Raw genomic sequence first — 271,448 nt, 5'->3', positions numbered from 1 at the left:
CACTTTTTGAAATGTTTTGAGATCACCCTCTTATTTTTACCTGATTTGCTTCAAACTTCATCAGTGTAATGTCAATACACAGCAGATGTAGACCTATGACAGGATTTTTGATATTTGAAATATTGTTGCCATGGCAACAGGTCAAACTGTAATAATATTCTTGAGTGTTTTTGAGGCTCTTAACATGCTTCAAATTGCATGAAACTCGACACACACATCAATATTGTCAACCAGTAGACATGGACAAAGCCATAGAAATGGGCGTGGTGGAGGGGCTCAGTAGCGCCACCTTTTGACAAAAGTGGGGGGGTTAGTTTTTCCTACAGTCACCAAACTCGGTACACATATTGTTCTCATCAAGCCGGACAATTTTCTAATTTACATTCATTAGCTCCGACCAACAGGAAGTCAGCTATTTTGGTTTGAATGTTAATTTTTTGAAAAAACAGGCTATGAATTTTATACTACTGCTCCTACAGGGTTTATCCAATTTACACCAAACTTTTTTTAACTTGTTGCTAACACATTGAAGTTGTTTAATTGCAAACGGATTTTGGATATCTCAAACGGTTTGGCCGTGGCGAGGCAACGAATTTATGGCAAGAAAAGGGAAACAAAGTGTTATAACTTCTGCATACATTAATTGATTTTGATGAAACTTCGGCTTAGTCTTCGTTGTACAAGGCTGATCACATGGATGTGACTATTGTGATTCAAAGTCATAGCGCCACCAACTGGAAGCAGAAAATGTGTCACTTTCAGCATACATTGAGATCACCCTCTTATTTTTACCTGATTTGCTTCAAAATTCATCAGAATAATGTTAAAACTTGGCACATGTAATACTTTGAAAATGGGCAGGGAGGAGGGGCTCTATAGTGGCACCTTGTAGTGCAGTAAATGTGGAGTGAATTTGACATAGTCCTTTGATGTTTAACCGTTTTAAATGCCTATTGCCCGCTGTGCACAGTTGCCCTGAAGCCACCGGTGTGGCGGTGCCACCGGGCTTGGGCCCGCCATCGCTGCTCGCAGCTATATTTGTAATTTATACTTATAACGGTCACCATAAATGTAAGGATTTGGTCTAAATGGGCACCAAATAATATTGTGAGTTTTGGTCACCTACATTAATCTGAACACAAATGAAGATATTTTTGATGAAATCCAAGGGTATCTGAACTACACATAGGCAGCAACTTCATTGCACCTTTTGAGAGCAAGAAAGGTAGTAAAAACATTGTTAAAATAGTCCATGTGACTACAGTGGTTCAACCTTATTATTATGAAGCGACTAAAATACTTTTTGTGCGCAAAAAACAAAACAAAAATAATGACTTTATTCAACAATTTAAACTGTTTCATACGTAGTTGACGTAGTGAACTCAGTGCAGACTTCCTTGTTTACATCCAAATGCCATTTCTTTGTTGGCTGGCTCCTGCGTCAGCATCACATGCATATGTCATGGTGCTCACGTGTTCAGCTTCGGCCAATAATGAGTCGCCGTTCGGACACCTTTGGCAACATTTGTAAATTAACAGATGAATTTTTGTAAGATGTTGCACTACAAATAGCTGTCACTGAGAATACTTATTTCTCTGAATAAGTTTGATTATTGTGTGTAGTTTACATCAGTTTTAAGGTTTCCAAAAATAGTTATGAATGGATTAGATGGATTATTGTGGCCTCCTTTATTTCAGACACTGTTCTTGCATCCAAAAGATCTTGAAGATTTTTTATGGTGGATGGCTTAAACCTTAGAGGTTAGTTCTACCGCCTGTGAACCAATGACAACACCATCCTTATCTGATGGTGTTGGACATTTGTTTGTGCTAGTCCACCAAGATCCAATCGAAATGTAGCAAATCTTTTTCAACTGTTGCAGTATAAGAGGGGCCCTGCCATAAATTTGGGCCTTTAATAATAATAAATGTTTCTTGAGCATCAATTCAGCATTTCACAATATTACTGTATTTTTAATGAATTTTTATTTTGGTGAGATTTCTTTCAAAAGCATTGAAAAAAATCATACCAATCCCAAACATTTGAACATGGTATATTTTATTTTGTTGAGAGTTGTATTATAACTCATACCTTAAAGCAGCTGATCCTTCACATTCAGCATACTTTCGGAAACTTTCCACTTTGAAGTTACCCAAATGTAATAAATAATTGATTTTCTCTATTGTTTCATTGCTGTTATATTAATAGGCTTGCAATTTAGATTAATAATTAATTTTTTTCAACCTAACTGTGGGAATGTTCATTTATCATTATTAAGTTATTAATCAGTGAGCTTTTTTTTTTTCTTGTCAATATTATTGATATAATATTCTTTTTTTAGATTACACAATTTCATGTTCATGTAATGTAAAAGCCTTTCTGTGGATGAAATTACTAAATTCCATGTGCTTCCTTTTTGTATTACCCCAATTTTAGTAAAGTAAGTCAGCAAAATGTTGATTTTATGTTAAATTTATAAGCTCCAGAAAAGCATACATTCTGCATGCGCTCTCCACTGCTTAACAAAAATTCACCCCACATAAAGTGATGTTTCAGAGCTTGACACTCCTGGTCTAACACATTGTACATTTAGACCAACAATTTAAAAATATCACATTGCAAAATGGATTACATGATGTGGACGCCCCATTACAATTGCCAAACCGGCATTTTTATATGTATGTGCGTGTGGTTATAGAATTAACTCTCAGAAATCTGTATTCTGTATTTTTTTTTTTTTTCAGAGAGGGCGAGACACTAAAACATTATCTTTTCTCCGTAAAGAACATTCAGTGCCACTCAATCCCTGCGCTCCTGAGCCCAGGTCTGCTGATACCCGAACACTCCTCTTATTGTCACATGGGCAAGCAGAGTGGTGCATGCTGGGAAGAAAGGTGCAGTGGAGGGGTTAAGAGGCACTTTGAGCCACACGGCTGCCTGCGTGAAGAGCTCTGAGCTACAATAGAAATACTCACAGCAGGTGCATCCTCCAAACCAGAGGAGAACATGGAAGAAAGAAAAGGAGAGGGTAGACGGAGCTTTTAAAACGACATGCCACACGATTTGTCATTCCTCCTTCTTTTCTGGCTGGCTTTGATGAAACGCCGGAGGATTTTTAGTTAATTAAACAGGATTAGGTGTAACCTAGGGATCAGGCTGTTCAATTATCCTCTGTTTTTTTTCCGCCTCCACTCGTTTCCTTTGTAGGAAAAGATGTGTTGGCTTTTAAGTAGAACTAATGGTTCTGCTGCATTTCATCTTAAAGCCCAGAAGTGCTGCTCTGGACAGCAGGAAGCACACGACATGCACAGGAAGAACAATGTCCCATGCGGTAATCAGCTTAACCCTGCCCACACACTCTGTAACAATGCTCATTAACTTCAATTAACTAACTCACATTCAGGGGAGTAACTAATTAAAAGCTTCAGTACTGTTAACTTAACTACATTTTTCAGTAGCGTGACAGCAGCAATAGTGTAGCTTTTTCAGCACTTTTTCAACAACTAGTAGTGATTATTTGAAGCAAGAAATATACATTCTACAAGCAAAGAATTACTTTCTTTTGCAATATTTATGAATATTTCAACAGTTTTAGTCCATACAGTGAAAGTAAATGGGGTCCAAGTAGACATTGCTTCGCTTCAGCATGCCTTTATTAACCCCCTGGAGCCATGTGGATATCTTTTATGATGGATGGATAAACTTTTTTGGGCTTTAAAATCTCGTCCTCTGTTTACTGCCATTATAAAGTTTGGAAGAGCCAGTACATTATTTAAAGGTGCCATCGAATGTTTTTTTTACAAGATGTAATATAAGTCTAAGGTGTCCCCTGAATGTGTCTGTGAAGTTGCAGCTCAAAATACCCCATAGATTTTTTTTTAATTAATTTTTTTAACTGCCTATTTTGAGGCATAATTAGAAATGCACCGATTCAGGCTGCGGACCCTTTAATTGCTCGCACTCTCCGCCCCCTCCCAAGCTCTCGACTCTATCATTGCATAAACAAAGTTCACACAGCTAATATAACCCTCAAAATGGATCTTTACAAAGTGTTCGTCATGGAACATGTCTAATTGCGTAAGTACAGTATTTATTTGGATGTTTACATTGATTCTGAATGAGTTTGAGGCTGTGCTCCGTGGCTAACGGCTAATGCTACACTGTTTGAGAGATTTATAAAGAATGAAGTTGTGTTTATGAATTATACAGACTGCAAGTGTTTAAAAATGAAAATAGCGATGGCTCTTGTCTCCGTGAATACAGTAATAAACAATGGTAACTTTAACCACATTTAACAGTACATTAGCAACATGCTAACGAAACATTTAGAAAGACAATTTACAAATATTATCATGTTATCATGGATCATGTCAGTTATTATTGCTCCATCTGCCATTTTTCGCTATTTTTCTTGCTTGCTTACCTAGTCTGATGATTCAGCTGTGCACAGATCCAGACGTTAATACTGGCTGTCTTTGTCTAATGCCTTGAACATGGGCTGGCATATGCAAATATTGGGGGCGTACATATTAATGATCCCGACTGTTACGTAACAGTCGGTGTTATGTTGAGATTCGCCTGATCTTCGGAGGTCTTTTAAACAAATGAGATTTACATAAGAAGGAGGAAACAATGGAGTTTGAGACTCACTGTATGTCATTTCCACGTACTGAACTCTTGTTATTCAACTATGCCGAAGTAAATTCAATTTTCAATTCGATGGCACCTTTAATATAACTCTAATTGTATTCGTCTGAAAGAATAAAGTCATATACACGATGGCTTGAGGGTGAGTAAATCATGGGGTAATTTTCATTTTTTGGTGAACTATCCCTTTAAGAGAATGAATAAAAGATCAAACTAAAATGCCGAAAGTGAAAATTGATTTTGCCTGCTGAATTTAAAGAGAAATTATTAACACTTGACTGAAATCTTCCTAATGCATACAAGATCAGTATTCATATCGATTATGTGGTTCTTGTAGTGTTTTAGACATTGACACCTGAAGGAAAGGCTTCAGAATAGGACAAATGAAAGTGGAATGAGTGGAATGAGAGCAAAGAGAAAATAAGCAGAAAACATGCATGGGGTCAAGAAGCTCTTGTTGTGCAGCTGTGACGACAGTCGTCCGTGCCATTCCTTCCCATCAGGTTGCTGTTCATCCTATAAATAGCTTCTAACCCTTCTCTCCCTCTAAGCACTCTGTGGAGGGAATAACACATGGCCCTCCTTCACATCACTTCAGACACCTGTATATAGACAGCACAGTGTCTGTCTGTCTGTCCTTCTTTCGATCTGTCTGTCTGTTGTTTTATCTATCTCACTTCTACTTCCATCCATTCCTTCTTCTGTCAATCCATCCATCCATCCACCCACCTTCCTGTCTGTCAGTCCAGGAGTGCTTATTTTATGCCATTGCTCCTTTGTAATTATGCACTCTCAGTCCCTCTATAGGATGGAGTGGGCGAGAACAGTGCAGGGTGGAAGTGACTTCTAATATCATGCATTAGCAAAAGCATCCTCCTTTAATGGAATAGAGCAGACGTCGCTCTTGCATACAGCGCTCCAAAATGTTTTTATACTCTGTAATTCAGTTGTAAACCAGGCAGTGACATTCAAAGTTAAATATAGCTAGCATGGCTTCTAAAATTTCATTTTAGGTTGGAGAAATGAAAACCTGGATGGTAAAAATGACTTTGGAAATGTTGACTTTGGATTCCACAGAAATTATTATTCTTTTCTAAATTGTTCTATATTTAATTGGCTATATAATTATTTCACCAGTTTTTATGGAAAATTAATTAGGGGGAAAAAAAACCCTAAAACGATCCATTACATTTGTGACACCATTTTTCCAATTAGATTACAGGACCAAAACTCACTGTTGTATAAGCTGTATTATACTGTATAGTGAAATCTGACTCCCAATTTTGTATCACTTATTCTTGATAGACAATGAAATAACACTTACCTTTTTACCTCTCCTCTTCTGTGTTGTAAGCCACCGTGGATTAAGCTGAAAGAATGGATGTTATAAAATGATTATCAGTCTCCTGATGTCCTCAACATAAATTGCTGTTAAGTCTCTGTCTGCAGGGGCCTATTGTACAAGCCTTGTTTATTGGTCTCTCATAGTCCAGTCATTACTTAATGACTTCCTCATAGGCTTTATGCCTAATGAATGAGCCTGCCGAAAGAAGAGGAACGAGAAAACTCATTGACTGCTTGCGTGGCCCGTCATGTCACTTTTAGGTGCAGTTTGGCTGATATGATGTTAATCAATGCTGTTGTGTTTGTGGTTTTATCATTTGTAATTAGGAAATAGGAAATCTGCCTTTGCAGTGAATTTCCTGTTATTTTTCTCGGGCAAGTGAAATTGTGGGTTCGGAAATATTGACCCGTCCTTCATCTTTAGAAAGTGGCTTGCATTAGCGAAGACAAAGAAATGGCCCGTAAATGGTTATTGATTAATTTTGTTGTGGAGGCCAGTGGCTGCTCTTCTGCAGTTATAATATCGCTTGCGTCTTAGTAGAGCGGTGTTTTCATTAGAGTGCTTTTTCACTACAGTGCAACCAGTCATTAATGTGCAGTGTGACCAGTCATGCTGCTGAACCACCGTGAAATCTCATTGGTCCACATTCAGCTTAACTCTATATTAAACATCAAATATTTTGATTCAGTGTGGTCAGACAAATTGTTTTCTGCTACAAACTACATCATATATATGTACAGGTGCTGGTCATATAATTAGAATATCGTGAAAAAGTTCATTTTTTTTTTATTGTAAATTATTTTAAAAAATGAAACTTTCATATATTCTAGATTCCCTACATGTAAAGTAAAACATTTCAAAAGTTTTTTTTTTTGTTTTTTTTTTTAAATTTTGATGATTAGAGCGTACAGCTCATGAAAGTCCAAAATCCAGTATCTCAAAATATTAGAATATTTCCTAAGATCAATCAAAAAGTGGATTTTCAAAACAGAAAAGTTCAAGTTCTTTAAAGTATGTTCATTTGTGCACTCAATACTTGGTCGGCAGCACATATTACAGCAAATGACTTGCTCCTAGCACAAATTACAGCATCAGTGAAGTGTGGCATGGAAGTGATCAGCCTGTGGCACTGCTGAGGCACTATTGAGCCTTCAGATCATCTGTATATTGTTGGATCGACTGTTTCTCATCTTTCTCTTGAAAATATCCCATAGATTCAGGAGTCAGGCATGTTGGGTGGCCAATAAAACACAGTAATATCATGGTCAGCAAACCACTTGGAAGTGGTTTTTGCACTGTGGGCAGGTGCTAAAGTCCTGCTGGAAAAGGAAATCAGCATCTCCATAAAGCTTGTCAGTAGATGGAAGCATAAAGTGCTCCAAAATCTCCTGGAAGATGTCTGCATTGACTTTGCACTTGATAAAACACAATGGACCAACACCAGCAGATGTCATGGCCCTGGAAATCATTACTGACTTCAGAAACTTCCCACTAGACTTCAAGCAGCTTGAATTCTGTGCCTCTCCAGTCTTCCTTCAGACTCTGGGACCATGATTTCAACATGAAATGCAAAATTTACTTTAATCTGAAAAGAGGACTTTCGACCACTGTTCACTGTCCAGTTCTTTTTCTCCTTAGCCCAGGTAAGATGCTTCTGACATTGTTTCTGTTTCAGAAGTGGCTTGGTAGTCCTTTTCCTGAAGATGTCTGAGTGTGGTGACTCTTGATGCGCTGACTCCGGCTTCATTTGACTCATTGTGAAGCTCTCCCAAGTGTCTGAATCGGATTTACTTGACAGTATTCTCAAGCTTGCGGTCATCCCTGTTGCTTGTGCACCTTTGCCTACCCAATTTCTTCCTTCTAGTCAACTTTGCATTTAATATGCTTTGATACATCACTCTGTAAACAGCCACCACATTCAGTAATGACCTTCTGTGACTTACTCTCTTTGTGGAGGGTGTCAGTGATTGTCTCCTGGACCATTGGCAAGTCAGCAGTCTTCCCCATTAGTGTGGTTTCAAAGAACAAGAGATACCTGGAATTTATACAGTAGGGGGATGGTCATTTAATGAAACTCAAATGTAAATATTCTAATATATATATATATATATATATATATATATATATATATATATATATATATTTTTTTTTTACCTTTATTTATATAGCGCTTTTTACAATGTAGATTGTGTCAAAGCAGCTTTACATTGATAACTGGTACATTTTGAGATGAACACGTGGGTTTGCTTAATTATCTATACCTCTTTTTTTAAGTAATGTTAAAATGTAACACGTTGTGTTATACTGTATGTTTTGCCCCCACAATAAAAGCTATACAGAGCTTTGATCATAAAACTAAACACTTAAATATCATCTTACTTAGACATATTATTGGGAAAAATATAGAGTGACAACTGATATATCTATGCAGTCAGCTATCAAAATTTCTTACTTTTTGGCCATATAAATATTAGCAACTGCACTAAATTGCACTTATATTTTTGCTCATTTTGGGCCTCTGAATAAAATTGAGGTGTTTTTTTTCCCTCCTTGAGTATGACCTCCATATTCTTACTACAGTAAGAATACAATAAACTGCTCCATTGAAAATATCTATATTTTTCTGACTATTATTTAATATATCCGGCATTTACGAGGTTAATCTTTTTTCCTCATGGAGACTGTTGGTTGGTCTCCCCTGCAATGTATATTCACCTTCAAAAACATCCCTCCCTCATTTGGTCCCCACAGCATTGACACACTCACACTGTCTTGAAACGCTGCATTGTTAAAGGAAACGATACTTAGAGAACAAAACTATTTATAAGGCCCAGACTGTCCTTACATTTGAATTAAACTTGGGAAATTGTACTTTTTCTGTCGAATGATTTTGGGAAAATGAATATGCTTTCAGATCCCCCCTCACTGCTCAAAAGACAGAACCTGTCGTTCTCCGGATGGTAAGCCAGCCTTCACACTGGGTTACTGTGATTGAAAATCCTTCAGAACTCAGCTGTCTCCTCTCCATCCAAGAGGCTTTGGGATTGCTGTGTGCAAAAAAAAAATCACTTTCATGATATGCATTTCCCTCTGACTATATTTTTTAGTTGTGTGACAGTATCAGTAGCTCAGCTGTTTTATAATGTGAAGTTCCCAGAAAAATTAAGCTACTTTTTCCAATAGGCACTAACATGGAAAAAAAACCCACACTGTTTTTAATGTCACATTATGTTGCCCACACAGCTTTACAGCACAGCAGATGGATGGGTTACACTTTATTTTAAGCTGGCCTTGTTACAGTGTAATTATACATTTAAGTACTGAGTAACATTGATTAACAACATGTACTTACTATAGTGTTAGGCTTTGGGAATAGGGTTTGGTTTAGGGTTAGTATTACACATAATTTACTGTTAGTACTAGTAAGTACATGTAACATGTTTAACAAAGATACAGATGCAACAATCAAACACTCTGAACCCAAGCAGAATTATATTTCTCTGTTAAATGCTGATGTTTATAACTGTTTTCCACTCTGTGTTGTTTAAATGTAACAAATTAGAATGAACCGTTTTGGTGAACGGAATCAAAAGGTCACTGTGGCCATCTTTGTGTGGCTCAGAGCCAGCTATTTCCTATGTGCAGCTCCTACAGTACTTGAATAAGAATTTATGTCCAAAATCTATTGAAAAATTGTATCATAAATTTAGCTTAATTTGGTTTTAAAGGTGTCCTAGAACTTTTTTTTAAAAGATGTAATATAAGTCTAAGGTGTCCCCTGAATGTGTCTGTGAAGTTTCAGCTCAAAATTCCCCATAGATTTTTTTTAATTCATTTTTTTAACTGCCTATTTTGGGGCATAATTAGAAATGAGCCGATTCAGGGTGTGTGGCCCTTTAAATCTCGTGCTCCACGCCCCAAGAGCTCGCGCTTGCCTTAAACAACATAAAAAAAGTTCAAACAGCTAATATAACCCTCAAAATGGATCTTTACAAAGTGTTCGTCATGCAGCATGTCTAATCGCGTAAGTAAAGTGTTTATTTTGATGTTTACATTTGATTCTCTATGAGTTTGAGGCTGTGCTCCGTGGCTAACGGCTAATGCTACACTGTTTGAGAGATTTATAAAGAATGAAGTTGTGTTTATGAATTATACAGACTGCAAATGTTTAAAAATGAAAATAGTGACGGCTCTTGTCTCCGTGAATACATTAAGAAACGATGGTAACTTTAACCACATTTAACAGTACATTAGCAACATGCTAACGAAACATTTAGAAAGACAATTTACAAATATCACTAAAAATATCATGTTATCATGGATCATGTCAGTTATTATTGCTCCATCTGCCATTGTTTGCTATTGTCCTTGCTTGCTTACCTAGTCTGATGATTCAGCTGTGCACATCCAGACGTTCTGCCCTTGTCTAATGCCTTTCATCCAGACGTTAATACTGGCTGCCCTTGTGTAATGCCTCAATCATGGGCTGGCATATGCAAATATTGGGGGCGTACATATTAATGATCCTGACTGTTACATAACAGTCTGTGTTATGTTGAGATTCGCCTGTTCTTCAGAGGTCTTTTAAACAAATTAGATTTATATAAGAAAGAGGAAACAATGGTGTTTGAGACTCACTGTATGTCTTTTCCATGTACTGAACTCTTGTTATTTAACTATGCCAAGGTAAATTCAATTTTTGAATCTAGGGCACCTTTAATTACTCTTAAAAAAAACATGCTTTTTTTCAGCTGGTCCAGCTGGTGTATATTCTGGAATAAAAGTTAATTGGCTCTTTTAACTTTTAATTAAAGGGTTCGTTCACCCAAAAATTAAAATAATGTCATTTATTACTCACCCTCATGCTGTTCCACACCTATAAGACCTTCGTTATTAAGATATTTTTGTTGAAATCCAATGGCTCCGTGAAGCCTGCATAGGGAGCAATGACATTTCCTCTCTCAAGATCCATTAATGTACTAAAAACATATTTAAATCAGTTCATGTGAGTACAGTGGTTCAATATTAATATTATAAAGCGACAAGAATATTTTTAGTGCGCCAAAAAAACAAAATAACGACTTATATAGTGATGGCCAATTTCAAAACACTCCTTCATGAAGCTTCGGAGCGTTATGAATCAGCATTTCGGAGCGCCATGGTCACGTGATTTCAGCAGTCTGGCAGTTTGACACGTGATCCGAATCATGATTCGATACGCTGATTCATAACGCTCCAAAGCTTCATGAAGCAGTGTTTTGAAATCGGCCATCGCTAAATAAATCATTGTTTTTTTTTGGCGCACCAAAAATATTCTTGTCACTTTATAATATTAATATTGAACCACTGTACTCACATGAACTGATTTAAATATGTTTTTAGTACATTTATGGATCTTGAGAGGAAATGTCATTGCTCCCTATGCAGGCCTCACGGAGCCATCGGATTTCAACAAAAATATCTTAATTTGTGTTCCGAAGATGAACGAAGGTCTTACGGGTGTGGAACGGCATGAGGGTGAGTAATAAATGACATTATTTTCATTTTTGGGTGAACTAACCCTTTAAGGTCAAACTTACTTTCTTGCAGCTGCTATATTGATCATTGAATTTTCTCCCTTTCATTTTTCTACAAGTGGTCCGTGTCTTTGTCATAGTGTTTCCAGATAGCCTAATGCAGGCTCTCGTTAATTTAACATCTATTGACCAAATACAAACCCAGTATAGCCTTCTGTACAGTGTTTACCAGATTTTTGAGTACTAGTCACAACCCTGAGGGTGAGGGTTAAGATAAGGTAAGCAGAGAGTTGAGGAGTAAGCGGAGAGTGGAAATTATCCAGTAAACCCCGCTGTATCTTTGTTTGCCGAGAGCTTAAGCTCTTGGCAGTGAAATCGGTGAGGTTGATTGGATGAGGTTGATGTTTGTGTGTGTGTGTGATGATGGCTGAACTGATAAGCGGGACTCTTATCACCCAGACAGACCCGATGAGACGTGCAACACCACAGGATTGAACGTAAAATTAAAGCACCACTGGGATAGAGAGCATGTAATTGAAGAACAAAATCAACAAGCTTGTCCATCTCTTTCCCTTTTCTCTCTTTGTTTTTCTCTTTCTAACTCTCATTTTCTTTTTTATCTTTGCGAGGAGCTTGATGTGAAGGAAATTGATCGGTGGTTGGTCAAAGTCGAGCCCACAGCTGTTTTGGAAATATTTTTGTTTCGGTTTGTGTTGCTGGGTGAGATTGCGGCATTAGCTAGATGATGTGGACGTCTCATCTCACCTCGTCTTTCCTATTAACTTGGAAAAAGTGTGTGTTCCACTGGATTCTGGTTCCATTGAAAACAACAAATAAGCAACTGTTACTGTACTCTCACATACTGCTGTAGTTTACAACATTAAGCCATGCATACAGTATATTACTACAAGATTATTCAGCTTAAATACATATCACTTGATTGTATTTATAGTAAAACTATGGTAACACTTTTCAATAAGGTCTCATTTGTTAACATTAGTTAACATATTAACATGAGCTAATAAGTTGTTACAGTATTTATTAATCTTTCTTAATTTTATTAATAAAAATCCAGCTGTTCATTGTAGTTCACAGTGCATTAACTAATGCTGACAAATACATATGATTTTAATATATTAGTAAATGTTGAAATTAACATTAAGTAAGGTTAATAAATGCTGTAGAAGTATTGTTCATTCTTAATTCATGTTAACTAAAGTAGTTAACTAATGAAACCTTATTGTAAAGTGTTACCAAAACTGTAACTATATTCTATTTTCATATATATAATGATGGTGGTAATGGGAATTTTCAATGCTTTAGCTTTAGCTTTATTTTGTGATGCTCAACAATCTTTTGCTGCACATCAGAACTATATTCTTTGGTTTTACTCAATGTGATGGATGATTAAGGGAATTTGGCCTTTGTTTCCTCATATTTATACTCTTGTGAAACAGGAAGCTATTGCTGAATAATTTTATGATCCTAGTCACCCTGGTGTACTAAAAATTGTAAATATGGGAATATACTTCAGAGATAATTTACTCGTAAGGATTTCTAGGGGGTATCAATAATAGTGACCAATGTGTATTTATTTCATAATGTGGTCTCTTTTTGCTTCAATGAAAGGTTAGATTTTTGTGAAATTTTTGAATGAAAGATCAAAAGGATAAAAAAACAAGTTTATTTATCACGGCCTTCTTTAATCATATTTACCAAGGGTGCTAATAATTCTGACCATGACTGTACCTAAACTTAATTCAACATATACTCATATAATCTCTGACAGTCTTAAAGGTGCCCTAGATTCAAAATTTGAATTTACCTTGGCATAGTTGAATAACAAGAGTTCAGTACATGGAAAAGACATACATTGAGTTTCAAACTCCATTGCTTTCTCTTTCTTATGTAAATCTCATTTGTTTAAAAGACTTCCGGAAAACACGCGGATCTCAACAACACACCGACTGTTACGCCCCAATATTTGCATATGCCAGCCCATGTTCCCAACATTATGAAAGGCATTACACAAGGGCAGCCAGTAACGTCTGGATCTGCACAGGTGAATCAACAGACTAGGTAAGCAAGAACAACAGCGAAAATGGCAGATGGAGCAATAATAACTGACATGATCCATGATTACATGATATTTTTAGTGATATTTGTAAACTGTCTTTCTAAATGTTTCATTAGCATGATGTTAATGTACTGTTAAATGAGGTTAAAGTTACCATCGTTTCTTACTGAATTCACGGAGACAAGAGCCGTCGCTATTTTCATTTTTAAACACTTGCAGTCTGTATAATTCATAAACACAACTTCATTGTTTATAAATCTCTCCAACAGTGTAGCATTAGCCGTTAGCCACGGAGCACAGCCTCAAACTCATAGAGAATCAAATATAAACATCAAAATAAATACTTTACTCACATAATTCGAAGCATGCATACAGCATGCATGACGAACATCTTGTAAAGATCCATTTGAGGGTTATATTAGCTGTGTGAACTTTGTAAATGTGCTGTAATATAATCGAGAGCTCGTGTGGCAGGGAGCACGCGAATTAAAGGGGCGGCGCGCTGAAAAAATCAGTGCATAGTTAATGATGCCCCAAAATAGGCAGTTAAAAAAATTAATTTAAAAAAATCTATGGGGTATTTTGAGCTGAAACTTCACAGACACATTCAGGGGACACCTTAGACTTATATTACATCTTGTGAAAAAGCATTCTTGGGCACCTTTAATATCTTATACAGATTTGCTTCTCAAGAAAGCTTATCATGTTTTTTACTAGAAAAGATAAAACTACAGATTAAGAAAGTGATTTTCACCGGTATGTATTTAAATTGCCTCTGACATAGTTGAATTAGTCCAGTTTTGCATAAGGATTGTTGCATCCTGTCTGCACCTGTACAGTAGGTGGACATATGTATCGAAGTGTGTCTGAACGGTGGGCTGATATCTAGCAGATTATCTCTTGTATAATTAAATTTGGTTGCCGGTTACCGTGTGTGATTTGATTCCTTGCGCTAACGCGGCCGCGCATGACTCAAGCACGGCTGCTCCTTCCTCTCTAGAGCCGGTGGGTGGACCATAATTGGACCCGGTTGAAAAGGCCACAAGTGACACTGACAAGCCACTAATGAAGTGATCCGGACAGTCAGCCCATCTTTATGTGCTCAACCTAACTGGCTGAACCCACAGAAAAGGAAATAACACTCCAGGAGACAGAAATCAGGGCTAGAAACACAATTACAGCCTGATTTCTCACATAAACACATCTCACAAAGCACAATGTGTTCAAAAAAATAAAATAAGGGTTTCTGGGAAGTCGACGCCAATGGATTCCACACATGCACCTCCTGGAGTCAGCCGTAGTCTTTTCTAGGAAGTCGTTGGAAAAAGCTACTTTCATACAGTAGGGCTTCTTTTTAAGGCTATGATTGTCCACCATTACACTAATAGACCCATATAGATATTCAAGGAAACAACAGTTAGCATGGCTTCTCCCCCAGGGTCAGACAATGCATAATGATGTGTTCATCCTTCTTTCTTGGCATCTAAAAAATAAACAAATAAATAAAGGTATGATTTAACTAAGGAGGTCAGTAATTTCTGTTACATACCTACGAAACAATGTAACAAATTTGCATAATGCCATCCTGCGGTCTTCACTGGCTTCACGTGACCCACCCTCAAACACTGTAGTTGTAGCTGAGGCCTGGAAGAGTTTGTCGAGAATACGCTGTTTTCAGTGCTTGGCAACCACTTTTCATGCACTTCAAAAGGATGTGGACGCACACTGGAATCGATACAGAAAAACTGATGCCATTGTACGTATCACTGTGTATCAAGTGCTGAGAAAACCTCCAGAGCTGAAATTCAGATATGGTAACAGGTGTTTCATTTCGTTTTGTTGACCAATCACAAAAGATTGGGCCATATGACCAATCAGAGCAGAGCAGGCTCTTGGTAAGGATGCGTTTAGAGCAACTAAATCTTCGAACAAACTGTTTTCAGACTCTTTGAGAAATGAGGTGATGTGCAATGTGTATTATGGGAGAATTGGGAAGTGTTTTTTGAACTTGGATGCATGCAAAACTATTGTAGAAGAGTCCAAAACAAAATTAGGAACCTTTAAACTAGCATAATCGGGGCACTTTAATTGTTTTAATTTATGTTATTTTGAATTAAATTAGTTTTCTTTGCAAAATATGTGTGTGTATAATATATAAAATATCTGAAACTGTATTAAGTCAGATTAAACAACTTATTCTGAATGGCTGTCAATGGAGGAAGATGCTTTTTGCTGCCAGATGGTGTAGTTTTGGCATTAACCAGCAGGGGCTAACTAGACCATGCTAAACCCATCTGAGAATTTAATCATAATGTGGTGGAGTATGCTGAAATCTCACCATGGAGACCAAACAACAGAATATGTCTGTCTTTTTGCCTCTCAGAACGTGTTGTATGTAATTCACTCAGGAATCACAGTTAGAGTTAGATGAATACTTTGCTGCTTCTTTTGCAGAAGTTCAAGCATCAGTTATATAGTCCACACAGATAGTGCCTTCTCATTTATTCTATGTGTATACTTACATCTGAGACCTTGTGGCTAGTTAATCTGACATTTTATTATTATTAGTAGTAGTAGTAGTAGTAGTAGTAATACAAAGCATACGTTTTTTTTAAAAGCAAAACTGTAAATGAACTTAACAGGCAGTGAGTCGCTTGAACATTTGAATGGGTGTTTTGTGCCACAGCATTTGGAAAAAAAAAACATTTTTTATCTATAATGATCATGCGATATTTAAAAAATTCTCCTTGATGTTTGATAAAACCAACTAATATTAAGCATGCAAATGTTACTTTGCTGGTACTCCTGCATAGCTACTGTTTGCATCATTGTATTTGGGTCATGTTACTTTATGTGTGTGTGTTTTGTTGGTAAGCATCCCTTCTAGCGGAGACCCAGGTGGTGGAGTTAATTTTACGCGCAGGTGACCACTGAACGTACCAGAGAAAGCAGCCTGTGGCAGTATAGATCCAGAGGCAACACTTCATCTCTGTCGTGATACACACACATAAAAACAAACTCTAAATTCATACACCTCCCTCAGAGGATGCTGAAAATCAGATCACGATTCAATGCGTTAAAGAACAGAATCACAATTCTAGAAATGTAAGAAAAGAGAAAAAAAAGAGAAGTTGACACGGACAAAACCTATGTAGCATTGTATGTATTTTTTTATTCTTTCTTTTGTATTTTATTATAAATGTTATATATATATATATATATATATATATATATATATATATATATATATATATATATATACATACACACACACACACACACACACACACACACACAAGTAATAATAGTTTTTAATACTTTTTAAACCTTTTGTATTTTCTAAACCACAAGCTGCTTCAAACTGAGTTAATAATAGTAATAATCACTTCTTGTTCTTGTTCTTCTTGTCCTTCTTCTTCTTCTTCTTATCCTTCTTCCTCTTCTTCTTCTGGTCACTGTTGTAAACAGTCACTCCAAAATCGAATGCTTCCCTACTAAATGGTGAAAAACAAATGCGAAAAACAGTACGGCAACAGAGTAGTATGTTCGGATTCTCCTCTGAGAAGTTTAGGCCCTTGAGAAGCGGTGTTTGGCTGCTCAAGGCAGAGATAATAAACACTCAGTCTGATTTGTGCTATTGCTGAGATTTAAGTGTTATCAAAATCACTGCTTTTCCGCTCTCTTCTCCTCCGCTCCTCATCTTATTAGGAGAAAGAGTGATTAACTACACTTTTTCCGTAATAAAGAAAGAGTTTCATGCCTCAGTGTTCTCTCTCCAGTCTCGGTAGAGGAGATGGATGGTTTTGAGCTCAGGGTCAACAGCTCTTCCCAGCTAGCCGTTCACACAAACTTGCGGTATGGTCCTTGGGTCACTCTCTATCTTACCAGCACAAGCAGAGCACAAATAATTAACTGAGGTAACCTGTGCAGCGAGGGCTGGGGAACAGAGAGGTGAACTGAACTGTGCAAAGCTGTCAAGCTGTTATAGACCGAAAAGTGGTATCTTTTATTTTGAGCTATATTTTTGTGAGACATATTGCATTGTGATAAATGATAGTGATTAAACATTGCCCCCGCTAAATTTTACACCAATGATTGAGATACAAAACAAAACATCAAGATATTTCTTATTTTAAGTTACCATCTCAATGTTTTTTTGTTTTTTCATTGAAAAACCATGCAGAGTTCCCACGGTTTTAGAAAACTTGGATATATGAGTAATCATATATGATTAATCATGTATGCAATCCTTTTTTTGTATAATTTAAACATTTTGTTTTTATTTTATTTTTTTTCGATGAATATACTTTTTCAAATTTCTAAAGTATTTAATCGGGTGGAAATTGTGAGTAAAAAATATATTTTTAAAAAAGGGGTCCTTGATTATGATTTCACTAACTTTAGTTAATGTATAACGTTGCTGTTTGAGCATAAACAACATCTGCAAAGTTACAACGCTGGACGCTGCAATCTAAAAGTTGTAACTTCTTCCTGAGTCTCTCCATCAGTGTCCAAATCCGGTTTGAACAATGTAAGGCTGAACAGCGTTACTGACAATTAGGGCTGCACGATTAATCGCATGCTATTCTCACGCGCATTTCGTCAGTAAAGCCGGTTCCCTGATTACCGCTAAATCGCCATCACCTGCTTTCAAATGAAGCGGCATTTAATAGACAGAGCCGTAGGTCACTGAAAAGCCACGCAATATCGCGTTCATATCGCAGATGAATCGCCTGCGATAATGAACGCGATATTGCGTGGCTTGTCCGTGAACTACGGCTCCGTCTATTAAAAGGCACTCCGTTTAAAAACAGATGATGGCGATTTAGCGGTAATCAGGGAACCGGCTTTACTGACGAAATGCGCGTGAGAATAGCATGCGATTAATCGTGCAGCCCTACTGACAATCATCATTTTGGCTGCGTGAGATTCTCCAGCTATGTTGTTGTTGAGCAGCCAAAGCGCGAGCTGTTAAAGCAGGAAAGGGGGCTGGGCGCAGCAGCTCTTTTGCAAGCTATGATATACCCCCTTTCCACCAGCACGAACCAGGTGCTAGTTCAGAGCTAGTGCTAGTGCCAGTTCGGAGTTGGTTCAACTGACGAGCCTTCTAAGAACCGGTTTGCCTTTCCACGGGCTAGAGAGCCAGCACAGAGCCAGGTCTTACGTCACTGTATACGTCTCATATTTCACAGCAAAGCTAGCGCCGCAGCGCCAAACACAAACATACTAAGCTTGTTCAAGATGCATCGGCTTCTCGCATAGCGATCGGCGCATGACATCAAAGCTCCACGAGAACGATCCAAAAGCACCAGGAGTCATATGCTCTGCAAACGCTCCCGTGGACCCGCGGCACCCGCCGAATCGGTCCGCACTGCTCCGATGCATCTCGAACAACCCTTCTATCAACAATCACGGATGTTTCACTACTGTTGATGCTCATTGCTTTGCGAACCTACAATGGCATCCAAACACGGCTCGCCGTAATTTGTATATAGACGGAGATTACAATCGAGCTGCTATTAGCTCGATTAGCTGCTATTTCAAAAATGGCGGTCACAGGTGTCTTGTTGGTCACGGTAACCCCGCCCCCAGCCCCTGACGCAAGCGTTTCTTACTTCTAGCCCAGCAATGTTTTGGTGCTACTTACGAACCACTTTTCCTGGTTCGGAGCTGGTGCTTTGTGTGTTGAAAGACAAAGAACTGATTTGAAACTAGGCTCTGGCGCCGAACCAGCACTCAAACTGCCTTGGTGGAAAAGGGGTAATAGATGATCTGTGGTGTATTTTGAGCTGAAACTTAAAGACACATTCTGGGGACATCAGAGACTTATATTACATCTTGTAAAAGGGACATTATAGGTCCCCTTTAAAATGAGGAAAATTATAGACTTCACCATTAAATGAAAATTTGGTTATTTTTCTATTCTGACACCATTCACCTCAGAAGCAAATACAAACCGGGAGGTCTGGGAGCAAATGGAGAACAGGTCATAGACGTGGATATTTTTTCTATTTCTTTCTTTCTCAATTTCTTCATCTTTCCCTTACTTCCAGGCAGAGAGAAAATCAGATATCACTCCATAACCACATGTATAATACAGCACTGGCGAGCGCTGCCGGTGGCACCTTTTGCCAACACAGTAATAAGATCTCAGTGAAGAAATCTTATTTGCGTTTGCCCAACAGGACTACATCCCCCCTGTTGTAATTACTGTCTTTTCTTGTTATGCATTTTTGATCTGAAACTGAGCCAGCGGGAAGGAAGATTGTGTATCTCGCACAAAACAAATGTTCATATGAATGCATGGTGTTTTAAGTGCTTTTATAATGTTGTATAAAGGTTATACGTATATGTTTCATTGTTATAAGTCTGTATACTCTCTAAAAGCGTTTGCTCTGACATATAGGAACAAGTAGCCATGCTACGGTCCGTTGGGTAGAGCAGATCACCTTTAGCGTGACAGCACTAGTGGTGGCTGGGTGAAGTTGATTACAGGAGATGGGGCAACAGTAACATACAAAATAGAATGTCACCTGAACCCAGAATGAATCTCTCTAGGGATGTTACATTCGACTGTACTGGTTCTTCAGCATATAAACTAGTTCTCCAGTCTCATTCAAATCTCATTTCTTAAGACATTACGATCATCAGGCTAGCTAAGTATTAATATCTTTTGCAGTTTTGCTTCTTCAGTAAATTGATCTTGTCTTAAGGATATTTAGATGGTTTTCAATGGAAAACGAGATAAAAATACTGATTAAGAAATGTGCTTTGACAGGCTTCATACAGCATTTGCATGCATTTGAGAGTCTGATTTGAGCTGTTTTTGCAATTTGAGGAGAGCATTAGTATGTTTATCTGGTCTCCTGTCAGCTTTGATTTAGCTGAAACAATTCTCCCTGACATAGATGTCTTCAACAAGCCCCGAGAGATGATACTGTTGTTTGTCGGTACTATATTTGTATGTCCCACCATGCTTTGTCTGTTTTTGTTGTTTGCAAAACCTCTTAAACTATTCTCTCATGTTTCAGTCAAAGAGTGAAAAATCTCCCTTAATCTGCCCCCTGATTCAAGCACAAAATCTGCCCTTAAGTCAAGCACTTTCTTTCTCTCCTCCTCTCTTTCCCTTTCCATCCCTCGTCATCCCATGTGGTGGCGACTCCTGCTATATAACTCATAAATAAGAATGAGAGATGAGACAAGAAGTTGGAAAGCAGGGAAGGCTGATAAATGGGAAGAAGGGTAGAGAGAGCGAGAAATGTTTGCTGTAGCAGCTTGTCGTAGTCCGATCGATCCTTTCAGCATAAGGTGCCACAGCTGATGGACAGAACTGGTGAAAGATGTCAGTGCTGTCCAGAGCTGTCAAACTATATCAGACCCACTGCCTAAAACACATGTCCTTCTCCAGCTGACATTTCTGACAAAATCTGCCATTTTACTGTTTCATTTTGAGCATAATTCAACAACCTTCAGGGTCGAACTGTTATTCAAATTGCACTTTGTTGTGGTTGATCTCAGAGTCTCTCATTTAAGGGACTAAATGAGAAATTGTTTTGCTATTGCTTTGGCAGATGAGATTTTGCTTATGCAGTACTGCCTAAGGGGAACACATGAGTCATGGCAGTCACAGGTGGATGGTCAGTATGGAGGCAAAAATAGAGAGAATCAGGTGCATTTTGTGACTCTGTATCTTACTTTTATATTTCCCATTGGAAATAAGACCTCTTTAGTATCAAGATTTTTTCCTAGACAGTATCTTTTTTATGGTAGTGCTTACTTGTAATAGCATGCACTAACAAAACAACAAAAACAAAAAACGGTGCTATCCCCACTTCTAAATTACAATTGTGAAACGTTCGTCTACCCAGGATTAAAATCTGGGTTTAGAATGATAATAACCTTGGGTTAAACAGCAGTGTGAAAAGCCTAGAGTATGAAACTTTGCTTAAAGGTGCCATCGAACATTTTTTTACAAGATGTAATATAAGTCTAAGGTGTCCCCTGAATGTGTCTGTGAAGTTGCAGCTCAAAATACCCCATAGATTTTTTTTAATTAATTTTTGTAACTGCCTATTTTGAGGCATAATTAGAAATGCGCCGATTCATGCTGCGGCCCCTTTAAATCGCGTGCTCTCCGCCCCCTCCCGAGCTCTCGACTCTATCATTGCATAAGCAAAGTTCACACAGTTAATATAACCCTCAAAATGGATCTTTACAAAGTGTTCGTCATGCAGCATGTCTAATCGCGTAAGTACAGTGTTTATTTTGATGTTTACATTGATTCTGAATGAGTTTGAGGCTGTGCTCCGTGGCTAAAGGCTAATGCTACACTGTTGGAGAGATTTATAAAGAATGAAGTTGTGTTTATGCATTATACAGACTGCAAGTGTTTAAAAATGAAAATAGCGACGGCTCTTGTCTCCGTGAATACAGTAATAACCGATGGTAACTTTAACCACATTTAACAGTACATTAGCAACATGCTAACGAAACATTTAGAAAGACAATTTCCAAATATCACTAAAAATATCATGTTATCATGGATCATGTTAGTTATTATCGCTCCATCTGCCATTTTTCGCTATTGTTCTTGCTTGCTTACCTAGTCTGATGATTCAGCTGTGCACAGATCCAGACGTTAATACTGGCTGCCCTTTTGTAATGCCTCGATCATGGGCTGGCATATGCAAATATTGGGGGCGTACACCCCGACTGTTACGTAACAGTCGGTGTTATGTAGAGATTCGCCTGTTCTTCAGAGGTCTTTTAAACAAATGAGATTTACATAAGAAGGAGGAAACAATGGAGTTTGAGACTCATTGTATGTCATTTCCATGTACTGAACTCTTGTTATTCAACTATGCCGAGGTAAATTCAATTTTCAATTCGATGGCACCTTTAACCCAGGGTTAAAATTTGCCTTAACTCTGAGATAACTAGTGTGAAAAACATTTGAAAAGGAGATTAAATGGAGAGCTAATGGAAACTTTTAATAGTAAGACTTAAGTTTTTTTGTCCTTAGAAACATCCTAGTAATCTCACATGTGTCAAATCTGCAATCAAAAGTTATAGATTTCAATATGAACTCAAACTTTTCTCATTGAATTCTTTTGAAACGAAATTATCGCAGCTGTGCTATTCATATTAGTTTTATAGCTGTAAATTTATAACATTTAAATCTACCTTTTATCTTGTAAGGAATTTTAGGAGAAAACTCTGACAAGTTACTTGAAATTAATCTTTAATTAAAGTTTGGAGTCAGTAAGATTTATTTATTTATTTTCAAAGAAATTAATGCTTATTTATTCAGCTGAAGTGACAGTAAAATCAATGTTACAAAAGATTTCTTTCTTTCTTTTTAAATACTGAAGAAAATGATCAAGTTTTGTACAAAATTATTAAGCAGCACAACTGTTTTCAATGTTGATTAGCATATTAGAATGATTTTCAGAAGGATCATATGTGGATTAATGGTTGCTGAAAATTTTGCTTTGCCATAACAAAAATACATTACATTTTAAAACGTATTCAAATTGAAAACAGTTATTTTAAAATGTAATATTTCACAATATTACTACTTTTTTATTGTATTTTTGACCAAATAATTGCAGCCTTGGTGAACATTAGAAATCTTACCTATCCAAATGGTAGTGCAAATTGTTCAAAGATCATAACTCAGTACTGTATGAAAGCTGTATATCTGTTGGTTCACAAATGAACACCTACACATACTAGTTGCTTGAAAAAAAAAAAAAACACACCTACACAAAATGCGCTATATGATGTGAGTACAAGAACTGACTCAGATCCATCTAATTGTACTACATTGATTCTTAAATATTTTAGATTCATTGTCCTCCTGGTTTTCATCCAGAATCGCTCAATCACATGCAAATGTCTCCTGCGCCCCTTCCAAACACGTCTGCATAATCTCATAAACACATTCTGAGCACACTGCACTGCTAACCAGACCCAATTACCCTTTGTGATCATCTAATTGGCCCCTTTTTGTTATGCTAATACAAAGCAACAATTGCAGATTGTCTGTTTGTGTATGCGTTTTCTGTTTGCTTCAGTATCCGTGCCAGCTGGTCAGTGCACACTGAGCGTCACATGCTCAGACATTCTACATTTATGACTTGATTTCTCATTCTGCTCTCGGATGCTTTATCGGTCCCATTGGAAATGACAGTAAATAAACAGAATGCCTGGCAGCTCAGTGTGTGTGCACTCTGGGTTTCATGTGAATTGGTTGGGCCATCAGGCTCAGATCTGAAATTACTTGGAGCAATTAGCTTTAAGTGTTCATGGCTTTTAAAGTCAACATGAAATCAAAATGGAACATTCTTATTTTTTATGCAGTATCGCAGTATTTATTATAAATGATTTATCGGAAGAAATAGCAAACCGCAACGATCCAATGAACCAATCAATTCCTGATAGACAAAATCAAGTCCCGGCCTACATTGGTTCTTGTTTCACTTCACTTGTATATATGTCATAATTGGGAAGAAAAGACAAGTTCTGTTTCATGCCGACCTTAAAGTCAACATGAATGTTTAATTCAAGTTCCTTGTTGTACTGTGTTGCTCCACCTTCTGAAATGTCACCTTATGGAAGTAAAATGGGTTGTAAATGTCTAAGTCTTCTAGATGAGCTAAATCCAACATTTTCCTTCTTTCTCAGCAGCATGAAACTTTCTTTCTAATTATGTCCTTCTGCTCTTGCTTGGGGCTATTAATGCATTTTTCCACAATATTGGCATTATTGGCTTTCCTAAGGTGACATTGTACCATATCATGTGATAAGCTGCTTGCCTGCTGCCTTTCTCCATCCCTCCATCTCTCTCTCTCTCATCCAACTGTATTCCGTTACTCCACTCATTTGTTGACACACTCCATCAGACAGTGTCACAGTCAGCACTTTAGAACAGCGATGGTGCATTAAGAATCTCACTGCCAGGCGCTCTTTTATTTGTTAGTATTCACAGCAGGGACAAAGCTGTTTTTTATCTTCTCCTGTTGTCTCTTAAAGGAGTAGTTCACCCAAAAAGGAAAATCATTTACTCACCCTTATGTGGTTTCATACCCGTATCACTTCATTTCTTCTGTGGAACATAAAAGGAAGCATTTTAAAGAATGTACTAGTTGTTGTTTTTTATCCATGCAATTACAATTTAAGGGTTAGTTCACCCAAAATTGACATTTCTGTCATTAAAGGTGCTGTAGAACGTCTTTTTAAAAGATGTAATATAAGTCTAAGGTGTCCCCTGAATGTGTCTATGAAGTTTCAGCTCAAAATACCCCATAGATTTTTTTTAATTAATTTTTTTAACTGCCTATTTTGGGGCATCATTAAATATGAGCCGATTTAGGCTGCGGCCCCTTTAAATGCTCACGCTCCCCGCCCACGGAGCTCGCGCTTGCCTTTAACAGCATAAACAAAGTTCACACAGCTAATATAACCCTCAAAATTGATCTTTACAAAGTGTTCATCATGCAGCATGTCTAATCGCATAAGTATGGTATTTATTTGGATGTTTACATTTGATTCTGAATGAGTTTGGTGCTGCTCCATGGCTAAAGCTAACATTACACACTGTTGGAGAGATTTATAAAGAATGAAGTTGTGTTTATGCATTATACAGATTGCAAGTGTTTAAAAAATCAAAATAACGACAGTCTTGTCTCTGTGAATACAGTAAGAAACGATGGTAACTTTAACCACATTTAACAGTACATTAGCAACATGCTAACGAAACATTTAGAAAGACAATTTACAAATATCACTAAAAATATCATGATATCATGGATCATGTCAGTTATTATCGCTCCGTCTGCCATTTTTCGCTGTTGTCCTTGCTTGCTTACCTAGTCTGATGATTCAGCTGTGCACAGATCCAGACATTAATACTGGCTGCCCTTGTGTAATGCTTGAACATGGGCTGGCATATGCAAATATTGGGGGCGTACACCCCGACTGTTACGTAACAGTTGGTGTTATGTTGAGATTCGCCTGTTCTTCAGAGGTCTTTTAAACAAATGAGATTTATATAAGGAGGAGGAAACAATGGAGTTTGAGACTCACTGTATGTCTTTTCCATGTACTGAACTCTTGTTATTCAACTATGCCAAGATAAATTAAATTTTTAATTCTAGGGCACCTTTAATTTCTCATGTCGTTCCAAACCCGTGAGACCTTCGTTCTTCTTCAGAACACAAATGAAGAAATTTGTGATGATATCCGAGATGTTTTTTATCCTCCATAGAAAGCAATGAAATTACCACATTCAAGGTCCAGAAAAGTAGTAAAGACAAATAGTCAATGTGACTACACTGAAAAACCTGGAAGCGCTCCATTGTAAATAGCGTAAGAGAATGACAGAAGAGAGACGAATTTGTTGAATAAAGTTGCTATTTTTGTGCACAAAAAGTATTCTCGTCGCTTCATAACATTAAGGTTGAACCCCTGTAGTCACGTTGGCTATTTTAACAATGTTTTTACTACTTTTCTGGACCTTGAATGTGGTAATTACGTGGATAACCGAGTCCGCACTGAAGCGAGCTCCGAAGCAGATTTCTATCTGACAGTCAAAGCGGTATTACGTCGAGAAAGTGTGGACTCGTGAGGACTTAGGTTTCCATTTGGGACGGGGCCGTTGAGTTCATGTCATTTTCAAAGCTTTAAACTGTTAGTCTGAATTTATTATGAATTCATGGAAAAGAGCATCCAGTACAGTTCTTTAAAATTTCCCTTTTTGTGTTACACATAAGAAAAGCTTGGTCATACAGATTTGAAACAACATGAGGTTGAGAATACAGAATTTTCATTTTTGGGTGAGCTACTGTATCCCTTCAAGGAATTTGTTTTCTGCCTTTCATCTTTGCGCTTTCTCTTATTTTTTTATTTTCTGTTCATTCCAATGTGTCTGCATTTTATTTGTCTTTGCTCTGCATTCCTCTATCCCAAAAAACAACTTGTCGCTCATTTAAACAACCCAGGCAAATCCCGGCCCAGGAAAGAAAGGAAACTAGATGCTTACGGACCAGATTAACTCCTAAATGAATCCAAACTTTGGGCTTTGAAACATTTTTGGGGATTAACGAAGCACCATTGGTGTTTATTTTCAACGGAGCGAGTGACTCACGAATAAGCAGTTTTATTTTGTTACACTTCAAATCTGGACCACAGTGTTTTGCAACTCAAATAACTCAATAAACATTCAGCAGAACTAGGTCAGAGATACACAACAGAGTACGCCTGCGGACACAAACCATTTCTGAAGTGCATTGCGAGGGAGTCTGAACTGCATGGGAAGTAGATACTGTGAAGCCACCCTGAGAACAGGAAGTTCTCTGAGTTCAGCCCAATTGTAAGTTCTGGGGTTGCATTGGGATGTGCGCATTTAATGGCAGCTTAGTGTATCTTTGTGTGTGTGTGTGTGTTGTAGGAGAGAATGGTGTCATTTCACACTCAGCTGAATTTGTGGCGTCCCGCAGTGCCAGTTGCTGTAGACTTGATCTGTGGAGTGATAGTGAGCATAGCAGACCATCAGAGACCAATGAGGCAAACACCACTGGGACTTTCATCTCCACACCATGTTTCTCTGTGTTGTATGTCTCTGTGAAGAGATCTGCCCATGTGTTTTAGAAGTGTAAGGCTGCTAGCTTAGCTATGTTATTTTAAAAAAGAGCTACTGAAAATACTACTGAAGTATTTGGTTATTTCTAACCAGTAGTGGGTGTATAGCATTGGAAAGTCTGATTCATTTTAGTTCATTCAAATGATTCACCAGTTCATTCATGCCTACATCTTATTTTACAAAATATTAAGTTAAATTCTCCTGTTCATCACTGTTCTAGATTCATTTTGAGTTATTAGTTACATTTATTGTATATTATTCAATGAATCTGAACCTATTTGAATCTAATAAAAGTCCTATTGGTGAACTGAATCAAAAGATTCAATTAACTGGGATGAATCAAAATCTGCTTACGTTTGCAAGTTAAAAATCTTAAAGATCCTTATTGTTTGTTTTGTGCTGGATAAATACTGCTCTTATTCGTATTTCATCAGATATTATTTATTTATTTTATTATTTTTAAAGATACTTCCTCCTTAAATAGCTTCCATGTATTTATTTGTACGCTTCCATGTATTTATTTGCTTACCAAGCTTGTAGCTTGGTAAGCGTCAGTTTCCAGGTAGCTTCTTCAACACTATGTTTGCTGTGTGCGGCTTGAGTATTGATGGAACTCTTTATCATATGGAGTGGAAATGTTAGCATTTTCACATGAATATCTTGACATTCCCATAACTGCCTTTGCCTTTTATCGCTTAGCAGACATGCTGGACTGATTGCACTTATTCTTCTCTCTGTCACTGTCTCTCTCTCTCTCACAGGTGCTGAAGGGCAGCAAAAAGCTCTCTATGTCGGTGCGTTCTGTGGGCCGTATCCCAGGTGGCTATATCACAAATCATGTCTACACCTGGGTGGATCCACAGGGGCGCAGTGTGTCCCCACCACCTGACCTGCTGGCTGAGCATCGTAGCGCCACTCTGCGCAGATCTAACAGTCAGGGCCGCAGCCACATGCAACTTCTGCAGGACGGCGATGAGAAGAAGGTGAAGGCTCACATTTATAGCATTCCTTAATCGAGTTAAAGCAATCAGTTTAATGTGTTCACATGATGCTTATATAGTGAGGATATGACTAAATTCCGATTAAGATAATGTACGCTACTCTTTAAAAGTTTGGGGCAAAGACTATAGATATAGAAAGACGGTTCACTCCTATTACTTGTGAATTGGAGAAATTGCAACGTGCAATATGTCCCGCCTTCTAAGTAAAAGAGCCAATTTCTGATTGGTAAAGTCATTGCTTCACTGCAGTTGCCGTTAGAATCTCCGGTTCCCATAGAAACCTGAGACTCGCGCTTAGGACTGCACATGCGCATTGCTCATCTAGCCTGAAAAATAAGCTTTTTTAACGATATTTTGTGCATAAATAAACAACATTTATGGGACAGCTCATGTCAGATTTTGTGGCTGCCGAGTGAACAGACTTTCCTTGAAAGGGGCCTTGTTTGGGGTCTTTATGATATTTTCATGTTTTTGAAAGAAGTGCTCACCAAGGCTGCATTATTTGATTAAAAATACAGTAAAACAGTACTATTGTAAAAAAAAAAAAAAAAAAAAAAAAAAAAAAAAAAAATACAATTTAAAATAACTTAATTTTAAGAATTTATTCCTTTTATGTGACTGCTTTACTCCAGACTTCAGTGTCACATAATCCTTCAGAAATCATTCTAATATGCTTATTTGCTGCTCAAGAAACATTTTTTTTTTTTATTATTATCAATTTTGAAAACAGTTGTGATGTTTAAAGGGTTAGTTCTAGGGATGTAACGATGCATCTGGAACCGGTTGAAAATCGATTAAAATATGTGACGATTCAAGTCGGTTGAGATGCTAAATGAATCGCGATACATTTGGGGGCGGGGGGTTATATGAATGTATAGCTGAGGAGAACTGACTGTGTTCAGAAAAGTTTAGATGGTATTTTCTTTTCATCTTACTTCCATACAATGGCTTTTAAAATAGTTTTAGCGCACAGCGCTGTTTGTTTAGAGCGGTAACCATGGAAGCGCTGTATTGCCGCTGTTCCATAAGCGCCACCTGCTGTCAGACAGTGAATTTGCGTTCTCATGCAGCCCTTCTGCTCTTATGAAGTTTTATGTAGCATAATTTCACAAAGCTAAAGTCTGAACATTCTGTTTTTGCTTCAGATGTTAAAAATTATACAATCTAATTTAAATTAAAAACTGCTCAAACAGCATCTTTGTTGGGATTGTGATTAAAATGCAGTGGTTGCCTCTAATTTTAAATGGCTACAGATAGTTCAACCTGTAATAGAGCAAATAAACGTCTTGTTCATGTACTCATATGAAGAGATTTCTTTTATTTGTATTATTTATTTATTTATTTGATTTAGGATTTGTTTTAAAATTTCAATTTAGTTGTTATAAAGATATTTCAATTTCACAAAGAAATATACAGCATTTTGTCTGAGAAATAATAAAAAGAGACTTTCTCATTTAAATCTCATTTTGTTAAAAAAAATCGTGAGAAAATCGAATCGTGAAACCAGTATCGTGAATCGTATCGAATCGTGAGTTGAGTGAATCGTTACATCCCTAGTTAGTTCATCCAAAAATGTTATTAATTACTGTTACTGTTATCTGTTATTAATTACTCACCCTCATGTTGTTCCAAACCCGTAAGAATTTCGTTCATCTTCGGAACACAAATGAAGATCTTTTTAATGAAATCTGAGAGCTTTCTGTTCCTCCATAGAAAGCAACACTTTAAAAAAATTATAAAGAGATCATAAAATTAATCCATATAAATTGAGTGGTTTAGTCCAAATTTTGTGAAGAGACTCACTTCATATGATGGACAGTTTTAATTTAGGCTTTTATAGACATATAAACATTGATCAGCAAACTTAAAGGTGCAATATGTAAGATTTTTGTAGTAAAATATCCAAAAAGCACTAGGCCAGTGTTATATATTTTGTTCACTTGAGTACTTACAATATCCCAAATGTTTCCAACTATTTGTAAATCGTGAGAAAATTGCAATTTTAACCAAGGCTCCGGGACGTGTGAGGAGTCGCCTGTCAATTGCGTCATACTCGCGTTAACCCTCAGTCTGCCTCGGTTTCCGGTTTTATTTTGTAGAAACCATGGAAACACCAAAGACGCTTTAATATATTACATGTTTTAATAGACAAGGGAACAACTGTTTTGATATATTTATAGACAGAAAACTAATTGTTGTTATATAGCTCAACACGTTTAGTTATTTACTGTTTACTTAGTTATTTATTGTTTAAATCTAATTTTTTTTTTTTTTTTGTGAGTACCATGCTTTACCATGCCTCAGAGAAAAACACAATTTTGTCAAGTAGCTAACAGCATAATCAGATGCAGCTTCATTTTTAGTAACAGTAATACAGAATTTTCTCCATACAATACGTTTTAAAATAAATTGCATGCCATTTATCAACACAAGCCATCCAGCGTTTAATATGATATTCTAAAATTGATCTATCTTACTGCAGTGTGTCTCAAACAAGTGTCTCACAGCAGCTGCCGAGCGAACGTTCAGAGTAACGTTATAACGTCATTTTCAACACATTCAAATGTATCTAATATGATAAACAGAGCTGCGTTACCTCATACTCATGACCAGAAAAGCGGAAGTGGCGCCGGCGACTGTGGCATAATAAAAGTTCAGCTGCTCGTGAGGCGTGTGTTGTGCAATCGCTCCAGCAGTCTCGTTCAGCTCCCACAACACTCGGTCCTGCTCTGCTTCATACTACAGTAACGTTAATAATCGTATCCATGAACATGGTTTCTTCCCGAGTCCTATCCCTATTCTTTTGCACCATCTGTTGTGGTGGAGACCACATGTCCCAAGATTCCGCTCTCAAACTTGCTGTCATCAAGCTACGCCTTTGTTTTGAATAGGCCTCTAGCGGACAGAAATCCTACATACTGCACCTTTAAACAAAAGCTCAAACGAACTTGCCTGAGGCATGCGAACAAACCTCTTCCGGAAGCTCAAACGTTCTGCGTAACACACAAGAATGATCCTCATTGGTTCTCACGCATCAAGCAAACATGCTTGAGCTTCTGTTTACCACAACTGATGTGTGCGTTGATGAATGTTTATATGTGAATAAAAGCCAAATTCAATCTGTTCATCATATAAAACAATCTAAAATGTCTCTTCAGAAAATTTGGAAATTGAAAATTTTCAATTCATATGGATTAGTTTTATGATCTTTTTATGAACTTTTTGAAGCGTCAAAGTGATAGTCATGTACTTTAGCTGTCAATGGAGGGACAGAAAGCTCACAGATTTTATCAAAAAGGTGTTAATTTGTGTTCCAAAGATGAACAAAAATGGTTTGGAATGACATAAGGGTGAGTAATTAATGACTGAATTTTCATTTTTGGGTGAACTAAGCCTTTAATATTTTTGTGGAAACCATGACAAATGTATTTTTTCATGATTCTTTGATGAATAGAAAGTTCTTAATTTAAAGGTGCCCTAGAATTAAAAATTGAATTTATCATGGCATAGTTAAATAACAAGAGTTCAGTACATGGAAATGACATACAGTGAGTCTCAAACACCGTTGTTTCCTCCTTCTTATAAAAATCTCAACATAACACCGACTGTTACATAACAGTCGGGATCATTAATATGTACGCCCCCAATATTTGCATATGCCAGCCCATGTTCAAGCATTAGACAAGGGCAGGACGTCTGGATGTGCACAGCTGAATCATCAGACTAGGTAAGCAAGCAAGAACAATAGCGAAAAATGGCAGATGGAGCAATAATAACTGACATGATCCATGTTATCATGATATTTTTAGTGATAAATTGTTTGTGAATTGTCTTTCTAAATGTTTCGTTAGCATGTTGCTAATGTACTGTTAAATGTGGTTAAAGTTATCATCGTTTCTTACTGTATTCACGGAGACAAGAGAGCCGTCGCTATTTTCATTATTAAACACTTGCAGTCTGTATAATGCATAAACACAACTTCATTCTTTATAAATCTCTCCAACAGTGTGTAATGTTAGCTTTAGCCACGGAGCACCATCAAACTTATTCAGAATCAAATGTAAACATCCAAATAAACACTATACTCACATGATCCGACGCATGCATGCAGCATGCATGACAAACATTTTGTAAAGATCTATTTTGAGGGTTATATTAGCTGTGTAAACTTAGTTTATGCTGTTTAAGGCAAGCGCGAGCTCCGTGGGCAGGGAGCGTGAGCATTTAAAGGGGCCACAGCATGAATCGGTGCATATTTAATGATGCTCCAAAATAGGCAGTTAAAAAAAAATTAATAAAAGAAAATCTATGAGGTATTTTGAGCTGAAACTTCACAGACACATTCAGGGGACACCTTAGACACTGTCACTGTAAATTCCAAACTTTTGAACAGTATTTTGTCCCTGAAGATTAAAAAAAAGGTGTTGGCGATACTTACATAGTTGTTGAAATACAGTATGGATGGAGAACATCTGATCATTTGCATGTGCAAGAGCCTTCAAAAACTCAGTGTTAAAGCTGCATTGTTTACAGCTCACCAGCTTCAATAAATGGTTGTCGTTTTAAGTGCTCTGCTCCTGTATAGGTTGAGTGCAGAAATGAGTTTTCACTGGTGCGTAAGAGAGGAGCGAATGAAGAATTTGCCTTGTCTTTCATGAAACGCTGTTTATGCTATTATTTCTGTAAACCAAAGCTCTTTATCCTATTTGTGCCAGCTGATGATAACCATAGCACCATTGGACCGCTGCCCTTTTCTATAAGTCATCTTTTATCCACTGTCACACACGCACTCTGGGCTAAACTGATCTGTGATCAACTCCACTAGCTAATGGGCAGTGGCGCTTTATAAACTAGCCCTGATTTGGTTCACCTGGGATGTTTTTGGTATTTCTGATAAGCATTTTGTGGTACTTTGATTTGATTGAGTTTAAAAAAAAAAAAAAACAGTAGCAACGATGTGTGTGTGAATTTGTGTGTGTGTTCGATTTGCATTTTACAGAAGTCTTTCTGGTAAACATACACAATGTGTACTCGGCTGATAAACCCTTGACGCAGATGCATTTCCATTTAGAACAATACTGTCTATTAGGAGCAAATCCAAACTGGTGGATTAGTGTTTTGGGCTAGGTGTCTTTTTTTCAGACAATATTGAATATGTATGAAACATTAAGAGGCAACAAATACAAGAGTCTGTTCCACAGTTACTCAGTTTCCATCAGACCTGAACCAAACTAAGACATCTGCAGTTGTACGCAGGTGCCCTGTTATGAATTTTAAACTATGAATTAAATAAATCAGTGAAGGGTGAGGAAAAAAATTGTTTTGTTTGCATGTCATTATTTGCCTAAGGAACTGTGAAGTGTGAGCACACACTGTTAGTCAGACAAATTAAGCAATCAATCACTGTATATTGTCAAATTTGGCTCGTTTTAAATGCGAGAACCTACTTCTGCCCGCTCCTCAAATTTACCCCAGCACTATTCCTCACCCTTATATTTTCTTGTACTCTCACCTGTGTGCCAGAATTTGTTAAATGTGATTATAGGGAGAGTTTTATGAGCTGTTCATCCAGGTGTAAATCTGCCAAGGCTATTGGAGAGCATGCTCTCTTTCTTGAGCCCTGCGGCCATTGAAAGCGAGAGCGGTAGCGTGGCACGCCGGCTTCATCAGTACTGCACAGCGCAGCAGAAATCTCCATCGGTCCGCCCTGATTTACTACCCTGCTTGCTCGTGGTCTCACATCGCGGTGAAGCAATTTGCAGGGTAATTCTGACAAATTCTCGGTACTGAAACAAAAGTTGCGTCAAAAGCTCTGTTGGAAGCCGAAATCTATTTAGCCTGTAGCAGCCTTCTAAAGAAGATTAAAAATAAATATAAGGAGCCATTCATGGGAGAGACATTTATAAATGTCTGGCATTATGAACAATGACACACACAAAACGCAGTATGGCCCTACGCCACCTTAACCTTTCAGGCATGGCTAGTATTAACCTTTAAGCAGCATGCTAGTGGGCGACAGATGCTTTTGGTGGGTGCTGGTGTTTGGAAAAGACAAGACGCATTGATCTCCCAGAGCGCACAGGCGCTCCGGTGACCCCGTTTGATTGGCTCTGCGGGGATTCTATGATGCATTCTAATCACAGACCTATTGTTGCCTTTGTGAAGAGGTCGTGGGAGTCATATTAGTCCCTCTGCTGGTTCAGCAGATCTGCCATTCGCTAAGGCGCACGGGTTGTTAGAGTCGGGAATTATAGTTGTACGTTACGGTAATGGGTGCTCTAGGTTTGAGAGGTGAATTGTAACAACACATTGTGGTTGGGAAATATTTTAATTTCCTTGTCACACCGTAATGTCAATGCCACATTTCAGAGATTTGTTTGCGTGTGTGAAGCAGCCTGTGTAATGTATTATGGCACACTTCAAAATGTCTGATTGTGATTGTATTAGATAACATGTCAAATCATGTGTTTTAAAGAAATAGAGCACAAACGTTTCAAGCTGAAGGAGACAAGGCAAGTGAAGCTGATCTAAATGCAGCAGTTACTTTATTAAATAAAACAAAAGAGCGATATCCACAAATGAGGGTAAACAAAACAGTGTGCATGCAAACAATGAGTGAATGAAACTGAGAGAATTAAATACAAAACTAATCAAAGATCAAAACAAGGAACAGGTGTGTGAAATTAATTAAACAATGAGTAACCATGACAACCAATGATAAACGTCAAAGACTATAGAATAACACAAGACATGTCACTTGTATTGTTTTGAATGGGACAAAGTGTAACGCACAATATGGCGGAATAAGTCCCGCCTTCTAAATAAGAGCCAATCGTCGACTGGTAAAGTCATCGCATCACTTCAGCGGCTGTTAGAATCACCGGTTTCTATAGAAACAGTCAGACGCGCGCCTCCGAAGAGACGTGCATTTAGGTCTGCGCATGCGCATTAGCTTGATCCAGCCTGAAAAATAGTTTTTTTTGTCATGATTCGAGCGTTTAGAAACTAAATTTATGAGCCGGTTGTTGTTAGATTTCATTGGTGATTTCAAATACGAAATTTAATCGTAAGGTTGGCGAACAGTTTTGGAGAATTTGATGTTTCCCCATTCAAAGAGATTGCATGATGCCCAGGATGCCCGAGAGGCGTTTCAAAGATGGCCGCCGAGTGAAATGACTTGTCTTAAAGGGACTTTGTAAACATGCTAGAAACCTGTGCTGTGTTTGAAATCGCCCCCATACCCTCATTCACTATTCCCTACATTAGTCGACTAATATAGTCCACTTGAAGGAGTGAATAAAAACGAATGAGTGAATGGGTGAAAGGGCTGTCGCTTTTACATACTTTGTGCTTGCTGTTTAATAATCATTTATTAAACATAGCAAACTGGCAGCTTCAGTAGTCATGAAAAAAATGTATCTTGAGCTATGTCATGGAAACTAGCCTGTATAAACCTTAATTAATTTAATAATCAAGAAAAAATAAATTTATACTGCTGTAGCCACATTGGGAAGTGGATGGATGGATGATTCAGCTGCGGGTGCCATCCTCCGGTCAGACTCGGGAATTCATTCGTCATGTGGCGCGACTCTCACAGTGCAATATGGGTATTCTCTAGCCGTTGAATGTACATCAGTTGTACACTTGTTATTGCGGTGCATTGTGGGATTGAATGAGTGCACTCGGTAATGTCCACTATGGTTTTGGACGCCACTGCAAATGGCTGTCCCCTCAAATAGTGCCCTATTTAAGTGTATAGGGGGCGATTTCAGACACAGCCCTTGATAAAAGATAAACACAGGAAATAATGAAGACAAATTAAAAGTCCTTGAAAATGAAACTGAAAACACCACAGAACATGACACAAACACATTTTTTATATAATAAAACAATAAGATACACTACTGTGATACACTAATGTTTAATAAAAAAAAATTATTACAATTTAAAATAAGTGTTTTCTAATTTATTTATTTTTTTAATTCCTGTGATGGAAAATCATTCTAATATGTTAAATTTGGTGCTCAAGAAACATTTTGTATCATTATCAAATTTGAAAAAAGTTGTACTGTTTAATATTTTTGTGGGAACTGTGATACATTTTTTTTTTTATAGAAATATTCTGAAACATTATATGTATTTAGTTACACTTTTGATCAATTTATTGCATCCTTGATGAATAAAAGTATTCATTTCTTACTTTCAAAAAAAAAAATCTTAACTGACTTAAAAATTTTGAACGGTAGTGACAAAAGCAGAACAAATTATGTTAAATGAATTTTAAGTGTGAAATTCATTCATTTGATTTAGCCATCAATCAGACAATGCCTTCCTCTTCAAAGGTAAATTTGGTGCTGGACGACGGCCGTTCTCTGGGTCTCATGATCCGTGGAGGGGCTGAATACTCTCTGGGTATCTACATTACGGGTGTGGACAGAGGGTCTGCAGCGGAGTGTGGAGGACTGAAGGTACAATTTATGCCTATTTTACCCACATCCTTTCATTTTATCATTTTTTTTTAGTGCTTTTCCCTTAATTTGTTTTACCGTGACCTCTAACTGTCTCACTGTTGAGAGTATTTCACACTCCCTTAGTCCATCTTTCTCTCTCATTTCATGCATTAATTGTTCCACAACTCTTTGACATGTTAATTTTGATTTTACCTTTCTAAATATGCAAGTATTTCTTTTTTGCTTTTAGTCTTTTGTATTAAATTTTACCTACATTGTGAGCAGCAGCCAATGGGGCCCTATGAGGAAAGCAGCTTAGTAAACAGACTTCATAATGTATGAAAAGTCCCCACCAAGATGTACCGTTCTTTCTTTGCCCACTATCCAGCAGGCACCCCATAAACCCCAACAGTTTGTTGATTGATAGATGTAATGAACTAGCTCAAATTAGGAGTGAAATATATATATAATTAAATCATAACGCGTTATGATCAATTATAATATAAATCAACCAAAAAGGGAATTATGTATGTATGTATGTGTGTGTGTGTATATATATATATATATATATATATATATATATATATATATATATATATATATATATATATATATATATATATATATATACATATATATAAAATATACAAACCCAATTCCAAAAAAGTTGGGACACTGTACAAATTTTGAATAAAAACAGAATGCAATGATGTGGAAGTTTCAAATTTCAATATTTTATTCAGAATATAACATAGATGACATATAAACTAAGAAATGGTATCATTTTAAGGGAAAAATAAGTTGATTTTAAATTTCATGGCATCAACACATCTCAAAAAAGTTGGGACAAGGCCATGTTTACCACTGTGTGGCATCCCCTCTTCTTTTTATAACAGTCTGCAAACGTCTGGGGACTGAGGAGACAAGTTGCTCAAGTTTAGGAATAGGAATGTTGTCCCATTCTTGTCTAATACAGGCTTCTAGTTGCTCAACTGTCTTAGGTCTTCTTTGTCGCATCTTCCTCTTTATGATGCGCCAAATGTTTTCTATGGGTGAAAGATCTGGACTGCAGGCTGGCTGTTTCAGTACCCGGATCCTTCTTCTACGCAGCCATGATGTTGTAATTGATGCAGTATGTGGTCTGGCATTGTCATGTTGAAAAATGCAAGGTCTTCCCTGAAAGAGACAACGTCTGGATGGGAGCATATGTTATTCTAGAACTTGGATATACCTTTCAGCATTGATGGTGCCTTTCCAGATGTGTAAGCTGCCCATGCCACACGCACTCATGCAACCCCATACCATCAGAGATACAGGCTTCTGAACTGAGTGCTGATAACAACTTGGGTATAGTGCTGATAATAACTTCCTTGTCCTCTTTAGTCCGGATGACATGGCGTCCCAGTTTTCCAAAAAGAACTTCAAATTTTGATTCGTCTGACCACAGAACAGTTTTCCACTTTGCCACAGTCCATTTTAAATGAGCCTTGGCCCTTTTTTTTTTTTTTTTTTTGACACAATTTGAGGTGAATATCATAATTATGTGGCGTCAGAGAAAGTTTTAAGCTCTTTTCAAAGCTGGCAGTTTGCTTTGTGCAATCATGATGGAATTGAGAGGAGAATGCAGTTTAAAGGGAGGTTGATCCAGATACGCTCTGTGGAGAGAGTGTTGGATGTTTTATCTTCAGGCCATATGTCTGTTCAGAAGAGAGATGTGAGAAGGATTTCTGGACAGAAGTTTGGCAGGAAGCTGTGTTTTTATAATACCCCAGTGCTGATGTGGGGGCTCACAAACATGAAAGCAGCTGCATTTATCATGGCACAAATATGATAAACACATACACTACTGTTCAAATGTTTAGGGTCAGTAAGATTTGAAAGAAATTAATACTTTTATTCAGCAGAGCCATTATTTTTGGTCAAAAGGGACAGTAAAGACTTGTTATAAATGATTTATATTTCTTTTGAACTTTCTATTCATCTAAGAATACTGAAAAATGTATTACTGTTCCATAGAAATATTAATCAGCACAACTGTTTTCAACATTGATAAAAATAAGAAATGTTTCTTGAACACCAAATCAGCATATTAGAATGATTTATGAAGGATCATGTGACACTGAAGACTAGAGTAATGGCTGAAATTACATTTTAAAATATATTAAAATAGAAATTTTAATATAATTTTTATCAAATAAATGCAGCCTTGGTGAGCATAAGAGACTTCTATCAAAACTTTAAAAAATCTCACTAACCCCAGACTTTTGAACACTAATGTACTTTAAAGGGATAGTTTTCTGTTATCATTTATTCACCCTAAACCTATAGACTGTTATTTCTTACGGAAGCCCTGAACCGCATGGTGGAATAAGTCATTATTTCAACATATCTCATTATTTCGACACATTAAGTCATTATTTCAACAGATCTTATTTCGACATTAAGTTGTTATTTCCACATATCTCATTATTTTGACATAACTCGTTATTTCGACATATCTCATTATTTTGACAAAATAATTGACAAAATAACTTTGTCAAAATAACTTTATATATCAAGTTTAATAAAAGACGCGCAAAATCCAACGTCTTCAGTTACTTATGTCAAAATAACGAGATATTATGTTGAAATAACGAGTTATGATGTTGAAATAACGACTTAATGTCTCGAAATAACGAGATATTATGTTGAAATAACGAGTTATGTCAAAATAATGAGATGTCGAAATAATGAGTTGTCGAAATAATGAGATGTCGAAATAATGAGATATGTTGAAATAACAACTTAATATCTCGAAATAACGAGTTATGTCGAAATAACGAGTTATGTATGTCGAAATAACGAGATATTATGTTTAAATAACGACTTATGTCGAAATAATGACTTAATATCTTGAAATGACGACTTATGTCGAAATAACAAGTTAAGTTTTCTTTTTTTCTTTTTTCCCCCACCATGTGGTTCGGGGCTTCCGTAATTTCTTTGAAACACAAAAGGAGTAATTTTGAAGAATCTTTACACAAAATTACAAGTATTTTGTGAGCAAAATGGAGTATTTTTTATAGGTTTTTTTTTTTTGGTGTATTTTTGTCCTTTTTGTAGCTTTACTGCTGTGGTCGCTATATGAACTTTCGCTGTAAAATTGGCAGGTAAGCCCTCTTGAGTATGAGCCACCACTTCAGAGTGAAAAAAAAATAGCTTTCATCCAAATAGTCCTGCACTCAGAGTGATTGTGTTATTATAGTGTTAGCAGCAGATGAACCCCTGACCTGACACCCCAATATAGACATACACAAGCAGAAAAACACAAATGCACAGATCAATGGAACCATGTGGATGAACCATCCATTTCCCAACAGGTCCCATGAGATGGATGTAAGGCCAGGGGGTCTGTAGAGAGGTTGCTTTCAATATGTGCAGCCCCATATATACCATTCTGTCAGGAAAGTGGTATAAATTGGTATTGGCAACAAATCCTTTTTTGCTCAAAGCAGGAGGAGCAGGAAGTGATCCATCTTGGAATTACTGGACTTCATAAATATTAATGCTGTGTTCCATTCAATTGAGAGGACCAGAATTTTTCGACTTTGATCAAATTTCCAGTTTGGAGTTTCAAATCAGAAATCACAAATTGACTTTGCCAGTATGTGTCGTTTGATGACATGTTGCATAGCAGAGACAGATTTTGATGTTAAAATACTTTGTTATTGCAGTGTTGGGCAAGGTACTTCTGATTTAACTACAGCCAAGCTCAAATTCTTTTGAAATGTCTGAGGCTGATTTGGGGCTTGGAGAAGTTTTGACATGCCCTGACATTTGTGCTTTTTTCAGTTGTTCATAAACATATAATAATAATAAATATAATATGTGAGGAACATGTATGTACATGTTTGTATTTTTGAAGGAATAATGTTTATGCGTGGTTATTGAAAAAACAAAAAACTTAAGTCACTGAAATAAGGCCAAAAAAAGTATATTAAATCTGTGTTCACAAGACTTTTGGGTATTGGAAGTTGTAGACTAGAGTTTTTGCTTCAGAATTATGTAAAAATTAATGAGGCCTTTCAGTCAGGTAGGCTGTGAAAAAAACCCTCTGTAATAATGTCTCAGCTCATCATAAACAGCAATACTGTGAAATATTATTACAATTTAAAATAATGGTATTCTATTATATTCTTTAAAATAAAATGTATTTCTGTGATGCAAAGTGTCTGAACAATTATGTTACCTCTATGGCATTTCATATAGGCTTTTAGCTTAAAAGCATGCACATTTGGAGAAATATTGATGGATTCTTATATATTTATGTCAATTTTCTATACTGAGAAGTAATATTTATTGTCATCACTATGAGCGCTGGATACTGTGTTTTACACGAATGGATACAATTCATACTTGCAGCCGGAGGGCGCTCTCTGTACACCTTTAGTCCACAAATTATTCTAAAGAAGAAGAGGACATTTCAGGAATGGTGTTTTTAATTCATACTTGCAGCCGGAGGGCACTCTCCTTTAGGCCACAAATTCATATAAAGAAGAAAAGGACATTTCAGGAATGGTGTTTTCAATTCATACTTGCAGCCGGAGGGCACTCTCTGTACACCTTTAGGCCACAAATTCATATAAAGAAGAAAAGGAACTAGGAACTAACGGCATGTCTTCTGGAGATCGCTAACCATTGCTTTAACATCCAAATAAACACTTTTCAAGACAATAAATACACGATTGAGACGATGAATGCATGTATTGTCTCTGAATTTGCGTCTGAATAGCGTTGGCTCCGTGGGCGTGGCCGCATTAGCGGATGATGAGCTGAATCACAGACTTCTGACATGGCTCTCTTTTCATACAGATTACATAAACACAGAATGTTTGTTTTCAATTTGACTTGCACGATTTAAAACCTGACATTTCAACGTTTCTTAGACGTAAGTGTCATTTTTTTTGTCATTAGTATTCACTAAGTTACAGTTCATTTTCTGAGAACTATCAGATTGGACTTCGTTCAGAGGGAGAGGAGAGATCACGCATCATGTTAGTTTTCTTTATTTTACAAAAAGCACAACATTGTGTTTTTACTCTGAGTGTACACAAATAAAAGAAGACATTCTATAGTTTCAATTGATATATTACTTATGTCTCTATGACAAGAAATGACGGAGTATTTTAAGTCTGTTTTGCTGCAATGTGAAAAAAATCCTGCAAAACGCGCCGGCGCGTTTTCAGACCTCAGGGAGTTAAAGGATTAGTTCACTTAATTTACTCAACCCCATGTCATACAAGATGTTTATGTCTTTCTTTCTTAATTCGAAAAGAAATTAAGGTTTTTGAGGAAAACATTCCAGGATTTTTCTCCACATAGTGGACTTCACTGGGGTTCAACAGGGTTGAAAGTCCAAATTGCAGTTTCAGTGCAGCTTCAAAGGGCTCTACATGATCCCAGCTGAGAAGTAAGGGTCTTATCCAGTCTAAAAAAATATATAAATTTACATTCTTTTTAACCACAAATGCTCGTCTTACACTAGCTCTGCGATTTTAAATGACCAATCATTTCGCTAGATAAGACACTTGTTCCTCGTCTGGGATCATGTAGAGCTCTTTGAAGCTGCATTAAAATTTAGACCTTCAAACCACTGGTCCCCATTGAAGTCCACTATATGGAGAAAAATCTAGGAATGTTTTCCTCAAACACCTTAATTTCTTTTCAACTGAAGAAAGAAAGTCATAAACATATTGAATAACATGGGGGTGAGTAAATTATCAGGAAATTTTAATTCTGAAGTTAATAGGGTCCTATGTTGTTTTTTCACTGCCACAAAGGAATGTGCTTATCATACATTCAGGGCAGTCGTGATGGATGAATTTAGTCTTATCTCTGAAATGATTATGACCGCAGTAGCACTTTCATCCAGAGGCAACACCAGCACTTGTTTGCACACAACATCTGTTGTCTTATATCACTCCTTGAGTTTATCTTTATCTCCAACCCTGGGGTTTAGGAAGTTGAACCAGAGATGTAAAATGTTAGAGGTCTTAGAGGCAGATGCAGCTCATGGAGTTTTAATTGGATGGAATAATGGGCTTGTGCACTGAGCGGTCTCTGGTCCTCAGTGTTACAGAGCACAAAACCCCCTCTGACCTCAGAAGAGCTGGAGTTAATCAGTGCACTCACTGAAGCCTCAGATTCTATTTCTGTTTTTGTCTTCCTCCTATTTTGGATGTGCTTTTCTGTGGTGTTATTATTTTATGTGAATGTATATGTTGTACTGTCTGTGCTTTATTGTCGTCTCACTTTGGGCTGCTCTACTATAACTGTATTAAATGGATAATGAGCAATGCAATTAAGACTCTTTTTGGCTGCAGAATGATAAGACACTTTAATGGGAGCAGTGTTGCAGTTTGTAACGGTCAAATTACTAAAACCCATAAAAAGTATAAAGGCTTTTTAGGACTTCATTTATTTAACAGAGTTTTTAGTGAAGAACCACTGCTCCATTACCTGATATTGTCAATCTGAGGCCTGAGATTTTAAACACAGTTTATTTTTTTCCATCATTCCCTTGCATAAACTGCATAATCTTTTAAACTGTCAAGTAAATTCAATGAAACAACTACATTTTATTTTATTTTATTTTATTTTATTTTATTTTATTTTATTTTATTTTATGTATTTTATTTTATTTTATTTTAGCATTCCCTTGCATAAACTGCATAATTTTTTAAACTGTCAAGTAAATTCAATGAAACGACTACCTTTATTTTATTTTATTTTATTTTATTTTATTTTATTTTATTTTATTTTATTTTATTTTATTTTATTTTATTTTATTTTATCATTCCCTTGCATAAACTGCATAATTTTTTAAACTGTCAAGTATATTCAATGAAACAACTACATTTTTATTTTATTTTATTTTATTTTATTTTATTTTATTTTATTTTATTTTATTTTATTTTATTTTATTTTATTTTATTTTTTCCATCATTCCCTTGCATAAACTGCATAATCTTTTAAACTAAGTAAATTCAATGAAACAACTACATTTTATTTTATTTTATTATTTAATTCAAGCATTCCCTTGCATAAACTGCATAATTTTTTAAACTGTCAAGTAAATTCAATGAAACAACTACATTTATTTTATTTTATTTTATTTTATTTTATTTTATTTTATTTTATTTTATTTTATTTTATTTTATTTTATTTATCATTCCCTTGCATAAACTGCATAATTTTTTAAACTGTCAAGTATATTCAATGAAACAACTACATTTTTATTTTATTTTATTTTATTTTATTTTATTTTATTTTATTTTATTTTATTTTATTTTATTTTTTCCATCATTCCCTTGCATAAACTGCATAATCTTTTAAACTAAGTAAATTCAATGAAACAACTACATTTTATTTTATTTTATTATTTAATTCAAGCATTCCCTTGCATAAACTGCATAATTTTTTAAACTGTCAAGTAAATTCAATGAAACAACTACATTTATTTTATTTTATTTTATTTTATTTTATTTTATTTTATTTTATTTTATTTTATTTTATTTTATTTTATTTTATTCTAGCATTCCCTTGCATAAACTGCATAATTTTTCAAACTGTCAAGTGAATTAAATGAAACAATTACATTTTTATTTTATTTTATTTTATTTTAGTTTAGTTTAGTCCAACATTCCCTTGCATAAACTGCATAATTTTTTAAACTGTCAAGTAAATTCAATGAAACAACTACATTTTTATTTTATTTTATTTTATTTTATTTTATTTTATTTTATTTTATTTTATTTTATTTTATTTTATTTTATTTTATTTTTTCAGATAAATTCTTTAGCAAGATCCAAACATTTTTATGGTAAATTCTGAAAAGTCTGAAGCTGATCTTTAAGTTAAAATCATATAACACTGCCCTGCCACTTTCCTTGAAAATAATCACAGGACCTCAGAGTATTTTATAGTACTTTCTTGTACTTGCAAATGACACAGGGAATTGTTTGAATATATATGATCTGCAGTTAGATGTCCCTTCACCTTTGCCCGACGTGCTTTTCACCTTAATTATATTTTATAGCTCATACTTTTTAAAGCTGTCAAGATTCTTATCATTTATATTGAGCGCCGGTTCCTTCTCCATTCAGCTATCCACCCTGCGTCACATAAAGCCAATTCACTTTGGTCCTTGAGGAGTTTTAGAAGAAAGTCATTTGCTGTGGAAACTTTCGCCCAGGGGAGTCATATACTTTTACTGTAATATTTGGGGACTTTTTCGGTTGCAAGTTTTCAACTCTTGAAGCACATATCCACAGACTGATACACATAGGCCTTTCAGAAAAGTAAGCTGTTCATCATAAGAAAAGTCCCTCTGGACTAATAAAAGCTTTTTAGACTGTGAACGTGACTACTTTTGCACATTTGTAATCCATTTAGAAATGGTCGCGCTTCTATGTGATTGACAAATATGGTACTTTTACAGAAGAAGCGTCTGTGCTGTGGGCATATCTGTCTGTATTGCTGCTCCTGCCTTTGTGAGTGAGCATTACTCAAATTTTAAGTACTCTTGGTGTAGCCGTAAGTCTAAAACGCTCATTAAGTACAATGATGAATGAATGAACGGATGGGGTAAGCACCACTATGTCCGTATTCAGAGCATGACAGGTCATCAGAGAATGGCAGAAAGAAAGATGGAGAGTGAGAAGGACCGAGACAGTGATTAAAACAGATATAAAAGAATGATGACATGACAGATTGAAAGACGAAAGAGATGAAATGTCCATATTAAAAAATATTATTATACACTGTAAAACCAAACAGTGAAATTAATTCAATTAAATGAGTTTGTTTCACTCAAATAATAATGAAAGTTCATTGTACTTAATAGGAAAAAGTTGCATGAACTCAAAATTTCATTGTAGTAAGCTGAACTTAATATGATTGAGTTGAGCTGCAGCAGATTTCTAATTCCCAGCATGCTTTGCGTCAGACCATATAAATAACTGTTGAAATGAAGTGTTATTTTGTGTGTTTTTGCACAAGATTAACATATGGAGATATAAGTTAATGTTTAATGTTGTGTTATGTTGGGATTCAGGGGAGTTCTGTTATGTTAGTTTTGTAGGGTTACCACTGTGGTGAAGAGTAGAGCCTGTGGTTAGGTTGAGGATGAGCTGCAAAACATTTAAGACCACATATGTTGTTTGATTACATTTATGCAAGTATGTAATGATGTGTCTCTCTGGTAGTTATAATAGCATGTGTTATTTGCTATGTAACATTTAACCAAGATCTGAATGTGATGTTTATGTAAATTAACTGTATGTAATTAACATTATGATGAGTTAGGAAAGGGATGCTGGTGACGGGATTGTTAGTGAGAGACACCCGTGCACCACACTGGCCTTGATCCGCTTCCATGGCTCTCAGCCCCGCCCCACTTGTCACAAAAATTTTAAGTTCTACCAACTTTAAAAAAATGAGTTCCTCAAATGTTTTGAGTATTCTGAACTTATTGGGTTTTACAGTGTAGCCTTTTGTGAAATAATTAATAAACTAAACTAAACTTAAAACAGTGATTGAAAAAGTTAAATAACATAAAGAACAAAAATACAGAATAGTTGTCTATATAAAAAAAACCTAAAGTATAATACATATGTACTGTATGTATAGGGAATATAGTGTGTTTCACAGGTGGATTTGATGATTGTGGCTGAAAATTTCAAAAGATCTTCATTTATCTGCCATTAAAATGTATTCTGATGGAGATGTTCTGCAGATATTTTTGGCAAGCTTTATTTTTTTATTTATGTATTTTTTGTTTGTTTGTTTTTTGTTTTTCAAGAGAATTAATTTTGTTGGATGGCCAGTTCACACTGCAAAGAAAAACACCAACAAACGTTTGGTTTCACCCGACTGAACAATCAATCAGTGTTTGTCGGGTTTTTGAATGTCTGAGCAGTGTGATATGATTTTCCAACAAATGCCAACAAACTCTGATGTACTCTAATGTAAACATCCTTTATTGATATGAAAGTACCCCAAACCTCATGAAAATCACACATCACATACAAATCATATACTATCGTGTTTGTTAGCTTCATGTTTCACGTGTAGAAACATTTCTCTGGTTAGAGAAAACACAAACAGACATCGCATGATGTCACCAGATCGCATAAATCAGTGGATAATGAATAGAAATGATAAATATTAAACTAGCTTGTGTAAATATATTAATATTTCTCCAAGTATGCACACTTTTGGACTAAAAGCCCTACACAAATAACACAAATAAACCACAGCAAATGATTATTTTGCACTTCTGTCACTGCAACCAAATTTTATCATAAACAGTGGACAAATATCGAATCTGGAGTATTTAATCTTTCTAATGAAACAGTTTGTCCAGATCAACTGCAGTTCTCTGCATAAATTCAATTATGCGCCCTCGTCTTTCCCGTCGCAGCAACCACGGCTTCACCCTCGACCTCTTTCGTTTTGTATGCCCTCTTTTCAGGCAAAAAAATGACACGTAAAGACATTTGTCAGTGTCTGTTAAAGGTGCCATAGAATGGAAAAATGAATTTACCTTGGCATAGTTGAATAACAAGAGTTCAGTATATGGAAATGACATACAGTGAGTCTCAAACACCATTGTTTCCTCCTTGTTGTGTAAATCTCATTTGTTTAAAAGATCTCTGAAGAACAGGCGAATCTCAACATAACACCGACTGTTACGTAACAGTCGGGATCATTAATATGTACGCCCCCAATATTTGCATATGGCAGCTCATGTTCAAGGCATTACACAAGGGCAGCCAGTATTAACGTCTGGATCTGTGCACAGCTGAATCATCAGACTAGGTAAGCAAGCAAGAACAATAGCGAAAAATGGCAGATGGAGCAATAATAACTGACATGATCCATGATAACATGATATTTTTAGTGATATTTGTAATCTGTCTTTCTAAATGTTTCGTTAGCATGTTGCTAATGTAATGTTACATGTGGTTAAAGTTACCATCGTTTATTACTGTATTCACAGAGACAAGAGCCGTTGTTATTTTTATTTTTAAACACTTGCAGTCTGTATAATTCATAAACACAACTTCATTCTTTATAAATCTCTCCAACAGTGTGTAATGTTAGCTTTAGCCACGGAGCACCATCAAACTCATTCAAAATCAAATGTAAACATCCAAATAAGTACTGTACTCACATGATCTGATGTATGCATGCAGCATGCATAACGAACATCTTGTAAAGATCCATTTGAGGGTTATATTAGCTGTGTGAACTTTGTTTATGCTGTTTAAGGCAAGCGCGAGCTCCGGGGGCGGAGAGCGCGAGGAATTAAAGGGGCCGCAGCCTGAATCGGTGCATTTCTAATTATGCCCCAAAATAGGCAGTTAAAAAAATGTATTAAAAAAAATCTATGTGGTATTTTGAGCTGAAACTTCACAGACACATTCAGGGGACACCTTAGACTTATATTACATCTTGTAAAAAAACATTCGATGGCACCTTTAAAGGGCAGTGTGAACATGACAGTTATTTTTCATAAAGTTCTGAATCCAGCGGCCAACTTGATTGTCTGTGTGGTGTGAATTGGCCTTTAAAAACATTACATTTTTTAAAAGTACACAGTATTTTATGACAGTTACTTTTTTAATACTATGGACAGTTTGCACATGACGTCACCGTCGGCCGTCAGGACTGCGGTCACGCCCACTGAGTGGCAAAAAGACTGAGTGGCAGCATTGGTTTTCAGCATGAATGCCACGAAAAACACACAAAACACATCTAAAATGGGAAAGAGCTTTGCGATTGACTGTATGTACAAATAGATTTGACGAGAAATCTGAGGTATATTTTTACAGACTGCCAAAAGCTAAAGAAAAAAGAAGCAAATAAATCGCTGTATTTCACAGAAAGGCAAAGAAACGTGGATCTTCAGTTATCATTTTGTGTAAAAATGTTGGATTTTGGGGTAAAATCATACGCTATATATTGTGTTGGCAACTCATCAATTAAATATTTACCATCTTATATTCTGCATAATTGGGTGTTTTTAAATAAACTATTCAAGTTTTATGGCTGGACGATATGACGATATATATATATAAAACACTGATTTAAGTGATCACTCGGATTTAGACCTACCTATATTGTATTTATATAAAATGTTCACGGGCAGATTTGCTTTATGTATTTCCCTGGCGTCAAAATCAGGCATATAAATGTCACGATTCCTGGCTGCATGTCAATATCCATGGATTAGGTTTCTTTGACAAGTTGTAAGGAGCACTATCGAGTCCAACCTTTAGTGTAATCGTTTGTTTTACTCACGTTTTTGCAGTTTCCCCTTTTAAATCCAGTCATGCAGCAGCTCTTTTGTCACTCAGCCCAGCTGAGGGAGCGTGTTCCTGCGGGAAAGTGACGTCAATGCATACCCTTTATAGAGTATTTAAAAACGGGTTTTACAGTTCAATTTTTACCTGTCTGCTGCATTTAAAGTTGATTAGTTCATATTATCCCACAGAAGCTAGTGAAGGGCTTGGGACTTTTTTATTCTGTTGTAATTTTTCTGCATTTCCAGAATGTGATCAAGTCACTTGAGATTCATACCTTGTGTAAATGGCTCAAAAATGTTTCTGTGCTCATGAAGCACAAGAAGCAAAACAACTGACATTGAGATGAATGAGAATGCCAACGAACAGCTTTCCCTGCGTCTAACTAAAGCAATGTAAAGTACTTATGAAAATAGTATTAAGATAACAAATTTGAAAATTCTCAACAGCAACCTTGCAGGTGACAAATTGAATATATGTGTAAAGATAGATGCTTATATTCTTGTATTTGGTGTACAGCAGTAACCTCTAAACTACTTTGCTAAATGAAGAACGAGTGATACGCTATGTTCTGACATTTGACATAACAGTAGAGCAGATTCACAGACCTGGGTTTCTAACAAAGCGTGATTGCTGTTTGCATTAGCCGCTGTTCCTGATCGCTGTCAGGATATTGGAGTAATTTGGGGAAAACAAGCAGCCAAGCCGATTTCTCATCCTTTTTCTATTCCATCATCTCCATCACTATAGAGAAGCAGGAAGGAGAGAAATGTCAGGGATGCCGTGGTCAGGGCAGGCGTTTTTCCAAATGCCAAGCATTTTCCTCATTCACTCTGAAGGGTGTTGGCACTGACAGCGATGAAATCTCTGGAGGCCTTTGAGTCTTTGCTGTTGGTTTCTTGTTGTCTGCTCAACTTTCTAGTCGACCGCATGCATTCCCATTGGTAGTCACAGCATCACCCGCTGCTCATTTGCATGAAGTTATTTCTCATGTTGCTTTAAATCGACATCTCTCATTGAAAATGAATAACTGCAGGTTGCTTTGAAGCTACAAATTCCTTCAGGACAAGAAGCAAAATGCATGAAAGATAAAAAAAGAGATGGAGGAATAGATGGAGGAAAGATGGATACTTTTTATGTTTCCTAAAACAGAAGTCAAGTTTCAATATATGCAATATGGACTACTTTTATGATGCTTTTAAGGTGGTTTTTTTTTGTCCTTTTTGGAGGTTTATAGCCATTTATAGCAGTGTTTTTTTGTAAAATAGCAGCGTGCACATTCTTGAGAATTTCTCATTTTGTGTTTCACAGAAGAAAGAAAGCCATACAGGTTTGGAACAACTTTAATCTTTTTTTTTTTCAGAGTCCTCACTCACATCCTCAGCGGTTTGATGTGTTTCCTGTAATAACCGTATCTGGTATCTCATGGTGTTTGAACACTCTGGAGTGATACACTGAAAAGAAATGCCGGGAGATAAACCTGAGCTAATGATCGGATTTTCACTAGAGAAAGCAAGAGCTTGTATCTGCTGCATTGATTTCAAATAGCTCTCATGTGTTCTTTGGGAAAACAAAGCTGCACAACACCATAATTTATTAATATCACGATTACTGCAAAGCCTCTTTAATTACCTTCAAGCGTCTTTGGGTTGGCAAAGGGGCAGTACGGGTATTGATCTATAAAGAGACCTGGAATGAAACTGAGATAAGAAGATAGTGATGAAAACAGAAAGAGGGTGAGATAAAGAGAAACTGAGCCGGTTTGCTGTTGTGATGAGTTAATCCCACAGTAAGAGCTTCACATAGAGACATATTTTACTCAGAGTCAGACTGACAAAAGAAGAAACTATGAGTGAGATAAATGAGTGACAAGCAGAGGGAGCATGGGAAAAAGATAAAGAGAAGATCAACGAGTGGGAGGATGAATGGATGAGATGAGGATATTGTCTTGGGAGACTGTCAGAACGATGCAGAAGAAATGTGTGGCACATTTGTAGCACAGGACTGAACTAAAGCTACAGCATGTCTCTGTTTTTGGTGACAATTCAGTTTCTCATCCAATACTGAGAAATGAAGCGATTGATGTATTAAATTTACAGTAAAAGCAGGACTACATGCCTTGCCATCTAAATTGAATCTTTTGATTTCAGTGGCATGTGGTGGACTGAAATAAGGAGGCAAAATCCTCTCTCTCACTCTCTCTTTATCCAGTGTTTTTTTTTAAATCCAGTGTCTAGATTAAAGTCATTTGGAATGCCATATATTCTATGTATTTAAAGGGGCGGTTGATTATGATTTCACTTTTTTAACTTTAGTTAGTGTGTAATGTTGCTGTTTTTTACATAAACAACATTTGCAAAGTTATGATGCTCAAAGTTCAATGCAAAGGGAGATATTTTCTTTTAAAGAATTCGCTGTTTAAGGACTACAGCAAACGGCTGGTAGGAACTATGACGAGCTGGGTCAATTCAATGCTGGATTTGCACATAAGATTAACATGATGGCACATGCTAGTCAATGAGTTGAATCAACTCCACAGCAACTACATAAATTTATCCACTAACCATTCAGAAACATCCATTATATAAGTTGGATGTTGGATGAAGTCTCTCCATCAGTGTCCAACTCCGGTTTGAACAATGTAAGGCTGAACACCGTTAGTGACAATCATCATTTTGGCTGCATGAGATTCTCCAGCTTTGTTTGATGTGTATCCGAAGCGCAAGCTGTTAAAGCTCCACCCTCTTCAGGAAAGGGGGCTGGGAGCAGCAACTAATTTGCATTTAAAGGGACACACACAAAAACGGCGTGTTTTTGCTCACATCCAAATATGGGCAAATTTGAGAAGCTATAATAAATGATCTGTGTATTTTGAGCTGAAACTTCACAGATACATTCTGGGGACACCAGAGACTTGTATTACATATCCGCTTGTTAAGTCATGACGTAAAGAGCGCCGTTTCTGGGTCCAAGCCTCAACTCGTTTCACTTGCAAATGCCATCGACGGCCGTTTATGAGCGCTATTTATTCATATTAAACATCAAACATTTTAAAAAGTTAAACATTTTAAATACTTACAGTCTACACAACAGTCTCCATGCTCACAGCGTCACAGATATTAATATTTTAATGATTTATAAAAGATGAATCACTGTCTGGCCATCTGGAATTTTGGTATGGAGATAAAGGTTATAATTATAATGTTTTTGTAGTATTACACCACACTGTGTGTGTATATTAGCACCGTTTGTTGTTTTTCTTGTGGTATGAGATAGAGCGTTTGGACCCGGAATCGCTGCAGCGTAACATCAGACTTAACAACCGAATTGTAAAAGGGAAATTATCGGTCCCCTTTAAATTTAAAATGTAATTTGAGAGAAAAAAGTATAGTTAACACATTAAGATATTGAATTTTTTTTTACGTTATCACTGTTTAATTCTACTTGTCATTCTACTTTCTAAAGGATGGTTGGAAATTTTATTTTCTGGTATTTTATTATTGTTTTATCCTTTTTTTAGTCAAATATTTACATTTTCACTAACAGTCATTATTTAAATTTTCAAAACAACATATTGCCTTTAAAATATCATGTTTTTTTACATTAAAATATATAAATGGCTTTATGTTTTTGGAAGGGGGCCCTTTCAAGGTAATCATCATATCTGGGGGTCCTTGGAAAAAGAGTATTATTATTTTAGTATTATTTATATACTTTTACAATATTTATTAATATTTTGAATGAGCTTTTATTTTGTACATTTTCAATTTAGTTTAAGTAGTACATTTTTTATGTGATATAATGAAGTTTAAAGTTCAGGGAAGGAGGAGACGGGAACTGGCGAAAGTTTGTGAATCTACGAACGTAAATCTTTAATCACAAAATAAACAAACAACAAAACGAAAGTAAAGCGGCAGCCCCTTACGGACGACTGCCGCATATAAACATAATAAAACAATGTAAAGTCTAGGCCTGGTCCTCTCTTGTCTTGCATTGTCTTCACTCCTCCTTTTATCCTTCTGGAGCTCCTCCACGGAACTCATTAACACTCATTAACACTCCGTTCCCACGGCTCTCAGCCCCGCCCTGCTTGGCACATGTGCTTTTGTCATTATTATTATTGTTATTTCGATTTTAGTTCTCCAACTTATACTTATTTATAACAGCTCTCATTCAACTTAACCCAAATAACTGAAAAACCCCTAGTCTAGGATTTTTATAGTCTTTATTTTTGTATTTGTAAATTTAGGCTATATAGCAATGGAGAAGGCATATTTTGTGCAGTTTCTTCATTATATGTGGTCTTAACTTAACTTTTGTATTCCCTTTTTAAGGTGGGCATGAATATTTAAAATGTGTTCGTCTATGGGTGTGTTCTTTGCAGTCAGTCACCATAATTGACTTTCTGTTTACCTCATCAAAACCTTCTCTATTGTTCCACAAATTTGACCTGACCACACCACTCTACCATATTCAACCTCTGGATGTCCAGACTGCCTCGTCTCCTGCCTCATCACGACCCCCCTTTACTTCCTGCCCTGCTCTGCCACCACCGGCCCACCCACCTTCTCCTGTCTCTGCCCCCTCTTCTCCACAGGTGGGAGATCAGATCCTGGAGGTGAACGGACGGAGTTTCCTCGGCATCCCGCACGATGAGGCCGTGCAAGTGCTGAAGTCTTCACACCATCTGATGATGACTGTGAAAGATGTCGGGCGACTGCCTCATGCCCGCACCGTAGTGGGCGAGACCAAGTGGATCGCAAGCTCGCAGATCACAGATAGTTCTGCCAGCAGCAGTGTCACGGGGTGAGTGTGAGGGGGGGATGGGAATGTGAGGAAATAAGGAATGAGAGAGATAAGGGAGTCATGTGAATAGATGGGAAAGCAGTATTGGCTTATTAGTATCCAATTCAGATCATCGAAGGTCAGCAGCAAAGATATTGGTTAATAAAGTGAAATTAAATACATAAAGTATATATTTTTTGTTATTTAACATATTTAATTATATCTGGTTTGTGTAATATTCTGAGTTTGCATTTCATTTTGATGAAAAACTGAATTTGTTTTTGTGCAAGTTAGATGAGTAAATACATGCTCACATCTAGTCTAGAACTACCATCATGGTTCACACAACGTTACAACTCCTCTGGACTTACTCCCGATTTCTCTGAACATGATGACAGGAGAGGTGTCAGGCAATAAATGGGAAAACTATGTAACTTGCATTGCTTATAAGAAAAAGTAACTCCGATATTTTGTTGTAAATTTAAAAGTATTGTTACTTCACTAGTTACTTGAAAAAGTAATCTGATTACATAATTCGAGTTACTTGTACTCCAACATTGGTGATATTTCTGTCAGCTCTATCTGTTTGAATGAGAGCTGTCAGTTCATTTTTTTGTGCAATAATTTCACAACTCACTATATAAGATATGTAAGGTATGATTTCTTTTATTTTTAAGTCACCTTAGTCATTTCAATAAATAAATAAGTTAGATATACTGAATCTTGCCAAAAGGCTGAAAAATATTGAGATATGAATTTGGGCTTTGCTAAATCTAGTATGTCAGACTCCACTGCTGGCTAGTGTTAATGGAGCAGTGAAAATAAAATTATAAAAATTTAAATATCCAAGGTCTCTAACTAGATTCACAAGCTCTTGGCATGTCATTTACAGACAGATTTGATGGTCTCCAACATCCTCCAGTGAAGAAATGTGAAGCCACCAAAAGTACAGTAGCACTACCGTAACTGAAAAGCCTAAGGAAATCATATTTGTAATACAGGCTTATGAGTAAGCTTTGGCCTATTATACACTTCTAGAAGTGTTTGCATGTCCCTGTCTTGTAAATTCAGCAATATGCAAACTAAAACTGACAAATGGTATGCTGATTTGTTCATTTGTTCTTAAATATAGTACAAATCACATCTTGTGTGGTGTGACTTAACATTCTTGTTTAATAAATTAAAAATGTACTGTACAGTTCAGCCAAAGTAATTTAATTAGGACTGAGGTGAAGCTTCCAGGCTTAGTTAAATTTATAGTTTTAAGAGATTATACAATAGCTGAGTTTTAATTATTTTGTTCTGAATATCAGCATCTTTCCACTGTAAATTGTAAGGAGTCTGTTCATGGGATTACTCCTTCCAGACACTGATGGTTTTTCATGGCCTGTTTGGAGAGTATGAATCTCTGTGTGTGCGTGTGTGCGTGTGCAGGACACTAACAGGATCATAAAGCAGCTCAGGTGTGTCTTTCTTGTGCCAGCTCTCTGGACCTTCTCTTTAATGGAGGTTAGCTGATGAAGTGAGCCGGGTGCTCTGCTCTCATGCCAGGAGAAAAATGCAAGGTGGCATTTTATAAAAAGGCTTATTATCAAGCTTCTGATGGTCAGGGGTATGAACTCAAGCCAAAGCCAAGGACAGAACTGGCACAGGGAAGTGTTTGCACCTATCATTGTTTCAGACCAAATTGACTCTTTGATGAATTGCTATTCTTGATATGACTGCAAAAAGGCTGCAGAGTGAATATGAAACTACAGTAGCACAGCTATGTTGGAAATCGGTTGTCTGGCACAATGGTCAATTATACTGTTTAGTGGTCATTATACAGTACAAACACATTTGACCTGATAATATAGCAATTGACCATTCAGCAATAAAAAAAAAAATTAAAAAAAAACTTCAACAAACTTCAATCTCTCTTAAATCTGAGAAAAGCATCTAAATCTAAAACCAGGACCTAGATCAGTTTCATACATGGCAGGTGTGTCAGAGTCTCTGTATGATTCTGCATCTATTTGTGGATTCTTGAGGTTGTAGATCATGTATATGGTATTGATTTCTCCATATTTACTTCTCTCTCACAGCCTCTCTCTGGACCAGGGAGCATCAGCATCAGTAAAGGTGAGTACTGTGTTTCTATATTTGGACAGGATGTTCTTCCCTGTTTGGTTTCAGCAGTGTTAAAAGAGCGAGCGAGATTGTGAAGGTGAATTTTGAAGCACTCTTGGCAAATCCTGATGGGCTTCAGACTATTTAGATAGCTGTACCCTGTTTATTGTCCTGCTCACAAGAATCCATAAGGGTCAAACTATGCAGTACATTTTCATATCCCCATCATATTTGTCTTAATTAGGCCAGTCAAATGATTCTAAATTTTAAACAAATTAATTGCATCATTTTACAAATAATAAATTGCATTAAATATGATCTAATATTAAATATTAGCTATTAAATATTAGCTAATATTTAAATATGTTAATACATTATCCCCCGTTTTTTTTCTAAAGCATGTTTATAAAAGCTACTTAAATGTCCAAATTGAACTAAGGCCTACTTCTGGCTTAAAGATGTAATATGTAAGAATTTTGCAGTAAAATATTCAAAAACCACTAGGCCAGTGTTATATATTTTGTTCACTTGAGTACTTACAATATCCCAAATGTTTCCAACTATTTGTAAATCGTGAGAAAATTGTAATTTTAACCAAGGCTCCGAGACGTGTGAGGAGTCGCCTGTCAATTGCGTCATACCCGCATTACCCTCGGTTTCCGGTTTTATTTTGTAGAAACCATATTACGTGTTTTAATAGACAAGGGAACAACTGTTTTGATATATTTATAGACAGAAAACTAATCATTGTTATATTGCTCAACACGTTTAGTCTCGTTTCTTGATTATTTTTTTTTTTTTTTGCGAGTACCATGCTCAAACTTTCCTTCATCAAGCTACGCCTTTTTGAATAGGCCTCTAGCGACCTCTAGCGGACAGAAAATTTTACATATTGCACCTTTAATCTAAGCCCTGTCTGTGAAACCAGGCCTAAATGACCTGTAATAAATCATATTTCATATTAAAAGCATGGAATCCGTTTTTCATTTTGCATACTTCCTGACAAAAAGTAAGAAATTATTGTCAGTTTAAGATATTTAAAACAAAACAGAGGTCAAAAAGACTTTGAACTTTCTAATGATGTATAGTTTGTCAAGATTAAATAAAGATCACTTTACTAAAATATAAATCTTAGTAGTTTAATATAAAAAAGACTTCAGTCACTGGTGCTCCACTGCATGTTAAAGGTGCCATAGAACGTCTTTTTAAAAGATGTAATATAAGTCTGAGGTGTCCCCTGAATGTGTCTGTGAAGTTTCAGCTCAAAATAGCCCATAGATTCTTTTTTTATAATTTTTTTTAACTGCCTATTTTGGGGCATCATTAAATATGAGCCGATTTAGGCTGCGGCCCCTTTAAATGCTCATGCTCCCTGCCCCCCGGAGCTCGCGCTTGCTTTAAACAGTGCATAAACAAAGTTCACACAGCTAATATAACCCTCAAAATGGATCTTTACAAAGTGTTCGTCATGCAGCATGTCTAATCGCGTAAGTATGGTATTTATTTGGATGTTTACATTTGATTCTGAATGAGTTTCATAGTGCTCCGTGGCTAAAGCTAACATTACACACTGTTGGAGAGATTTATAAAGAATGAAGTTGTGTTTTTGAATTATACAGACTGCAAGTGTTTAAAAAATGAAAATAACGACAGTCTTGTCTCCGTGAATACAGTAAGAAACTATGGTAACTTTAACCACATTTAACAGTACATTAGCAACATGCTAACGAAACATTTAGAAAGACAATTTACAAATATCACTAAAAATATCATGATATCATGGATCATGTCAGTTATTATTGCTCCATCTGCCATTTTTCGCTATTGTCCTTGCTTGCTTACCTAGTCTGATGATTCAGCTGTGCACAGATCCAGACGTTCTGCCCTTGTCTAATGCCTTGAACATGAGCTGGCATATGCAAATATTGGGGGCGTACATATTAATGATCCCGACTGTTACATAACAGTCAGTGTTATGTTGAGATTCGCCTGTTCTTCAGAGGTCTTTTAAACAAATGAGATTTATATAAGAAGGAGGAAACAATGGTGTTTGAGACTCACTGTATGTCATTTCCATGTACTGAACTCTTGTTATTTAACTATGCCAAGATAAATTCAATTTTTAATTCTAGGGCACCTTTAAAATATTTTAATATAAAATATTAAAGTAAAATATTTTAACTATATTACATTAAATAAAATTATAATTATTTGTAGAGCCATTAAATAAAGGAAATTCAAATACATTACTTTATTAATTATAGACATTCAAAAAGTGGTTTCAGAAGCACTTAGTAAGTGCCTGAGCTTGACCAGAACATATGATATATGAAAGTATGGTGTACTCTTTGAACACTTCCCTACGTTACATGAAAGAAATATTCATTTTGAAAAAGTTACAGAGTTCAAAAAGTACTGCATAACAAGAATTTAACATAATCAAATGCCTCCAGGATCATTTCTGCAGGTCTATTTATGTTCAAAGAGCCTCCCTTTTGTCCTCCATACTGAGAATATATATTGTTGTTATGCAAATGAGTCAGCCAGCGATTAAGCTGCATAATAGATCAGACTCATGTTTTTGCATTGCTTTGATAACCTAAAGAACCGGTCCTTGTGTGCTTATTTTCTATCTTAGCCTGACTAATCAAAAAAAAAAAAAAATTCTGCATCACAGATCCTATCATATTTGGACAGAGTCGCTATCATTATTGACGAACCACAAGGTTGATATGGGAACAGGGTGATTAAGGGCTCTAACTCTTGCTAGGCAATCATGTACCTGTTCCTGTACATCTCTTTCCGTACTGCAGCCCCAAAGAAAGAAGATGGGGGATGTGAGTAACTAATGAGGAGAACAGGAGAACTGAAAGACACAGGAAGGGCAAGAGATGGAAGAAAATAGGATGAAAGAGGAAGGTGCTATCGCTGTAAATTTTCATCTTGGTCTGGGTAAAGAGGGTGTCAGGTAGATGTTGCCAGAAGGCTTCGATCCCTTGGGTATATGGTATCCACGCTTATCTGTATTCAGACTGGTTTCCGTAAAAGTCTCAAGCACTTAACCCTGTGTGTGTGTGAGTGGCGTAGAGCTATATTATAATATTTATGAAAGAACAGGAAATAATAGAATGGTCTTTTCTGTTATGCAGTAGCTTTTGAACTGTGACTTGAAAATGAATATGCTTTTTGTGTAATATAAGAAAGTAGTTCCAGAAAAGCATATACCATGTGTTCTGAACAAGTTCAGGTACTTAAACTTTATTATTAATTAAAACTTGATTAAATGAAGCACTAAAGTTAGCCATTGAAAGTGACAGATTGAGAATATGTTCATTTAACCATCTTTTAAAATTGTTATATTATCATATTGATTTCTATATTGTGCTGTTGTTTTTAAACCAAAAATAAAGCCACTTCCTGCAGGATGATGTTATGAATTGGCTTTTTAAAGGCATTTATAAAAAATAAATAAATAAAGTGATTTTCAAAATATTAACAGAATGTAAAGTGATATTGTGGACATTTATAAATTGTTTATCAATTAAAAGAATTTTTTGCTTTGTTTTGTTTGAAATCTTCATTTGGAGAAATATAAAGAAACCCATTTTAATAAATGTAATATATTTTAATAAATTGGCAAAAATATTAGTGAATTTATTTAAAATTATCACATAGTTTTGATCAATTGAAACAAACTAATATGATTTCTATCGTTAAAAAATGTGAGTATAATATTTTATCAAGTATGTTAAAGGGATATTTCACTCAAAAATGGTAACCAAAAACAGTTTGGTGAGCTCCTTAACTTTTTGGGTGAACTGTCCCTTTAAGCTTTATGTTAGAGACATGAAAATGGTCTGCATAACAGGAATTACTAATAAGGAAATATGGACAGAAGAGAGTGCAAGAATAGAAGACCTAAAAGACAGAATGCGGTGAGAGTGTGAAGAGGGATAAAAGCAGCAAGGTGACCCACCCAATGAACAGGGATTTACAAGGTCTTCCTCTGTAAGCCGTCGTTTATGCACAAAACAACGGATTCCAATAAAGCCCGAGCAGTGCATGAGCACTAACTTATTACGATGGGGCTGATTATTGCATACAGTGGGAATGACAGGCTAAAGGACACAGTTAGATGAAGTGTCTGGGTTCATGTCTGTGGGCTATGAGCTTTTGCAGTAAACTACTCACTTTGTATTCCAAAGACTTGCAGCTCTGCGATGCTTCGGAGGACATTGATAAGTTACATACATCAGTTTTTGCAAGAAAAGCGCAGTCAGCCATAAATCACTCCTGATCTGTAGACATAAGTGTGTAATTGTATGTAGACACACATAAGTTATGCATTTTCAATGAAATGACACTAAAATTACAGTTAATATTATAATTAATTGAGTTTGTCTTAATTGCTGCAGTAAAAAAGCACAAGTTGCACTGCTTAATAAGAATATTTATATATATATTAATTATATCTTTGTGGTTATATAGCAAATAGTTTTTCAGTCTTTCAGTTCCCTAAGAAGATTTTCCTGTGTTTGCCCACAGAACGATCCAAGCGTATAAATTGATAATCACATAAATGCTTCATTATGTTTTCATCAGTGTACATTTAAAGCTCCCTCTAAACACTTAATAATTGGGAAAGTTATTGCACGAAGCTCAATGGGTTGGGTTGATTAATTGTAGGTCAGATAGGAGCAAGTTAAACAAATAGGGGGCAAACATAGAAAATTACAATGTTTTGGTTCGTTATTTTTCAGAAACTGTTGTAAAAACTGTAAAAACTCATTTCTGAGTTAGATATTTAAGAGTGAGTTCACATCTGTTTGTATTTTACGCTTTCTGCCTAGTTTAACACTCACAATGCTCACAAAATAGAAACTAGTCAACCTGAGATCCATCTCAGTCATATGAGAAAACTTGGCAAATTATTTTGCAATACTACAATTATTCTGCCTCAGAAGTTTTCTTTAGTTGTGTGATGTTTTTTGCTTATTTAAAGGCCAGAATTCCTCACTGTGTGACCTTGTCGAATCTTTGCTGAGTAAGGCACTTATATCCACTGCCTGATGTGAAATCTCTATATATCCCAAGTGAGGCTTACGTTGTTTGACGCCAGCCCCGTCTTTGCCAACTCATTGCAGCTTAAACCCATTTCAGTGGCCCTCATTTTGAAGCTAATTGAATTCTCCAAATTGACATTGGCCTTTTAAGACGAGAACTACGGTGGCCCTCAGGGGGCTCAGCACAACGGCATTAGCAAAGTAAACAAAGCACAATAAAGCACAAAAAAGATTAAGCATTTCTGAAACTATTTCAGGATATTGGTGGCTGGCGGGTCGACACCTGAGTAATTCTCTCACTTCTGTAATATTACCCTTAAAGAAGAAAGGTGACATATATAATTTATGTGCATAACTGCCAACTGCCGCATAAACTAAAACAAAACAACAACATAAAGTTCCAGACCTGGCCCTCTCTCGTCCTTCACTTTTGTCAATCCTCCTTTTATCCTTCCGGAACTCCTCCAGTGTGGTGCGCAGGTGACGCTCATTAGCACTCTTGCCACCGACCTCGCTCTGTTCTGTAAGGGGAATTTTACAGTTAAAGACCAGATATGGTGAATAAAGACCCGGAGTCAAAGTTTAAAAATTTCCCCCTCAGAAAGTCCCTGCTCACGAGGTAGTGCTTTTTCAAATTCAGGTACTTTTGAGGGAGGGACTTGGGTGCTGAACATTCTGATTGGTTGAGTTCACGCAGCATTTTTCAACCACCATTTTTAAAAGTTGTTGCATGCATGCAGTAAGAGTTGTTTGCTATTCAAATCAACAGTGGAGTTTAAAAAATATGACAGGTGGGCCGACGAAGAGGTTCAGGCTTTATTAAGCTTATATGCGGAGGACGAAATCCAGCGGGAACTGGAAAGTCACGCACAGTCCGACTCCTACGTCACCGGACTTAATTTTCACAATCTTAATCTTCTACTTTAGACCGAGATGGAAACACAGACAGCAACTGGGACAAATTGTTCCAGGTAATTTTGGTGGAAAAGCAGCTAATGACTATAAATAGCTGTAAAGCTGTAATGGCTGTAAAGTGCATTTTTTCCCCTCCATCCAAATTGTTGTCTTCAACACTGACACCATTTTGAGATCCGACTTCCGCGCTCACAGGTTGTTTGAGATTTGTTTGAAAACTTCTATCAACACCTGCACTCACAGGTTGTTTTTATGTTTGGTTTGGTCTGTATATAAGAAAGATTGCTTATCTCAGAGAGCTTATCTCCGGTTGTGCCTTTAGGACATCTATTGACTGCTCCGCTCTGCCACTGTTCTAAAAAGAGGTATAAAAATCTATCATCTCTTCGGGAGAGACGTGCTCTTCGAAGCGCAGGACTTAATGTAGCTCAAGAGGGAGGAAATGAAGCTCCTATTTCGACATGGGCCGTAGTCAGGCTGGGACGGTAATAGAAGTGAGATCTTGTGCCTTGTTGAAAAGCTTAGTCATTCTGCCCATATTGTCGAATAGCATATTAAAACTCTGATAATGAGACAGATAGAGCTGTAACCGACAGCAGCTCCCGAACCCAAACATTTGTCATTTTAATTAACGTCTAACCAAGGTGACACTAATCTTGATCATCTAATTATTTAATTTATTGCTCAATGGCCTTATGTTTTAGTAGTTAGAGGTAATGTGACAGCAGGATTGAGATTAATTTGCTTTTGCTTCATTTTGATGGAGCACAATGACTTTAAAACACAATGCTAAAGTTTTAGTAATCTGCAATAAGCCATATTCGGACGGGACTAGTTTTCATGAAGGATGCTAGAGATATTCATGACTCACATGCAGGCATACTTTGTTATTTTAATCCTGAACCAACCAACCAACCAACCAACCAACCAACCAACCAATCAATCAATCAATCAATCAATCAATCAATCAATCAATCAATCAATCAATCAATCAATCAATCAATCAGTCCTGTTCCTATCTATCTATCTATCTATCTATCTATCTATCTATCTATCTATCTATCTATCTATCTATCTATCTATCTATCTATCTATCTATCTATCTATCTATCTATCTATCTATCTATCTATCTATCTATTTTTTGGTTGTATTGGTTAACATACATTATAGAAACAATTACTTCCAGGCCCAACCCTTTACTTGACAAAATTCTCTGCACTTCCCTGACCTTCGCTTTGCTCAGTCACTGCAAGGACAAGCCTCCTTTCAGTCCAGAAGCATATCCCCTATTTGACATTTTATTTTCTATTTTTTTTTACATTTATACTCTATTTGATTTAAGAGAAAATGCCTTTCCGCTCTTTTTAGAGCTGGGTTATCTCAAGTTCCTTTTAGATAAAGCTCAATCTGGGGCTAAATTATCTCATTCAGGCCCTATTCAAATTCACTGGGGTGTGATGTGTGGGGACACGGCTGGAGTTTCTGCTCTCTTTGTCACTCAATGCTGCAAAGTTCTGACAGAAAAAACACTTGTCCTGATTGTGCTGTCTTAAAGTTATGATATTGATCAGCAATTATGTGTTCCTGTGATTAAAGAGGCTGTCAGTCGAGTGATGTCATAATGGGTATTCATGGAGGTTGTAACTCCAGAGATGCCGCATGATCGATCCCGTCTTGGTCGCTATCATTCTTAAAGAGTTATAAAGATACTTTTTTTCTTGCTAGTTTTATTGATCATCTTTTGTTGGAGCCATTCTGTAGGCGTTTTGCTTTTTTTGTAATTGAGCAGTGATGGTAATATCCCAGAGTGCTCTGGAGGGTAGAGCTAAACAGAGACACTTGTGTTCTTATCTGAGGAATTGTTATAAATACTGTATATACTGTACACTACTGTTTGGGATCAGTAATATATATATATTTTTAAAGAAATTTGAATGCATTAAATTGATTAAAGGTGACAGTAATGTATTTACATTGTTACAAAAAACATCTACAATAAATGCTGTTCTTTTGAACTTTATATTCAACAAAGATTCCAGAATAAAATCATTACAGCAGTTAGGGTGGAACAAAGTAGAAGCGATGAAACTAAATAAAAAAAAAAACAATCATATTTACATAATTTTTCATATTTATAAAAAAAAAAAGAAAACATTTTGAAATGTTAGTTGCATCGCTTCTAGTTTGTTCCACCCTAACACTGATCTGAGGGATTAGTGTTTGTCTCGGCTGCAGAAGTACGTCTAAGGAGTGTTTCAGAAACACTCTAGGTGAGGTTGAATTTGAGTTCAAATGTAAAGCAATCTCAAGAGTTTCTAACCGAGGGAATCTATGTGAAATCCATTGATTTTCAGAATAAAACAAAGAGAAAAAGGAAATAAAGTAAATGGATGACATACATCATAGTCTAAAGTTACTCTCCTGAACTCTGGTCCTGGTGACAGTAATATATTAGGTCAGGACACCTTTTATTTAAAAAAAAAAAATACATTCAGCCAGGTGCATTGTGGAACTTCCTAAACAATATATTACATTTAATAATGTTCTATCTATTTGTTCACTTTGCCAATTTTGTTCTTAATCTCATTATTTTTCTGTCTCTTCCTTGGTTTTGCAAGACCAGCAAATTTCTAGACTAGCTATTCCTCAATGTCCAGTGCAGGACATTAGCCTCATGGTCAAACCGGTCAGGGAATTTTCCTCAGAAATACTGTGAAAATAAATGGTCTGTCGTGTGATGCAACCAAAATGCATTAGTTCCTGTTGGAGTGCTCCACAATACAGCTCATCTAACTTGAAGCATTAACACAAAACACACAATGTTCTAAAGAGAAAGTAAAGAATAAGGGCAACAATAGTTCAGGCTTGATCAGCATTCACTCACCTCACCCACTGTTTCTGTCTGTATTGATCGAGCTGAGTTCAAATCCTTGTGTCTTTTGATGGTTTGATAACATAGACACTAGTGCTGCTTGACCGCACCTGCAAACCAGACAGCCAACAAACATACATCTCCACCCAACAAGACTGTCAATAGACTGTTCAAGCAGATATAATTAAATAAAAGGAATTTAAAGGGGACCTATAATGCCTCTTTTACAAGATGTAATATAAGTCTCTGGTGTCCCCAGAATATGTCTATGAAGTTTCAGCTCAAAATACCCCACAGATCATTTATTGTAGCTTGTCAAATTTGAACCCTATTTTGGAGTGAGCAAAAACATGGCGTTTTTGTGTGTGTTCCTTTAAATGCAAATGAGCTACTGCGCCCAGCCCACTTTCCAGAAGGGGGTGGAGCTTTGACAGCTCACGCTTTAGTTGTTCAACAACAACAAAGCTGGAGAATTTCACGCAGCCAAAATGACGATTGTCAGTAACAGTGTTCAGCCTTACATTGTTCAAACCGGAGTCGGACACTGATGGAGAGACTCAGGAAGAAGTTACAACTTTTAGAATGCAACTGGACGTTTCTGAACGGTTAGTGAATAAATTTATGTAGTTGCTGTGGAGTTGATTCAATCATCATGTAAATCTTTTGTGCAAATCCAGCGATGAATTGACCCTCGTTTGTGAAGCAATCTGGTGTAAAATGACAGCATGGTAACAACAATACACTACAACAACTCTTCATCTTCTCTACAGCAGTTGCGTGTTCACGGGGGTAGGTTTTATGTAAATATTGGGGTTTGTGATGTCACCAACCCAGGAAGAAGCTCGTTGTAGTCAGGGATGGGCAGTATTTATGATACATGTATTTTAAATACGTATTTCAAATACAAAATATTATTTTGTAATTTGTATTTGATAGGGGTGATGAAAATAGCTTTGTATTTTATATCAAAATACTTTAGTGTTTTGTATTTTTGTAGTTTTAAAATACTGTAAAATACTTTGTAAGAAGTCTACATGATGACATCATAAAAATGCAACCTCTGATTGGTGCTTACTCAGTGGTTTGCCCAGACTTGTTGAGTTCAGAACAGATGTTAAGTTTTGGTGTTCTTTTTAGTAGCCTAGGCTAAATAGTTTACCAATTTACATAATGTTCTAGAAAACAATTATACCAAGCAGCAGGTGCCATCAGTTGTCTTCTTATGATTGACTTGTTTGTCATTGAGTCAGTGTTGCTGATGCAAAGTAGGCCCTTTGTTACCAAACACCAAGTAACTAAATTAGGATACAAGTCATTCACAAACTGTTAAAAATTAAACTGTTGGTTACTTTAAAACTAACCTTCATCTAGGAGATCACAGCGATATGTGAATATTTGATCTGTTAAATCCACAATATGTTAATTTTCGCCGCTAGAGGTCACTTATTCAGTCGCTTATCCTTGATTTTATGGAATCATGGGAGGTGTTGTTTTCACATCTACAGCCAGTGGAAAAGAATCGGGATGGGACAAGGACAGAAATCATGCTCATGGATGAGATTATTAACGTTACTGTAGTATGAAGCAGAGCAGGGCGACTGATGTTGGAGCTGAATGAGACCGCTGGAGAGATTGCTAATGAGAGACGAGCGCGACATGTCTCGAGAGCACCGGGACTTTTATTATGCCACAGTCACTACATTTGAGTGTTGAACGTTGTTAAAGTGCTTCTCTGTGCGTTTGCTTGGCAGCTGCTATGAGACACTTGTTGCATATGCAGTAAGCTAGATCGATGTTAGTCATGGTAAAACATGGTACTCGCGATAAATCAAGAAAACGGGATTTAAACAAGAAGCTATATAACATGATTAGTTTTCAGTCGATGAATGAATCCAAACAGTTCCTCATCTAATAAAACATATAATATGTTTTATTAGACAAATGAGAAATATAATGCGTCTTTGGTGTTTCCATGGTTTCTACAAAATAAAAAATCTAATCTAGGCTACCGGGTATAAAATCTAGGGTAACGCGGGTATGATGTCATTGATAGACGAAGCACGGACACGGTCTATGTCCTGGTTAAAATTCCATATTTCTCTGGATTTAAAGGTGCCATCGAATTGGAAATTTAATTTACCTTGGCATAGTTGAATAACAAGAGTTCAGTACATGGAAATGACATACAGTGAGTCTCAAACTCCATTGTTTCCTCCTTCTTATGTAAATCTCATTTGTTTAAAAGACCTCCGAAGAACAGGCGAATCTCAACATAACACCAACTGTTACGTAACAGTCGGGATCATTAATATGTACGTCCCCAATATTTGCATATGCCAGCTCATGTTCAAGCATTAGACAAGGGCAGCCAGTATTAACGTCTGGACGTGCACAGCTGAATCATCAGACTAGGTAAGCAAGCAAGAACAATAGCGAAAAATGGCAGATGGAGCGATAATAACTAACATGATCCATGATAACATGATATTTTTAGTGATATTTGTAAACTGTCTTTCTAAATGTTTCGTTAGCATGTTGCTAATGTACTGTTAAATGTGGTTAAAGTTACCATTGTTTATTACTATATTCACAGAGACAAGGGCCGTCGTTATTTTCATTATTAAACACTTGCAGTCTGTATAATGCATAAACACAACTTCATTCTTTATAAATCTCTCCAAAAGTGTAGCATTAGCCGTTAGCCACGGAGCACTTTCAAACTCATTCAGAATCAAATGTAAACATCCAAATAAACACTGTACTTACGTGATTAGACATGCTGCATGACGAACACTTTGTAAAGATCCATTTTGAGGGTTATATTAGCTGTGTGAACTTTGTTTATGCAGTGATAGAGTCGAGAGCTCGGGAGGGGGCGGAGAGCGTGAGATTTAAAGGGGCCGCAGCATGAATTGGCGCATTTCTAATTATGCCTCAAAATAGACAGTTAAAAAAATTAATTAAAAAAAATATATGGGGTATTTTGAGCTGCAACTTCACAGACACATTCAGAGGACACCTTAGACTTATATTACATCTTGTAAAAAAACGTTCGATGGCACCTTTAAACATTCTTGGAAACATTTGGGATAATGTAGGTACACAAGTCAACAAAATAAATAACATTGTTCTAGTGGTTTTTGGATATTTTAATCCAAAAATCCTACTGTACATATTGTGCCTTTAACTGGTTGCACATGTTAGATTTATTGCATGACTCGGGCAGAGAAAAGCTGGTGCTAACAAACATTGTTTACTTAATCAACTGAGTCAGTGTAATGGTGAAGGGATCAGTCAAATAGGCCAATTGATGGAAGGTTTGCGAAGAAATTTCATGCTCCCTTGTAAAATTATTTTTTAGTATTTTTAAAATTTTGATACAATTAAAATTAAGGTATTTGGTATTTTATTTTAAAATACATTTTGATGTATTTTTGTCCAACCCTGTTTGTAGTTCCTACCAGCTGTTTGTTGTGGTCCTTAAAAAGTGATTTCTGTAAAAGAAAATATCTCCCTTTGCATTGAACTTTGAGCATTGTAACTTTGCAGATGTTGTTTATGCTCAAACAGCAACATTATACAATAACTAAAGTTGAAAAAGTGAAATCATAATCAAGGACACCTTTAAAGCATGTGATATACCTCTAATCGACCCAAAATGAACATCAAACCAATCGACTGGTCTTTGCAACCCCGAATATGTGGGTATGTAGTGAGCAAGTTCTAGATTGGTTTGCAAAAGTGTTGTGGTTTCATCCTTTGGCTGGAGAGCATGACATTCCTAAGCTGAGCGTAACATTGATCAATGATCATGTTGACTCTGGAGCAGTACTTTTTGATTAGGAGACTAATTAAAGGGAAAGCTGCTCTTGAGAAGAGAGGCTGAAGCCTGAGAGAGAGAAAATAGGGAGGAGGGTTAAAGACTGCACTACAGTCACTCACCATTATGGAGATGTGAGTTATGACAGCAGCAATGAACCAAAGGCTTGTCAAGTCATGTACATTAAAAAAAAAAAAAAAAAAAGAATAGGAAGATTTAAAATGTGCTTTGAGACTCAACGAGCCACAGGTGTCTGAATTTTTGTATTAATATTGCATATTAGTCTGCTCTTAAAATATTTGCATTTCGTCTTTTCACGCTTTTCACTTTCACCTCTCCTCAGGGTGGCTTTTATAAAGGTGTGGCGGGATCTCAGGTGACTCTGTCTAGTTTGGTGAACCAGAGCAGGGCTATGCTGGAGGAGCAGGCTAGACATCTGCTGACTGAACCTGAGAGGCAGACCATGGGCTACTACATCCAAGAGTACCGTGATGGTCACATCGGTGTTGAGCAGCTTGTCATGGCCCTCTTTGAGCTGTTCAATACACATGCCAAGGTGGAGATATTTACATTTACTTTTACATTTATGCATTTGGCTTACACTTTCATCCAAAATGAATTGCATAGTATTTAAATATTTAATATATTTTACCAGTTAATGCATTCACTGGGAGTTGAGCACTCAGCACCATGATATTCAGAAAAAATGCATGTGATCTTGTTTAGAATTAACATATTCATAATAATTAATAATAATAATCTGCCACTAACAGTTTTGCTCTCGACTTTATTTTTAGAACCATGTTTACCATTCGTATTTACTGTTACATAGAGTAAATATTATAAGAGTTAATACTATAAAATTGTATTTTAAAAAGATTCTATTATTTTTTAGCATATTTAAAAATGTTAACTTTATTTACTTTTGTTTTGTTTTAGTTACGTACATTTTTGTTAAAGTACGTGATAAAAGTACACTACCGTTAAAAAGTTTTTTTTTTTAAAGAAACCTTTATTCAGAAAGACTGCATTAAATTGATCAAAAATGAAAGTAAAGACTTTTATAATTTTGCAAACGATCTCTACTTTAAGGAAATCTGAACTTTCTATTCATCAGAATATGAATACTGAAAAAAAAATATTTGTTGATCATTTTATAATTGATAATAATAATAATAATAATAAATCAGCATATTAGAATGATTTCTGAAGGATCATGACACTGAAGACTGGAAGAATGATGCTGAAAATTCAGCTTTGCCATCACAGGAATAAATTAAATACATTAAAATATATTAAAACAGAAAATAGTTATGTTAATTGTAAATAATATATTACAATACTTGTGATCAAATAAAAGACCCCAAACCTTTTTATGATAGTGTATCTACTTCAATTTTCAGAATTCAATACAAAATCTTTTTTTTTTATTAAAGACTTTTATTGGCTGAATGAATTAATACTGACACTATACAAAAATGGCCTCAGTATATTGGGCCATCATTGTCTGGTGATTTACAGCAAGTATAACCTCATATTGCATTCACATTTATGAACATATTAAAACCCCTGAGATTAAAACAATCAACACGAGCCCGGTCACATTCACAGCTCTGTGTGTGTGTATTTGCAGTTCTCTCTGCTGTCAGAAGTGAGGGGGATTGTGACCCCTCAGGATGTGGAGAGATTTGACGGCCTGGTTCTGAGACGAGAGATTGAAGCCCTGAAGGCGAGGCAAGGGGGAGCTGGATTTCAAGACTCCTTCTCCATGGTCTCGTACCCTGATACACTGGCCTCCTCCTCAGCCAGCTTCATGACCAACACCACCCTCAGCTCTGCACGGGTAAGAGTTGACATCCACATTTACAATGAAATTAACTTTCTACACACATACTGTAAGCAGGAGCACTTGTGAGCAATTATTATTGAGTTAGACCCAGTGTCTGTATCTGTAATTTCAGACAGAAAGTGTTTAAGGCTTTGCGTTTGTATTTGTGTGGGATGAGCGGAAGGCATTGTTGTGTGTGTGTCTGGCTATGTGTGTGTGACATAGACATAAAAAGCCGTTCACAAAATTGGTGGGCAATTTGGGCACAAAGAAGGCGTGTGCAGATTACTAGGATACAAGATGAAGGGCTCTAAAGATGCTTTGGGAAACAGCTTTTGTCCTTTCTGTCGGAGGCTTTTATGACCATCGTTCGAAACCTGTCTGCCCTCCTGTCTCACTCTATCTAGGCATGTCTCACCTCAACTCATCTATGTCTTGTTGTGAAAGTGCAGCTGTTTAGATTTGTAGCAGTCTCAGGGGTGTGTGTGATGTTGGTGTGACAGATGGAGAACTGTTTTCTGATGGATTTTTAAGCTTGCTGACTCCCAGTGTAAATTGCAGGAACAGTTTAACACCCAATTCCCTATCCCTCTCAATAAAACAGGAAAGACTGCTCTGGCTAATAGATATGATGGAGGTAGGTTAAACAATCTCTTGCTTACCTTTACAAAATCTACTGTAGTAACCATAGTTTCCACTACAATGAAAATACCAGTACTTACCCCTTACCTAAGGCCATGTCCACACTAATACGTTTATCGTTTACTAATACGTAATCTTTTTCTCTCCGTTTTTGCCTTCCATCCACACTGACACTGTGTCCTAACCAGACGGGATGCGATAAGATTCCAGCGATGGATGCGACGTGAAAATGAGAAGCGATAAAATCGATCAAAAACCACAGCCAATCAGAAGAGCCTCTCTCGGCAAGAGCACACAATGAAATGAGCAAGTACTTAGTAAAATTCATAAATATTACACAATTTAAACATTATTTAAAGTACATACAGAGTGACTGAACCAATCTTTGTCATTGGTATGTCATTGAATACACTTGTTTGTTCGCAATGAGTTGACAGTTTGAACGTTCTTGTGCCCAGTTATTTATTTTCAAGATCTGAGGTGACTTAGCCAGTGTTGTTTTCATTACAGCTAAAAAGCTGGGAACACAGAATGATATTCAAACTCACGTTAGACGCTTTTAACATTAAATAAAGCACATAAACAGTAGCTGATATTATCATTGCCATACTTTGTGTTGCTGTTCCAGCCGCAAAGTCGCGGAGAAATAGAAACCGTTTCTAAAATAGAATATTCGTGTGTCGCCGTCGCGGCTGGTTAGGACAAAAACTCAGATTAACATGGAAAAGATACCTTATATCACTTGTTGCGGCGTCACGACGCGTCTGGTTAGGACACGGTGTGAGACTGTGTTTTTGTCAAGGAAAACCGCTTTTTAAAAACGCTCTCCAAAGTGTAAAAATTGTAGTGTGGATGTTTAAAACGGGGGTATTTGAAAACAATAATGCATGTTTAGTCACATGACACATATTGTACTCATAGATATATACATAGTTCAGTCATGAAACTCTTGATGGCGCAGGCTGATGGGTCCTTAACGCAAGCTGATGATAATTAACTACATGGCACAAGCTGATTGGTCCATGTCACTTCTGCAGCCAATGAGCTTGCTGCTAGCAGCGTGCTTCAGAGTTCCTCTAAAACCCTCCACCTTCCCCAGCTCCACCTGTATAGATCTGCTATGGGTTATTGATATATGCTATTTGTGCAGCAGCACTATGTCTTACTCGCATCAGTGTATCGCCGTATGTAATGGCAGTACATATGCATTAGTAGCATCTATTCCGCCAAGACCAAATACATTAACATTGTCATATCCATTACCATGCTAATAATCTTCCGAGAGTTGTCATGATTGAACTATAGTTATACAGAGCCTGCATTTTTGTGCCTGCTATTTACTGTAACAGAGTTGCTCAAGATAATGCTCCTTTATAGAATCTCCGTATTACATTCCTGCAAAGATGACTGAGAATTTACTCACATTTGCTGCACGGCAAAACATGATGACAGTTGCGTTTTAAACCATGCGAGTTTGATCATATGCTAATAAAATGATTGTGCCAGAAGAATAGCATGAGAACTTTATTATATGCTCTGCTCTCTCTGCATCATCTTGTGAGCTTTTAGTATGATTTACGCATGCACAGTGTGCCAGTTTGAATTGTGCCATTACACTTCAAAATTATTAGACGTATGATTTTTTTTGCCTGGCGAGTAATAAAATGGTTGATAAAATAACTTATATTAACACTGAAGGAGGAACTTGAACAATATCTAGGGACCAGAATATCATAGAGACTTATGATGGGAATCTTTTTGTCCAGTAACCAACCAGCCCGAACTGCATAGGAACATAAATATACTTGTTAGCAAATGCATAGCAACTCAAATGAATAAATTAGCAACCCTTATTAACTCCCTAGCAACGACCCATACCACCCTTGATTCAGCAGCACTCAAATTATAATTTCTGTATGAAATCTTAGTGGAAAATACGGTTACTATGGTAAAGTTTTGTAAGGGTATGCATATAAACATGCATGATTAAAAAATGTACATGCATATAGTATATAGTATGTGTGTTTTGGGGTTGGGTGTGTCTCTTTTGCAAACACACACACACACACATATTAAAGAATGAGTTTGCTTTTGCTATGATGTGGGTTTCTTTTGAATACACACACACACACACACACACATACAAGAATGTATTACAGCACAATCTACATTCTCTGCATGGATTGATCCCTCTGAAAATCACTCACTTCTGATGTCTGTCTGTGTGTATATGTGTGGGTTGCAGTGATCAGACATAAGTCCATGCATGCATGTAGCAAATCAAACATGTGTCCGCTGTGACTTTGTACCTCTTCATCATGGGTCATTTGTCTGTATGTATGAGTGTGTGCGTGTGTGTGTGTGTGTGTGTGTGTGTGTGTGTGTGTGTGTGTGTGTGTGTGTGTGTGTGTGTGTGTGTGTGAGAGTGCGTGTGCACTTTGGAAATGAGCGAACATATTTGTATGCAAGCTTTGTTCGTGGCCCTCCTCTGTGGATCGGTGTTGTTGTAAGCTTGCCAGCTCTGGCTACGGTAATTACAAGAAGCAGCGGCGGCCCACACCGCAGCCCTGCGGAGCACCACAGACGAAACGTTCGCTCTGGGACTCTCATCCTGGTACCGCACCTCATCAGCCATATGCAGAGCTGTCACAGCAGATAAGCCCCCCCAGACAAAAAAAAAAAAAGAAGTCTTGCAGAGAGCATCCTGATTTATGCTCCAGTGGAGCACAGCAGGGGATTGTGGGAAGGTGGAGGACCTGAGCCAGCACAGTTAAATGTCTGTGCTCTCTGAGTCTGGCTGTTTTAGTTTGAAGAAGGAGAGGAAGACTGTGTCCAGCCAGATTTGGCATATGGGTCATTAGTGGTTTGATGTCATTGGCTAATTTTTGCACAGGTCACACATAAATGTCATTCCAAAGTTTGGGGTGGGTTAGTTATTTTATTTTTATTTATTTATACATTTATTGAAAGAAAATTATTCTTTTATATTCAGTAAACAATTTTCTTGTTTATTCAGTAAACCCTGTAATGGATCAATTTAATTAAAGGATTCATCAGACTGATTTAAAATGGTTCACACAGAATGTGTTTTTGCTGTTAAAAACTAGCAGTGGATTGATATTGATTTTTTTTTTTTTTTTAGAGACTTGTTTTTAAAAGTTGAACTTTTTTTAACTTGAGCACCACTTAATTAGAGCACAAAGGTCAAGCATGTCCATCTAGTGCATCTTTACATTGAAAAACAATTGCTGTGTCCCAATTCGCCTACTTATACTACGCCCTAAAAGTATGTACTGTTTTTGTGAAGAAGTGTGTAGCAGAAGAGTAGGCAAGTTTTGGGACATAGAGACAGAGCGACACACGTCATAATCTGAAAACCACGCCCACCGGGGGGGAGGGGAACAATCCAACAGTCTCCATTGACTTTATATAGCGTGAGGCTGCCTCCTTGTAACAAAAAATAGAACCATGTCTAAAATGTGACATGGTGTACAGCAAACAAGCTAAAAAACTATGTTTTTATAAGCTGTCGACCCCAAAAAACAAATGTTTAAAGGGTTAGTTAACCCAAAAATGAAAATAATGTAATTAATTACTTACCCTCATGCCATTCCAGACCAGTAAGACGTTCATTCAACTTTGGAACACAAATTAAGATATTTTTGATGAAATCCACGTTTAGGACTGCGTATGCGCCTTAGCTTGATCCAGTCTGAAAAATACAGTTTTTTTGTAATGATTCGAGCGTTTAGAAACCAAATTTATGAGAGAGTTGTCAAATTTCATTGGTGATTTCAAATATGAAATTTAATCAAAAGCTTGGCAAACAGCTTTGGAGAATTTGATGTTTCCCCATTCAAAGAGATAGGAGCTGCACTTGAATGCCCGAGAGGCGTTTCAAAGATGGCCGCCTAGTGAAATGACTTGTCTTAAAGGGACTTTGATATTAATCACTCAAACCCCTTTATCTTAACCATTCTGCTTAACTGTCGGTCTCGCACATCAGTCATTTTTGTAGTTTTTTTAACACTTTTTATTCGTGTTTGTAGTTCTAATCGAATCCTTGTCCACAGCGCAATGGGTTTGTGGGCAATAGTAGCCATTAATAGTGTGCACGGATCTGCACTTCGCATTCTAACTGGAAAAAATCTTTGGAATACTCATTTCAACATACTACGATTTGGGACATACTAATTCAATTTCGAATACTATTTAGGATGGATAGTATGCGAATTGGGATGCAGCAAATGGAAAAGTTGCACAGTGGAATGGAAAAACTCATTCTGTGTGAACCGGCCCTAACTTTTGTTTGTTAAATTTTGTAACTACCAACTCATAAGAGTCATTTGATTATAAATCGGAGTAGTGTGTTCATGCTGGGTGTTTCACTAAAAAGAACGGACTCATGCCAAGAGTTATTTGTTCGCATTGTAGGTTGATTTTTTTTTTTTCCCATGCAGCTCATGAGGACAACTCAATAGTAAGACGTGTCTTGCTATTATTCAACAAAACAGGGCCTCACATTCACAACTATACTGTAAATGTGAAAATAATTCTGGTCCATTATTTCTAATATCTTTCTTACAAATAGTTTCAAATGTTTTCAAATGTAAGAGGTGTTAGGTGAAATATGAAATGTACAAAAGCACAGCAAAAAAGCACAAATATTACAAGAAAGGCAGCCAAAACACGTACAAAGTAAGGTTAGCTGATCAAGTAGCAAACAAATTAGCCCATAAGTGGCTCCTTTGTAAGTGGTGTGCAAGCAAATAAAGTGAATTGATGAGGCTTTTGTTTTGGTCGAGGGGAGTTTTAATGAGGTGAATCACAGATCTGAATGCAATGAACCACCAACGTCACAAAACCACCTCTCTCTTACTCCAACCGAGCACACGCACATGCTAAATCAGGGCTTTTCTTGCTCTCTGTGCGGTATGTGTTTGTGCGTGAGAGATGAGTGTTGGACGGAAAATGAGACTGGATGCGAGATTGAAATGTAGGACTGTAAATGCAATTGTTTTGATGCCCCTCTGTGAAATGAGCTCTCAACAAAATGCAATTTGAATCGAACATTTGTTTAGGGGATAAACACACAGCTGTGTTTTTCATTTGTTTATAGTCTCTTGTTCTCGTTTTCTCTCTTTTGTTTTTCTGTCTCCCAGAACGACGGTGTGGCAGAGAACAACGGGGAACAGTCTCTCGAGCGTAGCAATGCCCTGCCAGACATCTCTCTGGTAAGCCCTTCAGTTTGAGGAGAACAGGAAAGATAAAAGAGGGAGAACAGAGAGAAAAAGGAGAGTGTTAGAGTCCGGTGAGGTGCAGAATGGAGGACGTTATTGAGAACTGGCATTGAACACCTTGAAAATTACCAGGGGCAGATTTTGACCAGTGTGATGATGGATTTCATATGAAACTCAGTTATTAAAACTGTCAACATAGGAGTGGGTGGTATGACCAACATTTTATATCATAGTCACAGTAGAGTAATTTAAGTGGTCAGAATTATTGGCACCCTTGGTAAATATGATCAAAGAAGGCTGTGAAAATAAATCTGTTTATCCTTTTGATCTTTAGTTTTTTTTTAAAAAAATCTCAAAAATCTAACCTTTCTTTGAAGTAAAACTGATGAATGTGGGGGGAATCACATTATGAAATAAATGTTCTTCTCTAATATGCGTTGGCCACAATTATTGGTTCTTCTATAAATTCTTAAAAGTAAAATATCTCTGAAGTATATTCCCCTTCATAATTACAGCTTTTAGCACATCACGGTGACTAGGAACATGAAATTATCCAGACTTCCTGTCTATGACGTCCTGTTTGACAATAGCATAAATATGAGAAAAAACAAAGGCCAAATTCCCTCAATCATCCATCACAACAGGTAAAACCAAAGATTATAGTTCTGATGTGCAGCAAAAGATTGTTGATCTTCACAAAATAGAAAGTGGCTGTGAGAAAATAGCTGAAGCTTTGAAAATTATGAATCTACATGGAAGAGGACACGTTTCTATTTTGTCTTAATGCGCTGTGAGGAGGATAGTTTGAGTGGTCAAAGACTGTTCAAAGATCAAAGCTAGAGGAATGCGGAAAAATAATTGAGTTATGGTGTCAGAATGAGTTAAAAAAAAATTAAACAGCACCTACATCATCACAAGTTGTTTGGTAGGGTTTCAAGCAAAACAAACTCCAGCATATTCAGTTATCGGACACTACTGGAACTTCAAAAGGAACTGGTTCTATTGCCAGAACTAAAAAAAGTGCTTTTTGGCAGCATACCCACCAGATGGGTCTGGTGCACACAGGGGTAAAATAGTACCCCATGCCCACAGTTAAATATACTGCTGGATGTTGTGGGCCTAATTTTCTGCCGGAGGTCCTGGACATACATGGCATTATGGATTCTATATCAAATACCAGCAGATAAAATAATACTTGGCAGCCTCTGCTAGAAATCTGATAATGGGATAGTTGGATCTTCCATCAGGACAATAATCCAAAACAAACATCAAAATCAACACAAAAACGGCTCACTGAGCACAAAATGAAGCTTCCAGTCCCCTGACCTGAACCCTGTATAAACTGAGTGGGCTAAACTGAATAGGAGAAGCACCAACTGAATCTGAAGGATCTGGAGAGATTCTTTATGGAAGAATGATCTCAGATCTCTTGTCAGGTGTTCTCCATATTCCTCCAAAAACTCATAAGACATTATATGAGAAAACTCAGAGCTGTTATCTCTGCAAAAAGTATTGAATAAAAGGGTGCCATTAATTGTGGCCAATTTGTATTAGAGAAAAACCTTTATGAATACAACCCTAAGATCCTAATCTTTATTTTCACATTACTCCATGTTTGTTGTCACTGTGAAGATAACAAACATTAAGCAATCCTGTAGATTGATAAGAATATATCTACAGTGCCACAGTATAGCACAATCTCTACTGGTTGACACATTTTATACTGTCATGCCGCCTAGCCCTATCTCAAACGGTTCTAAAGGCTTGGCTACTCAGACAGCTGATGGTTGTTTGAAGGAAAGAGTGAAAGAGAGAAATAGAAGAGATGATGACACTGTCACTGATGGCTGCTCGTTGTAAGAGAGATGGCAGAGGAAGATTGGGGTCCTTCTCAGAGAGTCTTCTGTTAGAACTGTGCAGGTGCTTCATCAGTTTACTATCAGGCGCAGACGCCAACAAGTCAGGAGCTTGTGAAAGTAACGTTTTCCGAAGAACGTTCAGGCCCAGATAAAAACCCACGCAGACAACTCACATTTTGGTTTGATTACTTTCTGATGGCACTGACACCTCATTCATCTGGCTTCTGCTCACCCTGTTCAGCCTTAGTTTGTTCATTTCCTGTTTTTTTTTGTTTTTTTGGTTTTGTTTTTTGTTTGCCTCCTGGTCTGAATGAACTGATTGTTCTGAGAGAAATTGTTCTTGTCCTCCAAAGCAATGATTTGTGGGTAACTGTCGTATGTTTTATATGTATGTGTGTATGGTGTATGCGAATGTGGTGCATTATAAGTTGTGATGATTGTGTTATTGAATACAGAATGTATTGATCTCCTTTGAAATGTAACCTGAAATATAGCATCACTAACGCTCTCCTCTTTCATCCTAGGATGAGGTTCATTCCACCTCAGATTCCCCTCCTTCCTTTAAACCTCCTCCTCCCCCAGGGCTTCAGCACCGTCCCAATCGAAAATCCACACTTAGTAAACGTCCCTCTTCCAGCTCTTCCCAATCAGGCTTGTACTTCACCGCCCCTTCTCGTTCCCATACCAAAGAACCCAAGCACCCAAAACCACCCAAACCTCACACATCTCCTCCTGACACCCTCAAGATAGACGTCCCAGCGCCTCAGCTCTCAATCGTGAGTCAGCACCCTATCGGACCGTTCCCCCGGGTCCAGTCTCCTAGTAAGGTGAAACCTGCAGTCCAATCCTCATCTCCGAATCCTCCGCCCGCCCCTAATGTACCTGCACCACCTGGGCCGCCTCCTCCTCTGCCCCCCTGTCCAGATAAGCCCGCCCCTTCATCCCCAGCATCCAATCAGCATTTTGTCATGGTGGAGGTGCACAGGCCCAACGCAGAACCTGATGTGAACGAGGTGCGGCCGCTGCCACAGGCACGAGGTGAGACTGGCCAGATGTGATGTATTGTGAGACAGCTGCGAATATTTAATATATCATTAACCAGCTGTCGATTTCTATTCAGTTTAAATTTACACTCATTTAATGGCTAAAAAGTAATTATCCTCAATGTTCAAAAGGGAAAAAAAGATCAGTTCAGCCAGATAATAAAATTAACCATTTACTCACTTTCCTTATGTGTTATAAAATATAATAAATAACCAAAATATGGGTTTGGAAAAATAAAAAAATAATGTATGATTTTTTGGGAGAACTACTACAGCTGCAGTCATACAAGTAAATACACCTTGCAGAATCTGCTTGTTTTTTATGTTGTGCTGTCCTGAATAAAGGGGCGATCATCCATGTGCATGCAGTTGTGGGAGAGGAAACAATTTCATGCAAATTAAAAATAAGAATTCTGTCATTACTCACCCTCATGTCGTTCCACACCCGTAAGACATTCGTTCATCTTTGGAACACAAATTAAGATATTTTTGATGAAATCCAACAGGTTCATAGACAGCAATTTAATTACTACTTTCAAGACCTAGAAAGGTAGTAAAGAAATTGTTAAAATAGTCCTCGTGACTACAGTGGTTCAACCGTAATGTTATGAAGCGACGAGAACACATTTTGTGTGCAAAAACAAAACAAAAATAACAACTTTATTTAACAATTTCTTCTCTTCCCCGTCATTCTCCTATGCTGTTTACGTTGTATAGACAGTTCAGTGCTTCCTGGTTCTGCTTTAGAACAGCAGAAGAGCATTGGCCAAAGCTGTTCACATGAGCAGCATGACGCATGTGTGTGATGCTGATGCAGGAGCTGGCCAATAATAAGCCATCCTTGAAAGTGGTAATTAAATTGTTGTCTATGGAGGGGTCAGAGAGCTCTCGGATTTCATCAAATATCCTAATTTGTGTTCCAAAGATGAACTATGGTCTTACAGGTTTGGAACAACATGAGAATTAATAACAGAATGACAGAATTTTCATTATTGGGTGAACTAACCCTTTTAGTCTTGTTTTAAAATGTCATGTAGCGCTTTAGTCCAACTGAAATCATATAATGGCTGGAATACACTACACTTTTAAAATTTGAACAGATTACACTAAGTTACATCTTCTACTTGCTGACTTTTTAAATGAAGTTTACAAAGTGGAGTTTACCTAACACAGTGAACTAATGCAGAAATCATGTGCTTCATTGTTAGGCCATGCATGACAAATAATACTATTATCGCTACGTCCGAAATTGGAAACTTCCCGACTACATAGTATGCAAAAAAACTACACCAAAAGAGTAGTATGTCCGAATACGAAGTATTGGTAAAACAGTAGGCGAAAAGTCCCCAGGGAACCTGCTACTTCCGCCAAGATTCTGAAGTGCGCATTCAGTGGACACTTTACTATGAGGAGATGATTTATGAATGGAAATGGAGCGACGCAACTGATGCTGGTAGGTCACGTGACAACATGGTGGTGGATGTAGTACGTCTGAATTTCATGTATACAACCCATATTCATATTATATAGAACATACTTTTTTTAACAGTCGCAAAGAAAAATATAGCTGCAAGCAGCAGTTACGGGGCCAAGCACAAAAACGGCACAATAAGCCAGCCAACATGGCTGTGAGCATCAGACCAACTGCAACAGTGAGCAATTAAAGACCTATTAAGATCATTTTATGCAAAATAGCTGAAAAATGATAAAAAATGAGGATTTACTGGTTCATCACTTTCGACCAATAGGTGGCGCTGTGTCCAAATTGTTTTGGTATGGTCAGAGTGAGGTGACAATGACACTTGCAAAGTTTGGTGTCAATATGTCAAAGCACTGAAGAGATACAGCTTCAAGAGTCGTTTTTGCATCATGCCTCAAATTCGTTGCTCCGGTGTACGAAAATGATTTGACGTATTGACGTGAAATCCATAACTTTTTGTCGGCATGGTCTGAAGATGATTCGGTTCAAATTTGGTGAAAATCGGAACAACGGTCTAGGAGGAGTTCGAAAAAGTAGCTTTTTAAAGAAAAACAATACAGCGGACAGGAAGTTCAGCTAACTATGGCAAATTTAATATCATTGTTCTCAGCATGACCCACGGAATCTACTGAGACCAATTTCATTACAATCGGTTAATATAGACAAAAGTTATTAGCATTTTTGTAAATTTTGTTATAACTTTTGACCACAAGGTGGCGCTGGTCCGAAACTTCTCAGGCTCCTTCAGGACATTGGTGCTGATGACCCATACTGAGTTTCGTAACGATACGCTTATGCGTTCGTAAAATACAGCATTTTAGCACAAATTTCAAAATGGCCGACGGCCAAAATGGCCGAAGTAGGACAATTGGATATCATTCGACTCGGCATGATTCCCCGAATCCAACGAGACCAAATTTATGGTTTTTGGACAAACCCATAAGAAGTTATAAGCAAAAATAGCCATTTTTCATATCTCCGCACCAGTAGGTGGCGCTGCGCCAAAACACTGCATGGTGCCTCAAGTCATGCTTGTGATGACATGTACCAAGTTTGGTCTGAATATGATAAAGTGTTGCAGAGATACAGCCTTACTTCTATTATCGCAAGCGCTACGTACAATTCGTTCGTGTGTTTTTCGAAAACGGTTTGAGCAATCAACTTGAATTCCATAACTTTTTGTCAGCATTGTCTGAAGATGATCTGGTTCAATCTTCCTGAAAATCGGAGTAACGGCCTAGGAGGAGTTCGAAAAAGTAGGTTTTTCAGAAAATTCAAAATGGCGGAAAATTTTTCATGACGGAAAATGACGTCATAGGGTGCAATCGATTCGTCTTGACCCAATGAATCAGAGGAAAAAAGAATTTTGTTTCTAGCCCTTAGGGTTCAAAAGTTATTAACATAAACATGAGCGCAAATTTGGACAGCTGGTGGCGCTAGAGGGATTGAGTTAGAGACTCTAAATTAGCATTGGACACAGTTCAGACTGTCCTCTAACTGTGTGCCAAATTTCACAACTTTTTAAAATACGGTTCTATGGGCTGCCATAGACTTCAAGAGCGGAAGAAGAAGAATAATAATAAGCGTACGGAACGCCAACGGATACAATAGGTGCCTACGCACCTTCGGTGCTTGGCCCCCAATTAAAATTCAAATGTAGTACCTATTCAGACAGTATGCGATTTCAGAGCATATGTGTTTAAAATAAGCTCAAAATATTAAACATGTTTGATGTCCTTCAACTGGATGGAATCATGTGCTCATATCATATGCTACGTGAAATCTGTCAACTCAAATCCAAAATGCAAATCGGGCCAAAAAGTGTAGTGTATTCATACTTAAGTCTGGTTACTGCAGTGTTGGACTAACAGACCTAGATAATGCGATTGTAACTCAACTTCATCCAGGATGTATAAGTTAATCAGGCCTTGGCACTGGGCACATGCTCCAAAAGACAGAGGTGATGCGCATGTCTGTAATAATCCTTAAAATATTCCATTACTTGTTGTCATGCATTTTTGGACAAACAGATGGAGACTGCAACTCGACTACACAAAAACCCACTGTAGCTCGATTCTAACTGCATCTAAACCATCTCTGTCATCTTGCAGGAGGGACATTATCCCAGCTCTCAGACAGCGGACAGACCCTCAGCGAGGACAGCGGTGTGGATATTGCTGAATCAGGACGTCTCAGTAAGGATAGCAGCCCACGTCCCGCCCGCACCAGAGTCCCACGGGATGGGCACGGAGGAGGAGAAACATCTGCCAAACCGGTGAGACCGAGAGAGAGAGAGAGATGGATGTGAGAGAGTTAATGACAGTGACAGAGGGATGGTATTAAAAGTGTGAATGAGAGTGAAAGAGTGATGACAGAGGAGTGCAGTCACGTAAATCTGTTTCCTCCCCCTCCCTGTGACTGAGTGTGCTTGACTTTTAACAATTAATTTTCACTTTTCTTTTTTTGGTACATACATTTTCTTTAGTTTTTCTGTTCTTTCTTTGTGACTCATCCACTTCATCTCATCTCATACCACTGATCTTAACAGCTCTCTGAAAAACCAATCTCAGTGTGCTGAGTCAAGACACGTCCGTCTTCTTTTTGGCCGTCCTTTAGCTATAAGCTTCTCGGCTGTCTTATACGCATGAGCTGTGTTGTTGTTCTCATAGATTGAAATAATAGTGCTATCTGAGGACATTATGGTTGGGCATAAGCCACTTTCTGTGGCCTTATTTTAGGCTGCCAGACACAAAGCAATGTCTATCATCAAAGCCAAATGTGTCTTTGCTTCCTATCTCTGTTCTCTTTCATTCTCTCTCCCTCTCTTTGATTTGCTACTTTCCTGTCTCTCTTCTCTCTCTCCTTCTCTCTCCCAATCTTTCCCGTCCTGTCTCTAATCCATCTCTAAATCTACCTTGCAGCCGGGTCTGTTGGAGCCGACCTCCTCTCTAGTGAGGGTGGCTAAAAGCGCCAGCACTCTGGGCATTGCAATAGAAGGCGGGGCAAACACACGTCAGCCCCTCCCACGCATCGTTACCATACAAGTGAGTGGCCCATATAGTGTTCTATTATATACAGGGTTATATTATATGAAATAATATAGTGCTTGAGGTCGCTAAGATCACAAGCCCCCTCACCTCTGACAGCAGAAAGAACTGCAAATGTATACAAATGTTTTTTTTGAAAGAAATAGCTTGTTTGCAATCACATGACTCTGATGAACGAAATTCAGATGGAGGGCAGGAAGTGAAAAGTAAAATGGACGAGATTGAGAAAAGTCCATACTGTGCTGGTTTAGGATGGTATAAACAGAAAATCTCAACATATGTTGGACGTGGTCCTTATGCTAAGAAGAGGAGCTTGCCTGCCATCGAGGCGTTGGATATAGAGAATGTGAAGCTGCCGTCATGCCGTGTTCAGCTCTAGTCTGATTTGTTTATATCGTGCTGCCTTTCTGCTAGTGAGTTTAGGGCAGTATTTTGATTTTCTGTCGTGATTGTGAAAAATGTCGCCATTATAGGTCATTCATGCTGAATCGAGAATTGCAATAAGAACTCATCATAGTTCAGGGAAAAAACTGGATGGTGTAATACAATTTTTGCCTTTTCTATGTGTAAAAACACCAAGGGAAGCAGTTTGAGGAGGTGACAGGAAGACGCCGTATAGCAAATCTGATTACCCACTGCTTATCACTCAATAAAATAATCACCTAGCTGAGTATTTTTTAAAGTTTTGTATTTTGTTTGGTTTAATAATTAACATTACATTTGCGAGTATTAATTTCACTCGGCTTGTGAGTGAGAATAAGTTGCACGTAGCCACTTCAAAACTGTTCACAAGCTTCTATAGGTTTGATTTTGGTTGTCATTTGTTGATATAAATACAAAAAAATACAGTGTCGGTGTCTGTCCGTTGAATGTGACCCTCCGATTCTCCTTAGTGGCCATATGGGAAAGTTGATATTTACAAAGACAACATTAAAATAAAACTCCAAATGACATACAATGGGATAAAATAGCTTCTCTTCCCTGCAAAGGATACCATGAAGAATGTGAATATTTAACTAAGTCAAAAACAAAAAAGGTAAGCAGGTATTCATATTCATTTCAGTATCAGCAGACGCAAAACGCTATAAAAGGTGACAACTTTTAAAGTTAAAAAAACAATAAAAGTTTTGTAAACGCTAAAAGCTTCTTGTGGTTTCTTGGTTTGACCAATTTTGAGGAACCATAAATGACGCAAAACATAAGAATTTTGAGTTTGTGATAGCAATTTCTTCATAGAAAAATCACTTCCTGCCCTCCAGCTGCATTTCGTGCTACAGCAATGACGTCATGTGCAAACAACCTATTGAAGAAATTAATACTTTTATTCAGCAAGGATGCATTAAGTTGATCAAAAGTGACAGTAAAGACTTTTATAATGTTACAAAAGCTTCCTATTTCAGATGAATGCTGTTCTTTTGAACTTTCTATTCATCAAAGAATCCTGAAAAAAATTTTTACGCACCTATTTTCCACATTGATAAAATTAATAAATGTTTCTTGATCAGCAAATCGGCATATTAAAATGATTTCTGAAGGATCACGTGACACTGACAAGCTAAAGAAATTCAGCTTTGCTAACACAGGAATAAATTACATTTTTACTATATATTCAAATAAAAAAGTTATTTTAAATTGTAAAAATATTTCACAATATTTCTGTTATTTTGAATCAAATAAATGCAGCCTTGGTGAGCAGAAGAGACCTATTTTAAAAACATAATTTTTTGCTGTTTATTCTTTTTGTTTCATCTTGGATTTATACACCTAGTGACATGGATGCAGAAATGTACGGTGGCATTAAAAAAAAAATTAAGCTATGTTTAGTTTGTTCCATGAGCACATGTGTCCAATAATACAAGGGGTTACTGGGGTAAAGTAAGTAGCATTCAACTGGTCATGTAATCTCAACATGATAGCTCCCATGAGATGGCCCACTGCATGCAAAATAAAACGGCTATTAGGCTACTCATATGTGAGTAAACATGATTTTAAGATCTTATTGATTTGTTTAGAAATAAATCTTCTAAAAATGATTGCATTTACCTAAAATGCAATCAAATACCTAAATTACTTACCTAATCTCGCACCGTTTGTGCTACACACATGAACGACACTTCAAATTGTGAAGCTTGAGAAGAGACGTTCTATTACTTTTCATTTGATTGTCACCTGGATGATAAATGTGAGCAAGAATATCTAGGGACCAGAATATCGTAGAATCTTGTTGTTGGGCTTTTTTGAATGGGGTTAGTAAGCAGCCACCGAGAACAACCAAATAGCAACCTTTAAATTTCCCTTAGCAACAGGATAGCATCTTAACGAACATCCTAGCGACATGGTAAGCGCCACACATTTTCAATACTAAATCTGAGTATGAATCACAATAGTACCCTGTGGTTCTTCATATTGGGCGGCTGCCAGGTTTTACAGTTGATTTTACAATTTCAAAACCCTCAGGTCTGAAGCCGGTACGGAGCCTTAGACAATGACAGGCAAAAAATAAGTCCCAATCTTGAGATCACTGCCGTCAGTCATATGAAGGTCCATAAGAGGGCTGACAGCCTCTGAATTAAATAATGAGCACAGAAGCACAGCAGTACATGGTATAGACCTCCAGTTGTAAGCAGGTGTTGGTGTTTGACGCCATTGTGGCAGCAGGTTATTCTTGATTGTGTCATTTCTTTTACTAAAAATCTCAAGCACTCTGTTGAACAGGCTTGTGGGAATGCGTGCAATATGTAGACCGAGTTGATGATATGTAAATTGATCTCTGTGTTTCTGTGTCCACCCATGCTGGAGAGGAAATAATGTGTGTTTTAAGGAATGGGCTTCGGCTGTGAGAGACGAATGTGAAATAACAGTGCCACTGATTACAGTTGATTTAGCAGCAAATCAGCACCTTCTTAATAAAAGATTGAGAGATGAAGAGTATGGGCAGGAGAACAGGAGAGACTGAGAAAAAAATATATATATAAGAGCTAGTGAAAGTGAGTTCGAAAGAAAGGAAGTAATTGAAAGCGATCGTGAGACGTAGAAAGTGTGTCTGGGGAGGAGAGAAATGGATAGGCATGAGTGGGTTTTAATTACCAGGCGGCAGGCGGTTCATCAGCGTCATAATGAAAATCCAACAACAAAAGCGGCTGTGGATTAGATAATGTGGTGCTCTTTTGTTTCGATCAATATCAGGCATTGAATGAAAGAAGACAGGGTGCTGGTGAGATATAAGTGGGTGACTCTTGCATTTTAGCCTCCATTAGTTTACTACTTCCTGTTGCGTAAGTGATGTCACACTCTGAAGCAGGCTGACTCATGATCAGTAGTTTCATAAGGATTAAAAGGGTAAAATTGGGATTTTAGGTCCCAATTTTCCCACGTTACTTTTTTTTTTTTTTTTTTTTACGAAAATTCTGCATTTTAATTTTTGTGAATTCTTAATGGTTTAATTATATTTTAATAATCGAAAAGAATGTCTGATCAATTGTGTAACAAAACTAATAATTTATTATAATTTTAACAGCAAAAGTAATAATGTTCTAAGAAGTGTTTTTTTTTTTAATTCTGTGTTGTCTGTTTTCATTTTTCTTTTTTTGTGGTTAATGATTTAATACAAATTTATTATCAAATACGTAAATGCATAAAAAACATAAGAATTTCATTATTCTTTTCAATGTAATCAAATTAAATTTGAACGACTTTCATTTTTTTGGCAAACAAAGTGTTGCACAACAGAATTTTAGAGTTTAAATTATTCATGATTTGAGAAATCAACTTTTCCTTGAGTTTTTGATAGATAAGATGTCATCATACTATAAGAATATCCTGTAAGTTTCAGAACTGAAAACTTCCTTGTTAGTCCAGTAAAAGCTTTCATAGACACCAGGCCCAGTGAACGACTGATCTTGGAATGCGCCTATAGATAGGTGAAACGCCACATCCACAGAAGAAATCAACGCCTACTTCATCATTGCAACATTAGCCCCGCCCACTGGCGTGATAGTGAGAAGAGAGAAGAGCGACACAGGACAAAAATAACATTACCTTTCAAAGGATCCTAATGCTAGGAATATGGTTATTTATTTTCAACAATGTGAATGTCTCAGTTGGGCATTATTTATTTGTATTCGGTAAATTTCACGGTAGATTCTTTGGTAAATCAGTCGCATTTCAGCGCAGGCTTTGCAAACAGACTTTTATGTTACGGACTCGACAGTAATGCAACAACATGTCAGTAACTGTGTTAATTCTAATGCCTGATCTGAAATGTAATGATTCATGTACAGTCATATGTTCTTTGTCTATGTGTCAGTAAATCAAACCAGTGACTAAACGGTCAACTTCACGTTGTTTCTCTTAGTAGAATGAAAATAATCTGTTACTTAAATAGTGATTAAATTATATATAGAAAGTGATCAAAGAACGCTCCCTTTACAGTCACTGGAGCTGTCAATCAAACAGCGAGAGAGTGTAATACTTAGTTATTTCATATGCAAAGATGTCAGCCAATCACAGCAGTGGGCGTTTACACTGAGGTCTCACAGCAGACACGCCCCTTAAAACAGAGCGTTCAAATAAGAGGATTAAAATCAGGGTAGGAAAAATGCCTTTTATTTCCAAATTATGACAATTTTTGATGTAAGAAGCATACTAACTTTATAAGTGCACCCCAGGAAACATTATAAAACAACACAGTTCATGACCCATTTAAATTAAAACGGATGAAATGGATGAAAATTGTGTGATAGTGTTCCTTAAAAAAAAAATCAGGATTTAATAAACTGTATTATTATATTTAGTGTTATTACTTTACTTTAAAATGTACATTATTGTACATTAGTTATATATTTCTGTCATAATTCCCTCAAGCCAGAGAGCAGAATTTATGGAACATGATCAATATCCCCTTCAGCCTTTTCAGAATTGTTTACTTTGTTTACAAGTTAATTTCAGAGTTAAACAATGTCCCAAATCTCTTTAATGGTTAAAACTGGGTTTTCAGTAAATTATCAATCAGTTCTCCACCTGGGATCACTTAGTGATAAATTGATATAGAATTTTAATTTTCAAGTCCGCTGATTACACCCTTCTTTGATTTCCCAGTTGAAATGCACAAACAAATGGCATATATTCAACCTAAATTCAGTCTTTCTATCCCGAGCCAGATCTAATCTAAATACCAACCACACCAAACTGTGTGTGACTGTAACAGTATTTAGATCTGACAACTGACTTTTGCTTCTGTAAACGCAGCCAGTCTGTCACATTGCGTTAAATGGAAGTTTCTCAAACTATCTCTCATTCTCTTTCCCACAGAGAGGTGGTTCGGCTCATAACTGTGGACAGCTAAAGGTGGGTCAGGTAATCTTAGAGGTTAATGGAGTGTCTCTCAGAGGAAAGGAACATCGGGAAGCTGCACGTCTCATTGCGGAGGCCTTTAAAACCAAAGAGAAGGACTACATTGACTTCTTGATCACAGAGTTCAACGTGGCTCTATAGGACCGTTCGAGTCCCACGATGCTGACTGCGGAGATGGAATAAAAGAGCACTTGGATATACCGCAACATTTCTTGCCATGATTAACCCCCAGAATCCTGTTACATGGTACACTTCAGCTCATCCTCTCCTGTGATGTTTTGAAACCAGTCACTGTTTGAAAGGCCATCCTGTGTGGACCAACCCCATGTTGACCTTTCCAGCAAGAAAATGCCAGGATAGAGCAAAAGTTCAGTCAGTTCTGGCCGGTTTGTTTTAGATGATGAGACCATCTTTTCAGTTGGCTTATTCTTTGAGTTTCTATAATGAAATTTGGTCACCTGACCGCAATATGGCAAGAGACTCTTCATCAAGCTTGGATCTGTGTAGTGTTTTTGATACACGATACCGTCATGTTCTGGTGTGAGAGTCTGTGTGAACGTGTCATGGAAATCATCGTTGTTTTTTTAAAGTCATAGCTATTTTATAAGAAATATGTGCAAATGGATAAAATGTGTTTAAAACAAATATGTAAAGTTTAAGAGGTGGACATAACTACTGATTCTAGTAAATAGTGACTAACCCTATAGAAATTCAAAGTAATGTGCTTCTCACTACAATTTGCTGTGAGCAGAACTGCTGAAACATCTGTCATCTGCTTTTTTTTAACTAGTCAGCTGGTTTCAATGTTTGATTATTGTTTGTGCTGTTTTGCAGGTTTTTTTTGCGTCATGCAGTAATTACTAAACCATGGCAATCAGTCATTAGGACAGAAATGCTGGAGTCCTCAGAGACAGCTACTGTGTTCAAATACCTATAGTGAGCTGCCTACGTAGACAGCATTTTAAGACAGCATAGGCACTTCTGATGTGAAGAGAAGAGCTTGTTTCAGACAGATTTTAAGGCAGCAACATGTGCATCAGGGCTCAACAATAAGGACTGCTCACTGTCCCATTCCATTAAAAAATTTGGCATCATAAGTTTAATGTTTTTCAAATAAGTCTCTTATGCTCATTAAGGCTCCTTTTAGTTGATCAAAGATAGAGTAAAAATTTAATATTGTGAAATATTATTACAATTTAAAATTTAATTTATTCCTGTCATGGCAAAGCTGTATTTTCAGCACCATTACCCCAGTGTTCAGTGTCACATGATCCTACAGAAATCATTCTAATATGTCGATTTGCTGCTTAAAGGCACAATATGAAAGATTTTTATATTAAAATATCCAAAAACCACTTGCACAGTTATCTATTTCGTTCAGCTGTGTACTTACAATATCCTAAATGTCTCCAAAAATTTGTAAATTCAGAGAAATTCACAATTTAAATAGTGCCCGTCCCTCCCTTGTCACTTGTCAATGACGTAATATCTGCGTTATCCCTTGTTTCCTTGTACTGCATAATAACAATAACACAAGATGCGTCACTCGTATTATTATGAATGGGAGAAAGTGAAACGCGCAATATGGCGGAATAAGTTCCGCCTTCTAAATAAGAGCAAATCGCCGATTGGGAAAGTCATCGCGTCACTGCAGCGGCCGTTAGAAGCTCCGGTTTCTATAGAAACAGTCAGACGCGCGCCTTCGAAATGAGGCACAAGAGACGCGCATTTAGGACTGCGCATGCGCATTAGGTTGATCCAGCCTGAAAAATACCGTTTTTTGTCATGATTCGAGCGTTTAGAAGCAAAATTTATGAGACAGTTGTTGTCAGATTTCATTGGTGATTTTAAATATGAAATTTAATCGAAAGCTTGGCAAACAGCTATATAGAATTTGATGTTTCCCCATTCAAAGGGATAGGAGCTGCACTTGGATGCCCGAGAGGCATTTCAAAGATGGCCGCCGAGTGAAATGGCTTGTCTTAAAGGGACTTTGATAGTAACCATGGCAACAGACGTTGTTTCGTTCAAACATTATGGACCATGGCAAGCAAACTTTGGGACAAAAGGAGAAATAAAACGAGGATCAATATTGGTGTGGTGTTTCCGAAATGGTGAGAGCTTTGCGACAACTTTGACTTGACAGAGACGCCGCTAGACGAGGTAAGCAAATGTACATAAGACAAATCAATGTTATATGGCTCAACATGATGAAATGTTAGAATATCATCAGTATGATATTCTAATATTGATCTAACTTACTGTTAGTCTCATACAGCCAACAAGCTAATACTCAGAATAACATTACAACTTTAAACGCATTCAAATGCAGTTCAGTATGATAGTGTAACGTGAAACCAAGTGAAATAGCGCTGCGTTACCTCACAATTTTCAAATTGGTCAAATAAACTGACCTGTATGAGAAATATTTCAGCTTTGCAAGTAGTTCGTAGAATGAAATATACTCGTTCCTTTATATCCCCTGGGACTCGCGTGTGGCACTGATATCTGTCTCTCATTAGCAATTGCGCCCGTGATTCTCGGCCACGCCCTGCTTTACCACAGTTATGTTAAAAACATGAATGCATTCACTCATCCATAAACATTATTAGATCCATCGGAATGACAAGTTTCATGATTCCACACTCATTCACTGCGTCATCAATCTACGACTATTTTGAAGAGATTAGCGACCCCTAGCGGCGAAAAAAAAAACATACTGTGCCTTTAAGAAACATTTATTATTGTTCTCAATGTTGAAAACAGTTGTGCTGCTTAATATTTTTATTGAAACCATTTTTTTCCAGGATGCTTTGATGAATAGAAAATTCAAAGATGTTTATTGTCGCTTCTGATCTATTTTAGTATTATTTCTTTCAAAAACAAAAATCTTACTGACCCCAAACTTTTGAATAGTAGTGTATATCATTATTTTCCAATAAAATTGTATTTGAATTTATGGTTGTCTTGGCATTTCCTGTATTATAATTATATTATATAATTATATTAACTGTATAATTTCTAGCTATTATTGCCAATTTTTTGTAAAAAATAAAAATAAATAAATAATAATAATTAGTGTATGATGAAAATGTAATTTTATAATAAATTATATTTATTATAAATATATTTTAATATTTATTTATTTAAATATTACATGTAAACTTTGTATAAATTAATTATAAAAGTAAATATAAAATATATATTTAAAACAAATATACATTTTTTGTGTTGGGACCAGTAAAAACATTAGCAGGGAAAGTAGAAATCGAAACTACTGGCCTGACCTGGACAGCAGGACAAAAAACTTACTGTTGAGCTCTGATTTCTATCCTTCACTTAGAAGGCAATCTCAGAATATGAGATGTACAAAGCAAGAAAAATATTGGATATTTGAATATTTAAAAAAAAAAAAATATTTAAAAATCTATGGTTCAGTATTGCTTAAAAATATTCAGCCTAGCAGCATACTAATGCCAAACTATTTAAATTAATTGCAAATCGAGTCTCCTATTCAGTCTGTACATGCTATTGGAGTTTGTGCCTACTTAGATAACTCCAAATCATTTAAAAGGATAGTGCACCCAAAAATATAGGTAAAAGACAGTTGATGGACCCCATTGACTTCCATAGTATTGAGGGGGAAAAATACTATGGAAGTCAATAGTGACCATCAACTGTTTGGTTACACACATTCTTCAAAAAAAATTTTGTTCAGCAGAAAAAAGAAACCCATGCAGGTTTGGAACAACTTAAGGGTGAGTAAATGATGAAAGAGAACTTTCATTTTTGGATGAACTATCCCTTTAAGTTACAGCTAGGATGCTTCCTATATAGCCCACAAGACAGCAAGGCAGCTCACTAGGTTTTGGGAAGAAACTTTGACAACATGCCAGCATTGTGAGGAGTCTCAGAATGAAAAATCCTTTCAGATTTATTTAGATGGAGCGAGAAAATGAGGAGACCCTTTATCCAGTTATGAGAGGCAAAGCAGAAACTTGACATTGCAATCAGAGACAAGCAGCCATTGAAACTAATGAAAAGTTTAGATCTTCCGCGAGGGATCTGATTGATGCATTTAGAAAAAGAAGAGAAAAAAAAGTTCAGACAGGGAAGAGGTGGCGACACAAAGCAACAATGTGTCAGTCAAGTTATATAAGAGGGAACGAGTGGGAGAGGAAATTGAGAAATGGTGTTATTGTAATGTGTGTGTGAGCGTCTGGCTTTGAATGCTGAGGCAGTGTGTGAAACAGTTCCACAGAGCCGATGAGTGTGTGTGTGTGTGTGTGTGTGTGTGTGTGTGTGTGTGATCTACTTGAAGCTTTGAAATATTGACTAGTGCAAGCACAGGACTGCTCATTCCCACCTGCCCACCTTCTCTAATATGACAGCCCACCTAGATCACATGCGCCACCATTTTCACTCCTCTCCAAACCCTTACACAGTGTGTTGCTTGTTAGACTCAGACATTTGAACAGTGTATATATGGTATATCTATATATTTTAAGTAAATTATTTGTAAGAAATGAATGATGATCTTGAAATCTTTTCCTTTATGTACCTGAGGTGCTCAGAGGAAAAACATGCAGGCAAGTCATCTAACAAACCTGATGGATATTTGTTTTATCCTCATCTTTTTTACTTCCCACAGTTGGGTATATGTGCACTTGAATAAGTCATCTGAATGCAGTAAAGCATTTATCCAGTGAAATCTTCTTCCTTGGAAAAAGTTCAGCACACACCTGTCTGACAGCATTAGGAATGACATGTACTCTTTTGTCAAAGTATTGCTTCAGTGCTCATCCCACGGAGAACGTTCATGGCAAAGTCCTCAATGCACAAAGGTATCAGAATGAAAGGTATCTAAGGAGGGGGGGAGGGGTCTTTGCAGCAGCATCTCATCTCACCGATGCAGCTCTTCATATGGAGATCAGTCCTGTGTAGTTCATGTGTGGAGCTGCTGGGTTTTTTTATTGGTGGATGGGAACACAGATCAAAGAACAGAGCATGTCTGACCGTACCGACCTTCAGATACATATAAACATACTCACAAGCAGTGTTGGGGAAAGTTACTTTTAAAAGTAATGCATTACAATATTGCGTTACTCCCTAAAAAAGTAACTAATTGCGCTACTTAGTTACTTTTTATGCAAAGTACTGCATTACGTTACTTTTGTGTTACTTTTTCCTCATCTGGGATAGGCTGTCTGTTTGTTTGTTTGACAAAAAACAAACAATTTTCTATTTTTGGCAAATGTAAAGGCCCTTTCACACCAAAAGTGAAATGAATAAGCCTCAGGCGGAAGAAAATGCAAATTCACACCTCTACAGTAGAGGGTGCAGCTCAAACAAACAAGCCTTTCAGCCGTGCTGCTACAGCAGGAGAAGTGAATGAGTAAATGTCTACTAAAACTAGTCTAGAATAAGCATCATGTTCACACTGCGCACACAACACCTCTGCACTCCCGATTTTTCTCAACATGGGGACAGGAGAGGTGTCAGTCAATAAATGGGCAAACAAAGTAACTTGTGTTTCTTATTTGAAAAAGTAACTCAGATATTTTGTTGTAAATGTACTAGTTGCTTGAAAAAAGTAATCTGATTACACAACTCACGATACTTGTAATGTGTTACTCCCAACACTGCTTCCCAAACAGATTTGCATACTCAAGATCGCATGTTCAGGATTCAGCCTCAATGTCTTAAAACATTAAATTATGCTTATTTGTTGATTGCCAACTTTATAGCTTTTTTATTTTTTTGTTCATTTTCAATGAGGTTCACAGTTTTTGTAACCTTGTTAAAGGACTAGTTCACTTTAAAATGAAAATTACCCCAAGATTTACTCACCCTCAAGCCATCTTAGGTATATATGACTTTCTTCTTTCTGATGAACACAATCAGAGTTATATTAATAAATATCCTGAGCATTGCAGGCTTTACAATGGCAGTGAATGGGACTAACGAGTATGAAGCTCAAGAAAGCTTCCATCCATCATAAACGTACTCTGGCTTCCGCCAGATCACCTTCCGTATTCAACTTGGGAAGAAAGTGTAATGCCTCTCGCAGTTCAAAATGCTTATGCTACATCCTACACCTTCCATATTCAACTTACGAAAAAAGCCTAACTGACGTTGCATCAGTTACACTTTCATCCTAAGTTAAATACAGAAGCCGGTAGGGCTGGACGATTAATCGAAAAGTAATCGAAACCGAAATTCAGAACCTCTAACCGACGTAATTTTCCCATATCGGTTATTTCGGTTTTTTATCCTTTTAATACTTCCCCCTTAAAAACATAAGTGCGTGTGTAGCCACGTGACTCCGCCCAGTCCAGTCAGTGGCATAAAAGCAAAACACGGAGGTGAACGCCGGTTCAACACATAGTGATGGCGCGCGAGCGGTGAGCCTTGCGTCTTGACTAAACTTTGTCAGTTGTATTTGTTTTATGGTTTGGACATTCGAGCGATTAGACGATCGGTTGTGTATTATTATATTGAGCTACCGCGCTCGCGCAGCTGCATGTGGCACGAACACTCCTGCAAACAGCTGCGCAAAACGTGAAGATCGCGCGCACACAGAGGAACGCAGAAACTTGTTGTCAGCGCTGTCCTAGGCTGTGATTTATCACTAAAATAGCTTAGAAACTCAAAAGTTATAGCATCTATTTTTTCTACTTTTGAAGGAACTATTTACAACCCACAGCTTCACAATTAATAGAGACGGTATGACTAATTCACACACGCAATCACTACTGGTACTGTGCTAATTTATCTTTATCTGATTTACAACGAGCAGAAACCTGTAAGAAATGTTACAAACCATAGATAAAATAACTGCTGATAGTGAGCTATGATGTCAGATCACTCTTTCAACAGGAAAAAAAATATCCCACCTTAATAATCAATCATAGGCTATTTACAGTACAAACCTTGTCAGTGAACTATGAGGGCAAAAAAAAACAAAAACAAAAATCAGAAATAAAATAATCGTTCATTAATCGTAATCGAGGTAAAATGTTCAATTAATCGAGGTTTTGATTTTAGGCCATAATCGTCCAGCCCTAGAAGCCGGTCTGGTGGAAGCTAGAAATTTTACTTTAGAACTTGTTTAATATGGATATTTTTCTTACACAAACACATCGCTTCGCTTCAGAAGGCCTTTATTAACCCCTCGGAGCCGTGTGGAGTACTTTCATAACGGATGGATGGATTTTCTTCAGCTTCATACTCATTGGTCCCGTTCACTGCCATTGTAAAGCTTGGATGCGTCAGGGTATTAATATATAACTCAGATTGTGTTCATCAGAAAGAAGAAAGTCATATACACCTAGGATGGCTTGAGAGTGAGTAAAACTTGGGATCATTTTCATTTGAAAGTGAACTAATCCTTTAACAAAAGTACAGTTCAATGTAATTATCAGTAACTAAGTTTGGAGTAATTGAAATATAATAAAATATTAGATGAAAATCTTAAAAACTTTTAAATGTTATGTGAACTAACTTATTTGAAATACTAAATTTACTAAAACTTAAACAGAAATTAAGGCAAATTAAAGCTAATAAACATGACAAAAGCACATAATAAAATTACTAAAATAAAAATGAAAATATTAAAATAAAAGAATTATTTTTTCTTTATTAAAAAAATGAAAAAAAAAATACACCAGAATTATTAAATGCATTGCAGATTTACTCTAAAATTAAACTGTCATGCTAGTTTGGAACAAAATGTTATTAATAAAATTATATTAACATGTGTAACAGGGTTGAAGGTTGAGCTGGACGAATACAGTCAACTCAACATATTTATAAAAATGTATAAAATTGAATGACAGTACTTGGATGTCAAATTGTTAAAGAATACGGCAGGAAAATCATGTAGTAGCAGGTTTGTGAACAAGATAAACAGCTAAATATTATGGTTTGGACATTAAAATGTGTTAATAATAATTAAAGATATTTTACTACAATGAATGTAATTGATTGAACATGTTAAAATTGTGATTTTTTTTTTTTTTTTTTTTTTTTAAATTCTTGGATACCATTAGTAAGGTCATGACCTGTGAGGCTGGACAGGCCAAATTGCATTTGGTGAAGGATATAATGGATAAAAAGGGACACTTAAGTAAAGTGTATTTGTGGAGAGTGCCAAATGCAGGTTTAGATGACTTTTCAAAACTACATTTATGACTTCATAAGTGGCATTCCCAAGTGAAGAATATAAAGTTTGAGACCCTTCATCTTGCTGATATCTGCTGGTGTCGTGACTGACAGCATTTGAGAGACATTTCTGCTTGAGCTCTCTATACTTGACCTGCATTCAAAATAATGCCCTCAGAAGCGCTGATGTTTTAACATCGGCACACTATGCTGAAATCTCATTTCCCCAGAATCATGTTTAGTCATTTTATTGTTATTTTATTCCTTTTACAGTTGTTTTACCTGAACCCGCTGCCTTTGTTCCTCTGTCTGCCTGCCTCTTGTACAGTTTAAAGAAAAGACTACACAACCATGGTATTTATACAGAAAGTGTGTTTTATTTTCCAATAAAGATAAAGTGCAGAAAAAAAGAAAGAAAAGTAACCCCTTTGTCTTTCCATTCTTCATCTCCCCCCCATTTCTGGTGCTTTGTGGCAGGTACAAATCTCATTAACTATAATCAGTGAGATAACAAAAATTAATAGGCCCTCACTAAAATATGAAGTAATTCCCTAGTAGCGTGCCTTCCCATTTGATCAAACCAATTCATCCACACGCACACACACACACACAGACAAACGCATGATTATCAGGACTGGTTAGTTATCTGCGAACAGGAGTCATCTTGTGGTTTCTCATTCATTAGGTGTCAAAGCACAGAGAAAAACCATTAGAGGTGTACAACACAAACAGGAAGCCTCATTAACTATATAGCATATGGCTGGATGAATAAAACATGGCGAAATAATTGATTGCAGGCTTCATTTTGCATATAGGTCATGTGTTTGTTTAAAATAAATTGAAATAAGTAAAAAGTACAACATCCGAGTGAGATTTTTAAGAATGTATCAATAAATAAAAACACTAGATTACTGCCATATGAATAAAAAGTCCATTATGGATGGTAGTACTATGGTACTTTGATGTATAGATCTATGTTTACCATATTCTTTCACAATGGTGTTTATTAGTGCTTCACGAATGATTCATGTTTAGAATGTGTGGGAATATTTCCTCTACTGACAGCTGCAAATCTACTGAGTTTAAAAAGCCGTTATATGGCTCCATCATGTGGCTAATAACGGTATCACATACAAAATAAACGATTTGCAGTGCGTGTTTTGTGTCTATAAAAAAAGCTTGTTGCTCTGTCAGTATACGGTTACATGAGGACATCCCAAACAGAGAGACTGTCTCGTTGTTTAGGAGTAAAATGCTGTTATGTAGATGAATCGTGTCTTTTAACCCCGCCCCTTTCCATGTTGAGCCAATCAAATCTCCCAATCCAGCGTTCTGTTGACTTTGATAACGAAGCCCCGCCCTCAAACCAACGTCTGCTCTTCTTAGTTTTAATGCTGTAAATTAATTATTCCGGCGTCTTTGTTGTAGTTTTTGGGGATTTTTCCTTAAAGTAAAGATAATGTTTTCCACTCCAACTTTTCAACTTTCGCGTTGTACTTGAATTTTTAGGTATGAAGTGAAATAAAACTAGTCGCGTGGAGTGAGTTACAGAGATTTTGGCTCGCGCGAGCAACACAACACACGAGACCCGCTCGAGCTAAAGCAAAAACAAAAGTAAAAGGGACATGAAAGCTTGAGTTAACGTGTATTTGTCAAGAAGAAGGTGAGAAGTCCATGTTTGCCTCGTCGCCTGGTGATGGAGGGACGGGCTGGTGGTGTTAGTTTGGGTGCTGTTCTCAAGGCAACAGTCTGAAGTTCATGTTTTCACATGAAGAGCGCTGTTTTTAAATACTCAAGGTAAGGAATCTTAAAATACTACAGTCAGAGGAACTTTGCTTGTTAATTAAAGATTGCATGTCTCAAAGAACAGTGTTGGAGATGGCTGAATAGCGTGCATGTTTGCAACTTTCCAAAGGGCTTTTGCTCTTGATCAACAGGTTAAACCTCCTGCTCGTTATTCAAGTTGTACAAATGTATTCCACTCTTAACTAGACAGAAATATATATATATTTTGTCCTAACTGACATATGCAAAATAAAGCAGGTTAATTAAGTAAAAACAAGTTATGAAACAGTAAATGATCGTTTACATGACATGAAGTAGTGACAGTAGTTGTATTGTGTGACAATACACCTTATATAAAGCTATTATAAACAACATTTATGATTATTGTATAATTATTTGATATATGCTATGATTATTGTTTTATTATTAGCATTTAATGTAGTATAATATTCTATATTTATAATATTCATGTATTAGGCTTATATTCAAAAAGCTAAAATTTGAGCTAGAATCTGTTTACAGATCTTATGTGTAAAAAATAGAAAATGATACTTTCTAGGCTGTGGTCAGGTGTTTTTGTGCTAATAATGTCTTTGTCAAACACAAAAGCAATGCTTAAGATTTGAAAGTGGCACATTTAATTCATTTCATTGCACTGACATTGGAGTTGATCATGTGGCCTGTCTGATCACAACACAAATATTCTTCCTCAGACACTGTGGATCTTCTCGGCCCATAAGGAGATTTAGGGCTCAGTGTTCGTTTTATTAATCCTGTTTCAGCGCTGTGTGTGTGGCCACTGTTATGTAGCCTATTAAGTGCAGTAACAGTGAATGATCTATATATAGGATACGTGTTGCTTTTGGCTGAGCTCACCACAGGCTCGCTGAATGGATGGCAGAGATCTAGACAAGCGGTTAATTAACGTATGCTGCAGAACACAGTGCACTCAGGAGATTAGCAGACTCCCTCGGCGAGTACATTTGTGTGCATGCTGGCGGAGGATGCTGTCAGATTGTTACAGTCTCTGTGGAATAGTTGCTTGCAACAAACAAAAGTTTAATCCACACAAATAGGTCTGATACACACAGGACATGACGACATGAGTTATCCGTTCTTGTAATTTATGAAAAAACTGTCTTTTCAGGGTCACTTTGCCATTTCTCAGATTAAGACTAGTCTGTATCTTAGACCTAATGCCCTTTTTGACATTTCAAGTATGCTCAGCTATTCTCTAAATGTGGCAGTGTCACAATTTAAAGGCTTGTAAACCAAATTTAGTTTAGAAATAAAATGGAACAGTGCTTTTCTTATAGATCAGAAGGAAAGTTCATCCCCAGCTATTCATCTTTGCCATGAAGCAGTGTTCTGAATGCTGATTGGCTGTTCTTAGAATGATGCTTTGATGCCTTTGGCCGGCAGCGCATGGCAGAGATTGTTGTTGTGTGGTCACCATGGCAACCAAGGGCCCTGTGAAGGTTGTGGGTTGTCTTCTATCTAGATTAAAGATCACCACACACATTCACCTCCCAGACTGTTCTTTGCTTACTGTTTTACCATTTAAAAAAAAAATGCATCAATAAAACGAAAGTGAAGCTCTCATTTTGATTATGCAATTATTAAATGTTATCCTTTTTTCACATTTTACTTCATCAGCACTGATTTGGTGCTCAAGAAACATTTCTTATTATTATCAGTGTTGAAAATGGTTGTGCTGCATGCTTAATATTTTTGTGGAAATCATGATAATTTTTCAGGATTTCGACTAATAGAAAGTTCAACAGAACAGCATTTATTTGAAATAGAAATATTTTGTAACATTATAAACAGTGTTGGGGTAAAGCATTACAAGTAATGTGTGTTACGTGAATTACTTTTTTCAAGTAGCTAGTAAAGTAATGCATTACTTTTAAATTTACAATAAAATGTTACTTTTTCAAATAAGTAATGCAAGAATGGCAGTGACGCGACAACTGACGCTGGTAGGTCATGTGATAAGGGCAACATAGTGAATGTAGTATGTCCAGATTTTGTCTGTACTATATAGAACATACTATTTAGCGGTCGTGAAGTAATTACTTATTCAAAATAAGTACCTACTGATTTCGGACACAGCCCGGGTGTTAAACTTGCTTCTCAAGAATGAGAATACAAAAATCTTCTTTTTTCCAGCCTTGGTGTCAAAATGTATGTACTGTACACAAATTAAATAAGCAGATAGGGTTATAAAGGCATATACCTGCAACTTCAAATTTAATAGTATTTTAGCATTTTAGTTTGATGATCATCAAAAAAAATTGACTCTTCATCTTTAAGACAAAATATATATGTGCTGTTTTTACATTTACACTCAGTTGCTCTGTTTCAGGGCTTATGAAGCAGGTGAAGAGCTACATTATTTATTCAGATGTTTTTGTGGTTCCACTTGAGAGCAGCTCTTTACAGACTTTGTGTATCCTTTCATCATGCTCAATTAACACTGAGCTACAGTACATGAATGATGGAGTTACATAGATGCTTAAGGTTATGTTCAGTAAGAACGGTTCTCTTTAGTCACCTCTTTCTCCTCCAGTTTGAATGGATTTCAGTTATTTATCTGTGATAATTAAATTAGTTACAGTGTTTTTACTTTTCGTAAAGGGACAATTAACCCAAAAATTCAAATTATGTCATCATTTACTCACCCTCAAGTTTTTCTAAACCTGTATGAGTTTCTTTCTTCTGTTAGGGTTAGGGTTAGAAGAGATTTTCTGGCCCATTGACCATATTATTATTTTTTTCATATTATAGAAGTCAGCTGTTTGGTTACCAACATTCTTCAAAATATCATCTTTTGTAGAACAAAGAAGCTCATACAGGTAACTCATAGACGAGGGAGAGACGTTTACACCTGGTGTTTTAATCTGTCTCTTTTGTCCACTTTCGACCACTTCTGTTCTGATTTCTTAAAGGGGAGGGTCTATGGGCAGGTAAATGTATGGGCTGTTTCAGATCTTTCAAATTAATGATTGCTCATGCAAGTTACATATGAACATGCACGGTAGACGACGGTAAAACACATGGAGAGTAGCAGGTTTTGTTTTGTTCATTTTTTTGTTTTTGCTCTGATAACCACAAGACCGGCTGAACGTGGTGAGTGTGTGTTAGAAATCAGGAATGGTAAGGAATGGTATCATTGTGCTTGGTACATTTTTTTTTGTCTTCAAACCAAACTTGGGTCTTCAGCTGACAAAGTTTAAATCCCATCTGGCTAGCGCGCTTCCCATAATGTTTACACATTCAGTCAGTAGGCTGATAGAAGGCCGTCTTTTGTGGTTGTTGGAACACATTCGACCACATGAGCATTTACACTACAAAAAACAATCCGGTCGAATGCATTTTCAGCTCCCTCCTGAGTCCTTAAGTGGTTGAAAGTGGACAAGCACAAAACGTTTTAGACCTCATTTACAGCTGTGTTTAACGTCGTCCACTTGTAATCCAATCGACCCAAACGCATCTTACTACCAGTTGTAAACAGGACCTAAATGATAAAAATTTTCATTTTTGGGTGAACTATCCTTTTAACACTGTTTTATATCTCAGAATAGCATGAAAAGTAAAGCATCGATCATTCAATGAAAATGAAAAAAATATATATTTTTGTGTTTTTCAGATTGTGTTAAATTATCTTGAAGACCTATAAGTAGACATTATGCAACCTGTTCATAAAAACATTTGTAATTGGTCAACCATGAGAGAAGACCTCAGTGTCGGTGTGGAGGACATGCAGGTGGTACAGGAGCTCAAAGTGGAATAAAAGAGCTATAAAGAGCCAGGTAATGAAGCGGAGCAGAGGTGGTACCACTGCAGGGGTTCTGGTGTGGACACCAGCCCCAGCCTACTCCTCTCCCTCGAGCCCGGAGGGGTCGGACTTCAGCTGGGATGAAGAACTTGATGAGAACTTCCAAAGCCAGATGGATGAGAATGGCATCATTGGTCTGGCAGAGAGTCAAAGGCAGCAGGAGGTGAGGACATCAGAGATGGTTGACTGATATCTGCCCATTTATTGGTCATTTAGAGCAGGCTCACCAGGACTCTTCATCAGAAGAGTCTCATTACGCTGCATTTAATTAGAAAGATTTCTCATCCATTTATATGCCCTATCTCTTAAAATAATGGTGCTTAACTGTTTAATATGCGTATCATGATTCTTTGAATCAGGGAAGAGAGGAGGAGAATGCAGAGGACCTGTTGTGGGACATGAAGACCCCCGAGCCTGAGCATGGGCCTCCACCTGCGCTAGAGGAGATAAGATATCACCTGAGTGAGCTGCTGGACTCTGAGCCGCTCTCTCATGCCACTGGAGACGACAGCTTTTCTGCATCTCCGCGTAAGGGCTCAGTTCATTTTAACATCCACAGCTGAGATTAATAGCATAAAACTATAGTAATTGTGTATGTGTAGTGAAATGATTTTACTTTTGTGAAAAGGGATAAATAGTTTCTATTCTAAGGGATAAACTTTCTATTCATCAAATATTTTTTTTTAGAGGAAGAACACAGAGTAGATGATGACCAGAGCATTTTGTTGAAAGATTGGACTGATGATGAGGATGGTAAAGGGAGCGCAACAATCCACAGGCACAAATTAAACTCTTTCCCAGAGAGAGAGACAGCGTTAAACATGACCGATGAGGAGACCGAAGAGAAGGACACATGTGAAGATGCTCAGAGATTCATGGACCAAACATTTCCTGTCGCAGATGAGATGGCATCTGTGTTTGGAAGGGTGAAGAGCTTTGATTTCAATCACAAAATGACTGAGATCCCCCGAAACATTCCAATTTCAGGAATCCCAGAGCTTTCTGAGCAAAGTGATTGTGAGGAACTCAAGGAAACCGATGGGCAATTTCTCACAGACTCACATTGTTCCTTTAGAAACACTTCTGATCCCATCAGTTTTCCCCATTTGTCCTCAGAAGAACTGATGAATAACTGTGATATTGAAGCTGAGACGTTTCCAGAGCTAGACATTAGGGCAGAGTCATCTCTTAGCACTTACCAAAGTCCTGCCCCTAAAACATACCACATGGATAGATCAAAGGGGGAGGAGATTAAACACAAGATCACACCTCAAGCTTCACCAAGAAGCCCTGTGATTAGACTGGGAAAAATGCACCAAGATAGTACGAGAGGAGAAAAATTAGAAAGAAGGTTACACAGTCCTAACCACAACCTGCAGCCTCCAACACCCTCTCCCAGAAAAACAAACTCTGCTTCCTGTGACGATCAGGTTTCCATTCCAGCACAGTGCATTTCTAAAGCAAGCGTCTCCCCCTCAGAGTACTCGCCACCTCCTACATCTCACCGATCTTCAGCAATGAAGAGCCACAGAACCTCCAAAACCTCTCACACTGATCCAGATGACATCAGGTGAGATGAAAATAGACAAACACAAATTATAAAATATAAAAATCATTAATAAAAATATATGTACATTTATTAAATGTACATTTATTTATTTAAAAAACACTTTGAAAATGTAATTTGTTCAATTGTACCAAAGTATAAATTTTCGTGGAATTTAAAACATTTTTGTAAAAGGTACTATAATGTGACAAGTCCATACTGTACATTTAATCAATTATTTCGGTATTGATTATTGATGTGTATATATTCTTAGGAAAGGACAGCTGAGTCACCCTTTACCTGATTTCTCCAAAGTGGAGCCAAGGGTTCATTTTCCGAAAAATAGTGGATACAGACCTCCTAAAAGCCGTAGACCACCTCATGATAGCACTTCACACCCAGAACTTCCTGTCGTGTTCAAATCCCCTGCTGAGATTGTGAGAGAGGTCCTGTTGAGTAGCTCTGATGGGTCTGCAGGAAGTCCCTCCACCAGTGGGACCCACAAGCGCCTGCATAGTAAAGTACCAGAGGAGTTCCGCTGCCCCCAGCAGGCCAGCTCACTGGTGCAGCAGCTACAGGTGAACACGCTGTTCAGAATTAAATTCTAGTATACTGCACACACTGTATAGTACCGTTCAAAAGTTTGGGGTTCGTAAGATTTTTTTTTAAAAGGGGACCGCTTCCCACACATAGACTTTACTTGGGCGGGCCGCCCACGTATAACAACGGCCGTCCAAGTATATTCGGAGACACATTTTTGCTTTTATTGTTTTTTATCCTCTTATACTTTTATATCCGCGCAACATAATGAAACCATCCGCGATCGATTAACTAGTCGTTTAGTACCTGCTCGTTATGTGTGCGTCAGAACTGTTTACTCCCGCTAACATTCAAACGGGCGCTGCATTTTGCAAAGTCACAAGGGGGCGCTGTTGCGCTTTCTACAAGCTCGCGCAACAGTGCTTCAGACTGCTTCAAAGTGATTCTCAATCAATGAAAAGCGCAGATTTATGCCAAGCGATTGCTAATGAACTCAAGTTGATGAATTATTACAATGTCTACTTTATGGCCTTTTATATAAAATGTTTTAGGATCAGCCTGCAATAGTACAGACATTTCAAAATAAGAGTCCTGGTGTATTTCGGGCTTGTTTATAATTAAAAATCACACGCTAAGTTTTTTCTTTTTCTTTTGGGCATTATTGGTATTTTGGTTACACAATAAATTGTATTTAATTTGATTTCCATTTAATTCATAGTAAATTATTGTAGTCTCCCCCACAGAAAGAAAAGACTAAGAACATTATTTGACACACATATTATTCATTTTATAAATTTTACTAGTAAAATATGTGTCCCATTCACTGAGAGAGACACTATATGACAGCAAGGAGAACATAGGAAAATGTGAACCATTTAAATGCTGTAATTTTGCATAATTTACAATGCATAATAATGCATAATATTAGTATGTAATTAAATGTAATATGTTATTTAATTAAAATTAATTTCAATAAATAAAAATACTGTTAAAAATCACACATTGTTTGTTTGTCACATGTAGTAGACCATTTTTGTGCCGTGGGTAATAGGAGGATTTTTCGCCCGGCTACCACCGCAAGTATATTTCAAACCTGTGGGAAGCATGATGTGAGAAATCAAATTTGCCTTGATCTTTTGGCATATAAAAGGTCTTTGTACCACTAAAACATAGTGTAAGTTTAATAACTTGAAGGGATAGTTCACCCAAAAATGAAAATTATCCCATGATTTACTCACCCTTAAGCAATCCTAGGTGTATATGACAATCTTCTTTCAGACGAACAAAATCTGAGTTATATTAAAAAATATCCTGGCTCTTCCAAGCAGTAGTGGTAGTGAATGGGGCTCCTGATTTTGAAGTTTTAAAAAAGTGCATCCATCCATCATAAAAGATATCCACACGGCTCCAGGGGTTTAATAAAGGCTCTATGAAATCTATAAAAACTAAAATAACTAGCTTCCGGCAGATAGCCTACGCAAATCAAGTAACGGTGGAAGAGTAAATCGGACCTGACACATGGCGCAATGACGAACACGGAAGCACAGAGGACAGAAGAAAACAAAACACTGGTCACAAATTAGAAGTCTAAAACACAAGAAATTTTAAAGAGAAATGTTGGAGGTTTTCAATATAAGAAAAGAGGAACTTGAGTTTGTTGCACAGGCCTATTTGTTTGAACCACGAGAGGCGTCTAAGCTTATGATACTCCTACATCCTACGCAGAGGTTGCGTTAGACTTTAACATTGTCCGTCATTTTGACGGACAGGGTCGTAAAAATTCTGTCATAATCTATTACTACCCGTCATTTTAATTTTCATATTTTAATAACACATTTAATTGCTTTTATTTTTGTTCACAAATAAAAGCAATTAAATGTGTTATTATAACATTTGAACAAAAATAAAAGCAATTAAATGTGTTATTATAATTAAAATATGAAAATTAAAATGACGGGTAATTCACACGTGAAATTTCTACGATGGTAGCCATTAAAGAAAACGTAGTTTCATATTTATGTTTAAATAGTCCTATGTTATATTTTAAATTCATCTATTTGATTATGAAAAGTTAACAGCATGACTAAGATGCATCATAAGATGCGCAATATATCGGGAGACATGGAGTGGGTCAGACATGATTTTAAACACTTCATAAAGTTTTATTTTGTAGAAAGCCTTTCTTTAAAGTGAATTTCGTTTTGTAAAAATTGTATCTTAATTTTAATTAATGTTTCATTAACCAATTGCCTGGATGTAATAAAATAAGAAGCAAATATACCAGACAATATAATCATGACATGGAGGCGCGGGCGCGATCACTGGCACGTGAACTGGAACGCGTCAGCTAAATGAACCGGAACTCAGCGGCTGCTTGCCTCACAGACATGAAAAATATATCTACAGAAAGCTTTAAATACCTACTTTAACGAAAATGAATATTGATAAATATCTTCATCTTTGCAGCCGACACTGATTCAGAAAACATTACTTTATTAATAGACAATTAAAATGTCTCCTTGCTGTTTTGCGCATTCATGAGACCAATATCGATTAAATCACAATCGATCTCTTGGTAGGCTATAGGCTATGCTGTTTTCAGTTGATGATTAAACAGTGCATTGTGCGCCTCCCATCCAATAAATCGCAATAGGCTTAACGCTTTGTGTTACTTTTGATATGGAACAAAAGTCTCAGATTTCAAATTCTGTCCATTTCATTAAGAAATTCAAGCAATAAATACCGTTTTGGCGCTCTTTAATGTGGCGTGATAGAGAGTTGTAGCTTTTGGGTACTCGCCTGTGCGTTATCAGTATCAAACGCATAGCAAAAGATTCCTGCCAGTTTTATTTTTGTTCTGGATCCAGTGCTCTGCTGCTACATTGGAGCGCACTCGCCACCAACTGGACAGGGGTGGGAATTACAGTTACAATTTACAGTAGATCACCCTGAGTGTAATCTGTCACCGTGACGGACGGCCTTCAGATTTTTCCGTCATTGATAAAAAAAATTCCGTCAATGACGGAAAATTTTCGGTTAACGCGACGTCTGATCCTACGTCATACACACAGGGGTTACTCTTGTGGTCAACTTGCACAGTATGTGTACAATTGTCTGGCCGAACCTATTTGTTTTAGTTTATGAAGTTTTAAATGTGGATATTTCAAAAAACAACAAAAAAACAACAACATTGCTTTGGTTCAGAAGGCCTTTATTAACCCCCTGGAGCTGTGTGGATATCTTTTATGATGGATGGATGCACTTTTTTGGACTTCAAAATCAGGAGCACCATTCACTACCATTATAAAGCTGGGAAGAGTCAGGATAATTTTTAATATAACAAGAGCAAGACATTGATGAATAGTTATACATCATCACACCATAGGCCCTGCCCAATGGCATTCAGTCGCTTAACGGCTGACATTTGCTTACACTGGATGCGAGCATCAAAAGCAAATAGAACCCATTATAATCACTGACACGGTTTACACTGGATACGGTATACAGATGCGTGTTCGGTTTCTTCGGACATACTTCACACGCTTGAGTGTGTCGACAACAGGACAAATGGAAGAGTGAAAGAATAAAACAAGTTTAAACAGCTTGTTTGCCTCTCCGTACAGACTTCAGAAGAATCCCAGAGTCGGAAACAAGTGGATGTCTAAATCTTACTTATCTTAGTGGAAACTAAATCTTACTGAACCTAAACTTTTGAACGGTAGCGTATACTGTGTATGTCTATGAAACCGAATGCCACCACATGCAAACATTTTAAACCATAATATACTACATTAAATAGGGAAGTATATGAAGCATGAAGCCTCTTATTTTTTCCCTCTCACTTATTCTTGCAGGAGGACTATAACAGGCTGCTTACCAAGTATGCAGAAGCTGAAAATACTATCGATCAACTTCGCCTTGAAGCAAAGGTTGGCTTCACAGACTGTATTTATGGTTTTGTACTTCATTTGAAGGTTGACGTGAATTCAGTGCAGTGCTCTCTCTCGTATCAGCAGGCCTGTCTCCTTTCTCCGTCTGCTCTGATGTTGACGGGAGCTATTTTTAGACTCCTCAGGCTGAGTCAACACAATATAAATTCAGAATCTCTTTTGTGACGGCCATAATCACAGCCCTCCGTTTAGCAGCATGGCCGTACAGAAGCACAGGCTCATTTTGAAACTGAAGGCTCTCTCTGATTGTGATGTTTTTCCTCAAATAAAAAGCCTGCCGAGAGGGTTTACCTCGGAGGACACAAACACTTTCAGAGAAAGATGAGCAAACAAACAAACTGAGCTAATAAGCAGTGTACATGCAAAACCATTATTTGCACAAATTGCTAAATTATCTGCATACTTGATATTATACGGGTGAATGTATGCAACTGAAAATACTTATAACTTCATTTTTTATGCAATAAATTGGTGCACAAATACAGTAATTGGACATCTTATTAGTTTATTATTTTCTTAAAAAAAAAAATAGAATGCATGTTATATTTAAATCGATCATAGCATTAAATAGCATTATTGTTATTATCATTCTCATTTGTTTTGATGAAATGAGCTCTATTTTATGTGTCTGATCAGATCATACATTGCCTCAGTGTTGAAAACAGTTAATAAACACAGAACAGTGTCGCCTAAACAAGTTGACAAAGTGACCTGAAACAAATCAAGGCCTGAGCCAGGATTAAAACAGGCTGTGATGTCACGTTTACCTTTGCTGTTACATAAGAGGTCAGCATTACACGTAGCAACCTCATCTAAACTCATTTCGGCAGTACTTAACCTTTCACTGTTTTTACGGAGCAATGTTGGTAACTATTTAGGTCAATAATTTTAGGCCATTTCTCTGTTTGGTTTGCATCTCCAGCTGCATTTTCTCTAATGCTCATTAAGTTCTTCCCCCACATGCCCTGGCCATCTGCTTCAGCTTTAACAGAAACAACAGCTTGAGCAAGACAGGTTTTATTCACAATAATCCTTAGTAACTTAGTTGTGGTTTCTTAGATGTAGAAATAGGGGTGGGTGATAAATAATAAAACCTGAACTGCCGTGATTAGGAAATGGCCTATTCAGACAAAAAATAAAGAGTTTGTTAGAAAACGAGGTGCGTCCTCTGTAAATTCTCTGTATACCTGGCACCCTTAGTTTCCATTGCTAACAATGTCACATTTTCCTGCTGGTGATTGTTCTGCCATTGTCAAATGAAAAAAAAAGAGAATTAATAAATTATAAACAATTAATAAATAATGCTTCTATCGCCCACCCCTATGTAAAAAAAAAAAAAAAAAAAACCATAGGCTTAAAGCATAGCCTGGTAAAACTGTTAATTTGCATCTGATTATCTACTTCTGGTATTGATCCATTAATAATAAATATTGGGGTCGAAAATTGAGGTAACAGGTTATGAGGTAATTACACTGAGGGGTCATGTTGAGGTTAGGTTTAGTGTGATTTAGTGTCTCGGGGGCTTATCAAGTGGGGACAGTCATTAGATTTCAGGCAGCATGCAAACCCATTTCTTCACAATCACACCTAGTCACGAGTGTGTGTGTGTGTGTGTGTGTGTGTGTGTGTGTGTGTGTGTGTGTGTGTCTATGTGTAAGGTGCATTAATATCAGCCTTTTCACATTGTGTTTTCAGTGTATTTCTCTATCCAGTGTCTTATCAGTAAGTGCAGCAGTGGAAAACACTCATTAAATGGCCTGCTTTATGAGCCCTTTATTGTACAGTACATGAGTCTCCTCCATTCTCATTTGTGGTTCAGCCACTAGTCTGCAGTAAATCTGAGGGGTCTGTCATGTGGGCAGGCAAGTCGGGGCCATATTTCTGTGATAGTCTCAGCATCTACACAATGGGTGGCGACAGTCCTTGTCGTGTTCTTCCCACTTTATGCTGGGAAACAGAGATCACCAATTACTGTACTACAGTCCAGATCCAGAACGGAGATTTCCTTCTGAACCAGAAATGAATATAATATGAACTTTTTTTTTTCTTCACATGTAACTTTTTACCTTCTAAAGGTACAGTATACCATGTAAATATGGATTTAGAGAGATTTTATAGTACAGTACAGATTTACACAGGACTCTTGATTGTTGTCTATGTGCTGTTTGTTTTCAGGTGTGTCTCCGTTCTGAACCCGCAAAGCCCAGTACAGCTATCATGTCAGGTGTTATTCAGGAAGGGTCAAAGGTCATAACCCTCAGTTTTCCTCAAGCACAGAGGGCAGAGTTCAGCGCAGGATCTGCTAACGTGACCCAGCAGAAGAATGGCTCCGGTACACCACACTGACAACACCATTTTGAAACATTGTACTTGTATAGACCTTATGTAGCCCCGCCCCTTTTCAGCTCTGTGCTCGTTGTCTTCTGTCTTCCGGTTTGTATTTCCATAGCATGAAGGAAATGCAAAACAAAATGCTTGTTTCTCTGGCGCATAAGGTCTATAGTGTATATAAAAAATCACACTAACGACAATCAAACAGAGGTACATATTTTCTACATATTATGCACTGAACTTAATGTTTTTAGAAAACTGAAATTAAAGTTGTAATTTAGCCAAAAACCAAAACCAAAAATAAAGTTTATTTAATAATAAATTCATTAATTAAATGTAGCTATTTAAAAATGTTAACTTTACAGTCTTCCACAAATTAAGGCAGTTTTTATATAATTTTTTTTAATGATATAGTTATGTTTCTTATAAAATGTCGTTAAAATATAAACATTTAAATGGTGACTGTAATAATAAAAATACATTAAATAAGGAAAATTATAATGATTGTAAAATTTATAATGAATATTAGTGCATATATTTAGCAAAATGCTTCTCTCTAGAGTTATTTTTTTCTAGTTGACTAATGATATGATAATAATAATATATATATATATATATATATATATATATATATATATATATATATATATATATATATATATATATATATAATAATATTATTATTATTATTATTATTATTATTATTATATTTTTTTTTTTTTTTTTTTTTTTTTTTTGACATTGCAGAAAACTCCAGAAAAACAGTAACTCGCCCTTCCTCTGTGAGCTCCCTCAGTTCGAGGAGGTCTGGACCTCTCACAGCAGACCATCTAACAGAGACTCTGACCAAACAGACTCAGAGATTCCAGCTACAGGTAACTAACTTTAAAAAACCTTAAACTGTCTGTAACAATCACCATCATTATGTCAAACTCAAGAAAAAAAATAATTCAGATTAGCTGGCATTTTGTTAGTTTAACAGCAGTTTTTTTTTGCTTGTTTAGGTTGATGCTTTTGAGGCACTTCTAAAGAATGGGAAACTCAAGCCCTGTGAACAGATAACGGTATGATTATGCTTTAAAAAAACAAACAAACAAAAAAACAAAAGAAGAATTTTTAAAGACATGAAGTCAGATTAACTCAGTCTGAATCCTCTACAGGGTCTCTCCACACTGGCACAGGGGCAAGAGTCTCTTGAGAGGGCTTACCTAGATACACGAGCCCAGTATCAGATGCTGCAGCAGCGACAAGGCGGGCATGTCACCTTTGACCCAGACAGGTAGCATGTGCTTCATGTTTACTTCCTGCTGTACCACTGGTTTGAAGTACGTGCAGAATATTCATCCTGTGTGTTTGTGTGTGACACAGGGACTTAGAAGGTCAGATCTTCAGGTCGGGGATGCGATTGGATGAGATAAAGGAGTGGCTGGAGCATGCAGAACAGAACCAACCCATTTCTGAGCCTACTTTAACCCCTCTCCCACCTTCAGATGTGCTCTCTGTGTCCATGCTGGAGACTGAACCTCTACCTGAGGTGCCTCAAACTTAACCTCTAAACCTCACTAACCTCTGACGTCATTAGCTCACAGATATAAAGGACAGAAAATGACTGATTTTCTCCTCCATTTTTTTCTCAGAGCCCACTGTCAGCTGTCCATCCTGAGGCTTGTGTTGGTGTGGAGGTCAGTTCAGTTAGTGGAGAGAGTGATACAGACAGAGAAGAAGAGAAGATCCTCCCATTTGTTCTTCGTCCACTCTATGACAAACACCAGCGTGTGGAGAAGGACTTCAGTAACCTCATGGACCGGTGAGTGACCTGCTTTGACCCTCATATATATATATATACAGGGCTTGACATTAACACCCGCCAACCCGCCAAATGCGGGTGATTTCCGCTGTGGCGGGTAAGACAGCCACTCCCACTAGCCACTTTGGCGGGTTGAATATAATTTCAGCCTACAGCCAAATGAAAGGTAGCCAAGCTCGTCGTATCACACAATTACAATTCAGTCACAGTTTTTTATCGATTAACTTGCGGTTAGTGAAAGCGGGATAGGCGGAATCGCGCTGAATGACACACAACAGAAGCGCTCGCGTGCACGCTCTCTCTGTTACGCGCGCGATCAGTTCTCCTTGCGCCTGAATACATGCACACACACATGTCAAAATGCATCGTGTGAAGTAGCCTATCTCGCGTGAATACAGTCGGCTATGGCTTAAGTGGACGTAAACAGGTGGGAAAAAACTGGATGTGTATGACGTCCATGCATTCAGCAGCCGCCAAATAAATACCTGCATGTCATTAATGTTAATCAAACATCAAAAAATTTTAAATAAATGTATACTTGCTAAATAAACATCTGAAAAAAGATTTTTTTTTTTTTTTTAATTACTAATTGTAATTTTGCTTCTTTGTTCTTTTTATATAGCCTAACAAAAATGCCAGCTGATATATACAATATATTATCTTGATTTGGGTGGTCAATCTGCATTTGTAAGTTTGAAAGGGTTTTAAATCTTGTAAATCAAGTAAAATGACTCAAAAGCTAGTAATTTAAGCATGCCAAAGTCAACTTTAATCATATAAAATGTATTTTCCCAACAGCAAAATTATGGACTTTGGAAAACCACTAGCCACAGTGGCTGGTGAGCAAAAAAGTTAATGTCAAGCCCTGTATATATATATATATATATATATATATATATATATATATATATATATATATATATATATATATATATATATATATATATATATATATATATAGAAGAAACAGCTTTACATGTCAGACTCTCTCGCATTGTCTTCTTGCCCAGCTATCAGAGTTATAAAGCGCTCCCTGGGATGCTGGACCAAGCTGTGACTTTAAAGAGCCATGACTTGCTGGATTTTGGAGACTCTGCTCCTTCTGAGAAAAAAAGCACAATGATCAGACAACGACACAGGACTATTAATGAGAGCGAGATGACAAAATCTGCTCAGCAGTGAGTCCTGACCCTATTTCGCATAATAGTACATCAGATTCTCTGATTTCCAAAGAATTTTATATTATATTTCATTATTCAGTCATTACTGTGATTGGGCCATGCTAACCAATTTAAAAAAAAAAAAAGACAGGTACCGTGGATTAGAACTATCGTATCTGACCAATTAGAAAACATCTTGGCTGCTAAGCCCCACCCATTTTAGAAACCCTGACATTCTATCAGCTTATTCTAATTCAATTATATAAATTAAGGTAATTGACACAGATGTAATGAGAATACTTCTGTGTTTGTGATCTAAACATCAGCTGTATGTTGTTATCAGGTTTTGAAAGATAATTGAGGGTAACAGTAGTTCAATCCACGCTGCACCATTATCAACACCTGGCTGTTTGCTCTCTCGTTCACCTCTCCATTCTCTCTTTCTTTAGGCAGCCACCAGTAGATTGTGTCCCACCCTCCAGCCCATCTGTTAGGTCACAGGTGTGTGACTCTATGGAAACTCACCCAGAGGCTCTTTGCCGCTCCTCAGTGTTGCCAGGGCAACAGGGCAGGGAGAGAAAAATGGCAGGAAGCAGGAAAACTCAAAGCAGTAGCCTAACCAGCCTGGCAGAGAGTACAGAGCCCAGAACTATGGGCTTGAAAGCAAAGGCCAAGACTGTCAAAGCGTCCCCTCTGGTCAGTGACTGTACAGTGACTGATGAACAACACTATATATCATATTTGAAGGATGTGCATAAATAATAGATTTTTGATATGAGTTCTACATATATTTCTGACACTGCAGGATGGGGTCAAGTCTCCAGAAACAGACAGTGGCTTTATGGGCTCTGAGAGCAGTCAGCTCACTCCCGCAGTACACAGTCCTCTCCAGCAGAGGGCAGTGGTGAGGTATGAAGCGCCTTCACTCTGTAGAGCACTTCAAATTTGATCCTGTGACTTCTTAATTAGACAAGAAACCAGTGAACTGTAAAGTGGTAGTAGTGCTTAGTAAGGCAAGCATCACTATAACTCACTCATACTTAGGGTTCATTGGACTCATCCTGCTCTAATTGTGCTACGGACATGAGGAGAGTTGTGTTTTTACTTTTTAAGTGACAACTTATTTTCCTCCTGATTGATCATAAAATGGGAGAAAAGGTCCCATAAAACTGGCAAAAACACTCAAATTTTATTTAAATTCTAGTTAAATGTTTTTTCTATTCTAGGGAATTTATGCGGCTTTATTTTTTTCTGATATCTTCTCCAGTTCCACACCATCTGGCCTGCACATGAAGGACACAGAAAGACCAGAGTCTGCTCCTCCTTCTGGGCACCCTTTTGTCATCTCCACCTCTACCTCCCAACCCTCTCTGAATACCCCAGGAGAACACCTTAGCACATCTGGAGGATGCACTGGTCCTGTTAGGAGGAGAGGAGGGGAGGAAAGGTGTTCTTCTTCCAGCCTTTCTCCATCAATCTCCCCCATTCATTGGCCTAATAGAACCATCCCACCCTGGCCGAGCAGCCTGACCAGCCAATCAGATCATGGGAGTGATCATGGTGGGTGTCACCTTTTTAGAATAGGTTTGATATTTCATATAAAAAGCATGTAAAGAATTTTTTTTCTCATTTCCAGGAGTCCATTTATGTTTAAAGGGTTAGGTTTCTCTCTGTGAAATCATAATAAATGGTAACACTAAATGCATTACTAATTGAATAATACTTTTACAGCATTAATGAAGACAGGTTAAAGGGTTAGTTCACGCAAAAATGAAAATTATTCCATGATTTACTCACCCTCAAGCCATCCTAGATGTATATGACTGTCTTCTTTCAGATGAACACAATCTGAGATATATTCAAAAATATCCCGGCTCTTCCAAGCTTTATAATGGTAGTGAATGGGGGGGACAAGATTTTGAAGCCCAAAAAAATGCATCCATCCATCATAAAAAAATAATTCATATGGCTCCAGTGGGTGGTTCGAGTGACTTCTGACCTGACACGTGACAGAATGACGAATGTGGAAGCGCAGAGTATAGAGTAAAACAAAACACCAGTCACGAATTAGAAGTCTAAAACCAGAAATTTTAAAGAGAAATGTCAGGATTTCGAGAAGAGTGGCTTGAGTTTGTTGCCCAGCCCTATTTGTTTAAACCACGAGAGGCGTCAAAGTTTACGATACTCCTACATCCTGCGTTATATATCGTGTCATGGGTTACTCTTGTGGCGCAAGTCAACTTGCACAGTATGCATTGCATACAGCCCTCTTCCGGAAGCTAGTTATTTTAGTTTATAAAGTTTTAAATATGGATATTTTTCGTTTTGCTTCAGAAGGCCTTTATTAACCCCCTGGAGCCGTGTGGATTATTTATTTATAATGGATGGATGCATTTTTTTTTTTTTTTAGGATTCAAAATCGCCCCACATTCACTACCATTATAAAGCTTGTAAGAGCCAGGACATTATTTAATATAACTCCGATTGTATTCGTCTGAAAGAAGAAGGTCATATACACCTAGGATGGCTTGAGGGTGAGTAAATCATGGGATAATTTTAATTTTTGGGTGAGCTATCCCTTTAAGGTTAATGTTAATTTCTATACATACTAATGCATTTTTAACATTTTAAGTTTTATATATATTAACATTAGTTAATTTATTTTTAATTTTAATTAACAATAGGAACAATAGTTAACATTAACCTGGTTTAATCAATGTTGTAATATATATATATATATATATATATATATATATATATATATATATATATATATATATATATATATATATATATATATATATGATTTTTACAGCATTACCATGAAAAAATCTGTATTTTCTTGAGTAATGCAGATATTTGAACAGTCATTGAAATTCTCTTTCTGCCATTCAATCTCTTTGATTCTGGTCTTGAATTTCTCTTTTCATCCTGTTTTTATCCATCTTTTCACAGTCCATTTCGTGTCAGGGAAGGAAAAAGCACAGGATGGCCATTACCCACAACCAGCCAGTCTGCAGCTCAGCTCTCACAGAAGCCCCTCCCTCTATGTGCCTTATAACCGCAGCGACCACCTCGAAGCTCAAAGTTCCCTTCAGCTAACAAATCACCAGTGAGTTTCCTAAAGGCTGACATGGCCACTGCAGCACAAACGAGCAGAGATTTATGGCTGCTCTTTTGAGCCAGGGTGTTCTGGGAAAAACTCCAGTGGTATTAAGTGGTCTCTATAAAATCATTTTTCACTTCACGGCAGCCAGAGTTCAATCTGGATAATTAGATTTCATTTTCATTCTTTTCTTTCTTTGATTCAGCAGGAGTTTTTCTCTCAAATAGGCTAGCTGAAGATTGTGCTGGTATGTATTCTGCTCCACATCAAGAAACCAGCATTAATCACCATTAGCTATTAATAAAACAGTAAAACACTGTATGTGTTTTTGATGGTTGAAATATTCCTACCCACATCCACACACCCACCACTTCTGACAATGCTCTTTTGAGTTCTCACTGGAATGGTTATTTCTAAACCCTGTGTTGATCTGAACTGAACTAGAGCTTATAATGACCACTTGTCCCACATGAACAACTGGGACTTTTGAAGAGGACACTTTGCTTACTAACTTACTAAATTATTTGTGAAGGGAAATATTTGACATGCTCTGTGGTCTTTTACACTCTCAGTAATTTTTTTTTTTAAAATAAAGCATGAATTAAGTCTCTTCTGCTTACCAAGGCTGCATTTAATTGATTAAAAATAGTGTAAAAAGAGTAATATTGTGAAATATTATCACAATGTGAAATAACTTGCTTCTATTGTAATATATTTTAAAATGTAATTTATTCCTGTCATGGCAAAGCTGAATTTTCAGCAGCCATACTCCAGTCTTCAATGTCACATGATATTTCAGAAATCATTCTGATTTGTTGATTTTGATGCTCAAGAAACATTTCTTATTTTGAAAACAGTTGTTCTGCTTAATAGTTTTGTGGAAACCATGTTACTTTTTAAAGATTCTTTGATGGACAGAAGGTAAAAGCAGCATTTATTTAAAATTGAAATTATTTGTAACATTTATGTCTTATACTGTCACATTTGATCAATTTATTGTGTCCTTGTTCCCTCTTCAAACAAAAAATGTATGCATTGTGTATGTGTTTCAGAGAGGCTCTTAAATCTCTACAGCAAGAAGTGAACCGACTGAAGGAGAGACTAGAGGGAAATCTAAGACTCTCCAAACCTGCTAGTCCTGTTAGAGCGCCCCCTTCTGCAACAGAAGACACCAGAGACCATGCACACCAACAGACCACAACACCGCAGTGGCTTCATTTAAGGTAATTAGATTTTCAAATATTATATATGTTGCCTGAAACTTGTAGTTAAAGGTGCTATAGAGGATGCTTTCGATGACTGAGAAACCAAAGACTGTTAGTGAGTTTTTGAAATGAGCGCATGCGTAAGAACAACCCCCCTCCTTCACAGCTCATTTCGAGGGAACGCCTCCCAAAACTCGTGCATGACTATTGGAACACGAGTGTTTACCACCGGCATTCACTGTGTCGTGTTAGTGGATTCATTATGTCGGACTCACCGCAGGTAACTCATAATCTGCAGTTGTTACTCCAGTCTCCTGACAAAAACATTGCACGCAGCGCCTGTGGAGTGTGGAAAGTTACTGCACAAGGAACGTCATGGCAGTGATTGACAAGCCAGAGGGCCAATCATTTATGCGATGATCACATAAACGATTGGCTGATGTTTTTAAGGCCCTACCTCGTGCACAGATGATGTATATTAATATTATTCCTTTCAGTGCACCTAATAAATAGTCTTTTATCAGTTAGTAAAGACAGTTTCAAGTAATATTGCAAAAATGTATAAAACAAAACATCCTCTATAACACCTTTAATAATCAGATGTTATAACTTCAGAGGGTTTGACCATGTTCCTTGTCTTACCAGGTCTTCAGAGAGGACAAGGCGGCAGACAGAGAGAGGGAGGAATGGAGAAAAAGAGAGACGAAACTCACCGAGACCCATCCTGAGGCAGAGATCAGCATCTTTACCTCGACATCGGCCTGACACTGATCTGAGTATGTTCAGCTACATACAAATCTTGTAGGATAAATATGGCACATGGCTTTGTTGTAAGATATGGATGCAAAGAGATTTTCTTAACAGTCCTGGATGACCAAACACTTGGATGCCAAGTTTGAATAAGTTATGCTCTTTTTCACCATGCTCCTCATTAACCCTACTACAGCAACTGATTCTGAGCATGTCCATTCTGAGCCAAGACCATCAACAATGAGACATGTCCTGATGTCCCCTATGACATCAAGAGGAAGAAGACAAACCAGAGGATTTGAACGCCACAAAGAGGACAGTACCTGTAAGAAAAGATCTTTGTTATAACTTAACACAGATGACCAGGTTTTGATATGGTGATCAAGAACAATTTGTGGTCATTTTAATTGAACATCAGCAGGCAGATCCGATAATAGCGATGAAGTGGAACTGAGCCGAGGACCAGAACCAACCTGTCCACACTGCACATCAGATCGCACTAGTTCCTCGACACGTAAGCATCCTCCCTCCATCATTATAATGGGATCTGAAACTCACTGAGATTACCATTTCATGACCTATCTTCCTGTCCTCTACACTATTAATTGAAGGTCCAATGAGGAGCAGAAGCTCTCCGCGTCTCACGCAACCTTCCTGTAGCCACTGCCCATTGTGTGGTTCATTAAGAGCCTCTCAACCAGGTTTGGCACTTCATTATGTATAAACTAATTTTACACAATTCATCCTGAAGATGTGAAATATTTTTGTCGAATATGACTTCATATTGATATCACTATGATATCAATATCAATATCATATTGATATCAATATGATATCACCAGGAATCATGTTGACTCTCATGTGTGGTTATTTAGCCAATCAGGAGCCAGTCTCCAGCCCCAGAGGGACTCAGCCAATGAGATCCATACAGAGGGACAGAGGAGGCATGAACGTGACATTAGCTCCTCCCCCCACATTGCAGGGAGGTGTTCCAGTTATCCCATATGTGCCCGTCTATCCTTCAACTCTGTGAGTAGTATATAAATTTGGTTTTGTTAGTCTCTTGATTTAGCCCATGGAAATTACCTTGCGTTACCTTGTAAGTAACATCTAACCCACCTGCTGTAACAACTACAACAGACTGATCATTCTGTGTCATTTCCCTGCAGTTACTTCTCCAGCCCTGTGACGACACCAGCCTACTCACAACCCTTTAACGTCTCAGCAAGTCCCACCAGAGATAAGAAGTCAGGGGTCAGGGGTCATCGCAGACGCTCTCTCTCTGTGGACCATCAGCAGCTCTCTCTGAACAGCTCTCTGACCCGCGCCCTCACAGCAGCTAGAAACATGAGAGAGGTCTCGCATCACATGGCTCACTCTCTGGCCTCAGGCCTGCACAGCAGTAGCTTCCTCACCACATCCTGCACCTACTGACACCAGCAGTTGTTCACTTAGCAGACGATTTTATCCAAAGTGACATACATAATGTACAATGTACATTTCTCAGCTGTGTCACATACAGAAAGTGATTTTTGTTTGTTTTTATTAGTTTACATAAAACCACTGTTTTTCTCGTAGCAGTGTGACTGATGAAATGCAGACATGCATGGTGGAAAATGTGAAATGTCTCAGGTGACTTTTAGAGATTGATAGCTGCATTATGGCAGCTTAATACATGTTTGTATATACAGTGACCTCAAAAATATTTGGAAACTTAATCCACACTTAAATATGTACACATGTCATTGCATTAGAAAGCAAGAAATACAATAAATATTGCTTTTTTTGAACAAAAAAATTGGAAAATGTGTTTAAATGGAAAGAACAATATACTGTTGTAAGTAAAGATAAAGATATGTGGATACATTGTGGTTTCCAAGCATTAGTAGAACTTGGTGACATCCATTATTTTACAGAATTTGTTTTACAGATACTAGTTGAATTAATATTTTGTTATATAATGAAAAGTCATTCATGCATGTTTAAGTGTGGTTTAAATGTCTAAAGGCTTTTTGGGTTCACTGTAGTAGACCTTTCTTCTGGCAAGTCCAGATAATGTCTTTGTTTAGCTTTTTAATTCCACAGTGTGCTAGATTTCTATTTCTTTTAACATATGAATGTGAACCAGTTTTGTTTTTCAAATCTGTCGGTGACAGGTTTTTAAATCTTTATCTTTTTTAATGGGGGAAAATAAGTACAGTGCTGCTCTAAAAGTTGGTGGGTGATTGCATTTTTATTTATATTACAGTACGTTTGTGCTGTATTTGTTTACCTGGAATTTCCAAATTTCAAACTGGATAACCTTTTTTTAACTTGCATGCCTGTGACACAATTTTCTATCCCACAGTATATAATCCATCATTCCTTGAATCTCACAAGAGTTTGTAGCAGCATTGAGGTCAGTGTGAAAAGACCATCAAATGGAATAGTTATGTGCGTAAGTTTTTCTGTTTTATTAGGTTGTGAGATATTTTATATAGTTTTCTTGGGTAAATGTCTTTTTAGTGCTGCTTGTTTTGGGCATCACCCAGTCAAGCAAATGTATTGACTCTGGTAGTGCTTTTTTTAAAAAATCTGTTTTGTATTTATAGAGCTGTACTTTTATACTTTATTTACTACTATAAATGATTCTATATTTGACTTGTGTCATGCTACTGTTTTTCATTATAGCTATTTGATCATGTGTTTCTCAAGGTAATGAACTGGACCTTTCACTCTTCCATTTCTCTTGATACTGTAAGCTGCAGGAGTTCAGCTGGCTTTTCGATTCAGTAGAGTTGTCATGACAGGAATATATATATACTTTTTATATACAGGGGTTGGACAATGAAACTAAAAAACCTGGTTTTAGACCACAATAATGTATTAGTATGGTGTATTACCTGCTTTTGCGGCCAATACAGACATCTGTTCGTTTCGGGAATGACAGCCAGGTCACAGCATGTGATGCTGGTGGAGGAAAACGTTTTCTGACTTGCTCCAAAATAAACCAAAGTGACTCAAAAATGTTAAGATCTGGTGATTGTGTAGGCCATGGGAGATCAACTTCACTTTCATGTTCATCAGACTATTCTGTTAAAAGTCTTGTGTGTATTGGTGCGTTATCATGCTGATACACAGCACCCCATTCAGGCAGTGGTGTAGTCCATGACAGAACAAACATATTCAGTGACCATAAACTCACTAGTCAGCTAGAAAAATGAACTCTTGAGAGGAGCATTTAGCTCAATGTATACACCATACCTATTAATTATAATTTTTATTGTTCTTCAATAGCCTATATTATGCGTGTTTGAATAAAGCCGTCAAGTCACCATTTAAATGTTTATATTTCAAAAAATGAATTGGAGTAGAAATAATTTTAATGTTAGTAGGCCTATTATAACTTTATTATTATAAAAATGTCCTTGCGTAATTTAAGTTTGTTTACAAATCAGTTCATTTTTACCTTCAATATTAATGTAGTACCAACTGATTCCCATGTGTATTATACAGCATTTGTTGAGATTTTTTTTTTCTTGAGGAAAATTTGCCATGTATTGAACCTGATATACAGTATATCCAAAATAACTGATATCGAATCGAATTGCAAGTTAGTGAATTGAAATGCATAACTATGATGACAAATGGTGAAAACAGAAAACAAAGTCCAAACAGGGTGATATTGTGACAGGCTACTGATAAGCCTCATCTTTCCATTATTGTTACACTCTAAAAAATGCTGGATTAAAAACAACCCAAGTTGGGTTGAAAATGGACAAACCCAGCAGTCGGGTTAAATGTTTGCCCAACGTGCTGGGTAGTTTTTTTTTAACTAATGTTCCCTGAAAGTTGAAATGAATACAATATTCTGATATCAGTGAATAAGGCCACTGTACGATGATAAAATTATCAACATTGAGCAACCAAATCCATTTAATCAGATTTTCTTTTCCTCTCTTTTTTTTTTTTTTTTTTTTGTTTGTAAAAAATGTCCTTTAGAAACACAGTTACAACAATTGGAGAAAAAAAATATCAAGATGTCAAGGGTCAGGAGCCCAACTAAAGCAAGCGCTTACCTCCGTAACGGTGACATTTATACATTTTGATAAAACAAACACCTCATTAAGAAGATTTGTATGAAAAAAATAAAGTCAGAGTTGTTTGTAATAAGTGAAGATGAGATCTAGAGAGATCTGTTTGTGTTTAATGTTGTTTCTGTTATCCAACATATTCTCTGAATGTTTAGGGAACCATTTTATATTTGGAAATGTTCTCAGAACGTCCCTGCTGCCCTTATCAAAAAATTGAAATGAAATTTTTTTTCTGGATTAATATTAAGAAGCTTTTCTTTAAATTGCAAATCTCTTGCAGTAAGTCATTAGCTGACAACAGCACATGCATGAGTTAATGTTACTGCTGTATCACTGCATCAGCAACTACACAGTTACTGCAGCCTTTAAATAAAGCAACATGCAGCAGAACATCAGTGTTTCTGGATCATCACTGACTGAAGCACAGGCTCTACTCTCCAGCACAGTGATAACCTCACAAAACTCAGATAACAGAAACAGAACATTAAACACTAACAGATCTCTCTAGATCTCTGCATCTTCACTTATTACAAACCACTCTGACTTTATTTCTTTCATACAAATCTTAATAAGATGTTGATGTTTTATCAAAATGTATAAATGTCACCGTTACGGAAGTAAGCGCTTGCTTTAGTTGGGCTCCTGACCCTTGACATCTTCACTTTACTTTTTTCCCAATTGTTGTTAGTGTGTCTTTCTAAAGCGCTTATGTTATAAAGAAAGTTGTGAGAAAAAAATCTGGTCAAATGGGTTTGGTTTCTTAATGTTGTTAATTTTATCATTATACAGTGATCTTATTCTCTGACATCTGAACATTGCATTTCTTTCATGTTGTTGTCCTATAACAACAACCCTGTTCTGCTTTGACATTTTGAAAGTTTATATTATTACGCAGAAATTATTCAGACACACAGACATCAAGATTCTGCGTATGATCCTCAACAATGGTGACAAGATTTTCAGATAAACAGATCAACTCTGAACATCACAAAACAAGCTACTAAAGTCACAAAAAAGAATTTTGTTTATTGTCACCATTGTTGAGGATCATGTGCTGATTCATGATGTCTGTGTGAGTCTAAAAGACACCGCTCAAATCTCTGTCAGTATAACAAATAAAAAAAATAAAAACTCATACTTTTTTTTTTTTAAAACTCTCCATTAACACATAACAGGAAATATGCTCAGAATTTAGTTTTTGAGAGAATTCATCTGATCAGACTTTCTCTTGCAATTTTTGCTATAACAAGCTTGTTTTGGAAAAACAGTTAAAGCACCCAGAGAAAATGTAATGCTAAAATGTCAAGACTCAAGAGTCCATCTAAAGCAAACGCTCACCTCCATAATGGTGACTTCAAACTTTATTATTTTTCTATAAACCCACACAGAAGGCAACGTTCTTAGGACCTTGTGCAACTTTGCCTAAAAGTACAGGACGTTCGGGACGTTCTAAAAACATCCTCTTTTGGTAATGATAGTGCTGCAGTTCAAGGTTCCTTATATGACTTTAGGGGGACATTCCAATTTGGTAACGTCCTGAATGTTCCCTGACGGTTCACCAAATAACGTCCCCCAAACCTTAAAATAACTCCACATCGTGACCATCTCTGAACTTACTGGGAACGTTACTAGGCAATGTCCTTAACACCAGTGGACATTCTGAGAATGTTCTGGGAATGTAAAATTTCTAGCAGGGTAACCTGTTACCTAGTAACGTTCCCAGAACATTCAGAGACGGTCACGATGTGGATTTCTTTTAAGGGTTGGGGAACATTATTTGGTGGACATTCAGGACGTTCTGGGAATGTTTAGGGGACTATTACTATAGGACGTTCTGTTAACTTCCCAAATGTCCTCTTTGTATTGTTCTTGCACGACCATAAAATAAACAAAATAGTACGTCCCCTTAAACTCATTTCGGGAACATTATTAAATGACCAACACACAGCAAAATCCCCAGAGTTAACTCTGCTCAAAGTACATTTGGTCCCTCTCTAAATAGTGTTAAAATAACACTGAAGCAGAGTTAAAGTTAATGAAATAATTAAGCAATTTATTAAGTGATGATTTAGCAATAATGATAAACACCTGCTGTTAACAAGCAGAATCACTGAAGAAAAGAGAAACACAAGAACTACAACTGACTTCAGTCACAGCCTTAGATAAGCATTAGATTTCTGTGTTAGATTTTTCTCTCCAACAATGCAAGTTTTGTTGGAAAGCAGTGAAGTCAGTGCTTTACCGTGAGCTGATATTAACTGCTTTTATGTGATGCAGTTGTTGTGAGATTACCTGATTGTATCCAAAGCAACAGATCATACGTATCATACATTTTGAAGAAAAAGAACTGCAGCAAAAAGATATGAGTAATTTTAAAATCATGCAGTGCATAAAAAAATTGAACTACAGCATCACTTAGACACACAGAGATATCAGGAATCAGCGTATGAATCTCAACAATGGTGATAAAAAAAGCTTCACACTGCAATGCATGCTGGGTATCACCGTAGGATACGTAGGAAACTCCCATCATGCACTGCAGTATGAATAATTATTGTCACCACCATCGAGAATTGTATGCTATGGTATAAGCCTGAGCAGTAATAGCTGTTCATTTTTAACACTGAAGCATTATGGTGGCATTTGTTTAGTGGAATTTTTCTAACAGCTGTCAAGAAACCAAAGAGCGAGAGCCCACTTTTTCGATGATAATTTGAAATGGCTTTCAAACAGCAAATTCAAGCTGATCTGCTCCTTTAATCTTTTGATTCAGCAATGTACAAATGTTTGCTCTGGAACACTTTCAATTGCTCAAACACAAATTATTTTAATCATATAAAAGGGTCAAGAGCCCAACTAAAACAAACCCTGACCACTATGATGGTGGCATACATTTTTAACCAATAAAACAGCAACATCTAAACCTCTGTTAGTTCTCAGTAAGTACTTCTTTAGACTTGTGACAGAAATAAAGACAATCTGGTTAGTAATAAGTGAATCAGATCTTTTAATCGGATCTAGTGACATTTAATGACTTTTATCTTCAGTTGATTTCAATTAAATGCTTTTGGCTGAAATCAGTTGTAGTTATTGTGTTTCTCTTTTCTTCAGTGATTCTGCTTGTTAACAGCAGGTGTTCATCATTAATGTTTAATTATCACTTAATTAATTGCTTAATTATCTCATTAACTTTAACTCTGCTTCAGTGTTATTTTAACACTATTCAGAGAGGGACCAGGGGTGCTTCTCAATTCTTATTTGTGCATCCTCGTTTCCTTTCCTTGCTTCCTTTCCTCGCGTCTTAGCTCCACCCCTCCAGGATGCGAGGGAAGGACGCAAGGAAAAGACGAGAGGACGGAGGAATTGAATCAAGTGAAATGATAAATCCTCGCTCCCTTAAGCGTCACTTCAAAGCATCATCAGCTGCGCTCGAGAGATCTACCCACATGTTGTTAAAGTTTGGTTATTTAAAAAAATATAATAAATATTAATAAAGCAAGATGCCTAGTTGAAATATATGAGATATAAAGTTTATTTAATCTGTAAAAGTAAAGCATACATTTAAATTATTGTGACAGATAAGAAGGGGGAGGAGAATTTATGCGTGCGTCACGTTTCTCAATGAGAAAGATTTCCGCAAAGGATGCACCTGTGTATCCTCGCTCATAACTCCTCAGGAAGCCTCCTCACTCCTCGTTCCTCGCCTCCTCGCGGTGCAATTAGAGAATTGAGATGTCCTTCAAGATGGCTGAGCTCGATTGTTTTCTGGGTCATAGGATGGAGGACGGAGGATCGAGGAGACGAGGGGGGATATTGAGAAGCACCCCAAATGTACTCTGAACAGAGTTGATTTAACTCTGGTGATTTTACTGTGCATGTGTAATTTACAGCATTAGTTGAGAGATTTTTTTCCTCTAGAAAATTTGCCTTGTACTGTATCTGAAATGCTACATCCAAAATAATCGAATCAAAAGCATGTGTTAATAGATACCCAGCCCTAATAAGCAGTCTTTCAGAATGCTCTCAATAACATGTAGCCTAGATCAGTTGCATACTATATGCATTAGTGATTATGGCGGTGCTGATGGGGTGTCACTCTGGGACAAGTAATGAGGCTGGGAGGGAAAAATCACAGTATACTTACCACAAAAAAACTAGACTACACCACTGCTTCCAGGGTACAAGGTTCAAAGACTATACATTAACACAAGACGTTTCACTCCTATTGTTTTGAATGGGAGAAAGTGTAACGTACAATATGACGGAATAAGTCCCGCCTTCTAAATAAGAGCCAATCGCCGACTGGTAAAGTCACGCGTCACTGCAGCGGCCGTTAGAAGCACCGGTTTCTATAGAAACAGTCAGACGCGCGCCTCCGAAATGAGGCACAAGAGACGCGCATTTAGGTCTGCGCATGCGCATTAGCTTGATCCAGCATAAAAATACAGTTTTTTTTGGTCATGATTCGAGCGTTTGAAAAAACAAATTATGAGACAGTTGTTGTCAGATTTCATTGGTGATTTCAAATATGAAATTTAATCGAAAGCTTGGCAAACCGCTTTGGAGCTGCATGATGCCCAGGATGCCCGAGAGGCGTTTCAAAGATGGCCGCCAAGTGAAATGACTTGTCTTAAAGGGACTTTGACTAGCCCTGCGTTCCATTCAGAAGGGCTCATCCCTATGCTCTAATCCCTTCAAAGGGTTTACCCTCCGGAGTGAGAGCTTCGAAGGGATGAAGGGTGTAGGGGTAAAAAAAAACTCTTCTTTTGGAACGCACTTCAGCTTCATCTTAACGAGACAATCAAGGAGGAGTAGATTGTGCAAGCTGCACCCTTTGTTTAACGTTACTTTATTTATTTATTTATTTTAGGTTTATCGCACCATGTATATTGTATCTATGTATTTTAAACATTTAAATGGACTGATAAAAGGAGCTGTAAAGTATTTTTGTTGAAGTACAATGTCGTTTTGACCGTAATAATGTACCAAATCGAACTTGTTTAAATATTACAGTAGTATAGAAAAATACTATACATTATAGGTAAAATCGATCTCCTAACCTCCTGTACCCATTCTGTGACGTCAAACAACTTCCCTGTGCAAAGGATCATGGGGGGCCGAAGTGTCCATCAGTTGTACCCTTTGAAATCCTTCATTCCGAAGGGCCCTTTGAAGTGGCCAGTTTTGAGCACTTCGGTTTGGAACGACCCTTCAATATGGCGGCCATAATTATTTTCACTCCGAAGTGCCCTTTGGAGGGCAATATATCCCGTTTGGAACGCACCGAAGGTTTGAACCATTGGGTGCACATGGTCCTTCAGAATGTATGTTTGGTAGTCCTTAGCAGTGATGTGCCCATCAAGCACAGTAGGAAATGGCCACTGTTTTGGCCAGTGTTTCAGTTTCATTGTCCAACCTCAGTGATGAAAATGGCCTATGGTTGATGTGTTTTTGGAACCCTGTTATAAATCATATAGTCTAGAGGTGCATGGAAGTCACATTCAGAGCACGTCACAAAAATGTACTGATTCCATATTTGTAATGGAAGCCATTTTATTAGACAGCCTTACTACATCGGTACACATGAAGTATACTTTAGTTTGTGCTTCAACACTCGCAAACATAGAATCCCAGTAAGATCAACAGGTTTAAGACAGACTAGGTTATTTATTGATATTCTCTGAAAAATAAATGTAATTGAAATCAATCCAGTCGACATAGCTATACAACAGCAAACCCAAAATAAGGTAATAATTTAAACAAAAAAAAAAAAAAAAGAGAGAGAGAGAACCATAGAAGCGTCACAGAAAACGCATAGTGCAATATACAACCTTTCTGCCAGAACAGAGTAAAGAGGTAACGGAAACTAAAACGGTAAAAAAGGGGGGTTGCGTTTTGTTGCAAAGCCATTCACCAGTGGAAGATATAACATTGCATCAGAAAGAAACTACCAGACGGTCAAACGAAAGATAGATATTACCTATTTTTTTTTTCCCAGTTTATCACTACAGCTACAGCTAGTACGTCACAAACACAGTGGCTTCACATTGGCAAAGGAAAGGTTTACTACTTCACAGTCAGAAATTTTCACCAGTTAACAGTGAGACGAAAAAACAGTAACATATGGCATATACAACAACACATTACTCAGTGCATGTCCCGGTTAAACATTGTTTACTAACCAATGATAAGACTTAATCGGACAAGATACAATACTGAAATACAACTGGCCCTTTTTTGAATTCCTTAAACATTTGCAAGCAACGGCCTTCTTCACACTAAATCATGAGGTCTCTGTAGAAGGAGACGTGAAAAGGATATGGAGAGTAAATACTCCCGGAATCGCGACTGAAGGATGGGTGACGTTCGCCATCTATGTACAGTGTCTCTTTCACTTTTACAGCTTGAGGCTTTGATCTGTTACTCGTTTGGCCTCCTTCCTCTTCATCGCTGGAGTCCCAAAAGATGCTCGATGTTTCATTTTTACACATCTTAACATGTTTTAACTTTTATTTTTCAATGTTTTCAAACATGTCAAAAGGGCCACATAGTAGCATCCATGGCATGCACATCTAAAATGAGACAACAATTAAACCCAAGCATCTAAACTGGGCGGCAGTTTAGCCTTCAGCGCAGGAAGTGATATGCATCATTTTACCTCACTGGTCTATTTGCATACAAACCAGTCCCTCCCCCAACCACTTTTAAGCCATTTAAAAAGAAAAAAGAAAAAGAAAAAACACAGAGTTAAATAAGGAACGAATGCAAAAAGTGATCTACCATTTACACATTCTAGCAGGTTCCATAACATACAATATTACATTTGGTACTTTCAGGTTTTAAATGGCAATAAATAATGAAAACTCAGTTTAATCATTTGCATCCATTGTAAAACAGAAGAATACTTGCAATGATTCTTTTATTTCAACATTATATATATATTTATATATATATATATATAAATTTATAGAATATTCTTTTTATCTTGTCACCAATCTATTTTTTTTTCTTTCTTTTTCTCTCAAGCAAGATGCATACACAATTTATATAGGAGCGGGTAAGATTTACAGGGCAACAGATGAAGGGAGGGAGAGGGTAACTGGGCGATGGGGTTGGGGTTGGGGTTGGGGTTGGGGTTGGGGGGAGGAAGTTGTGATTTTAGCTTGTCTGCTCCTCGTCGGGTTTGTTCATAGCCTTGAGAGCGTCCAGAAGCTGGGTGGGGGCGACGATATGGGTTGAACCTGCATAGATGAGCACCGAGGAAAGAAACAAAGAGGAAAACTTTAAACATTTGTACACATACTTTAGATTAACTGTAAAAATGTGTCTTCAGCTATCTATCTACCCATCTATCTATATACGCACACGATATATGCTACCGTTAAAAAGTTTGGTGTCAGAAAGATTTAAAAAAAAAAAAAAAGAAAAAAAAAAAGTTAATTAATACTCTTATTCAGCAAGGATGCATCAAATTGATCAAAAGGGACAGTAAAGACTTGCATGGTTTCCACAAAAATATGAAGCAGCACAACCATTTTTAACATTGATAATAAGAAATCTTTCTTGAGCAGATGATTTTTGAAGGACCATGTGACTGAAGACAGGAGTAATGATGCTGAAAATTCAGCTTTGCTGTCACAGGAATAAATGACATTTTAAAATGGTCCACTTTAGAGATTGTACTAAGTAACTACATGTCAACTTATTCTACTAACCTGAACCGTTATAGTTTACTGTCTACAACAGACTACTAATAGTTAGTTGACATATAAGTGCAATGTTACTTATAGTCAACAGAATGTCTAAAGTGGACCATAAAAATGCCTTAAAATATATTCAAATAGAATACAGTTTTTTGTTGTTGTTGTTGTTTTGTAATAATATTTCACATTATTACTGTTTTTACTCTGTTTTTTTATTCAAATAAGTGCAGGCTTTGTGAACAAAAGAGACTTCTTTCAAAAATATTCAAAAAATCTTAGAGACCCATGTGAACAGTAGTGTGTATGTGTGTGTATATATATAGTATATTGCTTTGAATCTTGATCAGATCTTTGATCAGATATTTAGCTGAAGACGCATTTCTACCACATTACAGATACTCTAAGTTCAAACTATTCAAAAACATTTGTGCACAGGGGACCCTAAACCCACTGAAATATTTTTTTGATTTTTGGTGCCCTGTGGAGCAAATGTTTATTCTACTACTCCCTGATAAACTACAATATTTTTTTTAGCAAAGCTGCATGTTCACACTGCAATGCAATAAAAAGATCAATTGATAATGAGAGTAACATTACCTTTACATTTAGCAAGGGTTGCTTAAGTGGAATGAGCAGAACTGAATGTGTAGGTACACGCTAAGCTTTGAACATACAACTAACTTACTAGGCCAACAACTGTAAATGCAAACATGCAGCTTTGCTAATCGCTAATCAGATACACAATGTGATTTGTAGCTCTTCAACTAGATGAACGGGTCTAAACTAAAGATCCATGAAAACAAACCATATTATTGTTCGATAATGGCTGGAACGGTCAAGAAGTGTTTCATGTTGCAGTATGGGTTAGGACTGGCATACTGCATATGGTGTGATCATTTACGAACACGAAAAACCAACAGAAAAGGGGGAAAATAAAAGGGATATAGCTTTAGCAGGCTGACACTTGAATGATGGATACTTGATAGGGTTGATCAATGATCATTCTTGCACAATGGTTTAGTCAGTAAAGGTATATAGAAGGACACTTTGCATTACAGGACCTCATTTATGTTCATTTGTTGGCTTATAAATGTTATATTTACTCTCTGTTGGGTTAAAGGAATATGCCGGGTTCAATACAAGTTATTCTCTACCAAAAGCAAAAGAAAACATTTTGACTCATTTTCAAATTTAAAGACGAAAATAAGGAACCCAGAACATTCCTTAAAGAGCAAAGATGATTAATGGTAAGTTTTATAAAAGTTACAGTGGGTCATTTATAACACAATGTAACCACAAACCTGCACAGGAATTACAACCCGAATTCCGGAAATGTTGGGACGTTTTTTTTAATTTGAATAAAATGAAAACTAAAAGACTTTCAAATCACATGAGCCAATATTTTATTCACAATAGAACATAGATAATATAATAAATGTTTAAATGGAGAAATTAAACGGAGCTCATTTTAAATGTGATGCCTGCTACAGGTCTCAAAAATGTTGGCACGGGGGCAACAAATGGCTGAAAAAGCAATACATTTTGAAAAGATTCAGCAGGGAGAACATATAGCAACAAATTAAGTTAATTGATATCAGGTCTGTAACATGATTAGCTATAAAAGGAGTCTCTCCAAAGTAAAGATGGGCACAGATGTGAAAGAGTGCATAAAAAGATTGTGGAATACTTTTAAAAAAAACAATGTTCCTCCAAGTCAATTTGCAAAGGCTTTGCAAATCTCATCATCTACAGTGCATAACATCATCAAAAGATTCAGAGAAACTGGAGAAATCTCTGCGTAAGGGACAAGTCTGAAGACATTTATTGGATGCCCGTGGTCTTCGGGCCCTCAGACGACACTGCATCACTCATCGGCATGATTGTGTCAATGACATCACTGTCAGGAATACTTCCAGAGACTACTGTCAGTGAACACAATCCGCCGTGCCATCTGCAGATGCCAACTAAAGCTCTATCATGCAAAAAGGAAGCAATATGTGACCATGGTCCAGAAGCGCTGTCAAGTCCTGTGGGCCAAGGCTCATTTAAAATGGACTGTTTCAAAGTGGAAAAGTGTTCTTTGGTCAAACAAGTCCAAATTTGATATTCTTGTTGGAAATCACGGTCGCCGTGTCCTCCGGGCTAAAGAGGAGGGAGACTTTCCAGCATGTTATCAGCGTTCAGCTCAAAAGCCAGCATCTCTGATGGTATGGGGTGCATAAGTGCATAAGGTATGGGCAGCTTGCATGTTTTGGAAGGCACTATGAATACTGAAAGGTATATAAAGGTTTCCAGATGACGTCTATTTCAGGGAAGGCCTTGTGTATTTCAGCAGGACAATGCAAAACCACATACTGCAGCTATTACAACAGCATGGCTTCATCATAGAGGAGTCCAGGTTCTGAATTGGCCTGCCCGCAGTCCAGATCTTTCACCTATAGAGAACATTTGGTGCATCGTTAAACGAAAAATACGTCAAAGATGACAATGAACTCTTCAGTAGCTGGAAACCTGTATCAGGCAAGAATGGGACCAAATTCCTACACCAAAACTCTAGAAACTCATTACCTCGATGCCCAGACATCTTCAAACTGTTTTGAAAAGAAGAGGAGATGCTACACCATGGTAAACATGCCCCCATCCCAACTATTTTGAGACCTGTAGCAAGCATCAAAGCATCAAATTCGAAATGAGCTCATTTTGTGCATAAAATTGTAAAATTTCTCAGTTTAAACATTTGTTATGTTATCTATGTTCTATTGTGAATAAAATATTGGCTCATGTGATTTGAAAGTCTTTTAGTTTTCATTTTATTAAAATTTAAAAAACGTCCCAACATTTCCGGAATTTGGGTTGTACAGTGCTGTAATATAAAGTGTTACTAAACTTGTTTAAAACATCCATTTTGAAGTATCAGTCATGAACTATAAAGTTCAATGACTGATTATGATATCTGATGTGGTCAGCTTTATAATCAACTATTTACTAAGTATTTTTTTTTAATGCAGAAACAGACCTGAGGCATGACATGGCAAGGGCCCAAACTAGTTAGTTTTAAGATGTTAGTGTTTGGGGGAAGCGTTAGTGCTAAAGCATATCTGAAGAGCACAGCTACATTTCAAGCTTTGGCATCTGCAGAAGAATTATTCAGAAGGAAAAGAGCCAGCCGCTCTCTTGCGAAAGTAATTTTAAAATATATTCTTTGCAGACAGCCACTTGGTCATGTAGACGTGATGTGAGGTAGTTTGAGGAACTAGATTAAAAGCAAAACCAAATTATCCTGGAATTGGCATCCAGCATCAAACCAATTACCTCTCCATAGTTGAAAAACAAAAACAAAGTTAATATGAGTGATTGCCTTGGATTGTTATTTAGAAATAATCGGAATATGGTGAGTCTTGAGGGTAGATTAAATCTGCGGGAGAATGAAGCTTTAAAATTAATGATATTTGGGAGGGCAAATGAAGGCTCCATTGAATTAAAAGGCGCATAGTGAGAAGAATGCAGTTTAATCCACCCAACTAAGAGGATGTGGTCAACAGGGATGGGGTCAGGACCCCTACTGCATCTGTCACTCAAAAAAAGGCTCCGCACACTGCAGTTCTGAATGGGGCATTCAGCCAGCCAATCGAGGCAGATCAATATTGGCTGGTCCCAGTAGAAGACGGAGCCTGAATGAGACTTGCAGGTCGGCTTTTCAGTGAGACAGGAGCCGGACACCCATCCCTGAGGCGTGGTGGCGTTATAAAACGGTAGAGTGTGGTAACAGGAGCAAGAAAAGAAAGCCCTTGTGCTGTGGGGGTTCAGAAAGGGTTTCTTTGTTCGGCTGCCTTTACTTTGTCAGAGTGTGATTTCTCTCTCCCACCCTTCCCTCTTTCTCTCTCTCACTCTTCTGAGGGGTCAGGGTCCTCAAAGGACACCCTAGTGGATTCTCGGAAGTCGGGGTGCCGCAGGTCCATTAGAAATTTGGTTGGGGTGAGCAAGTGAGTAGAACCTGCGGAGGAACAAAGGTGGCTTCACGCTCAGAATTAATCTCACACCGCACCTCACGTTCTTTCACCACCGTTAATCTTTATGGGGACAAAAGAGGGTTAAAACACCATTTCCCACCATCCGTTGATCCTGATGTTTCAGAAATATTATCCTAGAACCCTGACAAAAATGATTTTTGAAAGCTCTGGGTGGATGTATCGTTGAAGGACTCTGCAACTTGTAGGACTCCTAACTAAATGTATAGTAACTTATTCCACAAAGATTCACAATTAGTAGCCAATTGTCTCATTGAGGTCCTTCAACTGCTTTGTTCATCTCAGATAGTGATAAAGACCTCATGCTTGGACAAAACTGTATAGTATAACTCGCCCAAAACCACCAATTAAAAACTCTATGTAATTGTGAAAATGCTCAGTTTTCTTCTGGAAAACAACAGACTGATACAGTTTTTCTTGCCGTACTTCAGAATTAACCTCTAAAGGGGTGTTCACACTGACAGTAATTTGCAGCAACAGAGTGACCGAAGCCGATGTTAACGTTGCGAACATTTGAGAATTTGTAAGCAAATGTAAAGCAACACAATACAAGTGCAGACAGTAGAGCTCACATGATCCACGATCTGATTACAGCAGTCAGGTAGAAACACCAATTAGCGACTTGCCGACTGTGTCAATCTCAATGTGAACATCCACAAAAAAATTGTTTTGGCTGCCATAATCCTTAAAGGGTTAGTTCATCCAAACATGAAAATTCTGTCATTAATTACTCACCCTCATGTTGTCCCCACCTGTTAGACCTTCGTTCATCTTCGGAACACAAATTAAGATATTTTTGATGAAATCTGAGAGGTTTCTGAACCACCCCATAGACGGCATTGTCATTGCAACTTTCAAGGCCCAGAAAGGTAGTAAAGACATCAAGTCCATGTTCAACCTTAATGTTACAAAGTGTTGAGAATATTTTTTTGCGCAAACAGCTGATGTAGAACCCGGAAGCACTGCACTGTGTGTACAATGTCAACTGCGTAGGATACTGACATGGAAGAGAAGAAATTGTTAAATAAAGTCGTTATTTTTGTTTGTTTTTTCTCATCGCTTCATAACATTAAGGTTGAACCACTGTAATCACATTGAAAGGTTCTTGAAAATGGTAATTCTATTGCAGTCTATTGGAGGCCAGATAGCTTACGGATTTCATCAAAAATATCTTAATTTGTGTTCTGAAGATAAACAAAGTTCTTACGGGTTTGGAGCGACAATTAATGATAGTAATTAATGACAGAATTTTCATTTTTGTGTGAACTAACCCTTTAAAAGGTACGATAAAAAGACAATTCTAAACACAACTGCACATCTTAAGCATAAACCCTATCACACGCACACAAAACAGACACACAGAAGAACTTACGAACATAGACTCGTGAACACAGCAGAGGCTCACGACTGCAATTTAAAAGCAGTTAAAACATGACAAGCACAAAATACAAGACAAGAGCACAGGAAAAGTATACAAGACAGATTTGGCAGTCTGATTACACATATGAACACATATATAGTTAAAAGCTAAAGGTATCAATCTAAGGCATTAAAGGGTGGTTGCTTAATATCTTTTGAATTTACAGCGATTTTTAGCAGTATCCTCTGCAGACTCACCAACGATGGCCTCCCATTTGCCATTGGCCTGTGTGACCTCATAGGCACAGCGCATCTCGCTAAAGGACGCGCCCCCGATGACGAAGACCATGATGCGAGGGCCTGTGCGGTACTCTCCAGGGGTTTTATTCTTGTGCCAGTGGCCATATCGGGCACTGCCATGGGAAAAACACATTCAAGCATGTCAACTTCAAGGTACTTTTTTCAAACCAAAAAATGGAATCATTATTGTTTTCGCAGTGAAGGTATCTATTGTTGCAGTACTATTTATGGCCTTCTAGTAGCAACAGTTAGAGCTGTTTTACACAATGTTTTGTCTTCACCACACTTGCCCACTGAATTATGACATATATCAAAGTATGTACAGCAAGTGTGCTGCACACGTCCTGAAAAGTGAAACAAAAATATTTCGATCGCCCCCTGTTGGCTGGCTGCATTATAGGTTATAAACCCCGCCCTATCCATGTAATCGAAAGGGATGCAAGACAAACGAATTACACTTAAAATAATTTTTTTCCAAAGATGGTTTCTGTCATTGTAGCTAGTTCTTATCATGCTGATGTATGTACAAGTTTTAGTTTTAAGTTTGGTTTTAGTTAGTTATTTGCAGTGTTGGGAAAGCTACTCTGAAATTAGCTTGACAAGCTACTCGTAAGTTACAGTAGTTAACTCCCCGAGGTCCGAAAACGCGCCGGCACGTTTTGCAGTATTTTTTTCACATTGCAGCGAAACAGACTTAAAATACTCTGTCATTTCTTGTCATAGAGACATAAGTAATATATTAATTGAAACTATAGAATGTCTTCTTTTATTTGTGTACACTCAGAGTAAAAACACAATGTTGTGCTTTTTGTAAAAAGTCCAATCTGATAGTTCTCAGAAAATGAACTGTAACTTATGAATACTAATGACAAAAAAAATGACACTTATGTCTAAAGAAACGTTGAAATGTCAGGTTTTAAATCATGCAAGTCAAATCAAAAACAAACATTCTGTGTTTATGTAATCTGTATGAAAAGAGAGCCATGTCAGAAGTCCGAGATTCAGCTCATTACCCGCTAATGCGGCCACGCCCACGGAGCCAACGCTATTTAGACGCAAATTTAGAGGCAATACTTGTATGCATTGTCTCAATCGTGTATTTATTGTCTTGAAAAGTGTTTATTTGGATGTTAAAGCCATGGTTAGCGATCTCTAGAAGACATGCCGTTAGTTCCTAGTTCCTTTTCTTCTTTATATGAATTTGTGGCCTAAAAGTGGCCACTCATAGTGATGACAATAAATATTACTTCTCAGTATAGAAAATTGACATAAATATATAAGAATCCATCAATATTCTCCAAATGTGCATGCTTTTAAGCTAAAAGCCTATATGAAATGCCATAGAGGTAACATAATTGTTCAGACACTTTGCATCACAGAAATACATTATATTTTAAAGAATATAATAGAATACCATTATTTTAAATTGTAATAATATTTCACAGTATTGCTGTTTATGATGAGCTGAGACATTATTACAGAGGGTTTTTTTCACAGCCTACCTGACTGAAAGGCCTCATTAATATGCAAGTCATTTCAGGTCATTATTATGTGATTCTTTTGTCTTCTCAGGTGTAAGTGGCCCATTATTCATGATGACTCACGCCTCCACGCATACTGTGTTTCTTGACAAAAAGTGTCTTACAAAAACTAAATCAATATATTGTTATATATGAAGGAGTAGGCAGCATAATTTTTATATAATCCTGAAGCAAAAACTCTAGTCTACAACCTCCAATACCCAGAAGTCTTGTCAATACAGATTTAATATACTTTTTTTGGTCTTATTTCAGTGACTTAAGCTTTTTGTTTTTTCAATAACCACGCATAAACATTATTCCTTCAAAAATACAAACATGTACATACATGTTCCTCACATATTATTGTAGCCTAGTTTGTGCTGAATACAGTGTAATGACACTTTTGTCATTTATATGTTTATGAACAACTGAAAAAAGCACAAATGTCAGGGCATGTCAAAACTTCTCCAAGGGTTAAGTTACATTCAAGCTACCCTTCTGCAAAAGTAGTTAGTTAAACTACAAGTTACTATCAAAAAGTAGCTAGCTACATTGAAACCACTTTTTTTTACAATGATATTGTTACAAATAACTGTATAATTGTTCATGAAGAATGTTAAGTTAAATTTGGGGTTTCCAAATCATTTCAAAAAGGAATATAGCTTTTGTTCTCGCTACACCTCTACTTGCTGGAAAAGTAATTAGCTACTGGAAAAGCTACACTGTTTTAAAAGTATCTGAGTTACTGACAAGCTACTGGAAAATGTAGTTAAGCTAGTAGCGATGCTACTTGTAGCTAGCTACTCCACAACACTTGTTATTTGATGCTATAAAAACGGGTTGTAATGTCATGATTGACAGCTGTGCTTGCGAATGATTCTGTGGGAGCAGGAATGTGGGCGGGACCTTGATACCACGACTCCATCTGGGGGTCACTACTGCTCAGACTTGGGCTCCAAATAACGTAATTGTCAATGAGTGTTTCTGGGATATTTTGGCTTAATTTTTCTACAGTGGAAGGAAGTGGAGACGTGTCGCCATTTGCAAGTATAATGAGAGGGGAAATCGCCGTGAACACCGGTGATCTCGAGTACGATCAATAGCTATGCAATGGGACCCACCAGCTCCCAGCTCTCCCTATGTGGGAGTCAGGGACTTCCTGCTTTGCCTCTGTTACTGTTTACAGGAGCTGTGCTGGTTTGTTTGTCCTGAAAGCAGAACAGTGTGCCGGGATCATTACTGCTGACCCTGAGGAAATATCCGTCTCCACTGAATTTAAAAAGCGCCTTGGTGTTCACATCGCACCACCCACCAATCACGGTATTGATTTCAATGCTCTCCCCACCCCTCTGTTTAAATGATTATTGATCCAAGTTACTTCTATCTATGCAATACAAAAATGCATGTATTCACCTGTGTATTTGGGTTTGAATGTGTGTGCGTGTGCTTTTGAAATTCTACTTTGTGAATATGATTTGAAGTGTTTAAAATGGTAGGATATTTAAAGGAATGTGGTCAATTCAAATTCCAACTGATTATTTAAAGGGAACCTTAAATTCGGAATTTTACCCAACTTTGATAAGCGTGCGTACCTGACTGCAGAAGTGCTGAAGGAAGAGGACGAGCGTGTTGAGATGTATGGGTAATGTTTGGTGTCCAGCTTGTCCTCAATAGCATCCTGCAAGATCGATTCACAAAGTAAGATCACATATTCACACACAGTTTTACAAACAGATTTAGTTTTTTTTTCAAATTCTATAGATCAGGATTAACCTCAATGATATCCTTGATCAGCGGGGTCCAGCGAGAGAGCTGGTAAGTCTGCTCGCTCACACGCTCCTTACGGTCGAGCTTCTTGCCTCTGCGGAGAGTAGACTGCAGCATACACAAACAAAGCAACAACAACAAAAAAAAAACATCAATGGCAGGTCAGAGAATCTGTACAATGCTTTAACAGCCAGTGAGAATTAATTGTTGCGTAAGGCAGGAAAAGCGTACATCTGTGATGATTGGGACGCCCAGATGAGCCATATTGGTGATGATCTCACTGTCCTCAGGAGGGATCTGGGCGTGTTGGATCAGCTTGTTAAGGTTCTCCTCTGTGATCCCTGTTTTGCCAAACATGCACACACGAGCCACGTTACAAAATGGCTGATCAGGGCAATGAGATGCAAACTGAGGTATAAAATGGCTGCCAAAGACTCCCTAACCATTCTTCAGGAAAATGTAGAGCAGGATGATGCGGATCTTGTCGTAGGTGCTGACGTTGGCATCCAGCAAGATTGGCACGATGGCCCTCATGGGGTCTTTAATCTTTTCACCCTCTGCGTCTGTTCCCATAGCGAGATCCTGCCGGGTGATAGAGCGCAGTTAATAAATTATTGCTCAAACGACGGTAATAAAAACAGAAATTATGCTTTCAGATACTTTTAGTATCAATAGTAATAAATTTAATACTGTGTAGTAAAGATACGCTATTTGAATTACATAATGTAAACTATAAATTCTAAATAACAGATACTTGTACCTTCCCTTGCAATATAACTACAGGTAAAACCATGGTTTGCACCTCATTATCATAGTTAGATCATTTTAACCAGTGGCGAATCCTGGTAAAGGTGATATAGAAAAGTTGGTATTCGTGGCACAGCTTTTAGACACGCACTTCATACTCTATCGCTCATTGTGGCAGTTTCATTGCTCCTCCGCTCCGCTCTGCTCACCCCCTCATTGAAAATGAATCGTGATCTAGTGGGTAACTTTTCCGAGCAGCTCCTGTGTTATACTTCCCTCCCCGCCACCTCCTCTCACTTTGCCTGCTTTCAGCCTACACCATAGAATGAACGGCCCATGAAAAATGTCTCTTTTAACCTGCTAGAAGCCAAAAACGGAGGAGGGATATATGATTATAGCACTGTACAGTCCTATTACAGTCAAATTAATTAATCAAATCATGACCCGGTGCCTAAAATATATATTAACGGATATACAGTAGCAATTTTAGTTGGTTTATTAAAACGAAGGAAATTTCAAATCAGGATCTATGTCACAACAATCAACCATATTATGTGTAAATGTATATGATATTATTTCACGTACCAGACTTTGCAGCAAGCAGGTAAACAAACTAACTAGTTACAAACTAACTAGTAACAGACCGGTATATACACATACATTAGCATTAAGAGTTCCTTTCACTGGAACTAAGGGGCCAAGCCCAACCCCAGTAAAACAACCCACCCCATAATCCCCCTTCCACCAAACTTTACACTTGGCACAATGCAGTCAGGCAAGTACCGTTCTCCTGGCAACCGCCAAACCCAGACTCGTCCATCGGATTGCCAGACAGAGAAGCGTGATTCGTCACTCCAGAAAACACGTCTCCACTGCTCTAGAGTCCAGTGACGGCGTGCTTTACACCACTGCATCCGACGCTTTGCATTGGCCATGGAAACCCATTCCATGAAGCTCTCTACACACTGTTCTTGAGCTAATCTGAAAGCCACATGGAGTTTGGAGGTCTGTAGCTATTGCAGAAATTTGGCGACTTCTGCGCACTGTGTGCCTCAGCATGAGCTGACCCCGCTCTGTGATTTTATGTGGCCTATCACTTCGTGGCTGAGTTGCTGTTGTTCTCAATTGCTTCCACTTTGTTATGATACCACTAACAGTTGACCGTTGAATATTTAGTAGTGAGGAAATTTCACAAATGGACTTATTGCACAGGTGGCAACCTATTATGGTACCATGCTTGAATTCACTGAGCTCCTGAGAGTGACCCATTCTTTCACAAATGTTTGTAAAAGCAGTCTGCATGCCTAGGTGCTTGATTTTATACACCTGTGGCTATGGGAGTGATTGGAACACCTGAATTCAATGATTTGGAGGGAAGTCCCAATACTTTTGGCAATATAGTGTATATACATATACACATATACACATATATATATATATACATATAGTTCAGTCATGAAACTATTCAGAGCAGCTGATTGGATCACTTAAAGACAATTGGTCGTCCAATCGTTATATTTTGTTCTATCTAGATAACCTATTACTCCTGACTTAGAATCGGATCAGTTCAGTTCATTGCAGCGTGCCATGGGACCTTGCCCTCCACCTTCCCCAGCACCACCTGCCTAGATTTGCTCGGGGGGTTCTCCCTATGTTTCCTTGCAGTAGCCTAAATTCAATTCACTGTTTTCATGTGCATTTTAGATGTATCCTCACTTATCCAGCAGCAGCAGCATAGCAGATCTATTCTGCCAAGCCTATGTACAATCGATGATTATTAATAAATGCTGGTTAAATTAATTCCGAGAGTTGTCATGATTGAAATGCATATATTTCAATCATGACAACTTTAAAAAATTGTTTATACATTTCCATTAAGAGGCTCATTGTAAAAGAGCAAATTGTTAAAATATAATCTGGTAAAAAAATAATAATAAAAAATATATATATTAAAGAGAATTTTTAAATAAATGGTAAAAATATTATCACAATTGGAGAATGTGAATGTTAAGGCACTGATGTCTGGGGTGAAATTGTACCTGCTCTACACGGCACAGCTTGTCCACGGTTCCCTGGTAGTGCTTCATACAGTCCTCGGCCAACTGCAGATGGGTTGAGTACTAAAGAGACAGATTTTAGGGGTCAGTGAGTAAATATTGGAACTGCAATTCCCATGAGGTGTCATCCGTTTGGCTGAATGCACATCTCCTGTGACCTCTCTCACCTTGCTGAGCTCTTTCTGATACTGCGGCATCTTCTTCAGCATTTGAGACAGATCCCTCATGGTGGTCTGAAAGAAACACAGGACTTTCTCAGAAAGGACAGCAAAGCAGAGGTCAGACGCTGCCTCAAGAGACGTCACAGATCCACTGAGCCAAATTACAGTAGGCACGCAAAAACAGTGCAATAAAAAAGCTGTTATGCTATATTAGATTATACACTGTTGCATATAGTATGTCACAGCAGAAATGTGTGTTTATGTGTGTTTGCTTGTGCTGTGTCAGTAAGTCAATCAATACTAATCCTGCTGTAGCCCCAGAGTGCTTTCACATGAGTCAGCCATCACGCTTTGGATTCGGCTGCCAACGCAATCTCATCTGCCAGGCTATCCTCCCTCGCCCACCACGCTACACTATTCTCTTTTTTCTACTCCTCATTTTATCTCTCCTCCAGGCCCCTCCCCCCTCAGCCGGACTCCAACGTACCTTCTCTCCAGTGTTCATCCGTTTACTGGCAGAAAATTCCTTCAGGGAGCGTGTCACCTCCCTGCAAGCGAGGGAAATGAGAAAAGGAGGGAGAGAACATTTACAGACCGAGAATATTACAGGAAAACCAGAGTTTGAGGCCAAAAATGTAAGGTTTTACTCACTGAGAGACCTCAGCAATATGTTTGTGCCGTAGCGCCACCCAGAGGTCGTCATCTTCATGCAGCAGCACTTCCTTCTCGCGAGAGTCACCTATCCCACTGGTCTCATACCTACCAGATACAAATCAAACAGATGTTTATATATTATATATGAAGTATGTATAAATTATTAATACACATATTAGATATTTATACATTTATACAGTGTATTCTCTTGTAAATCGACCAAGGATGGTTATATAAACTTAAAGTATTTGTGATAATAGTGATAACCTATGATAATAGTTAATACATATATATATAAATATATATATATATATATTTTTTTTTACTTGTACTCACTTGTAAACATCATTCTCGATGGGCAGCAGGTCATAGGCCATTGCCTGGAAGGTGAGTTCGTGCAGGACAGGAGAGACAGGGTCGAAAGCCCGGTCCAGAATAATGAGCTGAGAGCGAGCCTTGTCTGGACCCTGGAGAGAGATAGAAAATCTACTCTTGCTTCATGTTCACCACAAGACATTTTTAGATTAACAAAGCCGCCCACAAACATAATAATGTGGGCAGGAATGAAGCTGACATAAGCAGCTCAAATTTCTCAGTATGGAAGTTTTGAAGTCGTTTCAGAGGAAGAATTACATTTTGGTACAGATTTACGCAAAGGAAGATTTTTTTTCTTTGGAATAACATGAATCCCATCCAAATCAATTGCTATGTACACACTGCAGCTAAATTCAGTTTCAACCGCATTCTACAACCAAATTCACTCCCGAAAAACGCAGGTAGTAACAACAGCATTTGTAAAAACAAAAACATTTACGCGCTGTGTACGGATCCCGAACTGAACAACTAGTTGTTAATTACGTATTTTAATGTGCATCAGAGATGTTTCTCTCTTCTGTGTGCAGTGCAAGAAAACACAGGGAAAGCAGTACGAGCCTGGATGCCAGTTCTTGCTAAAAAAAAAAAAAAAAGCCAACAAGAACAAGTCCACAATCAAGCCCATTATCGAAATAAATACAAACACTTTATGCTGAAAATAGACCAAAATATCACGACCCGCACCTCCTCACTTTAACTCTGTAAACTCAATCACTTTATGAGCCAAGCATAAACAACCGCAAAAACGTGAACATGGCAACACTGCAAGAGCGTATTGGTCAGTTTTGCATTTCTTTAAATTTAATCTTTGATAGCCCTAATATTTTTGAGTCATCATTTCTTCTTTTATGGGTTTAACAAAATCAAAATCTTCCCAAGAATCCTCTGGAAACTGCTTCTGTTCCCCCTGTGCCCCATGTTCTAGCATACTCATATGTACATGTATTATCTCCTGCAGTGCAGGATCTGTGATGCGCCGCTCACCTCCCCCATTGTGGGATCATCTGCCTTGTAGGCATCCAGTTTGTCTTGTAGCAACTGAGCCAGAGTGGCGTTATCTTTATACTCCCTGTGCACAGAGAATCAGAGCATTAGAGCAGACAGACAGACAGACCGAACTTTAGACAGCTCTGTTGATCCTGACGAACAGCCACTTCCTGGAATCAGATCCAGAGATGACTGGCATCTGTCTTGTCCACTAGTTCCTGCTGTAATTGTATGTATGTTGGATAAATATGATTGCATGTGTGAAAGGGCACCATCAGAAACATCAAGTCAGATATAGGAACAGGTCAGTAATTAAGAGCCGTAGTTAAAGACTCGCTACCAATGCAGCCCCTCATGCCTTACCCTCGGTATCGGACGGCAGGGTATTCCTTCAGCGTGGCACACAGGGTTGCCAGCTGTTCAGCCAACCGTTCCATCACAGGGTTCTTCAGCTGTGTCTTATGAGGGCTGTAGAAACTCTGGAAGGCATCAGGGTTGTCCAAAGAGAACACCTAAACACACACATACACATTCATACTCATTACAGATAGAGCAATGCAGATAAGTAAATTGGTCAGCTGGCATTTTGCCATTTTTTAGGTTTTTCAGCATCTTTTTTTTCTTTTTTATGTGCCATTAAGGGGCTCATAAAACAATTACCTTTTAATTACATTAATTAGTTAATTATTCGCATAGGGTTGATCAGGTTGTTGATTGTGGCCTGTGGAATGTTGGTCCACTACTCTCAACTATGGTTTTCGGACCCCCCGGAACCCCCCGGCCCCCCCCAATACAGTAAAACTTTACATTTTAGAGTGGCCTTTTATTGTGGCCAGCCTAAGGCACACCTGTGCAATGATCATGCTGTCTAATCAGGATCTTGATATGCCACACCTGTGAGGTGGATGGATTATCTCGGCAATGGAGAAGTGCTCACTAACACAGATTTAGACAGATTTGTGAACAATATTTGAGAGAAATAGGCCTTTTGTGTACATAGAAAAAGTCTTAGATCTTTGAGCTCAGCTCATGAAAAATGGGGGCAAAAACAAAAGTGTTGCGTTTATAATTTTGTTCAGTGTATATATGTTTTCCCCCCATTTCTTCCATAAATAAATAAATTCTGTATATTTCTAAATAAATTAATTCATGACAGTGTGATTTTGTCACATGCTGAAGGCCTGTGACAGAAATGCCATAAAATGTGCTCCTCTGTACTTCCGGTTTCCAAACTGCTATGAGGGATGAGCTTTGAGCTGAGTGAGGTGTCACCAGTCTTTCCTTCCTGTCTTTGTGTTTCCTGTGGCTGAATCTGTGCTACATCTCTCTGACTGTGGTAGACCGCTTATCTGTGTAGGTCTGCACAACCACCCCTCCCCACCCCCTGTCGGCACACACAAGGTCACATGACTATCCTTCTGTTCAGCAGATGGGTTCCCCTTGATGCTTGTTCCCTCTCATAACCTCCTCTGATTGGTCGAGGATGCTGCATCGGCCAATTATGTGCTGCTGAACGAGGCGGGCTCGCAAAGCATTGAGCTGCAGCATCACGCCAGGAGAAACGCACTTCTCCTCTGACTCCACTGAATTAATCATAGCAGACAGCCTCAGCAGCAACGCATTGTGGGCCAGACAGCATCACACACCCCACCCCCTCAGCCTCAGAGCTGTTCTGGAACACTCTATTTCTACGTTCACTGACTTGCTTCTGGAGTCTCTATATGGATTGTCAATATTCCCCTATAGTTTTTCTCTCTCTCTTCCTCTCCACTCCCGAAATTGCTCACCTGGGACTCGTAGGGCAGGAAGGCAATGTTGATCTCATTTAGGGTTTTAATGGTTTTGGAGGCACGGCTCTTCACCACCTCATTAAACAGGGGGTCCGGGCAGGCTGTAAGAGACACATGAGTAGTTGACATAACATTTCGAGCCGTAAAAGCAGTTTATTGGAGTTCTGACAGGTTATACATCACCTAATACTATTTTAGTATTTTCAGTGTGGACAGACTAAAGGTGCTGGTCATATAATTAGAATATCATCAAAAAGTTGATTTATTTCACTAATTCCATTCAAAAAGAGAAACTTGTATATTATATTCATTCATTACACACAGACTGATATATTTCAAATGTTTATTTCTTTTAATTTTGATGATTATAACTGACAACTAAAGAAAAACCCAAATTCAGTATCTCAGACAATTAGAATATTACTTAAGACCAATACAAAGAAAGGATTTTTAGAAATCTTGGCCAACTGTAAAGTATGAACATGAAAAGTATGAGCATGTACAGCACTCAGTACTTATTTGTGGCTCCTTTTGCCTGAATTACTGCAGCAATGCGGCGTGGCATGGAGTCGATCAGTCTGTGGCACTGCTCAGGTGTTATGAGAGCCCAGGTTGCTCTGATAGTGGCCTTCAGCTCTTCTGCATTGTTGGGTCTGGCATATCGCATCTTCCTCTTCACAATACCCCATAGATTTTCTATGGGGTTAAGGTCAGGCGAGTTTGCTGGCCAATTAAGAACAGGGATACCATGGTCCTTAAACCAGGTACTGGTAGCTTTGGCACTGTGTTCAGGTGCCAAGTCCTGTTGGAAAATGAAATCTGCATCTCCATAAAGTTGGTTAGCAGCAGGAAGCATGAAGTGTTGCCCTTGGACCTCAAAAAACACAGTGGACCAACACCAGCAGATGACATGGCACCCCAAACCATCACTGACTGTGGAAACTTTACACTGGACCTCAAGCAACGTGGATTGTGTGCCTCTCCTCTCTTCCTCCAGACTCTGGGACCCTGATTTCCAAAGGAAATGCAAAATTTACTTGCATCAGAGAACATAACTTTGGACCACTCAGCAGCAGTCCAGTCCTTTTTGTCTTTAGACGCTTCTGACGCTGTCTGTTGTTCAAGAGTGGCTTGACACAAGGAATGCGACAGCTGAAACCCATGTCTTGCATACGTCTGTGCGTAGTGGTTCTTGAAGCACTGACTCCAGCTGCAGTCCACTCTTTGTGAATCTCCCCCACATTTTTGAATGGGTTTTGTTTCACAATCCTCTCCAGGGTGCAGTTATCCCTATAGCTTGTACACTTTTTTCTACCACATCTTTTCCTTCCCTTCGCCTCTCTATTAATGTGCTTGGACACAGAGCTCTGTGAACAGCCAGCCTCTTTTGCAATGATCTTTTGTGTCTTGCCCTCCTTGTGCAAGGTGTCAATGGTCGTCTTTTGGACAACTGTCAAGTCAGCAGTCTTCCCCATGATTACAGAACTAGACTGAGAGACCATTTAAAGGCCTTTGCAGGTGTTTTGAGTTAATTAGCTGATTAGAGTGTGGCACCAGGTGTCTTCAATATTGAACCTTTTCACAATATTCTAATTGTCTGAGATACTGAATTTGGGATTTTCCTTAGTTGTCAGATATAATCATCAAAATTAAAAGAAATAAACATTTGAAATATATCAGTCTGTGTGTAATGAATGAATATAATATACAAGTTTCACTTTTTGAATGGAATTAGTGAAATAAATGAACTTTTTGATGATATTCTAATTATATGACCAGCACCTGTACATGGATTACATTTTTAATTTTCTATCATTTTTATTATTTTTGTAACAAAGTAAAGAATTAACTATCAGACTAGACACTATCTGTTGTTTAATTCACATGATCACAAAACAAATAATTTCAGTTGAGTCACATTTATATCTATAGCACTTTTTTTAAGTAAGTCCTGCTGAATGCTTATGTGCTAGTCTAGATTTAAGCGTGTTCCCTTTAATACTGTAGTGCGTATTATGCTTCCAGGGCCCTTGAAGTACAGTGAAGTACCCTCAGATACTCACAGTCAGTGAAGAACACATGAGCCCCTTTATATTTCGCTGAATGGGGATCTTTGAAGTCATTGATGAGAGTCTGCACAGACTGGTAAGAGAAATACAACAAGCTTTAGATAAGAGTGTGTTTATGTGTGCATGTTGTTATAGCAACCACAATGGCCAATAGAAATGACGAGAGTTTGTGTACGCTGTGTCAATACTGTGTGTGTGTGTGTGGGTGTGTGTATATGTGTTAGAGAGTGACATATGTTTAGTGTGTACAGTGTGAAGGTTCCACCTCCACACTGTGAGACGAATGTCTATGCTGTTGCTGTTGTTTTTATTAGAATCTTCTGTAATGAGCATGTTTGAGTACCTTATCAGTTGGGGTGATCAGGTAAATGGCTTCCAAGGAGGGCAGAGGCTCTCTTCGTTTATTGATGTCTTCAACGACTGCAGAGATAAAGGTAGAAACAGTAAGCCAGCAGAAGCAGCTTACAGAAGCAGCTTTTCTGATAAAGTGTTTTTATCATCATCCTTTTTTTGATAATTGAAATAAAGCAGAAATAAAATGAAATATAAATATTAGATGAAAACTTACACTAAACAAAAAATGTTGCCTTGGCAACCCTCTAGTGCGTTCGGTCATTTTTTACCAAAAAAATTATTATTATTATTTTTTTTAGAATCTTTTATTTAACCTTTAATTTTACCTTTAAAAGGTACCAAACTTGGTAAAGGTTTTGGTACTTGCTATGCGAACACACACACACACACACATCATGGACGTGATCCGAAAAGGTTAAATGGTCCTGAAAAAATGGTCACTCCTTGTATTTTTATGCATTTTTCATAATAATAAACAAACTTCTATAACTTTTTTTGTTTAACTTGTTAAACTTTTTTCACTTCAACAATAATCTGCCAAGTACCAAACATAACTCTGTGCCACAAAGCATTCAAGTAATTAACAGTTAATAAATGGATCCTGACTATTCCGTAAATAAAATTTAGAACCATAAAATTCCCAAAAAATATAAAATATGAACTAAAAAACATTATCAAACTAAAATATAGCATATTCATTTCACTGAAATACAAACGGTTATTTTTGACCGCCAAAAAGTTAAAAGTATTAATAAAAACTATAATCATTTTTAAATAATACTAAAATAACACTGCTCTGATAGCATATGTACACAATATCTGTTCGGTTCCTTTATTCCAAAACCTAGCGATATAAACTCACAATTTTGACTTTTTTGACTTTTCATAACTCTCAACTTTTTTCTCAAAATTGTGAGATATAAACTCGAAATTGTGAGTAAATAAGTCAGAATTGTAAGATACAAACTCGCGGTTAAAAAATTTAATTGTAACTTTTTACTCACAATTCTGACTCGAATTCTGTTTTTTTTTTTCTCTCACAACTGCAAGTTTATATCTTCTCAGAAAAAAAAAGTCAGAACTGCAAGATAAAAAGTCACAATTACCTTTCTTAATATTTATTCCGTGGCAGAAGAAAGCTTCCATACTTTTCCAGACCTCATTTTAGCCAAATTATTGAAATCGAGTCTCCCTCGCCTCAAAAGTCAAGTCACATATGATGCTTAGCTAAACTTGTAGAACAACATTTAGTAGATGTTAGTGAGGTTTATGATTTAGAAAGTAATCCTGTTTTTAAGATGTTAATCAGATGTTTGAACTATTGTGAATATATTCAGAGCTGAAGGGTGTTGCAACTGTGTGCCATGCATAACATCTATTCATAATATAGCACAACATCTTGTCACCTATTGCTTAATTAAATGTAATGTTATGCATTCCAGATACGAGTTTAAATTGAGTTTTTCAGAATGTTTTTTGTGTCCTAGGAGCCGTAAATTTGAGTTTTTCAGAATCTAATTGAGTTTCTCAGAATCTTTTTGTGTCCTAAGAGCCGTAGGCTAGATGTTAGCAACAAAAGGGACACTTTTTTTCTTTGTTTGTAAGAAAACAATTCAAAAAGTGACTTACTAGTGATGCCCTCTGTCATAATATCAGTCATTTTGCAGCAAGAGGACAGCATCCTCATGCTGAGCTGGTCCACTATCAAAGCCTACAGAGAAAAATAGAGACCAGAAATGATGAGAGAGTCTCAGAAACAGTAAGGCCCATTTTACTCACAACAACGTCTATGCAGTACCACGCTGCTTATGTTTAACTTTAATTTATTAATATGGGAACCAAAATAAATATGCATGTGGTGTGATACAAGTGTAACAGGATGGATAAAATTGTTTGGGCTTAATTATTCACAGAGTTCCTGGTCTGCGGCTCAGGGACTCAATGAAAGATTAAAACTGTGGTGCCATGACAGAAAGAGAGAGTGGTTGCTATGGTGATGGGGTGAATGAGTTTGTCTTACCTTCCATTCTCCCTTCTTCTTCACCTTCTTGATGACATCATTCATAATCTCTGCAGAAGAAGAGAAAATTTCATCAAACATCAGATATTAGCAGTTCACTTCATACATATCTCAATAATTATCACATCTGTCATTATTCATTTACAAGTGTATTTATGTACAATTAAACAATAACTTCCATTTTCATTTTTTGTGAATAGTACTACTTATCAGGGCTTCACATTAACTTTTTTGCTCACCAGCCACTGTGGCTAGTGGTTTTCCAGTTACTAGCCACTCAGCATTTTCACTGGCAACAATTTGGATATCAATACCATGGGGAAAGCTGCCATATAGATATCTTTAATATTATCTCATAATTTGGCAGCAGGTAGGGTAATATTAGGCTGCTGTCACTTTAAGACCTGACACATGGATCCATAGTACTGAAAATGGTACACATGCTCTTTTTTACATTTTTGTACCACTTTTGCTACAGTATTCTGACTGATAAGTAAAGCTTTGCTGATCTTCTTGTAGCCTTCACCTTTCTGGTGAAAAGAAATTATTGTGGCATTTCTCTTCCATGTGGTGCCATTGCTGACAGCATGAAATGGGAAGGGGTTTTAATACCCTTTTATAGTCAACTGTCTGCTGTCTTCTGTCAAGTTTACGTGAAAACTCTCAAAGACCAGCATTTTGACATTATTTTGTTTTTGACTGTTTAACCGCAATAAGCAGCAAAAACAAACTCAATTTATTATTGAGAGGCGACTTTGGGTGTGAGCACAAGATCTGTAGGAATGAGTAAAATAATGTGCATTACGTGCAATCCTACTACGAAATTCAAGCCCTGTAACACCAACAACATTTATCCGGAGAGTAAATGAAACAAGTGAGTGAGGGGAGTCGGGTTTGTGCGTCAACTCTGTCAGAGAGATAAAAGAGCGAGGAAGCGAAGCTGGTATCGTGTATCCGTTCTGAGGAAAATGAGTATTGGAAGCGTTTCAGATATTTCCATATCGTTGTAGCGAAAAATCTATATTTTTGACAATACTACATTGCACTTGTTTATTGTGCCTTTTTAAAAGACTACAATTGAAAAAATGTATATGTTATATATAAAATTCAACCCGCTAAAGTGGCTAGTAGGAGTGACTGCTGAAATCCAGCCGCATTTGGCGGGTTGACGGGTGTTAATGTCAAGCCCTACTTATCACTATTTATACCTTTTTACTCAAAAGAAACTAATGTAAGTAGCATCTACACTACAGTCCGAAAGTTTGGGTCAGTAAACTTTTTTTTTTTTAATTTAAAAAAAGTCTCTTATGCTCACCAAGGCTGTTTTTATTTGATCAAAAATACAGTAAAAATTGTTATTTTGTGAAATATTATTACAATTTAAAGTTACTATGTTACGTACTTATGTTACATGCCACTCTAGCGGTTAATAAACAAAACTGCATGCATTTCGAGGAAGAATATTGTAGCCGGAGCTACAAGTCACGTGGGTACTGGGCATCTAGCTCAGTCTAAAATAGTCTGAATTTCTGAAAATAAACACTTATTATATGCGTATACCATAGTGAAAAAGGTTACATAGTATACCTTTAAAATAACTGTTTTCCATTTTAATATATTTAAAATGTATTTTATTCCTGTGAATCAAAGCTGAATTTTCAGCATCATTTCTCCAGTCTTCAGTGTCACATCATCCTTCAGAAATCATTCTAATATGCTGATTTGATCAAAAAACATTTCTTATTATTATCAATGTTGAAAACAGTTGTGCTGCCTATATTTTTGTGGAAACCATGATACAGGATTGTTTCGGAATACTTCGATAAGTAGAACAGCATTTTGTAAAATTATAAATGTCTTTATTGTCACTTTTGATAATTTTTTTTTGCATCCTTGCTGAATATAAGTATTAATTTCTTTAAAAGAAAATCTTATTGACCCCAAACTTTTGAATAATAGTTTACCTTCTTTTAGATTTAATAGCTGTTGTTTTAATTTAGTAGTTCTTTGACAGTTTAGAACAGCTTTAGATTCATCAATGGGCATACAATCATGAAGCAATTAAGAGCAGCTTTTGTCTGCGGTCGTGTCTGCGTCATACAAAATATATATACAATGCGTTATATTTGACAGGAAGCAGTTAGTTTGTTGGCTAATGAATGATGTTAATGGCTAGGAGTATATAAATATCTTATACAATCAAAAAATGATGGTATCTCTCTATCACTCCTTTCATCATCTTTTGTGTGTGTCTGTATGTGCCCATTCTGTCCCTGTCACACCTGAGCCTGACTGTGCCCGCTGGTCCTCTACTAAAATGGATTATCTCACTCCCCTCCTTTTACTTGCTTGCTTTCTCTGTCTCCTTTTCTTTCAGCAGAGCTTTTTGGCATCCATTACATTAAAATTCACAGAAATGTCTCTCAATAAAGAACACTTTGACTGCTAAAAAGGAACCATATTTAAGAAATCCAGTTCATCTGGTCATGCAGGTAAATAATGTTTTAATCAGGCATGTAACATGGACTGGCTGGGCCCCACCCAGTAGGCTCACAAGGTCATGCTCACAATGTATTTATATTCCAATTGTGTCTTTATACTTTTTCCCTATTATCTTATGCTAATTACAGTGCAATTCTCTGGAGCAAAGCTAAATTTTAGACTACAAATGTCTAATTTAACAAGAATTGAACCACAGGTAAGTCTAATTATTCATTACACAGGTGTCCAGCAGACAGTTGACTATAAAAGGGTGTTAAAACCCTTTCCCATTTCATGCTGTCAGCAATGGCACCACATGGAAGAGAAATGTCACAAGACCTGAGAAAGAAAATCATTTCTTTTCACCAGAAAGGTGAAGGCTACAAGAAGATCAGCAAAGCTTTACTTATCAGTCAGAATACTGTAGCAAAAGTGGTACAAAAATGTAAAAAAGATGGAACTGCAACCATCTCACAGAGACGTCCAGGTCGTCCACGAAGTTAACACCTCAACAGGAGTGTCTTCTGATGAGAAGGGTTGAAGAAAATCAGCATGCAAGTTCACTGCAGTTATCTAAAGAAGTAGAAAGCCAAACTAGGGTGACTATTTCCCATGACACAATACGGTGTACGCTGCAGAGGAATGGCATGCATGGGTGCCGTCCACGAAAGAAGCCTCTCCTAAAGCCCAGGCACAAAAAAGCCCACCTAGAGTTTGCCAGGGCCCATGCTGACAAAGATGAAGACTACTGGGACTCTATACTCTGGAGTGATGAGACCAAGATAAATGTTTTTGGAACTAATGGCTTCAAAACTGTATGGTGTCGCAAAATTGAGGAATACAAAGAAAAATGCATGGTGCCTACAGTGAAACATGGTGGTATCAGTGTCCTTATGTGGGGCTGCATGAGTGCTGCTGGTGTCGGGGAGCTGCATTTCATTGATGGCATCATGAATTCACAGATGTACTGCTCTATACTGAAAGAGAAGATGCTACCATCACTCCGTGCCCTTGGTCGTCATGCACTTTTCCAACATGACAATGATCCTAAACACACATCTAAAGCCATTGTTGGATTTCTGAAGAAGAACAGGGTGAAAGTGATTCAGTGACTCCTGATCTGAACCAATCAAACACCTATGGGAAATTCTGAAGAGACAAGTTGAGCATCACTCTCCATCCAGCATCCAGTCTCTAAAAGAGGTCATTCTTGAAGAATGGAAAAAGATAGATGTTGCAAAATGTCGCCAACTTGTTCATTCCATGCCTAGAAGACTTGGTGCTGTCATTAAAAATCATGGAGGCCATACAAAGTACTAGATGTAGTAGTTTTTGTTGTGGGGTGTACTCATTTTTGCATCACCCTAATTTGAGTAAAACTGAGAAATGTGTAATCTAAGTTATATTATTAACCTTATTTTCATGTTATAAGTTAAACAGATGTTATATTAAACTTAGTCTTGTCAACATTTTGGAAATTGTTTTTGTGTTCATTGAGATATTGTTTAAAATGTTACTTTTCAAAGGGGGTGTACTTATTTACGCTGAGCACTGTATGTGTTATGCTAATGCTTCACATGAGAATGAAAGCCATACTGTTCTGTATTTACAAAAAGGGAACTTATTCAGTGTGCACCATTCCCTCTAAAGTGCATTTGTCGCAGACTGGGAAACTGGGGCACTATCAGATGAGACCACAAAGATGTAGCAGAGACAGCGTTCGCTATGACTGCAAATTGAATCTGTATATCTTCAGAATCTCCCTCTGTGCAAATGCCAAGATTGTGCTGCTTACAGACAATGTTAAATGACAACATAGCAAATCGTTAAGAATCGAATCTATGTTTCTTTCTGTGTAGCTACTCTTTTTTGTTCTGTGGCTGATCTCTCTTATTCACTCTGATGTAAGTAATCCCATCATGCAGCGATTGGGCGGAGGCAACCATCTTTGTGTGTTGGGGCCAATATTAGCATGATTGCAATGCTAGCCATCTGGTTGTAGTGTCAGAATAAAGGCGCTCAGGGTGATTTTGTGGTTTTGACATTTGTGCCGGTGTAGTGATACAGAGTTAAGCTCCTCTGTGGATGAAAACAGTCTTGGACGAATCCAGATGGATTATGGGTGTTTAAACAGGGCATGTTTTAGTAAATGTGAAGAGATTAGCAGGCGGTTTAGCTGACAGGAGATTTAGCAATGATTCCAAATTATGTGAATGAGGGCTAAAGCTAATCAAACTGAGAGCAAACTTATTTGACCAACTGTGCCAATGAAAACATATTTGTCAAATTTCTGACCTGTTGGAAAGGGAAATGTTTTTTCATCAAATACAAATAAATAAAGTATGACTTCCCTTACAAAAGGTCATGCCAAGCCTCAGATACAAGAAAAACCAATCAAAAAACCAAGTGCAGGATGTTTCTTTTTGTAGAAACAGCAGAACTCAGAGTAGCTTATGTAATTCAAAACCTCAGAAGAGCTTTATTAATGTCTCACTTCAATGCTCATTTATTTCTCTCTTTGTAGTTTTCACCAAAACATGATGCTTTGTGCTAAGAAAATCCTCTCTGGAATAGCTATGATACTGTAGATATCGTTTTCAAGGTCGACCGACATGGGTTTGTCAATAGCTGCTGCCAAAGCCAATTCTAGAGAAAATTTAAGTACAGTTTAATATCAAATACAGTGTAGCAAATAATTGAATTTAAATTGCTAATTATTTTAAAATAACATTTTTTTTCCACGCAATATTTAGCTACTCAAAAATATTCACTCCAGTGAACAGTGTTGTTATTGTTAACTAAAACCAAATCTATTAAAAATCATCAGAAATAAATAAAATATAAGTATTAGATAAAAAAACTCAAACTTAAAAACTGAAATAAAATAGGTTTAGGTTGAAGTGCTAATAAAAATAAATTAAAGCTAAACAGAAATATAAAAAAATGACAAGGGCACATGACAAAAATGCTACAACTTAAACTAAAATATTACTAAATACTATAATATATAAATGAATAATACTAAAACAACACTGCCACTGAGAAGGCATTCAGCAGGTTGTGCGTTGTACCTGTACGTTTCTTTCGTATTTATGTTGATTCATGAAGGCAGAATACATTTGAATGAAGATTTACATATTTAATAGACCATCTATTATATTCTATTATTTACTCACTTTCCAATTTTCACACTGAATAAGTTTAATTAATCTATATGCTTTTTGTGTTACTTTACTATTTCTATTCCTAAAAATAACAGCAAGCGCATGCCCTTTCAGAGGTATATGCTAGGTCATGTCGTTCTCAGCTGTCTCCAGAGGACACTTCATCTAGTCATGTGACATCAGTACAACCCCCAATGGCCTCACTTCACTTCAGCCCATGTTCAGCCTCCAGGACTGAGGTTAAAAGCATTTTACAGTACAAATGGGGTTATACTGCAGCAAGTGAAGGGGAAAAATACAGAGAAGGACAAAATGAATGTCAAACAACAAAGGCTTCTGCAATATGCTCAACAAAATCCTAATTATTATGCATTTATAACAACATCAGAAAAAAAAAAAAAAAATCACAGCTTCTTGCATTTTATACATTCATTGTATTGATTTTGCTTCCTCGCTGATCTGTAGCCTTTTCAAGAGGTGAATTTTTGCAGTGCAGCAGAACTATACTGGATTAAATCATACTGTACTGTACAGACTGTAGGCCGGGTCTGAGTTACTGAACTCCATTTATTTCTTTTCCTCCTCGTATTGGGTAATAAAATGTACCGCAGTCTATCAGCTATTTATCACTGCAGGCTGGATCGCTCCAGCACTGACTTTCTCAGTAAGGTGCTGGATAATGTGTTTGGGTTTGACTGATTTATCATATCAGCTGGGTTGAAAAGTGACACTTACGCAAGATAATTATAATTCAATCAAATGGTAAATTCCATTTATGTGCATTAAACATTTCAGTTCAGATTCCACTTGGAATTAAAGTCAACATGAAATCAAAATTGACTATTCTATGGAATACTGCAGTATTTATTCGAAATAATTTATCATTAATTCTTCAAAATGAATATACTTCCCCTCCTCCTGCAACAGCACAAGGGCGGGCACAACCTGCACAACCTGTCATGAGATCGACCAATAGCAAACCAAAACGATTCAATCAATTCCCAATTGGCAAAATCAAGCCCCGTCCTACATTTATTCTTGTTTGAGAAGCCGTTTCACTTGAATATACATCACAATATGGAAGAAAACACTATCGCAACTTGTTTTAATGCTGACATTAAAAGGCTTTGCAGAAAAACATGTTCTCTCGATTCATGTCAGGCTGATCTTTGCATCACATCGCAAAAAGGTAGAAGACAGTGCAGATGCCCTCATATAAGAGCTCACAATATGTATGAACGACCCACTGTTTCTGTCTCACGCTCTTTCACTTAAACACTGAACCTCTCTCCTGAGTACACCAACTGGAACTGGAGCTCTTCGCTCTTCATATATTTAACCTTAATGTAGATGTCTTAATTAAGCACAAGCTGTAGTTTGCAATAAAAGTAGATGTTTGGTTAAATTACGCTATATCTTACAGCTGCAATCAAAGCTGGCTTAAGCGAGCTTGTTTGGCTGTGCAATCGCTGCCTGGTTTAGAGTGACTGTCTACTAGTTAAGTCTAGGCAATTTATTGAAAATTCACATAATATTCCAAATGATTTTGCTGATGATATTCAAAAGCAATGTTAATGTACGTTATTGAATGAATGCATGATTATTAACAATTTAAATTAATATTTAAAATAATCATTCTGTCTAATCACTCAAATATGTTCACAGAAGGCCTTTTTAATGTATTTTCATGTATTTAGCATTTTTATGAAAAATGCTATCTGTTAGTATTTTTCAAATTTGTATAGAATTAGTTAATTTATTATGAGTGGAGAGTGGACATTTAAATAACATTTTTAAAAATATATTAATTATAATTATGATAATTTATATAAGTGGAGGAATTGGTTAGGTTTGATTAAAATGCTTTACATTTTAAAAAAATATATAAATATGAGGGAAGAACAAAACACTAAACTTGGTCAAGGTATTATTTGAGGGGTTAAACTACAGGTTTTATTTGACTATACATAATCATAATCAGTTATTAATATTTCATTGGCTCTCTCTTGCATCTGTTCATAATTTCTTTGTACGACAGCCTGGTCAAATATTATGTCTGCACAATTTGGCATGTTTCATTGCATTATCACAAATAAAACTATTTATTCCAAGCACAACTGCACAATATGTAGAAAATATACCTTTTTTCATTTTATGTATTTTACTTCAGAATGATGTATCCTCTTCTATACAATAAGGTTTCATTTGTTAACATTAGCTAACTACATTAGTTAACATGAATAATTATAAAGCATTTATTAATCTTAATGTTAATTTTTACATTTACTAATACATTTTTAAAATCAAAATGTTTATTTCTGAGTCAGTTAAGGCACTATGAACATGAACTATTGTATTTTTATTAGCTAAGATTAACAGATTTACTAGTTATTATATTAATTAATGTTAACAAATTAGATCTTATTGTACAGTGTTACCAAGATGTCATTCTAAAAATCAGAGCAAAAACATATTTAGATAAATAATAAACCCAGCTGTACTACTGGTCAGTACAAAAAAAAAAAAAAAAAAAAAAAAAAACACTCATCGCTGCAGATTTAACCCTCTATATTCCCAGGCTCCCTCAGGGCACTCTCATTTCATGACCCACTTTTATGCTCAGTCTCTCTGGAATTTTACGGCCATTTACCTTAAAGATACAGTCTGTGGTTTTCCTTATCCTGGTGGATCTGATTTGATTTTCTGATATGAAGACTAAACCTACCTTTTATTTTCAATTTTCACGTTTTGTATTGATGCTTGATTGCATCAGTGACCTTGGTGTTATTTTCCATCTTATTATTGATCCATGGTTCACTATTAATATCTGCTGAGTTGGACTGCAGACAGAAACTGAATAATTTATTTCTTCTTGAGGAGTTCTATATTAATATATAGAGAGCTTTTTTAAGGGAATTGGTGTTGTCAGAGCATCTCGTCCACACTGCAGTGTAGTCTATGCGCATAGTATCATATAATGCCCCTGAGAAGGTGACTATCCAATATTGTCCTTGTATAACAGACAGAAGATGCTCTGCTAAACCCCAACCAACGTCACAGAGTCCAAGGACAGAGCATCCACCCACACACACACACATTGACTCTGTCCTGCTGGTATAGAATTTCAGCCTGCTGAGTCATTACTCAACACACCCATTCAATGAATGTACAGAAGAGCTTTTTGAGGAAGAAAGCCAATAGTTATAATTGTAAATATTATTCATTTAATGGCTAATAAAGAATAAACTTCTATATTATTTTGTCTATATTAAAAATAAAATTGTTTTGAGGTTTGCTACAGACTACATTTGTTATTAACATTTTTAAACATTTTATTTTTTGGGTGTTTTTATAGTAAATGTTCACATTATTGATGTCATTAATCGCTTTTCAGGTGACGCAAACGGGTAACACTTTACAATAAGGTTTCATTAGTTAACACTAGTTAAAGGTGCCCAAGAATGCTTTTTCACAAGATGTAATATAAGTCTAAGGTGTCTCCTGAATGTGTCTGTGAAGTTTCAGCTCAAAATACCCCATAGATTTTTTTTAATTAAGTTTTTTAACTGCCTATTTTGGGGCATCATTAACTATACACTGATTTTGGCAGCGCCGCCCCTTTAAATCGCGTGCTCCCTGCCACATGAGCTCTCGACTATATTACAGTACATTTACAAAGTTCACACAGCTAATATAACCCTCAAATGGATCTTTACAAGATGTTCGTCATGCATGCTGTATGCATGCTTCGAATTATGTGAGTAAAGTATTTATTTTGATGTTTACGTTTGATTCTGTATGAGTTTGAGGCTATGCTCTGTGGCTAATGGCTAATGCTACACTGTTGGAGAGATTTATAAAGAATGAATTATACAGACTGCAAATGTTTAAAAATGAAAATAGTGACGGCTCTCTTGTCTCCGTGAATACAGTAAGAAACGATGGTAACTTTAACCACATTTAACAGTACATTAGCAACATGCTAATGAAACATTTAGAAAGACAATTTACAAATATCACTAAAAATATCATGCTATCATGGATCATGTCAGTTATTGTTGCTCCATCTGCCATTTTTCGATGTTGTTCTTGCTGGCTTACCTTGTCTGTGCACAGATCCAGACGTTAATACTGCCTTTCCTTGTCTAATGCCTTGAACATGAGCTGGCATATGCAAATATTGGGGTCATACATATTAATGATCCCGACTGTTACGTAACAGTCGGTGTTATGTTGAGATCCCCGTGTTTTCCGGAAGTCTTTTAAACAAATGAGATTTATATAAGAAGGAGGAAGCAATGGGGTTTGAAACTCAATGTATGTCTTTTCCATGTACTGAACTCTTGTTATTTAACTGCCAATATAAATTCAATTTTTGATTCTAGGGCACCTTTAAAGGATTAGTTCACTTTAAAATGAAAATTACCCCAAGCTTTACTCACCCTCAAACCATCCTAGGTATATATGACTTTCTTCTTTCTGATGAATACAATCTGAGAAATATTAATAAATATCCTGATGCATCCAAGCTTTATAATGGCAGTGAACGGGATCAACAAAGAAAGTGCATTCATCCATCATAAACATATTCCACACGGCTCCGGGAGGTTAATAAAGGCCTTCTGAAGCGAAGCAATGCATTTTTGTAAGAAAAATATCCATATTTAACAAACATCTTCTGTAATCTAATTGAAGGTCTGGCAGAAGCTAAATATTTTACTTCATAACTTCAACACAAACGCATCGCTTCGCTTCAGAAGGCCTTTATTAATCCCCCGGATCCTTGTGGAGTATGTTTATAATGGATGGATTTACTTTCTTGAGCTTCATACTCATTGGTCCCATTCACTGCCAGTAAAGCTTGAGGTAATTTTCATTTTAAAGTGAACTAATCCTTTAACTACTTTAGGTAACATAAACTAAGAACAATACTTCTACCGCATTTATTAATCTTAGTTAATGTAAATTTCAGCATTTAGTAATACATTATTGAAATCAAATGTTAATGATGATTAATAAATACAGTAACAAATGTATTGCTCATTGTTAGTCCATGTCAGTTAATGCATTAACTAATGTTAACAAATGAACCTTATAGTAAAGCGTTACCAGCAAAGGTAATCTAACAGTAAATATAGGGAAAATTATATAAATATGCAATATCAACCGAAACCAATAAATGCAATAATCAATTTGATTGGGCATCCCTAACTTTTTTATTACAACAGGACATATTGCTCAGAAATATGTGTGTGATGTCAAAAATCCACACTGTGTTGTTTGTTTGGCAATTTGAAAATGTTAAAAAAATATATATATATATTTCAAATCTCAAATTTAATTCCTTGCCTCATAAAAGTCAGTGTGTTTTGTAACCTTACTGTGAAGTAAAGGTTAAAAATAAAGGTTCTTTGTTGCTATTGATGGTTCTATGAAGAATCTTTAACATTGATTTTTTTTTAAATGCTCTTCATGCTAAGAAAAATGATTCTTTAAATAATTCTTCATTGAGTTCTTTGTGCAACCAAAATGGTTCTTCCATGGTATAGCTATGAAAAAAACCCTTTGGAACCTATTTTGTTTTATACTATTCTGTAGTAGTTCATTTTAGCACTGTCTGTCTCAGTAGGACTGTGTCTTTTATCCTCAGGTCTGATTTATTTTTCCCCAGAGCTCTTCACTCCGGCTCATTTTCATAGGAACGCCATAAACCCAGGCTGAACGGGAGGAATTCTGGATGATGTATTCCGAGAGAGTCAAAAAAGAGCTTGAAATAAACATTATCTTCATTCTTTATATATTAACTTGAATATAATTTCATATAAAGGCATTCCAAAATAGGTCATGCCATTGGTAACACCCAGGGAGAAACTATAAAACTCTATGAACAATTGCAAGCTCATGGCTGATCTAAATAGAAATCTATAATTCAGTTCGACTGTTGGTACATTTTGCATTCGCCTGCAGAGATTGGAAAATGTTACGCTGCTCTGTGCATCCCTGCACAAAGCTAATGCAACACCCAAATGTCAGGGCGAGTGCAATCATGGATAATGACAGGCTAGTGGTGCATTTCAGACCTAGAGAAAGCCATTCTGGTATACAGTAGACTAATACACGGTGTGATTTATTCATCTTCAATGTGTTTCATGGATTTCCAATTGGTCTTTGGAATTAAAAAATAAGAGGATCATTGTCAGCAAGCTAGATGACTAGCCCATTTTTTTTTTTTCATATAAATTATTCTTGTCCTACTTCACTTTGGTTGGTTTGTCATTAGTGCTGCTTGACAACGCAAGCATCTGTATTTCTATTGCTCATACGGAAATGGATGAAGACTTTTTTTCTAAGAGATAAGACCATTTTTGTCTGACAGATGATAAAATGGACTGTGGCAATGTGTTTTGAACAGATAAGCACCCATTTTAAACCAACCAAGATGGTTGGCTGGTCTTAGCTGGTAGTCTTGACTACCTAAAAAGTGCTCAAAAACCTTCTAAAACCATCCTTAGGCTTGTTTAAGCTTTAGTACCGATCACTGTTCTTACAATATGTAAGATCTAGTTTGAATTGCTACTGCCTCTTTAATTCCGCTCTGTCCTTCATTTAACCCCTCATTCTTTTTTCATTCAGACTAGAATTAATCATCATTAACTGCTATTTTTATCCTGGTGTGTGTCTGGGTTCGATGGGTTCTTTATATACAATGGAGGATTGCTTATGTATTGAATTGGAGAAGAAAGCTAACCTTGATCAGTAGCTACTGAATGCAGTTCTGAAACAATAAAGAGCCACATACTGGATCCATGCTCTCCAGTGCTCATTCATACTCTCATATATTAAAACTTGTCCATTGTCACAAATGGTTCTCAATACGTACCACGTCATATACAGGCACAGTCTCTCTCTTTGAGTGTTAAGGGAGTTATAAATGTCCTCCGTTCAAGTCAAGCATGAATCACACGCTTACAGTTTGCTTCAAGGCACATTGACTGTCGTCTCTTCACTTGCCATACACAAGTATACACATTATGATCAAGGACTCTCGTCTTAAAGGTGCAGTAAGCGATTTCTGAGAAACACTGTTGATATTTGAAATCAACCCAAACAAACACTCTCCTTCACAATGCTGCACACTCTAAAAACTAATTCAGGGGACCTTTAGTCATTACTTAAATATATATATTGTTGTGAAATAAAAAATCAAGTTCTGAAATGCTGTTAGACTTTTTACTTGTAATTGTTATTTTATTGAGCTTGGATGACACACAAATTATGCCTAGTGATTCGATATACTATCATGATTTGTCATAGTTTAACATTTTCAGTTAATCAAAAATGTATTTAATTTTAAGTTATGTTAATGTAAAATACAATCTGATGACGTGTAAACGTGTTTCATTGTTTTGAGTTTTGAGTATGAACACTTCTTTTAATTTAGACGAACTTAAGTTAAGTGAAACTGGGCTGGGATTTATATTTCCCATCATGCTTTGCCCATGGCACTTGAAAGGGAGGGTAAATGCTAAAATTAAGTGTTATATAATGTTTTTTGCACAAGATTAATGGTAAGGGAGATTTAGCAGTAATTAGTGTTTTGTTATGCTAATTTAGAAGAGTTTCTGTTAATGTGGGTTTTTGGAGATTTACCATCATGGTGACAAGCAGTGCTTGGTAAGTTCATGTTACTTAGAAATGCGTTTTATTGTGTCCAAAAAGTGTCTTCACCTTACTTAAAACATTATGTTGGATCAACTTAAATAGTTGCATTCATGTTGACAATTATTAAGTTCATGTTACTTAGAAATGTGTTTTTATTGTGGCAAAATCACCTTACTTAAAACATTATGTTGGATCAACTCAAAATATTGCTTTGAATTAATGTAATTCTCCCAATTGGTTTAAGTTAAAAATTCTAGTGGAAAACGTTAACATATTTTTTTTTTTGTTGAACCAATGTTTTATTTTTTAGAGTGTGGGTTAAAAAGTTGGGTTGAAAATGGACAAACCCAGCGGTTGATTTAAATGTTTGCCCAACCTGCTGGGCAGTTTTATTTAACCCAACTATTAGGGCTGGATGATTAATCGAAATCAAAATTCAGAACCTATAACCAATGTAATTTTCCCATGTCGGTTACTTCGGTTTTTTAATCCTGTTAATACTTCCCCCTTAAAAACATACTACCGCGTGTGTAGCCATGTGACTCCGCCCCGCCCAGTCAGTGGCATGAAAGTAACACGCAGGTGAACGCCGACTCGCCGAGTCAACACACAGAGACGGCGCTCGAGCGGTGAGCCTTGCGTCTTTGCTAAACTTTGTCAGTTGTATGTGTTTTAAGGGTTTTAAGGACATTCAAGCGATTTAGACGATCGGATGTGTACCGTGCTCCCGCAACTGCATTGTGGCACGAACACTCATACAATCAGCAGCTACACAAAACGTGAAGATCGCGCACACAAAGAGGAACTCTAGTTGTCAGTGCTGTCCTGTGATTTATCACTAAAGTAGCTTAGCAACTTCAAAGATATTATAGCATATATTTTTCTACTTTTGAAGGAACAACCCACAGCTTCACAATTAATAGAGAGATGGTATGACTAATTCACACACGCAATCGCTCTCATTACTTACTGGTACTGTGCAATTTATCTTTATCTGATTTACAACGAGCAGAAATCTGTAAGAAATGTTACAAACCACAGATAAAATAACTGCTGAAAGTTAGCTGTTATGTCAGATCACTCTTTCAATAGGAAAAAATATCCCACCTTTAATAGTCAAGTAAATTTACAGTACAAATCTTGTCAGTGATCAATAAGGGCAAAAAAAAAAAAAAATCGTTCATTAATCGTAATCAAGGTAAAACGTTCAGTTAATCAAGGTTTTGAGGTATTGTTTAAAAATTACTATATGGCTGGCTTAAAATGAACCCAAAATAGGTTGTAAATTAAAAATAAGACACATAATCACTAGAGGCAACAATAATAATCATAAGCAATTTAATAAATGTGTATTGTTTAACTTAATAATAAATATTCATTTATTAAACATATTAATAAATGTTAATTTCCGACATACTTTGGGTTCATTTTAAACAAGCAATAATTTTTAAACAATAGTTGAGTTAAATAAAACTACCCAGCAGGTTAGACAAACATTTAACCCAACCACTGGGTTTGTCCATTTTCAACCCAACTTGGGTTGTTTTTAACCCAACATTTTTTAGAGTGGATGTCTCTTTATCATAAATGAATTAATGCTTTGTGAAAAATAAAGCGAAGATGATGAATGAACGACAGAGAAGAACAAAAAATTAACATACAGTACACAAGAGTATATAAAAGCAAGAGTTCGTTTTTAGTCGACAGCAGCACACCAGCTCCAGACAAACAATGACATGCAAAACTGTCCTGTTATTATAGTTAACATTACAACAACAGCATATATTGGTTCTGTGAAACATAGCAAAACCAATGTTACTCACGTATGGAGCAGAAACAACGCAACCTCCATTTTCAGGCCTTCCCTCTTCCAACACTGGAAAGCTTTTTCTAATATTAACATGGGTCTCTTTTGTAATGTCTCTCAGCCATCTCTCTTTCTACAGTCTTTCTTCAAATCTCCCTCTTGCTCACTCTCTCTCCTCCCCCATCATGAGTGTATATGCCCCCTACTGCTGATTGGCTGCTCTGTCCAATCCACTTTCAATGGTGTTTCTCAGAAATCACTCACTGCACCTTTAATTCAGCTTCTTGTTATGAGTGTTGTAACCAAAGGGGGTGTCATATACCCCTCATATAGGTTTTGTTTGTGGATGTATATCTGAGAATCCCTCCAGATGTTCTTTATGACTAATTTTATTGGTAAAATAATATAATACATTTATATGTAATTATCAAACATAATAAAAATGATATCAGTTGATGTGTTTGCAGTATGCAGAATCAAAATCTTATTATACAAAGAGATTTGTGGAGAAATAAAAGGAAATATGTTTCCCTGAATACTGAATGTATTTGGCTAAATCTGGCAAGTAGGGCATAGTATAAGCTCAATTCATGAAAATGGATCAACAAATAGGCAGGCTAACAAAAGAACTGGTTCATTCAGAACTAGACTAATGCCTATGAAAGACCCTTTAGACAAATATTATGAGTCACTCACACATATGCTTTTCATATCTACATTACATCCAACAGTGCATATGTACATTTCCCTGTGAATATTGCATATTTTAAACATAAAAACAAAACAATTACAATCTAAGCAAGGATATACGTGCATTTAGCCAGTCTCCCTCTCATCTATTTGCTCTCTATCTGACCCTGTGTCTGATCTGCATGATGTGTACTGGATCTCATATCCCTGGAGAAGACAGTGAAACCAACACACGCGCGCACACCCACGGCACATCAGACCACAGGAAAACCAATCCATCATCCTGTGTGTGAGGAAGACAGAATACAGTGCAGGTTTTCGGAGCACTTATGCCTTTTAATGATCAGGTTTCAGTCAATACTGTGTCCCTCTCATTTGGGCTGGACAATCCAACAGCATTTTCTCTATTATGCCATATTTTCCATTCTTGCAGTCAGCAGCTGTTTAAACAACATTAGCTGATACATGAAACAAACTCAAAATGTTTAATATGATTCTGTTGAATGGTGAGGGCATAATACATGGGTCAATGACAAATAATTGCTGTAGGTCTAAGGAAATGTTTTTGGAAATACTTAAAGTCTTCCTGTAGTCAATAATTTTATCCCTTAAAACTCATCTTTGATCACCAAAATTATTTTTTTTCCCTGTAAAAAATATCTTAATGCCTTAAAATAGCTTGAATGTAACTCTACACCCTTGCCTCATTTAGTATTCACGGATCAATGAATATGCTAATTAGCCACGCCTCCACTCGCTCGCGCCAGATCAGAGATGAACTCGCTCAACTTACTGAGGTAAACGCTGCACAAATGGTTTTGCTCTTTACAACGTCGGACACATAACGTTAATTAATATAATTAGCCTTTTGCTTGACTACATTATCAAACAGCTAATAATGTGTTGCTAATGTTACACAAACCATGTTCCCGTTCGCTTGTCAGAGTCAGACAGCTGCCTTCTAACACTCAGTACAAACGCTTTGAACAACTCTGAACGTCAGTGGAAAAATAGTTCATCATAACATCGTAATATAAATCATACACTTACCATATTGCTAAATCTACATGATTTTTCATATCAACAGAAAAATATACCACTAACGTTACGTGGCTTCTCTCGAGAGTCCCCTGCTAGTTCATCGTTAACAATATGCTAAAGCCCGCCGGCACCTTGACGTGATTGGTTAGAAGCAGGGTTGCCAGGTTTTCTCAACAAAACCCGCCCAATTGCTCCTCAAAACACGCCCAAAAACTAGCCCAGTCGCATTTCAGGGGGGATCCCACAATAAAAATCGCAAAATTCGCATTCCATGGACTAAATATCGCGTTATTTTGGGTCGATTCAACCCGCGGACATGAAAAACAACCAGTGGCAACAGTGTAAAAGTAGCCCAATTCCGCGGGAAAACCGCGGACTTGGCAACATTGGTTACAAGGTAGTTTGTGACGTCACATACACCAGCGATTCCAAACCGCGGGGTTTTTTAACTGCAGAAAATATGGTGCGTTCAAGTCCTCCTGGGAAGTTCGTATTTACGAGGTGGGAAGGGAAGTCGTGTGTACGATGGTAGGTGCGTTCAAGTCACTTTCGTCGGAGTATGATGGCGGTGTGCCTTTTCTAAATTAATAACACAAAATAACAACACTTCTGCTTCTAGAAAATGTAGAGCAAAGAATGTGCATTAGTTGTATGTTGCTTTTTTATGTTTTTTAATTAATTTATGAAGCCATTGTAAACTTTATTGTTACATATTAAATTTTTACATTGCGATGCTATCGTATTTTTTTGCTGGTAATCAGCTTACTTCGTTGTAAATAGAAAAGCCTGACAATGTCACTGCTAAATACCTGTAAGTATTGTGTTATTTAGGTGCGTTCACGCGGCCTCGTAATTCCTGTAGTTACAAGATTCCTGCTTGTAAAAAGCATTCACGTCCTCGTAGAGCTCGTAATTACAGCTTGTAAGCTGGGAGTTTTCTGAAAGCTCCCAGATGTACCACGTGGCCGCTGTACCACCTGACCGCTGTAGATTGATTTATTAGGCGTTGATAGTGGTGCCATGGAAACGCAAAATTTCCAGTCCAAGGACCAAAAGGATGTGAACAGCTCCGAATATAACGTCACGTGTTGTCATTTCAAGATTCCGGTAAATACGAGGTGACGTGAATGCAGCTTTACACTATGTTTCTGACTGACACGCCCCCAACTCGTACAGATCGGAGCTTAAAGAAAATTACGAGCTTCCCACTGGTATTTACGGCATTGTGGTGGCGTTCATGTCGGTTCTGCTCGTAAATACGATCTTTCCGACATGACTTGAACGCACCAATATTCAGCAATGGTGTTGACATGAATTTGCACATGGTTCGTCTTAAAGCATATTAAAAACACCACATAGACATATAAACAACAAAAACATGATTTTCACCTCAGGCGATATATAATTTTTTTGGTTTAATATGCTCCTCAATCAAATTTAGACAAAATAATCATAATTTTAAGATGTTTTTCTAACATATTTTTCGAGGTAAAAATATTTTACCCCATTTGATCACAACAAAATTAGACTTTTCATAAAAGGTAAAAATGTGTGTGGGTTTTTTATGACCTAAAGGGGTTCTCTTTGAAATCCGCGTTTTATCAGGTTTTTTTTAAAAACAACTACAAAATGGCTTCCCGCATCTCGTTTACACCAAACAGATTTAATTTTTTGGAAGTTTTTTAAATATTAATATATTATTTGCATTACTTGGTATTAAAAAAAAATAAATAAAATAGGCTATGCCAAACTACTTTTCTCAGCATTTGTTTTTCTCTAAAAAAAAAAAAAAAGCCACACAATGTGTTTATATTATTTTTAATAAATAGCCTAAATTAACAGATAGCCTATGCGTTTGATCATGGCAACGTTTACATTTAGATTCCCAATATAAGGCCTGAGATCTCTAAAAAAAAAAAAGAGAGAGAAAGAGAGAGAGTAATAGTATAGCCTATTTCATCAACCTTTCATAGAGTCTATTTCAAAACAATTGTCATTTTATCCTGCTGCATAGGCAAAATTTCTCTAAAACGAAAGCACCTACACCGCCATCAATCTGTCTGTACTATTCGCCATTCTGTTATGCTCTACACATGACAGATCCAGCTACACATCTGAGGGATGCGCATTTGGTGCTCTCATTTTCCACTATTCAACCGAACACCGCCATTTAACGATCCAGCTGGAGATGAGAGCCAGCTGCATTCATGTTAAAAGCACGGGCACTTCCTGGGCAGATCAGTTCACCACCTGGAGCTTTACGCAATGGAATATAATGCTCTGGTGATCAATCACAGGGGTGAGGCTTTGCCAGAACGCATTTATTAAGCTCATTTTCGGAGGTAGATGAAGAGTTATGCAATCATCGTTTCAATTGTATTCTCATTATAGATATATAGCTAATAATCCGAGTGGAATAAAATAAAACCGCAATGGTCTGTCGACAGAACCCTGCGTAATTCCTCAAACGTCCGTGCAGAAGAAGGGCGTTCCTGTGCTGGACCATCTTTACACCCGTGCATCAAGCTTTTTTTGTGTGTGTGTTAGTCTGGTACTCGTGCCACATATTTATAATTTAAACAACATGCAATGGGAATAAAACATATTCATGTCATGCTCCACTGATGCACAATGCGCATCCGCAACATCCCCAGAGTAATGTCCTCCCCGTTCAGCACAATGGCAGGGAAACAACCAGCCGCATCCAGGGGGAACTGAACGCCGAGGAACGCTTATGACACATGCAACGGCAAGGAACCATAAAAGAGCACGTACATATGGTTGAACATTAAACCTCAGTAGTCGAGGAGCATTAACATTATGATCTTACTTTCGCCAACGACCGCCTTTAATCCAATTGGTGCCATGATGCTCCTGAGTGTTCGCCCGTGTGCTGTATCTTCTCCTCCCTCTCCTCCTCTTGCTGTCTCTGGCAGAGCGGTGCTGCGCACTCACAGCAGCTGACTGCGGAGATTCGTCACTGCGTAACCGCCCCTCCCTCACGCGGGCTCGTGTTTGCCAAACGCTGAGGGCGCAGACACAGAATCACATTCACAAGACAGTGAATTCTTTCTTGATTTCAGTTTTTGTTTTCATGCCATGATCAATGGAGGTTGTAAAATATCCTTGGATCTTTTCTATGGTATTCATTGTTGGCCTTTGCGTGATAAAAAGAGAAGAGAAGCCACTAGGTTTAATATTTTACACTGACTTTTAATTTCACCACCAAACAAAGCAGTTTAGTTTACTTCATTAAATTAAAAACATACATTGGTAAATTACTAATTAAAGACAGGCTATTACATTATCAATGCAAATAAAAATTATTAATTCTCGTAGAGTAGCTATCATATGTGTGATCATCCTGCTGGATCTAGTGCTGCATTTTAGTGAGTTGAACATATTTTGACCGCATGAGGGCGCTAAACATCTACTAAACATGAACCATTCCACTTAGTTTCAGTGTTATAAAAAGACAGTTATTGGGAATAATCAAAATAATTATTTTAATATGTGATCCTGGACCACAAAACCAGTCATATGGGTCAGTTTTTTTAAATTGAGACTTATACATCAGCTGAATAAATAAGCTTTTCATTGATGTATGGTTTGTTAGGATAGGGTAATATTTGGCCGAGATACAACTGTTTGAAAATCTGGAATCTGAGGGTGCAAAAATCAAAATATTGAGAAAATTGCCTTTAAAGTTGTCCAAATTAAGTTCTTAGCAATGCATATCCACTCGCAAAATATTTTTTTAATATATATTTATGGTAGAAAATTTACAAAATATCTTCATGGAACATGATCTTTACTTAACATTCAAATGATTTTTGGCATAAAAGAAAAATCAATAATTTTGACCCATACAGTGTATTTTTGGCTATTGCTACAAATATACCTGTGCGACTGTCTGGTTTTGTGGTCCAGGGTCACATATATAATTATTTTAACTGTTTTTTACATACTAAAATAATATTATATTACAGTCATATTGTTTATTTTATAAATTATATTATTTAATTAAAAAAATGTTTTTATAAAATATAATTAGCTATTTTAAAAATATAGGCTATTTTTATATCAATATATCTAAATATTTTCATAATGTAATCATAATCTAATCATATTAAATCATAATATTTTATGAAAGTTATGACATTTTTTAATAATATTTTAAACTTTTTAGGAACTTATTTTATCTGCCATGAAAAAATATAAAATATTAAATTAAATTATAATATTTTATAAAAGTATTATTTTTAATAATAACTTTTAAACTGCACTTTTCAGGAAATTATATATTATATTATATTATATTATATTATATTATATTATATTATATTATATTATATATTCAGGAAATTATATATTATATATGTTATATCAAACTTCTGTGCCAAACTATAAAACAATATTATTATTATTACTATTATTATTATTATTATTATTATTATTATTATTAATAATAATAATACATAAATTTGTTTATTTATTTTTAATTAGGCCTATTTATAACATTTCTGAATTATTCATTATAAAATGTAGGCTATTATTATTATTAACAATTATGTATGAAATAAATAAATGATTATATCTTAATAAAATTATAAAATATAATTTTGCCCTTTCTTCCCTTTCCCTTGACTTAAAGAGAAAGCAGAGCAAGCCTAAAACAGATTCAGTGGTCATTTCAAAACTAAGACGGGTACCAATTTCCAATCCTATTTAATAAATAAATAATCAAGTAAAGCCCATCATAAAACAAAAGCTGTAGTCTATGCAATTCCCTGATCATATCAGACGCTTGATCTATAATCAGCTGTGATTAAAAAAGCAACAGAAGGTTTGTTGTGAAGTTGGGTGTGTCAGTCTGTGTAAACCACACCCTCTGAATGTCACTCATTTGACTGAACAAGTTTAAATGAGTCTTGTTTCTCACAGAGGGCGTCACACACACAGCCACTGAAGTCACGTCAATGCACAATGAACGCAACGCTCTGAAGTGTCCAGGGATGGTTAATTTGGAAGACACATTTCTGTAGTGTTTCCTAAGTTTCGGATACAAAGGAACTTTCCTCAATATCTGTGATTGTCATTTAAATCGCCATCATGGGTGATGTGATTTCTACCAACCTGGACGAAGGCAAGCGGGAGATGATTACAGGTAAAACGCGTTTGTCACTTTTAAAAGGGATGAAGCCATTTTCAGTACAATAATTTAAGCTTATATGCTTATAGTGAACGTGCATGGGCACAATAATCACAGTTGTTTAAGAAAGCCTATTGTGTACACCAAAGAAAACTTTGACGCGTTCGCGAGACGCGTTTTTTCACTTGGAAATCAAAGCGCTGTCTTCATTTACTCATCATTTACTGTCAGTTCATAACTTTAAGCCTAACTCGTTTTATGTTCCACGGAAAGAATAGAGAAAGTCATACAGGATTGTGCAAGAACATGAGGGTGAGTAAATGATGACAGAATTGTATTTGACACGGCGTCTTAAAAACGCGACGCAACACATAGCGCACATGTCTGTTGACCAACAATTAAAAAATAACTCAAACGGAATGTAAGAACGCGTGTCTAAACGCCCTCTATTATTCAAGTATACACATGCAGTGCAGTTAATGACATTCTGAGGCAATAGTGAGTAGTTTGTCTTAAAAACATTTGTTTTGAGTCGACGTTTTCCCACGCCATACACGTTTATTAGCGTTTAACTCTTTGGCAAAAACAGTTTTTCCTCTTTGCCAGCTTCACTCAGGTTTGATTGGGAGTGATTCATAGTATCCCCAGACCCTTTAATAGTAGTTTTGTGTCCACAAATAATATTTTCTGCTATAACTCTTTATAATAAGAAAATAAATTTAAAAACAAAAGTGTTCATGAAGCTTTTCACAGAGTATTTTGGCTGCATTATGGTTCCTCTAGTTGGTTTAGAGAACTGGTAAATATCCTCTACCTGTAGAGACATGCTATCATATACCATATATTAGTTCCTCTCCCAACCATGATGGGGACATAATCACGTTCTTTAAAAGAAATATGCTTTTCTCATTTAAGGGTTTTATTTGAAGAGGTTTGGAATAGCGCAATTGTGTTTACAACATTTGCTTTTGTTTAACAAGGCTTTTAGAGATTTTCTAGAAACTTCCAGGAACATTTCATAGATATCCTGTGCTACCAAACTGACACTTGGGAAAGGAAACGTTACCAGTCCATAATTTGTGACGTCAGTGGTGGTTACTTTGCATTGGAGCTGCGTCTCATCTTTTTCCCTCATGTCAATCATAGAAAGGATCTCTGGGTGAAAACAGACTTGATAAACATATAGCCTAAGTTTAGAACAACTTTCAGTTGTGGGAAAAAAAAAGGTTTCAGTGAAACAAACCGTTTGAAACAATATCCGAAAGTTATCATGGGAAAACAAAAGCTCTTTTGCCTGTGACTGGAAATATTGGATCATTACAACCTTGTATGTACACACACATACTCTTAGAACAAGTCAGGACTGGTTAACAAGTACAGGTTTCATTGTGTGTGTTTGAAGTACCAGTCTAGATCTTTCATTGATGATAGGCTTGAGTCACTTGAGGAGTTGCCACTTCATGAAATAATTGTCTCGTTATAAGCTCATTTCAGTGAGATCAATGCAGGTGGATATCATGCAGACGCTTGTGCTGATGCCATAAAATGCTATCTGCTGACTCAGCCTTCCTGAAATTCCACTGCTCTGAAATTAACTGTGGGATGATGTTTGGTCTTCAGAAGACAAAAAAGCCACCCCCATAGACTCTCCCTTTATGAAGCCCGGAGCAGTTATGAAGATGTTTGTGGTAGATGGACAGGAGGTCAGCAGGTTAATGGGAGGTTTGCACACAGGAAATTCCTCTTTAGACCTCCCTCATGAACTATTTGACTAATAGGGCTGGATGTTTTTTGAGAGAGTGAGATCAAGTATGAACGTGTCTTGGAGTAATAGGGAGGATCTTCTCAAGGTGTCCTCATACATCTGTCTCCCCCATGTCTTTCCCTCCCTCTTTCAATTCCATGGACAGTGCAGGGTTCATTTGCTGACTGTGCATGCGGGAGGGGATGTTTGTCAGCTTTTGGTCTTTATGGTTTGAAATTGATAGATTGCATATTGGACTTGTAGAGGTCAGCAGTGAGGTAAAAAGATCTAACTGGCTAACAGTTGAAGTTTTGTTAAAAAAAATGACTTAAGGTAGTCTTCGTAGCATCAATAAGAATGGGAATTATAAACCAATCAATAATGTTTTTTCACCGTTTTTCAGCAAAAGTGTCTGAATTATTAATCTTCCTTTTTTTTTTTTTTTATATTTATTTTTCTCTAAACTTTTCCACAGACTCTCTAGAATTCCCCCCAGTTTGAAAACCACTGCTCTACTATGTTTTAACATGCCCCAGTGGAACCCATCTTAAAATGTGGTGATTGACGTGATGTGCACAATGGCATTCAATTTCAGTGTTTATGTAGATAACATAGTTTTCCTGTGAATCGACGCCGGCACCTGTTCCGCCTGTGCCGAATGAGCGTCTAGAAACACTTTCTGTAAATATACATGTGAATGAATACTGTGGAATAGTCAACACTGAGCCAAAGCAAACCGAGTCTACAAGTTATTCTAGTTTAATACAATAGCGGGTCTGCTAGAGAACGGTCTGCCCTCACAGACACGCCGGCTGCTGCATTCTTGCAAACACAACAACATGCTTTTCATGTTCAAATGTCCTGTAACAAGAAGCTTCTAATCTGATGGAGGTGTAAGTGGAGAGATTCTTTCCTGTGGAGACCTAGGCCATGATACAGTAAACGGAAATACCCAGAAGGCCATGTGTACTTGGAGAGCTGTACTATAAATGCAGCTGACATCAGATGTGGCCGCCTTCCTTTTTCCGTCCTTGTCAGGTTGTTCCTTCCTGTTCTTATGGAAGCATCTCCATTCAGTTACATGCAAACACGTGCTAGCTTTCATCCCAGTACAGTGCCTCAAGTGATTGATTAACATGTTAATGTTAAATGCAAAGGATATTGTTTGCTGTAAAACTAGACCAAGATACTTTGAATATGACATTCAAATGTGATCGCCTCTGATCATGCGTCACCTTTTCCATTTATTGGCCTCTTTATATAAGCAAATTATTCTTAATAGCACCATCTTCTTTTCATAAAGCTTTGATAAGCCTGCAGGCTCAGGTCTTTACATTTTTAATGTGTATTTTCACACTGTGTCCATGTGTGTATTTCCACACTTGACTGTTTTTGCAACTCTTTCTCTCTTTATCAAGAACGCCCTTTAATTGTTGACCTCCTTTTGTGTTCTAACCCTATTGAATTTCTGGAAAGCGTGGATCAGCATTTTCGCAGATAAAATATGTTTTCAAAAAACTGTGAAGATGTTGTAACAGAATACATGGTGAGGGTTGCACAGTTTGGCCAAAAAAAATATAAATATTTTTTATTTATTTATAAATATTATTATCTCACATGGCAGTGTATTGTATAAGTGATTATGATTTGTTTTTTTAACTATTTTATTTTAAATTATTACATTATTTTTCAAAAAATAGAATATAGGCCTATTGAAATTATTATTAATATCTGTATTATTATTTTATAAGAACAACCATATATTATTAGTTGGACAATAGTAGATTTTGAAGCATGCACATTATATATTTAAATAAATTGCAGCCTTTTGTGATTTTAATAAGAAGCACATAATACCTGATTTAATGATATGGCCGTAACCACCATAGACATTAAGAGGGACAAGCCTCTTAATGAAAAGCCCCCCCCCAATAATTAGAAAAGGCCAAATTGTCCCCACAATATTTGAAATTCTTGCACTGCTTTGCTGCACTAAATTATGCAGCGCTCTCCATCATGAAGCATCAGTTTAACGTTGAAAAAGAGTGAGGTAAGCTGTAAATGGCGTAACATTTAAAGGGTTAGTTTACCCAAAAAATACATTTCTGTCATCAATTACTCACCCTCATGTCGTTAAAAACCCGTAGGACCTTTGGTTATCTTTGGAACACAAATTAAGATATTTTGATGAAATCCGAGAGTTTACATCCGAATGCTGGCTCAGTATTGGCTGGCTCTGGTCACGTGAGCAGCACAACACATGCATGTGATGCTGATGCAGGAGCCGGCCAATAATGAGCCAGCGTTTGGACGTAAACACAGAAGCTCTGCAACGAAAAGAGCACATGAGAATGACGGGGACAGAAAAATTTGTTGAATAAAGTCATTACTTTTTGTGCGCAAAAACAAAACAAAAATATCCTCATCTCTTCATAATATTAAGGTTGAACCACTGTAGTCACATTGACTATTTTAACGATGTTTTTACTATTTTTCTGGACCTTGAATATGGTAATTTCGTTGCTTTCAATGGAGGATAAAAAAACCTCTCGGATTTCATCTAAAATATCTTAATTTGTGTTCCGAAGATGAATGACACACACACGCAGGCATAGGCTAATGATGTGTGGTTGGCAGTGAACCATCACTTTGTATTTCACTCTCTAATCCTAGTCAATTAAAAATGTTGAAACAAGTTACAGCTGTTTATGCGTTTTTCTGTGTGTGTGTTTGCGTCTTTGTTTTCTTGCCTAATTGTTATTGGGGACGATTCACAACTAAAAGACTAAACTAACTCAACAGGTTTATAACATTTTGTGAGCTTTAAATGTTTATGCGACCATTTCACCCAAATAAACCTCCAACAAATGCAAACTGCAATTTACAGTAATCTTTGCAGCTGTAAGGTGATCATTTCTTTCCTCTGCTGCGGTCCTGCTTAAAATCTAACATTCTCGTGTGTCTGTTCCAACCTAGCCCGCACCAGTGCTGTGATGGCAGAGTTTGAGAGGTTTTATGAGCAGCAGTACGCCGTGGCTTTGTTCAACAGTGTGCGCTTTGAGATTGAAGGAGGAGGCAATATCCAGACACAGCTACTACATAGAAAGGTAAAGTCCCCCATATTTCCATGAATTTCACCTTTACATCTTTCCAGAGATGTAGATACCAGAGGGAAAAAGGCATGATAAAGAAATGCCCAGCCGAGGTTAAAGTGAGATAAGAAATAAGTCTCCTTGCCCCCCCATAACAAAAGCACAAACACAAAGGCACATAAAGACTTCAGTTGCCATTCCACCAACTGATGAGTCAAAGGATCTTGGGTAGTTCTGGCTTTCTAATGCCCATTGTCCATCAAATTTATGCTGGTGCTCGTGCCAGCCCACTTTTCCACTGACTTGAGAGATGAACAATGACATAACTAACAACATAACCAGGTCACAAATGAACTTTGAACATTACTGTCTTTTAATTGTTGATGCAGCTGTCAAGAGCATAGCAATCAATTCACATAAGTAATATTAGTAATTATATATTTTATTTAGATAGACGGGGGAAACATTAATATGGCTGGAGCTACTGTCCAACACATGGGAACGAGATGTCCATCAACTGATTATGTATCGCCCCCATGGGCATTCCATGTGTAGACGAGTTTTAAAGGGGTGGTTTATTATGATTTCACTTTTTTAACTTTAGTGAGTGTGTAATGTTGCTGTTAGAGCATAAACAACATCTGCAAAGTTAGGATGTTCAAAGTTCAATGCAAAGGGAGATATATTCTTTTAAAGAATTCTCAGTTTAAAGACTACAACAAATGGCTGAGCTTCTTCCCGGGTTGGTGACATCACTAACCCTAAAATTTACATAAATCTCGCCCCCGATAACATGCAACAAAGAGTGTGAGGCCATGTTATTGCAATACAGTATGTAACACAAATGCAATAGCATGTCAAAAAAGCAACATGACAAGTTATAACCGTATTTAAAGGTCCCGTTCTTCGTGATCCCATGTTTCAAACTTTAGTTAGTGTGTAATGTTGTTGTTAGAGTATAAATAAAATCTGTAAAATTTTAAAGCTCAAAGTTCAATGCCAAGCGAGATATTTTATTTAACAGAAGTCGCCTACATCGAACGGCCAGTTTGGACTACATCCCTCTACTTCCTTCTGTAATGACGTCACTAAAACAGTTTTTTGACTAACCTCCGCCCACAGGAATACACAAGAGTTGCGTTTGTAGAGTGTGTTTGTCGCCATGTCGTCGAAACGCTGTTATTTTCATCCCGCAGTTCAATCACCGGGTCTGATTCCGGCTCAAATTGATAGGGTAAAATTAAAGACATGTTTACAATAACACTGAGCGCGTGCATCTCCACGTTATGGTAAGAGGCGTGACTTTTCCGGGCAAGGTGCGCTCAGAGCTGTCGAATCACAACACAGGAACCGCTGGCACAATCAGAACTCGTTACGTATTTCTGAAGGAGGGACTTCAAAGAACAAGGAAGTCATCAGCCCGTTTTTATGACAGTGGAAACAGCGGTATACAGATAAGTAAATTATGTGAAAAATACTGTTTTTTTTTACACGCGAAACATGAACACATGTTATATTGCACAATATAAACACAATCAAAGCTTCAAAAAACCACAAAAAACGGGACCTTTAAACTAAACTATACCTGTTATATCTTCATGCAGCACATATTCTCTGGCACTGTAGGCATCTCACAACAGTTCCCACATGAACGATTTATAGATTATCATGACAGAATATGTTTATCAATGACTTTAAGATAGTTAACTCCACATCAGATACATAAATTCATCAACTAACCATTCAAAAACATCCTGTTGCATTCTACATGTTGTCACTTCTTGAGTCGCTCCATCAGTGTCCGACTCTGTTTTGAACATAAAAGGCTAAACAGTTTCTAACATTAAGTGAGTCTGCGTGAGGTAATCAGCGCTGTTAACATGAGCTCTTGAAACTCCGCCCTCTTCTTGAGAGCAGCAGCTCATTTGCATTTAAAGGGACATACACAAAAACAGAGCGTTTTTACTCGCCCTCATAAAGTGACAAATTTAACATGCTATAAAAAATTATCTGTGCGGTATTTTGAGCTAAAACTTCACATACACTCAGAGACTTATTTTACTTCTTGTAAAAGTGGCATTATATGACCCCTTTGGGGAAAAAAAAAAAACCTTTACTTGTTGTGGAAATTATCCCACCCACCTTGCCCTAATTGTTTCTGGTTTGAGACCAGCAGGCCTAAGGAGCCTAAACCAGCTTTTCTGCAGTAGAAAATGTCAAACAGTTCAAAGTTTGTGATCTGGAATTGGGCTTGAGAGATGATGATCCGAAGAACGCAAAGTCCCTCTGTTGTCTCAGTTATCTTAACTAATGTGTAGAAAGTTAAAAACCCAGTCAGCAGCCTTCAATTTTGAACATTTTTCCTTTCTCTTTCGTCTCAAAATTCCCTATATCTCCAATTATCAATTGTCCATGAAGTCATTTGATCTCAACTCAAGACAGAAATCTAGACTATGGCCAAGAAAAACACTTCTCAAGAATTGTGCACAATCATTTTTGAAGTCCCTCAATTGTTATGAGCCAAGACAGCTGGACTTGAAAATATTTGTCTATTTTATTTACATTTGGTTTCAAAGATTAACCGATTAACCGTGTTCAAAGGCATGTTCACTTACTAGTGGTAAATTCAGCATCCATTAGCAGAAAGATGTGGCTTTGATTGTAGACATAACACAACCTTGAAGGTCTTTTATGTACCAGTTGCTCCACCCATTTCTTATTTTAGGCTAAATCACTCAGATCAATGTTATATAAACACATCTTGAGCTAGCCTCTTTGTTATTCCAGACTGTTGGGAGTGTTTCATGTTGGTCTTCTAAACACCATTCATTGATTTGTTTAGTCATGCTTTCATCTTGTACAATGATTTTGATTCACATTCATTTAAAATATGTTTGTTCCCACCACAGGACCCTCTGAAGAACAAGTCCATCTTCTCCGGAGGTCTGTTTCAGTATCTGGAAGAGAGCAAGAAATGGAGAAGTCGCTTTTTGTACGTGGGAGACTCCTACAACATCAGCTTGTATGAGAGCAAAGCGGTGAGTGTAAACTGCTGAGTGTTTTTTTTTTTCTTTTCTCTCTCACTGCAAACACACCCAGCTCTGATAATTAAATGTAAACAAAGGAAAAATGGTCTGAATGTTAATCTCGTATTATTGGACCTCACTTAAAGTGTATTGTTGTTAGTGGCATGTATGTCATTTCCCCAGCTGCAGAGTGATTCTGAACTGTCTGTTTCCTCCACAGGCACATGATCGAGGTCTACACTCCAAAGGGGTCATTAACTGTGCCGGTTACAGAGCCCTAACCTCTATGGAGGAATACCTGGGGCTTCTCAACAATAGCCTGAGTGGTGAGAAATGAAATATGATAAATAAATAAAATGATACAAAAAAAGTAGCATGTTTAGAAAGTCCTATCGAAATCCTAAAAGTTTCTAATGGGAATATAGTACATTATATTAATGAAGTCCAACTTAAAAAAATATTTACATACAAAAAATTATACTTATACTTATTATTATTATTATTATTACAAAATTATTTATTTATAAGAAAGTTTAGTAACACATTATTTAAAGCCTTTATGTATAATGCATATAAAGGTATTAATAATGTATGTTACAGTGCACTATATCATTTCATAAATAATTGTAACCAAAGTTAAAATGCTTTAAAATAGTTGCAGATTCCTTGTTACATCTGAAATTGGTTGTTTGTCGTGTTTTCATCTAAAGGTGTGACAATAAATGGATAGTCTAATCCGTGTAATTTGAAATCATTGTGTTCATCTTCTTGTATTGTCTGTTGTTTTAGATGCAAAGGCCAAAGTGGCTAGTGCCCCATTTCTGAAGTGCCCCACACAATTTCCCATCATCTTGTGGCATCCATATGCTCGTCATCACTACTTCTGCGTGATGACAGAGAAAGAACAGACAAAGTGGCATGCCGTCTTCCAGGACTGTGTGAGACACACCAACAACGGTGAGTCACAGTCACAAACAGTGACCAAACTTAAATTTACATCATGTGTGTTTTTGTTAGTGTATCTTCTTTGCTGAGTTTAAAAAGACCTATCTTATCTACTTTATTCATCTACTGTATATCACATTCGTAGGAAATGGTGGTTCCTGTGTTAATGTTCCTTCCTTGTTTTGTGCTCACTAAAGAATCACAATGTCATGAGAATGTTGCTGTAGTTTGTCAGGGAAAAGTAAAGCTGCTGGAGAAGTAGATTTTGCCAGGTCAACTACTTTCCTGTGCTCCAAAATAACTTTAAAACAGATTAAAACAACATTTGCTGCGTAATCGGTTGTTTCTGATTTACTTCACAGTGAGAGATGAATCCCTGTCACTCAAGCATAGTCTAGAGAGAGTTTCTAGCTAAATGTTTTTAGAAATCCCTGCATGCTTTTGTAAAAATTCACAATATATTACGTTCAGCTCCACCCTCACAAAATCACCTGTCTTCTGGCTCATTGTCATATTTCAAATCACACAACAGGGTGTGTGTCTGTGTTTGTGAGGGGGGGGAAAAAGGTTGTCACAGGTTGTGAATGCCTTTGAAATTACTTTAAGGTGTGGAGGATGTTCCTTTTGTAATTTTAACTGATGTTAAATATCCCATGCAAGAACTGTGAACTTAATAGTCCTTATTATGTGTTTTTAATTCATCATTAATGCACTGATGTCTTCTAGGAATTCATAGAATAGCATAGAAATTCAGTTAGAAAATGGTTTAACCAAGTCAAATTAAATAGAAGGTATAACTTTGTTTTATAAACTAGCATTCATTCGAGGTTGGATTAAGATAATATTTTTATTCAGCAAGATGCATTAAATTGATGAAAAATGACAGTAAAGACTTTTGTAATGTTACAAAAGTTTTCTGTTTCAAATAAATGCTGTTCTTTTGAACTTTCTATTCATCAAAGAATACTAAAAAAATTTATCAGCCTTTCCACAAAATAATATCATAAGAAGAAATGTTTCTTGCATACCAAATCAGCATATTAGAATGATTTCTGAAGGATCATGTGACACTGAAGACTGGAGTAAAACTCAGAGCCAAATAAAATTCAGCTTCGCCATCACAGGAATAAATGACAATTTAAAATATTTTAGAATATAAAACAGTTCTATAGGGGTAGTTCAGCCAAAAATGAAAGTACTGTCATCATTTATTGGTTCTTACATCATTTCCATTCTCAGGTTGTTCGAAACCTGTATAAATGTCTTTGTTCTGCTGAACACAAAGGAAGATATTTGGCAGAATTTTTGTAACCAAGCAGATCTCGCCCAAGATCTGCTTGGTTACAAATATGCCTCCAAATATCTTCCTTGAACAACTTGAGGGTGAGACAATTTTCAATTTTGGGCGAACTATCTCTTTAAATTGTAACAATATTTCACAATATCACTGGCTGTTTTACTTTTTGATCAAATAAATGCAGAAGAGACTTAATTCAAAAACATTTTTAAAAATCTTACCGGCCCCAAAGTTTTGAATAGTATATTGGATGGTGTGAACCAAAAAAGTTTAAATTGAAAATGTTAAGAGTGCCTAAAGAGTGTCACACTGTAGATGTTGCAAAACTAATAAAAGGAGGAATTGTATTTATTGGCTGCTATCAGAATTGCACAACTTGCAGAACCGCATAGCTCCAACATGTTGCCAGTCGTTGACTGCTAACTGAACATCCTCTGACCAAATGTCAACACCTTCCCATAATGCCCTAAGGTAGATCAGAGCCACTCTCAGTTGGGCTTGTCAAGACATGACAGCAAATTACTAGCTTTGTGGATCATAAATGATAATGACATAAGGTTTCAAAACCAGATAGATACCATACAATTTACACAGATATATAACATCAAATACCCCTTGGTATCTCCCTGGGATGTGTTGAGAGACTGCTATGCTGAATGTGATTTAGAGGTGTGTCGTATAAACCGTAAAGCTATATTGCTCATGGCCTGACCTGAAGAGGCATATAAGAATCAGATGTTTTTTGCATTCCTTCTCACTTGTCTGTCCACTTTGAGGAAACCCAGACCTCCCTGCTCTCGTCAGTCAGAGAATGATCTTGTTAACTTGAGTTTTGAAATAATTCATTAGCCAGGGGCTGCATGCAGTGACCTTCCTGCTGCATTACCTGCAGAAATAATGCAAACCATTTTACTTCCATATTGGAACATTTTTCATGTTTGTGACATAAACAGGAGAAAAAAATGTTGGGTGGGGCTTGATTTTATCCATTATGAATTGATTCTGAAAAGTTTTGAAGATTAAAAGGCAAGTTTTACCATGAACATCTTGGTTTAAAATGTTAAAGCTTCTTTTTGATGTATTTAAATTAAACTGTACTATTGACAAGGAGATAGATAGATAGATAGATAGATAGATAGATAGATAGATAGATAGATAGATAGATAGATAGATAGATAGATAGATAGATAGATAGATAGATAGATAGATAGATAGATAGATAGATAGATAGATAGATAGATAGATAGATAGATAGATAGATAGATCATGCACAATAAGATGAGGAATGTGCATTAATTAGAGTAAATGTTGACTCCTCTTCAAGAGGAAGTGTTGTTCCTCAGCCCGTTTCGCATATTGATTTAAAATTAACATGTAACTTGGGACTTCATCCCAGTCCCAGATCAATATGTACGGCAAACATGAAAGCTCTCTAGCTTGCCTCGAGGCTTTTTAAAATCTGACTCAGTTACAGGCCAAAACAGACAGTCATGAGTGCTAGAAGTTACACGGTGAATATAATTTGCATTTGAGGCAGCAGGGAAGGGCTCTGCAAAATCCCTGAGACTTGCATGAAGCCGAGCACAAAGATGACTTAATGTTGTTGCTCTGCAAGCGTGAGAATGCAGCTCTGTGTTTTGATGATGGGGGGGTTACCAAAGGGTAGAGATCAACCACATGCAAAGCTGTGGTATTACAGCAGGTGCTCAAAGTGCTTGGGTTTTATTGCAGCAATGGATAAAATCCAGGTGAATTATACACCATCAAAGGCACACAAAGGCCTTTCATAGAGCCAAGATAAAGCAAACCACAGATACACTATACATTTTTTTTTTTTTTTTTTTTTTTTTTTTTTTTTTGCTATCTGAATTTGAACTAAGGCTGTTTAAGTTGTGGAATGGGACAAAAAATAATGAAATGCTTAACTTAGGTGATTCAATGCCAGTTTTGCATTCTGAACATTTTTTGTTCATCTAGTAATTGTATTCTAGTCATTGTTCTGACAGTCTGTGGTGGTTGTTAGTCACTTGTTTTGTTTTAGTCATACCTGTCTCATTGGCAACTGGGACAGTTGGTATTCAATCATATCATCACACCCATTATGACATCATAGTAAGGAGACCCATGGCAGAAAGGAAACAAACAGGTTTTAAAATTGAAGTAGAGTAGAATGTCAGTTTCATATATGGAGTTGTTGACAGTTGTAATACACAGTCAAACCGAACACTTTGAATTCAGCTGAACTTTAATAACAGCCTTTTGCACTAAGTAATGGGCATCTTTTGACCATCTGTTTAGTTAACGCCCACATGTGTATCTGAAGAGCTTTGACTTTGATATGATGCTAGTATAATGCTTCCCATGTAGGTTAAGATATTTCTGGCATTTCTGCTCTAATTATGACAAAGCTGTTTATTTTCAGACTGTGAGGAAGTGCGTATTGATTTTATGTTTTTCATTCAATTAAAATAAAACCTCACCCATCCATGTTGAGAAATATTTCTCTTATTTCTATCTATAACCTCACTGTTACTGTCCCCCCCTCCCCCGTTGTTTCAAAAGGTCTTTTTTTTTCCCCCCATGTTGTAAGTTTTACTTTCTGAAAGTAGTTACAGTTTTCATAGTACATTTGATAATCAGTAATTTTCATGGTGCATTTTGTATGGCCCCTTTAAAAACCAAAAATGTGAATATTAATAATATAGTCAATATGTGCTTGTAAAATTCAGTCCATTGTGGGTTCATTTGTTTTTGGACCTTTATGTTTGCTTGCTCTGGAAATATCTTTCCTAAAGATTTAGAAAGAAATGTCATTTAAAAGCTTAAATGTTTGATTCATTATTGATTCAGAGATGACACATTGCTTTTGAAACTTGTTTAGTTCTTGTGATTTTTTTTTTTGGCCCAAATGAGAAATGCTCCAGTGAACAAAACAGTAATGGTAAGCATGCACACATGCGGTGGCAGAGAAACCCTGGGAACCAGCCATCCCAGGAGTCTCGGCTAACCACCGTGCAGCCCCGTGCCAGAGGAAGCCCACGCTAAACTCTACCATATGTACTATTTTTGCTCAAGACTCTCGCATTGAGTTTCTCAGGGCTGCCAGCTCGCCAGAGAAAACGAGTGCAGCTTTTTTTTTCCACCCGACACTAAATGCACACAATCAGCCACATTCATGTTTACTTTTGATATAAGGTGTCTCTAGTTAGGACTGTTGGTGTTATTATCAGTGAAGGTGTTTGGGGATGAGGGGGCTTGATACTGATTTTGGGGTTATTGTGTTTTATCAAGCACAGAACTCTAGGGACTTTCTCTGATCAGACTGCTGACAAATGCATCTAGTGTTTTCACATGGGGCTCATGCCAAGAAAAGCTAGTTATTTTCTACATTCCTCCATTTCTCTCTCTCTCTTTCTGAGTCTTGGAAAATGGACGCTGAGTGGATTTCCTGTTCCTGACAGACTGTTACACAGTCCATCTCTCCATCTCTCACTGCTGACTTCCTGTCTTTGTGTCGGCCAATCTGAAACTCACTGCAGTATGCAGACACACACACACACACACACACACACACACACACACACACACTCCCCATCATCAGCTCTTGTCTTGTGAGTGTTTGTGCAGCTTGCCATTGCTCAAGTCCATCTGTGTTTGTCTTTCCTTGTGTAACTTTATGGATCACACTCACTTCCTGCTGGCTACAGGAAAGCAACTCTAAAAGGTTATCAATGTCCCAAAAGACTCAAATGTCCCCAAATAACAGCTGTTCAGATTGACTTTTAGTATCAGCAGGAGTGTGACTGTTTGGTGCTGTTTGATTGTCATCTATGTGACGAATTGGGTTCCTTTCAGCAGCTCTGATGCAGAGTGTTTTACGTAAACGGTCCCACATTAGAGCACATTATCCATATTCACTACAGAACAATGTAATTATATCATCATTTAAGTGTTTTTTCTGACAAGCCTTGTCACATTAGGTCTTGTGGATTCTCTGCTTGAGTAGTGGTAGCTGTAGTTTCCACAGACTCTTGTTGAAAGTCAAGGTGTCCAAGTGATGATAAGGTCTTTTAGTGCAGGTCGTTTCTTGAGCACAACTTATTCTTGAAAAGTTAATCCATTTATTTTTTTTTATTTTTTTTTTGCTGTACCTGCTTAACGTGGTTTTAGGAGTGATTTATTTCTCCTTTATAGTCCAATTTGGTCTACCAGTCATCACCATCTTGGACCGGCAAAGAACTTCAAATGCTGGTTATGATTGTCCAGATTTCTCCTTTGTTGTCTTGAGTTCAAAACCGCTTGTTGCCAACCAATCTAATCCGTCTAAATCAATATTGTTAGTGCAAATTTTGTATGGTTTTACAAACTTTTATGATTCATCCAAAAGTATGTGGACACCCTTGTTGAATATTTAATTTCATTAAACCCTGTGAATTTAATAGGGAGTTGCTTATGTAACGTCTTGTTTCTTGATCTCTCTCTAGGACTGTCAGAAGAGTGCAAGGTGTCGACACCGGCTTTCACGGATGCCCTACGACTCTACAGGCAGTTCAAGGGTCACTACGGCACCTGGGACTTGATGTGTGGAGACCAAGCACAGGTTAGTGAAGGTCATTTATGTTTGGAACATCTGACAGCTGTCGTAATTAAACGTCCTTCATACAAAAAAGGATGCTTTGCATATAAAATACATCGTTCCAGTGATGGCTGAATTCCATAATACAACTTGTACAGTATATTTATTACGTTTAAGTTGCTGTCTAATGGGCCGCAGACACACTCTTTGACTCATGGGAATAAGAATGAAGGAGAAACCAGTCTCCCTGAAAAAGAATTCGAGAGAGAGGAGGAAAGAACAGATCACACAGTGTTTATCCCTGTGCACTTCAGTTTTCCTTGGATCATTTGGATTGAGTTTCTTGTGCGTGTCCTCAATCGAGGCGTTATGTGCCTGAGACAGGTGGGAGGGCACCCAAACTCTGAAAGTGAGAATATTCATTTCACTGAGAATTTTGGCAATGGGGAATTTGTGAGAATCTAGGTCAAAAATCAGGACTGTATTTCCAAAAAGCATCGTAAGCCTAAGTTGATCATAGAACAATTGCCAAAAATGGTCTCTACAATCAGCTTAGGCTTAAGATGCTTTTGGGAAACGCAGACTATTCCTACCAGCTTAAGGTGGTCAAGTTTTTTTCAAAGTCGTCTTCCAGCCCTAGCCAGCCCAGACTACCAGATTAAACTTTGGCGACTAGCTGGTAATGAAGCTGATAATCCATCTGGACCAGTTAATGACAATAAATAATCAGCTTAGACCTGTTAGAAACTACTTCAAACCAACTTCCATCAGGTGTTGGTCTAAGCTGGGCTTTTTTTAAAAGGTAAATTTAAATTTACAAGCACAGGTGGAAGTGTTAAATTTGGCTCTGTTGCTGACACTCTTAAACAGGCCATATTCTACAGTTTTGTATCTCTTATTAGGGGTTCAAGTGTGAAGCACTGAAACAGAGAAACCAAACTGTAAGACTTGAAACTTTAAGGGCTGATAGTACTCACACAGTCTACAACGTCACCAAGGCTTGCCCCGATTGGCCTGACAGGAGCGGCTGATTGGTCAAAAGTACGAAATCGTTCCTAAACTCCTAAACCGTACATTTTTATTTTTTTTATTTTTTTTATTTATTTTTTATTTTATTTTTTTTTGGGAAAAACCTACTTTTTGCAAATTAGTCCTAGGTTTTTAGCCCGATCGGAATCAAACCAGTGCAGCAAGTTTTTCTGTAGTCTGATTGTCAGTAATTATCAAAAAAAGTTTAAATTTCAATTCAGGCTCCCTAAAGGCAGGAACACACCAAGCCGAAGGCTGGCCCTCGGGCAGTTTTTGTTCATTGACGACTAAGTTTTCTCAGTGTGTTCCGCACCGTAGACTGAAGTTGGCGGCTTTTCGGCTGATTCGACATGTTGAATCGCCATCGGAGCTTGTCGGTCCATCGGGCCATCTGATCATTCTGATTGGCTGTTCAGCTACTGCCACCTGCTGGTTCGGAAAGGCATTTCATCTTACGCAGGCGCAGATTGGACGTGCTACTTGGCCGTTGAGTGTCGGTTTGGTGTGTCAGGCCAACTTTGGACACAGACGCTGCCGACGTGAGCCAACCCCGAAGTCTGCTTTCTAGTTCGTCGGCGTTGGCTTGGTGTGTTCCTGCCTTAAGGGCTGCCAAAACTATCAAAATGGCTATAACTTGTGAATGGAATGAGATATTTTCACCAAACTCAGCACACCTATGTAAGAGCACATTCTCTGGTTGGATAAAAAGCACATGGTGACTGGCCACTTGGTGGTGCTATAACATGGCTATAACTACTACACTGTTGACTTGAAAATTGGCATTCATTGTCTTTGTCCAAGGTGCCATGACTGTCTGAGGACATTGACGAAAAACATGTCTGGAATCGGCCAGTTAAGTTTGAGCTGCTATCAGACAAGGTTAATGGAGGCCACTCGGAACGAAACTTGCAGGGCCTGTTTGATTCACGGCCCTAGAGGCCTGTGAGAAATTCAAAAGAAATCAGCCACCGGGGGCGCCTTTGCATTTTTCACGTGCGTAAAGGATTGTGTATCGCACGATTTTTCACACATGCCCACGACATTCATACCACGTGGTATAACTCCTCATTCTGAGCAACTGTCCACCGAATAATTCTTTAATATTAAAGATTATTTCAAAAACGTACTTTGGTGAACTACTACTTGGTTTTTCCCTTATTTTCTTATGTTTGTCATGATTTGCCATTTGCCATGCTATATGACCCTTAGAAACTCTGTGACCCTTAAACTGATGCTGTACTGTTCCTTTAAGACATCTATATGAAAATTATCCAAATTTGAGTGGCTAGCCTCCATGTACTTAATACTACCGTTAGTGCTGAATGTCGCTGATCATTTAATGTGCTAATATTTGTGACATCATAACAATTCTTTCTGAATGACCCATTTCTCAGTCCTAAACTCATTTAAACACATAAACACACCAAAATACAGTGTTTTCCATCTTTCTGTCTGACCTGAAGCCCATTTCTAAAAGACTTGCTTTTTTTAAGCTTCATTTTGATAAGTCAGACTGATCACTCTGTATTTAAGATCTCTACTGTTCTGGAGCAGCACAAACCCTCAATAACGTTGAAACCACAGAGCAGAGAGACAGCTGAGAATGTGTCATTAGAGGGGTGAGTTATGGTCAGGTCTGTGTGGTTTATCCTGCTGTCTCATTTTAGTCATAATGTGCTGGAAATAACATTTAGTTTCTAATAGATTTAGGAATGTCTGTCTAGCTCGCTTTCTCACGTACGCACACAGATTTGAATAAAATGCAAACGTTAAAATGATTGGGTGCTGGTTGCCCTTACACATGCACACACACGCACACACACACACACACACACACACACACACACACACACACACACACACACACACACACACACACACACACACACACACACACACACACACACACACACACACACACACACACACACACACACACACACACACACACACGGGGACCTATAATGGAAAATGGAGTTCTTTTTATCTCTTTTTGTATTTTCCTCCTCTGCAATCCAGCAAGAACATTTACGAAATATTTAGAAGGATGTAACAGTAATTGACATTAAGTGACATTAAACCTTATTTTTTTTTCCCTTTAAATTCTTCTGTTCACTTCATAAAATTACATAATTTACATAATTAGGATAAGTATCAACATATTTTAGTGTTAAAGAATTAGTTCACTTTCAAATAAAATTTTCCTGATAATTTACTCACCCCCATATCATCCAAGACATCCATGTCCTTCTTTCTTGGACTTCAATGGAGCCCAAACGGTTGAAGGTCAAAATTACAGTTTCAGTGCCGCTTCAAAGGGCTTTAAACAATACCAGATGAGGAGTAAGGGTCTTACCTAGCAAAACGTTTTGTCATTTTTGAAAAAAATGTAAATGTATATGCTTTATATAAACAAATGATCGCCTTCCAAGTGGTTCCGCCAAAACCGCACTTTCGTATTCTTCAAAAAGCTTACGCTGTATGTCCTACACCTTCCATATTCTACTTACGGAAAAATGGAACTGGCGCTGCGTTCGTTCCGTAAGTTGGTGATGAGTAAATTATCAGGAATTGTATTTGAAAGTGATCTAATCCTTTAAGTATGAAATCTATTTTGAATGTTCTCGTATACAAATTTTCCTGTTTTCATGGAATATTCTTAAAATTAAAAGCATTTCTCCACTGTACGTGATGTTTGTTGTCATTTTATCCACATAGTGATCTTGATTTAAGAAGTGTTATTTTTGTGTAATGATTGTCACAAAACATACTTTTAATCAAATATCAGACAATACTGCATATGTTATGTACTTCAAAAGCATACTGAACCAAAACTGAATTTTTAATTTATTAAATGCCACTGAATATCTTCTCCTCTACTATAGCTTTGAAATCCTGCTCACTTTGTGCTCACTGAAGTCTAGTGTGTCACAAGACATGCAAGAATCAATGAGATTTGACATAACTTATTTTTAGCAACAGAGATGAGACAAAATCAGCATCAGAAGTGTTAGGTTTTGTAGCTTAGGTTGTATTAAACAAGGAATATCCATTTAAAAGCACACATAAACCTTCCTAAGAAATTGTTTGTTTTGGACTTTAAATGCTGTGTTTTGCTCCCTGCCAGAACACACCCAGGAAATGTTTCTTATGAATGAGCTTTTTGTGTGTATAAAGCCAATTAATGCCCCTGTTCTTACACTTTAACCAGGGAAAAGTACTACAAGTTGCAAATAAAGAAGGTATTTACATTTTGTGTGTGCGAGAGAGATATGGTCATTCCTCCTCATCCAGGGCGTCACGGTCAGCCTGGACGTGACACCATGCTGGAAACGGTTGTGTGGGCTGTTATTACTGCTGGGTGTGGGCCGTCTGTTTTTTGTTTTTCTGCGAAGGGGTCTGCATGGTGTTACTGCCCACCTGGCCCCTGCGTTACCATGGAAACCGGGCGAGTGGAGGGGGTGAAAGCCATTCTGTATGATTTACCATCGGATAAAATTGTCATATAAGCTCATGGATTTAAAATTCTTTAAATTAACTTAAAGTTATTGATACTGCTTTGTTCAGCCAAGCCTAAAGCATTAAATGCAACAATATAATTGCCTAATTTAAGTTCAATTACTCACATATATATGTGAGTAATGGCTATTAGTGTGACCTAGAGGTGCTTCTTAATTTTATGTGCATGGTGTGGTCGGATGCTTTACAGCTGACCGGCTAATAAATGTCGCTCATTTGCCCCAAATCATCACTGACAGGTCATAAAGAAGACTCTTTCACTGACCTCTTGACCTCTCTCTCTGACTCTCTCCAACAAACACATTGTTTGATATCAGGCAACATTAAGGTGTGAGCTAATCCTAATATTTAGACTGTAAACGTGTCATGTTTGTGGCGTGTTTGATAAAACAATTGTCCCATCCCTAAAAACACATATGAAAAGAGCAGACTTATTCACACAGATACATGTTTCCCTACATCAGAGATTGTTTTTGCTCTGTCTGTCATTGAATGCACTGCGGTAAGCATGAACAAAGCAGCCATCTGTGATGGGCGTCTATGTTGTGGATATGAACGAAAAAGCATTCTGCTTTAGAAATTATTCATTTGACATTGTATATTCTGCCTGCTGTCTATGATGGCATGGTTACTGAAGATATGCATGCAAAACCACAAAGCTGTTAGAATAAAGTTAATGATGCCCTTGTAGCTGTTTGATTGGTTTCTTAAGCAATATTCAAATTTTGTCATGCCATCATTATGTAAACAATAGTTCCAGTTGCTGTGGAAACACTAGTTTTCAAAGGCTTTTTCTCATTCACATCTGTGTCTTTGTGTGTCTAGATTCTTGCTAACCTGGTGATGGAGACTTTGCACCCTGAACTGAGGAATCTGATCGTACCTCGGCTGAAAGGAAAACTACAACAGCGACAGAAGGACTGGATGCTGGTCTGTTCTCATATGTAAATTGTGAAGCTGTAAAAAAAGATCTTATAATCATTTACACAAATATATGCAAAGCATTCTCATAATTGTGCCACACATTCTTGGCATTGGATTATAAAACTATTACTTTATAATAGATATAAAAACATTAGATTCCACATTTTCAGGCTTTAGAGAAGTATACTGAATAGTATCACAGTTGGAACAAAAATTGTTAGTGTTAGTGTTCACACTAGCAAGTTCGACAGTAAGTATATTTAAAAAAGTCCCAAAAAAAGCTGTTTGTATTTTTTATATAATATAATATAATATAATATAATATAATATAATATGCCAATAAATGTAAGGCATAAAAATAAGTGCACTTGCCTGAGACTTTCCCACTGACCCACTTTCCCAAATTAATAACTTTTGAATGATGTATGTGTATATCTGTTGCAGTTTCAATGAGGTTTGTTTATCATCTGTTTGTTTACTCTTTCAGATTTCAGATGCAATATACAGACAGGTGTTGTCACAAACACGAACTCAACACAAAGCTCTGGTTCAGATATGTGAGGTGGAGCGCCCCCGTCTGGACGCTGCTTTACGTACAGATATGGACCAAATCATCACGTCCAAAGAGCACGTTTCCGGAAAGATCCGCGGTAAGAGCAGAACCGAGCAGCCTACTATGTAGATCGCTCTCAGTATCACGAGTGTTCCCCTTAGGCCACACACTTCTGATGTCGCTCACACACACACACACACACACAAAAAAGCAAGAACAAAAATGAAAGGGAATATAGTGCCTGATGCATCACAGTTAACGATCTTAATGAGGACCTGTTATGCTTTCTTATAACTTTCTTTAGTGTGTAATATTGCTGTTTGAGCATGAAAAAGGTTTGTAAAGTTACAAAGCACAGATTCCACTCAAAAAGGGAGTTATTCTCTCTGTTTCACTAAGCACTGTTTCTGAACTCCCTGAAACGGTTTGATTGTAGTCTTGAGTTTTATTCCGGGAATGTACAAGTCACAAAATCCCACATTTAAATAATTCCCGTCCAAAATATAAGCAAAAAAGGTGGTGAGGCCTGGTTGTGTTGAAACTCGTGGTTATGGTAAGGGGCTCAATATTTTCTGCTTGAAGCTGCTGACCAATCACAACACTGGTCTAGCTGACCAGGGGTGCGTTTCCCAAAAGCATCATTAGCCAACTAACATCGCAAGTTCTGTCATTACTTACATGGTTCAACGATTTGGTGTTTCCCGAAACCATCGTTCAAACAAATAATCGCAAACTGCATCGCAAACTTGTGTGGTTGGAATGACAGCTCTCGAGCTGTGGTTAAAAGCATGGTTTCTTGTTTTTATGACATGTTGACTTAATAAATCATTATCTTGAGTAAAATAAGCAAGTTGACATTAAAGGTGCTAAAGAGGATGTTTTGTTTTATACATTTTTGCAATATTACTTGAAACTGTCTTTACTAACTGATAAAAGACTATTTATTAGGTGCACTGAAAGTAATAATATTAATATACATCATCTGTGCATGAGGTAGGGCCTTAAAAACATCAGCCAATCGCGTAAACGATTGGCCCTCTGGCTTGTCAATCACTGCCGTGACGGTCCTTGTGAGAGACGTGCGCGGATTGGCCCTCTGGCTTGTCAATCACTGCCGTGACGTTCCTTTTGAGAGACGAGCGCGGCTGCGCGCTCCAGTAACTTTCCACACTCTACAGGCGCCGCATGCAATGTTTTTGTCAGGAGACAGGAGTAACAACTGCAGATTATGAGTTACCTGCGGTGAGTCCGACATAATGAATCCAAAAATCACGACACAGCGAATGCCGGTGGTAAACACTCGTGTTCCAATACGAGTGTTTATGAGTTTTGGGAGGCGTTCCTTTGAAATGTGTTGTGGAGGGGGGTTGTTCTTACGCATGCGCTCATTTCAAAAACTCAGTAACAGTCTTTGGATTCTCAGTCGACGAAAAATCCTCTCTATCACCTTTAAGTACAATGTATATCATTTATTTTGAATATATACAAATGTCACTTATATATTTTAGTTTGTCAAGAGATTTAAAGCACCGTTTTTGAAGAATGCGCATGTGCATACGTGCTCTGGTACGTCAGAACAAGCATTTGATTTAATCTGGAAATAAATCAAAATAACGGAGGAAAATGAGAATTAGTCCTCTAATACCATGTCCATAATTTAGAGCAGAAATTCTAGCATTAATTCGATCTCAGACGGATTCATTTAAAGAAGTTATTACTCCACCACCTTCATCACCAACGTGGTTGAACGACAGGTTTGCGACAATACGGTTTCGGGAAACAGTCGTGTCTAGCTAAATGATTTGTTCAACAATGCATCGTACTATGGTAGTTCAGCAGCGAGTTACATCGTTGTGAATGAACAGTGCTCTCATTTAGCTGAGGTGCCCTTGAGCAAGGCACCTAACCCCCAATCACTCCCAGAGTGCCACAGCAAAAATGGCTGCCCACTGCTCCGGGTGTGTGTTCACGGTGTGTGTGCGTGTTCAATACTCACTGCTGTGTGTGTGCACTTGGATGGGTGAAATGTACAAATTCCGAGTACTTGGCTACATGTCACATGACATTCACGTTACTGACAGACTGAGAAGAGAGCAGTTAATATGTAAAAAGCTAAAATGTGATTAAAATGGTGACCTACCAAAGCGACCAACTCTGTGTTAACCAAACCACGCAAGCTACCCCTTGGTTGGGGGCATTCCACAACCCTCCATAAAACATCTCAATGCACAGCCTGCCTTAGATTGCTTTTAATTAATTCACAAATCGTAAAAAAAAAGATGAATGCAATTCTTGCCAATATTCTGATTGGGTATGCAAGATGTTTGGTTTGGCTCAGTCTAGCCCATGCCCAATGCCCTATGCTGCAATAATGTAAAATATGTGCAAAATAATGTCTTTTGAACATTCAAGCTTGAAAACCTATTCTAGTAGACCCCAAAAACAAAATCAAGACTTTGTAAAACGGCATAATATGGCCTCTTTGAGATTCTACAATTGTATTTTTGTTGTGTTTTGATGATTCAGTATTGCACAATCTCAGCACAACTTTTGATTCTGCACTTATTTTATTTTAATACACAGATTACTTCACAATTTATTTTAACTTTACCCTTTTCCTAGCTGCACTATTTCAGTCTCAAATTCTTCCATATGATCCCTCTTTCTTTGGAATTCAGTCTCACAACTTTAACCTAAAAATCCCTGTCCGTCCTGCCATAATGTAGGTTTGGCAAGAGTACTACATTTTTCTTGTCATTTGTGGTTGGGACGGTGTTCCACAGAAAACACCGGCAGCGCATTTTAAATAACAAAAGCAGAATGATCTTGACAGCATGTTTTTGAGTTTCACTTAATCTGTATGATCTATAATCTATAAATTTACTTTTGAGTCCATTTGTGTTTTTGTAATGCCACCATTATTCTTACTGAATAATAGAGGCTGTTTTGACATGCAGGACAGGTGTTTTCCCACAGTCACCTGTGATAATTGAGCTTTTTCTAAAGTGTTCTTTGTGTTGGCACATAATTTGAGAACATAATTAAGCATAGAAGTCTCTTGTAGGTCAGCATGTCTCTCGTAAAACAAACACTTGAATTTCACATGCGAACCAAATATTTCACATGCAAATTTAAAGCTACAGTTTTTATTGAATCACATGTGATTTAAACAAAAACACACATTTAACAGACACACACATTAAATTTGTTTCATGTAGTTTTTTTTTTTTCCTCACAAGGAAAGTTCTAAGGTGCTAATATCTGTCCATTTATTTTATTTTTTTCTTTTAAGCATTGGTGTCACCCCGTGTTGAACAGCTAGTGAGGAGCAAGGTTCAGCCCTACATCCACTCCATCCTGGAGGCCCTCATGGAGCCCACAAGCAGAGGGTTCTCTGAAGTGAGGGACATCCTGTTCCGTGAGCTGGTGGAGGTCAGCAAGAACTCGATGAACGACAGCAGCAAGGAGAAACTGGGAGAGGTGAGACAGAACATTGATTAACAGTGTTAGCATATGCGTTTTAAAGCATTAGTTAACCCAAAAACCTCTCTCCATGCTCATTCCTAGCATATGGACAAGATCTCCATGTTGGCCTTCCATCCGGTGAAGATGCAGAGTTGTTATGAGAAGATGGAGACGTTGAACCTGGAAGGCCTCCAGCAGAGATGTGACGTGTCCAGCCCTTCTGTGTTCATCCAGAGAGCTCAGATCCTCATGAGACAGGTCTCTTTCCTTAGCCCCATGCTGTTCTTGTCATTTTTAAATATTCCATTTGAATATATTTAAAACTTCTTGAAGTTTTGCAGTACTTGGGACTAGCACTTAAAACTGATTTGATATGAATCATTCTATAGCCTGCATTCATTTTTCTGGTGCCAAGCAACAAAATAAAACACAAGCGACAGCATTGATTTAGTAAAGAGGCCAAGATCATGAATCAATGAGAAAAATGGCTTAAGAATATTAAAGTGAAATTTAAGATGCAGTTTATTGTTGATGAGCACCACCATGTGGTAATATCTGTTATTGCAGGTATATTGGCAATTGAGACTTTACTGACATACAAATGAAAGTATACACTGTTTTCCGACTGCTACTTAAAAATAGCATGTGAATGGATCACATTGTGCAATTATCATACCAAAGAACTATGTTTTATCATATACCCATTTGATCTTATGTTAGTATGATCTTTACATGTTCCATTTCAATCCATCCATCCCAGTCAGTCCATCCCAATCCAATCCATCCATCCCAGTCCATCCCTCTATCCAAATCCAATCTTGGTATATAGTATCCCATGGCCATCTGGGTATTATATGCATGCAGAACATGTGTATACTTGGTACTTTTACTATTTCTCCAGTATGTAGTATGTTATTCCAAACATAGTCACTGTCCCTGAGAATTATATAATTTTACAAATAAAGCATCAAAGTTGGTCATAATCTGTCACCCCTCCTTCCTAAAATTCGTCTCTTGGTTGATGTAGCAAATGGACGACGCAGTGCACACATTTGAGCAGTTGGTCCATCAGAGTCTAGACGGTCACAGTGGGGAGGATCTCTGCAAGATAATCCAGCGCTGTCAGGACCGAGTACTCAAAGTAAGTGCATTCATTGGTTGGGTCTTTACTCTGCCCTGCAAAGCTGAAACTTGCTCAGCTTCTGGATTCTTTGCTGTATTACTTTTTTTTTTTTTTTAAAGACTTCATCTTAATTCTGTTTGTTCATGACCTGCAGAAATTTGACTATGACAGCAGCACAGTGAGGAAGAAGTTCTTCAGAGAGGCTTTGCTTCAAATCATCATACCATACATGCTGAAACAGCTTTCCCCGTCCTGTTCCACGGTTGGTACAAGGATTTGCCCTCTTTCTGTGCCAGTTGGGGGTGCCATTGTTCTGTTTTTGTTGTTGTTTTTTTATGCTACACATCCCTTTATTAGAGCAAACACGTCATTTTTTTTTTCCTTCAGTGCCACTCTTTTTATATTTTTCAGTGGCCATTAGTCTGATGCTAATATGGGCTCAGGTCAAAAATGTCACTAAAAAAGAAATATAATGAAATAATTATAATTAAAAGTGTTGGGACTAATAATCATTATTATTATTATTTTTATTAGTAGAGTAGTGTAGTGTTTTGTTTGTTTGTTTGTTTGTTGGCCAGTTAATTTATTATTAATTTACTGTTGTTATTGACTATTATTATGTATTCATTTATTATCTTGTTGTTAGTAGTAGTATATGTAACCGGAATTTATGTAAGATAAATAAAATAAAGATAATTTAAGATACATATGTAACCAGATAATAATAATAATAATAATAATAATAATAATTATTATTATTATTTGTAACAAGTTATTTTTTTTTATTAATTTAATATTATCTTGTTGCTAATACTATTACTACTATTACTACTGCTAATAATAGTAATAATAATAGCAATAGTTTTATTTGTAACTAGGTTATTATTATTATTATTATTACATAAAATGTTGATCTGTAGGTTTTATATGTAATAGCCTAATTTAAGATACATATGTAACCAGATAATTTATTATTATTATTATTTTTATTAGTAGAGTAGTGTAGTGTTTTGTTTGTTTGTTTGTTTGTTGGCCAGTTAATTTATTATTAATTTACTGTTGTTATTGACTATTATTATGTATTCATTTATTATCTTGTTGTTAGTAGTAGTATATGTAACCGGAATTTATGTAAGATAAATAAAATAAAGATAATTTAAGATACATATGTAACCAGATAATAAAATAATAATAATAATAATAATAATTATTATTATTATTATTATTATTATTATTTGTAACAAGTTATTTTTTTTATTAATTTAATATTATCTTGTTGCTAATAATATTACTACTATTACTACTGCTAATAATAGTAATAATAATAGCAATTGTTTTATTTGTAACTAGGTTATTATTATTATTATTATTATTATATAAAATGTTGATCTGTAGGTTTTATATGTAATAGCCTAATTTAAGATACATATGTAACCAGATAATTTATTATTATTATTATTATTATTATTTGTAACCAGTTAATTTATTAATTTATTATTTTTTACTAAAATTTATTAATTTATTATCTTATTGCTAATACTACTACTACTACTGATACTAATAATATTAATAATAGTAGTAGTGGCAGTAGTATTATTTGTAACCAGATTATTATTATTATTATTATTATATAAAATTAGTTTGTTGATCTGTAGGTTTTATAGATAATAGCCTAATCATTTAGAATCTATTTTAATTGATAAATATAAATATTTCACAGGGAGACATGTTTTGGTGTGCTACTTTTTTTAAACTTATTTATTTTTTCTTCGACGTCTAGGATCTGCCCAAGTTCCAGGAGCTCATCTTTGAGGACTTCTCTAGATTCATACTAGTAGAGAACATCTTTGAGGAAGTGGTCCTGCAGTCAGTCTCCAAGGACATCATGATGGGTGAGTGTCTGCAGCCCCTTCAGCCCTGACAGTATACACAATATAGCACAACCTCCATACCTTACTGCTTAAAACAGTGTTTTAATGTGCTTTTCATTCATTCCTTTTAATTTTGCAGCTGTGAAGGAAGCTGCGGTCCAGCGAAGGCACAACCTGTACAGAGACAGCATGGTACTGACCAACAGTGACCTCAACCTGCACCTGCTAGGAGAGAACACCATTGACTGGGCTGATCATTTCGGAGGAGTAAAAGGGGAGAAGCAAGGAGGCGAAGTGGCCAACAGGAAACGCAAACAAATAGTCTCCATGATCCACCTGGACGGCATGCCTTTGCCTTACGAGTCCTGCCAGGAAGTGCCGGGAGTGGACGGCATCCCAGAGGAGACCGAAGGGCAGATGGAGCAAGATCTTGCAACAGAAAAGCCTTTGAACCCAGTGGAGCATGTGCCCATCAAGAAAGAACCAGGTTCTCCAGACAGCATCAATGATATTCGAGACCTCATAAACCCTGTGCTGGAAGTTGTCATCCCTGCTGAAAAAGATAGCTCGCAATTGACCAACGGGATGTTTCCTTTGGAAGAGGGTGATGAGGTGAAGCACATCATCTCAGTAATGGAGACGGTGCCTAAGGTTGACGGAGAATTAAATACAATGAGAAGCGAACAGACTTCAGAAGAGCAACAGTGTGTGTCCGCCATTGAGAGCGCCATTCAACAGATCGAGATCGCCATCCAGGAAGACCCCGGCGATCACCTGAGCGAAGGCGCCATTGACTCTGATGGGGAATTTGCTCAAACCTCTACCAACTCTAGCCCTCATCACCATGATGACAGTGGGTTTCAGTCTCCGGCCAATGAGAATGTAGAAGAAGTAGAGCCACAGCCACTCACAGGTGACGAGGTGGTGGACGCAGAACAGGTGGTGTTAACTCTGGTGGAGGGAGTGAAAACTCCTAGCGTGGATTTTGACGTCAAAGCTCCTTGTGACGCTTCAGAAAAGAAAGCGGAAATTGAAACCACAGCAGATAGATGCTTGCTTTGAGTGAGATTTACATGAAAACATTTTTTATAAACTGAAAGTGTTTGCTGAGGTACTTCTGTTTGTTTTCCATCAGCAACGCTTATGGTTGATATTTCAGCCTTGTTGGCGTTTAATTTTTATTTTATTTTAGTTCTTTTATTTTCTATTCTTACAGTTAATTTAGACATTTTGGGGATGTTTATCAACGAGAAATGTGTATATATATTGAATATTTTCATATATACACAGATTTATGCCAATTATTTTATGTTTTATGTAACTCATGACTCCCACACAAATTATGTGGTAGAGGTTTCAAAAAAACTGACTCCGTATCAAAAACAAGTTCCATTTCCTGTTCCTGTGCTCACTTCTTAGACTGCAGTTGGGTTGCGGGTGATGTTAACCAGCATGCCTTCACCCCTTGACATCAGCGAGGTGGTTAGTATTATCTCAGAACTAATGCAAATGTAGTCCCTCGGATCTGGCAAATTAAAGCGGATGCTCAAAAGTACAGTGATATTTTATTTGGGCCATCTTAAGATTTTTGTTGCTGTTGTTTTCCGTTAACTGTGGAATATATTTAAACACTAATACCTGTATTAATGCAGCATAATTAAGCACTTATGCAATAACTATGCAGATTAATTCAAATAAATTAAAGCTTGCTTCTTAATGCTTGTAGCGATTACTTTGTGGTTTAAAATGTATTCAAAGTGACCTTATTTCTATAGAATGCATTAACACTATAAAGTGCATTTAGTGCTCATAGACACGCTGTGACATGAAGTTCAGAGCTCTGTCTGCAACTCCGTAATGGTGTTTCCATCCTCCATAACGTGTAAACAGGTGGAGGATGTGCTGTGCTAAATGAATCTGGGTCAAAGGATTGAAGTCACTGCAAAGGATTCATGTCAAAGGACTGAAGTAGGTTTCGAAAAGAAAAAGATAAAAACACAAAGTCTGTTCACATCTTAGTTCAGTAGCTTTGTGGAAACACTGGGGAAATAAACCTATGATATAACATTTTACAGTCATTTACGACCTTTAAATGTCTTCTGGAAGGAGTGAAACCCTCCAGTGCAGTTGTTGAAATGCTTGTATGTGAGGAATTCTGTAATGGGACATCATATAGGACAGCTGGGCAAAGGTCTGCTCTGGCTGTGGGATTTTCTTTTTACTGGAATCACAAAATGGTTAATCATTCTTTACTGGACACATATTTATGTTTCAATGTCTTCTGTGCATATCTCCGTGAAGATATCTCTGTATCTAAATTGAGCAGCATATTTTAGCTCCACACAAATATTTCACTGGTTATCTTCTGTTATTTATTTTAAAAGTGTGTTCATTGTGATATTTACTACATCTTCTATTCCTTTTGTAAGGCAGCAGTAGATAAATAAATTACTGTTATTTTGAAATGGTGTGTATGCTGTGAAAACTGAATGATATCATTTACAGTACCATTCAAAAGTTTGGTTAGGTTTATTTTTAAAAAAATTTTTGGAAAAATTAACACTTTCAACAAGGATGCATCAAATTGAATTAAGTTGAAATGTGACAGACTACTATATTGTTACAAAAGATTTCTTTCTAGATACATAGATGGATAGATATAACATACAACTACAAGTAACCAATTCCAATACGACTTGAGTAAAATATGTAAAGTATCTGATAGGGATATTTCACCCAAAAATGAAAATTTGATGTTTATCTGCTTACCCCCAGCGTATCCAAGATGTAGGTGACTTTGTTTCTTCAGTAGAACACAAATGATGATTTTGAACTCCAACGCGGGTGTGTTCATCAGTCCCTGTAAGTTAATGTCAAAACAGTATTTAAACATTATCTATTAATGCAACACTGGAAAAAATCTTTTAATTCCGTTAAGTTTTCTAATCTCATTAAACTGATAAACAACGAATGTCTCCGTTAAATAAAACAATGTTAACAAAATCTTAGTAAATATTTTTTTACAACCGATTCTCAAAATCTTCTCATCGATTTACTTTGTTTAAACTTTCAATAATACAGCCGTTTACTTACATTATGTTAAACAAGTGCAATTTAACTACAATAAACACCCATTTCCCCTGAGGTACTTACACTTAAAAATCGCCGCATCGCCGCTTTCCGCCATTTTCGAATTTGAAGAATCCTCTCCTGTGGCATCACGGGATAGCGCAGCGTCCATCGTATGCCTACTACAGAATTCGGGCGGAAGCAGTAGGTCATCCGGGTACTTCTCGCCTACTGTTTTTCGAATACTATGAATTCGGACATACTACTCGCCTCGCATACTGTTTTTCGCATACTATATAGTAGGCAAGTATGCGATTTCGGACGCAGCCTTTGTTTCTTCGGTAGAACACAAATAATGATTTTTAACTCCAACCGTTGCCGTCTGTCAGTCAAATGCTAGTGGAAGGGAACTTCTACTATAAGAGTAAACAAAACTTGCATAGACAAGTCCAAATTAAACCCTGCGGCTCGTGACGACACACTGATGTCCTAAGACACGAAACGATCGGTTTGTGCGATAAACCGAACAGTATTTATATCATTTTTTTTTTAACTCTAATACACCACTATGTCCAACCGCGTTCAGCATTCGCTTAGTGATGTCTGATCGCGCTCTGACAACGGCAGTGATGTCTCGCGCATATACTTCAATGAGTGCCAGACATCACTGCCGCTGTCAGAGCGCGATCAGGCCTTACTAACGAGTGCTGAACGCGGTTGGACATAGTGCTGTATTAGAGTTAAAAAATGATATAAATACTGTTCGGTTTATTGCACAAACCGATCGTTTCGTGTCTTAGGATATCAGTGTGTCGTCACGAGCCGCAGGGTTTAATTTGGACTTGTCTATGCAAGTTTTATTTACTCTTATAGTAGAAGTTCCCATCCACTAGCATTATTTGACTGACAGACGGCAACGGTTGGAGTTAAAAATCATCATTTGTGTTCTACTGAAGAAACAAAGTCACCTACATCTTGGATACGCTGGGGGTAAGCAGATAAACATCAAATTTTCATTTTTGGGTGAACTATCCCTATCAGATACTTTACGTATTTTGCTCATGCTGAATGTAGGCTCAGAGATGCACTAGTCCTCAACACCTGAGAGACATGCGTGTGAAAATAAGAAACAATTGATTTGTAAGATGGGAAATCAAGTTTTTCTAAAATCAAATCAAAATAAAACTGAACACCTCAATATTGCAATAAATCATGGTCGACACAACAATCTTTTAAATGTCTACAAACTCTAAAAAGGCTCAGTTGAGCTCAAGTGCACAGAAAGGTAATATTAGTAAAATTAAAATAAGTAAAATTAAATAGTCAAAGTCTACTGTATGTGCTGGTTTGAGCCTCATCTAATAAATCAAACACCTGCGATTAGCAACTACCTGCTAATGCACTCACATTACCGTAAAGTAGCCATGTTGACAAGTTTTGGGTGAGTAAAGGCAAAAGGTATAGTACCTTCAATGCCCTTAGATGGCGATATCGCTCCTTTATATCTGAAACAAACTGCTGCAGAAAAGTTAGTTGTCATGAAAAATGTCATTTGTAATTGCATTACACATCACAAATGTAGTGGAGTAAAAAGTACATTTACTTGTTCAAAAATGTAGTCAAGCAGAGAGTAAAAGTTACCAATATCTTTGATACTCAGTACAACTACAAAGTAGCCAAAAAGATACTTAAATATAGTAACTAATTACATTTAATCATACTCTACACAGAAAAAAATGTATCCCCTAAAAGGACATCTGTGCATACAGATTTTATTTTTCACTCTGAGTTCTTGATTTTACAAAATGTGCATTAAAAATGACCAAAAACTTTAGAAAACACATTTGGATGTACAATATTTTTTCTCACTCACTATTCTCACTATAGTGCCTTAACAGCATGTGACCAAACATGTCTCTTTCATTTCCTTGTTGCTAAAAAATGTCAAGCACATGGATTTTAATTTCATTGGCTGAAGGGGATGTCATATGATAATAAACTTTTTTGTTGTTGTTGAATGTTATTGTATTTTAAATGCTAATTTCTTTGAGTCAATAATAAATGACGATACACCGTAGAGAGTTAAAATAGATTAAAATTGTCCATGCTCTATTCTGCAAATATTTTATATTATACATAAATCAATAACCTAAAAAATAAATTATAATTTGTATTCTTTTGTTTTAAAGCATTAGGATAAAATATAAAATCCAAATCTGTGCTGCAACTTTGTATTTTCCTTGAGGAACTACCATAGAAAAAGAAATTAGACAAGGTGTAGACTCACTATATAATTAAACATGGTTCAATAAAACAAATTTTATTTAAAATCAATTAAGCAATGGAGACAAAAAACGAACAACTGGAAAAACCATTAATAAAAAAAAAAACTTTAAATCATTGCGGTGAGGATTGTAGGTCTCCAATTTCTGCTTTTAGTCAGTCAATCAGTTTCAGTGTCCTGTATTGCTGGTGAACATTAACTAAGGCCACATGATTTGCATTTCTCTTTTCAACCAATGGTTTTGTTCCCCATTCGGCAGTAATTTCCAGCATGACAAGAACGCCTGATCTTGACTCACGTAGGAAGTTTATTTTGACTCATCACAAGGTTTAAAACTAGTGTGATTTCCCAAAATAACAGAAAACCACCGGCTACATTAAAACTAATCTCAGAGAGCAGAACATAAACATTAATTTGTGTAACAGAAAATTAGCTTATTAATTACATCAGTAATTGACTAAAGTTTAAAACCGGTCAGAGGCACATTGCCGTTCTCAAACGAACTGTTCAAACAGAAGGTTACGACCATGTAAAATCACATGCGTTTAACACCATTCTTGGCGTAAGATATTCCAATAAGGTTTAAAATTTAACCATTGATAACAATATGATTCAACCAATTTTACAATTGGTTATCACCAGACTGAAGTTAAAAATCCAACCTTAAAAAAATTAAAGTCATCCTTGTTCGGTCTACATTTCTTGCACGTCTTATCGTTGAAAATGCACAACTCTGATCATGGGCACACAATCCTGGCATCATGAAATGTAAAAGGTTTCCCATTGCTCTTCATCTAGAGTCCTCTGTGAATTAAAATGAATGTTTTCCATTCCTTCATCTATTCTCAAATATGCTTCAGGAGAGGAAAAGTAAAAAAGTAGCCCAAGACGGACCCCGTGATGACCCCCAGGAAGATCCACACATTGTAGGACATGACGCAAAGCATTAGCATGTAGCCTAGCGTCACCTGCAGGATGTGTATGGCGGTCTGGAGGCAGTGCAGAAGCCAGCTGAAGATGGAAAGAGACAAACATGGACATTTGTCGGGGGAAGATATTCAAGAAGCTACAGTGCTAAAAGTATAAACCATCAACTTATCGACAGATTTCAGTCATAACAGTTCTTGGAAAGCACCAGTTGTGTATTATAGTTTTCTTGTGAGCATTACCTCTTCTCAGAAGTGGCAGTGGTGTCAGCAGTGGCTGTAGTAGTCTCTGTGGGAGCTAATGAGATCTCAGAGGGACTGCTGGCCAAAGCAGAGCTTCCCTCTTGACACCTCATGACGGGGGCGAAACACGACTGTTCAGGAGAGAATGTCACTGGAGCGGATGGATGTGTAACGGAGGAGTGCTTCTGTTTTCCCACAGTGATCTTCCACACTTTCAGAAGCTCGTAGAGCATCGTGAGCAGTAGAACTACAAAGACCGACAGCACCATCCCTGTAGAGAGAAAAACAAAGACAGAGAGAGACATTATGGACTTTTCACATTGATCTTTTAAAATGTATGCCCGGTTTCACAGACAAGTTTTAAGCCTAGTCCCAGACTAAGGGCCAGATTTACCAACAGCTTGCGCCATCACAAACCCTCTTTTGGCATTAAAAAACTGCTGTCAGGATTTACTAAAGACACACAGTGAAAAATCAGCGATGAAATTTATGGGAGGACAGTATTTAAATGAATCATGCAAGGTGATTTACTAAGGTTTGAGCTAGTCAATTTACTGGTATTTGTGCCATTATTTACCCCCCTTTTACATTGCACGCACCTGCGGCGTGGCTACCAGAGCTGATCCGCGGCCACTCTAGTCAATGCTTGTGTTTACACCAGACACGCCATGGCACGTTTCAGAAGCAGCTCGCCACACCACTTCGCTAAATATAGGCACCGAGTCCATTTTTGACGGATGCCGCGTCCAAGCCGCGCAGCTCAAATACAAAATAAAGTCAAAATAAAGACCCTGTGAATACTGCTGCTCATATTTCACATCAATAGGAGGCCAGAAATTGAAAAATGACAAGAGATTCGAAGTTGAAAAACTAAAAATAAAGTCTTTGTCATCCATAACTGGACCTTAACGTGTATTAACTTTGTCTGTAGGCTACAGCAAAATAAAGTATGACATAGCAATAAACACAATTAAACCGGACAAAATATAACTATTTAGCTATTAAAAACACACAAAAAAAAACAGGGAAAACAATGTCGGACAGGCAAATCTCGTGGTCTCGCGAATCCAGCCGCTTCACTTCCGAAATGCTTGTGGTGTGAGTTGACACCGTGTAGACAGAACAAAACCTCGACGGAGCCATAACACGCCGCAGATGTGTTTATTGTAAACAAGGGGTTATGGGATTAAACTAATTTGCCCTGTGTAGTAAATCTGGCCCTAAAATCCATGTTTGAGCTGTTTTAACTGAAAGCAACTTGCATTGACTTATCTTAAAATATGTCAGTGCCATTGTTTTTTCTCAAGATGCACACCAGTAATGTTTTTTCTAAGGCACAATTATGAAAGCTACTTAAATGTCCTAACTGAACTAATCCTGGCTTAATCCAAGCCCTGTCTGTTAAACCAGCCCTAAAAGTGTGAAATGCTGGTTAAACCAGGGGTTTTGAAACATGGGGCTGAGAATCAAAATTATTACATGAAAATGTTTAAATATAAATATTCAGGTATAGCTAAAATAACACTACTAATGGTTAAAAACAGTAGTAAAATGTTCAGTTAAAGGTGCTAAAGAGGATGTTTTGTTTTATACATTATTGCAATATTACTTGAAACTGTCTTTACTAACTGATAAAAGACTATTTATTAGGTGCACTGAAAGGAATAATATTAATATACATCATCTGTGCACGAGGTAGGGCCTTAAAAACATCAGCCAATCGTTTACGCGATCATCGCGTAAACGATTGGCCCTCTGGCTTGTCAATCACTACCGTGACGTTCCTTGTGAGAGACGTGCGCGGATTGGCCCTCTGGCTTGTCAATCACTGCCGTGACGTTCCTTGTGAGAGACGAGCGCGGCTGCGCGCTCCAGTAACTTTCCACACTCCACAGGCGCCGCATGCAATGTTTTTGTCAGGAGACAGGAGTAACAACTGCAGATTATGAGTTAACTGCGGTGAGTCCGACATAATGAATCCACTAACACAACACAGCGAATGCCGGTGGTAAACAAACACTCATGTTCCAATACGAGTGTTTACGAGTTTTGGGAGGCGTTCCTTCGAAGGAGGGGGGTTGTTCTTACGCATGCGCTCATTTCAAAAACTCAGTAACAGTCTTTGGTTTCTCAGTCGACGAAAAGATCCTCTTTAGCACCTTTAAAAGTTTAAATAAATACAAATCCCAAGTATTTAAGGATTTCTTGATGAATAGAATAGAAAAGAACAGAATTTATTTTAAACCGAAAACATAAATCAGTCACTTTTGTGTCAATATATTTATATATTTATCAGTGCTAGTTCTTTGGCGTTGGTTTGGTGTGTCCCTACCTTTAGAAAAATCATACCAATCCAGATATATAATATCATGACTACAAGTTATCTGTTTGCCTCCTTCCAACAGAGTGTAACCAAAACTGAACAAAGCAAAGTCATGCTGTGGGAATCCCATACATACACAAAACAGGACTACTGAGAATTTACTGTACACTCTACTGTACACTACATGCTTTTGTCTATGAAGAATTTCTACAACAAAGAGCCTGATGTCAAAATTGTAAACTCACTGTAGTGCTGTCAGTAAATCACACACATCCATGCTGATTTGTTTTGAGATTTAAAGTATAGTGTCATAGTATAAAACAAATCTCATGTGGACATCTTTTATGATTATTTCATGGTGCTTTTGCACCCATTTGTAGTTTGAAAAGCAATTGCAGAAGAAATAAAATCAAGCAGATTTAAAATGGCATGAGGTTAAAATTCAAGTAAATTAAAACTAAATATAAATATTAAATGAAACTAAAAAATTGAGAGAATTAAGTTAAAGTAATTTTATTTAGAGTACTAAAATGACGAAGTAAAAAATAAATAGACAATACAACGGCACAAAATTTCTAAAACTTTAAATTAAAAAAATTACTAAATACTATAATTGTAAATAAATATTACTTCAATATCACTGAAGTAAATTACATGATAGTTGTATAATTTATACAAGAACTACTCTTTAATGTGTGGAAATGTACAAGAAAGCAAGTTAAACAACTTTTGAATCCAACTGGTAAACTGTCTTTCTGTACATGCATGTATTTTATATATGATCAAGTTCAGTCTTGCTTATAAATCCCATGTACCTGCAGGCCCATGCACATCCCAGAAATTAAACAACAGCGTGACGTTGCTGGATCCTTTAAAGTGCATCTGTAAAAGGCAGAACACAAAGACATAAGAAGCAGGTTTGTAATTAGTGACATGTTTCCATTGAGGGTTGACTTTCAACCCATCCCGTGGGAAGAGTCTATAAACAGAAGTTAATAATGCTTCCATTACCTTGTCAAAACAGCTAATATAATCCTTCAAGTCTGCGATGTTCAATCCTCAGCGTCTGATTAACTACTAACATTTTCCACATCACAAGAATTCAATGCAATCAAGCTTATACTTGCTTGCTTTGCTTAAATTACCCTAGTGACTCAGCTTCTGTCGGTTTCAACATATAATATCTTAGAACCAGATAGGCATCAGAATGGAATGATATCAGAATTTGCAGCCTTGGCTTTTCTCAGTACTTCTGCAGGTGTTAAAAATCATCATAAAAGTGTATGGAGAGGAAGCCTGGCCCTTTACACTCGTGACAGTCACATTATGGGAAACAGCACCTTCATGACTGACACACATTAAGACATACAAAATGTGTGCTGCAGGAAGTACATATCAAACAAAAGTAGACAAGGAGGTCCCTGTTACGCTCTAGTTCAACAACATTCCACGTCCTGCTATAATCAAGAGAAATCTGCTGTCCTGTCTTCAGAAGCAAAATTTGAGAATTCCGGCCAATCCACTCCAAGCACTGGAGAATTCCGGCCGAGTACTCTACAGTACAGCATATCTTCTGTTCTCTTGATAGTTTTGCATTGGCCAAACAGAGACAAGTGGCTTTTGATACATTTGTGCCGTATCAAGAACTTCCCAGTGTTATCTCGGAGCAGCCTTGAAAGCTCTTGCATGAATACATCTATTATTTGCTTTGTGAAATGCTGTGGTCTGGTGAACTTTAAAATAATAATAGTAAAAAAAAACAGCCTCAGCCACCTTCACTTTTTTAATGAAAAAAAAAAAAAATGCAATTTGAGTGAATGAGGCTGTCAGTCCCTAACAGAATAAATGTAATTTCCATATTTTGAAGGAATTTCCATTTTAAGTAACTATTAACATTACACACCTCTTAGTATATTAAAATGAAATAATCATGTCCATAGAGTAAACATCAATAACTTCATCTTTTTACCAACTAACACGGTTTTGGTTTACAGATGCATTTATTTATATGTAAATGACAGTATTAAATAAAAGCGATATTACATAAATAACTTTAATTAAGAAGTCCATACATTGTTAGTAGGATAACTTACAGTCTACATGCGTAAATTAAATGAACTTACATTCATATTAATGGACGCAACGAGTCTAACTTACATTCATGATGAACTCCCTTGCAGTCCTCTAAACATGAGTTCAGGGAAATTTCAGATAGATGAAACGTCCCTTAAGACAAAGATACAACTTTACCACCTGCAAATCAACAACCAAATTCGCCACATTTTCATCTGTCCTCAGAGCCCAGCAGCTGAGAAGCACTGACTGAGCCCAAACAAAAAGAGTGCCGTTACATCACGGGGGTTTATTTTGTGCGCCGCAGAGGATTCTGGGAGTTGAAGTCCTCTCTCCAACCTGTTTTGCGATGCGGAAATGATCAAATAACTCGTTTAAAATTTCATATCACTCTAAATTACTTTTAAAATGCAATTCTACATGTATAAAGCCATGTCAAATACGGGGTTTACAAATACAAATGGTTTGTGTATTTGTATTAAATATTTCATAGGTATATTTTTAACCCGTTTAAGGTAAAAATAAAATGAGACAAGCTTTATAACCACTTCAAATTCATCGATTGTGTTTTTAAATACACTGGAGTGAATAAATATCCGCCTTTACAGAATGCTGTGTCCGGTGGCTCTTGGTGATGAAATCATCAGCTCGCGCCCCGATGAGGCTGATCATCAGTCGGCTAAATCAAACTCAGCGAAATGAGGGGCTAAATCAAGATAGGATGGAGATTATTAGGAGCTGGACGCAGTCAGTTCGACAGGATATATGTCCAGAAATATCAAGAGGGACTAACGAGATCAAAAGCAGTGCTGGGAAATACATTAATGGGGAAGTTTGCTAGTTAGCCGTCGTTAGCTCGACAGGTACACAATCTGCTTGTTATAAATAAAGAAACTGTCAGACGCTTTTATCCAAAGTAATTCACTTGATTCACTTTGTTTCTGACGGTTATTAAATGCGACCATTTAGGCAGGTATGGTAAATCAACTAATGTTAACGAACTGCATAGGACAAGATAAAAAAAAGTGATTAAAGATTGACAGGCCTCTAGAGTCAGGCGGTTGTTACTGTACTTGAGGGGTTAGATACATTTTAAAAGAGCAGATCGTCAAGAAAATACCTCTTAAAATGGGGGTAAACTGGACCAGAAGAGAAACACACAGTTGTGGTGGGTTTATCATGGCTCTGGCTGCTGTGATCTTCTCCTGCCTTTTGATTGGAGTCACTGGTCAAGATGGACAGGCCATGACAGCAGAGGAAAAGTCCAAAATCAGGTGAGTTTAACTGCATGTACTGTGTGACGTGATTTTACATGGTTATTTTGATGATTGATAATAGGTCATATGATAAAGATGTTGATTGTACCACTGGTATGTGTACATTTAAGATTGTATATTTTATATTTGACTGATTCAAACCCATTAGGAAAACATTGTTATTGCTGTATACTCAAATTATGAATGCCTTAGTATGATGACACACTGTAATGCTTTATGTAATGGTAAACATTACCTGTACTTTAATTCCATGTCATTTTGGTTTTGTCTGACACTAATGATGTTAGTACACCAATTACTCGTTCTTGCTCTTGTACATCCATACGTGACCTCATTGTTTCAGTGGTTCTCTGTTTGAACTAGAAGAAGATTGCTTCAGACACAAAGCACTGAGATGTTGACAAAATGGTTACTTCAGCTTAACTGATTCTTGACTCTTGAGGTTTTGGTTTCTCAGTGTAATGATTCAGCCAATTCATGTTTTAAACCGCTGAGATGTGGACTGTCTCTAACCAAGATATCATACTTTTTCACAGAGACAGGGTGTGGACAGTCAGTAGAGGACATTTGATATGTTTATTGGGTTCCATATATTTCATATTGGGATATATATATATAAAAAAATTTATTCCTGTGATGGCAAAGCTGAATTTTCATTTCACAATTACTTCAGTCTTAAGTGTCACATGATCTTTCAGAAATCATTTTATTATGCTGATTTGCTGCTCCAGAAATTTTTTTTATTATTAATGTTGAAAACAGTTGCTGCTTAATATTTTTGTGAAAACAATGATATTTTCTTTTTTTGAGAATTCTTTGATGAGAAGATGGTTTAGAAATCTTTTCTCAACAATATAAATGTCTTTACTGTCACTTTTGATCAGTTTAATGCATCCTTTCTGAATAATTTTTTTTTAATCCTTACTGACCACATACTATTTACCTATATATGCATCAATATCTATCTATATACGTATAGACATCACATATAACAGCAGTGATATAATTTTTTTTTTTTTTTCTAATGTAGATGTGGAAGATATATCTTAAAAGGCAAATTTTGGTGACTTTAGCAACAGTTAACGTAGCAGTTGAATTGAGATTCTATAGCTTTTTTCCCACTGTGATATAAAAGAGGGCAGCCGCTCACTCAATTTTGTTTGTTTGTTTTAGGGAACAAATTCTAGAGATGTTTGATCACGCCTATAACAGTTACATGGTGAGTAAATTCCCAGATCCCACTGTCTATAATTCAGAATTAGTTAAGATTTTTTTTTCTTTTGTATTTATTGGACCTAAATAATTGGTATTAGAAGTAATTGTTGTTAAATAAATCTTAACTGCAGTAGGGTTGTCAAAAGTACTGAAATTTAAAAAAATGTATCGATACCAGCATTTTCCCCTAGCATTTTGAGCGCTGTTGCTCTGGATTCTCAAGCACCTCTGATTGGCCATTGTGTTCACACACTCAACGGATATGTCTGTTATTGCCTAGATGGTTCTTCTGATAGACGCCTGCTTTCACACGCTCATGTGTGTATCTGTGTAAGCGCTTGGTGAAGAGCGTCATTGATGTCTATTTACAACAAGTTTTTGAAGCATTGATCATTGTAGCCAATCACAGACATATCTGAGTGTGTGAATACAATGGCCAATCAGAGGTGTTTGAGAATCCAACTCAACAGCGTTCAATATGCTAGGGGGAAATGCTGGTATCATCATTTTTTTTTTTTTTTTTTTTTTTTTTATATAAATTTCAGTACCGACTTGGTACCGAAGTTGGTACTTTTGACAACCCTAAACTGTGTACCTGTGCCTCTATTCCATTTGTTTGTCATGGAAATGAATGCATCTGTTATTGGTTAAGATTTTAAGATCTGTTATTTCTTTTGAAATATACTATGTGTAATTCTTTCTTCCATTCTGTGTCAGGACTACGCCTACCCAGCAGATGAGTTGATGCCCCTCAGCTGTAGAGGGAGGGTGAGAGGGCTGGAACCCAATCGAGGGGACATCGATGACTCTCTGGGAAAGTGAGTCAAGCTCACCTATTTTAGTCCATTTTTTAAATTTACCTTCATTTCATATTTGCCACACATAAACCTTGTAATTATGTTACTTTAGATTCTCAAAATATGACTGAAAATGATATATATGTACTACTATATTTAGTTGCATAAATTGATATAAACATTTATGGGACATCTGAAATGTCTTGGATCAGTTTTCAATAAAGAGTTCTGTGTTGATTCCTTGGGACATTAACAGAAACGGAAGTTACAATAGTTTTTTAAACATATTCTCGAAAAAGAAAAAATGTAGGGCGGAACTCGATTTTGTTAATTGGGAATTGATTGGATGGTTGTGGTGTGCTATTGCTGTGATCTCATGGGAGTGACGGGTTGTCCCGCTCACAGCAGTAAACACATTATTAGAGAAGAGATGATATGTCACCGCAAGAGGGAGGGGAGGTTATTTGGATTACGAGGGCACACAGATTAAAATTCAGTGCATTCAGTCAGATGACGAATACAGTCAGTCACTGGCGATCCACACTCCAATCCAGAAAGGGGTGTGCACGATATTGCAACGCTGTTTGCTAACCACCACAACAGGAAAAAGAGCAGCAGAAGAAGAGACGATCTATGCACCAACCTAAAACATGCAAGACCTTGCTAGAAGCCTATACATTGAGTTTTGATAGATTTTTGTGACGCGCTCCACTAACTTCTTGGAAAGGAAACCAGAATGGCAGAAAGTAGCATCCTGTTTGTTTTCTTTATTTTACAAAAGCTTAATGTTTAGTTTTTATTGTGAATGTACACAAAGAGCATAATTGATGTCTATTTACAACATGTTTTTGAAGCGTTGATCACTGTAGCCAATCACAGACATATCTGAAGAGCGCGTGAACGCAATTGCCAATCAGAGGTGTTTACGAATCCGCTCAAAGTGTCACATTTTTAAAATTTCAGTACCGACTTGGTATCGGGTACACTACCTAGCATTGAGGATTTGTTGCTTTTTCCTGTTGCATTGAACTCATACTGAACCGTGACCCCAAAACCAAGGTACGTACCGAACCATGACTTCTGAGTACAGTTACACCCCTAATGTGCACAGATAAGTCATTTATGATTAATAGTGTAATAATCCATAAAAAAAAAAAAAGTCGTCCATTTTGATTTTTGATTTCATGGTGACTTTAATAACAACCTCTCTTTCTCTCTTTACAGGTTCTCTCTAACATTAATAGATAGTTTAGATACCCTTGTGGTGAGTTAAATCTTATCTAATTTGATGGATGTAAAACAAAATTAACATAATGCTGTTTATTAATGGTTGCTTCTAAACTGTTGTTTCGTGTGTTTTGAGCAGTTGTTAAACAAACTGGATGAGTTTGAGGAGGCTGTGAGGAAGACAGTGAGAGATGTCAGACTGGACAATGACATAGTTGTCTCTGTCTTTGAAACCAATATCCGTGTGTTGGGGTACGGATCACAATGGTTCTATAGCTTTGGATATGTTTATCTTTTTTTTCCTCATTTATAACACTTTGTGTATTTTCAAATAATTTAAAAGTTAATCAGGAATATATAAATAATATAAGGTTTTCAGGCTATATTCTCATAGGCTTCCCATCTTGAAGTGAATTATTGATGAATCCTCTCCCTGTTCTTCCAGTGGCTTGTTGGGTGCACATGTGATGGCAGATGTTCTTAAGCAGCGTGGAGAGAGGATGCAGTGGTACAGAGATGAACTGCTACACATGGCCAAAGAACTGGGTTACCGCCTCCTGCCTGCCTTTAACACCACCAGTGGCCTTCCTTATCCTCGGGTAACTCCACCACCGTTGACTGTTGGCAGCAGAGTGACTTATTTAATTTTTGACCAGAATGAAAATGAGGCTGTGAGGAATAGAATACAGTGCGTTCAATGGATTGTACAGTTGTTTAACAGACTGTATTTGTTTTAAGACTGTATGTCTCTGTGTGTATAATATATATATATATATATATATATATATATATATATATATATATATATATATATATATATATATATATATATATATATATATATATATATATATATATATATATATTAGCAAGTATACTTTAGGTACACTTTAAATATATTGCATTTAAAGATTGATATTATACAAAGATCATACATTCCTTGACAAAGAAATACTACAAATAAAGTTATACTGTAACTAAAGTTATCACTAGGGACATGACTAGAGAAAAAGGGCTGTGGCATTTCCTTTTGCCAAAAACTTCAATACCCATAATGCACCTTTAATTTTGGCGCCACCCCTCTGTCGATTTAACAATTCAATGCAAAAATGCAGAAGTACAATTTGGGGGGAATATGTTTAACCACTATGCAAAATAAAAAAAATTAAAAAAAAGTTTAATTTTGGAATGGAATGTGACGGACCCATTTACACTAGTAACCTTTCGGCATTTTTAACTCCTGACAACAGTTTGTTGATATTGATATACAAATGCTACATGAGAAAGATTCCGTATTGTTTTATAACCTGACCTGAAATTTCTTTTAAACATTTTTTTGTTTGCATTTTAATTTTTCTCCTCAGGTAAACTTGCGCTATGGAGTCGTCAATCCCCTTTCTCGTACAGGCACTGAGTCAGACACTTGCACTGCTTGCGCTGGGACCATGATTTTGGAGTTTGCAGCTCTCAGCCGACTGTCTGGGGACACAATATTTGAGGTAAACATCCAACAGTTTTTTTTTAACCAATAACAGATCAAGACCCAGACAGTGAGAAGTGTGTCTTAAGAAGTTGTTCAACCTGCATCTATGAAGGAACACGCTAGGAAAGCTATGGACGTCCTCTGGGAAAAGAGGCAAAGAGGAAGTGACCTTGTCGGCACCGTGATCAACATCCACAATGGAGACTGGGTTCGCAGGGGTAAGGTTGTCACTTCATTCACACAGTAAAACCCCCTACACGGCCACTTGAACACATCTAATCCTACCTCTCTTATAGAGACGGTTTTCACATCCGTACCTTCTCTGCTTCTCATGACAGATAGCGGTGTTGGCGCTGGAATCGACTCTTATTATGAATACTTGATGAAAGCTTATATTCTTCTCGGGGACAAGGTGTACCTTGAGAGATTCAACACAGTAAGGACTCTTTATTCTTCAGAAATAATCAAACCTCTATTAGTCAAACAGAGCTTGTTTTATTACATCCATTATCTGCACATGTGACTTTGTCTTTGTTTATTGTGACAGCACTACAGTGCCATTATGAAGTACATCAGCCAGCCTCCTCTGCTGCTCAATGTGCACATGCACAACCCCACCGTAAATGTGCGCAGCTGGATGGATTCCTTGCTCGCCTTCTTCCCTGGACTACAGGTTCACTTTTTCATCCTTTTTATTTCACGTTCCCTGATAAAATAGAGATATTGATGAATTTACAGGATCAGTCTGTAATATATATGCTTAGTAAATGTTCTCAACACAAAGCCATTGGCTGACATTTAGACTTGGGTTACAACTCACTGCAAAGGGAAAAGCACAAAAAACTAATTTTAAAGTGAAAATTTTAATCATATATCAAAATATCTTTCAGGTTCTGAGAGGAGATTTGAAACCTGCCATAGAGACACATGAGATGCTGTACCAAGTGACTAAACAGCACAATTTTCTCCCTGAGGTAATTAATGATTGATTGCATTACAAGTCACTTAAACCTAAACATCCTCAATCTACAGACATCACAGCCTAATATTATTGTATTTTTCAATACTAATCCTACATATGTCTTTACATATGTCTAACAGGCCTTTACCACCGAGTTCAGAGTTCACTGGGGGCAGCACCCGCTGAGACCGGAGTTTGCTGAGAGCACATATTTCCTTTACAAAGTAAGTATACCAGCTGATAGTTGAATACAACAGTTGAATAAGAGTGCATGCTAGCAACCAACAGTGCAGATTTATTCATGGTCAGTGTGAACAGAGCTTTAAGGACTGTCTTGTCAAACTAGTTATTTTGTCTGCCTTCAGTTTTATTACAATACATAACATTTTCCACCTCATTTCTAGGCCACAGGTGATCCGTACTACTTGAAAGTGGGCCAGTCTATAGTGGAGAAGCTGAATGCTCACGCTCGGGTCCCCTGCGGTTTCGCTGCCGTGCAGGATGTGAGGACAGGAACGCATGAGGACAGGTGGGAGCCCTATTAGTCGTCTTTATCTAGATTCATTTTAAAGGGTAAATCAGTAGTGATACAGTTGTAGTACAATTATTTGTATGTTTGTTTATTTTTTCAAGGATGGATTCCTTCTTCCTGGCTGAGATGTTTAAGTATCTCTACCTGCTCTTCTCAGAAAAGAGTCAGTTGCCCATAGACATTGATGACTATATTTTCACTACTGAGGCTCATTTGCTCCCAGTGTCTCTATCTACGACCCAGCCCTCCTGCCATACTAACAACACGGTAAGAGCTCAACTTTTTTCACGAACGACACTGCAAATTGATGTTCTGTCTAGATCATCATTTGGGGGTCAGTCATAGGAACAAGAGTTTTTATGGATCCGAAAAATCTCTTAAGGACTCTTGTTGTTTCATAGGGTCTGTTAAAGGTGCCCTAGAACTTTTTTTTAAAAAGATGTAATATAAATCTAAGGTGTCCCCTGAATGTGTCTGTGAAGTTTCAGCTCAAAATACCCCATAGATTTTTTTAAATTCATTTTTTTAACTGCCTATTTTGGGGCATCATTATAAATGAGCCGATTCAGGGCTACTGGCCCTTTAATTCTCGTGCTCTCCGCCCACGGAGCTCGCGCTTGCCTTGAACAGTGCATAAACAAAGTTTACACAGCTAATATAACCCTCAAAATGGATCTTTACAAAGTGTTCGTCATGCATGCGGCATGCATGCTTCGGATTATGTGAGTATTGTATACTGTTATATTGTTTACATTTGATTCTGAATGAGTTTGAGGCTATGCTCCGTGGCTAATGGCTAATGCTACACTGTTGGTGAGATTTATAAAGAATGAAGTTGTGTTTATGCATTATACAGACTGCAAGTGTTTAAAAATGAAAATAGCGACGGCTCTTGTCTCCGTGAATACAGTAAGAAACGATGGTAACTTTAACCATATGTAACAGTACATTAGCAACATGCTAACGAAACATTTAGAAAGACAATTTACAAATATCACTAAAAATATCATGATATCATGGATCATGTCAGTTATTATTGCTCCATCTGCCAGTTTTTGCTATTGTCCTTGCTTGCTTACCTAGTCTGTTGATTCAGCTCTGCACAGATCCAGACGTTCTGCTCTTGTCTAATGCCTTTCATAATGTTGGGAACATGGGCTGGCATATGCAAATATTGGGGGCGTACACCCCGACTGTTACGTAACAGTCGGTGTTAGGTTGAGATTCGCCTGTTCTTCTGAGGTCTTTTAAACAAATGAGATTTATATAAGAAGGAGGAAACAATGGAGTTTGAGACTCACTGTATGTCATTTCCATGTACTGAACTCTTGTTATTTGACTATGCCAAGATAAATTCAATTTTTCATTCGAGGGCACCTTTAACACCTGGTCACTTCATGCATTTTCTCTGATCCGATAGCTATCCAATCATGAGTAAATGCCCTCTGAAATGCTTTCAAGACAGATTTAAATCCGACTGCTCAAACCACTTCAAGACATGGTCTGAGATGCATTCCCAAGGAAACTAGACAAGTGTAAATTCAATTCAGTTAAATGTGAAAATGCTCTCCCTCCTTTAGTAGACTTAAGCCCGGGACACACTGCGCGATTTTTGGTTGTCCCAGATGAAAGACTGCCATCGTGAAACAATCGTGGTGATTTCTGTGATCATGGCTCTTAATCAGTGGTCCTATGTCGAACAGTGAGAGAGGTTCAAAGACGGCCGTTTTCCTGGTCTTGAGACCAAAGATGGCCAATGTAATTTTCTGACAGTGTTAGAAATTCAGCATGATCATTGCACAATGTGTTTGCTGCTACAACCTGACATGAAATCAACGTGACATGGCATTAAAACTTAAAACTGCTTACCTCAAGCTCTTTTCCCTTGTTCTTTCACCGCTTCCCCTTTTTTCAGCGCACACAAAAACTGCAACTGCCAAAGTGTGATTCAGCATGATCTTTTTGTTTTATTCTTCTATGGAAACTTGCATCGTAGCCTACGAGTCAAGAGGTGTTATCATCGTACAGTCTATATGTATGTCGCACCCAAGTTTAATAGATCCCTGTCGCACAGTGTGATTTGTAATGATCTTATAGGATTGCTAAAATCTTGCAGTGTATCCCAGGCTTTAGATATCCTAGGTTCAACCAGAAGCCCAGAGTTTTGTGAGTTTACGTGGCTTAGCGATGTTTCTGAGGTGGAAGAAGGCTGTTTTTGTAACATGTGATTTTCAAAAGACAAGTTACTTGCGTTCGAAACTTCAGATGCCTAATGTTTGGGAATGCGATCTTGTGAGACAGGTCTGAGAGGTAATTAAACAAAATTATTTTGATGACAGACTTTGGCTCAGGCATTTCAGAATGACTAAAACAACATTTGAGATGGTGACAGGTGTGCATTGAGATTTGCCAAGTATGCAATCACATGATCTTTTGAAGCAAAGTTTTTTTTGTGGCACATCAAGGAATTTATTTGGTAAATGTGTTTCCATCATAGTTAGTAACTAATATGTCACAACATCATTGTGTATCTTTCAGGAACCTCAAGCTCATGAAGATGATTTGTTTTCATACTCATGCCCCAGTGCTCAAACCCTGTTCCCTAACAACCCCACCTTCGCCAAGACTATCAGAGACGGCTATAAATACCTCACCGGTGTGGGAAGAGCCCAGCAGGCCTCATCTGTTAGGTGGGTCATATGCTACAGGTTTACATGGACAAGAAAATGAGCCTAACTCCTCTTTTTCTTCATCACAGGGGGATTGAACTGCCTCTTCATGACACTGGCCTGGAGCCAGTCGAGTTTCTGAAAAGCATGGGCATCTCTCTTACGCCTCTCACTGAGCTGATCTCCGCAAGCCAAGGCTCAGCATCTCAGGTGAATCTGCAAGAGTTATTCGTTTCAGTAGACCAATCAGTTATTTATATACCATTGTAGTATTTATTAATGTTTTGAATTAGCTTTTATTTTTATATTTTCAGTTTTCATTTTTTTGTTGTTGACAGAATTCTTTTTTTTTAATGACATTTTTATAATTTTTTTATAGTTCTATTTAGCTTTAATTTTTGTTTTAGTAATTTTAGTACACTGTAAAAAAAAAAAAAAAAAAAAAAAAAAATTCAAAGTGAAATTTTTGGAGTATGTTTTACAAGAAAATAATTTTCAGTCTTTCTACCTCAAAATTTCACATTAAATTCAATGTGTTACTTTTTGTTTCTTTGTAATTATTTGTGAAATTTACTAGCTATAAGTGGGAATAATTTGTTTTAGTGTATTAATAAAATCTAGCAGCAGATCAGCATATTAGAATGATTTCTGAAGGATCATGTGACACTGAAGACTGGAGTAATGATGCTGAAAATTCAGCTTTGATCACAGGAATAAATTACTTTATAAAATATATTCAAACAGAAAACAGTTATTTTTAAATTGTAATAATATTTCACAATATTACTGTTTTTACTGAATCTTTATTTAAATAAATGCAGCCTTGGTGAGCAGATGAAACTTCTTTTAAAAACATTCAATCTTAACGATTCCAAACTTTTGACTGGGTGGGTGTGTGTGTATATATATATATATATATATATATATATATATATATATATATATATATATATATATATATATATATATATATATATATATTATTTTTTTTTTTTTTTTTTTTTTTTTTTTTTTTTTTTTTCAGTTATTTTTCAGTTATTTTTCAGTTATGGCAACATTTCCAATTTTGTTTGTAATTTAATATTTATATATTTTTTTTATTTTATTTCACCATTATCTTGATTAAGTAAAATGATTTTTAATAGTTTTAGTTAACAATAACAACACTGTGACAATCTGTGATTTCCATAGGACTCTCAGAAGGGTGTGTTCAAGTTGAAGCTGGTTGCTGAGGTGAGCCAAACCCCTGAGCATGAAGAAGTGGTGCCACTGATTGTGCAGCTCATTTCCCCTCCATTTTTGGGTCGAACAGTCCTTACGGCTGGTCCTGCAAAGTTTGGAATGGATCTTACCAAACAAGAGCATGGGGTAAGCTTCGTATGGAAACTTCTTGACCTCATGTCATTCATTTAACACAATTAATCATTGTCGCCTCTCTGACTTTCTCAAAGGTGAAAGGTAGTATTGTGAAGAGTGTTCCTTACATGGCGTGTGGTCCCATTGAGAATGCAGTAGAGCTGCAGGGACACATAGCACTGGCATTGAGAGGAGACTGCATGTTTGCTGCTAAAGCTCGGCGCCTGCAGGAAGCAGGAGCCATTGGAGTCATCTTCATTGGTGAGATCTAGTGTAATATTACTTGCCACACATGATTTCTCTGCACTGTCTCAGAATGTGGACCCTTAGGTTTTGAATGTTCTCACAGATCACAGAGAGGGGAGCAGCAGTGCTGAGACGCCACTGTTCCAGATGGTTGGAGATGGAGAACCTACAGATGACATCACGGTTCCCCTGGTGTTCCTCTTCAGCAAAGAGGGAGCTACACTCACTGCTGCTCTGCAAGAACATCACAACGTGGATGTCCTCCTGCTCCCCAAAGAGAAACAACTGGGAAAAGGTATTTGATCAGATTAAAACTACTGAACATTTTTCTCTGAAATAGTGCAGGCAGTCATTGGTGGCACTTATTAGTAACAAAGAGACGGTGAGTGATAAATTTGTTAGCTTGATTTTTATTTTTTTATTTATTTGAATTTAGATTTTAAAAACAGAAATATTGTGAAATAATATTATAATTTAAAATAACTTTATTTTAATATATATTAAAATGCGATTTATTCCTGTGATGGCAAAGCCGAATTTTCAGCATCATTACTCCAGTCTTCATAGTCACACGATCCTTCACAAATTATTCTAATATGCTGATTTGCAATTATCAGTTATTATGGGGGCTCAATTATTAAAGGGTTAGTTCACCCAAAAATGAAAATTCTGTCATTTATCACTTACCCTCATGCCGTTCCACACCCGTAAGACCTTCATTAATCTTCGGAACATAAATTAAGATATTTTAGTTGAAATCCGATGGCTCAGTGAGGCCTTCATAGGGAGCAATGACATTTCCTCTCTCAAGATCCATAAAGGTACTAAAAACATATTTAAATCGGTTCATGTGAGTACAGTGGTTCAATATTAATATTATAAAGCGACGAGAATATTTTTGGTGCGGCAAAAAAAACCCAAATAACGACTTATTTAGTGATGGCCGATTTCAAAACACTGCTTCATGAAGCATCGGAGCACAAATTAATCAGTGTGTCGAATCATGATTCAGATCGCGTGTCAAACTGCCATCGGCTGAAATCATGTGACTTTGGCGCTCCGAACAGCAGATTCGACACACTGATTCATTTATGCTCCGATGCTTCCTGAAGCAGTGTTTTGAAATTGGTCATCACTATAGAAGTCGTTCTTTTGGCGCTCCAAAAATATTCTTGTCGCTTTATAATATTAATATTGAACCACTGTACTCACATGAACTGATTTAAATATGTTTTTAGTACATTAATGGATCTTGAGAGAGGAAGTGTCATTGCTCCCTATGGAGGCCTCACGGAGTCATCGGATTTCAACTAAAATATCTTAATTTGTGTTCCGAAGATGAACGAAGGTCTTACGGGTGTGGAACGACATGAGGGTGAGTAATAAATGACAGAATTTTCATTTTTGGGTGAACTAACCCTTTAACAATGGTTCTTAAATATAATTAACTTTTTTGTAACATTATCAGTGTCTTTACTTTCACTTTTGATCAATTTATGTGTATTAATATGTTGGATCCGTGCATTTGGTCTTAAAGTGAAAGTGTCCTATAATCTTGCTGCCTTCTGTGTTTTTAATGTTAATCAAATAACAAAGGACAAAATCTTTTTTTTTTTTTTTTTTTTTGTAAAATTTCTGTATCTGAAAAAGTTTATTTATATTCATCTATTATTTTCATAAACCATTTGCTATAATTTCAAGTTTCAAGTCCAATTTCAAGTTTCTTTGAATTCTTTTTTTTATTTCCTTGTAGAAAAACCTGAGAAGTTAAATATTAAGTTCCGTCTTGCTAAGGAAGGAGAGCTTTCTGAGGGTGAGACCGAAAGCACTACCATCCAGCTGGTGCTGGAGCAAAGCGAGAGCACCACAGAGAGGGACACCGAGGCTGCGTCGTTGATTGGAGACAACCAGAAGACTTGCACCTTTACGCAGAAAGACCCTGAGAACAGCCCCTGACAGCGGGATCATCCGTGACCATGGTCCCCTCCGCAGAACGCAGGGCTGTTGCTCCGTCACTGACCTCAGATCAGAAAATGCAGGCTGTGCTATGGTGTTTCTGCTAAGCCTGAACTGTACCATCTGATCTCCTCACGGGGGATAAGAAGTCTCCCCCCATTAAGATGGTCTTATCTTGCATAGTTGGAACTATATTGATCTTCACAGAGCGAGATGGTGTGACATGCAAATCTCACTGATGTGGTGGTAGTTGGTATAGATTCTTCTCAATTGTCTATATTTGAAAAGCAATCACTTTTGGAATTAAAGAGGTGTACAAGATGTTCTCTCACACCAATCGATGTGGATCAGACTTGATTTGAATGATTTTCTTTGTCTTTTTCTTTCACAGCAGATCACAGGTTCTCAGTCCTGTGTGTTTTTAATTCATCCTCAAAATTAAAGTGGCTTCAGGACATCTATAACACAGGGCTCCTATGACCAAACCCCAAAAAAACAGTGTTGTAGTTATTGCAGAAGATGTTTAAATGAGGGAGAATGAACCAGTATGACATAGTTTACCATGTGTTCAATACAGAAACATCAGGGAAATCAATGAACTATGACTTGAACATGTTTGCATGTGTGTATGTGAAAGGCATGTACAGTGCCTTTATCATTATGTCACAGATAGTGTGCATTTCCTCATGTGCCAATACTTAATCTGTGTATTTGTATGTGTGTGTGCATATTTGCTGCCGACGCATTTGTCCTGCCTACATGCAAGACTGGTCAAGGAAGATTTTTGAGAGAGCTGGCCTTTCCTCTACCGCAAAGTATGTGTTGTAACGCTTCTGTCATAAAGGCCCAGGACACAGATTATATAGTGATAATTACATGTTTTTGTGCAAGGAGAAAGAAATGACTATTAGTCTTATATTTGTCCTTAATTTTGCAATTTCTGAAAACCCCCACTGTCCCACGTGCAGTTTCACCATCACATTGGAGGTGTTCCTCACACTAGATTTATTGCTTTCTACATATCACTTTGTCTTAGAATATTTGAAATGAATCATAATTATTAGGGTAGCTTTTGCATTGAGTGTTCATTGCAATTCAAGTTTGTTTCACACAGCCATACTGTAGCTCAGACTCCATAGTCAATTAAACTCTTAACGTTTAATACTCTTATTTTAATACGATCTGTCACTTTATAGCATGTGGAGAACGGTTCAGCCCAAAACCTTTCCATTTCATGTCTTAATTACAACGGCTGTTTTCAAAAGGATGTCAACCTGTGTACCTCTTGTTTTACAAAGGGCTTATGACTGATTTACTTTATTGTGTGGGCATAATACAGATCAGATGGGAATATATTTATTTCTTAAGATATTTTATATACAATACTTGAGATGAAGATGCTTGTTATTGAGGGCCAAAGTGATGAATATATTCTGTTGCTGTGACAGAACGAGATTTTTATAGTGTCTTTTTAATAGCTGTTTTTGTACTGACTGATGAAATGTTAGTACTTGCCATTAAAATCAAGTTATGACCCAACTGTGTCGTTTTTGCTGTAATATCATTTTTAATGATATAATTTCATTTTATAATGCTTTTATGTACAATATTATTTTTATTTCTTTCCTCGGGGTTTTCGAATAGATTTGTTTTCACTGAGGTATCCTGTTCGATTATTGTGGCGTCATACAGAACTCATTAGCAGAGAGTGCCATAGTTGCAGTTTATCTGAATATTCGGAACATTTTATCTAATGTTCAAGTTAAGGCTTAAGCCTTGTATATCTTTTTGAGTGAATTAGCGTTAAAACGTTGAAGAATTATGAGTCTTGCAAACCAGTCCGTCAGGTAAAGTAGTATAGTCTACATCTCTACTCAAATACACATACACCTTCAGTACAAACTCTATATCACGATGTTTTTTTAAATTTTACTTTAAGAGGAATGATTTGCAAGGGAGTTTCAGGTAAGTTTTTTCTTCTTATTTCTGTTTTTTAAGGAGTAAATGTTATATTTTAAACCTTTTCATTATTATTTTATTGATTTAGCTTACAAAAGGCCTAATTCGGAGAAAAAAGAGCGCAAGGAAACGGTAAGAAAATGTTTGAACAAAACTCAAATCTCTGTCAGATTAGCCTAGCCATATAGTAAAGATGTACGGGGCTAATTAATTGTCTAAGGATGGCTTTTTTTTCTGTTGTGCTAAAAGTTGGACTTCAAAATTATTTACTAAAATCGCAGATAAAATTTATACCGTTGTTAAGACTAAAATAAAGTAACCATTGTGCTTTAGCAGTTGGCACTACTAAAAATGATCAACACAGGGCGCGCTGTAGCAAAGCCTCAGGCTTCCCCTGCGCACTCTACTGGACCTTCTGTTCAAAGTCTGGATCCATCCAGAGGTGAGTGTGCGCCACATTTCTCCTTTCATATATCTCAGCACTAACACATTCAATTTTAACCTCACACTGTTAGATATTGTATCATGTTCATGGAAATTGTGCCTCCTTTATACAATTTAGAGTTGCACTTCAGGCAATTAATTTACTTTTTGCTTGAATCTCTTTGGATTGCAGTGGCTCTTCCTCTTTTTGGCAGATTCCCACCATCCAGAATGCTAACATCTTTCCCAAGCAATACTGAGGTATCTACTTCTCAAAACACTTTCAGGTCCTACTTTAGGTGTAAAACAGTGAGAGTTACATTCTTTCATTCCTGTTAGTCAAGTGTTGAAGCACTTATTTTGGTTCTGGCATCATGCTTTTGCAGTTGACACTACCAAAACGGACCAGAGGAAGCCCTGTAGAAAAGCCTCAGGCCTCCCCTGCACTCCCAACCTGGCCTTCTCTACCAAGACTGAAAACATCCAGAGGTAAGCGCCACATATCTTCTCTCAGCACTGTTATATTCGGTTTGAACCTCACTCTGTTAGATATTGTAATAACTGGCAGTTATTTAGTACAGCGTGGGGCTAAACGGAGCTATACTACTCTAATATACTTGTATTAGGCTAGCTAGTGCGAGCACTCGCGTCCCATACACCGCACAACTGTGAGTGTCTCTTTACGCAGAATAAAACAGTAGGAGGCAGTACTGTCTTTTCTTTTCTTTTATTCTGAACACAGAATAATAACTATACAGGCAAGGCCAGATTGCCAAGTCCCTCCTGTACACATATCTCTCCATGACGGTGAGAGCCACACTTTTTAATACCAGGTGGTAATTGAACCAAACTCACCCAAACTAACTAGAACATAAACACACATCACTTTGCAAAATCGAAACCCAACCATCTTGCTTAAATAATACATAAATCAACTAAAAACAAACAAATACCCACAATGCAACCAGCTGCTGGTGTTGAATGCTGGGTCACTACAATATCATAGCATAGTTATCATAGCCTCCTTAGTAATTCATGTCTGTATTGTCTTGAATCTCTTGGCTTGCAGCAGCTCTTCCTCTTCTGGATAAATTCCCGCTATCCAGACCGTGTACCTGTTACCCAAGCAATCTGAACAGGACCCTCAAAACTGAGGTATTTACTTCTGAAAACACACAAAAAAGTCTCACTATCAGTGTTACATTTGATTTCACCTGTGTCTTTAAGGTTTGGATCTCTGATGTTTATTATCTTTGTCAGTACTCAGGCAAGGACATTGAGCTATTTGTCTGCAACAGCCCTGGATACCCCAGAATGGGAGCCAGAAAATAATGCATCCGCCTTCAGTTTTGATCATTACTATGTGCAGATGAAATGATTTAAGTATTAAAACCAAAAAAAATAATTCTTTAGCCTAACTTTGTACCTATTTCCCTGGGAAAAAAAGAAAAAATATATATTTTTCTCTTTAAAATGTGTTTGTGTTCATCTTCATATTATATATAGAGTTTCTCAAGAGGCAACACATGAGAAAGAAAATGATTGCTCCCTGACAATTTGCATGTACGGACTTTGGCCACCAGGTGCCACAAGCATGACATTTGAATTTCCATGTCACCTTAACAGTTGATTTTTCAATAAAGAAAAAATATTTTATAATGTTAGAGAGTCTAGTACACAAACAGAAAGTGAACAGTTTGTAAACATTTCTATCTTTTTTTCTTTTGCAATTTTGTCATTATTCGCACACAATCTGCCTACATGCTTTTTTCTTGTATTTCTAGATTCAGTTTTATTGAAACAGTTTGACAAACCATTTTTCCCATCTCCTGTCGATGTATAGATGATTCCTTTTTCACCGGTATTTCACATTTAAGGGCTTCCATAAAAATGTACTGCAAAACAAAAAAGAAATGATATGCAAAAGAAGAAAAAAAAATATATAAATCTGTATGTGCAAACAAATATTGTATGCAAGTTATTATTGTTATTATAATTATGTTATTTTTATTAATTGTTAATAAACCGCATTTATAGCCAGAGGTGTAAAGTACTTGAGTAAATGTAATTAGTTACTGTATTTAAGTATCTTTTTGACTACTTTGTAGTTGTACTGAGTATCAAAGATACTTTTTACTCTCTACTTGACTACATTTTTGAGCAAGTAAATGTACTTTTTACTCCACTACATTTGTGATGTGTAATGCAATACAAAGTACATTTTTCATGACACCTAACTTTTTCTGCAGCAGTTTGTTTCTGATATAAAGAAGCAATATCGCCATCTAAGGGCATTGAAGGTACTATATCTTGTGCATTTTGCCTTTACTCCCCCAAAACTTGTCAACAAGGCTACTTTACGTGAATGTGAGTGCATTAGCAGGTAGTTGCTGAATCACAGATGTTTTATTTATTAGATGAGGAAATGACTGCAGCTGGTGATGAGGCTCAAACCAGCACATACAGTCTTTGACTATTTAATTTTACTTAACATTGTTTTATTTATCCACTATATTGACAAGACTGTTTTGAAGGATATTGGTTTACTTATGACCTTTCTGTGCACCTGAGCTCAACTGAGCCTTGAGAGTTTGTAGACGTTTAAAAGGTTGTTGTGTCAACCATGATTTATTGCAACATTGAGGTGTTCAGTTTTATTTTGATTTTAAAAAATAAACTTGATTTCTCATCTTACAAATCAATTGTTTCTTATTTTCACCGGCAGTCTCTCATGACTAGAGCATCTTTGAGCCTACATTCAGCATGAGTAAAATACTTAAGTACTGTTAAAATCAGATACTTTAAGACTTTTACTCAAGTCGTATTGGAATTGGTTACTTGTAACTTGTAATGGAGTCATTTTCAATGTAAGGTATCAGTACTTTTACTCAAGTATGGTTTTCAGGTACTCTTTACACCTCTGTTTATAGCTACTGTTGTACTAGTACTGTTTCTTTTTAAAATACCAGAAATATACAGTAATAATACAAAACACTACAAGAGCACATGAATCATTTTTAACTTGTACTCAATCTAAATATTAAGATTTCAAAATGGCAGCAAGAAATTTGAACTATTTGAGTCAGAAAAACACTATCAGAGCAGCCGAGGCTTGACTTGTTGTCATATGAGGAAGTTTATTACTTACCCTCATGCCGTTCCACACCCGTAACACCTTCGTTAATCTTCAGAACACAAATTAAGATATTTTAGTTGAAATCCGATGGCTCCGTGAGGCCTTCATAGGGAGCAATGTCACTTCCTCTCTCAAGATCCATAAAGGTACTAAAAACATATTTAAATCAGTTCATGTGATTACAGTGGTTCAATATCAATATTATAAAGCAACGAGAATATTTTTGGTGCACCAAAAAAACTAAATAACGACTTATTTAGTGATGGCTGATTTCAAAACACTGCTTCAGGAAGCTTCGGAGCATAAATGAATCAGTGTATCGAATCATGATTAAGATCGAGTGTCAAACCATAGATATATATATGGTGTCAAACTGCCAACGGCTAAAATCACGTGACTTTGGCGCTCCGAACAGCAGATTCATAATGCTCCGAAGCTTCATGAAGCAGTGTTTTGAAATCGGCCATCACTAAATAAGTCGTTATTTTGTTTTTTTGGCGCTCCAAAAATATTCTCGTCGCTTTATAATATTGATATTGAACCACTGTACTCACATTAACTGATTTAAATATGTTTTTAGTAACTTTATGGATCTTGAGAGAGGAAGTGTCCATTGCTCCCTATGGAGGCCTCACTGAGCCATCGGATTTCAACAAAAATATCTTAATTTGTGTTCTGAAGATGAACAAAGGTCTGACGGGTGTGGAACGGCATGATGGTAAGTAATAAATGACAGAATTTTCATTTTTGGGTGAACTAACCCTTTAAGGCTGAAGGTCTCAAAAAGCGGTAGTTTTGTGTGTTTAAAACAGAACTTACTTCAAAACTATTTACATTTTACTAAAAATACTCGAAGGATGTTAATGGAAAGTTCCCACTGTGACAACTTATAGTGTGATAACATTTTTATACTGAAAATCTCTTTTATGTTGTTATTAACATTGTGTTCCCTCACCTGAGAAAGAAGCACCGACGTCAGCGTCATTGCGTCACGAGCTCATTCATCCTCCCGCTGCTGCATGTAGCTGTTCTAATCTCTCCTGTAGCGTGTTTATAAGCGGAGGTCCTCCCTCTCCTCCTCCCTCCTGCCGCAATCTCTCTCCTCTATCTTTAGCTCTGTACCACACGGGCAGCGGCTTAACGCTCTTCTTGAGTTGACGCTTTCATCCTTATTCGGGCCGGTTTGTATCTCTCAATCGTCCATCCGACCCACACAGATGATGACACCCCGGAGCTTTTATCTGTTGTCCTGGACTTGAGAAGCGCAGTGAAGGATGTTGTTTTCCCCAAGTCGGAGCGCACGGCAAGCCCGGGCCTCTCTCCTACCCGGGGTCTTGATCTGCGTAATCCTCGCCGCCGTCGGTGCGAGTATGCCGGGTAAGTGTCTGTCTGTCGGGTAGCACAGCAGCTTTTGTGAGTTCTTATTTAATATAGGATATATATATTTAATACTTAATATGTCATTCATGGTAAGTGATGTGAAAACACTATTTAAAGTGGTTAAAATATAATTTTAATTTAATGTTAGACTATATCCTTGATTTCCAAAGCTGACTGTGAATTTAAATATTTTTATACTTGTGAATTGCTTTAGTTTAGGCATGTGGGTTCTTCTTTATTACACTTTTGAAGTTGTAGATATACCAGTTAGAATAAACAGGAGTCAGACAGTCTATAACCCTAATCCGGTTAAACAAGTGGAGAAATACAAACATGAAGGAGGAAAGGAAAATATAATGGAATTTCCTTGTTGTGTTTTTCCCAGTTATTTGGATCTTGTCCTATTAAAGTGTTATTAAAAACCGTTTTAAGGTCAAGGACCCCTTGGTGGATAGAGAGATTAGTTGATATTGCATAAAAATGAATGTGTTAATGTATAGTTCTTATTTGCATGCTTTTAACACGATGTTTACATTGCAAAGCCAAAGCCAACATATTCATTTTTGATGTACAGAGTCATCTATTTGTACATTACATTTTAATTTTACTTAATTAAATTTGATGTGGGAGAGACAGTAACTTTTAGCTGAACTAAGTGGAAGTTAACTTAATATTGCATTTTTTTAAAGCATATTTTAATTTTTTTTCTTCGCTAAAATTTGTTTTAAATCATGCAATAATTGTCAAACCTGGTACCATAAGCAGATGCTGTTGTCGTACATTCTTTATTTAACTTTTTTCATATAATAATTTTTATGTATGCATTTATGTAGTAAATGCTTTCATTCAAAGTGCTCTTTTTCAGAATCTGGTGTCCTATTTGCACTTTATTGGAAATCTATTTGAAGGAAATCCGTATATTTTCACCCCGTTTGTTCTGTGCTCATCGAGCCAGTGACTGATTGATTCCTCATATGTTCATTGCAATAGTCTGGAATGTGGGATGTGAGTGCAGTAATTATGGAGAACATGAGGAGAGATTATCAAGTTGCTTTTTCAGACCTCTGTGAGAATCATAACATCTGGACACTGGCACAACTCTCTCTCACAATCTCTTTCCGATTGACACACATCTGGACGCGCTGAGCATCCTTTACTTGTATGGTTTTATCCAGCAACTGGATATCAAATACAAATTATTAAAATAATTATTTATATTTATATATGCACTAATTTTACCCTACCTATCATATTGCTCTAAAGGTTTCCACTGTTCCGTAACATGCCCAAAGGCTAACCAATGGAGATTTTGCGTCCCTCTTTTCCTCTTATTCTCTCTCTTATCTCATCTCCTAGTGCTGTTAATGTGTGTTTATGCATGTTTTCCATTGTAGATTGTTTGTTGTTCTGTAGCGTGTGACTTCTGAAAAGAGCCTGCCACGTTTAGTGTGACCCCCCCAGGCTGTTGATTATCTGATCGCCACAGAACAGCATGTCATATTTCACAGAGAAAGACAGATCTGTGGTTAGAGCCGCTAGCCATGTAATTTCACAGATGGTGACCAGAGCATGTGTAGATAATCAAGCCTGTTTCATGCAGGTGAATAAAGCAACCCAGTTGGTCTGTTTGTTTGAGGAGCACTTTTATGAATATCATTAGCTAATGTCAGTGGTATAGTGGACTTCTGAAACTAGTAGTAGTAGAAAGTAGTCCTATAAGTCCTCGTTCTGTGTGGGATTTTTCTTGTCCAAAGCAAATTAAAGTTCCTTTTCCATTTGATGTTTTTACTATTATAGTATTTATTAATATTTTGAATTAGCCTTTATTTTTATATTTTTAGTTTTTATTTTAATTTGTTTAAAGGTGCCCTAGAATTGAAAATTTAATTTACCTCGGCATAGTTAAATAATTAGAGTTCTGTGCATGGAAATGACATACAGTGAGTCTCAAACACCATTATTTCCTCCTTCTTGTGTAAATTTTATTTGTGCAAAAGACCTCTGAAGAACAGGCGAATCTCAACATAACACCGACTGTGACGCAACAGTCGGGATCATTAATATGTACGCCCCCAACTTTTGCATATGCCAGCCCATGTTCAAGGCATTAGACAAGCCAGTATTAACATCTGGAGCTGCACAGCTGAATCATCAGACTAGGTAAGCAAGCAAGGACAACAGCGAAAAATGGCAGATGGAGCAATAATAACTGACATGATCCATGATATCATGATATTTTTAGTGATATTTGTAAATTGTCTTTCTAAACTTTTCGTTAGCATGTTGCTAATGTACTGTTAAATGTGGTTAAAGTTACCATTGTTTCTTACTGTATTCACGGAGACCAGAGTCATGTCGTTATTTTCGTTTTTAAACACTTGCAGTCTGTATAATTCATAAACACAATTTCATTCTTTATAAATCTCTCCAACAGTGTGTAATAATGTTAGCTTTAGCCGTTAGCCACAGCATAGTATCAAACTCATTCAGAATCAAATGTAAACATCCAAATAAATACCATACTTACATGATATGATATGCTGCATCATGAACACTTTGTAAAGATCCATTTTGAGGGTTATATTAGCTGTGTGAACTTTGTTTATGCAATGTATTATAGTGTAGCGAGCTTGGGGGCGGGGAGCGCGAGCATTTAAAGGGGATGCGCGCTGAATTGGCACATTTATAATTATGCCCCAAAATAGGCAGTTAAAAAACTGAATTCTCTATCCATCCTAGGTGTATATGTCTATCTTCTTTCAGATTAACAGAATCTGAGATATATTCAAAAATATCCTGGTTCTTCCAAGCTTTATAATGGTAGTGAATGGGGGGTGAGATTTTGAAGCCCAAAAGAATGCATCCATCCATCATGAAAAAAAAATAATCCACATGGCTCCAGGGGGATAATAAAGTGCCTTCTGAAGAGAAGCGATGGGCAGTTATAAGAACAATATCCACATTTAAAACTGTTTGCATACTGTGCAAGTCGACTTGCGCGACAAGAGTAACCAGTGACGCGATGATATAGGATGTAGGAGTATCATAAGCTTAGACGCCTCTCGCGGTTTAAACAAATAGGGCTGGGCAACAAACTCAAGCTCCTCTTCTCTTATATCGAAATCCTCCAACATTTCTCTTTAAAAATTCTTGTTTTAGATTTCTAATTCGTGACCGGTGTTTTGTTTTGCTCTATCCTCTGCGCTTCCATGTTCATCATTGCATCATGCGTACGGCCATCTGCCGGAAGCTAGTTATTATAGATAATAAAGTTTTAAATATGGATAGTTTTCTTACAAAAATCCATTGCTTCACTTCAGAATGCCTTTATTAATGCCCTGGAGCCATTTTATGAAGGATGGATACAGTTTTTTGGGCTTCAAAATCTCACCCCCCATGCACTACCATTATAAAGCCTGGAAGAGCCAGGATATTTTATTTTATTTTTTATTATCTCTTATTGTGTTTGTCTGAAAGAAGATAGTCATATACAAGGTAGTATATATATATATATTAGGATGGCTTGAGGGTGAGTAAATCATGGGATCATTTTCATTTTTGGGTGAACCATCCCTATAAGTAACTCATTGCAGTTAGTTCTCATTTTTCAACATTTCTCTTTTTTTTCAGTTTATTTTTGCATCTAGTAATTTATATTTTGTTTTAGTTTAATTTAGGTTTATTGCAATTACTGAAAATGTTTAATAGTTTTAGTTTTAATTAACAGTGACAACTGATCACATTGATCAGGCCATCATTGTGCTGTAGATCTTTTTCGTGAAGAAAATGGCCCTGGTTAGTCTATACCCAATTTCATAATAATTCGAACTTGGCCTATGATCATACAACTTGCTCAAAACACGGAAATGTTTAAAGGTGCCATCGAACGTTTTTTTACAAGATGTAATATAAGTCTAAGGTGTCCCCTGAATGTGTCTGCGAAGTTTCAGCTCAAAATACCCCATAGATTTTTTTAAATAAATTTTTTTAAATGCCTATTTTGGGGCATAATTAGAAATGCGCCGATTCAGGCTGTGACCCCTTTAATTGCTCGCGCTCTCCGCCCCCTCCCGAGCTCTCGACTCTATCATTGCATAAACAAAGTTCACACAGCTAATATAACCCTCAAAATGGATCTTTACAAAGTGTTCATCATGCATGCTGCATGCATACATCGGATTATGTGAGTACAGTATTTATTTGGATATTTACATTTGATTCTGAATGAATTTGAGGCTGTGATCCGTGGCTAATGGCTAATGCTACACTGTTGGAGAGATTTATAAAGAATGAAGTTGTGTTTAGGAATTATACAGTCTGCAAGTGTTTAATAATGAAAATAACGACGGCTCTTGTCTCCGTGTCTTGAATACAGTAAGAAACGATGGTAGCTTTAACCACATTTAACAGTACATTAGCAACATGCTAACGAAACATTTAGAAAGACAGTTTACAAATATCACTAAAAATATAATGTTATCATGGATCATGTCAGTTATTATTGCTCCATCTGCCATTTTTTGCTATTGTCTTTGCTTGCTTACCTAGTCTGATGATTCAGCTGTGCACAGATCCAGACGTTAATACTGGCTGCCCTTGTCTAATGCCTTGAACATGGGCTGGCATATGCAAATATTGGGGGCGTACATATTAATGATCCTGACTGTTACATAACAGTCGGTGTTATGTTGAGATTTGCCTGTTCTTCAGAGGTCTTTTAAACAAATGAGATTTATATAAGGAGGAGTAAACAATGGAGTTTGAGACTCACTGTATGTCATTTGCATGTACTGAACTCTTTTTATTTAACTATGCCAAGATAAATTCAATTTTTAATTCTAGGGCACCTTTAATGTTTGAGGTACAACACGGCTATGTCCTGAGCCCTTTTTATTTTCATTTGTACTACGTTGTACTATGTTAACTATGTTAATTGCTGCCTTTTGAAGCTGCTTTGGTATAATTAAGTGGTAGACCTTTTAGTTTCTGCACAATAGCGTACCGATCTAAAGAACATTGGAGTGCTTTGTTAGACACTCAAACTTGAAATCTGAACCTTAAAATGCCACCTTAAACCTACTCCTCATAAAGCACAGGGTAAAAGATATATAAGAAAGGGACCCTGCTGTTTCACATAGTGGGCAAAATCTCTTTCCATTACGCTGCAGTTCTCGTTACAGCTCGCTACATAATGCACTTACATAAAATGTGTTTGGGTAGTGTGAGGTGTCTGAGTGCTGCATTGCTCTCTTCGGAGGTGATGGAGTGGATTGAGAAAAGGTTAGCTGCGTTGCTGTAGTAACTGCAGAATTGGACCCTGCTCTTGCTGTCTCAGGGGAACGTGAGGATCTAAGGCTCTACAGAGATCTGGAAACAGCCTGTTGCTGTCACAATGATGATTTGCAGAGCGCACATTGAGAGCAGTGGCTTATCTCTGCAGCAGATCCCTGAATAAGGCCACATGCTCTTTACAAACCTCGCCATGTGAGAACGAAGCAGCTGCGGCCATATTATCTGTATCCTGATGAGTGAGACTCAAAATGTGTATTTCTTATACAGCTAAGGCACAAACAAACATGGTGTACATGTTTAAATACGCACTATAAAATCCAAACACACCCTTGAGTGTTCAGTAACACACAGCAAACATCCACCCCTCAGTCTTCCCACACTGAGTACACACAGGTTGCCAACTTGGTTGCGGAAGGCACATTTAGAGCTGCACTTTGTTCTGTACTGTACTGAAAATTTTCTGGGCCAAAAGGGTGGTTAGTGATTGTGTCTTAATGTGGCTATTGAAAGATGTGGGCGTAAATCTGGGTTCTCATTTCCTGTGGTTCACTGCATTTCTCTCACTAATGAGAGTGTGTGTCATTATTGGGTTTTTGTTAATGATAATTAGGATCCGAGCCAGGCAGACTATAAAGAGACTCTCAGACTCTTGAAGCGCAGTCTGTTGTTACACAATCTATTTTGTGCATAATCCGTGAGAATTTTCCAGACATATTTGTTGACTTCTGTTTTGCTTTTATATTTATTTTATAGTTTTGTAAGGATGGTAAGCGCTGAGGATGTGTAGAGCAGCGTGTTTTTAAAAACTGAATAAGCTGGTTTCGGGTTCCACGACCAGACGTCTGTCTGCCTGTGTGTGAATGGTTGTTAAATTCTAGTCATTTGTTGATGATCTAAGTATCCATCTGTATTCACATGTCCCTTTTACTGTACAAGTCTTCCCAGCTGAATGTGTCGTACCTAGAAATTCCCACAATCAAATATTTTATTGCTCTTGAATGTAACTATTCAAATGATCCTTCAATTGCTATCAGTTACTCTGTGCAAATGAAGTGTGGAAACCTGCATACTCTACTATACTTTTCTACTCTCATTTATTCACATGATTAATTTATTGGTATATATTAGAGGTGGGAGAAAAAAAATCAATACACACATAAATCGTGATTCCTATCGTTTGCCGATTTGCATCGATTCACAAATTAAAAAAATGGATTTTCTATGTGTTACATTTCTTTAACTCTGTGTATTATTTAAGTTATTGACACGTTAGAGTGTTATTAATCACAATAAGCTGCTAAAGAGTACTCAAATGCGGTGCGGTGTATACATGAGCATAAACAGTTTGGAGTAAATCGAATGTGTAACCGTATATTAGATTCATACATTTGTCCTTAAAGCAACAGCAGCCTAAAAAACTTGACAATAAAAACACTCACTGCTTTTGACTGAATCATTTTTGTATCTTTATTATGTATCAATTTATATTTAATTCATACAGTGAAGACTATACAGTGTTTTTCCTCATGGAAGAAAAAAGATTATGATTTAACTTTTTTAACTTTAGCTAGTTCAATGCAAAGGGAGATATTTTCTTTTAAATAATTCTCTGTTTAAGGACTACAACAAATGGCTGGTAGGGACTACAATAAGCTTCTTCCTGGGTTAGTGACATCACTAAGCCTAAAATGTACATAAACCCTGCCCCCGGGAACATGCAACAAAGAGGGTGAGGCCATGTTGGGCTGCTTTAGAGAAGGGGAAGCATTATTGTAGTAGAGTTTTGTTGCCATGCCGTCATTTTACGACAGACTGCTTCACAAACGAGGGTCAATTCAACGCTGGATTTGCACAAAAGATTAACCTGACGACACATGCTAGTCGATGAGTTGAATCAGCTCCACAGCATCTACATAAATTTATCCACTAACCGTTCAGAAGCGTCCAGATGCAGTCTAAAAGTTGTAACTTCTTCCTGAGTCTCTCCATCAGTGTCCGACTCCAGTTTGAACAATGTAAGGCTAAACCCCATTACTGACAATCGTCATTTTGGCTGCGTGAGATTGTCCAGCTTTGTTGTTGTTGAGCAACCGAAGCGCGAGCTGTTAAAGCTCCGCCCTCTTCTGAAAAGCGGTTTTCCCGTGGAATTGGGCTACTTTTACACTGTTGTCGCAGGTTGTTTTTCATGTCCGCGGGTTGAATCGACCCAAAATAACGTGATATTTAGCCCCTGGAATGCGAATTTTACAAGGGGAGCCCCGCCATTAATGCTAATTTTTCCCCCTGGAAAGACTTTTTTACCGTGGGACCCCCTTGAAATGCGATTGGGCTAGTTTTGAGGAGCAATTGGGCAGGTTTTGTTGTGAAAACCTGGCAACCCTGCTGGGAGCAGCTGCTCATTTAAGGGACACGCACAAAATCAGCATGTTTTTGCTCACACCCAAATAGGGGTGAATTTGACAAGCTATAATAAATTATCTGTGGAGTATTTTGATCTGAAACTTCACACACATTCTGGGCACACCAGAGACTTAAATTACATCTTGTAAAAGGGACATTATTGGTCCCCTTTAACATGACGCAGAACAAAACGAACTGTGGATGAGCCGATACGGGTTTGCACTTCGATTCAGGTATCGCTCCGATACTGCCATTTTTTTTTTTTACTGGATCCAAATCCAATATTTTGCACGTACACTATTTTGTTATTGTTATACCACACAAAAGGCACAAAAACAATATAAAACACTATACAGGTTTTTTTTGCACTATATTCCAGGTTTTCTGAAGCCATTGCATAGTTGAATGTGAGGTACAGATCAATATTTAAGTTTTTAAATTCAAGTTCATGAATGCTTCCCTCTCATTCTCCATTCAGCATTCAAACAGCACGTCGTGTTCGGATACGACATTCAGCACGATAAAACTTTCTCCAAGATGGTTCAGTGTTCCTATTATTATACTTGATCTGTAGATAAAGGTCTATGGTTTTGCATAAAAGGACTTTATCTGGCTGGAGTTTATTGCTGTTACTTTCTCCTGGGTGTCTGTTAGATCACAACCCTAGAGTAGAGAGCACTATAGTTGTTCTTTACACGCACAGTAACTGAAATTTTAAAACCGTTAGAAAGAAAAGGCTCAAACTATTGCATAGCCATAGATTATATTGCACTATGTTGTTGCTTCATTAAAAACCTGCGCTTAAAATTCAAAACAAAATGTCTTTTAATTTTATAGTATATTTTTATAGGCTATTTTAGTATCGGATCAGTATCGGTATCGGCCGATACTGCAATCCCAGGTGTAGGTATCAGTATCGGATGCGAAAAAGGTGGATCGGACCACCCCTACCTCTGGGCGGTCCATCAGTCTGCCATCATCTGGCTACACAAGACTAGTACCATGTTACAGTGATGCTATCAGATCAATCATTTTTGGTGCTTTGAGATATACCATTGTAATGGTTAATGATTATCACATTCTTGTACCATAATATTTACATTTGGCATTTGAGAGTCCCAGCATATTTGTGCAAAATGTAAACTAGTCATGGTTACCGACCCGATCAGTGTGATCCAGTTGTAATCACATGTTCCTGGCAACGCAGTGGGTGTTAGCCGGACAACATAGTTTCCATAGCTGCAGGGATATTAACCCATTCCCATGAAGTTAATGAGTAACAAGAGTGAGAAAGACACAAATGGAAGGAAACAGGTGAGCACATAGCCTGTATCTTGGATTATCTCTGAAGGTCTTTTTTTAGATCAAGGATATTGTGTGAGAATGTAGGCATATGTAGGCACAATGCTTCAGACCTTAATGATTTATCAAATTGATGAAAACAGGTGAAAACATCCCTTAGATTTACACTGAAGGAGATACCCATGCCACATCTAGATCCCAGAATATCATCAAAACTTGGCGGTGAGTTTGTTTTACTTGGACCAGGAAACAACCACCCAGAACACTTAGTAACATAGCAGTGTACTAAAACCATTGTGAACACCTTAACAAATGCATAGTGGTGCCTAAAAACCCAGCGACTTTAGCATTTGCATGTATTTGATCTTGAGGAATGTAAAGTCTATGTTAATAATATGACTTTATGAGATTAAGATCTGAGTATCTGCAGGCATGGAAGAGAGCCAGTTGAAACAGGCAAAAGAACTGGCACTTAGCTTGACTTTAAGTGGAGCAACAGGAAGTCCACACAATGGGAGTTTTCCCTTATCCATCCACACTTTCCTGTTCATGGCATCTCCTATCACAATTGCAAGGTTATTATCCAGTTGAAAAAAAAAGTTAAAATGTATTCCTTCTTAAAGGGATAGTAAATGAAAATTCTGTTATCATTTACTCATCCTCATGTTGTTCCAAACCTGTATGAATTACTTTCTTCTGCTGAACACAAAAGAAGGTATTTTGAAGAATATGGGTAACCAAACAGTTCATGGGCCCCATTGACCTCCATAGTATGGGGGTAAAAAAATACTATGGAAGTCAATGGGGACCAGAAACTGTTTGCTTAACGACATTTTTCAAAATACCTTCTTTTGTGTCCAGCAGAAGAAAGTAATTCATACAAGTTTGGAACAACTTGAGGGTGAGTAAATGATGACAGAATTTTCATTTTTGGGTGAACTATCCCTTTAACAGGTTTTTTAACATTTGTGGCCAGTTATGATTAACATCCTACCTCACGAAGTAAGGGGACGCTGTCAATATTGCCACGTAAGTGTGTGGCTGTTCGCGTGCTGCAGTTCTGTGCTGATGTTGGCTTCCTTCCCAGTCAGAGCTTGGTTAATGATTTCTGAGCCAGCAGCAGATGGTTAGAAATATTCATTTTTAATCCAGATTTATGATATGCTGATCTTTCTTATGTAATCGTGCGCGCTTTTCCTTGGCACAGCCAAATGACCAGAAATGTTTTGAGAAAATCTAGTTATCCACAGCCTCTTGGGAAGATCATACCTATTGGAAGTTTTGGTGGGGGTTTTTTTGGTTGTTTTTTGGAAAATTACAGATGTGTTAATAAACAAAAGGGCCAGAACAAGGTGTTTACAACCAGTTAAATTACTTATTTCTGAGTTACCTGATTGTATACCTGATTGTAACCCAATAGTGCCCAAGAAGAATCCACCCAATGAGACTTAAAGGTGCCCTAGAATTAAATATTGAATTTACCTTGGCATAGTTGAATAACAAGAGTTGAAACACTGAGTTTCAAACTCCATTGTTTCCTCCTTCTTATATAAATCTCATTTGTTTAAAAGAACTCAGAAGAACAGGCCAATCTCAACATAACACCGACTGTTACGTAACAGTCGGGATCATTTAATATGTACGCCCCCAATATTTGCATATGCCAGCTCATGTTCAAGCCATTAGACAAGGGCAGGACGTCTGGATGTGCACAGCTGAATCATCAGACTAGGTAAGCAAGCAAGAACAATAGCGAAAAATGGCAGATGGAGCAATAATAACTGACATGATCCATGATTACATGATATTTTAGTGATATTTGTGAATTGTCTTTCTAAATGTTTCGTTAGCATGTTGCTAATGTACTGTTAAATGTGGTTAAAGTTACCATCGTTTCTTACTGTATTCACGGAGACAAGAGAGCCGTCGCTATTTTCATTTTTAAACACTTGCAGTCTGTATAATGCATAAACACAACTTCATGCTTTATAAATCTCTCCAACAGTGTGTAATGTTAGCCACGGAGCACTATCAAACTCATTCAGAATCAAATGTAAACATCCAAATAAATACTATACTTACATGATCTGATGTATGCATGCAGCATGAATGACAAAAACTTTGTAAAGATCCATTTTGAGGGTTATATTAGCTGTGTGAACTGTGTTTATGCTGTTCAAGGCAAGCGCGAGCTCCTGGGGTGGGGGAGCACGAGAATTAAAGGGGCCGCAACCTATATATTGGTGCATATTTAATGATTCCCCAAAATAGGCAGTTAAAAAAATGAATTAAAAAAAATCTATGGGGTATTTTGAGCTGAAATTTCACAGACACATTCAGGGGACACCTTAGATTTATATTACATCTTTTAAAAAGAAGTTCTAGGGCACCTTTAAGATATAAACTTGTAATTCTGACTTTTTTCTCGCAAGTCTGACTTCTTTTCTCAGAATTGTGAGATATAAACTTGCAATTGAGAGTTATAAAGTCCAATTCTGAGGGAAAAAAAGACCGACCTTATTTCTCACAATTCTGACTTTATAACACAGGTCGGTATATCAAGCAGTTGTGAGAAAGATATCAGAATTGTGAGATAAAAAGTTGCGTTTACCTTTTTTATTTTTTATTCAGTGGTGGACACATGCTTCCATAGATAAGACCTAAATCCTATATTGAGAAATTATTAATAAATAATTTTAAAAACTTATTTTATACCATAATAACAATATGTTTTGCAGTTTAGTCAATCATACTGAAAATTCAAACCAAACCATGTTTTATAGATTACATATGCATGTTGGAATGCTAATTTTATTATTAGTATTCAATTTATGAGTTTTATTATTTTTAAGTATAAATACTTTACAAATAGAACATACCTAATCACATTTATTTATTTATTTATTTATTTATTTTGGAATTAAGTGAAAAGTTTATTTAGCTACATGTTAACACTTGAGTACAATATACTTAAAACAGTAACAGAAACATCTGATAGAATGAGCCAAGCTCGCATGTCTACAGACACGCTTATGTGGTAGTGTATTAGTTTTTTTAATTTTATTGAATTATATAACAATTTTTAAAAAAACTTATTTACATTTCTTACCTTTGTTTTTACAGAACTTCCCCATCCCCAACATTCAAACCCCTTAAAAACACGTGAGAAAAAGAATAATTAAAATAAAATAAAGTTGTTTTTTTTGTCATCAATACTTTCTTTGTAAAGTAGCATTTGTACAAAAAATAGCAGGAGTAGGTTACATTAGTTTGTCATCCTATTCTTTATAACCTATCTTAGTTAAATATCTAAATTTATTGTAAAACATCCATCTTCGTTTGTAGTCATGCAGTCATTTTTCCATTGTATAAACTTGCTTCAGTCCATTGAACCAAGCATGGAGGATCTTCTTCCTTCCACTGTTATTATTTTTTTAGCTATCAATAACAATATCCATAGTACATATCTATCCTATTACATATATTTCCTCATTGTACATTTTTGGGCAATGCTCCCAACAAACACACCACTAGTTCAATTATATACAAATTTTAGTATTATTTTTTATTTTATATTATACTATAATTTGCTTCAGAAACAGCACTGTGTCCAATTATTATCCTTTTCAAGGTTTACATGTGTCATACATGATGACCGTACACATAAATGCCCATCTCACTTCTATTAGTGGGTCCTTCAGAGAGTCCAAATATAATTATAAGTGGTCTGTCAGGATTGACTTTGATCAGCGTTATGTCATTGATGTTTGGATGAGTGGAGATGGACTGACTGATGTGGCGATCAAAGCATCTCCTCCAACCAGAAACACTACAGTTTCAGATGAATAGTCAGTGAACCCTGTTAGCTAAAACAATAGGAACCTACACAAAATCTGATATTTTGAAAGAAGTCTCAGTGTTTTTGTTTTTTTTGTCCATGCAATAAAAGTCAGTTTGGTCCAGAGTTGTTTTCAAACCCCACTGACTTTTATTGGATGGCAAAAACAGTTTCACTGGGGGGAAATGACATACAGGTTTAGAACAACATAAGGGTGAGTAAATCATGACAGAATTTTTTTGGTGAACTATCCCTTTAAGATCAGTTTACCGATGTTGTGTAGTAAGTGTACTGCAAGAAACTTGGGATAAAGGATTCAACTTAATAACACTGAAGTCAAGTAGTTACTGGGATAGAAGTATATTCGATGCAGTGTAGTTTAAAAAACCTGTTGCTTCCAAATTACCTCTTTATTTCCAAGCGCAGCTTGAGCTTGTGGTTGGTTGTATAAATTAATGTCCATGACCGGCTGGAGGTGGGCGGCCCAGCGGGGCGTTTAGAGAAATGTGTATCTCTCACATGCACACATACAGTTGCACCTCATTAGTCACTTAATCTCAGTTCTCATGACTCCTCGTCCAGATTTAAAAGCAATCTGGTGGTGTTTTATGAAGACTAATGAGGAATGATGATGTCTATGACTAGCGATGAGCAGAAATCAATGCATATTTAGTGGCAGGAGGATAAGCAACACATAATAAAGGTTACAGTGTTGATATGGTCAAAGCTAATATCTTTACAGGGATCGATCCAGGCACCTTCTAGTTGCGCCACACCACCAGCACACATTTGAAGATAAAGATATTGGTTTTTATTCGCAGATCACCATATAAACATTCATAGGGAGAAAGAAAAACTTTCCGTTTTTTATTGTTGATGTCAAACATTGTAAATCGATTTAAACCCTACACTCAAAAAAAAAAAAAAAAAGTGCTATATAGCACTGAAAGTGGTTCTTGGCTCGTAATCATAGGGGAACCACTTTTGGAGCTATGTAGCACCATATCTTTAAAGGTGCTTTGTCAAATGGTGCCATATCACATTTTATTTCTTCAACAAAAATGGTGCTAAACAGCACCAACAGTGGTTCTTTGGCTCATAAAGAACCTTTAAACAGGTTTTTTGTATGGCAGTGGTACTATATAGCACCTTAACCACCACTGAAGAACCATACAGGGGCTTAACAGGTTCTGTATACAGTAGTGGTGCTATATAGCACCTCAGTCATCCCAAAGAACCAGTGGAGAACCACTGAAGCACCAAGATTTGGTGCTATACAGCACTTAAAGTGGTTCCCTGATTACGAGCCAAAGAACCACTTTTAGTACTATATAGCACCATTTGTTTTTTAGAGTGTATGGTATTTTTGGCGTAAATCAGTTGAAACTAGCCAACCAGGCAGATGCCAGCATGTTGTGTGACAAATGTGCAGTTCATACTTGTTACAAAAGATTTCTATTTCAAATAAATGCTGTTCTTTTGAAATTTCTATTCATCAAAGAATCCTAGGGAAAAAAAGTATTACAGTTTCCACAAAATTATTAAGCTGCACAACTGTTTTCATATGTGATAATAATAATTACCAAGTCAGTATATTAGAATGATTTCTGAAGGATCATGTGACACTGAAGACTGGAGTAATGATGCTGAAAATTCAGTTTTGACATTATTTACAGGAGAAAAAATCATAATAATATCATCATAATAATAAAAACATATTTCATAATATTACAATTTATTTGATATTAAATATTTTTTAACTGTATATTTGATCAAATAAATTCAGCCTTGTGAGCATAAGAGACTTTTTTCAAAAACATTTTAAAAATCGTACTAACCTCAATAATTTTGTCAATAATTTTGGTTTTGTGTTGGGTTGACACTTCATGCATGATGTAAAATCAGGGGCTTGATATAAAATCTCTTCTAGTCTATTAATAGGTTTTCTAAAGTGTCTATTAGAACTAGGGTTGGAAAATTCCAGGAATTTTCCAAATTGGGAACTTTCCATGGGAATTAACGAGAATATATGGGAATTAATGAAAATTGCAGGTTAGTCTATAACAGGGAACTCAAATGTCTGCTTATGGCCAAACAAAATGTTTATATTATGTTTGTATATGATACATTTTGTCTAAATTACCCCAAATTTCCAATTAATTCTTGTTAAGTTTCCAACTTGGAATATTTCCAAAATTCCCATCTTAACATCCCATGGAAAGTTTCCGGAAATTTACCAGAAATTTTCCACCCCTTTTGCAGCCCTAATTAGAACATAGAAGCACATATATTCTGTGTACATTCCTGCTGTGGCGTATGTTAGCTCTTCTACCCTTTTATAACGGCTCTTTTTTTTTTTGTTGCCTGGAAACACATCTTCCTCAAGGAGGCCTGTGAATATAAAATTGTGACTGTAAAAGCAAAGAAAAGCTTTCAGAATCTAGTTATGTGGACATGAACAAATTACGCAAGTTTGTCTTATAAGATACACACCATTAGTTGAGTTTCACAGTCCAGCTGAGCTCCAGTCTCCATTACGAATGAGCCGTTCAGAACAGAGAGTGAATGATGGTTTGATAATGCTTCACGCTCATTTAAATTCTTCCGGATGGAACATGTGTCATTAGGTTGATAATCAGCGGTGAGTTCCTACTGACGTCCGCCAGATGATGTCAGAGTGACGGATAGCGATCCACTCATCACAAGACACTGAAGCACATATTCATGGCAGCTGAAAATGAACAGACATTTTGCTTGAAGTGTCTGTTGGGGTTCTGTATATATAGTACATCAATGATTCTAAAACATTGCTCCACAATGAAATCCACAAGCACTGTCACAGCACACACACACCTGCTGCTGACCCAGTTTCCTTCTGTAGCCTCCAAGCTCCCCCACAGAGAGAATTAGACAGAAAATGGAGGGATTTGTAGAGAACAGGAGCACATGAAAAAAGTATAATTGAAGAGAAGGAGCTGAGCTTATGATTGCAACTGTGGACCGATTTGAGTCATTCAGGCGCGTTTGTGTCGATGAGCGATTAAAAGTCAGTCAAGGGTATGAGACGCATTGAGTTCAATAGCATTGATGTCATTGGGTACTTCACTCACCATTACCATTCAATATTTTTGAGGCTTCAAGGAATTTTCAGGTTCAATGCAAGTTCAATGCACTTTTACGTCAAATCCTTCTTTTCTGTCCTTGCATGTATCATGCAAAAGTTGCCACTTGTAAGTTAGTTTGCTGGCTTTATTGGTCCTGACAAGTTGAAATATATGGATACACTTTCTTATGCTCATCAAGGCTGCATTTATTTGATTTTAAAATAACTGCTTTCTATATTAAAGCTGCAGTCCGCAACTTTTTTTGTGTTCAAAATGTACAAAAACATATAATGAGAATGTACAACATGAACCCATTTTCCAAACCGTGTTTTTGTCTTATCCTGAATCATTATGGTACACTTATAATAAATGTTTATATTCTGACTATTTCAGACCAGACTGGTAGGACTCGCCGCAGAGTATCACAGTAACTGCGTGACTCGCCACAGACATACACGGAGAAAAGTAGCTCCGGCTAGAATGTTCCTCCGCAAGACGCGTGCAGTTCTGTTTATTAACCGCTAGAGGGACAAAAATCACGGACAGCAGCTTTAATGTATTTTAAACTGTAATTTTCAGTTTTCATTGTCACATGATCCTTCAAAAATCATTCTAATATGCTGATTTGCTACTCAAGAAACATATTTTTTATATATTATTGTTGAAAACAGCTGCTTAATATTTTTGTGGAAATTAGGTTTCTTTGATTAATAGAAAATTGACGAGAACAGCATTTTTATGAAATATATATAAAAAAAATAAATGTGTGTATATATATATATATATATATATATATATATATATATATATATATATATATATATATATATATATATATATATATATATATATATATATATATATATATATATATATATATATATATATATAGTACAGTCCAAAAGTTTGGAACCATTAAGATTTTTAATGTTTTTAAAAGAAGTTTCGTCTGCTCACCAAGGCTACATTTATTTAATTAAAAATACAGTAAAAAACAGTAATATTGTGAAATATTATTACAATTTAAAATAACTGTTTTCTATTTGAATATATTTCACAAAGTAATTTATTCCTGTGATGGCAAAGCTGAATTTTCAGCATCATTACTCCAGTCATCAGTGTCACATGATCCTTCAGAAATCATTCTAATATGCTGATCTGCTGCTCAAGAAACATTTAATGTGTACAATTGTACAAAATATTTGTGTACAATATTTTTTTTTTTCAGGATTATTTGATGAATAGAAAGTTCAAAAGAACAGTGTTTATCTGAAATCTAATCTTTTGTAACATTATAAATGTCTTTACTGCCACTTTTGATTGATTTAATGCATCCTTGCTGAATAAAAGTATTAATTTCTTTAATTTCTTTTCAAAAAAATAAAAATAAAAATTCTTACTGACCCCAAACTTTTGAACGGTAGTGTATAATGCTACAGAAGCTTTGTATTTCAGATAAATGCTGTTCTTTTGAACTTTCTATTCATCAAGGAATCCTGAAAAAAAAAAAAAGTACACAACTGTTTTCAACATTGAAATTAATCATAAATGTTTATTGAGCAGCAAATCAGCATATTAGAATGATTTCTGAAGGATCATGTGACACTGAAGACTGGAGTAACGATGCTGAAAATTCAGCTTTGCATCACAGGAATAAATTACTTTGTCAAATATATTTAAATAGTACACAGTTATTTTAAATTGTAATAATATTTCACAATATTACTGTTTTTTACTGTATTTTTAATTAAATAAATGTAGCCTTGGTGAGCAGACGAAACTTCTTTTAAAAACATTAAAAATCTTAGTGGTTCCAAACTTTTGCACTGTATACTCAATGTAAATGTCTTAACTGTCACTTTTGATCTTTTCAGAATAATCTAAATAATTTTCTGAGGTAAACAACAGATGTCAAGAGCTTTTATTATGAAATTTAAGCGCATTATTATGAATGTTAAAAAGGACACACTGATATTCCCTACCTTCAGAAACAACAATACCAATAATAACATGACAGGTGACTAAATGCAGGTGTGGCTTTGTGTGTGAGGAAATTATGACTTTTAATGATAGCCGTAGGAACATTTCCTTCAACTGCCATTAACACCTGGTGCACTAATGCATAATGATTTTAAGGCACTTTAATATTCAAATACATGACATGTGATGTATAGTGCTTCAGGGCGCTGGAAAAGTTACACTAAGCAGGGTAATATAATTTGACTATATCTAATACTTTTTATTTTTTAACATGTCTTTTCTATTTTTTTCAGCAAACAAGTGCCCTGATCACATAGACTGTGTCAGGATGAAGCGGCACTTCTGCGAACTTGGCTCCTCCCACTGTGGCCCCTGCCTTAGCCCATTTGAGGAAGATGAATTGGGACATTGTGTTGCTCACAAGAGACACAATCCCCAGCACCACCTCCACGGTACGAAGGCTTTCACACACCCACCTTATGGCTACTATGTCATGATTTATTTAGCACCTATTGTCTGAACTGGCTTGTGCTTTGGTGCTCATGCACTGACAAACTGTGAGTCAGGCAACACGCAACCGTTTTCTCAAGCCAAATGCTGTCCATTCATTAACCAAACCCTCGGCCTGTGACTAATGTCGTCCTGAAAGAGGAGATGATGTTAATGGTTTAGACCGCAGATCTTCCCATCATCTGGCCTGTGCTTTTGCTCTCGTTTCTTTCCTCTCTCACGGTTTCTGTTGGTTTTGTGGTCAGCATAATGCTTAATCTCTCTCTCTCTCTCTCTCCTCATGTGGCATAGGCACATGGCTGAATTTAATCAGTTGGATTGAAAGCGTGCACGCGTATGTCTGTGCGGCCTTGGTTTGAATGTAATTCCATGTGAGCACTGCTCTAGCAGAAAGAAAAAGCACTCTTTTTTTTAATCTAGTACAAATCTAGTACAATACTGCATTCATATAGTTTTGTTTTTGCACTAAATAATTTTGAAAATGTCATCTTTAGCAGTGCATTCTTTCATATACTGTAGATGTATAGTAGTATTTATTTATAATATATATTTTTAGTATATGTGTATATTTATTTTATTGTTTTTTGTTAATAATTTCTTGTGCTATAACAGTTGAAAATTCTGCAACTATTATAATGGTGGTCTAAGCCATTTTCTATTCTTAAGAACTATTTACACTTAATCAAGCTTCAAATATTTTTTATAAATTTTTATATAAATATTTTAACAATTTCAGCTGTCAAAAGACTGCCTACTAAAGTTTTCAAAAATTAAGGGTTACTCGCACTTACTATGAAATTGATTTAAGTCATGTGATGCAGTATAAATATTCAAAATATGCATATCTTAATATACAAAATATCACTCTCCTTAGAAAATTATAAACCTTTTTGTTATGAATGGCTCTGATAACTATAATGTAGTTTCATATATGGAAGCAGAAGGGATTATAAAATATTTTTTTTTCTTAATATTTTATTTTAAATTATGCAATTATTATATAATATTATTTTATATACTTATATTTTTGTTTTTATATATATCAGTCAAACCAAAAATTATTCAGACATTTTTGATATTTTTTTTAATATATTTTTACTAGTGGGTGCAGTACATTATAGTTCATTTATGTAAGTGAGAATAGCAAAATAAAGTAAACTGTGACATATTATACCCAGAAATTACATACAGTTGACTACCAGTAAAACTGATAAAAATTTGGAACCAAAAATTATTCAGACACTTTGACCTGACCATGTTTTGCTTAAGTGTTATCTGACATAATTAAGATAATTTTTTTTCTGACACAGTTTAACTCTGTCATAGTTTATTACCATTTTTTTTTTTTTAACTATAGTGAATAAACTGTATTAATGAATGAAATGTTCAAGGTCTCTGAATACATTTTTGTTTGACTGTGTGTGTGTATATATATATATATATATATATATATATATATATATATATATATATATATATATATATATATATATATATATATATATATATATATATATACACATATATATATATATATATATATATATATATATATATATATATATATATATATATATATATATATATATATATATATATATATATATATTTCTTCTAATAGACCTTCTTTCTACCTTTCTACCTTTTTCATACTCTGCAATATCTTTCCTGTAATGAGTGATTCAGCTCGGCAAACACAGGCCTGGCTCACTGATGAAGAGTCTGAAGAGTACAGCTGACTACTTTCATTTTGAGCATTTCATTTGTGTTGACAGAGCCTGGCTTTCTGTTACTAAGAATATCTTCAAAAATAAGAGCGTATAATGTGCTTATTATAGGATAGGATATGTTATCTTGAAATTTAGAGCAGTTTTTAGACCTTTACCTTTTGGAATGCTTTACAGAAAAGTCTTAAAGATCTAAAGAGCACAAATTAAGCGATAGTGTATGTTAGACCAAGGTGGAACCTGCTGTTAGAAAGTTTACTGATCAAACAGTCCTGCGTCATGAGTCTCTTTGCTTTAACATTGCCATGAGTGAACAACACTGGCTCTTGACTTTTAACGTACAATTAAATTTAATTTGGATTTTTATAACTCTATAATGTTTTTGAAATCCTGATTTTTCCAGCCCTTGAATTTGGGCCACATTGACATAGTATTTAACAGCCATCAGCTGAACTGAAGTGTCTGCCACTAATCATCATTCATCTATGTAGGTCAGCAATCTCATTTTTGCGTCACTGAATGGAAATTAATCCAGAGAGAGAGTGAGACCAGAGACCATGGCTGCGTTTAAAGGGTTAGTTCACCCAAAAATGGTGTCATTAATTACTCGCCCTCATGTCGTTCCAAACCCGTAAGACTTTCATTCATCTTCAGAACGCAGATTAACGCAGATGAAATCCAAGAGCTCTCTGACCCCTCCATAGACAGCCTTGCAATTGCATATTAATTGAGTGGTTTAGTCCAAATTTTCTGAAGAGACTTTATCGCTTTTTGACGTACGAGAACAAACCTCTTCCAAAAGCTCAAACGTGCTGCATAACACACAAGAATTACTCTCATTGGTTATGCAGCACGTTTGAGCTTCCGGAACGCTTCCTTGCACGTCATTCAGGTTCGTTTGAGCTTTTGTTTATGTTCACTGCTCAATGTTTGTGTGAATAAAAGCCTAAATTAAATCTGTTCATCATAAAAAGCGATCGGTGTTTGGAACGACATGAGGGTCATTAATGACAGAACGTTAAATTTTGGGTCAACAAAAATTTTAACTCTACTTTTAGACATACACTCTCGAACTTCCCTAAGCATTTCCCCTAAGAGGAATCCCCGCTGTCATTTTGTGACAAGTGCATTTAACTTGTGGGCGAGGGACATTTATTTGGACAGGCCTTCAACCCTTCAATTTTGACCGCAGGAGCGAGTCTACTCAATATATACACTTCAGGCAGATCCATAGACCACAATACAACACGATTTGGACGTCACAGCAGATGACGCTTAATTTACCTCCACCCCACACAACTCTAGTGTATGATATAATTGGAGTTATTTTGACATTTAACCACATAATACTTGTAGCTACCTTAAGCTGTTTTTTTACTCAATTATAGTTAATTGTATTGTTATCATTTTCATTTTTGTCATTTTTGTTGAGTTCTCCAACAGCTCAAGCATACATACAGGACAAATGAATGGTGCATAAAACAAATTCATATAGAAAAACTATAAATAATAAATCAGCCCCATTTCAGATTCCAAGTGATTAAAGGGTTAGTTCACCCAAAAATGAAAATTCTGTCATTTATTACTCACCCTCATGCCGTTCCACACCCGTAAGACCTTAGTTAATCTTCAGAACACAATTTAAGATATTTTAGTTGAAATCCGATGGCTCCATGAGGCCTGCATAGGGAGCAATGACACTTCCTCTCTCAAGATCCATTAATGTACTAAAAACATATTTAAATCAGTTCATGTGAGTACAGTGGTTCAATATTAATATTATAAAGCGACAAGAATATTTTTGGTGCGCCAAAAAAAATGGCCGATTTCAAAACACTGCTTCAGGAAGATTCGGAGCACAAATTAATCAGTGTGTCGAATCAGCGATTCGGAGCGCCAAAGTCACGTGATTTCAGCAGTTTGGTGGTTTGATACGCGATCCGAATCATGATTCGACACAGAAGAATCATAACGCTCCGACGCTTCCTGAAGCAGTGTTTTGAAATCGGTCATCACTATATAAGTCCTTATTTTGTTTTTTTGGCGCACCAAAAATATTCTCGTTGCTTTATAATATTAATATTGAACCACTGTACTCACATGAACTGATTTAAATATGTTTTTAGTACCTTTATGGATCTTGAGAGAGGAAATGTCCATTGCTCCCTATGGAGATCTCATGGAGCCATCGGATTTCTACAAAAATATCTTAATTTGCATTCCGAAGATTAACAAAGGTCTTACGGGTGTTGGACGGCATGAGGGTGAGTAATAAATTACATCATTTTCATTTTTGGGTGAACTGACCCTTTAAGGGTTTAGAGAGCATTCCATTTAAACACATTTCAAGGGTTCCGCCAGTAGTGGGCACTCGTGCAACATAAACATGGACGTACGTCCAAATGAACAAGAGAGAGGAAAGTTAGTGAGGGAAGGGCATAAAAAAATTAAACGCAGCCCAGGACATTAATGAAAAAAAACACCTGCCTGATTTAAACACTTGCAGTATTTGACTGTGTTAATTATCACATTGACTGAAAAAGCCTGGCTGGAAGTAGTATTTTGGTGTTGGTTGATGTCAGTGAATCACATATAAGAATTGAACTTTTTTAGATTTGATGTGCCATTGCTTTGCATTGATTCAGATTTAAGAACTTGTAGGTCAAAATCACCTAAAAATTGATATCAGCTTACCAGTGCGCTTAGTGAAGCCACCACTAGATGGCAGCATAATCGTATCAAAAACTCATTTCATAGGTAGCCTATATACTGCCTATTGGTTTTAGATGCCTGTCAGAGCTGTTGTGTCTGGCTAGTTCTAGAAAGCTGCATGATATACATGCAAAGGTCAGGAGTCAGAGAAATTGGTGTGTCCCAAATCATATATGATGAAAACAGTCAGCCAAAGGGTTGGTATACTTTTTAAGTGGGGTTTTTGAAGTATGCATCCATGTATTCTTTATTTGGTTAATATGCTCATTTTTACATGCAAATACAAACCGTTAGAGGTCTGTGGTATCAAGGCACAATTTTGTAATGGCATAATAGTACTGCTGTTCTGTCTTAATGCATCCTTAAGTATTGACTTTCCCATCCCCCATGCAGAAAGAGTATGCAAACTGAGTTATATACCGCAATCTTAGACTTAATATTAATCTTTCTTTTTACACTTTTCATAAATGTGGATTATTTAAAAAAATCACTAATTTGATTTCATAATAGTTTGAATAATACTTTTATAGTGTTTTTAAAGATGAGATTGCATGTCAGAGCTTGTGATTTGTTATTTTATTTCAAGCAACAAAAATGTTTTTATGGTTTTAGTTAACTATAATAACCCTGGTCTGATCTTGTACATGTAGCACCTGCTGAATCAAAACTTGATTCATTCTGCTTGTTGTACATCAGAGTTTAGTCAGGCTGTACTGTTTCTGAACACCCCCTTTATGTGTCCCCTCAAAGCAAGTACAGATGGTTTGTCCCGCCTCCTTTGACACCTGCTGTGGAGGACACACAGCCTGGACTGTGGGGGTGTTCAGACAGCGATATGTGTTGCTGTATCACATCAGTCTTGTTCCAGGAGGCAGATGGCCAATCTTCTGTAGACTAAACACACACTTTCATGACAATAAACATTCCCTTTTCCAGTAGTTCCATACTATCAGTACTTTCTGGAATAAAGACTTGATGTTTATTTCAGTGTGCATCGTGAATCGATGATTACGATAAGGTTTGCTGTACTGAAATGTTACTTTTTTTCAGCAGCTCACTGCAGCATATGCAACACCTCACTCAACGCCATGGCAGTTATGATATAGTGTATATTTATAGTATATTCAAAATTATTTTGTTTATTTAAAAAAACAGGGCTGTATGACGTAATATATATAAAATATTATTTTTTATTATTATTATTTTTTTTTACAAATAAAATTAGCCACCTAGAGATTGTAATTATTTACAATATCTTCTATATAAAGTTTTTATTACATAAAAGTAATCAACTAGGGGTGGTTGATATCAATAATGTTTACAATATATTCTTTTTTTAATCTTTGAAAATTAACTAACTTGGACTGGGTGTTATATTTATTATTTAAAGTATACAAAAAAAATTATTTAGTTAATTTTATGGCATTCTGGCATTTATATACAGTACAGTCCAAAAGTTTGGAACCACTAAGATTTTTAATGTTTTTAAAAGAAGTTTCGTCTGCTCACCAAGGCTACATTTATTTAATTAAAAATACAGTAAAAAACAGTAATATTGTGAAATATTATTACAATTTAAAATAACTGTGTACTATTTAAATATATTTGACAAAGTAATTTATTCCTGTGATGCAAAGCTGAATTTTCAGCATCGTTACTCCAGTCTTCAGTGTCACATGATCCTTCAGAAATCATTCTAATATGCTGATTTGCTGCTCAATAAACATTTATGATTATTTTCAATGTTGAAAACAGTTGTGTACTTTTTTTTTCAGGATTCCTTGATGAATAGAAAGTTCAAAAGAACAGCATTTATCTGAAATACAAAGCTTCTGTAGCATTATACACTACCGTTCAAAAGTTTGGGGTCAGTAAGAATTTTTATTTTTATTTTTTTTTTAAAGAAATTAAAGAAATGAATACTTTTATTCAGCAAGGATGCATTAAATCAATCAAAAGTGGCAGTAAAGACATTTATAATGTTACAAAAGATTAGATTTCAGATAAACACTGTTCTTTTGAACTTTCTATTCATCAAATAATCCTGAAAAAAAAAATATTGTACACAAATATTTTGTACAATTGTACACATTAAATGTTTCTTGAGCAGCAGATCAGCATATTAGACTGATTTCTGAAGGATCATGTGACACTGATGACTGGAGTAATGATGCTGAAAATTCAGCTTTGCCATCACAGGAATAAATTACTTTGTGAAATATATTCAAATAGAAAACAGTTATTTTAAATTGTAATAATATTTCACAATATTACTGTTTTTTCCTGTATTTTTAATTAAATAAATGTAGCCTTGGTGAGCAGACGAAACTTCTTTTAAAAACATTAAAAATCTTAGTGGTTCCAAACTTTTGGACTGTACTGTATATATATATATATATATATATATATATATATATATATATATATATATATATATATATATATATATATATATATATATATATATATATATATATATATATATATATATATATATATATATATACATATATACATATATATATTTATATATACTTTTTTAATTTTATGTAATCATTTTTTATTAAATAAAATTAACCAACTAGGACTGGACAATATATATTGAATATGGATTTATTGTTTATTATATATTTAATATTTATTAATGTTTATTAAATATGTTATCGTGTGGTTAATATTTAAAGTAAATAACACTGTGTTGTGTATCAGAGCGCTAAGACAGACTTATTTTATATTTTATTTTTAAAAAAAAATTCTTATTAAAGCTGCTGTCCGCGATTTTTGGCCCTCTAGCGGTTAATAAACAGAACTGCACGCGTCTTGCGGAAGAACATTGTAGCCGGAGCTACTTATGTCTATGGCGAATCACGCAGTTACTGTGATACTCTGCGGCGAGTCCTACCAGTCTGGTCTGAAATAGTCCGAATATAAACACTTATTATAAGTGTACCATAATGATTCAGGATAAGACAAAAACACGGTTTGAAAAATTTATTCATGTTGTATATTCTCATTATATAATTTTTGTAAATTTTTAACACAAAAAAAGTTGCGGACTGCAGCTTTAAATTAAGTTCTTTTGAACTAATTTACTGAAAGTTCTAGGAGTTCTGGTGTGTAAGAGTTATTGAGCAATCACACAAACCCCCCCCCACCCGCATTGGCCACACACACACACACACTCAGGCTGGTTGCCGGGGGGGACGATCTTCCATAGTCTTGGAATGCAGCTTACTGTCTGGCCAAACGTACCATTAAACCATGTGCTGCTTTTGTTTTCCATTTAGAGCGTGTCAAACAAACAACACCCTGGCACACTCTCACTCTCAGGACACACACGGCCCAGTCATAACACTTCTGCTCTCATAGAATATATATGAATAATTATGAATTTTCATTTTATATGCCCAAAGCAGCTGAGTTTGAACCTAGTTTTGACTTTGATGTACTAGAAAAATATGTGGTATGTTGTTTTTAAAGACATGGTGCCATGATTTTTGTACACATTGCATTGCAGAAACGTGGACATGTATGGTAATCCCATAGTATTGAAGTACCAAGCAGTATATTGATCATATGAAATTCTGACTTTGTTTTCACAGTGACCTCCTATCATGACGTTGATGAAGAAATCGACCATCTGGCCTCTTTCACTGCCAAGCAGCAAATGTTAGAAATCAAGCAGCCAGGTTTGAACTGTCTACTCTTAAAATCTGTGTGGTTATGGTTAGTGAGGTAGTATAGCGGTTATAGTGGTCACGAGTCATAGCAAACCCTTCTGAGTTTCAAACTTGCTCGCTTGTCGCTATGAGCGAAGTTTCAGTTTAAATGTGGTGTGATTCACACATATGACAAATAACGGCAGGTTTGGATTGGAAAGGCCTCTGCCGCTTAGTTAACAGTGGAAAAACACTGCATATAAGAATGTAGTAATTTGGGACATTAGATAAAAATAATCTTTTTTTTTTTTTTTTCCTCTCTCTTTTTCTCTTTTTCTCTTTCTTCTTTAGAGTCTTCTCCACAATCCCGGTCAGAATCGAAGCAGAAGAGTCTGCCCAAACCCACAACCGTAAAACCCACAACCGGCAGCCCTTCGACACCACAACACCAGACTCCTAAATCTCCCCAGCCAATCACAAACTCGTCAGATCGCCATGGGCCGATCGCTTCCCCCCACACTTCCAGAGACAGCCTGCTAGTCTGTATGTGTCTTGTTGGCTCAACAACAAAAAAAATTAATGCAACAATTTGCATCAATTTATCACAATTTTGAGTGAATTTACATTCAACCAACAAGCTACATTGAGTTGAGGAACTTAATTTGTAGCATAAACACACATTTTTAAGTCGATTACTCAAAAAAATTAAGTCGCTTCAACTACCAGAGTTGTAGCCCTGAAACCAATTAGGCTTTATCTTATCTATTTCAGTTCAAATCAACAGCTATCATAGCACATGCTAGCATAACTTATTTAACATGTATATTTAATGAACAAGTAAGATATTAATTGCTACTACAGCATTTAAAAAAATAAAAATAAAACCAGTTAACAGAAATTTTAGTTTAAATTACAGACGATATTAAGTTGATGTTATGATAAACATTATTATGTCAACAGAACTCTACAAAATTATGTTTGCAACTTAAAAGGTTTAATTAAAACAATAAATTAGAAATTTTAACTTGCAACCATGCGTTTATTTAAGTTGTGGTAACGGGTCCCCTGAATTACCGTTTTAGAGTGTATGATTAATGTGTTGATATGAGGTTTTTTTTCTTTTTCCTTTTCTTTCTTTTTTTAATCATTTCAGCATGCTTTGACCCAGTTTCCACAGAAATGTAGTGCAAAATGCACAACATTTTATGTAATTTTACCGGATTTACTGTGGTTTGCCTGGCCTACATCCCTGACAAAGATGACATTTTAACAGCAGGCCCATCACATGATGTTTTGTATTTTTTTTTTTTTTTTTTTTTTTTTATAACTGGCTTGTCCTCAAACATTAGTACATTGTGAGCCTCTCTGGATTATGTGAAATTGTGTTATTACCTCTCTGGCATTTATCAATTTACACACTGTGCTCTCATTAAAGTGCCATTGAGTGTGTCCCATTTTAATGAAGCAAAATCTCCTGTTTATGACAGTCCTCCTCATCATTTTTCTTGTCTGTGTCTGTTTCTCTCTTTCATAATTGTGTGTGATTGTATCGCTGGGGGCAGTGATGATATCTTTATGCATTATTATGGGGACCATGGCACTCATTGTTGCTACCGTCTGCTGGATCAGGTAAATTTAATCTTTTTTTTTTAATTATTATTATTATTATTATTATTTATCAGTTATACAATTTATTAGATTGTTTTGTCAGCCAAAGCCATTATCATGCTTCAAACAAACTTCCTGTTTGTAAATAAAAATTGTGTCTCCAGTATTTAACCAGGGAAAGGTCAGTGAAAGACGTTACCAGATTTTAATTTTTTATAATTTTTTATTGCATATATATATATATATATATATATATATATATATATATATATATATATATATATATATATATATATATATATATATATATATATATATATATATATATATATATATATATATTAGTATTTTGTTGTCAGTGTGGCCTTTTAAATTTTGTATTTTAAATAAAATATATTTATATCCTTTTTGTATTTATTGTGCTTTTTTTTTCAATATTATAAATATAAATATATAAATATTCTTTTATCCTTTAACATTTTTAGTGCAGTTTTTTTCATTTATATTAAATATATTTTATAATTCTATTTTCAGTACAGTGCACCTTTAGCAAACACATTATTTTAGGAAATTTTATGTGTACTTCTTTTAAAACAATGTACATGTCAGTGTTTTCTGTTGCAGACCTTTTTTTTTCTCTTTTTTACAGGTTACAGAGAGAAAGTCATCTGGCTCAGAAGGTGGATTACCCTGCGTTTCATGCAGCAGGAACTGACAATAACCATACTTCTGTAAGAGAATTCACATTAATGGCAGTTCATACATCCAAAAATACAATAAACACTTTTTAGCACTTCTTCTTGTAATGTTTAATTGTTTACAAGCATTCTCTTTCCATGTTTTAGTCTGGGGATAAAACACTGGCTCACAGCGCTCAGATGTATCACTACCAGCATCAGAAACAACAGATGCTCTCAATGGAGAAGTAAGCACAATACATGATCTGCTGAGTCATTTTAGCATGTGTTTTCTCAGTTCTCTGTCATGGTGATTTCCTTTAACAGTATTTGTGCATTTTTATCGTAAGTCGCTTTAGGAGACTGCTGACTAAAAAAACGCGCGTTTTCTAAGAACTTTTTTTTTTTCACTTTCATTTGTACTTTAATGTACATGTTTTATATTGATATGAAATATGTTAAGAATACTGGGTTAAGTTAAGTGGCATTTGTGACCATGTTTATTTACTACCAAAACTTATTTTGTTTCCCTTTTTTAAATACTCATGTTTATAGTAATGCATTTACAATGGAAATGCATTTAAACTGGGCCACTGTGAAAAGCCAATATGTAAGTCAAAAATGACTTGATTTTTTTATTTATTTTTTTTTAAATAATTACCTGCATTATTTATTAAAAACCCATTTTTGAAAAGTGAAGTTGTCTAAATCATCCTTTTTGAGGTTGGACTACATTTCTAGATGTGTGAAGAACTTCTTGCTATAAAATGTAGAAACATATTTTGATATGTCACGTCCCTTTCTGTTATTCTTGCAGCTAATGTGTGAAAGTTATCACTTCATGATAACAAAGTTGATGCAGCCATTATGTGGTTTTATCACAAAATGCAGTCAATATATCAGTTATAGACGGTCATGTCTTCTTTTTTTTTTAAAACACAGACATAAAACAGAACCGAAAGTCTCAGAGTCTGGGGCCACAACAGATGAGGAGAATGAAGAGGGAGATTTCACTGTGTATGAGTGCCCTGGACTGGCCCCGGTGTGTACACTTTTTAGCATCTATATTCCTCATCTATATTCCTCATTTACCTTACACTATATATATATATATATATATATATATATATATATATATATATATATATATATATATATATATATATATATATATATATATATATATATATATATATATATATATATAGTGATGGCAAAGCTGAATTTTCAGCATCATTAGTCCAGTCTTCAGTGTCACATGATCCTTCAGAAATCATTCTAATATGCTGATCTGCTGCTCAAGAAACATTTAATGTGTACAATTGTACAAAATATTTATGTACAATATTTTTTTTCAGGATTATTTGATGAATAGAAAGTTCAAAAGAACAGTGTTTATCTGAAATCTGAAAAATAATCATAAATGTTTATTGAGCAGCAAATCAGCATATTAGAATGATTTCTGAAGGATCATGTGACACTGAAGACTGGAGTAACGATGCTGAAAATTCAGCTTTGCATCACAGGAATAAATTACTTTGTCAAATATATTTAAATAGTACACAGTTATTTTAAATTGTAATAATATTTCACAATATTACTGTTTTTTACTGTATTTTTAATTAAATAAATGTAGCCTTGGTGAGCAGACGAAACTTCTTTTAAAAACATTAAAAATCTTAGTGGTTCCAAACTTTTGGACTGTACTGTATGTATACATATATATATATATATATATATATATATATATATATATATATATATATATATATATATATATATATATATATATATATATAATTTTTATTTATTTACTTACTTACTTACTTACTTACTTTATATATATATATATATATATATATATATATATATATATATATATATATATATATATACATCCCAGGTTCGTGGCTTTGTGTTCGGTTTAAACCACAGACTGTATAAAACCCAACCGGTAGATATCAGCGTTATCTCAGAACGTAAACTGACGCGGAGCCGGAGAAGCACGAGGTGCATCAATAGCGTTAGCATTAGCAAACCCAGCTCACAAGACGATAGAATTGTTCCGTTCCAGCGGCATACAGAGCTGAAGTGTGGACTCATTTTGGCTTCAACTATAAAGAACCCACTAAGGTTCAGAGTCAGTTGTTTGCAAAATATGATAATTTAAAATTGAAAAATTGAATCTTAGAGCTCGCTTAACATCCCGATCCACGCTGCTGAGAGGCATTTAGATAGAATATGTAGTAATGTTATGTATTGCTGGTTTTCCTCTCAGTAACAAAATAAACACAAAACAAAAAATGACAGCGGTGACAGCATAAAGAAAGCATCTGATCATAACAATCATGTGAATATGTTTGCATCAGCTCTATTCAGCACTTCAGTGAAGGCACGTTTATTTAAATAGCACTTTATACAGATTAGACTGTACATTATTAAATATAAAACAGACATTTAGTCATGAAATGGACTATGCACTAGTTGTTAAATAGTTTAGAAATTAAAAACTGTTATACCGTGAACCTCGTCTTAAACCTATACACATAAAGAATCCTGCAGTACTTCACTATTTTCCCTTAGATTGCACAAAATAGTGATTATTGATATAAATGCAAATGATACTGTAATGATTAAATAAAGTTGTTTATAATGTTTTATGCATATGGTGGTGTGTTCTTTATGACCGTTTTTTCTAAAATTTCTAAAAGAAATATCGCAATATATCGCCTTTCTTACAGTATCGCAATATATCACAATATATCGTATCGTAACCCCTGTATCGTGATACGTATTGTATCGCCAGATTCTTGGCAATACACAGCCCTAAAATTATATATATATAATATATATATATATATATATATATATATATATATATATATATATATATAGGGCTTACTAACATTAACTTTTTTGCTCACTAGCCAAAGTTACTAGCCACACAGCATTTTCACTGGCCCCAATTTTGACATCAATAACATGGGGGAAAACGTCTCGGAGAACCTTAGTTCTCTGAATAGGGAATGAAACGCTGCGTAGTCGCTATGGGAACGCCTCTGTGTGATGTCTTCATGAAGCACGTATGAAATCTGTCCAATCAGGAGATGGTACGTCATAGGCGGGTGACGTCACTGACCAGGAACTATAAAGCCGGCCCAAACACACTCACATTCAGCTTCTGAAATACTGAAGCAAGTCGCTTACGGGCATGCTGGGAGTATGGCATGGCAACGCAGTGTCTTGTTCCCTATTCAGGGAACTAAGGTTATATACATAACCGAGACGTTCCCTTTCAAGGGAACTCGCTCTGCGTAGTCGCTATGGGAATGACAATACCAACTTCGCCATATGAGCAAGTGACCGTACGTGTGTTACCGAGGCGCACACTTTACAGAAGCACCTGCGCCCCTGGAGTGGAGCTGAAGTCTAGTTCATAGAACCTCATGGAAGTATGTGGTGATGACCATCCTGCCGCATCACAAATGTCAGAAAGGGAAACCCCAGAAATAAAAGCCTTAGAGGCAGCCATACTCCTCGTAGAGTGAGCATTCCCAGGCGTACATTCCCAGGTGCAAATTCTAAGCATGATAGAGAAACCGACAGGGCTTGAATGTCTCCAATTCTCTTGAGAGATGAAATGGTTAAAAGAAACACTGTTTTAAGTGTTAGAAACTTTTTTGGCACCTCTTCGAGGGGCTCGAAGGGTGCCATAGACAGGCCCTGTAACACAATGGCCAAATCCCAAGCCGGTACTCTTGTGCGCATTGCAGGTCTGAGCCTCAAAGTGCCACGAAGGAAACGAGATATATGTGGGTGTCTCCCCAGAGATACTCCACTGAAAGGAGCATGGTAAGCAGCTAAGGGCCGCCACGTACACCTTTAGTGTGGGGGGGATAACCCTGAAGAAAATCTTTCCTGCAGGAAATCCAGAACTGCTCTGACTGGGCAGTTAACAGGATCCCACTGGTGATTTTCACACCAAGAAGTGAATAATTTCCACTTCAAGGCATACAGTTTCCTCATGGAGGGAGCTTTGGACTGGAGTATGGTCTCAACAACCTTAGTTGAGAGACCGGAATCTATGAGCTGTGCCCCCTTAGAGGCCACGCCCACAGCATCCATAACTCCGGGTGGGGGTGCAAAATCAGATCGCCCGCCTGAGAGAGAAGGTCCCTCCTGAACGGAATCTCCATCGGACACCCATCGAGAAGGGATATCAGGTCCGAGAACCATACTCGGGCCGGCCAGAACAGGGCTATTAATAACAGACGGGCCCCGTCCCGGCGTACTCTCTCCAGAACTCCTGGGAGCAGTGCAATCGGGGGAAATGCGTACAGCGGTAGCCTCGGCCACGGCTGTACCATAGCATCCAGCCCAAGAGGTGCTGGGCTTGACATTGAGAACCACAGTGGGCAGTGAGTCATCTCTCGAGACGCAAACAGATCCACTTGGGCTTCGCCGTAGTTCTCCCATAAGAGCTTCACCACCTCGGGGTGAAGTCTCCATTCCCCGGGCCTCGGCCCCTGCCTCGACAGGATGTCTGCTCCCACATTCAGGTATCCTGGGATGTAAACTGCTCTGAGAGAGAGTAGTTTCCCTTGGAACCACAGGAGGATCTGATTCGCCAACTTATAAAGTGGGCGTGATCTCAGACCCCCTTGATGATTTATATAAGAGATCACTGCTTTGTTGTCTGATCGAACTAACACATGATGATCCCTGAGGTCTGGAAGGAAGTATTTCAGGGCTAGAAATACCACCATCATCTCCAGGCAATTTATGTGCCACTAAAGATGATGGTCCTGCCACAGACCCTGAGTCGAGCGACTACTCATGATCGTTAACCGTCGTTAGCATGAAGCGACGACTGATGGCCCCCAACACAGGTCCCTCGGACAGAAACCAAGGTTGCTTCCATATGTCTAGAGCACGTAAGCATCGCCGCGTGACTCTGATCATACGAAAAAGATTCCCCCTCGGTGAGAACCCCTTGGTTTTGAGCCACCACTGTAGTGGTCTCATGTTCAGCAGGCCAAAAGGTATCACATTGGACACTGCTGCCATAAGACCTAACAGTCTCTGAAACTGTTTGACAGTGAGTGACTGACCTAGTTTTATGTCTGAGACAGTCGATAGAATTGATGTCATGCGCGCCGGAGATAGACAGGCCCACATAATCATCGAATCCCATACCACGCCTAGATAAGTGGTCCTCTGAGCTGGAGAAAGCACACTTTTCTTTGCGTTTAGTCTCAACCCCAACCTTCTCATATGAGCGAGAACAACAATCTCGAACAACAATCTCGATGTTGAACCGCCATCTGCTCTGATTGAGCCAGAATCAACCAATCGTGTATGTAGTTCAGTATGCGGATGCCCTGCATACGCAAGGGCGCCAGAGCCGCATCTACACATTTGGTGAAGGTTCGAGGTGACAGTGCTAGGCCAAAGGGAAGAACCCTGTATTGGTAAGCTTTGCCCCCAAAAGCAAACCTTGGAAGAAACCTGGTCTCTTCCACGATCTTGACACCTCAGTGTCAAGATTGGGAAAAAACGGTAGCGCCCGACGTGGAGGCTGAGCAGACATTGATGGTATGAAGCGTTCATCAGGTTTACTTCGGGTCTGCTGCTCTTACTTCTCGGCTGGCCAGTCAATGTTAAGCTTGGCAACAGCGTGAGTAAGCACCTCCATGAGCTCCTCGCTCACGGGAGAGGGAAGTGGCGAGTCTTCGGTCTCTCCCGTTGTCACACTAACAACATCCAGCTCCTCAGAACTAGACGCCATTAGTATGACAGTGTCAACCGGAGCGGAAGAAAGCGCAACGCGTGCTTCCTGCCTCCGAATTGACACAACGGATGCAGCAGGTGAGGACAGAGATAAGGCTGGGCCCGACTCTAACCCCGCTGCTACATCCATCTGCAAACCCCAGGACATGAGACGCCACCCTGCCTCAGCAGAAGCAAGTCCCAAACCCTGGGGAGCGCGAACCGAGCCACCCTCCTCGAAGAGGGCTCGGCGGGAGCGCAGCTTCCTCAGCGGAAACTGCCCCTCAGCCCCCTTCGAGAGCTGCCTGGGCATGCTGCACTCCCAAACAGGCAACACAAAGGTCATGTGAATCCCCACTCGTAATGAAGCGAGGGCAGGGATGAACACACTTTCTAAACTGCTGCTGTTGCTCGCCCGCCATAATACCAGTGATAAATCAACGATGGTAGACAGATAACACTAAATAAGACAGACAAGATTGCTAAAGACACAGAAGCTGAATGTGAGTGTGTTTGGGCCGGCTTTATAGTTCCTGGTCAGTGACGTCACCCGCCTATGACGTACCGTCTCCTGATTGGACATATTTCATACGTGCTTCATGACGTCATCACGCAGAGGCGTTACCATAGCGACTACGCAGCGCGAGTTTCTTTGAAAGGGAACTGCCATATAGATATTTTTAATATTATCTCATAATTTGGCAGCAGGTATATTAGGCTGCTGTCACTTTAAAATCTAACACATGGATTCATTATGCTGTTACACGTAACTGTTTACGTTCACTTAAAACATAAATGCGTTTATGAGAATACTCGCCAAGACAGGCATTTTGACATAATTTTGTGTGTATTTGACTGTTTAAGCACAATAAGCAGCAAAAAAGAATTCAATTTAGTTCTGAGAGGCAGCTTTATGTGCTGCACTTTGGGTGTGAGCAGAAAATCTGCAGGAATGACAAAAAATATGCGCAATATGCACAATCCCACACCAAAATTCAAGCCCCGGCTGTAACACCAAAAACCGGAGCAAATGAAACGAGTGAGTGAGGGGAGGCGGGTTTGTGTGTCAACTCGCTGTCGGAGAAATGAGAGAGCACGAAAGCACAGCTGGTATAGTGTATCTGTTCAGTGGAAGATGAGTTTTGGAAGCATTTCAGATATTTCAGGATCGATAGGTTATGTATTGAAAAATCGATATTTTAGACAACACTACATTGCACTTAGTTTATTATTTCAGATACCTTTTTAAAAGACTACAGTATATTATATATACAATTCAGCAGCAAAGTAGCTATCAACAGGTTTGCAGGTGTTAATGTCAAGCCCTGTGTGCGTGTGTGTGTGTGTGTGTGTGTGTGTGTGTGTGTGTGTGTGTGTGTGTGTGTGTGTGTGTGTGTGTGTGTGTGTGTAAAGTTGTCTAAATCATCCTTTTTGAGGTTGTATTACTATTCTGGGAAATGTATCTTTTGCAGAAGTATATTTTTGACTTATATACACACACACACACATACTTGTATATGTGGTTTTACGGGAACTCTACTATGTGTTTTTTTTTTTTTTCTCTGCAGACTGGAGAGATGGAGGTGAAAAACCCACTGTTTGACGACTCCACCTTACACTCACAGAGAAATCACAAGTGACCTGGACACACATACACACACACCCCTGCATACTTTTAGAATAGGCCTAACACACCTAAAAGCATTCCTCCATAGGGTGAAGTTGCACCACACATGAATGATGACATCGATAAACGCATGGAAAGAAAAAAACTATGACTGTGTTTTTCCTGGAACATCTGAGCTGACGCCCAGCCTCTCAGAACAAAGTGAAAAAATACCCAAACTCTAAAGATGCTGAAGAAGGGATGGTATGTAGATGAGCAATGAAGGAAAAGACAGCAGTGGTTAGGAGGTTTTTCTTAAACTCAGATGCACATAAGAACTCTTGCGCCGCAAACTCTCAGTGGAAACTGAAACCGGCATTTTAGTGCGGTTTCATTACACCACACCTTTATTCTTTAAGTCTGGTGTTTGTTTCCTCACTAGCTTTTTATGTCTCCTCCCTTTTAAAATCATTCCTCTTTAGGGTCTCGATATGAAACTTTATAAGCGTCTCTTTCGGCTAGATGTCATTTTTTAAAGCAGTGTTCATCTTTTTGGGCAAAACTGCCTCCAGAAGCACCTCTTCTTATTATTGTGTATAAGAAATACACAGTGGTCTCTCATACATTGTAATTTGCCTCTCCTTATCTGAATATTATTTTCTTATTGTCGACATTTGCTTGTCAATGCTGATCTAAAACAACATAATATATTCTCTTTTTTAATTACGAAGAGTTCGGTTTCATTTTTGTCACTTTAGTAATTTTTCCTCTGTATGTTCTTCAATGAAGTGTGAAGTCTCTTTAACCCACTCTTATCTCTTTTTTTGTTAGTTTGTTTTCTTTGTATCCCTCAGTAAAAATCAAATGCATTTTAACTAATGATATAATGACTGTGTCAGGGAATTAAATACTAGTCAGACTGAAAAAGAGATGTTGAGGTTCCTGTGCTCAAGTCACTTTAGTGTAAATAAATAAATAAATAAATAAACTTAAATACATGTATTATATTCTATTTCCTTGAAGTGTATGAGTGATAATGACATTATTGCATATGAGCTATAAAACAATAACAAAAACTTTCATACCATCGCAGCTGTGATGAATGTTATAATTCAAAATTTCCTGTTATAATACTACTAATACTGTCATGTTTGGATTAGAATTTAATTATTATTATTTTTTCACTTTTTTAACTTATTTTTTTGCAATATAATCCATACTCACTACTGTTCAAAAGTTTGGGGTCAGTGAGATTTTTTTTTTTAATGTTTGTGAAAGAAGGTTTATGAAAAGGTTGCATTTATTTGATCAAAACACAGTAAAAACTAATATAGTGAAATATTATTATTTAAAATAATAGTGTCACATGATCCTTCAGAAATCATTCTAATATGCTGATTTGCTGCTCAAAAAACATCAATGTGGAAAACAGTATATTTTTGTTACAACTGTGAAACAGAATTTCTTAATTAATATAAAGTTCAAAAGATTTGTTTTATATATATATATATATATATATATATATATATATATATATATATATATATATATATATATATATATAGATGCCTGTACTGTCACTTTTTAACAGTTTAATGCACCCTTGCTAAATAAAATACTAAATAATAAATAATACTGACCCCAATCTTTTGAGTGGTATAGCATGGCACATAAAGGAAATATTTCAAGTGGGTATTGGTTTGGTTATTAAAAAGTTAATACATTTACTTATTTGTTTGACTTTTTATTTTGTATTATATATTTACATAAAGTCTCTCACCAAACCGTAATGTATTGTGTCACATTAAAGTAAATGACATCACATTAGTGCATTAAATGCACTAGGGCAGCTGTTCCATAAATCAAGTAGGATTGTATGGATAGTGTTGCATCAACTATGTGAATATCAAGGTCTTTCATTGTCAAAAGTGTATGATTGACCTCAAATCTTTGATTGTTATGAAACATCTGTCAGTGTTTCATTTCTGTTGTACATATTTGTTTTAGGTTGGAGCTGAAAAACACTTGTTCTCTGAAAGTAACTGTTTGTTCCCTCCAGCTCAAGCATCCAAACAGAACGTGGACGCACGACCTCCCCCAATGCAGGCTCTTTTCTGCGATGGGCCACTTAACTGCCCCATAAGGTGTGGTTCAGAGGAGCCCATCACAGATCCAGCCTCATTGAGGTGTCTATGGGGGGAGAGCCATTAAAGGCCATTGTAACTGTGAATGGTGAGGAAGGCAGCCATAGGCTGCCCGATCAAGATATCTGGGGAGAGAGGCAGTAGTCGTCAGCAGGGTGTCAAAAGCAATCAAAAGGCCATCGGACAGGTTGTATAAGTGAATGGGGCAGAGGCATGAGAGGTCACATACCTGTTTATCAGATACTAAAACTTCAGGATCAGTTTTTTTTACATACAGTTGCAAGAAAAAGTATGTGAACCACTTGCAGAATCTGTGAAAATGTGAATAATTTTAACAAAATAAGGGAGATAATACAAAATGCATGTTATTTTTTATTTAGTACTGTCCTGAGTAAGATATTTTACATAAAAGATGTTTACATATAATCCACAAGACAAAAAAATAGCTGAATTTATTAAAATAACCCCATTCATAAGCATGTGAACCATTCTTAATACTGTGTGGTTACCTGGATGATCTACGACTGTTTGTTTGTTTTGTGATGGTTGTTCTTGAGTCCCTTGTTTGTCCTGAGCAGTTAAACTCTCTCTGTTCTTCAAAAAAATCTCCAGGTCCTGCAGATTCTTCAGTTTTCCAACATCTTTTGCATATTTGAACCCTTTCCAGCAGTGTCTGAATGATTTTCAGATCCGTCTTTTCACACTGAGGACAACTGAGGGACTGAAACACAACTATTAAAAAGATTCAAACATTCACTGATGCTCCAGAAGGAAACACGATGCATTAAGAGTCAGGGGGTGAAAACTTTTGAACAGGATTAAGATGTCCAAATTTTTCTTATTTTGTTTAAATATACATTTTTTATTTTTTACTTTATGTAGTACTGCCCTTCGGAAGCAACAGAAGATATTTTCATGTTTCCCAGAAGACAAATTAAATACAATTTACCTTGAACTTCAAATTTCAAATGTATTATTCCATCTATTAATGCATCGTGTTTCCTTCTGGAGCATCAGTGAATGTTTGAACCTTTTTTTATAGTTCTGTTTGAGTCCCTCAGTTGTCCTCAGTGTGAAAATACAGATCTGAAAATCATACAGACACTGCTGGAAAGGGTTCAAATATGCAAACGATGGTGTTAAACTGGACCTGGAGATTTTTTCTGAAGAACAGAGCTCAGTTTAACTGTTCAG

General features: G+C 36.9%; 7 protein-coding genes across 16 annotated transcripts; 5 read left to right on the top strand and 2 right to left on the bottom strand.

Moving 5' to 3' along the window:
- The first annotated feature begins 27,861 nt into the window (after positions 1-27,861).
- Positions 27,862-90,725, top strand: whrna (whirlin a). 3 transcript variants are annotated; one of them, XM_048167030.1, is made up of 11 exons: positions 27,871-28,211; positions 36,572-36,697; positions 53,624-53,832; positions 55,896-55,932; positions 68,935-69,147; positions 70,225-70,434; positions 76,224-76,295; positions 78,685-79,198; positions 82,795-82,958; positions 83,605-83,727; positions 89,041-90,725. In XM_048167030.1, the coding sequence occupies exons 1-11, from the start codon at positions 28,017-28,019 to the stop codon at positions 89,221-89,223; spliced, it is 2,046 nt and encodes a 681-aa protein (XP_048022987.1). In that variant the 5' UTR covers positions 27,871-28,016; the 3' UTR covers positions 89,224-90,725. The 3 variants fall into 3 exon arrangements, with proteins under 3 accessions (XP_048022989.1, XP_048022988.1, XP_048022987.1); XM_048167032.1 differs by lacking the exon at positions 83,605-83,727 and having other exon boundaries at positions 27,862-28,211; XM_048167031.1 differs by lacking the exon at positions 76,224-76,295 and having other exon boundaries at positions 27,865-28,211.
- Positions 90,726-98,577: 7,852 nt separating this feature from the next.
- Positions 98,578-121,906, top strand: akna (AT-hook transcription factor). Of its 2 annotated transcripts, XM_048166310.1 has the most exons (24): positions 98,578-99,042; positions 102,683-103,034; positions 103,231-103,399; positions 103,559-104,441; positions 104,692-104,995; positions 108,812-108,886; positions 111,083-111,239; positions 111,986-112,113; positions 112,243-112,302; positions 112,399-112,517; positions 112,607-112,772; positions 112,876-113,045; positions 114,056-114,223; positions 114,655-114,901; positions 115,011-115,114; positions 115,473-115,765; positions 117,161-117,317; positions 118,364-118,534; positions 119,162-119,292; positions 119,463-119,591; positions 119,685-119,780; positions 119,878-119,967; positions 120,142-120,295; positions 120,436-121,906. In XM_048166310.1, the coding sequence occupies exons 2-24, from the start codon at positions 102,849-102,851 to the stop codon at positions 120,698-120,700; spliced, it is 4,422 nt and encodes a 1,473-aa protein (XP_048022267.1). In that variant the 5' UTR covers positions 98,578-99,042; positions 102,683-102,848; the 3' UTR covers positions 120,701-121,906. The 2 variants fall into 2 exon arrangements, with proteins under 2 accessions (XP_048022267.1, XP_048022268.1); XM_048166311.1 differs by lacking the exon at positions 114,056-114,223.
- A 6,968-nt stretch (positions 121,907-128,874) lies between these two features.
- On the bottom strand, positions 128,875-171,056 carry stxbp1a (syntaxin binding protein 1a). Of its 2 annotated transcripts, XM_048165230.1 has the most exons (20): positions 170,906-171,056; positions 151,231-151,280; positions 150,840-150,921; positions 149,200-149,276; positions 148,851-148,929; positions 146,785-146,888; positions 145,361-145,509; positions 144,995-145,079; positions 143,972-144,102; positions 143,633-143,740; positions 143,469-143,529; positions 142,988-143,053; positions 142,803-142,883; positions 140,460-140,598; positions 140,248-140,357; positions 140,023-140,124; positions 139,842-139,927; positions 136,688-136,842; positions 134,879-135,036; positions 128,875-130,580 (listed from the first exon to the last, which is right to left on the bottom strand). In XM_048165230.1, the coding sequence occupies exons 1-19, from the start codon at positions 170,940-170,942 to the stop codon at positions 134,927-134,929; spliced, it is 1,812 nt and encodes a 603-aa protein (XP_048021187.1). In that variant the 5' UTR covers positions 170,943-171,056; the 3' UTR covers positions 128,875-130,580; positions 134,879-134,926. The 2 variants fall into 2 exon arrangements, with proteins under 2 accessions (XP_048021187.1, XP_048021188.1); XM_048165231.1 differs by lacking the exon at positions 134,879-135,036.
- On the top strand, positions 167,810-202,108 carry niban2a (niban apoptosis regulator 2a). 4 transcript variants are annotated; one of them, XM_048165229.1, is made up of 14 exons: positions 167,810-167,831; positions 177,948-178,078; positions 180,973-181,101; positions 181,310-181,415; positions 181,879-182,046; positions 187,816-187,931; positions 193,281-193,385; positions 193,867-194,029; positions 197,225-197,412; positions 197,500-197,655; positions 198,425-198,538; positions 198,675-198,782; positions 200,301-200,412; positions 200,531-202,108. In XM_048165229.1, exons 2-14 carry the CDS (start codon positions 177,965-177,967, stop codon positions 201,451-201,453), a joined length of 2,502 nt encoding a protein of 833 aa, XP_048021186.1. In that variant the 5' UTR covers positions 167,810-167,831; positions 177,948-177,964; the 3' UTR covers positions 201,454-202,108. The 4 variants fall into 4 exon arrangements, with proteins under 4 accessions (XP_048021186.1, XP_048021185.1, XP_048021184.1 ...); XM_048165228.1 differs by lacking the exon at positions 167,810-167,831 and adding an exon at positions 168,512-168,603; XM_048165227.1 differs by lacking the exon at positions 167,810-167,831 and adding an exon at positions 168,586-168,607.
- A 3,641-nt stretch (positions 202,109-205,749) lies between these two features.
- On the bottom strand, positions 205,750-211,595 carry slc31a2 (solute carrier family 31 member 2). 3 transcript variants are annotated; one of them, XM_048165812.1, is made up of 4 exons: positions 211,394-211,593; positions 210,052-210,118; positions 206,914-207,184; positions 205,750-206,755 (listed from the first exon to the last, which is right to left on the bottom strand). In XM_048165812.1, the coding sequence occupies exons 1-4, from the start codon at positions 211,397-211,399 to the stop codon at positions 206,590-206,592; spliced, it is 510 nt and encodes a 169-aa protein (XP_048021769.1). In that variant the 5' UTR covers positions 211,400-211,593; the 3' UTR covers positions 205,750-206,589. The 3 variants fall into 3 exon arrangements, with proteins under 3 accessions (XP_048021769.1, XP_048021770.1, XP_048021772.1); XM_048165813.1 differs by lacking the exon at positions 211,394-211,593 and adding an exon at positions 210,248-211,328; XM_048165815.1 differs by lacking the exon at positions 210,052-210,118 and having other exon boundaries at positions 211,394-211,595.
- A 328-nt stretch (positions 211,596-211,923) lies between these two features.
- si:ch211-282j22.3 (ER degradation-enhancing alpha-mannosidase-like protein 3) lies at positions 211,924-226,567 on the top strand. Its single transcript, XM_048165807.1, has 20 exons — positions 211,924-212,583; positions 213,760-213,805; positions 214,519-214,619; positions 215,823-215,862; positions 215,965-216,077; positions 216,271-216,424; positions 217,190-217,324; positions 217,421-217,526; positions 217,647-217,744; positions 217,856-217,981; positions 218,199-218,282; positions 218,410-218,493; positions 218,674-218,798; positions 218,903-219,068; positions 221,340-221,491; positions 221,560-221,680; positions 222,662-222,838; positions 222,922-223,087; positions 223,176-223,367; positions 224,826-226,567. The coding sequence occupies exons 1-20, from the start codon at positions 212,438-212,440 to the stop codon at positions 225,026-225,028; spliced, it is 2,535 nt and encodes an 844-aa protein (XP_048021764.1). The 5' UTR covers positions 211,924-212,437; the 3' UTR covers positions 225,029-226,567.
- Positions 226,568-231,515: 4,948 nt separating this feature from the next.
- Positions 231,516-269,104, top strand: npdc1a (neural proliferation, differentiation and control, 1a). The gene is made up of 9 exons (XM_048165811.1): positions 231,516-231,923; positions 250,136-250,294; positions 258,394-258,480; positions 258,802-258,993; positions 260,013-260,079; positions 260,708-260,789; positions 260,904-260,983; positions 261,678-261,777; positions 268,073-269,104. Exons 1-9 carry the CDS (start codon positions 231,821-231,823, stop codon positions 268,142-268,144), a joined length of 942 nt encoding a protein of 313 aa, XP_048021768.1. The 5' UTR covers positions 231,516-231,820; the 3' UTR covers positions 268,145-269,104.
- The last annotated feature ends 2,344 nt before the right edge of the window (positions 269,105-271,448 follow it).

This window comes from Megalobrama amblycephala, linkage group LG18, assembly GCF_018812025.1.
Source record: "Megalobrama amblycephala isolate DHTTF-2021 linkage group LG18, ASM1881202v1, whole genome shotgun sequence".
Lineage (NCBI taxonomy): Eukaryota > Metazoa > Chordata > Actinopteri > Cypriniformes > Xenocyprididae > Megalobrama > Megalobrama amblycephala.
Note: the sequence above shows the minus strand (reverse complement) of the source record. Positions and strands in the feature narration are given on the sequence as shown.

What these genes read in the sequence shown, in the direction of transcription:
- niban2a (XM_048165226.1), top strand. Translation starts at nt 173,188, where the DNA reads ATGGGTGATGTGATTTCTACCAACCTGGACGAAGGCAAGCGGGAGATG. An exon ending in GCAAGGAGAAACTGGGAGAG is followed by an intron (nt 197,413 to 197,499) that starts GTGAGACAGAAC and finishes GCTCATTCCTAG; the next exon opens with CATATGGACAAGATCTCCAT. An exon ending in CTCCAAGGACATCATGATGG is followed by an intron (nt 200,413 to 200,530) that starts GTGAGTGTCTGC and finishes TTAATTTTGCAG; the next exon opens with CTGTGAAGGAAGCTGCGGTC.
- whrna (XM_048167030.1), top strand. Translation starts at nt 28,017, where the DNA reads ATGTCGGTGCGTTCTGTGGGCCGTATCCCAGGTGGCTATATCACAAAT. An exon ending in GCCAGCAGCAGTGTCACGGG is followed by an intron (nt 53,833 to 55,895) that starts GTGAGTGTGAGG and finishes TCTCTCTCACAG; the next exon opens with CCTCTCTCTGGACCAGGGAG. An exon ending in GAGCATCAGCATCAGTAAAG is followed by an intron (nt 55,933 to 68,934) that starts GTGAGTACTGTG and finishes ACCTCTCCTCAG; the next exon opens with GGTGGCTTTTATAAAGGTGT.
- npdc1a (XM_048165811.1), top strand. Translation starts at nt 231,821, where the DNA reads ATGTTGTTTTCCCCAAGTCGGAGCGCACGGCAAGCCCGGGCCTCTCTC. An exon ending in CGTCGGTGCGAGTATGCCGG is followed by an intron (nt 231,924 to 250,135) that starts GTAAGTGTCTGT and finishes TATTTTTTTCAG; the next exon opens with CAAACAAGTGCCCTGATCAC. An exon ending in TCCCCAGCACCACCTCCACG is followed by an intron (nt 250,295 to 258,393) that starts GTACGAAGGCTT and finishes TTGTTTTCACAG; the next exon opens with TGACCTCCTATCATGACGTT.
- slc31a2 (XM_048165812.1), bottom strand. An exon ending in GGATGTGCATGGGCCTGCAG is followed by an intron (nt 207,185 to 210,051) that starts GTACATGGGATT and finishes TTCTCTCTACAG; the next exon opens with GGATGGTGCTGTCGGTCTTT. An exon ending in ACTGCCACTTCTGAGAAGAG is followed by an intron (nt 206,756 to 206,913) that starts GTAATGCTCACA and finishes TTCCATCTTCAG; the next exon opens with CTGGCTTCTGCACTGCCTCC.
- stxbp1a (XM_048165230.1), bottom strand. Translation starts at nt 170,942, where the DNA reads ATGGCACCAATTGGATTAAAGGCGGTCGTTGGCGAAA. An exon ending in AAAGGCGGTCGTTGGCGAAA is followed by an intron (nt 151,281 to 170,905) that starts GTAAGATCATAA and finishes CTTCTTCTGCAG; the next exon opens with AGATTATGAATGATGTCATC. An exon ending in CCTGCCGTCCGATACCGAGG is followed by an intron (nt 145,080 to 145,360) that starts GTAAGGCATGAG and finishes CTCTGTGCACAG; the next exon opens with GGAGTATAAAGATAACGCCA.
- akna (XM_048166310.1), top strand. Translation starts at nt 102,849, where the DNA reads ATGAAGCGGAGCAGAGGTGGTACCACTGCAGGGGTTCTGGTGTGGACA. An exon ending in AGAGTCAAAGGCAGCAGGAG is followed by an intron (nt 103,035 to 103,230) that starts GTGAGGACATCA and finishes TCTTTGAATCAG; the next exon opens with GGAAGAGAGGAGGAGAATGC. An exon ending in CTTCAGCTAACAAATCACCA is followed by an intron (nt 117,318 to 118,363) that starts GTGAGTTTCCTA and finishes TATGTGTTTCAG; the next exon opens with AGAGGCTCTTAAATCTCTAC.
- si:ch211-282j22.3 (XM_048165807.1), top strand. Translation starts at nt 212,438, where the DNA reads ATGGGGGTAAACTGGACCAGAAGAGAAACACACAGTTGTGGTGGGTTT. An exon ending in ATCGATGACTCTCTGGGAAA is followed by an intron (nt 214,620 to 215,822) that starts GTGAGTCAAGCT and finishes CTCTCTTTACAG; the next exon opens with GTTCTCTCTAACATTAATAG. An exon ending in CTGGGGACACAATATTTGAG is followed by an intron (nt 217,325 to 217,420) that starts GTAAACATCCAA and finishes GCATCTATGAAG; the next exon opens with GAACACGCTAGGAAAGCTAT.